General features: G+C 41.0%; 5 protein-coding genes and 1 long non-coding RNA gene across 10 annotated transcripts; 2 read left to right on the plus strand and 4 right to left on the minus strand.

Annotated features, from left to right (window-relative positions):
• Positions 1-122383: 122383 nt before the first annotated feature.
• On the minus strand, positions 122384-160763 carry bcl11bb (BCL11 transcription factor B b). Its single transcript, XM_032584473.1, has 3 exons — positions 159272-160763; positions 149445-149834; positions 122384-126668 (listed from the first exon to the last, which is right to left on the minus strand). Exons 1-3 carry the CDS (start codon positions 159333-159335, stop codon positions 124609-124611), a joined length of 2514 nt encoding a protein of 837 aa, XP_032440364.1. The 5' UTR covers positions 159336-160763; the 3' UTR covers positions 122384-124608.
• On the plus strand, positions 124408-143281 carry LOC116733675 (uncharacterized). The gene is made up of 2 exons (XR_004342077.1): positions 124408-124541; positions 141348-143281. It is a non-coding gene; the product is annotated as an uncharacterized LOC116733675 (long non-coding RNA).
• Positions 160764-166512: 5749 nt separating the features above from the next.
• ccnk (cyclin K) lies at positions 166513-175448 on the plus strand. Of its 2 annotated transcripts, none has more exons than XM_032585833.1 (11): positions 166513-166664; positions 167913-168139; positions 168811-168892; positions 169037-169168; positions 170448-170553; positions 170664-170721; positions 171367-171536; positions 171619-171791; positions 171916-171946; positions 173342-173413; positions 174335-175448. In XM_032585833.1, the coding sequence occupies exons 1-11, from the start codon at positions 166656-166658 to the stop codon at positions 174862-174864; spliced, it is 1590 nt and encodes a 529-aa protein (XP_032441724.1). In that variant the 5' UTR covers positions 166513-166655; the 3' UTR covers positions 174865-175448. The 2 variants fall into 2 exon arrangements, with proteins under 2 accessions (XP_032441724.1, XP_032441723.1); XM_032585832.1 differs by having other exon boundaries at positions 166514-166664; positions 171619-171827.
• A 5426-nt stretch (positions 175449-180874) lies between these two features.
• Positions 180875-230522, minus strand: ccdc85cb (coiled-coil domain containing 85C, b). 4 transcript variants are annotated; one of them, XM_032585251.1, is made up of 7 exons: positions 229001-230522; positions 195122-195201; positions 193217-193258; positions 187260-187361; positions 184091-184183; positions 183548-183646; positions 180875-181430 (listed from the first exon to the last, which is right to left on the minus strand). In XM_032585251.1, the coding sequence occupies exons 1-7, from the start codon at positions 229710-229712 to the stop codon at positions 181341-181343; spliced, it is 1218 nt and encodes a 405-aa protein (XP_032441142.1). In that variant the 5' UTR covers positions 229713-230522; the 3' UTR covers positions 180875-181340. The 4 variants fall into 4 exon arrangements, with proteins under 4 accessions (XP_032441142.1, XP_032441141.1, XP_032441144.1 ...); XM_032585250.1 differs by having other exon boundaries at positions 187260-187364; XM_032585253.1 differs by lacking the exon at positions 193217-193258 and having other exon boundaries at positions 229001-230521.
• A 1666-nt stretch (positions 230523-232188) lies between these two features.
• LOC116734217 (cholesterol 24-hydroxylase-like) lies at positions 232189-238533 on the minus strand. Its single transcript, XM_032585468.1, has 16 exons — positions 238426-238533; positions 237294-237515; positions 237134-237211; positions 236896-236977; positions 236679-236752; positions 236466-236552; positions 235283-235421; positions 235088-235198; positions 234830-234992; positions 234619-234684; positions 234252-234324; positions 234085-234169; positions 233882-233992; positions 233488-233576; positions 233299-233365; positions 232189-233203 (listed from the first exon to the last, which is right to left on the minus strand). Exons 2-16 carry the CDS (start codon positions 237440-237442, stop codon positions 233054-233056), a joined length of 1524 nt encoding a protein of 507 aa, XP_032441359.1. The 5' UTR covers positions 237443-237515; positions 238426-238533; the 3' UTR covers positions 232189-233053.
• On the minus strand, positions 237744-243567 carry LOC116734218 (cholesterol 24-hydroxylase-like). The gene is made up of 15 exons (XM_032585469.1): positions 243313-243567; positions 243148-243225; positions 242847-242928; positions 242673-242746; positions 241910-241996; positions 241604-241742; positions 241396-241506; positions 241142-241304; positions 240610-240675; positions 240315-240387; positions 240151-240235; positions 239917-240027; positions 239470-239558; positions 239296-239362; positions 237744-239118 (listed from the first exon to the last, which is right to left on the minus strand). The coding sequence occupies exons 1-15, from the start codon at positions 243459-243461 to the stop codon at positions 238969-238971; spliced, it is 1524 nt and encodes a 507-aa protein (XP_032441360.1). The 5' UTR covers positions 243462-243567; the 3' UTR covers positions 237744-238968.
• Positions 243568-243793: the final 226 nt, after the last annotated feature.

The raw sequence follows: 243793 nt of genomic DNA on the forward strand, positions 1-243793 counted from the left end.
ACTGATCTCTGGAAGATTTTTTTGTGCATCTACAATAAAAAGATATGAATACTTGATTATAAAAAGAAAAAAATCTTCCAATTGATACTGCTAACACTAGCAATGTGCTAGCACTATAGGTGGTGTAACTACACCACCTACAGTGGTGTGGTTAAAATGAATGCTTGTTTTTCCTGTGTTAGTTTGTTTTCCCCATGCTAGCTTGTTTTCCTGTGTTAGCTTGTTTTCCTGTGTTAGCTTGTTTTCCCCGTGTTAGCTTGTTTTCCCCGTGTTAGCTTGTTTTCCCCGTGTTAGCTTGTTTTCCCCGTGTTAGCTTGTTTTCCCCTGTACTAGCTTGTTTTCCCCGTGTTAGCTTGTTTTCCCCGTGTTAGCTTGCTTTTCCAGTGCTAGCTTGCTTTTCCTAAGCTTGAACGGACAGCTGAAATCTACTTCAGGAGTAGATCAATCATTTCCTTCGCCACTTTGGACCTTTGTGTTTCTGGTCATGTCACACACTATTTTTTCAGGTACAGTATATTTCGTTAATCTGTCACTCGTACGCCTTTGAAAACCAATCAGTTAAAGTAATTAATGTGTTTGCATAAGTACCACATCTTCTAACATCCTGTCCTAAAGTTCTGTCACTGGAGCACTGACAGGGGATTTTTTTATTATTACTTTGTCCTTTTTAAGCTGGAAGTCCATTTTTCAAAACTTAAAAAGGAAAAAACTGCCTTAGCTGATGCACATCAGTTTTAAATTGTATTCATTTAAATTCAGGCTTCCTACAGTCTAGAATCCAGATAACTTGTGTGATTTTATAGTAGCCGTCAGTGGCCAAAAGCGATTGCCATTTGGTAAATAAAAGAAGAAAACGGAGAACCAACTTGCAAGGAAGTGAATTGACCTCATGTTCAATTACAAGATGACTGCACCGATCCATTTGATCTGTTTTTATCTTTACCTTTAACATTTTTTGGGAGGTATTTTATAACATATTGTGCTTTGATTTAAGTCCAACCTTCTGCATAGAAACGTGGTTTCAATGATATTTATATCAATGATTGTGGAGGCTTAACCAAAATCCGATTTATCACTGGATGAAGTCACAGGTTCTCCACCTGAAGTGAAACGCAAACTCCTGTACAGTTCTCTACTAACCCTCAACCACTTAGTAAAAGATATATTTCTATCCCCAACCTAACTAAAATATAGAATGCTTTGCTCTTTAAGTTGCCTAAACGTGTTGCAAGTTGATCAGGTTGATATCAAGATGTCAGTTTTTAATCACATAAAACATCATGGTGGTATGATTGTGAACCAGCTGTAGAATAAAAACATCTTCTAATTGCTTCCCTACAAGCTTGACAACTCTGCATCAGCCTCAGCTTGATTTTAAAAGTTCAATGTGGGATTTTAAAAGGATTTAGTGTAACCTTGTTGAATCTGATGAAAGGAATTTGTTTATTTTCTACAAACTGTTTAAATTGTACGCCGTAAAAAACAGATTTCTTTTTATAAGTAGCAGGTGTTTACAAGAAGTTAGGAGGAGATTTGTAGCAAATGGCAGTCATTTTAAACTCTGCACATCCAGTTTAGCTGTAGAGCTGACAAGTGCTTTTTATTCTTCCTATTTGGCCTTCGTCTTTGTTTAAGATATTAAGTGTCTTCAAGTCAAATAAAACAACTCTACATAAAGCTTTGAATCACACATGTAAAAATCCACATCAAGCCTGGTTTTCTTGTTTTCTGGCACCAGCCTCACACACAGTCGCTACTTGACATGTCACAACCGGAAGCAATGAAGATCCTGACAAAGGAGGCTTCTCTCTGCAAAAATAGTTCTACCCAGTTTTGTTCTGAACATATGGGTTTCTGAAATATGGATTTCTGCTGCAGGGTTGACAAGTTCCTATAGGCTGCTTTGTGGTGTGTATTTTTTTTAATAAAGACATTTCAGGATACGGCTTATTGTGTTGAACAGCCACTTCAGTACAGCAATTCAAGAAACAGTGATTTGAAAGAAACCGGATCTCTTTGTTGGTTCCCCCCAGGGTCACGGTAAGTTGGGGCACAAAGGTTATCGGACCATACAGGGTGATGTTGTGATCACCAGATCAGGTTGATGAAAGACCCCTGTGACTGTATGATGAGTTTGAATGACTTGACATGACTTTCAATTTCTACATGTAAATAGCAGAAGAATGTCAGGATTGTTCTTTATTAAGCTGGAGCGAATTTTCAGTCACCCAACGTTTAGCATATTTAGGTTTGTAGTTGTGTAATAAAATGCAGCCTAGAGAACCTCCTGAGGCCAAAAACAGACGTAGAACTGAATATCAGCAGTATGGAAGAGACGGTTAAAAGTGCTCAAAAGGTCATGAAATGTGATATAAATCAGAAATACCAAGGGTCCCAAAACAGAATCCTGATGAACACCATGACATGACCTACACAGACTTGCATTGCTGTGCAATTAATGCTTTGTGACTTGATTTTCTACTTCATATTATTTCATTAAAGACACCGCATCCACCTAATTTTTTTCTTGAGATCACATCCTGGAACAAAGGAATCCCGTTTGGAGTCAGAAAACATTAATTTTATTGTGTCATGTGGAAAGACGCTGTGTTTTGTCGAGCCCATTTAGGGTTGAGAAGGTCAAAGTTAAACAGTTTGTTCATGCTACACTTATTTCTCTCAATAGCTCAATATTTTGATGAAGCTAAATTATCATAAAGATACTCAAATGTCATTTGTTTCAATATTGCGTACTGTTTTCTGTTACTGTTTTATATTATACCGTAATCCCATTGGTTGTGGTTGTCGAATTTAGGCAAGTTGTCTCTGATGAAATATGGCAACATCTGACCATGATCAAATGAAAATTATGAGTGACCTACTGCTGCTTCATAATGAGTCGTAATGACTCCATAATGAGTCACATTAGCACATCTCCTTGACCAGAACTTCATTTTTAAGAAGCAGTTTAAAAGGTCAAACTCTAACACTTACTGAATTCAATGCAAATGTCAAGTTGTATTCAAATTCATACAAGCCCAACATAAACAACCAGCTCGCACTCTGTAAATGTCAAAATATAATTTCTGCCTAAAACAAGTAGGAGTACGATAGTGCTAGAAAACCAGCAGATTCAACAGCCATGCATGTTGCCGATTCATCACTTCAACTGATGCATGCTCAAAACTTTAGCAAAGTGCAGTCAGTCGTTTCAAACATCTTTCACGAAAATATTGATTTGATCATGGTAGGTTGCTCAGCTAAAATGATCCTACATGCTTCAAAACTACAAAGACGATGGAAGAAAACTACAATTTGATTGGATCAAAGACTCAGTCGACAATCAGTGCCATGGTGATCAAACGTGGTCTCCAGTTACCTGTGACGGCGGTACAATTAGAAGAAGCCTAAGTAAAGTTTTGGCAAGAATCACAGTGGCTGAGGTTTAACGCTACGGGAATGTTTCTCATACTATGGAGTTGAGCCTATTTATGGCGTACCAGGGATGATGGATCAGTTTAAATCTATTAAAATACTTGAAGAGTTCATGTTAAATATAAGCTTAGGGATTCACGGGAATGGCAAATATTTCAACATATTTAACTTCATCCAGGTGAGTGTTTAACTGTCATTTCCGAATTATTACTTTTTCCCCACTTTCTTTAGAGTGACAATAAATTTGATCCACCCTTTCCATGAATTTTTATGGTAATAAAAAGTTATAAGGACTTATTTTTTAAAATACAGATGTTAGTTTGTGAATTTGTACCTCCACTGCAAAAACACTAAATCTTACCAAGTATTTTAGTTTTAGTTTCTAGAGGAAACACTTGAAATAGGACAAACCAAACGTACAAGTAACTTTTAAGCAAGATATAGGAAATTGTTTTACATAAATAATTCCTTAATGCATATAAAAAAAAGTATTAGTTCTTCTGGCAGGTTATTTCCTGTACAACAAGACATTTTCCCATGTTATCAGTGAAATAATCTGCCAGTGGAACTAGAACCTTTTCATCAAAATTAAGTTATTACTGACTTAAACAAACTCCTATATGTTGCTTAAAAGTTACTTGGAAGTTGGGTTTGTTTTATTTCAAGTGTACTAAAATATTTATACTGGAAACCAGACTAAAAAAACTTGGTAAGATTTTGTGTTTTTGTAGTGTTGGATGTTTTTTGTCACAGATATTGCTTCTTGGATGACATAATATTAGATTCGGATTCATTAATCGTATTCTATAAGAAAAAACAAAAACAATCTAAATCCAACTGAGCATTTGTGCTGAGCATTAGTTTTAACTAATGCAAATATCTCAATGTACTTCTTTTATTTTCCGTGTGCGCACGAGTGCAAAACTCAAGTTTTTACCATTTAAATATGCTCTAACGTTCACGCATCCAGACAATGGCCTTTACCAGGTGAATACTTCCTCATCCTCTGTGTGTCTCTTCAGCTGAAAAATTCAAATAACGCTCTTTCCAATTCAAAGTGAGCGTTTTTGGCAAATCTACGGGAAATGAATCAAGCTGAGTTTTATTAAAAAGGATTTGAATATTCAAATGAACGCTTGACTGATCTTTTGTTTAAGCCCTCTCCCTGTTACCAGTTATTAGCTCAAGCGGCTGAAAAGTTTCCCGCATTTTGGTGAATTTCACATTGGATTTACACTGGGGTGAGGAATCAGAGGAGTGCAGGGGGGCGTTATTAAACCATTATTTACATTGACTCATTTCCATTTTGGTTCCCTACAGAAAGTTCAAGATTGACATTTTTTGAACAAACTTTGTGTGTGTGTGTCTTTTTTTTTTTTTGCTTCCTCGTTTAGTTTTTGTTACAGATTTGCAATGATGCCTCAATAAAAACGGCGCTCGCTGTTTACCGAGACGTAATTGGCTATCTGGAGAAGAGGAGGTATTTGGGTCTGAACTTTAGGATGAAACAGAAATTACCGCCTCGGAGCGTTTCCTCCTAACCGAAGGCAGTTATTCTCCAAATAGAAAATCTCTGCCTGGCGATAATTACTGCAGCGCACTCGCCGAGCGATGCGATATGAATGTGTGAAGCCATTGTACGTGCGGGATCAAAATAATGACATGTCGACCCCACGAGGGGAAAGGGATTAAAAAATGAGATGGATTGTTTTTTTTGCATGAAAAGCAGTTCAGTGATGGTGAACAAGTGGAATTCGGTGCAGTGATTCAAAAAAGGACAACTTGCCCTCTGTGTGAGGCGCGTTAAACAAACCAAGTAATAGTGGCAGACTTCCCATTAATTAAGCTTGAAGGATTCTGTTTCAATCCTCCATTTGTTGATGGGGAATTGCATACTTCACAGCCCCTGCCCCTTTGATGGCACTTTTGGGACCAACAAATTGATTGATGGATCGCTATTTGCATGTATCTTAAAAATGCATCTTTTTTTCTCTTTTTCCTCCCTGTTTTTATTGGAAATAATGGAATGGAAGTAAGTGTGGTGGTGGGGCTGGTTGTGTGTGTTTGAGGTGAGGCGGTGGTGCGGAGGGGGGCTTGTTAAGCAGAATTCATTTTCCACCAGATCATAATGCAATCATGGTAGGCCCGCTTTATTGTGCCAGTCAGCACAAGCGCACACACACACACGCTCGGCAGCCACACTCACACAAATATATCTTACTCTGTTTAGGAGATTTGATTTTATTATTCCATCTCACTGTGTCCTATTCAAGCATACACAACAGCCAGACAGTCCTATTTATTTATTCTCAGACTTTTGTAATCAGCCATATCAAGCATGAGCGAGGCTGTTACCCACTTCCTTCACGTCGCTCGCGAATATCACAATGCTTTAAAAGAGAAAAAGTAAAGTAACACTTTGTCGGCGGCACACACACACAAAAAAAGGCATGGCTCGATTACATGTTGGCCCTGCTGTAAGAAAATTGAAACCCTCTGTAATCCCACCTTAAGGAAATGGCTTTGATTTCCATGTTCGTGGCAATTTCATTATTGATGAGGCAAAGTGAATTGGAAAGAGGTTGCTGTCCAAAAGACCCGCATTAAGTGCAATATTCAAATTGCCCACAACTCTTTCCAGTGTGAGCGGTGACCTTCGGGGGCCGCCTTATCACCGAGGTAGCTAGTTTTGCCTAGGGCATGCGAGACATAAGCATATGTATATTGATATATTGAGGTGGCCCGCTGCCTCGGCGATGCGGGGATATATATTTATATGTCGGTGTCCGGTGGATGCAGCTCCTGTGTCCGCTGATGGGAATGGGTGTCTGGCTTGTGCGGGTGAATTTACTTGAAGGAGTGTATGCAGGGGTTTCAATCTCCCTGCAAAGCATTTGAATATAGGCCGCTGATTTATTACCTTATTTGGTCTGTCTTCTGTATGCAAATGCATTAGTGTGTGTGCAGGGTGGTGGTGGGGTGGCAGTGGCTCCGTTGGTGCGCGCTTTGGCTATATGCATAATGAGATTCCCAGGGTCATCCCTCCGGTGTGTCAGGGACCCGAAGTGAAGCCTCCAGGGGGTGTAGAAGTAGATGGGTTGTAGTGAATGGGTGATATAGGGGGACCTTGCTAGTCTTTGGGTGCCCCCACTCCCCCACCACACCACACTGGCACTACGAATCCCACCCTTCCTAAACTCCTGGCATGGCCGCAGCCTATCTGCTGCCAGCTACATCTACTGCTGCCACGCAAGCTAGCTGGGAGTGAGTGTCTCCTGTGGCTCTTGGCTCGGTGGAAGTGCATTAAGCCTCATGACAATATATTTCCCCCCTCTCCTCCCATTCTCCGTGGCCAATTATGGATCTGATCTGTGTGTTTAATAATTGCCCTCTTCAGAAGCATTCAATTGTGTCCAAATGGGAGTGGAATTGATTTTTTTTTTCCTTTGTACGATATTAGCCGATTACTTTGAGTGCCCCCCTAATTTGAATCGATTTGAATAATGGTTATTCATGTGATCTTTGCCTTTGCTACTGCGCCGCGTGCCAATGACACGCCCTGAAGGTACAGTACTGCCACTGTGATAACCACACTGTAAGCTCCAGTGTTGGCATGCGCACACAGTTTGTGATTACATGATCTGTCATAACTTTGGAAGTGTAAAATTATTAATACATTAGAGGCAAGGAGACGCAAAAGGAGACCGCAAGGGCATTGATCAACGCAAAATCTGGAGATTGATCCCTCGCGCTGCAAATCAAATCACGTTTGATGATTTCTGCCACTTCTTTTTTTTATGTTTTTTATTTGGGGCGGCTGAAGAAAAGTTGCTGTTAGCATATTCAGGGGATATTTGCTTGTTTATACATAGCCGGGCCTCAAAATGCATAATCCTGGAGGATAGAGGATGAAAATTTATGAAAAAGACCTGCCTTGACTCACTTTGGTTGAGCATGTATGCAAAGTGCGGTCCCGAGTGCTGTCATTCGTAGCAGAATGAATGCTGCCTTGGCCATCATATGTGTCTCAAAGAGACCTGGGGGACACAGACGGTGATTTACCCCCACCAACACCCTTCCAATAGATAGACAATAGGGCTGTCTGACACTTAAAATATTAAAGAGTGGAATATGCACCACTACGTTGATGTTCACTATCAATATTTAACATCCTTTTATGCATGTATGCTGAGTTGTCCAATTTCATTAAGGCCATTTGTCATCCTGGAGGGCACTGGTCTTAGGCACTGAGGAGCCCAGGGACAAAGCAAGAGTAGGGGGGCGACACATGGACTCATAGGGGGGGACACAATCTGGCTTCTGTGCATTATATGCAAAATTATATAAGTTGAATGAGTCTTTGCCTCTCACAGTGCAAATCTTATTAAATTTTTTGGGGGTTGCACTTAAACATTTCAGAACGTCAATAAATGATCTGGTAAAAAGGCAGTTTTCAAATGATTTCACTTTATTAAGGTGAAAAAACAGAGAAAATCTTGGCCAATGTGAAAAAGCAGTCGTTCCCCTTCTAAATCATTAATTACCTATAATAATTAACCAAATTTTTTTTTTAAAAGCTGAGGTCATTTCATTAGCCACACCCAAGCCTGGCTTCAGTCTGCTCTGCTTAAGCAAGAAATTAATTAAATACAAAGCTACATTTTTACTCAGTTACATTAACTTGAGTAACTTTTTTGGAAAAACAAAACTTTTAGGATTATTTTTAGTACGCTGTCATTTTAACTTTTATACTTAAGTGACTTTAATGCTCAATTTGTTGTGAAATCGGGTTTTTTCTTGTTCACATTTCCAAATATGTGACTTGTATGTGAGTGTTCATGTGAACTGCGGACAACCTAAAAGTGTCCGACACGTAATCATGCAGTAAAGGACGCAGTAATGTCACATGTGGTGCACAGGCTCAGTGTTTGTGGACGTAAACATGGATGCTAATTGTGGAGCTAGCACATCTTTAGATTTTAAAGTTGTTGTCCAGCCAGCACATTTAACAACCTAATCCTCATCATCATCCGCCATGGTTGTTTTTCTTCTCGCTCCCGCGTATCAGGATGGTGACGAGTATCGGTGACGTTAACGTCGGATGAATGCGACCAGACTCGGGTCACATTTGAAAAGGTCGGATTCGTATCAACTTTAGGACCACATAGCCAGATGGAGTGGATCGCATTCAAAAAAATCTGATCTGTGTTGTTCAGAGTGCCATGATGGATAGATCAGATTCAAGTCGCATAAGGGCTAAAAAAAATAAAATAAAATAAAATAGAGATTTGGGTCACTTCAGCCTGCAGTGTGAATGTAACCTTTGTTTTGCTTCTGCTGTCAAACTGACTCGGTGTTTCAGGAAAAAGTGACAAAAACATCATAGTTATAGTGAAACGCGGTGGTGGGAGTATGACACTTTCTTTTTCAGGACCCGGACAAAAAACCTTTACAGGTGGAAGTATGACTTCTGCTCTCTAGCAGAAATCCTGAAGAACAAAGGTCATCAGTTTATGACCTTTGGCTCAAACATGCTTTCCTGTAGGACAAAGATGAAATGTATACCAGAAAGAAAACCTTTGAGTGACCTAAAACCCCTAAGTGAGAAGTTTAGAAAGGCCTAGTTAAGGTCAAAACCTAAATCCAATCAAGATGGCTTTAGGTGGTTCAACAAAGTGGTTCGATTGAACCCATTCTACAAAGAAGGGTGGGTCACAATGACATAGGTGTTAAAAAGTGAGCATTACTTTTTCACAAGATGCCAAGTTGGTTTGAATAGCTTAAAGAATTAGATCATTTAAAAGCATAATTTCACATTTACGCAAGTTGTTTTACTGTAGTTTGATATTGGAGTTTGTTTTTCTAATTGTAACATTTAAGTGTGACAAAAAAACCCAGAGGGTATCTATTGGGGGCAAAAAACTTTCTTTTTATTTAAATTTACATCTCTGTTACAGTACGGCGAACAAAAAGCAGCGAACAAATGTACAAAATTTCCGTTGGTGCTGGTGCCAGTGCTAATTGTACACAAAGGTCGATCTACTGAAACGCCATCAGTGGTTTGGATTCCAGGCATCAACATCTCTGTGTCGCTGCACTCAAAGCAAGTACATACAAGCACCTTCTGTGTTTCTGAAATCTGTCATTGCTTTGAACGACTCAACATTTGGTTTGCATCTGTGCTATGAATGTCACCGTGTGGGTACACGCTCCTTTTCTTTTTCTTCTTTTTTTTTTGTCATTGTAGAGAAAACGTATGAGTTCCTAAAAGAAAGGTGCAAGGAAGCATATAACCACAAATTGTGCATTCATCAGTATGTGTCTGTTCTGTGGGCGTCGCTCTGAGCTCGTTGACTAAGACAACGTGATATACGCGGAGCTGTATTTGCTACCCGTACATTTGGCTCGCGTTTATCACATTTCCTCTAACAATACATCTCGATTCCTAAAGGCACAGAATCTCAAATGTGACATTTTAACAACCCTTATTCCTTTCACGCTGCACCATTTCCTTTTTGCACTTTAGTGTCATTTTCATTCCAAACCTGAATTACCAATTTGTCTTTGTGGCACAGGCAATTTACATGCATCCGTTTCAGTTTTTTCTTTTTCTCTTTTTTTTTTTATATGCAAAATGCACTAAAGTGTAGCATTTTTCCCATCACAAGGATATTTTCCCGGGTCTAATTTCATGGTTTTGATGGTGAGTGAGTCTGTCTCGGAGGAACTGTACCTCTTGTTCTCATAGCTCCTGGGTGACGTCTTGATGACAAGTGTCTTTAATATGCATGGAGAATGGCAGGTCCCACATTTTGTCCTCACAGTTTTGCATGTTGAGGGGAAATTGCCCAGCGCTGGAGCTGTGGTTACTGTAGGAGACGGATGTCAGTACCCATTCAGAGAGAGACCCTGGCTTTTTATGATTATTGCCTCTGTGTACGGCCATTAAAAAGCCGAGTGGGGGGAATTGTCCGCGCGGCGTTTTCGGCTCTCAGAGTGGTGGCTAGGTTCCAGCAGGAAGGCCTGCACAGACTTTTTCTTCCCTTTTCCCCCCCCCGCCTTCCCTCTTATCTTTGCCAAATGCAAAAGGCCAACATCTTTTGCCATGCCACAGCCAGACTCAAATGAAATCGCAAAGATTATTTGCTTTGAACACGCACACACACCCCCCACACACACACAAAAAAAGATTCTCAGGCTCATAAAGGCATCAAAAGTCTAAATTAAAAACAGAATGAAAAAAAAAAAGAGACAGATTTAGCTCGCAGGGAAGACATGTTGCTTTCACTTGTGTCACTGTATGTGTTTTGGCTACGTAAACAGAGGTTCGCCGCAATCTCAAACCCCTCTGCACGCAATTAGGCTCTCAGCCATTCCTCAATGTGTACTGAACGGTTTGTGCTTTGCAGTGTGATGATTAAATCTAATTAAAATGCTTGCATTGATGCCTCAAATCTGATAGAACATGCATTGTCTTATGATTTTCTCTGGCTAGTGAATTTTAATGTACGTTTTTAGTTTGGTTTTTTTGGATAAAAGTATGGTTGGTAAATGCACTGCTTATTTAAATTACGGGAAAATAAAGCTACTAGGTTATGTGAGATGGCAACTATATGTATTTTTTTAACTTAAGTTGACGGTTTTCACCATTTTTTTTAATGTGCAGGATGGATGCACAGCTGTACTGCTCCGACTGTCGACGCTGATAAACATGAACCACGCATCAGATTTTTTTTTTTTTTCTGATGTGACGTCGAGCGCACTTCGCTACCGATAGGTTCAGCCAAATTGGGGTCACATGAAATGTTTGATTTAAATGAAAAGTTTTCTTTAAGAAACACCCTTACTGCTTCGAGTTTTGTTTTCTTGTCACAGTGATGCAAGTCATGAACGCGGAGGTGTTCTGAACTGCAGGAAGTGTAGATAAAAGCGGCACGTATCAAACATGTCTTGTCACATTAAAAAGCTGAAAATGTATCTTTTTGGGATTTTATGCAACATAACACAAAAGCAACTGCATAATTGTAAAGTGAAAGGAAAAGTATGCTGGGTTTTATAGAGCAATTACAGCTGGAAGTCATCAGTCATGCATCTCTGCAAGCACATCATGAGACTGAAGGTTTTTAGCAAATACGTTTACCGAAATAGTTCAAGTTCTCATCCAATACGTGCGTTAACTTTAGTTTTCAAGTCTTGCCAAAAATTATTTTTTTTAGATTTAGGCCAAATATGCTTTGATCCAAACCCTGGACGTTTTGGTTGTTTGTTGTTTAGTTGTTAGTTGTTACTACCTCACAAATCGTTTCCATGCCAGCCAGAAATTTAACTTGGCTCTCATCTGACCAGAACGCCTCTCTGTACATGAATGCGCCACTTTCTGTGCGTTCCTCGGTCTTCGTGATGCTCTTTGCTCGCTAATGTTCTTTAAATAACCTCTTAGGCCTTTCACAGCTGAATTAGATTACACACAGGTGCCCTCAGTTTACTCGTTATCTTCTCAGAAAAGTGGTTGACCCGGGTTTTATTTAGGAATTTCAGAGTAAATGTGGCAGAATAAAAAACATATGACAGTTTTTATGCTTTTCATTGTAAACCATGCATATTTTTTATTCATCTTTCTTGGTCAGTTTAAAATAAATAAATAAATAAATAAAATACAGCACAAAATCCATGGTAATGTGACCAAATGTGGAGAGGGATGGAAGTACAAATATTTTTGTCACAAACAAAACTGAGCAAAAAGGTCCAACTGCAGTCAACTGTTGCTGTCAGCACAAGACTGCAAGAAATTATATATCTGTCAACCATTAACTTTTAGTTTTGTAAGGAATGTGCTGCTTAGCCATGTTTCTTAAAGTGCACAACATAACCTGCAATACTGGATGTGTTTTATACGTAATTTCTAATCTCAAAATCAGATTGTTAAAAATGAGTTTGAAAATGAAAACATTGAATTGAGCCGACTTCCACGCAGAAAGACGTACAGCATCCTGAATGAATGAAGAAAAAAAAAAAGCATGCTCCCACTCAGTTATCAGTGTGAAGCCAGACTAGGGATTTGCTGCTGTTGCTGCCGGTCAGCTTGCTGAAAGAAGGCTGCTACACTTTTCTCCTTATTCCAAAAATAAATGTAAAAAATAAGCTGATTTGAAATTGTTCTAGTCATGGAAAAACGTAGTGATGAAACTAAAGGAATTGCACCTATAACTCTTAAAAACTTTTTTAAAACTATATTTAGAAACTATGTTTGTAGCTGCTTTACAGTAACGCTACAATAGGCGTCACTGTAAAGCAGCGGAGTGGAGGCTGGCAGAAACTTTGTCAGAAACTGTCAGCTTGTTATGTAAGTTATTCTATAAAGTGCAGAGCGATAAGATGTGACAATATGAAATAATTACTGATTTGCTTATTGTTTATTATCTGTTTACATCACATTTTGCTTCGGTTTGTCCATAAAAATCAAAACAATAAGCAATACACTGAGAAAATATATATGTTTAGTTATTTTAGGAGGACTAGAAATTCTAGTTCGTATTATATATATAATACAAACTAGTATATAATATAATATAAGATTATATATATATATATACAGTATATAAAGCCAAATTGCTGGAACTTTTGATGCGTTCTTTGGACTGAAACTGAAACTGAAATTCCTCAATATTCTTTCGCAGACACAGACTACGAGGGTGCACAACCTCAAGGCTTCACAAAAAGTGGCACGATCTTTGACAATGACAATGCTTGATAAATCCGCCAAACTTTGATTTGGCATATGCTGAACTTAAAACTTTTAACAATGTCAGCAATAACTTGTTAAAGTGACAGTTATTAGAAAACAAAACGTCATTTTAACTTCTTATGACACAGAGAAATAAGGCCTAACTGAACATATGTTTTGCTCACATTACATATCGGTTTGAATATTCCTGTCATTTCGCACGATGTGGATGCTTTTTGTCGTTCGAGCTATTTACGCCTATATTTAGCACTGAAGTCTGACTGTTTGTGGCGAGGAGGAGAAAAGGAAAATTAATCGGCTTTGACAAGAACCGAGAAGTTCTCGTGATGAGCTCCAACTTTTGTCCTGTGGAAGATTTGTTTAGACACAAATACCTCTGTCTTAAAGCAGGGCTGAATAAGACGCATCGCTCCAACTCTACATGGAACACGACAGGTGAACTCCAATCACTGAGAGCTGGAAATATGTTCAGGTATCTCAAGTCAAGGAGATATATTTTCCCCAAGAATGCAGACTATATAACGTGGGTTGTTAGGATTGCTTTATGCTAATGTTTGATGGTCTCAATACATCGAATTTATGAAGGAGAGATCTTGTTTGTCTCTTACTTCACGCTTTTTTCCCCCCCTCCCAGCTCTCCGGCGTGTCTCATTTCTCACCTGAATGACACTCTTTGCAGTCAATCCAAACACACACATGCACAGATCACACATAGCAGTGCACTTAACCATACGCAGTTACACCGCTAAGCTCCTTTTCTTTTTCTTTTTGTCTCACACACGCACACACGAGCGCACACCTCTGGTGGCCGCATCCGCCACACTTCTTACTGGCGCTAATCAATCTTACAATACATTCATCATCAGCTCCCCACCGCAGGCTCCGTCCTGCTGAGTGAAATCTCATTTAGGCCTCTTTGGATGTTTCTCTGCGGAAATGCAAAATTACATCACGGACACGGAGGGGCTCGGCCTGGCAGGGAGCAGCCAGTGACAATTAGACACCGAACAGACCAGGTGTGAACGGTGTTGCCCCACTCCGCAGAGAGAACGATGGCTCGGGTGAAAAAAAAAAAAAAAAAAAACATCTTAAAAACCGTCCGGCTGTCTGTCACATTCAGAGCGATTCAATGACTGTTTTTTGTTTCTGTGGAATAGTAAGAGGTGGAATGGCTGGGAGATGGAAAAAAAAAAAGAAATTGGGAGAATTTGCTGCTTGACTTTATTTCTAGTATACCTTCTTTAACTTATATTTTAAAATGAAACTAGAAGTCAAATCACTTAGGGTGCATTCACACCAGTCCAGCTTAGTCTGCTTTAACGAGCTCGTTTTCGGGAGTGTGAATGCGCAATCGAACTCTGATACGGACCACTCCGTTGGAGTGAACGCTGCCACGGTTCGAATTCATATGTGGAAGAAAGCAGACCAGAGACCGCTCCAAAAGTGAACTACAAACGCAGGGAATTCTGGGTAAATACAACGTAAACAAACACTTGTCTTTTAACAAGGACAAAAATGAAATCCACTCCATTTCTGTTTACATTTTGCAAAGAGGGACGTTGAACTCATGTCTTCTTCAGAGATTTTTGTGTTGTTTTCTTCAATGGTTGTTGATGCAGCGCCACCACAGGTGAGGGTAGGAACAACTTTTTCAAAGTTATTGGATTATTTGGTGTAGTGAAGTGAAAGCGAACCGCACTGACATGGGATGTAACAAACCCCTTATATTTCTACGTATGCGGCGTTTTGGGGAAATTGTAGTTGGTAATTTTACAAAGAAGCTATGGATTCCACACGTTTAAATGACAACTTTTTATTAACTGTGCAAAGAAAAAGTGTTTGGAGTGCAGTTTTGCAAAATGCATCTATTTCTATATGGCTGAAAAACCACCTCCTCCTAGCACAAAAAACTTTTTTACTGAAAAACATGTTTTTTTTTCTAAATTGGCATGTTCAGCTAATTTATTTTTGTACTTTAAATTTGCGCAAATATATGATTAATGGAAACTCAGCTACTGACTGGGTCGTAAATGAAAAGTAAGAGCCTGTATGTCGTCCAACTACTTAATTTAAGTGGCTCTTTGTTCAATTCTGCTTGTCTGGTGTGAATAAAGAAAAGTTATCAAATCATTTGCTCCTTTATAATTTATGTGCTTCACCACTGCACAAGGTACAGTTGTTAAATAAAGCAACATCCTCCTAAGATTATGGATTTAAAATAAGAAGTGACTAAACTAAACAATTTAGATAAAATTCAACATTAGAAAGTTCTGGATGGTTTTAGTCACGTTAAGCCGCTGCCGTTTTGCCCATATAACTTGAGCTTAGTTAACATAAGAATTAGCCTGCGAAGCTAAATACCGACGTCCATTTTTCAGAGTCCTAACAATTACAGCGCAGCTGAGACTTAAATTAGGAGTCATGCGGCAGTAATGGCATTATTGTTTCGCCAAATATTTTACACAGCAGTGTTTCCGCTTTAAATGATTCCATCCAAAAAGGAAATTTGTTCCACTCTTTTAATTAATTTTAGGAAATTAATGAACGAAAACTTAAGCACCGCAACGCCTAATTACAATGAACCTGAGCCTCATATTGGGAGTTTTAAGTTTATCAGTGCTGTTAAGCGTAGAAGGGGCGCAGCAATACATCCCCCTCTCATAGCCTATTAACACATAGATACACACTGCAGCGCCGCAGTGGAAAGAAGATATAGATCCAAAATGTCAAACTAGGCTTACTGTAATGCTCTCTCCTCCCCAATATGACCACTTTAAAGTCTTCCTTTTTTTTCTGAACTTAACTTGCCTTCAGGCTTGCTTATGAGAGACAGTATGTGACAGAAAGTGAGCGGTTGCTTGTGCTGTTGTGACAGCAAAGAGATGGAGGAATACAGGAAACTTCTTGAAGAATTCTCGCCTGTGAAAAATCATTTCTTTATTATTCCGAACGCAAAATTCATTGGCACCTCTGCAGACTGCGTTAAAATGCCTTCTTTGGAGTTGGTTCTACAGCTAACAGTGAACTATGTTTACTAAACATTTTTAACTTTAATAAGATTATGTGTGGAACAATACTTTGTGCAACTCCCCTTTGGTCAGAGGACATTTGTCTATCATTTCACAAGCCTGGAGCAAACAGAGCGATCTCTGAACAGTTCTGATTTTCACAATCTCTGTAGACTAATAATGGTCTCCAATTTGTTTGCCACATAAACCACTACTGTCATCTTGTAGGTCATATCAACTTTTTATTTATTTATTAATAAACAATATCTATTTTAACTTTTTTAAGACCAAGAGGATTTGGGGGTTTTTCAGGTAATATTTGCCGAAGAAACTCAAATCAGTTGCCTGTGCTGATTGGCCAAAGTTGTACGAATTTTTAATTCTAGATAGAGGCCAAACTAAAATCGCTTCAGGGGCAGAAAACGTCCCCGGTGCCACACATTAGACACACCTGATCACAATAATCCAGAGTACCATGTCCTTTTTTTTGTTTTTTTATGTCGTTTTCTGCTTAGTTCACCCCACAGACTTTATGTCTGAAGACTGAAAATACCACAAATAAAGATTGATTATGTGTCTGGTGAACCAATTCAGCGTTTACTGTGCTTTTGAAAGATCAAATGTTTTCCAATTTTCAGTTTTCTGCCATTTTATTTATAATATCCGGATAACTCCACATAATTACTTTTGTGACAGTAGGTAAGAAGTGGCAACCGGTGAGATGAGGTTTATTGGTTGTTATGATGATTTGGTGACCATTTCTTTACGGTTCTCCAATAGTGAGCCTTTTTTGACCTTTCTTACCGTACTGCTTGCTTTGCATTGTAGTCACTGCCTGACATGACACATTCTCTGTGTCACATTATATTTCTACCCCAGGGAAACAAAAACTCATGAATAAAAAGCTCCCAGAAACAATATTCAACTTTTGGAAAAGGAAGGAAACGTAAAAAAAGATTTCCTTTAATATTAAAGAATACAACATTTTGTTAGAAAAAAAGTGATTTAATTTGTTTTAAGGCACATATATGATGCAAAGATGCAAAAAATGTTTCCTTTCTTTCTAAAACTGTTAGAACGGAGAATTATCTTCAACACAACCTGAAAGGTGACGTTTAATACGATAGTAAACGAAAACACAGAGCCTCATTCGTTAATTATCACTCTTTCACTCACCAATTTTGGCTAATTTTAATTGCTAATGTTTCAGAAGGGTCATCGCGCAACTGGACGTTGACTTCACCGTGTGACTACGCGAAGAGGTACAAAAAAATCTGTGCTTGTGAAGTATGTTCACGAGTTTGTTTTTTCCTCCATATTCCAGGTGCCTCTTTAGATACATCCAGCCAACTGGTAGGAGTGTGAGCATGCAAAGTAGACATCTTTACAGCGGCAGGAGTGTGCGAGTCGGGGTGTAGGGGTGTGTGTGTTTGTGTGTCCGTGCACGTGTGCCAGCGTGCTCGCACGGTGCGCAGGGTTCACAGGCCCGGGCTTTGACATTCACGCTACACCACCTACGCGCCGGGGTCCCATCTCGAGGTCATTTACATATCTTTGAAAGACAGATTGAAAAGAAAGAGAAAGGAGGTGGCAGAGGGAAAACGGAGGGAGGGTGCGCAGGAAGGAAAGAAAAAAAAAGAGGGGGAAAGACGAGATAGATGGAGAGGAAGAGGAGTGATGGAGAGAGTGGGAAAAGGGAGGAAAAAAGGGAGAGAAAAAGACCAAGCTGGAAGATTACATCCCCCCCCATCTAGCAAAATGAGGGAGGGGGGAGACTTAGAGGGGGGTGTGTAGGGGCCTACTGGGAGGATCCTTATTCATATTTGTGTGTGAATTGTTTATCACGGTGACAGAAGCGTGCCAGGGCTGAGATAAAGGCAGCGCTCCATCACGGGGCTGTGACAGCGGGAGGACACGGCGGCGCACTCACCGCAGCAGCCCCAGAAATATTATTAATAGATGCTGACTTGATTTGCCACGATTGCAGCGTCTTGGCACCGCTTGATTGTGGCCTGTGAAGTTCCGTCCAAAGGGGAAGCTATTTTTCATGAAGTGACAGAAGTCTTTGCGATTTCTATCCACACTCCCCGCACCACCACCACCAGCAGCAGCAGCAGCACCTCACCTTCCTCTCTCCCTATCCCCTCCTCCCTCCTCTTCTTCCCTGCAGTTGAGCAGTTGCATCTTTTTTTTTTTCTACAGAGCTGATATGCAAGGCTGCTTATTATGAGAGCAGTGTCAGATTTAGAGAAAGAAGGGGGGAGAAGAGGAAAAAAAAATAAAATCGGGAGAAATAGTCGCTCCTTTGATGGGATGGCCTGTGAGATGGCCTGTAGATGATATCCGGTGTGTGTGCGCGTGTGTGTGTGAAGCTGCCAAGCATGCATAAACTTCAGTAGTTTCAAAGAATATCACAGCCTTTGCTATACTGGAAAATTTGTTATCACACATGTACATACATAGATGCATAAGTTCCCACAAAGCTAGTAAACAGATTTTCTTCCTTTTTCCCCCCCTATACAGTAGACACACGTCATGATACTTGTGTTAGACCTCATGGCGAGGTTCGAATGAAGGCGGGTTTACAGTACAGAGCAGGAAGCTGACATGCGTCGCTACCATGCTGAAGGCGGCCACCCTGGCGCGGAATGAGGGAGACTCGTTCTAATTCGCTCGTGTGCCTGTTGGCGCCGCCATGAGAGGGCATTGCAGTCCCACGATATGTGCCGAAAAAGTGAATAAACCCGGATTTTTTTTTTTTTTTTAAGTAGAGGGGGGCTGTCAAAGTTCAGCTTATACACACACCATCTTTGATAAATTTCTCTGCGACTATGATTTGAATTTCAATCCCGGCCCACCAACAAGTTTCACAGGCCTCACACACACACACGAACCTTAGTGCAAAAAAAAAAAAAAAAAACACACACACAGGAGGGAAAAGATCTGGGAGGATATTTGACAATGAAATAGAGACACAGAGAGAAAACCTTTGTGCCTAGCTTTTTGTTTTTTTTTCTTCATCTCCGAAAAAGAAAAAAACCGCAGACGAGCCTCACTGAGTGGAGTTGAAAGCTGGAGAGTTACAGTGAGATCACGGCTCGCAGACCGCCGTCATAACGGCACGGCCGCCTCACCCTCCCTGACCTTGTTTGCGCGCAGACTTATCAAAACGACCATGAGATCAGAACGCGGCGGAGTTTCTCAGGTCTCTCTCTCTGCCGCTTGCGCACACACACACCTGCGCCTGGCAACCGCAGGCTCTGTCCTCATTGGCGTGGAGACGGGAAGGAGCTTGCGGTCGCACAGACAGACACACACGAGCAAACACGGTCGCGCACACAGCACACACTCGTACGCACATTCTGCAGCGGAGTGCTGTGTGCTAGTGGGGGCCCTAACCTCATACAGGATGTGCGCTTGTCTCCGTACAGCCCTTATCTCTGCGCGCTGCACTGCTACTGCAGCCAAGAGGCCACAGTGTGGGTGTGACACCTGCCAGGGAGAGGAGAGGAGGCGGGAGGGAGGGAGCGGGAGAGTTGACTGAACAAACAGCGAGATCGAGAAGGTTGGGGGTGATGAAGATAACTTTTTTAGCTTTATGTTTCTTTTTTTTCTTCTAAAAGAAGCTAGATTTGTCATTTCACCAAGTTTTGTCAGTCGTAATTCTAACGAAATCGCCCTCCTAACTAGTCCCAAAATGGCCGCAAAATGTTTCCCGCGTTTTATCCAAACCGCTGCTTCCTTCGCGCCGGCCATATTCTGCACATACGTTTCTTTTTGAGAACGGCAATCTTTCCAGTCTCCTGACAAATAGCCGCCACTGTTCAGCGTCGGCCGACAAATTAATTCCAATAATATTCAAATACGATGGCGGCGGCGGCAGGCCATCTTTATTCAGCATTATGCTTTCTCCTCGGAACATTGTTTATCCAATCTGCGCCCGTGCCGGCCGCCGTCTACTTTGGAGTGTTTCGTCTTTTTCAGCAATCTGTTTCTGATATTGCTCTATTTTCCTGGGACAGAGTGATTTTTTTTCTTTTTTTTTTGCACTGGCCTCATAATATTCCACCCTTAATGGAATCATGGTGCTGAACCCCACCTCCCGACTCCCCCATCCCTGCTACCCCCCGACCCCTCTCAATTTGAATAAACGCATTCAATTAAATCAAAACCTAGAATAGTGTGGCTTTTAATTGAAAGGGAATTATCCTCTATATGATTTCAGGAACGATCTCTGGGGAGGTACTGGTGCTTTTCAACAACTCACCAATTAGACACTTGTCTCTTAAATGGAAACTACCTCCAAAGGAAATGCCCCGCATTAGGGCTTAATGATTTGGGCACTTACCAATTACGGTAGCAATGAATTTCTTTTCTCGTTAAAACAAGACGTCATTTTATGGATTCATAAAAGCTGCTGCTCTGTATACTGTTGAAGCTTAGAGGGAAGAATGGGGGGCGCTAAATGGTGCAATTACATCATATGTGTTGTAACACATTGTGTATTCATATCTGCATCATAATTCAGATGGGTGGATTTATATATGCTGCGTGGATTGTTTGTTATTTTTAAATCGGAAAAAGCAAATCCGCTAATACTTTGTCTTTTAAAAATATTCACACCATTTATGCTTTTTTGACATTTTGCCACTTTACAGACAAATGTCTTCGTATTTTGTTGGGACTTACTGTAGATCAACATGTTTTAACGCATAATTGTAGAGGAAGGGACGGTGGAGGCATTGTTCTTGTTTTTCCACAAATAAAACTTTGAACACTTCAACTAAGGCATGTTTTTTCCACCTAATCGGACTGGGAAAAGTGAGAATTGACCCGAGAAGCAACCAGGAGGCCTATGCTAACTTTTTAGGAGCTGCAGAGACACACAGCTCAGGAGGGAAAATCTTCCCACTGGAAAACTATTTGTCAAATCCAGCCTTCAATTAGAAAGTGGCAAGAAGAAAGTCGTAAAATGTCCTCTTTGTGATCTTTCTGGCATACTTTGCATGCAAACCGCAGTATAATATGATAACAGCAGCATCGTGCAATTAATTTTTTTAATTTGTATATCAGCAGGGAAAAGGAAAACTGGTCACAATTTATGTAAAGTAAAGAATACAAGCTAATTCTTGAAACTGAAGGTTGCCGAAAACTCAAAACTTTTACCTTAAGCACGCAGTCTGGTTTAGGTCGTAGCATGTGTGAGAATGTCCCAGTCCAAGTTGAGAACTAAATTCAATTGGGAACCAGTAGTAAGAAGCAAATTTAATGGGTACCTAGCTCTACTTTCAATCTGACTTGGCTTGAGCTGCTTTATAAAGAACAGACAAATACCACAAATATGCATTCAGCTGTATTTGTCAGAAAAGGTAAAAGTACTGACATGAGCAGCTGAATGAAAAAGCACGCCACACTTTTAAGATGTGTTTTTGTTAAAACTTTGGAAATTCAGCAGTTCACAATCATAAGACTGAAACTAGTTAATAGATGTGATTTTTTTTTTGCTAGGCATTCTTTTAAAAAACTTATTCTACTCTTTATCAAAATCCTTTTTTGTTCAGTAAAGCCATTGTATTGACAAAAGAGGGCAGCAGGCTGCCACTGAATGACCGTTTCAGCGAAGGGGGAAAGAAACGGGGAGGAGGGGTGATGTTGGCCAGAGGGGAGAATGTGCGTCTGGTTTTGCTCACTTAAGAGGGCCTGCTTGTCTGCTCGCCTCGCCTTCAATAGCTGTCTGTCTGCGTGAGTGACTGCGAGATTGGTTTATTTTAGTTCATCATCTCGCTCATCAATCTTTTACATGGGACCGGGTCAGCAAAGATGACAAAAGCGAATCGCTTATGTGGTCTAAAGTTTCTGGCAGAGACTCGGTGTGAGTAAACACAAAAGACTCACTCTTCCCTTTCTTCTTAAGCCCCCCCTAACCCTCCATTTGCTCTCAAAGTGCTACCCGCCCCTCCTCCCCACCCCATTTCATTCCCCGGCCATCACACACTCTCCACTCCCCTCCTGCCCCCCCACACACACACCACCCGTTCCAGAGATATATGAAGGCAATGTGTGGATCTGGATGGCTTTGTGAACTAGGTGCCAGACCACATCTGAGAAGTTGTGCTGAGGGAGCACATTGCGTTGGTGACGTCGTCCTCCTCTCCCCTTCTTCTTTCTCCTCTGCTTGCACTTCTTCTTCTTCTCCTCCGAGGTGTTTGCAAGTGACCACTGATTGATGGGTTTCTCCATTCGGCCAGGCGTCGCACCAGAAAAGTTCCTTCTTCTGCCCAGATTTATTCCCAGGCATGTGCTCTGCTGAGTGACAACTGGATTGCAGCTGGTGAGGGGTGGGGCAACCAGTAACAGTTCTGATCAGGAAGGAGAGTTTCGAAGGGGAAAAGAAAAAAGAAAAAATCAACAGAAGCGCGTGAAGGAAATATCGGTATCTGAGCTTATTCTGCTGAATTCGAACACATGTCGAGTACTGAACGGATTTGTCTAAGTGCGGGAAAAAACCCGGCAGATGCATTGCTGAGGCGTTACTGTGTATGTGAGCGTTTTCGCTGAAGCTTGACCGAAGCCTTCAACAGTTTACCACGGAAGACTTTCTCTAACCTTTCTGCATTTTAAGATTCCCAAACTCATACAGCTGTCATCTCCCGTCTAGTAATGTCACACTTTAAACATGTGATAAGAGGCGGTGGGGGCTGCTTCCTATGAATAACATGTAAATTTATTTCCTATTTAATTAGTGTGAAAACACATAGAAGTACACTTGATGGGAATAATTAATTAGATTAAAATGTTTCGTGTCTTAAATGCCAAATGTCTTTGAAACCCAAAGTGAAGCTGTGAAAGAGGTTTCAAGCAACTGTCTAAAACTTCGACGACGTTCAGTCTGATTAAAAGAAAACAGCAAATTTCGAAATTAGCCTAGGTCAAAAGAACTGAATGTTTTTCAGTAGACCCAGAGAGCAATGATATTAATTAAATTTGTGCTTCATCAAATAAAAATCTATATCCAAAATCCCTACGTATTAGTCATTTAAAGTATATTAAGTGTAATGTTTACATGTGGTTGAGTTCTAACATCATCTACTTCATCTTGACTGGCTTTGTGTAAAAAGTATTTTACACAAAGCCAGGCAGTATTTTTCATTCATCGTGTACAGTCCAGAGGTAGCTACAGAAAAAGTTCACAGGTTTTTGTAGCGATTAAATAAAACAGCAAACATTAAGAACCGTCATAAGACTTGTGTTTGGGAATGTCTCTGTGTCAGAGCTGGACATTTTAATTTGTCTGTAGCTTTAGCTAGTTTAGCAAACTTAAACTGACTAGCAGGCTAAACGTCTTAAAGGGTTGGTTCTGAGTCATTAAAGTGAGGCTCTGTAAATGTATTATTGGTAAGCTAATAATACCATCATCTTACCAGAAGTGGAAAGATATTACATCACTGTGAGTTTGTTGAAAAGTAGTTAAACAAATCCGTCTGGTGGAGGAAATTTAACAAGCTAGCCTGGTGTACAGTGGTTGTTTTAGCTAACTAAAAATAATTCAAGCTAAAGGTTTTCACATCAGAATCTACAGTTTTACAGTAGACAAACTTTAAGTTTGTTGTATTTTTCAAGCCAGACATTATCCATGTTACTTTGTAGCATTACGATGGTTGATGTACCATCAACCAGTATTTGGCGAGTTTAAGAGAACTGAGCCCCGAAGCACTGAAATAAAATCTGATAAAATTACAGTTTGACTAGTTTCAAATATACTAACTAAATGGTACGACTAGATTGTTATCTTCACCATGTCAATGATTTAGTTACTTTTAACAAACTCAGGATTTTACGTCTTACTAATATAGGCGAGGCAAAACTTAGCAATAAACATCACATCAGCTGTTTTCAGGTTAAGTTTCACCTTTCGGCTTGGTATAATACATGTTACAATTTTAATCAAAAACAAATATAATTTTATATTTCTTTGTTACATGAGAGGATAAAACATACACATGAATATTCTTGTTTTATTGAAATAAACCTGATTTAGTTGTGCAAATTCAACTGTTTTTTTCCCCCCAGGATGAATAAAATGCACTGTTTCTTTAATCAGTGTAGGGTTTTTTTCAGATTTGTTAAGTTTTGCCTAATTAAATTCAAATAGAACTGTATCATAGAACAGGTTAATAATCTCTGAGATGAAAATAAATGGCTGCTGTAATCTGAAGACCACATGTAAAATATTTAATCAATTTGAGAAATACATTGCTTCCTAAGGGAGCAGATGTCCTTGAGCGAGGAGATCATTGGAAAAGAGTTTTGCTGTAGGCACCGGTGTCCTCATGTGCTACTTCTTACTGAGGAACTTTAAGACTAAACTCACACTAAGACTTTAAGCCTGCACTGCTGGTTCATTATCATAAAGTGCTGATGTCGTATGGTGTTGAGAATTATATTGAACTGTTTCTGTAACTTTTTTTTTTCTTTCTGCAGCTAACTCCAGAGGCTCCACAGCAGTCCCAGTGCAGAACCGTCTTTGATTTTACTGGTTTGTTCAGTTTCCCGAACACTTATTTCGATGCCCCAATACACAGTAGCAGTGTCTCACTTTTGTTCTTCGACTTTTAGAAGATATACAAAATCCTCAGCTAAAATTCTTCAGAAAATGCAGTAAAGTTTGGTCTGAGCCTCAGTGTTGCATTTCACGTCTAATCTTTTCCCTCAGGTGAACGCTCAGGTACCTGTAGTTATCATCGTCATCATCCCCACATCTTCTCCTAGCATTAATTTTACCAGAACTTCAAGTTCATATTCACCTCATTTCCTATCATATCATGTTCTGAGGGAATTATTTGTCCAAAATCCTAGCTATAGCTGTTATTAACGTGTAGCCTATCTTTTCATTAACTAATATGGGTGAAAAACATTGTGTTTTTTTTAACTCTAAGCGTTTGTTTGTAGTTCGACTTGTCCTCACATGTAATATCTCTCATGACACATAGTATTGAATGACATTTTCAATATGGGCTAAGATTAATCCAACATAACTCAAACTGTATTCCAACCATTTTTTCAGAAAATATAATTGGCGAAGAATAATCCCGTCTGTTTTAGGCCATGGCAGTTTTTATGACTGTTTAATTTGAAGGTGATCTAAATGACAAAAAGCACTGAATGAATATATATATATATATATATATATATATATATATATATATATATATATATATATATATATATATAGCTCTATCCAGATTGTGTCCACCTAAACCATAAAGGATCTTGCAAGCTCTTTTTTGTGTTTTTCAGAAACAAGATGAAAGCCTCATAGACCTCAAACTGTTTTTAGAAGTGTTTTACAATCTCTGTTCAGTCTGCAATAACCCAGCTCATTTTTGATCAGTTTAGGTTTTTTATATTTTGAACTAGAAATGATTGAATACAGCACAACTTATTAAAAAATGGTGAAATAGATCTTTAGTTTAGTGCCGATTTAAAAAACCAGAAGCTGCAGAAAGACTAGCAATAGCTGGTAAAACACAACCCCTTGTTCTACGCATTGCATCGTACAGCGGGTCCGGACTGTTTACTATTAAAAAATGATTGCTTCTTGGAACTGTTGAAGTTTTAAACGTTACCCAATTGCTAACGTTTGCCCATGACGTAGCTATGTGCCAGTTTGAAGCCTATGAAGTTTACGAAAAACTACCTTAACTGTAAAACAACCATCCCCACACTGGATGGAAGGATCCCCATCCTCAGAAGACAGAAGTTCTGAGCCAAACAAGATGGCTGATAATGTTAACTCAATATTTGGAAGAATGGCCAACACTGAACGCACGGCTCTGCTCACTTCCTACGGTGCCATTGCTAAAATTACATGCAGACTCCAGTCCTAAAACAGCACTAAATCATTGTTCACAATTTCTCCTTCTGTTTGCTGATTGGCCCGGTTGAAATTATGCCGAAGAAATCCATCTCAAAGGGAGAAAGATCAGATTGTGCTGTGAAGAGAGATTAGAGTCTAACAAAATTGCGCAGGAAGGCGATGGCCAGGTTACGTTAGAAGCAAAAAGGTTAGCAAGTTGTGCTATTCTCACAAAACATTTGTCTATTGGCTGCTACGCTGTCGCTTAGTTTTTCCCACCGATTACCATATGTGCTTGAACGCAAACAATTAATTTAAAAGTGGTGTGCTGCTCAACAACTACTTCATGTGTCTTCAAATTAAAAGAAACACACACGCCGGTTTTTAACCGTCACATTCAATGCTTAGCCACAAAACAGGAATTTGACAAGAAATATGGTGGCACTTTAAGTCTATGCAAACTTTTTTGTATTACTAGAACTTCAGACTTTGGATAATTTGGGTCCATGTGCAAATTTAAGTCAGTTTTTCAGTCTTCATCTTGCATACCCATAATTTGGAGATGTAGATAGAGCTCTATGTTTTTACTTGTTTTTTCTTCATCCAAGACACCAGGAAGGGAGGCCAGAGAGAAAAGTTGTGCCTTCATCCTTATGAGCTGAGGGCAAACACAAAACAAAACCAGAGGAATTTAACTGCGAGGGGAAAAAGAAAGAAAAAAACAAAACAACGCTCGGACTTTGCCAAACGATGAAGACACAACTCTCCAGGAACATGTGACTCACCACACAAACTGCTCCGCCACAGACGTGATCCGCTCTCTTCCAACTTGGCCTCCAGTGCCCTCTCCCTCTGAACCGCTCACACAGAGAGAACACGGGCGCAGGGTCGGCCAGCGCACATTAGGGAGAGACTCTTTGAAAAATAAGCCCTCATTTGGGCAGAGTGAATTCAGATGGCTTGGCTGTGGCTCAAAGGCGAGCGGGTCTCTGGGTCAGCTTATTATTTTGTTGGAGGCGAGGCGCTGATGTTCTCAAGTGTGGCGCACTTCAATCAAACAACCCCGGCAGCCCTGGCACACGGGTCAGGGCTGCGGCCTCGTCTGCAGGGTCCAAACCGGCCAAGACGTGTACCGCAGCGGACCAGGATGGGGCCGCTGTCCCCCCGGCATCTCCTGTCAGAGGCAAACCGGGTTCCCACACAAGCGGCGCAAATAAATAAAAGGCTGTAAATTGAATTCGTCTGTGGTTAGGGAATCCCAGACCTGATCAGCGGGAAAAAAACTGAAGGAAATGTGACTAAAACATGCCAAGGTTTTGTAGTCGTGAGTGAGAAGGCAGATGTTTAATTTCCTTTAGTGTGAGCGGTGATGCAGAGAGGTGTGGATTTCTGTGTGTGTGTGTTAGGTGGTGATGGTGGTGGGGGGCTTCTCCTGTTTGCTTTCCGCCTGTGTTTGTGAGGAAAAATATTTTTGACTCTCTTTTTTTTTCTACATTTTTTTTGCTCCTCTCAAACATAGAAGAGCATAATTAACATAAGCAGACTCTCCAAACAAAAACAAACAATTAAACTCATGAGTCACAAAAAAGTATGGAAGTAATCTTTGCCATTTTCGTCTTTAGCTCGCTTTCTTGCCTGTCTCCAGCGACTCCCCGTTCACGCGATTAGCTCTATAAACATACTTTTGTTTGTTCGGCTGAGCTCTGATTATTACCATGAAGGATTGCTTTTCTACTTTTAATGTTGCGGTAGTGAGTTCCTTAAACACCGGCAGCAATTAAATCACACTACAATTGACCACACGGAACAAGATCCACCTCACACACACACACGCACAAAAAAAACACACACACACTCAGAAATGTCCAATCCACACGTGCGTACAAACTCTGAAATGACTAAAACAAATAAACGCTTAACACCACGGAGTGAAACGTAATCGCGGCTGAATGGGAGGCGTCGAGTGTGCTTGACCTACGCTGTTGCTTCCTGACCGGTCGAAGGCAGCCTTGCGAGAAGGTTAACTGGACTATATTTGCTGTTATTCCACCGTGGGCATCTGTTCGCCGGCTTACATTAGCAGTTATAGGCAGCACCAATATTTGTCATGGCCCTGGAGTTGTGTAATTCAGACTTACCAAAGCGTGCCATCCGCCACCATGGTCTGTTTCCCCCCTCTAGCCGTGCCCTGATAGGGTAATGTGGGATGTAATGACGGCCAATTAGATGGGATCACCAAGCAGGACGCGCAAACGGAGCCCAGCAGACCCAGACCTTGGAGGGGAACGTGTCCTGCCAGGGCTGTCGGCAACTTCGCCTTTCACTGATCCCTTATCGACATCGGAGCTCCACTTTGGAGCGACTTCATTACAGCCAAAATTATCTCAAATCGGAGTCTTTGGCTAAACTCCGCTGGACTTGCAGAACAGCAGGGTTCCTTGACTGAGCCGGGCAGGGGAGGAATAGTTGGACCACCCACTTTCCAGCTGAAACCAAAGGGCCATTGTGAAGCCGGGCAGCCAGCGCCTCAAATCACAGCACGGCTGAGGGTCGGCGGATGAATGAGAGCAGTATGAGGCGAGAGCAGATAACCTCTAGAACTCTGTATCGGTAATTGGACCTAATTAATTGAACAGCCTTTGAGATTAGCTTGGTGCAAATTGAATAACAGAAGTTTTCCTGCTGAAGATTTGTTAGATATTTCACACAATGAATTGATACGCACGAAGTTTATGACTTGATTTACTTAGAGTGCTGTAAAGTATTCACTGTATTTCTAATGTGAATTATTTTCGTCACACTTCAATTAGTATCAATATCAGGAAACATATCAGTAAAAAAGTGCAATTTTGAAATTATGTATTTTTTTTTTAAGAGAAAGAGCAATCAAAATCCTGCAATGTCAAAAGATTGGTTGCGTTACCTTGGCAACATCTTCCACTGAACTGGCAAGGAGTCTTTGTTTGCTTTACATTTTAGATCCATAAATATTTTAGATTTTTTTTTTTTAATCAACATTGCTGTGGAGGAATTATAACGCTTCATCTTTGCAGAATAGTTTAAATTTGTCCACACCAGGGGGTTTTCTTGGATGGGTTGGGCCACAGCATCTCCATCAGATTCAAATCCAGACTTTGACTAGCCCACTCCAAACCACTATTCTTTTTTAAGCCTTTATAGCTACGGTGTGTAGCTTTTACAAACAAAAAGAAAATTGTTCTTTACATATTTGCTCAAACTGTCACCATGTTCTGACGTGCACTTAAGCTTTCAACTGTTGAGATTCTGAGGTTTGTTTATTCTGTATTCTTTAGTTTCTCTTTATTAGATCACTGTTGGCTCTGTTTTACTTTAATTCTTTAGTGATTCTAGTTTATTATCTCGCTTTCTCTCCCCCTCTCTCTAGCCTCCCTTTTACTCTCTCCCTTCACACCTGCAACCTGTTACTAATCAACCATTATATATAAACCTCATTCTCAGTCCCTCCTTGCTGGTTCCTCCTGACTAATCCTATTAAATCTTATTACTATCTTGTTGTACCTGGTTCCAGTGATGTTTTTGTTCTGTTCTGGCTCCCTCTGTCCTCCATACATTTGTTTAATGTTTTTTGTTCTTTGTTATTTTTTCAATTTAATTCCACAAAATCTACTCGAAGCTTCCACCTGCAACATTTGGGTCCATCTACACAAACACATCATGATGTTCAAATTGATAGCTCGTTCCTGTTGAATCACCAACACTGACCATAACTGCAGTGCTGTACATGTTGTTCCGGGATGCTTTGTGACTAATTGTGGTTTGCCAGAGCCTAAACGTCGTAGAAAAGACTTCATATTCCTCTGTCTCTTATTTGTCCTTGCTTTTTCCTTTGACTGGAGCAGGTTTTTGAGATCATACAGCCCACTTTATAGAGTTAGGAGGTTTCCATTCAAGCTATTTGTTGATTCTCCAGGTCTGGGACTAAGCACTAAGTGTGGATGCTTCATAATTTAGAAAGATGTTTGAGATCAAGAAACCCCCTAAGTAAGAGAATAATAGAAGATATATTGCTACTTTTATAGAGGAATACGAATACACCCTCTATTCCAACATACATGCACTATATAAACATGAAAGCTTTGTCAGTCGCAGTGAATGTGTGACAGGCAAAAATATGACAATACTTGATTTTTTGCACAACTGTATCAAGAAAAAAATACAGATTTTGTTTGAACAAATTGTTGCAATCTCGCCTACAACTATGTGTGAATATTTGTATGATGTATGAGATGAATTTTTGTTTAAAATAACTAAACATTATTACTAGGTAAGGCAAAAAAAAGTAAAGTATAAGCAAAAGTTGTTTTTTATGTTTTTTTTTTTTTCTGTAAAGACTCCCACTTGACATTAAGTCCGCTGACATCAATGAAATCATGCGACATGAAGGTGACGGTGGAAACAAAGTTACACAGTGGGTGGAATTTGTCATAGAAAGCTGGAGTATTCTTCTTCTCTAATGGTCTCTGGATGACACTTCAGTCTGTGTATGCAAACACTACCATGTCTCAACCCAAACTGTAAAACCACACATACCAGAATGTTAATGTGCGATGTTTACGACAGAAATGATCTGGAGCCGCTGCGACAGCAATGAATATGTGACTGGCAAAAAAAAACAAAAAAACAAAAAAAAAAAACACATATTTTTGTGAAAATCCCTCGTAAATACTTTCAAAATATGTATTGTGTTAACAGTTCTCCAGCAGGAAAAAGCCACAACACAGGGAAATCTCCCTGGGAACCGTCGTAGCCGCGTCAACAGCTCAGAGAGCCCGAACGATGTCAGAAGCGCCTTATTTCTAGCTATAGGATTAACTTACTTGTATGTGCAACTCACATTGTGAGCCGGCTGCCAGGGAGACGCACATACGAATCTGGTTGTGTGGAGACTTTTACTGTTGACACTTAAGAGGCTGAATCTCACTCTCTGTGACCAAAGATACGGAGAGGCTTCAGATGTTTTACAGTCGGTTTTAGCAGCCGTAAAAGATCGCATCACTTCGTCAACAGCAGTGGCTGTTCGACGTCTGCTGGGTAAAACATGTGGGCATCTTGAAACGGCATGGAAAGCATATAAAACACATCCACGGACAGGGCGACGGGTGGTACCCATTACACCAAGAAGTAACATTTGGAGGACATGTGAATTCACCTCTGAGAGATTAAGTCATGTTGGATGTGGATTTACAGCCACTGAGAAACCTGTTGCACAGGCAGGCCTGCAAAAAATATGACCTGTTCTTGGATTTTCTTTTTTTTTTGTGGCTCTGTTTTTACCCCATTTATGATTCTTTGTTTCTTTACGTTTATGCGATGTTTTGCTTTGTATTTGAGTTTGGAGTTTTGTAGTACAAGCATCACCAGGACAAAGAAAATCGTAATATTTATTTAAACGTACTTATTTGTTTTCACTGCCTTTGAAAGTTTAAAAAAAAAAAAAATTTTTATTTTGTGCTTTTTTGCGCAATGACAATGGCATTCTGGTTTTGATGTTGATATGCCCTTCCCATGTTAAATCATAAGTCATGTTTGTGTATTTCTCCTTTTGATAACCATAAAACGCATGTCTAGGGCACACCTCGGCTTCAAAATGTTAGTTTTTAAACCTTATCGTGGGATGTTTAGCAGAAGGACAATCCAGATTTTTTTTCTATGTTCGAATATTTTTTTGTTTAACTACGTTTTTGTCATTTTTTTTGTTTCCTGCCATGACTGATGCTGCTTCCAGCCTCTCCCAAACCTGCTGATTAGCTCCCTGCTCTCACCTGAGCCTCGTCTCCTCCTGCTCCTCCAGCTGGCTGCTGATTGCTTTCACCTGTGCTGCTGCCTATATAAGCTCTTGCTTTGCGTTCACTCAAAGCGAGGTTGTTTGTTGTTTTTGACTGTGGCAAAAAGAATATTTGGAGGAGCAATGGTGAAGCTTCCAAACCTGATGATGTTGCATCAGGTGTGATAGAGGCGCCATGAAGCTAAAGTTCTGTTACGTTGTCACTGATGAACTGAAAAATGATGGGGGAACCCTAAAAATTCTTGCACTCAGCCTCAAATTGATTAGCGGGACGAAACTCAGACACAACTGGGTGCTCTTATAAAACTATCTAAAACAAACACTAACGTAGAATAAAGTGGGCTAACATTGAGCTTCTGGAATGTCCTACTCATTTAAGACTTCAGAAAATCCTCTAAACTGATTCTACGAACCAGTTGTCCCGTTTCCACTTCGACTCTCTCCCACTACATCAAGAAATAGTTTGCCATGCTTGAATTGAACGTAGCCTCCGATAGCCAGACGTTTGATCCAATTCCCCGCTGAGTCGTTTTCGAGAGCGCTGTCTCTTTTTCTCTACAACTCCAAGGATCTCTTCTTGGGTGGCTGTGTGCGAACAAACCATCTGCTACATCAGGTTCAAATCTGCAGGCAAAAGAGTTGATGGGGGGGGGGGGTCTGTCCTGACGTGCAATGTATTGCTTTCGTCCATCCCTGCCTGAAAGGTGGAAGCGATTTTAAAAAATGTTTTCAAGCATCGCAACAAATATTGGGCCGTAAATCTGTCAACCGATTTTACACGCGTGACCGGCTATTTTTGACGATTGTAATTATTTAGAAAAATCTAAGCCGGATTTTTTTTTTTTTTTTGCGGGGCTTATAAAAATTACAAGTTTATGACAGCACCTCGAGCCTATTTTACTACCCAGTACGAGGTGTGGAGGAGGGGAGAAACATGCGCGTATAAAAGAATCTGAAAATATTACTTGTAAGCACAGTTTATACATGTAGTAAAGTTGTGTGCTGAAAAAGCTCCAGTTTCCTCTGTTAGAAATGAATGAGCGCAGCTGCCAGATCTGGCTCCCGGCCTCCTCTCTCGTCGTACTTGTCTGGGGGCTTCATCGCCGAGAATCGCATATGCAAACATAAATTACGCTAAGCTACACGCACATGTGCATGCGATCCTCGGCGCATACCACGGGCACGCACGCTTTCGCATCGCCTTTGTGATGCCTCCAGCGGGTCACAAAGCAAAACAGGCGATTGACACCCTCTGGTTTCAACTTCTGTGACCCTTCCAGCAGCCTGTGAAGTAGGCACAGAACAGCAGAGCGGGGGCCCTTTGGAAATATCTGCGGTCAGCTGCGCGGGGAGGAGGGAGCGAAGGAAAGAAACTTGCTTTTAATAAACAAGATAATGGGTGCCATACGCCCCTTCTCACACCACTGCTGCTTGCAATCTCTCCCTCCTCTTTCTCCCCCCCCCCTCTCCCCTTACTACTTTGCCTTTTCCACCTTACATTTTCTATAAAAATTGCATTCATGCTTCAAGAATGGGGTAGGGGGAGGGGAAAGAGAGAAACTGAAAAAAGAAGTCAATGGCGTGGAAAGGTTTGGCTTTGGTGGTGGTGGTGGGGGGGTGATCCTCAAACCAACAATTAACTGGCGTCAGGATGTTTATGGGCAGAGTTAGCTTAAGCGACTGGTCCTCAGATACTTTGGCGGTGGCCCTGTGCTCTTTGAACGTGGAAATTATGCAAAAACAACAAAGCAAAAAAAAAAGGGGGGGGGAGGAGCAGATCATTTATTGTCATAGCAAGGGGGTAAAAAACCCCCATTTTTTAGAAAAGTTGCTCTTGCTGTTTCAGATGTGAAGTCACAGCGCTTCGGTTTTTCTTTTCTTATTTTGCTTTGTGTGTCTCAAAGTGGGTAGAAAACACCTTAAGAGTATTTCTACAGTCAAGTTCAAAACAGATTTAAGCAAATTGGACATCGATACTGATGGGCCGAAGGACTCCTGTGCCGGCATCAGAATGGAAAGCTGTGATGCCCGTTTCTTTGGGAACCCAGTTCTTCTGTTATAGAAATGACAGAAACATAGTGTTGAAAACAAAATTTTTCCTATTATAATTATTTTTTTTTTTTGCAGGAAATATGCAGGGAGTGACGCTTCATTCTCCACCATTTCCCTAAACGCAGATTAGTGAAGCATTTTGCTATGATTGCTGCAAATATTGGCAATCTGCATAGCATTCCTCTCAGAAAGCTTGTTTGTCCATCTAAATCAGCTGGAGATCTAATATTAGTTTGAAAATACATTTAAACGACTGACCTGGGATAATCTTAAATCATCTAAAGAGTGAGGAAAGATAACTTTCCAGAAGAGGCAGGAGGTAGGTGTCTTTTTTTTTTTGTTTAGTTTTTCCACAATTAGCACCACCGTTGTTACGAATATCACTCAGACAAATTCAGGTTGTCACGTCGTAACCTCGCCATGCTGAGATTTCAACAGTTTAGCCTCTTTTTGTTTGACAAATGAGCAAAATCAGAGCTGCTCACATCTTCACAGCCAACTATTTATATTAGAACTGAAGGTAGATTAGATTGAAAACAGATCTAATGTCATTGATTTGTGTCAAAAAGTGCCATTGTGGTGACACTGGTTTAATTATAATTCTGCTCTTATAACACAAACCTGAAAAATATTTTTTTTTATAGTGCCTTGAAAACTTATTTGAACCCTCTTAAAATTATTCATAAAAGAGCCACAAACTTCAGTTTATTTTAAAGAGATTTTAAGTGATTAACCAACACAAAGTAATCATAACTGTGAAGTAAAAGGAAAATGATACGTATTATTGAGTCCATGCTTTGTAGAAGCACCGTTTTGGTGGAATTACAGCAAAGCATTCACACAGCATCATGCTGCCTCCACCATGCCGCTGTTTTGTTTCTTCCATCACATTCAAATCATTTCTATAGCGTCAATTTACAACAAATGTCTTGGTGTACTTTACAAAAAAAATCATTTTAAATTCACACTGACTGATCCCAGTGTCAAACAGTACAGTAATGCTCAATTGGTTACTGAAACTGTGTTGCAGCAATTCCTCACACTGAGCAGGCATGTAGCGACAGTGGAGAGAAAAAACTTTAACAGAACAGTCGTGACTTTTAAAGACGGATGATTGCGATGGATTTTATTTAGAGGTGTCGGGGTTGAATACAAACCCAAGTCATACCTTTCCGATTTTTACTGCTTCATAATTTTGAGCACTGGTTCCTCTTTAATATAAATCAAATAAAGTCCCAATAGAGCGCTTTACAGTTTGTGGATGCAACAGAACAAAATGTGAAAAAGTTTAAGGGGTTGGAATACTTTTGCTAGGAGCTGGGCATGTCCTGTTAGTTTAGGCTTTTGTGCTGTCTGGTGAGAGAGGGAAGAAGAAAAAAAAAAGCACAGGGGATCGGTGTTTTGGATCATTTCAGTGTCGGAGCCCATGACTCCGTATGAACACGTAATTTACATCCAAGGCAACAAAGTGGTTTTCACCGCAGAGTCATAGCTGTAAAACCGCCGCTAACTGGTTGATGTGGATCCCAGCGTCTTGTGAGACTTTATATTATGAAATCTAAAGTCTCTGAAGACTCCATCCTGGCCACCGCTCTGCTGCGCTGGGACTTCTTTTTTTTTTTTATTAGCTTGTCCGATCTCTTTTTTTTCTTCCCTCATTCCCCATCCCCCCTCCCCTTTTCTTAATTTTCATTGTCTTTCTCTCTGCTTCGCTCTCATCTGCTGGCGCTGGTAAGCCCTGCGAGAACGTCACTGTGGTGTCGCGCCAAGTATTTTTGGCTCAGCGGTGCTTACATGTAAAATGTAAATTGATCCGATGTAATTTACTGCTAAAACCGTGCTTTTAAATGTATTTTTAAGGTAATATCTGTTCTGTCACCACAGCTCTTTACAGACTGACTTTCTCCGACACATTAGTGACGGGGCCTCATGTTTCTGCGGAAGATAGAAAAATGGAATAAAACGTGTCACCACTTGACTTTAAACTGAGAACTCGTAATCGAAACGGTAAAGTCATTCAAATTAACTAACCACACAATATCTGCTCTTCTCTCAAATTTAATCACAGGAAGAGCAAATGCCTTCCCAGGTATCTCAGCTTCACCCTTCAACACTAATGTATTGTTTTTCAACCAGTGTAGGGGCAGGGGATTCCCTCCACCCCACCACGCCATCTTTTCCCGCCTTTGGCCAGACACTTGGCCGGCCCAATCCTCTGCTGGCACGGCGTGAGGCGCGGGCCTGCCAGAACACGCTGGAGAGCCAGGATTTAGCTGCTCCGCTCGCAGGAATGTGTCAGTCATCCCCCACCAGTCCGTCGCTGCTGATGATTCAAAATGACGATATAATGAAAGCGGTGAGGTGGAGAGAGCGGGTTACTGTGATGTGCTACTCTTACCCACTTTGCTATCAGCTGAGTGGGAGAGGAGAGGGGACGGAGCGTGGTGCCAAGAGAAATGTCCATTAGGGAATGTTGGTGAGTCAGGGTAAGTATGAGCAACTAATGATCAGTTGTTCGAACTGGGGCCTTGAAAGAATATTCATAGCTATTAAACTTTTTCACATTTTATGTCACTAGAGCAAGCTGAAGAATGTTACTTATTAAAAAATATCTTTACATATTTGTTAAAACTGTCACTATGTGGCAAGGGTTGTATGAGACGGATAATGTGTGAAAAACCAGAAAGGTAGATGGATTGACTCCTGACCTCTGAAGCTTTGATGCAAGTCATCTTCCCTTCTCTCTGCCCGTTTCCTGTCTGCTTATTGTGACTAAATGGCACTAGCAATACAAAATCTAAAAAAAAAATAAAAAAACTATTTGTCATGCGGTCTAAAAGTCTGGACTGCATCAAAAAGTGGCAAAAAGGAAGCCATTGTTGAAAGACAGAAAACACGAACAGTGACTATTAAAGCAATGTGTGAGATGAACGTGGGAGAAAAAATCCCATTTATAATTTGTAAAAATATAAAATTTTTGCAATATTAGAAATGATGGGGTGGGAGAGCTGGTTCAACACCAGACTGACTGGTCCATGACCAGATAATTTTGGGCCCCAAGCTGACTGCCAGATTATAAACTCTGGTCCCAAAAGCAGAGTGCTAATCCCAAATTTTATTTTTATCTTTTATGAAAGATCTCTGGAGAGGAAGGAATCATACAGCAGTGGCTGCAAAATGCTAAATTACTCATTTATTTTTACAGGAATTAATTTTCCTGTAAAAAGTCCCTCCCTTTCTCAAACGGAGGGTCAGTTTACAATCGAATAGCAAATCACAAACAGTCGTCTCAGGAGATTCCACACAGCGTCACATAGGGAAGTCACAATCTGACTTTTTCAGCCTTTCTTGTCAAAAGTTAACCTATTGTTCTACAACTTTGTATTTCTGTGTGCTTTTATGATGCAGTATTATGAACGTCCTTGGTGCTGACATGTGCTATACAAATAAACTTGCCTGTTATTGTACAGAAGCTGAACAAAATTTGTTTCAGTGCAGCCCAACCAAAGAAACAACATAAGACATGGGTGGACAGGTACTTGTTGACTTTCTAATGTCGAAGACATTAGGTTGATCATCTGTGGATTGGAAGACAATGGACATTTCCAGCACTTTCATTTGGTATTGATGGAGTGGTCAAAAAGTTGCAAGTCAGTGTTAAAACTTAAAATGTCCTGTTCATACATGCTCAAGTGGATTTCAAAGACTACACAACAATTTCCCTGCTGGTTGACACATGGTGTAGGAGTTGCTGTGAACAACTTAGAACTGACTAATAAATGCAAAATCAACACCAGAACTTACACCATTTACGCTTTTCCTTCTAAATACGTTTAAGTAGACCTTTGTGTTGGTTTATCACATTAAATCCCAATTAAATACATTTGAATTTGTGGCTGCACTGATACAAAACGTAAAAAAGTTCAATAGGTTGGGTACTTTTGGACAACATCGTAGGAGTCGGTACCAATTTTCTCCAAGTTGCAGACAGACGTGGTGGTTTTTGGTCCAATATTTGTGGAAAATTCTCCTCGTTCGCCCCCCCAACCCTTCCGAAAGCATTCAGGAACTAAAAATGACTTCAAACAAAAGTATTCAAAAAAAGAAAAACAAAGAATCTGGATATAAAAAGGAGAAAGTTTCCATCCGCCCCACTCCCCCACCAACACAACTACTAGATTTCCAGTACATGAAATATTAATCAAGACGGATTGCTTCAACACGGGAGTGGGAGCATGGAGGGATTTGCATATTCAAGCCTCTTTCAGCTCACCCATTATTTCGTCCACCTTGTGGCTTCTGTCAGCTGGAGAATACCTCTGATGAAGGTGTCCTGGTCCGTCTGGGCGCCGTCGCCAGACAGATGTTGGCATTTGAATCAGAACCCTTGTGGGACCAGCGCGCTCCTCTGGGGGGAGAAGATGGGGGGAACAAATTATATTGACAAACATGCATGAGATTCATCCCTCTGTCAGACAACCTTTTCAGTGGAGGAAACTTCCACTGAGTACAGCAGAACATTAATATTCTTTTTTTTTTTTTTTGAATAAGTGACGACTTGCTTTCTCTTGACTGACGGATTAGTAGAGAAACACACAAAAAAACGCAGTTTTTCCGTTTTCCTCTCAGAAGATTGCCGTTGGAACTTTAACAAAGCGCCGTCTCCTCACTTAACCAGGTGAGCGGAGAACAATTGTGGCCCCTTTTAGCGCCGGCGTCCCATTTCGGCGTCCCAGCGAGGGTGTTGAGTCTAATCTGTGGCTAAGTATTCTGATACTCCTCGCTTTCCCTGATGTCTCCCGGGGGATGTCCTAGCTTGGCCGTCAGCTCAGGATTAATTAAAACTTCCCGTGTCCCTGCAGACGTATTAGCGAGCTGAGAGCCAGTCAAACACCAGTTAGCGGTTAGTGCAACAGAGGCTAATACCTTCCGCTTCAAGATGCCGTGCTATAATTAATAACTACTACCTCTCTTCTTGCTCAAGCATCAGAAGTTGGTATTCTGAGCATGTGACCGAAAGACTTTTATCCTTTATAGAGGCTGGCACTGGGGAGTGAAAGCAGTGTTTTTGTCTTTTTTCAAGTTAACACTCTTCAACATAGCACATGTGAACCATTTTAAAATAAGCGACTCATGTTTTCTTTGCCTTTTTTCAGTATGCGTCCATCAAATGTCTGTAGAGCTTATCTGCAAAGGCTATGTTAGGGTCTTATGGATTATACAGTAATTTTGTATTTGAAATGGTCCATCCTGAAGCTAATCTGATGCAGTGGTCAGAAGTTTACATACGCTCATGATCAGCATCGGCATCAAGAATTTGGGGCTTCTGTAGACACTGTGGAAGGAGCGTTGTACAAGAATAGAGGTCTTTTTTTAAATCCACACCAGGTGACGATTATAGGTACAAACTCAAAAATATACATATACCCTCATTAATATTTGGATGAGTTTCTTTTGGCATGATGGAAAGGTAACATGGATGGAAATGTAACAACTTGTCTTAATGTTTAAATTGTTTGGTTTCCTGTCTTAGCCCCATCTTAAGCACCGTGTACAACATTTCAATAAGACTGAGATCAGAGCAATTCAGGAGGTTAAAGTATTTTTTTTCCAGGAACATAGTGCCATTTTCTAGCACAATCAAGTAACTGTTACCTTCCGTTGTTATAAGATGATGTATATGTCAAACATAACTTTAAAAAAATTAGGCTTTGTAATTTAATGCCCTGAAGTTGGGCCTCTGTCTCTTTAAAAACTCCTGCTCTTTCTGAAATTCCTCCTTCAAAAAGTCTTCATAACATCACTCCCCTATTGACCTTTTAACAATGTTTTTACCAGCACTGAACTGAGAAGTAGCTTGTATAATGAGCTCAGCTGATGCACAGGACCAAAAGGTATTTGCTAATTGCTACTGGTTAGTATGAAGGAGCAGAGCATGGGAGTTGTGGTGGATGGGTGCTCTGTGAGGCTCTGAGGAGGAGCTTCATCCCCAAAGGAGGTGCCCCTGCTTCCCCACCCCGTTGCACAGCTGAATGGTTGCCACGGGTGATTCAAGGATTTCTCACACATGCATGAAAGAATCAAGACAACACTGCAGGTGTTTTTTTGGTGATAGAATAACATCATAACATGACGTTAAGCTCAAAAAAGTTGATTTTACAACATTTTACATTTCTGCTCGTATTGCACATTTCAGTTATTTTCATACATTGTGAATAGCTGGTTTTTTAATGAAATGCATGCACATTTTGTGCATATTTTTTTTAACTGATTCTACTCATTTGCACATTTCTTTGGATGGGAGTTTGCTTCTTTTTTTTTTTAAGTGCAAACTTTTTTTTAAGGTTTGTCCTTACAGTACAGTATCGTATCCCTAATTTGTTTTTCATTTATTTTAATACTTTTGTCTTTGTGTGAACCTCAAAATCCTACCACTTTGTTGGACAGTAAGGGATTTTTTTCTTCTTCTACTCCATTTAAGCTGCATAGTTTGGCCATCAAGCTGTTCAGGAGCAGATACTTTCTAAGTGTTCATAAATTCTCTTTAACCTTTCCTGGGTTGTGGTCTGAGTTTTCGGTCTGACTAGTACTAAAACCATCGCAGGCTGTGTCAGTGTTTCCATTATTTATCCCACTGATTACAATTTTACAGGAACCATTTAGGAATCACTAAGCCTCTAGCTGATTGGAAAATAAAAGCTACTGGGACACCAGTATCTATGTCTACAGTTGAGTGAGTCTAGGAGGACAATTAAAATGTAAGTCGATTCTGGTAAAATAAGTTATTTAATTTAGCTCTTCTGACTGGAGACATGCTCAGATGTCTAAGCAAATTAATCCAAAAACTTGTTAAAGGCTACAGAACTTACTGAGAAGCAGTTATTCATGATATCCATGGCATTCATGTTTGCATATTTGAGAATTGTGTGTGTAGTTCGTACAGTGTGATCTATGATTTGAGAAAATTCATTTGTGACCATAACTTTATGTAGCTTCTTTTTTTTAAACCAGGGCAGAAAAACTGGCATTGAAAAGTTGGTTAAAAACATGCAAAAAATTAGTTTTGACATTCTGAACATTTCATCTGCTCAATCATCCTGTTATTCAAACTAAAGACATTGATGCTTTTGGAATGTCACACAATTCCCTCCATGTTCACATTTGTTGTAAATACCATTAAAAAAAACATATTTTAAGAAACTGTAATGGTAATCAATTCAGTTCCTTTGTGAATCCAAAAATAACTTTTAAAAACAACAGCTACACTTTTTGCAACTGCAGCTAAATAAACCAACTGAGATTAGATTCTATTTGCGCGCAACTTTCCTCTTTTGCAAAGCTCGATGATTTTAATTTTTTTTTTCTTCTCTATCTTCACACTTCCTGTTACCAAATGGACCCATGCGCTTTAGATGAAGTTTTATTTTCACTTAAAAGACTCAAGCTGTCTCCAGACCTGGCTTTTGAATAAACATGGGCTTAGGGGTGTGGGGGGGATTCAGGGGGGACTAGATTGCCTGTGGTTTGGCAAAATGTCACCACAGAGAAACACGGAGCTAGATGGGGCCCTGATCTGCTTGATCACAGAGTCCACTGAAAGGGTAGGAGTGAGATAAATTTAACTAGCACACACAAGGCGAAAATATACAAATACACACATAGATAGAGTCTGAGCGGATCATAGTGTTGCCTTTATGTCCAACTGGAAGGCGGGGTGAAACGCTGAATACGAGCTATTCCAGGTTAGAGGACCTGACCAGCACCTTTAAAGGATTCAAGGAAGACACGAGAGTGTGGAGAGAGGATCTAAAGAATCCCTGCAATATTAATGTCCAAAATGTCACAGAAAAGTCACTGGAGCTCCTGGTTAGGTTTGCAGAACAACGCAGAGTCTCGGAGTGAGACTGTGCCTCGTATAATGAATGAACTAAAGGCTCCCGCCATCAATCCCTCTGGACTAAGGTTTGTCTCTGAGTCGCGCATGGTCAGGATTGTCAAGAGACACCGTGTCTAGACATAAAGGGTGGGGGGAAACAAACAGCCCCCCCATTGGGTTCATTTCAAAGAACAAGATTGTTGTAGGGAAAACTTATGCGGAGATGATTTGCTTATATTCTGGGGCTAAACAGGATCCTGTTGTGAAGAAATTAACCGTAGACGGATATGGCAAGGTCTGTGTTACTCGGATTTGAACACCCATCTGTAAAAAGTGCTTTTTTCCAGGTCCCTTCAAAATGAACCAGTAGAACAATTGTCCTCACCAAAACAACTCTGGCAACGAAACTCCAAATAATTAGAAGCATATGACACTACTAACTTATTAAGCGTAAAGGTGTTTTTACAAATGCCTGTCAATGAGTACAAAAGTATGGAAAAACTCTGAAATTACTTATAATTTCTAAGTAATTGCATATTTAAGCACTGGTCATTGATTTGTCCATTTTTTTGTATGAGACCGTTTATTTATTCAGTGGAAAGATTTATATATGTTCAGTGGTTTCACACTGCCCAAAGTTCACTTCTGATTAGTTGATCAGTTCCTCCTGTCCTGGACTCAGTGGGTATTTGTGCTACAATCAGAATGTTGGGGTTTGATTTCAGCTTCATCCTGTTAAATGTTGATGTGGATGATAGAACAGTGAAGGGCGTTCACATCCACGCGGATGGATGTGGATGTGAACGCCCTTCACTGTTCTATGGGTGACCTCAAGATAGCAGATAATTAGCCTACTATTCTAATTAGAAAGAAAAGCAAGATGTCAATTATACTTGCTGTTTAAAGCATTCAGCATTCCAGGTGAGTGAAATTTTGTTAGTGTAGACCCCATAGCATTATTCAAGATTACAAAAATAGAAAAAAAAAATCACAATACGCTTTTAAATCTCTGGGTAAGATACCGGTCTGATAGGTCTCTAAGGTACTGCTCGAAGGCAGCATTTCTCCTGAATTCCTCCTCTTCACTGGACAAATCACCATCTAAAGCCTTCAGCTTATGAAGTCACACTTACGCATTTTATTTGAGCACACCTCTATTATCACCCTGGGTCAAAGAATATATGGATATTTGCTTTTGATCACCTCCCCCTATAAAAGACGCTGCACTCAGATTCAAACTCAGGCCGAGCGTGCACAGATGAGCCTGCGCAACGTCTCTTTTGAGAGCGTGTAAGCCTCTTATATCGAAATGGTTTGTTTGTCCCCGAGTCACAAATCATTAAGTATTTTGCTCCACTTTTTCGCTCAGTGGGTTGTATGAAAATGAGCAACAAGCCTGTATGCCTCCTGTGTACGGATTATGAGCCCGTGTTTGTGAGGGTCTGACTCTAATGGGCAAGTAATTACAGTTTGTTTATGAGTTTATCGATGCATGCCACCACCATGCCTGCACGGGTTATGGGCAATGCGAGATAAGGATCGCGCATTTATTATTATTCTCCCGCACTCCCTCTAAAGAGCGAGTTAACTCGCATTGTGAACTCCCACCGAGATTATATTACAAGGCCCAATACTTTTAATCTGTGCTGCCGTTGGTATGAATCTATCCCGGCTTCACCACCTTGGGATGAAGCGAAAATCTAGAATTTTTTTTTTAACTTTCATCTGAAGAACAAACGTGGGGAGAAAAAAAATAAAGAAATTACTCATCTACACCTCCTTAAGCAATATTCTTCACCTAACAAGGTCAAGAGTTCGTCTGTGTTTACAATCCCTCAGCTTTGGGGCAAAATCTGTGGGGGCCGGATGGTAGGTCAGGATCCTGCGCCGTCTCGGGGCTCTGGGCGTGTTTTTCCGTGGCGTGTTGTCAGCACGGCAACAACAGCAGGCGGCTTCAGATCCTGCTCTCGTTTCCCGGGCTCCTGACGACCTGCATGGCATATGCTCTGGGAGCGCTTGACGCAGACCTGCTCGCCTCCATTTGTGTTTGTGCGGTCAGATTTAATCAAAATGGCATCTGTTGGTGTTTAATGTGAGTAATTGTTCCATACAGTACACGCCTATGTGTGTGTGTGTTCGCGCAAGCGAAAACCAATGTTAGTGCACACCGAAGGGGAATGTTTGGGCAAATGCGGTTTCTCACTGTATGCACTCACTCGGATTACTATTGATGCATAATTTTGCCCCACATGTTGTCAACACCCTGGACTGCTTTTTTCTTCTTCTTTTTTTTTCCCTGCAACTATGTCTTCTTGTTATGAGCACATTCCCTGTGTGACGGCATGCTGGCCTGTGTCAAATTATGTGCCAAAGTAATAACTGTGTTGTATGAATGTACCTGCAACTGGCTGTTGAAATAAATTTCCTCCTCGACAACAAATACATCTCTAATCAAATCTACCCCCTCCTATCTTGCCAGAGCGAAGATACATGGACATATAGCATAGGAGTGTGTGTGGCCGCATGTGTTTCGCTGCCAAGTGTGAGAGCAGAGACGGGAGTACAAGTGTGTGCATGACTCCAGTATGTGTGTGTGTGTGTTTGTGTACAGTATGCGTGTTTGCATTAAGGTTTGCCTAAGAGCCCATTGTTGACTTCAAAAGGATTCCTCTGAGGTTTTAATTATGCTACTGCTTAGCTTGGCACCAGAAAAAGAGAGTGATCCTGGCTGAAGCCTATAAATCTCTCACTGCGTTCACATCCACGCCCTTCAAAGTCATCGACTTGCCTGGACCTCCCAGACGCATTAAGAAGAAGTGCTCATATAGGGCCCAAGGAGTCACCTCGCTGACAAACACAAACACATACACACACGGTCGGGAGCAAAGAGCGGAGGACACATGGGCTAACAGCTGCCGGAGCTGATTTGTCCACACGTGTGTTCGTTTATGCTGCTGACCATGCTTGTAGGTGTGCAAAAAGACTCATTAATAAAGAATACATTTCTTTATGTACGTTGCTAAACGTTTAGCAGTGTATGTTCTTCAAAAAGAATATTGCATGTCTGAATTTCTTTTCATAGGCCCCTTTAGACAGTGTTTAAAAAATCACAGTATAGTGATAAGAATCAACAAGAACATTGATATTCAAACCTAGTCCGGGAGACTCGGTTTGATTGGGGACCAAAATTGCAACATTTTCAATTGATGCGGTTCGCTTTCTGTGTCAAACGATCCAAACTATTTGAAAAATCTGTTCCCCTCCTCACCTGTGGTGGCGCTGCCCCAAGAACCACTGAAGGAAACAACAGGAAAATATCCAAAGAAGACATGAGCGCAACTTCCTTCTTTACAAAATGTAAACAAAAATTGAGCAGCATCAGATTCTAGTGGTTGTAGAATTTCTCTTGTCTTTGGTAAAAGGCCACATCCCGCTAATACTAGACTAGCATGATTGTTTGGGTTGTATTTACCCAGAATGCTATACGCAGCAATCTGCTTCCTGCTTTTGGAACAGTCTATCGTCCACTTGCATCCCCATACTCAGTCAGACCGCATCAAAATTCGATTACGCAATCACACCTCCGCAAACAAAAATTAGTTTGATTAAAGCGGACTAAACAGGGCTGGTGTGAATGCACCCTTAATAATGTGTTGGCGGAGCTTTCATTTGGATATCAAAAGTGTAAAAAGATTCTAAGTATTTAAGATGGATCATGAAGGTTTTCCCTTCTTGGTTGTCCTTTATCACATTGTTAGCTTATCTGGGCATTGAATGCACTGTTATTGAGCCCAATAGCGGCACTAGCCGGTACCATGGCCTCATACCAAAGCTAAAACCTCATCACACAGAGACCAGGCAGGCAGTGCTCCAAGTATATTATTGTTTCAACACCCACGCTGCTGTGTACCCTTGACTTCTCTGGATTCAATCAAACTCTCATCAAGCAACTGCTACAAACAGTCCACTATCCATTACAAAAATGGTGCACCATGTCAAGGCCCGCACGTACAAGTTTGAATGCACTAAAACTGGGCTCCCAACTGGACAGTAGTCCACGCACCTCCAAATCGTGCATACACTCGAATTTGCTGGATAGTTGGATACTGGGGAAAATTTGAGGTTTTCAGCATTTTTCAACTCAAGATGCATTTGTTGAGCTGTCAAAGAAAAACCCCAGAACCATATTTTGGACTAAGGTAGGAGAAGAAAAAAGTAAGACATCGCTCAAAGGGTATAGGTTAAAAAAAAAAAAAATTGCCTACTTCAGCTCTCAGTTTCAGTATGATTCAATAACAATGATCAGTAAAAAACTCTGACTTTTCATTTTGTTTACTGTTTCTTCTTAATGAACCACTTGAATTATGAGAAATAGTGTATTTACAGAAAAACCTTTCATTTGGACCCTTGCATGCTACTGATGACCAGATGAAAGTGCTGATGTCATTTCCTCATCTATAAGAAGGCTTAAACTACTGGTGAAAGTGCAGATACCTCTTACGTGTAGCACACACAGAAAATCTACAGTCTGAGAGGAAACAAGCTGGTTCCAAATTTGCTGAACACAAGGCATATTTGGAGGCCATATCACAGTTATCCACTACAAAAGTGGCCTTATGCAACATCTTCTAGCTAACTTTCGCTTGAAATCACAATTTTTATCAAAAACAATTACTTCATGTAAAAATCAATCTATTTAACTAAGACTAGGTTTGGATGTGGTACTGCAAAAAATAATCCCAAGAAAATGCACTAAAGTATGCGGCAAAACATAGGAGGAGAGTGAATACTTTTGCAAGGCACTGCAACACTTTTTTACAATCTAATTTTGTTAGAAAGAACTCAGAGGATTCTCAGTAGAGGTGTATGTTAAAGACACTTGCCTCAAAATGTTCTATTACCTTCCAAGGAGCTTGCAGTTAGGCTGCAGTAAGGAGATAAACCTGGAGGTTGTAAGTCTCAATACCATCAGATTCTGAACCATAAATCCAGCTGATGATCCAGAACGGGTTGCTTAGTTTTTTTAACTTCTCAGATTTGCAAAGAAATCTGCCAACAGAGAGGCAAACGAGACAAGCAAACCTGCACACTCACACCTAAGGGCAATTCAGATCACCTATCAAGCAAGTTTTTGGATGATGGGAAGAAGGTAGAGAGAGTACTCAGGGAAAGCCCACGCACGCACAGGAAGAACATATCAACTCCAAACACAAAGACCACTGTCAAACATTTAGCTGGGAACCTTCTAGCTGTTAGGCTTAAACATGTGTCTGCTCCAATTGGAGCTGCGTCCGATGTTTCAACTCTGCATGTTCGGCGTGAGTCCCCACATTAAGTAGAATTCAATGAATCATTTGAGCAAAGAACTTCAGAACTCTCATTGGTGAAAGCGTGATAGTAGGATTTAGTTGATAACAACAACAAGTGTGGACTTGGTCTTCAAGTCTGATGACCTGAGTCTTGAGTGCTTGCATTAACTCCCCATTACAATTCCTCTAAGAGATTTTGTTGCAGTGATACAAAAATAATAATAAAAAAATGTCTTCCACTAGCGATAACAGCAGAAAATGTTTTTGTGCCTGTATTTTTACCATGAAATGACTTTCTTGATGTCTTCCAGAGAGGGTGACATATAGTTAATGTAGTGTATCCCCCTCCTCCGTCTTACCCATATGCCTCTGAATCTGAAGTGGAATAACCGGAATTATCTCAAAGGCAAATGATGGTTGTTGGTAGCAGACAATCTTCAAATGACTGTATCTTTTATCCGTGTACCCTTATTCAGGGTAAAACAGAAGGAGTGAGGGACTTGAAAAGTGATACATCTCCGTACCTACTTAAAAGAGTTTCCCCTCTCAGCGAGAGATTAAGAGCAAGATGTTATTTTTCTTTCGTTTTTTTTCTTCTTTTTTTCTTGTTATTCTTCACCATTGCACTCCACCCTCCTCATTAGAGACCATGCATATTCTCCCAGGAGAGTCCTCCGACGTTACAACTCTTCTCCACAGGTACAGGTCTCTGGGGTCCTTCACTTTTTCTTCATCCTGTTCCATCTCCTCCCCTTTCCTCCTTTTTGCTCTCCTTCCATGTTATCTACTCGTCAGTCTCCCAGTCCGTCACCCTTCTTTTTATGTACTTCCCACTCCCTACGCCTTTAGATCATCTCTACCTCCTTCCCTCCACCTATACCTCTGTACCTTTACCTCGGTTGGGGCTCGGTGCACTCGCTCCCATCTTTGCTCTTTCTCGCCTTCCTCCTCTCTCACCTTCCATCTGCATATGCAAGTGCTTATTTTGAAGTCGTGGCCCACAACAGATATTCAATATTAATGAGGACCCTCATGAATTTTTGAGCTCTAATTAGACGACTCACAGTTCGTTAACTGAGAGGGTTTCAGTGCTCAGTAGTGGTGATGGAGGGCTTGAGAGGGGTGTGTGCTGCGAGAGAGGGACAGTTCCACCCTTATCCGCCACCTCTGCACTCCCCGCACCACCACCCCGGATGATATTCCTGAATGGTGGTGACAACATTGTAAGGGGGGCCATGATCGGCAGGCCTCATTAGAAGACAGCTGGCCATTAGTTTGCGAGGCCCGTGCATTGTATCATCTCTGCTATCCGTCTCCTGCTGGGACATTATTTAGTTATTCTATTTTATCGTCACTTCAAATGATGCAACGGCTTTTTCAGGCACAAGGAGACAGATGTAGGATTGAATCAAGAAGTTGACACCTCCACCCATCTGTGGCAAGAGACGCATCCTTTATATAGACACGAATGGCCAAGTCATCCATCCATGACTTGTGTGTCTCCTCTTGGTTGGGTTTACAAGCTTAAAAGGTTAACACGTCCCCAATGTCCACACATTCCTCAATTTCGCAATCCTTTCCCCAAGAGTCTTCTCAATGCATTCCATCTGCCCTTCTTTGGTGTTTGATACCCAAAGGTGTGTCATGATGAGCAGATACTACAGGCATCCTCGCCTACTGCCAGCCCACCCTCCCATTCAGACCCCATTCCCAATCCCCACCCACCCTTTTCCCTGCTTACTTGTGCATATGCAGAGGAAGGAAGCATCTCCGCTGTGGCAGCAGCAAAACACCGAACTACAAAAGAGATGCGCACCTCTGACAGTAACCATCAAGAAGGGCGTTGACAGAATAAGGGCGGGAGATGATGATCTGAGAGGCAGAGATGTGCAGGAGGAGGTGAGAAGGAAAGAGAAAGGGCTTTCTTTCCTCACACTCCCCCTTTCTTCATACTTTTTTTCCTTCTTTTTTCCCAAGATTCATCAAGTCCCACTTGACATATGTCTGACTGAGGTGACGTTAATCTCCCCAGAGGGTAGGGTCCCCCTTTCTCCTCTCTGTGCCACTCCTTCACCGAGCCCTTTCCTTTTTCCCGTCAATTTACATTTCAAAACAGGCGATGAGCCGATCAAAGACGGTCACTAACGATGAGGCCTTTCATCAGTGGCTGGCATGGAATACGGAGATAGTATACAGTCAGGTTTCATTGATCATAAGCAGGTGGGTGTGCTGTTTGGCAATGGGGCTGTGTGCTCGCAGGGCTCCTGTCATTCTTTTACCCCCAAGTTTGTCTCTTGGGGCAAGGCGTTGCTAACGAGCGGTGTGCCAGCAGGTCTCACCCGGGAACGTCTTTGTCAACCGGCAGCCTTACATGCCAGTGAATTAATTGCAAGCACCTGCAATTGCATGAAATGCAAATAAAGATGGAAATGTTATTTTAATGGGGGAGTTTTGATGGTCACCTGACTGTATAAAATAGCAGGGCAGCAGATGGAGGCACAAATTGGCAACTTAAAAACAAAAACATTTTATATATACTTGTAGTTTTGTCAAGTGGGAACTTTCCTTCGGTTTGTCATGAGAACAAAATTACAACTTTTGCGCAAGCAAAAGCAGTGAATATTAACAATAAATACTGAGTCAGACCCATAATCTTGGGATCATGCCCCCCTCCTCCTCAAGGGTGAGAGATTATATTAGCAGAGACATTCATCTCCAATAATTTAGTAATGTAGATAGTAGATTAACTCTATTCCCTCCTGTCTGCCAACACCTGGGGCATAACTCATATTCAATACCTCCTTGTTCTCACACTACATTCAAATGGTTGTAGGTGGCCTTACCCACTACGCTCATTTGACTCCAAATTACCGTGCTCTCCGGGGAGACGATTCAATAGAAGCTGACCAAGAGACTTCACCTACCACACCCCCCTCCTTTCTCCAACACCATCACCCCCTCCCCATTCACACAAGGCTACAGACACTTTTTCACTCAATTACTATTGCAGATCGCGCCATTAAGGTGTAAAAAGAACCGGATCATGAACATTAATGCCTAATCACGTGTCATTTCATAGCACTCACTTCCAATGAAAACCAGTGCCGCTTTTTCCTGTAATTACAACAAAGTGGCAGAAGGAAGGCACGCAAAAAATCGTCTTTGAGGGAGGAATGGCAAAAAAAAAAAACCCTGCAGAGATAGATTTCAGATGGCATATTTGCACTGAGGAATTTTGACTTTTTTTTCCGCCCTTCTTTGCTTTCCTTCCAAAAAGCAACCCGCCGTTTTGCCGAGCCTGCAGCTCCCGGGGTAGTATGCTTTTTATTATTTTTCCAATTAGAGTCAATTGACCTGACAGAATGGAGGGCAATTAGTGATATTTCCCCCTCCTCGCAGGCCTGCGGGGTAATTTGCTGGAGGTTCTCGGCAGTGCTTTATGCGGATACACGCCCCGCCCCGTAAACCCTTTCTGGAGCATAATAGCTTATGATTTTTCCAGAGTATATCTCCTCTTAGTTTCCTCTTTCTCCCAAAAGAAGTACAATTTCAAGCTGGTGAAGGGTGTCATCTCTTAGACGGCCTATAAATTACCTCTATCGCACAAAAAGAGGGTCTAGTAAAGGCATCGCTTTAGCGTTTATGCATGGAAATGAGGTTTTTTTTTACTCATGTTTGGGGATTGTTGCCAGAGTGGTAGCTGTAGCTGTGTTGGTTTCATAACATATCCATCCAAGGAGGCATAATTGTGAGTGGATCAATTCTCCGAGTGTATGCAGAATTAACTTGGGGCATTGAAAGATGTACTTACGGAGGATGGAGAGGAGGTGTTGCGGGGCGAGCTCGTTGGCTTAAATCTCGCCTTGCTATTGATAAACTTGATGAATGTAATTTGTGCCTGCAACCCTGGGTTTTTGTCCCCCCTTTTTATACCTGCGATGCCAGAATGCTCTGCTCCTGTATGCAGAAAAAGCACAATGGCCCAGTCCACGTTGGCTCCCGTCTGAATACCTGTATCTGCCTGTGCCTCTGCTGACGAGCCTGACACACAAAGAGGAAAATAATCTTCTGAACTAAGCTCGTCTGGCACATCCACTGCTGAGTCTATAAGTGCGGAGGAAATCTCCTCAAACTGATGCACTGAAATAAATACGCTTAATTTACCGATGATGAAGCTGCGGCGGAAACTGTAAAGGCCGTCAAATAAAGGAGCCATCGGCAGAGCCGCATCGAGACCGAGACGCGAGACAGTGTGGGTTAGTGGCGCATGCTATGTGTATAGTTAAATGCAAATTCACCCTGAGATGAGGGTGTTTGGGGGGGGGATAAGGAGAGGAGGAGGCAACAAAAACACATTTGATTCATTGGGTAAAATTTATTCCATGCATGCGAATGCACTGCCCCAACCCGAGCACATCATTTGCTCAACATTCAGTACATCTGTTGTGTTAAGTGACTGTAATTTAGGTGACATTGGCACAAAGCCTCTTAATGTAGCCCCGGTGGACCCCCTGTAAGAGGGGGCATGCGGGAACAAACAGAGGCATCTCGCAGCTGGAGCTGCGTCAAGGATCATTTCCCTCTTCACATGATTAATTACAGTTTGATCACTTGAATCTAAATCTGATTAATTTTGGTCACATGTCAGGGAGGCATCGGCGGTCCGCGATGTATACTGTGTTAATCTGCGGCAAACTCTCCTTGAGAATCCGTTTTTTTGTTTTTTTTTATGAGGCTACAACATGTGCAACTAATGTCGTGCACGTGAGGAGCTGAAATGATCACTTTGTGTCGTTCAAGCATAAATCTTTGCGGTCTCATCTGTAAATGTGTGAAACTGGCACTGGGAAAATGAAATATGCTTCCTCTAATGGGCCATCCTTGCAATGGGGTGATTTGAGATATACATTTATGGTCTCTGCGTTCTGCATAAGTTTAAAAAAAAAAGAAAGAGCGAGAGAGAGAGACAAGCTGCTAACTGTTGTCCAACATTAACCTTCCTGTGATATTTGGTTGATGGGGCTGGTTTGATTAGTTTAAGGTGAAACGGTTTTATGTTTCACCTTAAGCTGTATATTCACTGCGACCAGCAGTGGATATACAGCAAAAACAGCCATGATATACACATGCAGATCGTAAGGAGGACCTCTTTAGCTGTCAAAGCTTCGCCATGACCACAAGTTTACAGTATGACTCTCCATTGTTTACCCGCCTTTCTCTCTGCTGCAGCCTAAAAACCCACAGGAAGACTTTCTAAATTCACTTATTTCATGCCACTTTAGTTCTGTTGGGGTATTGACTAAAATCCTCAAAATCCTCCAGAAAGTTGTCAAAGAGTTAGCCAGTTGGAGACAACATGCAATCGTAGAGTGGAACACCAAAACCTTGAGCCACAACAGAATTTTAATAATGCTAGGATGGGGGTGGTGTGGGGTTGGAGTCAGGTGTTAATGGAAGACATAAAGATGTAGCATGAGTATGAACGACAAAAATGATCACATGCATAGCTATAACTGATTGATTAAATAACTGAAATGTTAAGTAAAAACTTGTTAGAAATCTTCTACCCCAAATTCATATTTCCCACAAACAAATAAATCACTCACTTATGAGTTTTTGAGCAGATCAGGACACTGGAGGGCAATGCAAGTTAATAAGGGTAGCCATAGCCCCACTGGTGTCCCTGCCTCTACTGCTGCCACTGCTTCCAAATTGGATTTTTTTTCCTGCAAACTCTTTTTAAAAAATCTGCAATATATATAAAAAAAAGTAGATTACAATGATTTGTAAATTAGGCAAAATGGATATTTTTTTAATCTTATACTTTTGTGACATTATTGCGGCTCGCATTTCTTTAACCTTGTTGGTGTATTGACTTTATAGATAATCGGAAAGTTTTTAAAGAGCTAGCAAGTTGTAGATAATTTAATATTTTAGGGTGGAACACCAAAACCTACGGATAAAACATAATTTTAATATGCTGTTGCTATATTGATTGGGTGGTGTTAATGGAGGACATAAAGATGCAACACGACAAAATATATCACATGCATAACTATTACTGATTGATTAAATAATAAATACAACTTTTTAGAAATCTTGTCTTAAATTCATATTTCCCCAAAACCATGTACATTTTGTACCTGGAACATTGACATCGTCACACTGGAGGCCCATGCAATTTTTAATGTTGTTTTTTTTTTTTAAAAGGTAGTTATTCCCCACTTATATTGCTATTTGAATATATTATATTTGATTTTTTTTTGTCTTTTTTTCACAAACTTTTTTTTTAGAGTAGATTACAAAAAATTTATAATTTGGCTAATTTGATATTTTATGAAAATATATTTTTTAATCATATAATACGTAAGTTACTTTGTTGCAGCACCAATTTTTAAAACATATTCTAAATGTTAGGCGAGGAGTTCAGCTGCTCAACTTCAGTGTTTTATTCCCAATTCAATGCAGAGGGGGAAAAAAGTTTGAAATCAATTTCTACTCTGCTCTAGCTTGAATAGTTCTATCTTTGCTAAAGTGAAAATTGAAAGAAAGTAAAAAACAACACAGTGAAAGATAGCCTCAGCGAGTGTGAGGGGAATCCATTGTGCAACACATAAATGCTGTCATCTTAGCCGCTTGTTTGCAAATTATCATCCACCCTGAAAGTTATTACGACTGCACATTTGTTGCGCACATGCGCGCTGCACCTCTGTGTGTAAAACGTCTATCTGCTGGAATGTTTTTCTCAGTGTGGAAACTGAGAATAATTGGCTTGTCACCCTGGAGTCAATTTGGGCGTACCACTACCTTCCTCACCCATCCTCCAAATGCAGATGCATGATGCAGATGCTATTTTCTAGAGAATATGGCAGTGGCTTTGAAATGTTTATGCAGACCCCATGCTGTTAGGAAAGTACATTTGAAACTTTTTCTTAGTTTTTTCTTTTTATTACTATTTTCTATATAATTAAAGAAGCATATATTTAATATGGAGTTGCGCAGAAAGGATGTTTTCTAGTTAATTATTTTATAGTGTGTTCTCAGGTTTCATTGAGTGCTAAGTTTGTATTTTAAGCTCCTTATAATACCCACAATTCTTTTATTTAACAAAAAGCCTAATTAGGGACAGGCATCACAGTTTAGTTACTCAAGAAATAAATACATATTCTCCCATCTTTAGTGCAATGAAAGTTAGGGTATAATGTAAAATGGAGCCAGATTTTTCTTTTCTTTTAATCCTAACAGTTGAGATGTTTTTATTATTATTATTTTAAAACTTAATTTGACCACATTCCTCACAACATGTTCATGTGTTCGCCATCTTTTTCTATGTAGGTTTTTGAGTGTGTTTCTGAATTAGTCGTACTGACTAATAAACGGGTGTGATTTATTGTTTTGGATTGTTTGTGTTTTATTATCATCATGATTAGTCTCAAATCCTCCTATTTATAAACATTTAAAATATTGTTTTTGATCCTGATTCCAGTTACTCACTGAACTGCACTGTAAAAATGAATTTTGGAGAGCATTAGATATCTGTCGTTAAGTCTGTTTAAAGTTTTAAATATGCAGATTGGTTATCAAATGTAACGTTCAAAAATGGTTAAATTCCATGAACACTTGCTAATTTATTTTGGTAATGCATTGTACTTAAAAGTTATTGCTTTAGTAATCAGTTTAAACTTAAAAAGACTCATTTTACTATTACTATTTCAGTACATTTTGTTTAACAAATTGTTTCATGTTAACATGGGAGGACAAATCAAATGAACAAAAATTTTATAAGGTATGAATTTAACTATTTTAAGTGTATAAAACCTTGACGGTTCATTGTACTACTAAAGTTACACTTCTAAAACATTAGTTAGACCTATTCCAATAAATAAATGCATGTAAAAAGAGTGTTATACCAACTTTTTTAGTTAAATTATTTTTTTTAATCAATGTGGTTTTCAAACGGCATACCAGCTGAGACAAACTCCAAAACTTATAAATGTGCAGCTGTTAGATTCTAAAAAGCAGCTCTAAATATTAAAACAGGTTCTACAAACACATTTTATAATGCAGGAAATGCTAAGCCTATGATTTCGCCCATGAATTCATTAAGAAATTAAGATTTCATAAGTCCTTACTTTCAAGTTTCACTTGTAGGATCGTTCTTTTAAGGATTTGAAAATAGGTTTAACACATGGAAGTGGCAGCATCATGTTGTGTTAGTGTTTTGCTGCAGGAGGGGCTGGTGCACTTCACAAAATAGAGAGCAATTATTAGGCAACAGAACATCAAGAGGAAATACTGAAAGGAAAGTCTGAAGGCATCTGATTGAAAGTTAAAGCTTGTGCACAAATAAGTCAAACCAAGTGAACCTAAACTTGAAATCTAATTAGTTGCAAAGTGGCTTAAAGGCAACAGAGTCAACATTTTAAAGAGGCCAACACAAAGACTTGATCTCAGACTCATGGAAAATGTGTGTAGTCAACAAACCCGACTCAGTTACAGCGGTTTTATCAAGAGGAAAGGGCAAAAATTCCAGCTGTGCAAAGCTTGTAGAAAGATTCAGAAAGTACCTGAGCAGGTCATGCAGTTTAGATTAGAAATTCTCATAATAAAGCGTAAATATTCTAAATTTGAAGAATGTTAAAGTATTTCTACCTAAAGTAGAGAAGGTTTGATTCGATTTGATGGCAGTGAGAAATAAAAAAAAGGCACGCTACATTTTCTATACATTTATATGAAAACCTGGATCTAAACGTTGTTAAGGTTAAGATATTCTGCAGCAGCACAGCTCCGTGTCTAGCATCGTCCGTCACATTACAAATATGAGAGGAATGTGTTAGGAGTACAAACTGTACACGTTTGAGGCCATAGCTCACCTTAGAGAACTCGAAGGCCCCGAGGCCTTTCTCTCGTTTCCCTCTCTCTGCCTCTGTGTGTGTGAATCTTGTGGTCATAACTCATCATTTAGCAACAGAATCAACATTTCTGCCAAACCCCTATAATTAGATAAGAATTACAAAACATACTAGAGTTAGTTTAGGTTTTTAACTGAACTGAGTATCCGGTAATTTACGAAGTTTCGCAAACGGTGTCTGGACGCTGCGTTTACGTCTAACCCCCGTTCCAGTGGGCTTGTTCCAGCCGACAGATGACAGCTCACTCACCGCGGCGCGATTTTCCAATCCTGCGATGATAAAATAATTTGTCAGTGTCAAACAATGTTTGGTCTAATAGAACTCACCTTCACCGGGCTTTGTGGACAAACAGAGGAGAAGCTGTAATTGTAGATTTGCTGTGTGTGTTTACCAGAGAGTAGACTCCAAAAAGAGGAGCGAGATAGTGGTGGTGGTGGGGGGGTGGTGGAAGTGGGAGTGGGAGGGTGATACTCACAGGGAAGCTTTGTGAAGAGTGTGAGCTCTGGAACTGTGATCCTCAAGGGCGAAGCAGCGGAAAACAAAAGCGCACTACAGTCGTGGCCTACATTCACGTTGCGGGTGCTTTCAACGCCAACAGAGCTTATTTTCATACGCCATTAATTGCCTGAATAGATTGCCTGTTGAATTCTTAATATGCTATAAATTTCATGTTTGTTTTTGCCCGAGTTGACAGGCACATTGTGTCAGGCCTTGCCCTGTAATCAGCACTGGCCTTGGAAAAAACTCATTTAGAAAGAAAACCAAACAAACAACAAAAAAAAAGCTTTTTTGTCTTTTTCTCTTCAACTTTACGCTCCCGTGGGCCTTTGTGACCAGGTTTGTGCCTCCGACTCATTCCTCCGACTACAGATCGGCCCCCTTTGGATCCGCGGTGGCCTTGTGTTTCGCGCGCATTAGGCGGACTCTTTGTGCTCATCTTCCCTATTCAAAACGTGGGCGTGAAAACTGGAGAGGGTCACCAGGCGACGTGCGGCATTGCCAAACAGATTATCCTCCGGCGTGGTGAGGAGTTGGACAGCGGTTAAGGGACATTTCTGGCGGGTTTTTGTCTGCCTCAAAGTGCAGAATCATTCACTCCGGGGCTTTTACCTGTAGGAGTCAAACCCCTGCTTCCAATCCATTTTAATGCATAACCAGCAGGGCTTTCCTTTCCAGCTTAATTCGTACACGGGGACTTTGCATGTTTAAAGCTCTATGCAAATATTATTGGATTTTCCAAGGATTTGGGCGGATTTCCTGCCATGGATTTTCCTTTACAAATGTCTTTAGAAAATAAAGTGAACCTATTTTATTTAAATTCGGTTTAAGGAGGCAAACAAATATTTAGATGCTAAAAATACTGAAGGATCTTCTGAAGTGGGAAGAATCTAACTTCGGAATGTTTTTGTGCGTGCGACTGCGTTTACTTTCCCACTAATCTTTTTGATGGGAAATTTACTTTTTGCTCAGTAAATTCACAGCTTGATCAGCATCAGTGAATTGACTCAGAGGTAGCAGAATTCTATAGACGTAAAGAAGAAAGAGAAAAGACGAAAAAAGGATTGGCGCCATGCATCTCCGTAATGATCTTCTGCATTGTTTTTTTTTTTTTGCACAACCTTGACAGATAGTATATGAACCCAGCCTTGAAAGGAAGCCCTGACAACATCACATCCTTGAGCAAACCAAAAGGCTGTCCGGAATAATGGGCTGCTGTTGCAGTCGTGTCATCCGAGAGGGGAGTCGTATTCAGGAATATGATGAGGTTCAGGGAGTGGAGGGAGTAGAGCAGGGGGGGACTTGGTTTGTTTGGACATGGCCGTGGCGACGCCGCACCATCTCCTGTAGCCATGGAAAAATGACACTGAGAAGCGCACAAGAAAAAAAAAGATAGAAGAAGACTCTCAAAGGTGGCCCAGATGAGTGATAAAAACTTCGAAGAAACCTCGCTTGTGTATACCGTGCTCCTAATTGCAAAAAAAAAAAAAAAGCCACCCCCAACGGCGCAACAAAGACTATAATCAGATGAGTGGAATTCGAGCAGCACATGTTTTTCATTAGTTGTAAATGTGCTCTCCTTCTGTGTTGCCATATTTAACTGGGCAGACTTTTTAAATTTTGCCACACAAAATGCTTCCATTTTTTGTATTCGGGACAACAAAGCCCTCCACCAAAGTTAGGCGCAAGTTTTAGCCCATTGCCTCACACCCCGAACCCCTCTAAACCCCCGGCGTCCTTCGTTTCTATCATAGTTTTGTCTGTTGGTAGCTTTTCTGGCTGGGAGTGGGGTAGGCCCCGGCCTCAAGCTGAAGGCTTGATTACAGTCCTGGCAAGAGAACAGAAAGCTGAGGGGCAGGAGAGAGATGGAGCAAGATGGTGAAGGTTGGGGTGGGGGTGCTGGAGGGACCTCAGGGCCTAACTGAAAGCAGCTGTGGAGTGAGCTGGGGTGAAGGTCCTGTTTGCTCTTAAAGGGCTATAATGTTCGCTGACCTCAGCAGAGCTACAGTACACACAAGCTGTGAATGGGATCATTTAACCTTACATGCCGTTTTTCTCTAAGAACAGGTTACTTTTTTTGTTTCACAGCTAAAGTACTGACCGTAAAACCGTTGACTATTGTGTCTATAACTCTACGTCCAAGGAAGAGCCAAGACTGGGAAGCACTTTGAGAATTTCAATTAAGTAAATAATTTGCATGAAAAACTGTCAGAAAAAAAAAAACAGTATTATGTAAAATTGACTTTTTGGAGTTTATATGATGTTATTCCTTCATCAAAACCATACCTGAAGTGTTGCTTTGATTCTTTCATGCATGTTTGAGAAACCCTTAAATCTTCATGACAATCATCCAGCAGTGAGAAACGCCTGGGTATACCTACCTCCGCCTTTAAGGATGAAGCTCTTCCTTGGCGCTGGAGTTTCCAAGTTTCACCAAGCAACTCAGTTGTTTGACAATTCAGCTCCTTCAAACCTGCCCACGGTAATTAGCAAACACCTGGGGGAACTGTGCAAATAAGTCACGTTTGATATATACAGATTTATTATAACAACTAAAGGTGACATAGCTACTAGACTGTGCTATAAAATGACACTATGTTGCTGGAAACACAATACCGCCTCTTTAAGAACAACATTGTTGGAAACAACAAAAAAATCTCACCTAAACAGTACCTGTCTGACAACATCAAGTTCCATACAAGATCTCAAAAACTTATCGCTTTAAGAAGAAATTAGAAACAAAGTCAAGAATAGCTAACAGTTTGGAACAGATTACAAAGCTATTTCTGCAATTGTGGGAATCCAGCAAACCACAAATGCAGAAAACACAGAATAAGGGTGAACCTTCCAGGTGTGGATGGCCAACCATGACCCACATCGACAACTGATCCAGGAGGTTACATAAGAGGGACAAGCAGGGACGGCTGGTATAAATGGGCTAGTAGGGCTAAGCCCTCCCTGACATTTACAATAAAGTTGTTCAAATAAACAACTAAAAATTAAATACCTAAAAATAAATACATTTTAGAAATAATGTATCACATTTTCTGAAATTTTCAACAAACGTGGTGTCAAACCGCCTGGGGAAAATCCCGGGGTCTTTCTGAAGGGCTAACGTCTGACAGCCCCATTCAGTGTTACTGTCTGTCGCGGCTCAGAATGATTGACAGTAACACTGCCCCCTAGGTTTGCGGCTCATTGGGGCTCATTTTGGTCAGCCCAGGACCAGTCCTCTGCCACAGGATTCATCCAATTTGGATGGACTTTCCTCGAGCAGGAGTGTGTGTGGGAGTGGTTTGGCGTATACTGAGTAGGTGTGATGGCGAGCAATATTAGTATAAACGAGTTGGATTATTTAACCTTTTTGCATCCCAGAAAAGTCGTCAGACTGAGCTTCTCTTTAAATAAGGTAGGCCTCATTTAAAAACATATTGTATCTTGTTTCATTTTATCAGTGTGATTGTATGGAAGCGCATTGCTATCACAAAGGAAAAAAAATTCCGAACACTATCACGTTATAACGTGTTGTTAAGATAACTATCACGTTTAAACAAGATACGTATCACGTTATAACGTGATACCGCTCAGAATTTTATATATATACAGTACAGACCAAAAGTTTGGACACACCTTTTAATTCAATGAGTTTCCTTTATTTTCATGACTATTGACATTGTAGATTCACACTGAAGGCATCAAAACTATGAATAACACATGTGGAAATATGCACTAAACAAAAAAGTGTAAAACAACTGAAAATACCCCTGATATTCTAGTTTCTTCAAAGTAACAACCTTTTGCTGTGATTACTGCTTTGCACACACTCTGCATTTTCTTGATGAGCTTCAAGAGGTAGTCACCTGAAATGGTTTTCACTTCATAGGTGTGCCCTGTCAGGTTAATAAGTGGGATTTCTTGCCTTATAAATAGTCATGAAAATAAAGAAAACCCATTAAATTAGAAAGGTGTGTCCAAACTTTTGGTCTGTACTGTGTATATATATATATATATATATATATATATATATATATATATATATATACATACACAGTACAGACCAAAAGTTTGGACACAAACTTGTATGTATATATATATACTGTGTATGTATATATATATATATATATATATACATACATACACAGTACAGACCAAAAGTTTGGACACACAGTTGTGTCCAAACTTTTGGTCTGTACTGTATATATATATATATATATATATATATATATATATATATATATATATATATATAGACACACACACACACACACTAGCCCACCCTTAAAATATCACCACCAGCCGCCACTGGGGACAAGCAATGTTAAGAATACTGCAAGTCTCACCTGCCCCTGTTAATGTCAATGCTTATAATTCAACAATAAAGAGGATAGGCAAAAATGGCAGGCATGGGAGAATCTCTATCAAAAGCAACGCAATTGCTCCTTTTCACATTCGCAAAACACTTTTGGGAAAATATTCTGTACCGGGAGGAATCAAAAAACTTTTTGGAAGGCGCTCATCCTGTTACATAAAGTGTTAAATTAATGCAGTAAAAAAACACCATACTGTGAATCACAAATGGAGGTTGCTTGCTGTTTCAGGACAACTTCCCTTAGTTGACTGGACCATGAATACTGCTATGAAGGAGAATCTCTGGCTATCAGTTCTTGACCTTAAGCTTAAACATACTTGGATCATATAGCAGGATATTGATAAGGAGCACACATCTAACCTCTGAATGACTCAAAAAACATGAGGTCTTTAATTGCGATGCTGCAGTATTGATTATTTAGGATTCTCTTGCTCAAAATCCTTCTGTTGTAACTAAATGAATTCTGAAAATTTTGTAATTGCGGTGTTTCCATTAAATACCAAATGCTGTTAAAATCACACATGAATAAATTTGTTGATGAGCCATTTAAAAAAAATGCTACGTCATCATCCTCTGACCATCTTCTTTCGCCTTTGACTTTGCCGCCATTGATAACATCCAGTTGTTGATCACGCGACTCGTGTGATGAGCAGTTTTGCGAAATACACTAATTTTGATACAGCCACAAAACCACCTCAAAACTTTTTATCTAAAGATGTGGGGGTTTTTCTTGAAACTGTTCCAGTTTCCCTTGAGTGAATTTGTTTCCGTAATATCAATTTTTTAAAGTAAATGGAAAAGCAGCTATTCTTATCTCTTATCTCATCTCAAACGCCAACTCTGCCATCAAGGGTAAAACAAGTTGTTAGATTTGGGAAGCAATTATTTTTTTCAAATGGGATAATTTAGGTTTGTTTCGCTACCTTTCTCCCAATGAGTGAAATCATCATTTGAAAACTTTTGTTGTTGATTTTGCTCAGGTTGTCTATGTCTCATACTTTTCAAGTGTCACAAATAGGTAAAAACAGAAGAAATCTTTGAAGGTACAAATAATCAATAATAATCATGTAAAAAGGGGTTTGACAATGGCAACAAATGTTTTCCCTTTGTTGTGGCTCCCTGCACATCTATTCATGGGCTTTTTTTTTTTTTAACAATACAAATGTTGATTGAGTTTAGCAAAACCTCCAATGATGTCTGGTAGGTAATGAATGGGTTGGTATGAGAAGGAAAGGGAGCTGACCATGCTGAAAGAGTGATGATGTACAGAATTCAGTGTGCTTGGAGACTGAAGCTGAACAGCAGAGCTATTTAAGCTGACATGCATTAATGCATTTCTGTACATCACACATTTTTTATGCTAATGTTGCTTGGATAACAAAACAGATTTTTTACCACAACACAACCACACATACAGCACGGACCTCTGTAGACTGCTGTATGTTTGGTTTTGACCAAGTACACAGCAGTGTTGTACTCAAGACCACCTAACCCGAGACCAAGACAAGACCAAGACCGGGGGAAGTCGAGACCGAGTCAAGACCAAGACCAGCGCCCCGCTCTACATGACACAATAAAATGTGAAATATGATCAAAATATGCCACTATAAGGCATCAAGAGAGGTGACAGGTCTTTGATATCGTACTTCTAAACAAAAATGTTACTTTAATATTTAGTCCAGTTTATCTGGACAAGATAAACTCAATTTTATGTCAATATATCCTTTAAAACATTTATAATGGCAGAAAAAAAGCCCGTTTCTCGTGTGTAGACAAAAATCTAAAATTAAATTCGATTCTAAGCAGTGAATAATATCATCCGCTACTGCTTACGCATATTTTAATGTTGCAGCGCATCCCTGATTATTCTCCATATTACCTCCGTGTTCCCAATCCTGATTCCAGCCCTGTGTTTCTTGGCTTGAAGTCCTCGCCAATTTGCTTTGTTTGTCTCTGGACAGTGTAATCTGATTGGCCGAAGAAGAGATTGCTTCCCTAATTGCAGGAAACAGACACAGTGAGAATGTGGCCAAATGCTCCCAGCAGGTGACGGTATCATCACAGGATACCTCCTGCGACAGCTGAGAAAACTCCTACAGAGGAGAGAGCCCAGGGAGCATTTCACAGCTCTAAAGGCGTTTTAACAGAGCCTGTTGTCAATGTCAGAAAAGACTGAAAAATTTGTTTAAAGTAATATATATTCTTCTTTTGCTTTCTTTAGAACCTCTAAAGGGGGACTGGGCTCAAAATTGATCTTGTATTACATTTATCATATTGCTTCCTTTACAGATTACAAGCTCTGAATGTGTGCAATATAATAACACGTTTGTTGTTGATATTAAAAGTTTACATCCAACATGGAAAAAGTCCATGTTTGCTTCATTTTCCAACTTGGGCTCCATTTCCCAATTAGTAAAATCACCTAATTAGTAAAAATTAGGCAACCTCCACAGGCAGTTACTATTTTATTTAAGGATATTAACACAAACGGAGCTAAAGATAAAGTGCATGTCACACTTTTCAGATTTGTATTTGTATTGAAAACAATAATTTTTGTGTCGCTTTATGATTATGCACTACTTTGTTTTGTTCTGTCACATTGAATCCCCCCAAATTTACATTGTGAATTATAGGGTTGAAGAGGTTTGACCACTTCCAAAATAGTTAAAAATAACAGGGTGAGGGGTAAAAAATCTTTTACATAGTAAAGTCAATATTTGTGGATTCACTTTTAAAATTTCTCTGTGACACAAATAGGCACAAAACTGCCTATTTGTGAATTTTTTTTTTTTAGTAGCGCATATGTAAAACACATAAAATTGGGCGCCGTTCATTTTTCTTGATGCTAATTTGATGGCCAATGTCCAGAGTGTGGATGTTAACTTCTTCAGTGCTAAGATGATTTCCAATGTGCGAAGTAATTCATAGTTGGTGTTTCCAGACCGAAAGGAGCGCCAACGAACAAGAAAAATTTGCAGTACTGTAATTCCACCATATTTTGCGCTATATGATATATTCCAACGGTTATCAGGTTATTATGGTAATTTCACCCCTGCCGTAGCAGGGAACGAAATTATTCTGAGGGGCACTCTTTTAATAGACGGTAACTTGCAAAAATAATTAGCTAGATATTGAAAGTTCTTGTTATGGTTAAATTAGCAAATATAATTTCCTCAAAGGACATTTAAAGAACTGTTCAATTAAAATAAGCTAAAATATCCAGGCGGACATTTGAAACTTAGGTCATAAAGGGTTAAACATTTTGTAAAGGGGGTTTCAAGTGATCACAGACTTGTGACTTCAAAGGGGGTTCAAAGAGGAGTTTGCAGTATTCAGCGTGATTTGTATCCATAGTTTTATATTAGGTACATAAACTTTAAAGAATCCTCCTTTGATAGTGGATTAAAAAAAAGGTTAAAAGAAATATCTTACTTTTTTAGTTTTTTTAATAATATTTTACAGGGTATCTAAAAGTGAATCTCAAGATTTTCTTAATTTTCAAACGCTTTGCCAACTAACTTGTGTTTTCTGAGCTGAAGTTAGCATGTGACTTGTCACCAGTTTAAAAAGCTATTTTACTCTTAAACCTGAAATTCAGTTTTGTGTTTTCCAATGCAATGTGTGAACCACCGTGTAGGAGTTTAGCAGCTAGATGGTTAATGGACAGTATTAGGTCTTTGAATAGAAAAAGGAGAGTCTATGGCATGTCCAAAAAATCTAAAATGTATCCCAACCAAAGCAAGCATTTTTAATCAAACGAAATAAAGGTGTTTGCTCCTTATATCTCCTCACTTACCTAACTTTTTTTAGGTTCAGCTAAAGTGTCACCTGATAAAATGGGGCTTTTTTTTACCCACCAATGAAGACTTTGATGGCAGGAAGCAGACCAAGCTTTTGTTTTTACAGGAAACCTGCACATATGCATGTGCACATAGCACTCAATGGGCAATTTCAACAATGTGGAAACTCCTAATTGACGCACAAAGCTATGTAAATGTTGTGTTAACATTAACAAAGCCAATATTAATTTACCTTGATGGACTTCTTTGTGCAATCCAAATCTAGTTAATTAATTCGTTCGAGGCGAGCATAATTGACACTAGCAATGGCCGAACATGAAAATTAAATTGATAGCCTTTGTTAATGCACTACTAATCATATTGCTTTTTTTCTTCACTAGGACTGAATGTGCATTCATTTTTATGACATTAAAAATAGAATGCATCTGGAATTAAACCACCACACCTGAAAAATAGCCAGGGCATTTTCCCATTAAAAGTGACGCGGCGTGGTCTTTTCATGAAGTTTTCATGAATTCAAAACAGATGGAAAAGGAGACAAACGATGATGAGCTGGAAGTGTTGCCAGAATGATAATATATTCAAAATAAAGGCAGCGAGAGAGATAGGAAGACAGAGAGAAAGAGCTCCCTAATGGCGATGTTCAGGAGGAGAGCTTTGCAGGGAACTACGGCGGAGCTGACTTGGGCAAAGGATTTACTAGCCAGAAACTCCCACTCTTTTCCTCACTATCTGAGAGGGGGTGGTTCCTTACACAGACTACACACATTGTGTCCCAGTATAGCTTTCTCACACACTCCCACAAACCGTCTGTTAGCATTTAAGACAGGGGGCTCCAGAGAGGATCTAGATTTGGGAAGCGACTAGATCTGAGCTGGCAGTGAAGATCAAAAATAAACAAGCAACCAGAACCTGATCTGAATCGCAACTTTGAGTGGGGAAGATTTATTAAAGGGGCTGTATTACGTAAAGTCGACTTTTTTGAGCTTTACGTCTTATTACGTTATTCCCTCGTCAAAAATATACCCAAGGTTTTGCCTTGATTTTTTTCATGCATTCTTGAGAAATCCTTAAATCTCTCCATGGCAACCATTCAGCTGTGCAAAACGCCTGGGTGCACCTAGCCCCGCCTTCAAGACGCAGCTCCTCCTCTGAGCTGCAGTTTCCAAGCTTCCGCGACTTCCCCACTCAGCTCCTTCAGACTAGCCAACACCAATTATCAAACCACCTGGTGGGACTGCACTGTCAGCTGAGCTCACTGGAGCTACTTCTCAGTGAAACGCTGGTAGAAACGTTGTTAAAGGGTTAACAGAGGAGCGATGTTGTGATGACTTCTTGAAGGCGGAGTTTTGAAAAAAGCTGATTTTAAAGCAATAGAGGCCCAGTTTCAAGACAATAAATTAAAGCAAAATCTCTTTTTAGTCATTTAATACATATAGCACTTTTTCAACAACTGAAGTTACTTGATTGTGCTGTAAAATGTCATGCCTGGAAAACAGGCATGACATGCCTGTTTTCCAGGCATGTCATGCCTGGAAAGGGGAGATATCATCAAACCGTCACTGTAAGGGGAGATATCATCAAACCGTAAGGGGAGATATCATCAAACCGTACCATGTAAATATTTCTAGATTTGACCAACGACTTGAGTTTGGATTAAAGTGACAAGAGGCCATCCTCTAAGCGGCAGAGGTCGAGGATCTGCCCCTGCAGGAACGTGCATTTCGCGGTTCAAGAGCCTTTTGTTTTGGAACGGGACTCTAATGCGAAGATCACATGTTGTTGTTGTTTGAAAATTTTGAAATGCATTCTTAAGTATCCCTCTTGAATGTGAATCATCTCATTACCAGGCATTCTCACACTGAGATAATGTGAAGCATAATGTGTTTTATATCATCATGGTATGAAACAGGGCCAGCAGTGCACTGTGTAAAAATCCCCTTCAGTGGCATTATTTTGGTCGTCACAAGCATAAATTTGGATGTGAGAAACATCAAAGCCCCCATATAAATGCCTTTCTCTTCATGTTGTCAGCCTATCTTTGAATCACTCCCCCTCCCCCCTAGGGCCATGGTTATTTACATTTTCAAATCTGCATTTTTCATATAGATCTGTCTGCCTCTGATTTTAATATCAGTGATGTTTCCCACGACACCTTTTGTTTTATTATGCATTATGAATTTCTTCCCCTCTCACTCCTCCCTTTTCTCTCTTTCCCTCTCTCTGTCTCGCCTCCATCTTTTTCTAATCCCTATCCCCCACACTAGGCTTATGAGTCCCAGTGTTTTATCATGGGGAGAGAGATTTATCATTTCAATCTCATTTCAATAAATAAAATAATCTCTCTTCTCCTGTACGTGACAGCAGCTAATAGTATTTTGTTATCGTGGAGTGAAACTTTGGAGACTTGGCGCTCTGGCTGGAATGCTTTGCAGATCTGCAGTACAGTTGTACTGCCTGCATTGTGAGGCATACTTAGCACGCTAAATGTATTTAAAGCAATGGTTTGGATTTGTTTTTTTTTGTGTCAAGTAAAAATATGTCGTAAGTTTTGTGGAAAAGTGTGATGTAAGGTTCAAAATTTGTGGGATAAGACAGTCATCAGAATATGTGCGTTTATTATTTTCTATTAATTCGTTGCCTTGTTGGCGACGTGGTTACAACCCTCTTCTGACAAAACAGTCCTTTGCTGTGCTAAAGTAAAAGGTTCTGTCTTAGCGTACTTCAGCACAACAAATAAATTGCTGCATATCAATTCAAGTGACTCACCACATCTACTAGTAAACAGATGTTAACCTCTACCTTCACAGGCAGCTAAGTAACTCAGCACACACAGGCTGCAGGCTTTATCAATTAACTCAATCAGCTGATTGTGAATCTGGCAGAAAAATGTCCAAAAAAACAACTCAGGAAAAAAATAAAAAGCTGTGATATTCAATGAGCTTGTCACAAAATCCCAAACTCCTAGATGTGGTTCAGCCCAAAAAAACTACCAACAAAGCTAAAAACAGTTTCTTGTGAAGCAAATAGGAACATTTGGATAGATTGCAGTCAGATTCTGTGTACTATTTGTCTCACCTGGGATATAAATGTGTCACAACAAGGAGACTGAATGAAAACGTGAAAAGATCCTAAGAGTGATTGTTTTTGGTCCTGTTTTTGCTTTTGTTAAGTCATATAAAATACATCACACTTTAGATGTTGATACAAAATTATGCTAGTGGATGCTAACTGGCTTTTTAACAAGATGAAGGTGGTAAGAAGTCAATTTTGTCACCGTTTTCTCACTTCAACATTGTCTGTGTTACTATGCAAAAGTATGTTAAGAATAAAGAATGTTATAAACTCAGCATATTCTGCAGGTAAAGTCAAAACTAAAACAGATGCTGTGTGGCTAAAAGGGTGACAAACCTAAGAACAATATCCTATAAAATTGTAAACCAGATGTGTTCAAATTGCTGCCAGAATGGTACAAATTTGGGTTGCTAACAAAGGTGGTTGATACATATTAAAATATTCCTTTCAGTTCTTTAGGGGAAACAATTCACTGAAAAATGTCAATCTTTTTCAAGTAGAAAATTTTATGTGGAACCCAAAGTTTTTGCCTTTCTGTTTTTATTTCAGTTTTCAAGTGAACAGAACCTCAAACATCCAATGACATTTTCCCCAAAGCAGATTGAGCCTAATGATTGAGCTTGAATAAAAGATCCGCAAGCATGACCCACATCCTGTTGTTGCTGAGAAGAGATGAAAAAGAAATTTCTCAAGCAAAAAACGGAAAACAACTGACCCCAAAAAAGGCAACAGCTTTTCCGTTTTCAAATCTACAAAGATCTAAAGCTTTTTTTTTTTCCCCCTCAAACATCCAAAGGTTTTATTAGCTTCATTCAACAATTCCCTGGTTAGGTTTTTATGAGTAGGTAAAATGTAAAAGAAATTCACAAAAAATTTAATTTGCGTTTTCAATTTCCACATTCAGCAAGTACCTTTAACTTCACAATTTTCATCTGTGTGGAAAAAAGTTTGGACACCGCCGCTATAGGCTGCTAACATCCGCTGCTATAATGTATCCCTGGACGTGAGCCTTTTGCAGTTTGAGTTGCTAATATCGGCTAAAAAATGAAGCTAGCTATTACCCTTCCACCGCTATGATTGTTTCCCTATTTTAATAACATCACCAACATTGAATTTTTCTAGATCAGCTAACGGTTATTAATAATAATAATAATGCCGCCCCAGAACCTTACTGCAAAGAAAAAAAAATCCCAGCTATTCTTGAAAAGTAATGTCGCTCAGCTCTCACTTATTAAAGCGAAGCACAGTGTTGAACCATTATATTTGCTGTTCCTATAGATGTAACGGCATAAAACGCCCCTGTTCCAACATGCATTTGTCTGTTGCTCCACTGTCACTCAGAGGTTAAACTTAACATCATGTTAGACGCTCGGTTATTAGACGAGTAATGCACTTATTGCGTTTTTGGTTTGTTCTCATTTCAGCTCCAATATGGGGAGCCACTCGCAGCCTCCTGAAAGCTACTGGGCTGCACTCGTGTATGCTTTTATCTCTCAGCCAGGATATGTTCTTAAAGCACGGTCTGTCAGATCCGCCTGCACCGTGGTGTGCAGGAGAACAAGAGCAGCCATCAAGACGACAGTTTTATTTTAATTGCTATCTCCCTTTCCTCCCGGTCCTTCATTTTCCCTTACCCCTGGAGCAAATCAACAGAAAAAATGTAAAAGGACTGACAGGAAAACAATTGCGTTTCAAATTGAACTCCCTGCAGAGTGTGTTCACTTCCTTAACCTGACATCCCTCCCTTCCCCGCACATGGCAGAGGAGAAGGCAAGGCAACCGCACTAAAGCCGGTGGAGAAGTGGTGGAGGGTGGAGAGCAGGGGATGAGAGAGAGGGGTGGGGGGAGACCGTCCTTTTGAATATGTGTTTTCTGTTTATCATTAGCTGACTGGGTGCTTCATCATTCGGCGAAAATCCCTATCTGCTGAACATAAGGCCGAGAGACAGCGGGGAATCAATCTTTTGTGCTTGGGCAGATAAACACAGGACGCAATCAGGGGGAGACGGAGCGACGGAGCAGGCCGCGGGACTCACGCCGCCGGTGATGGATGGCGGAAGTGAAAGTGTCAGGATGGCATTATGCAAATGGGGGAGGCATCCGAGCATCGCCCCGGTGATTATGGGAGATGGGAGAGCAGCCTGTGGTCCCCCTGGCACCGAGGCAGCCATTTTGGGGGGCTCTCGTTGTTTCCTGCCGAAGCCGAGTGAGGGGGGTGGATGGATAGAGTAGTGGGAGAGAGGGAAGGAGGAGATGAAGGAGGAGAGGGGAGGAAAGAACGTGTCATGGTATCATTCCCTCACATACACCGCCAACCCTCCTCAAAACCCCCCACCTATTACCCCCCCACAAAAAGGGGGGGAGGAGGAATAAGTCTATAAGCAGAGTGAGAGGCATCTGTGTCATTTACTGAAACAAATGATCAGCCTTCTCTTTCTGTGGGGATTGAATGAGGAGGGTGAGGTGGCCCAGTGATAGAGATAGAACACTGATGGAACAATCATGAATAATGAACTTGAACTGGACAGAAATAAAAGCCGGTTGGGGTGATTGCGACAGCTGCCGCGTTCCTGTTACTTTTTTTCTCTCCCCCCATTTTATTATTATCTTTTTATTTCATTTTATTTTTTTCAGACAAGGGGAAACCGAGCAGCTCCCAGAGACCAACGTGACCCCTGGGTACAGTAGCATCCATCCTTACTGCGTCAATTTGACAGACACGCACGCACACACGCACGCATGCTGATCTCAATGACAAGCGGCAGGCAGGACACACACTTTCACGGTAATGACCAAGGATGCCGCTTGTATTCAAATGAGGGTTGAAGTGAGAGCAAGAGCAGATACTTGTGGGAGCAGCCTGGCCCAGAGGGGAGATCCACTCTCAGTCCCCGCTGCACCATTACAGTAAGATTGGATGAAGATGGAAAAGATGATGGTGTGTGTGTGTGAGAGGGAGGATGAGGACGGAGCAAGGAGACTGGCTGCCTGGCCCCTGATGATCTGTGTATGTGTGTGAGTAGGGGGAATTAGCACCTTGACAGGCAAACGAGGTCGTTTTGCTCGTGTTTAGATCGTGACTCTCGTAGTGTAAACGTTTCAGAATGTCTCGGCGTCCGACCCCGGTCATTAAAACCGCACGCTGTCCGTCCTCGGCGAGACAAAGCGAGCCGAGGTGCCCCGTCCTCTACCTCTAACTTCAAGCGCTCGCCACAACATGCCAGACACTACCCCTCCGTTCCGCCTGATTGGATCCATTTGCATTGGACACCTCCTCTGCATATTGATTGATGGGTTTAATCAGCGAATCAGGGGGAGCGCTCAGACATCAATCTCTGTCAGGCCCCTGCCTTTTTTTTTTTTTTTTCCTCCCCGAGCCTCTGATTCCCTGCTAGGACTCATCAAGGGAAGCAAGTTTAGACAGAAGGAAAGAGGAAGGGAGCGGGAACAGAGAAGAACAAAAAAAAGAGGGGAGAGAAAGGAAGAAAGGTATGGCAGTAGAGTGGAAGGACAACTTAGTGGAAATAAAAGAAAGAACTTGGGTGGATTTTTTTTTTGGGATTGGTCCCAGTGAAAATACATCAAGTGTGGAGACGGAAAGAAAGAAAGAGGCCGGTCAACTGAGTGAATCCATGTAGGAGATTTAAAAATGAGAAAGTAACCAAACACAGGCTTACACATCTTATCCATGGATAGGAACGCAGAACATGAAAACATCGAGCAAGCAGGAGGAGTTCAAATGATGCCGGTATTATGTTTTACATGTGAGGATCCACTGTTATCACTGTTCACTCTTCTGAATCCTTCACACTGCCTGGCAAAAGTATTCCTGTGCCTTGAACTTATTCACATTGCAACCATGTATGTTTGCGTTTTACTTGATTAATGATAATGAAATGTCATATGAAAATTATTTTTGACTTTCCTAATTTTTTAAACAAATGTATGTCACACATTTATAATTAGCCCCCATTAGTCTGATACCCATGAATAAAATGCAACAAATCTCAGAGACTTTCACAGAATAACTGTGTTTATTCTGACACTGACATCAGACTTTTCTGTTTTTGTTTCAAGTTTAAGTTCAGTTTAACTCACTTGAATTTCTAGAGGATATTTCACTATTTTGATTAAACTTTAATGTTATCTGCAGTGCTCTTTATGCTGCACATAAGATAAGTTTTATCATAAAGATAAAACTTCTAGATAAAATCTTGTGCAAGCATCTTTCTTAAGACGTCAGCCAGTTAGTAAAAAGTGTTAAAATGTGTATATTTTAAAGATACTTAGTTTTTTTTAATGTAAAATGACTAAAAAATATAACTGCATGATTAAACGCAGATTTCCACAGTCAGATTCACAAAATAAACTCTTGAAAATAGATCATCTTGATTTGTTTTGTGTCTTGGTTGATGACAACACAAGAGGTAAACAAACTGAGTCAGTCAGCTGACATTATATTATATTATTGAACAATGTTTGAAATGACTTTTAATAAATGTGGATGTAAATTTTGAAGCATGGTGTTGTCAAATATGGCTTGAGTGCTTTAAGGCAGACCTACACAAAACAAGTAAACAACTTTAAAGGCAAGAATGAGACAAAAGTATGTTCTTAAAGAAAAGAAAAAAACAAGAACAATTCAAAAGGACATACTCAAACAAAGTCATATCGAGTCATGCCTTTTGTGATGTCATCAGAGGCAAGTGGAAATTTTTTTTTGTAGGAAGCTGGATTTTATCTTGGTTAAACAAATTAGCAAAACAAGTCTAAACACTGAGTTGTGTTGCGTCTATAGTTGGCAAAATAAATGCAAAGTTAGTTTGACTGACTGTATAAAGTCTGGAAAGCAACCTAAAAGCAGCAGTATGCAACATTTATAAAAAAAAAAAAAAAAGTACACCAGTACACAAGAATGATTGACAGCGCAAAGATCCTCCCCCTAACTCTGATTGGTTGCTTCTGATTAGGACCTCTCATTAGAGGTTGTTTCTCTGACAAGAAGGCAGAGAAGCTTGATTTTTTTTCACAGATTATCTGTGCCATACTATTGCAGCATGGTGACAGTTTTATTTTATTTGGGAGTATCACTGTACACCACATGATTATTTTGAAGCAGTAATTATCATCCCCTTTGTATTGGTTTGTCACATGAAATCCAAGTAAAACATAAAAACCTTGTAGTTGTAGCGTGACAAAATGTAACAAAAAAATAAAAGTAGATAAATCATTTTACAAAGCACAACAATTATATTGTGAAAGCGTTACGTTTTTATTTCCACATGACCTCACAAAGAAGACAAAACTTCCCTCTTTTTTTTTAACCCCCATTTACATTAAACTTCCATTCGTCTCTTTCTAAACTTCGCTGCTCGGAAGTGGCACGTGACAAAACAGCAAGTTAATTGGTAGCAACCGGCAGACTCTTCCGAGTGCTCCTTTTCCTGTCTAATTTCACAGGTCCTCCAACAGGTGTAGCTGTCACAGTCACAGGATCAATATAAGGGGGCTTGGAAAACAGCCCGTTCGCTCCTCTACGAGCAGTTTGTGTGCGCACACGCATGCATGTGCTTCTTTGTCTGCACAATTGTATATATAGAAAGTGTTAATTGAGTTGTGATTGCCATTGTGCTCCTCGTCGGGCGGGGGGGGGGATGAACGAGACCCCCCGCCGACACCGCCTCACCCTTCCCATGTCAGTGTGAGTGTACCTGCGACACATTGAGCTGACAGACGTTTCGTTTCCTTCTCACTTGATAATTACTGTAATACAAATTCAATTAAAAGTAAAGCAGCTCGAAAAGGCATGAGGAATTAAAATCGGAATGAAAACAGAGATCTGAGAATGCATATTTTTACGGATGTGTGCAAAAGGTAGAAGCAGGTTTGCAATGAATGCATCAAATTTTTTGTGTCTGAGACTTAGAATTCTTCATTTGAAAACTTTAATATCTGATTTTGATATGTTGCTTGTTTATCATTTTAAGATGTTTAATTAACACAAATAGCCACTTAGCAAAGATGCCACAGCAGAACATCTGAATTGAAGGTTTGTCAAATTAACAAACATCTTATAATAGAAGCACTCTCCTTAGATTAGTTTACCATGGATAAGTTCCAGTGCTGTGAAAAGGTATTTGCCCTCTAGTTTTTCTTATTCAATTTTGTCACACGCACACATTCCAGATCAATGTCAAACTTTTAAATGAAAGATAAAAAAAAAACGTATGTGAAAAAGTAATTAGCGTGTTGCTAAATCATGAAATCAAAGTCCTCAGAGTGGTGGATGTTACCACCTAGTCAGAAGTACAAAATCTGTTTCAGCTTACTTTAGTCTAAAGCAATTCAAACTGAAAATGTTTATATCAGTGAGATACAACTCTGTGTTATATTATTAGCTTGCAGTTTCACAAGAGACTGATGTTTGATGCTGCGTTGTTCAGTCAAATAACATCTGTGTTCCTATGTGGAGTTATGTATATCTGAAAAATCAACTGTGCCTTAACAGTCCACTCTAGCTCCACTAAGAACTGAGTAAACCTTTAGATTTTGAGTAGGTTGTACAGCTGAGTAAAATATGTTTTTTCTTGTGTTTTCCAGGTCTGGTTGTTGTTTGAAAATTATCCCGGCGGGCCCACGATTAGCCGATCTGCCAAAGATAATGATGAAGTGGATTAATACAACATACATCTGAATAGCTTGTTAGTTTTCAACTACTTTGAAGAATTATTTACTTTGATATGAGCTCTTTTTACTACAGGTAAATAATAAATAGGAAAATAGCAATTAAATAAGAGATTTCCAGAACTGAAGTCTTAGGGTGCATTCACACCAGCCCTGTTTAGTCCACTTGAACCAAACTCTAGTTTGTTTGCATTGAAAACCTGATTCGCTTGGGTATGTGTGAATGCACAAACTCTGATGGAGACCAAAAAAAGCAAACTCTGGTCTGCCTAAAAACCTAGGTCTCTGATTAAAGTGAACTCTGGTACCGTTTAATGCATCCTAAAGCAGAAAGCGGATTGTAGCGCGGGGCATTCTGGTAAATACAACCAAAACAAATGTGGGAGTCTAGCACAAGCGGGAAAAATGGCTTGTGTTCTTTTACCAAAGACAAAAGGGAAAACTTACAACCGCTCAAATCTGATGCTACTCCATTTTTGTTGACATTTTGTGAAGGAAGATGCGCTCAGTTTCTTCTTCAGAGGTTTTCCTGTCATTTCCTTCAGTAGTTCTTGGTGCAGCACCTCCTCAGGCGAGGAGGATGTGACTGTTTTTTCATTTAGTTTGTATCTTTTCACACAGCATAGTGTGAAAGTGAACCACAACAACTGAACAGGTAACAAATGTTGCAATTTTGGTCCGATATCTAACCCAAATATACTGCATACATCTAAGGGTGTAAAGACACCCTTAGATAACCCTTTGTCTAGAACTTGCCTGACAACATGACATAGGCTAAAAGATCTCAAAAGCCAACTGATCTTAAAGACCAACACATACTCCACAAGATCAGACATTTCTTCGGGCTCTCAATACTGCAAGAACAACAAAGCGTTCTTCTGTTCTTGTTCTCGACCGTTGCACGTGCAGCAGCAGGATGGATCTCTGAGACTTCCCAGTAGTTCTGCACTTAGGTTTTTTTGAAGCATGTTCTGCCCAGAAAACAGATGTTCTTGTTCTTTCCACCTCAGGAAACAAACAGATGTCCCTGATCTTGCGGCGTGTCTATTCGCCTTGAGTTTTTCCAGAAAAGATGAGATACAAAATCAGTGACATCTACCAGTGTGGAAAGTGTTGCAAAGCCAATGCTAACGTTCTGGGACTCCACTGAACCATACTGAGAGCCATTCTCAACAAAGATTGATGACGATCTTTGAAGTTTATTGGTTTGGATGCAATTACTTTTTTGTGTAGGTCCAGGTTGGTTTGGAGTTCCTCTGGTTATCTTTGTGAGATATGAAAATTAGTTTGATAATCTGAAACATCTAAGTATGGCCAAAAAAAAAGAGAAAAAGAATGGGTTTGGGTATATTTTTTGTTACACTGTAAAAGTCGTGAAACAGCATCACAAACAATGAGTTAAAACATTAAATGAGCTCCATTCCTCTGTATTTCATTTTTATACTTCTGTCTATTAAACTCAATTACTTCCTGTGTGAACTTGGCCTTGATGAAAAAGAGTCCCATAATTCTGTTCTGAAGAAGAAAAAAATCATGAAGAAAAAAAAAAACATTGCAACATGCCCATTTTTTGGAGGAAGAAACTTTTAATACCCACAGCTCTTAATGACGGCACTGCAATTAGAGTGGCTGCATTTTTGCTCTAGCCGCGAGTCAAAGGAAAACAAATAAAGCAGCTCGATTTAGAAACCTTATTAGACTTTGAGTCCCTGAGCAATTAAAGTATTACAGCTGAAGTGCTTCTGTGAACCCAGCGATGGAAAGCATTTATAGGTGGTCTCTACTTTACTGGTGGTCTGTTCCTGTTGCTTTTTTTTTTTTGCTCCTTTATTTGTGGCATTCAGCTCTGCAGACGCTCAAGTGTTTATATGTAAGTACGCTGTGAAAAGGTATTGGACAATGAAAGCTCTTGAAATTACAGTGTCTTTCAAGGGCAAATTACACACATACAAACTTTTACGGCCTATGCTCGCTATTCATGCTCCGGTTTATGGCAAAATATTACCGTGCGCGTCACAGATTTACACAAACTGTAATTTTTTAGGGCCTAATTCCAGCAGGAGAAGGAAAAAATGATTAAAATGAAACGCATCTCGTCTATTTTATCATTCATTCTTTAATCTTCTCGCTGCAGTGTTTGCCCCACGCAGTGTCTAAATTGGCTTGGCTGTGATGATGCCCTTTGCAACGCAATCTCTCCAATTTGATGCCTTATCAAATTACTAACCCAGAGGAAATTAATGGTATCATCTATGTCAAGGCATTGATGTAGTTTCACTTAGCCTGAAACACTGAGGTCCTAATTGAAAGATTAGATTCCTTTAGATTTTCTATCCATCTTTACACTAATTACAATTGAAGAGGAAAAGCGGCTGCCCCACATGTCAATTTAACAAATAAAACCAGGTAAAGATTAGAGGGGGATGTTTCACTCACTCAAAAAAAAAAAAAAAAAATTCAATAACACATTAATGTAATTGGCTGTAATTGGAGTAGAAGTGCTCTGCAGACAGGCAGAATTTCATTTTCTAATATATATTTTACTTTAATGAGTTGTAATACATATCTGGACTGCAAACATTGACTAAAACCCGCAGTGCCACTAGGGGGGGTGGTGATGCTTTATGCGCTGCTGGTGAGCACATGGCTTGCTCCGAAAGTACATTCAAGAGTTGTTTCTCATTCACACACACAAGATGCAGACAGAGGGGAGGTGTCTAGGGGGGAAAATGAGGGAAAAAATGCAAAAGAAAAAAAAAAGAAGAAAAAATTGGATCACATGACTGCCTGAGTTGCTGCTGCAGCAGCCGGTCTGCCTTGTGTAACACCGGTGTGCAGTCTCACCCTCAGCCTGTTAATACCATAATCCCCCCACTGCGATGACCTTCGCCTCCCCGGACCACTTCCGACACCTCCAGTTCGGCCACCTCTGCCCTTACCCCTCTTCTTCTCGATCACCCAGTGAGTCCCCTCCACCACAACCACCACCATAATTGACTAATGACCCCATATCAATATTTGACTGTGGTCACAGGCTTTCAGTACTATTGTAATTTAAAGTGGATTAGTGTTCGCCTCAGCACGTTTCTTTTGGCAGCCAGCCAGTGGGACGAGCTTTTGATAACAGGTTCCTTCTTGCGTGAGTGTGTGTTTCCAGAGTATGTGTGTGTGTGGCTGGGAGTGCATGCCTGTCTTGATGTGAACTAAATAAGCTGCCCATTGCCCCACGGGACTTAGAGACACCAAAGCAACTAAAAAAAAAAATGTTGCAGTGTTTCCTGATGAGAAGATGGGAAAGCACACACACACACATTTGCGGTCACAGGGTGACTAACTAACTGCCTGAGCCTGTTCCTGAGAAATGTCCCAGCCCAGTTTTTGTTCCTCTCTGACAATGACACACGAAGGCTAAGACTATAGTGAATACCTGCAAAAAAACAAAAATTAAAAATCATGGAAGACTGATATAAGAATGCTGGCAGATCATCAACAAATCACAAACTCAGGATTTTTTGTGATTTATTGATACCTCCAACTTTTTTTTTTTTTTTACTTTGTACACATAATGTTAGCTATAATCAAACTGAATACAATGGCCTCAAAAGTATTCATACTCCTAAAACTAGTTGCAAGAGTTTATGTATTTCATCTGTTTTGTGTGGTGACCAACACCAAGTAGCTTATAATTGTGTAAAAAGCATTATTATTTTTCATATTTTATTACAAATAAATCTAAATTGATATCCCAGCTACAACCAGTGCAACCAGCTTTCTTCAGAAGTCACCTAATTACAAAAGAGTTGGGGAATCTGCTGACTGGACAACTAGTAGCCATGGAATCCACTAATCTGGTCATAGTGGAAGAGTGGCAAGAGAAAAAGCAATTTCTGAAGGAAGACCAAGAGGAGTTTTTGCCGTTTCCTTTAGGTCAAGTTAGGGGCGATGTGGAAGAAGATGTTCCATTCAGAGGAGACCAAATTTAAACCATTTGGCCTATATGCAAAACCCTAATCATGGAGAAACAATACCAATGCTGAACAAGGTGTTGATAACATCATGACGTGGGGATGCTTTTCTTCAGTGGGGACAAAAAAGCTGGTCAATGGGAAGATAGATAGAGCTAACTACAGAAAATTCTAGAAAGAAAACCAGGTAGAGGCCACAAAAGATAGCAAGAGCTACAATAGATTGGGTTTCAAACTCCAGTCCTCGAGGGTCAGTGTCCTGCAACTTTTGGACCCGTCAAATGACTCAATCGCCCAGTAATGCACTTGCGTTCTACAGAGTCCTGCCAATGACCAAATTACGTCATTCAGGTGTGTTGACAGAGACACAGTTAAACGTTGAAAGACAGCTGGACAACTGTAGTTTAGATAAAAGAATGTTAATGTGTTAGAATGGTCCAGTCAAAGTCCAGGACCAAATCCAATGAACAATCTGTGGTAAGACTTGAAAGATGATGTTCACGGACGTTGTGTGTCAAATCTGAATGGACCTTAGCTGCTTTGCGAAGAAATTCATGTGCAAAGCTGAGACCAAAAAGGTTGGTAGTTGAAGCAGCAATAAAAGATGATTATGCAGAGTATTGATAAACATTTTGTTAAAACCATACATCAGTTTACTTTCACACAATTAAAAAACAAAAATATTTGTTGGTCTGTCACACAACTTCTTAATATAGTACATTGAAGAAATACGAGAAGTTGAAGGAGTATGAATACTTTTGTCAGAAACTGGTGATTCATTCAAGCCTCTCAAGTTATGTTAATGAGAGCAAATTTTAACTGAATTCTTACTTGATTTATCTATCTTCACTCTATTAAGATTTATGGACTCCTTTCCTCCTGTTTTATGTCTGCATTACTGGTCCAGACTTGTCAGGATACACTGTCTGCCTCTCTGCTGCGCTAAACAAACCATCCAGCTGAACGATGGCAGTGCGGAAACACACAGACAAGACAAACAGAGGGAGTAAAAAAAAGAAAAAGAGACTTTGAATCTTACTTTGTATCCTGCGCCGTTGCTTTCTGCATGCAGAGCACGCGGGCGGTGTTTATCTCGCTTGCCGGTGGAATGTTTGTGTAACCGAACCTTACGCTGATCGAGTTCAAATCACGGGAAGGATAATTAAAAACATGTTGATCCCTTCAGTCACGGCAAAAGGGGGTAGATTTATTAATGATACTCTTGCGGCAGTGGCGGACTGCGTGCTGCAACTGAAGAGATGGCGACATTGCTGGAAATCATTGGTTAGATTGTCGTTTACCTGCAGGCCCGTGCCGGCATGAGTGGTCTTTCATGTAAATGAATTTGTCTAGAGAATGAGAGAAACGAGAGACAGAGGGAGGAGTGTGAGATTGAATTAATAGCTTCAGGTCATGTGGGGGTACAGGGGGGATAATGATTTCTTCATGGACATAGAGTCAAATGGCCCGGGCATCTTGTTCTGTTCTTTGAAGGAGGAATGAAAGGGTGAAACATTACATGGAACAGGGGCATTTGCTGAATATGTAAATGTATATGCTTTTACGACACAGTCTACATGCCAATAACGCTTTCAAATGACCCACTTTCTATTTACGCAATGCAAATTTTCCCAACACGCCGTTAGATCTCATCAATTGAGTTGTGCGCTCATATGTTGAACATAATTTCCTTACAATATCGAAACATTTTGACATGCCGAGGTGAAAACCGGTTGTTTCCGCACTATTTTTCTGTCTGTCCAGTCAAGGTTTAGCTTAGTCAAATGCCTGTTCTGCTTCCAAAACAAGATATGCCCCTCAAGCATTAACTGTACAGCTCCCTCAAACAAAGATCCAGGTGTTTCAGAGGCTGCGTCAAAACCTGGAGGTCAATGCCTTTGCGCGTTGTTTTGTGAAGTGAGCCTCCATGGACACGTGAACATAAAAAGACATACCTCCAACTTCCAACAGCCCATGCCGAAAGAGCCCCATGGGGGTCTGGAAGCAATGGGTGGTGGGGTGGGGGGTTCTAGTCCAGGGTCTAATGGTGGGAACAGTGCCGAGGTGAATCCGTCTTTTTGTTCATTGTGGATAAAGGGGACTTTTGAGAGGCAGCGTGCGTTTTTGTTCAAGGGAGGGCCACCGAAAGCTGCAGGCCATGCTTGTTCTGAGCTGCGTTGTTTAGGTGCGTGGGGGGTGCAGGAGTTTGGACACGGACAGGGGACAGAGTTACTCGCTCCAGGGAGAGAAATATGCTGCTGCAAGAATGTTGGAAGCAGGACAGCGTATCATCTGTCTGAGAGAGAGAAAGCAGTGAGAGAGAGTAAGATGGGGCAATAGAAAGAAACAGATGGACCGGGGGTAGAAAGTGAGACAGAGAAGGAAAGGTGTGAAGGTGCTTTATGGGGTACTTAGTGGCTCATGTATCCAGGCTACTGTCATCTCAAGACATTCATTGTGACGTCTGCGGCTGAATAATCTTGATTTTTACCTCCGAAATTATCCGGAAATGTTTAAATTTTTAACTACTAAAATAACTGAGTAAGTGACTCCACATCTCTGTAGCAAGCATTTGCTATTCAGCATGACCGAGAGATTGCTTCAGGCAGCCGGCAGTGAACTCTCCATGCTCTCTGACCTGTCTGACCCGTCCAACAGTTCCACTTCCACAGAGCAGCTCTGATTGATGGGCCTTCAGGAACTCTAGATTGCTCCTTGTCTCCTGGGTAGATGATGAACAGGAATTTGGCCATTTCTACCTGATACCTAATCATTGCAAAAGATCTGAAGGAGACTGAGGTTCATTGTTGCCCTCTGAGCCAATACAGTGATTTTAAAAGCGTCTCAGATGTATTTACCAGTTTGTTTTTGTAATTCATTTGATTTGTGTTTTTTATGTGGTTTGGATTTCAGGAAGCCTATCTCATCTGAAACTATGAGAAAGATTGGCAAGTCCACACTTTTTATAGCCATGAGCAAGTTTCTGGCTTAATTCTAGATGTATGTCAAACCACTCTTCCTGGCTGAACTTAGCTCTTTTTCATGTCATGGACCCAACCATTAAATATATTCCACGTATTATTCACAGGTGGATGTTAAGACTTTAGAGAGGCCATTTAAGAAGCGTAATGTAAATCATTCAAAACTAAATCTGATGCGTGTCTTTGGATCTCTGTCCCATTGGCAACCCCAACTGTGTCCAAGTTCTGACATCTCACCCAGTCTTTATCATCTAATGAAAAGAATTTAGTAACAAAGGTCAAGCACAATTCAAAAACTGATAGAAAACTGGAGTCACAGTCCACAGTGATGGAAACTTTACATTCCAGTGGCCTGATATGGCAGCAGACAAAAATTGAGCCCTCCGCCACCAAAAGATCAACATTTTCAACGTTAATTTGCAACTATGGCAACCTAAATGGCTTCTGGAGAAAAGTCTTCTTGTCAGACAAGCCAACAATCAAGCTGGAGAACACTGGATCAACATCATATAGAGGTTAGAGTGATTTGTACAAACTCAACAAAATTGGTTTTGAAGTGAGTTAATGGTAAACTTGTAAACAGGAAATGACCTCGACCCTTTAGCTTAAAAGCTGGTTCCTTGGCAGGAAACCAGCAAATATAACTGAACTCTGACAATTCTGCCAAACAGAGCAAACAAATATTCATCCAAAATGATAGTAGGTCCAAGTTGATGACTACAAAAAGTATCTGCCTTCTCTACAACTCTTTATAAGACGTTTAGCGCAATAATAATTGGTGTGAATGTTTACATTAGGGCATGTAAGTGTATTTTTTACACTGGGTGAATTAGAAAACATGTGCAATTTATGGGCTTTTCATACAAAGCCCATAAATTATTATATTTACGTCAATGATGAGCTTATGTACATGACTGACCTTAACCGTTTTTTATAGTATCTCATACAATTATGAAGCAATTTGTTAGAGTTTATTGTGGAAATCAAGAAGCAAACTAGATGACTTATTTCATCATCACATGTTTAACATTGCACCTGCACTAGAGGAAAGTCATGAGGGCCTTGCACTGGTGTAGCTGTTAAATGACCCAGTGGGGATTTTTCTTTGGTCTTAACTTTTCAATTGATTGTCAAGCCTCTAAGCTCTTAAAGCATCTATTAATTTGTAAAGGAGCACTGGTCTCTTCCACAGCTCATTGCAATGGATGAGATCACATGGCTTTTTGAAACGGCAGAGCCAGACAGGTTCCTTAGAAGTAAGCGGTGAGATGCCCGTAAAGCCGTCTGTCCTGTCAAAACAGGTTCTAATGTGTTTAAAAATAGGATACATATGCTGTGGGACATGTACATAGTGAACAAGATGTTCTGGAAGACTTTGCTTTAAGGTTAAAAAATGAGCTTAATCCATGTTTGAACACTTTGCAACATTAATATCTCTAAAATGTGTCTCTCCTCATCTTACAATGCAGCATATCATGGTTTAATGTAATGTTACACGGCCAATTAACACATCAATGCTCAGTCAGCCACAGAGCTCGGAGGTCAGAAGTCTCAGTCTGTGTTGCGTGAGGCTCAGTAAGACAAAAGCAGAGGTAGTCCCGCAGAAAATCTATGTATTGTGTTTATAAGTCAGTCAGAAAAAAGCAGAAACGTCATTAAATAATAGGCCTATAGTACAGATAAAAGGAGCAGCTGAGTATAGGCTTCTTGAAGTCATTGGTGATCCTTTTAATACTCCAATGCGTTCATGCTGGGTAAATCTTCCTTCGAAGGGCATAACAATGCACACAGTCAGCTGTAAAAGGCAAATTAACGCTAATAATAGCTTTGATTTGAGCGCTAATTGCCGTAATCCATAAAGCAACCTCCCAGATGACATCATGTGAAGGCTGTCAAGTATCCGAGATGCATGAAAGAGATTCAGAAAGAGCTAATAACCTCTGACAAAGTATACAAAATGATTGAATGACTTCCCGGTAGACGAAGCTGCTGTGTGGATAAGCTTGGACATGCAGTGAACGAGGAATATTGATGTCCGAGTATTTTGTTGTGCACTGAAACATACATGTAGCTTTTCAAAAACACAACTCTCCCATTCTTGTCTGCATGACCCTCTGTTAACATGGCCATGAGTTACATTACAGGGGTCGCCTCAAAAATGATTTTAATTCCTCCCCCCCCCCCATCCCCCCAACCTATGATTATTTATCACATGTAAAATAGGCTGGGACACGGTGATGTATGTTATCGGCAGTGACAATGATAAGCAGGACAATAATTACACAAAGCCCAGCTCATCCATCACAGTCACTTATCACTTAAACAATCAGGCATTAAACAGACAAAGGTGTGGAGACGAGAGGAAAGATGCAGGACTGGGATTGTTGCCCCGTACCTCTGTCAAAGCACATGCAGCCCTGTTGCTTTTACACACACCGTGTCATGGGGGCTTTTGGTGGGTCACTATGCAGTGCTTCCACAGACGTGAAGGAATTATGCTCCAGTTTCAAGAGATAATCCATGAGAAAGAAATGCACTTATTGACTAGGGGTTTTATCTGGTGAAAAGTCATAGGAACGAATCAAATAAATGTGATTTAAAGAGAAAAAATAGGGAGTTTTTAAACTGCCCCTCCCAAAATATATATTTTTTAAAAAGTCTATCTGCCAGATAACACATAAACTTCCAACAAGGCAACAGCTCTTTTTAATACCACAGGAAAAAAATAAGTTCCATTATATATTGAAAACAGTTGAAAGTTCTTTAAATGAGATGCTTGAGAAAATTCAGACTAACTCATATTTGCAGAGAGTAGTGCAACCCGTTGCCTCCCTAAGATCTCTATTAGGTTCAGGTCAGGTCTGTTTGATGGCCAATCAGACACAGTAACGCCATGGTTACTGAACCAGCTTTTGGTACCTTTGAGTGGCCAGGTTTCAAGTCCTATTGGAAAAAAGTAGGACTCATGAAGTTCTTCAAAATATCCTGGTTGAAGGCTAAATTGACTGTGTACTTCAGAAAACCCAGTAGTCAAGCGTTTTCTACAATTTACTATTTTTCCTAGATGTACCTATAAAATTCAAACGTACAATAAAACAGATCTGGCAAAATTTGGAATGAACTTCTATCAATTTTTAAGTAATACACATTTATTTCCTATGTGCGACAAATTATGACTTTCTTTGTTATAAATCCATATTATTTCGTCTGTGAGTGCAACGCTAACAAATAGTCAGTAAAGAGGCAAAACCAAAAGTGGACTTCTACTGCTCTAATCAGAAAAAAACACCATAAGTATAAGCTTCTGATTTTTTAAGCTATTCCACTGCTTGTATTGGGTTTTCTTTTACCAAGATTATCATTTACATGGGAATAGATGACTGGAGCCAGGGAATAGAACATGTAGTGTTTATATATTAACTGGTAAAAAATGAAGGCAATGCAAAAATGTTATGAAATAAGAGTTCACTTAAACTATTATGATACTTTTTTATTTCTCTACACTTACAAGATGTTAGGTTTTCAGTAAGGATTTCAAACAGGAAGCTTATCGATGGTGCAGAGTCATAAAGTACCTTTATAAATAATTATCAGTTTCTGTGTAAATAGTTGCTCAACATCAACACAAAAGTTTAATAAAACAGCTTTTTGCTTACATTGTAAAAATGGTTTTGAGCTTGGAGATTATTTCAGATGGGAGCGACTTTGGTCTCACTCCGACTAGCCATTCAAGCTCAGCAACCAATAATTTGGATTTACAGTATATTAAACAAATACACCAGGAGAAATCTTTTTACAACTGGTTAGATATTAACTGCTTATAATATTTGAACAGAAACTTTTTATATAAATTGTGACTTGCCCTTTATTTTGGCAAGACAAAAACTTGAAATTCATTTAAATAAAACTACTACAACCTAAAAGTAAATGCTAAAATTTCTCATCTTACCGCTACCTAACTCACTTTTATCAAAATGACCCTATACTAATTGGATTTTTACTTTATGCATGCACTTTGTGGTTCCTGTGTGTACGCGGTGGATTGCCTCGACATGTCACTGATCATGAACTTGAACCCCAAAGCCCACGGCCACAGAACGGAGATAGAAACTGGAGACTGCACAGCTTGAGTGACAGAAAGAGTGAGCTTCCCTAGCAGCAAGAGGTCAGAGGTTACCTAAATACTCAGAGAGCCCCCTGGGCTGGGTTGATCCACTCTGGGGTAATGAGGTTGACACCTCCTGGGACTTGTAACCCTTCAACCCCGGACCATCGATGTATTGGCCTGTTGGGAGAAAAGAGGACATTTATCCAAAGAGGCAACCAGAACTGCAGTAAGGCAGAGACACAAGGTATCTGACCTTTTGCCCAGCGCCGTGAAATATAAGACTAAACACCATCGGCTTAACATATTATTTACAGTAGAAAGCAGAGAGACTAAATGACCTAATGGGAAAGAATGTGGTGAAAAAAACTGCAGAAAAAAAAGAGTGAAGAGCAAACATCTGCTTCATTCAAGTAAAAAAAATAAATAAAATAAATGCACTTTCCAGCAGAGTTTTATTCCCTTGTTTATTGCTGAAGGATTGTGAATAAGTTTCCTTTGAACATGATGGATCATTAAAGTAATGGTGTACTGTGGTTTTGTTCTTTTTCTGCTTAGATGTTTCTTCTTTTTAATACAAATTTCTATCTGTGTCTTTGTCTCTCCTGAGAGCCGCTTTTGCTCTACTTACCAGGAAACACTTTCTAGATATGCAAATGTATTGAAACAAGAAAGAGTGAAAAAAGTGAGTATGTGTGCGTGGGAGAGAGAAGGAGGCATATTGTTGGATTTGTTTTAACACTGAGAAATCGGAGACAACTATCTGTCTCAAGGCAACATGTGTGTCTCTGGGAACATGCATGATTTTTTTCTTTTTATTTGTGTGCATACTTGCATTAAATCTGAACTGGTCAATTTAGTTTGTAGGGGTTTCTTCCAGCAGGTTTAAGCTACAACTTTATTCATTTTTCTATGTTAAACTACAATATGTGTTTAATCCGTAATAAAATTTCAGTCTGTATTTTGTACAGGAAACATAATAAAACCAATAGTTAATGCAACAATTTACAAACGTATCCATGAACAGTTTCACTTTTTTTTCTAATGTCTAAAATAGAGCATGACAAAGTAGTGCATGATTATGAGTAGAAAAATAGGGACACATCTTCAACATTTAACAATTAAATGTTTAAGATTTAACATTTTTATCACACTATAATTATGTACACTATTATTATAGTGTGGAAAATAACTATTGAATTATTCACACTGTAATTCAACAGTGTGAATTTTTGTAATGTAATATGCCATATATAATCCTGAAAAGACTACGCAAAAGATTAAAGATCTGGTGGTGGCAGAATTATGCCAAAAAGGGAAACTTTATTTGGGGACAAAAAAAGACTGTTTGGACTTGAGGAGTAAATGGATGGAGTGAAATTCAGGAGAATCCTTGAAGAAAATCTTTTGGAAGTTGCAAAGAACTATAAACAAATATATTTATGTGTTAAAAAGGCCTAGTCAAACTCCAGCTGAGAATCTGTGGGGTGACTTAAACAGTTATGTTCACAGACACTCTCCGTCCCGTGACTTATGTTGGGTTCGTTTACAAGAGGATTGGGGACCAGTTTTAGTCTTTAGGTGTGCAGCGCTGGCAAATATATGAAAGACGCTTCACAATTATTTATTTAGTAAACAAAGACCTCTGAGAGACATTGAAGTTTGTGGTTGCAATCTGACACAATGTGAAGAAAACTCAAATGTCGTGGACGATTTTGCAAAGCGGTGTATAATTATTGACAGGAAATCAAATCCATTTCCTCCAAACACGTTTATAGACAGATGGACACAACATGTTTGAAAGGAGCAACCATCCCCCAGAAAGGTCTTTGTGAGCTCAGAACCGGTATGTTTCTTCAAGGCAAAAGCAAACAGCAATCATTAATTTGAGCTTGCGCATCAGCGTAGCAGCTTTCTGAGACTTCACCTTAGTGACCCGTGTCAGAAAGTCAATAACGAGACATACGCCGTTCTTCACTGGAGGCCCGGCGCACCACTTTAGCAGCCAATTTCCTTCACAGTCATTAGCTAACTGCTAAATCACAACTCAGGCACGGCTAAATAACAGAGCCTGATTAAAGCACAAAAGCAGGTGATTAGAAATTACAGGAAACATGTTGTATTTTTTTACGCAAACTCGTTCCGAGTGGAAAATGACCATATGTTCGAAAATGAGCCTGTAAAGTGATTTTGGATTTCTCCCACCACCCCTCAACAGCGCTGGCAGCGAGTGTCATTCAAGATGTGGCCTTTCCACACTCATAAAGAACACATAAAACACACATTGTGCACTCGTTAAGTACTTACAGAGGTGAGATTTATGTGCCGAGGTCTGGTTTTCCAAATAGAGACCGGCGCTGTCTATTGAAATGCCTGTGATATACTTAAAAAGCGCTCCGGCATGAATGCCAATATGATTGCGTAAAACAGGGGAATTATGTTTCCTTTGACAAAGGAGAGTATGAATGAAGAGGGTCCCAAAGCAGAATCCTGTTCAGGCAATTACAGTGGATATAAAAAGTCTACACACCCCATCTTAAAAGCCTTGTTGTTGTGATGCACAAAAAAGAAACCATAATAGATCATAGCAGATCTTTTTCCAACTTTACTGTGAAATATACAATATATAAGTCAACTATAACAGAAAAAAAACATCTGGGAAGAACAAACTCATACTTTTGATTCAGTTCTAGGACACTTAATAATATCCAGCAACCCTCACCTAATCAGCCTTTTAAATGTTCTACTAATCCCTCACATTGGGAAGAGATCTCTTGTCCATAGTGCCCATCTAACATCTGTGACATTCTAGTTCAGCACTCCACCTGAACCATTCCAAAGTTTACATTTTCTTCTGGGAAAGCTGTTCTTTTGTTGTTTTGGATGTATGCTTGGTCTTACTACGACTCTAGAAAATAAAATTACTCTTCTTATTCAGCTTCCTAGCAAACATTAGAGGGTTTTGGGTCAAAATGGACTAGTGTTTAGAGTATCTAGCACTGTGATTAATCACGATTTATCACAAAATCAAAGTTGTGGTTCTTACAGGAATGGAGCCCCGGGCAAGCTTCTCCTTCTGCTGTATTCCAGCCAATTACAATGCAAGAAATGTTAGTTGTTGTTTTTTTGTATTACAGCAAAACAGCTTTACAGCAACTAAGGGAAACTTACTTCTCTACTCATGCGTGAAAGTAGAAGCAACCTTGTACAGTGGACAACTGACAGATATTTTATGCAATTATTAATGTGTCTTTTAACACATGTCTTCCTGTGGATCATTTTTGTGCCCTTCATACAATATTATATTGGCCTATTGTGACCTTTTTACAAGCTGTGGTTAAATCATGAAATTGAGGAACATGTTAAGAAAATCCTAACAGGATGGCTCAACCTTATTTATTGTTCGCTGATTTACAACAACTGAGGACATCAAAAAAGACTGACTACTGGGAATTAATCAATACATGCTTTTACAAGGAATTAATATAAGAGTGTGTACTCCTGTCACAGTTATTTCAGCTTATTTTATCTCATTTTTCTCCTTAGTAGATTAGTTCATTAATCGTGTCAATTTTTTCTGAAATGATTTTGAAACATCACAAAAACCTGGCCAGTGGCCTCGGTTTTTAACTTGTTACCGAACAAATATGAAATGGGTAGCATGGGTTTCATTCATTGATGTTGTGTGGAGTAACTAACAACTGGCAGTCTAAGTCTGAAGACGGAAAAAAAAAAGAAAAAGTTCTGAGCAGAGATTTTAGCAAAAAGTGGGAAAGAGGCTAATAGCCGTTTCAAAACAACTTCAGTCTTAAACAGTTCATAAGAATACAACAGATGATTTACATGCTTTTACCTACCTCTATCTGGTTACTGCAACCCCACAGAATCCCATTATAAGAAATTCAAGCCACCCCTTTAAAACACTTCAAGGCATGAACTCAAGAAAAAGCCAACATGAATCAAATGAGAGTCCAAAGAACAGGTACTGGCATGACAAAAACCAAAAGAAGGTGAGGAAAACCCATACAACAGAAACTAGGCAGTATATACACAACAGGAGCTAATAATAATGAACAGGTGTGTGATTCATGAAGATCAGACGAATGACAAGTGAGACAGACTTCAACCAGAGAGTTGTAAAAAAAGTGAAAGAGAAGTAACAAAACATTAGCTTTATTTGAAAAAAAAAAAAGTTGAATTTAGAGGTATACCAGTACACAAACAAATCACAGTTCTGCACAACAAGAAAAAGTATCCTTCAATGTTTTCTACTGTTACCTGGCAACCTTGGATGGGCTGAGGGTAATGTGGTAATTTTGTCATCTCAACGTGACGCTGCAATATAGAAGAGACACACGTTTAGATTAAATTAGCATTTAACAGGAAGGTTTATTCTTCTTCTGTGTAATGTACATGCTCCATTTACAATACTTCATATGCAATACTTCAGGTATCACTGAGTAATTGCAATAGATAGCCCTTTGACTGAGTACATTACCAATGGCTATAATATCCCTTTAAAAAAAAACGAGAATTCTTTTAACATGCTCCATTTAACATGATGAATTTTATCAAATAAAATCTATTCATAGATGGCTTTTAATTCTCTAAACCATATTAGTTTTTTAAGTTAGGGCTTTAACTCAAATTTCTCGTCCCTTTTTCTCAGACCTCTTGTAACTAACAAATATATATATATATATATATATATATATATATATATATGAATTGGCTTTTAGCATTTCAGTAGCTTTTACAATTTTTATTCTGTACAAAAAAGTATACTTTAATATTAAAGCATTTTAGCTTTTAATGGTATCGACTGTTTTAACAGAACAACAATATTTTAACTCTTACACAAAAACTGAAAAAGGTGCAATGCTCCTTTAATGCTCTGTCTCTTTACTAAGCTTCACACATAGGCAGCCATTAATGACATAATATGGCTTCTTTGTGGGTTACTGGCTTTTGTAATAACCCACAAGTTTACAAAAAGACACCAAAACAACGTCTTTTGTGAGAACCGTTCGAAAAAGTGCAAATGCAATAAGTTCATAATGAATTCAGTAGTCTTCTCTCAACTAGCTCAACACATGTACAAAGTCCGATAGCATTAGCATTAATTAGCCTCCAGAAATATATGCCGTTTTCTACACAAACCATGTAACGTGGCTTACTAGTTGACTATAGATTCAATAATCTCTTCAATTCTTAAACGGAACCAATACAAATGCATCAAAAAGCATTTTTACTCACCTGTGATATAGGAAAGATGACATGAGCTTCCGTTAGCACAGGTTTATTCTTCTTCTGTGTGCCCAACCTTCTCTTCCCACCAATACGACAGGCGCCTCCTAGCTGTTGTGTGTGGAATCGCACTGAAAAATAAAATAAATAAAAAAAACACTAGAGAACGTATTACAACGAGAATTTAAGGATAGAAAAGAAAAAATGGTGTTGGGGTGCTTAGTTTTATACTTAGTGTTTTCATTATTTATAATATGGATCTAAAGTCAAAGTAGTTTTAAGACAATAAGATACAATTGAAGTAAATAATACAAAGCACTTAACTACAATTAAAAAATATATATTTTAAAAAAAGTTAAATATTTAAATTTAACTACAATTTAAAAACAAGTGAGTGCTTGTTTCAACTTAATCCTTCTAAATTTGAAAGCAAAAATTAAATTACATGTTGAATACTCGCCACAATGACATCGTTTCACCAATGTCTGTAAATCAAAGTATACATCCACCAATGACGCTCCGCTCTTACCAGTGGTCACCAGGCAACCAAATGTTTTTCACTTTGCTGTTTAAGAGCAAGCAGTGTGATTTCACTCTCTTCTATTCCTGTATTGCTTTGGTGTCAAGTACTTTAGATATTATCCTCCATTTATTCATTTTTTGACACAAGCAAGGGATGAAAGCAGGATCAAGTGTGACCAAGGTATTCTTGGTTTGAATGAGTGTGCCAAACTAGGACTTTTGTACTGCAAAAGTTAAGCTTAAGAACTGTACTGTGACAATTTAATATGTTACATGCTTATAGTCCTGAAGTTATAAAAGAATAAAGAATGTTCATTTGTTCCATTGGCATAAATTTGGAGGGAAAAAAAAGAGAAATGAAGAGAACTGCTTGATGAGCAATGGAGTCAAATGAAAGATTTTAGTATGATTTTTTTTGTTGTTTTTGCCAATTTTTAGACTGAGTTAAAATCATTTGACAGCAAAGATGAGCTTCAGGTTTCTATTCTACTTCCAATTTCTCTCAGTTATAGTTCATTTTTAAAGAAATTGATTAGACTAATTGAATTGAAGTGTTTGTGGCGTATTATGAATAATAGTTCCATCATCTGTAGTAAACAGATGTCATGTCCCAGTGATAAGACCCTTTTTCATTGATTTTACAAATATAAAACAACTCTAGTGGACAATGTTCATATCCTTGGAATACACTATATCAAGAGATAAACTATTGACTAAGCACTAATCAGTGTCTTTGATTGGTTGTAACTGGTTTGTCCACTCCACTCTAAGTCCGCTAAAAGCAGAGTGAAATTTTGGATTTTCAAACAAGCTGTCAATTGTGACATGATATGGAAGATGGTATGCACCTGTGACTTTCTAGGTCTCATTGAAGTTTCGAAAGTAATATTTTCACAATGATGATCATTTGATTGCCAATTGATACAGGCAGTAGCCCCTACACCAGTAAATCTGCATAGAAACCAGGGCTGCACAATATAGCTGCAATATTTTCTCATTGCAATGTCAAGATGTGCAACACTGATGCTTCAAAAGAGAGTATGTAATGCAAAATATGTTGCTTAAAACATGAGGAATTCACCCTTTGCATACTAATAGGATATTCAGCCTGTTGGATGGAAACTCATAGCAATAGATAACAATATCAATGACTAATTTACTAAAGGTAGCAGTGACAACCATGGTCACAGGAATGGTAGAAGAAGGAGGACTGATGAAGGTATCACTCAAAAATCTCAGCATCTCATGATTTATTATATCAGGTAGGCCTAAAAGTAGCACAGATGTTGTTTGACTCAGAAGCTTGCAGATCTGCTAATTCTCACCACAACAAATGCACTAACTAAAGATTTCTCTGATTGTGCAGCACCAAAAACACAGAATGCATCTCGAAATTCTTCCCTCGGAGATCACAGGTTATCTCCTCACCTTTAGCTTATCAAAGTGATGAAGTCCCTCTTCAAGGGAAGGCGTCACACTTGACGCTAATGTGTCTTTAATGCAGCCGGTTACACCCGTAGACGTTAGAATCAAAACATTTAAGCAGACCTGCTCACCGGAGGCAGAAGCGAACCTTGTAAAAATGAATTATTGATGGCATACAAGGCTCCTTTCTGACTGGGAACAATGTAGCCGGTACATCTGAGCTCTTTAAAATCAAGGTCTCTCCGCTCGCTTTCATGTTCTGACGAGAGCTCAGCCTCCAAGCCACAAGACATTCCTTGATTAACCGGTGATGTCCAAGTCTCTTTCTCGGAGGCACCGCAGTCCTGTCGGGACAGAGCACGTTATTGTTGGGATACCTGCATAGCTGCATGATTGGTGTCAAATAAACATGGTACTAAAGCTGCAGTGCTAGAGGTCTTTTTACCTGTAATTATTGCATGGCTAGCTTTCTACTGTGGGACGGCTGCCAGCTTGCTTTGGCTTTTATGGGGCTTCTGGTCTTTTCTTGTGGTTGTCATGCTGCAATTAAAACCGTCTCCAATCGCTGGGTGGCAAAAGGCACTGAGACAGACTCTTGTCTCTCTCTCACACAGACACACATACAATGTGCATGTGTACGAATGCGCACACACGCAAACACACTGTGGAGTCTCTGGCTGGAGGCAATGGGAAAGCGTATGATATAGGAAAAACATAGTTAATTACATTTGACAGGTATCTATTAAAGTGCATTCTTAGACCTTAGAGGCCTTCACACATCTAATGGAAACACACACTCAACTGCTGCCCATGAATAATAGGGCTTCCAAGCCAAAAGCTTTTGGGTTCCCCCCCACCTTATCTCACCAACATCAAGCATCTGTCAGCGAATAGACAAATCACCACTAATCAAATTCACAAAAGTATAAACCAAGGTCTTACGCGGGTATTCAGGTGCTTTTTAATTAGTTATTCAGGGATTCTTTTCACTTTTGAGTTAACACACACTTGAATCCTTCATGAGAAGGAGCAAAAGCTCTCCTGTTTATTACAGACAATAGTGGTGTGATTATAATCACGCCACTTTTCCTCCTGATTCCGCCATCAAAGGGAAGATGTATGGACTGCAGAAATGTCGGAGTTGTGATCTGCAGGGGAAACGTCCACGTGCATGGAAAGGTGTACCTATGCATTAAGGTGGACATAGTTTCTGGCTTTTTCTCTCTTCATGCTCTGATCAAAGACTGAACATTTGTGTCCAGTCTTTGCTGTTATTTCATCTAGTCTTTGAGAGACTTCAGAGATTACTGAAATCTGTCAGTAATCTTTGAAATCACATTTGGACAACTGATTTTAAAAAATACTCTGGAAAACAACACAAGAGGCTAGATGGAATTAAACACTAGAGAAATAATGACTATGTAAATCCAGAGTGTGCAACTATGATGGATACATTCATAGTTATTGGTATAATATTGTTACTTAGTAGATAAATCTTATATTGCTGTTTTTAAAAATGGAAACTTTTGTTTCAGTACATTTAGTAGAAATAATGCACTTAACAAAATTACAAGTACCACAGTTATTGTTCCTCCTGACAATTTCTCTAAAATAAATATAACTACAGCGTTTCTATAATTTTACCATTGCTGTTTAAGTTCACTAGTCTTCCTAGGAAGATTTAAACAGTGTTACATAATTTCCTGTTTCCCCTTAGGGATATTAGGTAACACGGAAACCCCTTTTCTCCTGGTCACTCTACAGAATGGAGATGACAGAGAACATGTTAGTCAAGTAACAAAGAAACAGCTACCAGACTAAATATGCCCATAAAATCAGGCCAGTATATACTGTATATATACAGTATATAATGAACTTCTCTCTCTCAAAAAAAGGAGAAGGAGGCACTTTGTGGCTCAGTGGTACAGCAGGAGCTGTAAACAAAGGTTACAGTCCTCAACACAGTTGTCACCAGTTCGATTCCTGACCCTGGTGATTTGGTGCCTTTCTTCACCTTTTCTTTCTCTGCCATTCTTCTTGCCTAGCTAGTGTTGAGTAAAAGTCACTAAAGTCAGAAAAAATCTGAGAAAAAGGAATAAAACCCCCTACTATGAATACCATTACAACCGAGTGAGTTAGGTAGAACACAAACGTAAATGCTATTGCAGAAGATGTAAAACCCCTGGAATGAAGTCTGAATTTTAGGTTTACATTTGATGTTTATATTGATATTTATGCTGCTGCACTGTTGTCTAAGGTTATAAATTTGATTATACGTACAGAGTGCCATCTCTATTACTTGTCAGTAATTGTTCCAAACCTTGGGCTTAGGCTGGAAATTGGATTCACAAAGTCTGGAAAGTCCTGCTGATATGCTTGCTTTTAGTAACATAAAAAATAGACAGTGGTAAGTATTTTTCAGAAGAATAGCATATGTTCGAATCATATAAATGAAACATAAATTGGTTAAGGGGAAAATTGCAGAAAATAAAAAAGGTGCAAGAGCCTCGCTTGCTTTTCTAAGTGCAAGCTAGGCTACTTGTTTGTCCTGGCTCAACTGCCAGGTCAAAGAATGCAAAGAAGCAGGTTTAAATAGAAACAAATATATTTATTTTGACTAATATTAAATAGAAAACCTCAAAGAAAATCCATCCGACATGGAAGACAGTGAAAACATACAGTAACTGTCCATATATGGATGTGAGAACAAAAGTCATCCTTTTTTAGGACTGAACATTTTTGAACTGCTTGTACATTTGTGCTCACTGAGAATCCTTGGTCAGGTCCTGCTGCGTGGCCTACATAGGTTACATTTGTTTGAAAAACTCAAAATTAGCTAAATCCCGGACAGGCCCCCAATTTCTAACGACCTGCTTCAACAGTCACAATAAAGCATGGAGAGACACAGGTAAAGGTCTGATAAGATTTTGACAACCAAGACTAAAGAATTTCTTGACATTTTTTTATTTACATGTTTTGGCCAATAATTTCAGTGAGCCCACAATGAACAATGTGATCTAACATTAACAAGGCACCAGTCAGGAGAAGAGTACTAAACTTCTCAGAATTATAGTTACAATCCCAGAAAAAAAAAAAAAAAAATGGTTTCACCAGCAGGAAATCGCAATTTGGCAATTCTCCAGTCAAAACTCATAAGTGACAGAAGTTTGGTGGGAAAGTGAACAAAATATTTTTGCAAGACAGAGGGAGCAGATATTACTAAGCCAAAATGTGGGATGCTGACAGGTTCTCGCCAAAAATGACTAAAATGGAATCAAAAGGTGACTCAGCAAAGTTTTAATTTAAGGAGGCCCACACTGATGACACCATGTTGACACAGATTTGTACTCATCTTCCATACGATTGTACAAACTAAATCCCACATTTTGGAGGAAATGAAATGTTAATATGAATGATAATGGTTTAATTTTTCAGGAGACATATTTAGAACTACTGCTCTCTACATTAGGCATTCATGTATGCATGGTTTGGTATGAAAAAAATTCCCTTGCATCAGACGAATGTCTTTGGGGTTAATTATTAACGATAAAACCCAGGAATTGTGTAGTAGTGACCATTTTTCCCCCGTCTTGACTTAATCTACTCAGAGTAACTATTTTATGCTAAATGTCTCCATTTAAGTAAAGCCCCAGTACCGGTGTGGGAATTTCCTCCCTGAACGGATCGGCGACATTGTTTTAGCCTTTTTTCACACTGTTTCTGAGTTTTATTTTCATAAAACATCCCCTCCCACAGCCCCAGATTTCTCCCTGTCCAATCTCCTATCATTATGAGGGCTAAAGGATCACACACAAAGCCAGGAAAAGATTATGATGATAGTTTTGCTGCCTGCCCCCCTTTGTCCGCATTCCTCTGAAATGAAAGGCGGTGAAAATTACCCGAGGGTTTGATGCTTCAAGTCTTTTGACATCTACCTGGAGGTGCAGGTCTGGCCTTCGTAGATGTAGGGGGTTTCTTCTTTGTTGTCACTGTCCAAGTACAAGAAAAGGCCTGGAAAAACAGGGAGTGCCCAGTCCCTTCATGAAGTTGCACACATTTATAAGCCTTTTATTGGCACGGAGAGCTGTTCCTCATGTACTTGCCAGCATTTTGGAGAACAACCGACAAATGCTCCAAGTGTTAGTTACAGTCACGGACAGCTAGTCAGGATTCACTCTAAGTACCACGGCAGGTCAGGGAGAAAAGCAGCGTGTAGGTATTTAAATAGGCCATACATCAAAACATTTTAGAGTGACATGTGTGTGTGTGGAAAGTGCTAATATTCCCCCCGAGCTGATTCCATCCAACCTCCTGCCAATGTCAGAATCCAGCTGAATTTGCTTTCCAAGATGTTCTTCTGAGGTGAAAGCCAGCAGTCAGTTGTAGCTCCGCTGGTAGCCGTTTCCGACGCTTTGGTAGTGTAGCATCAAAGTCGCGGGGCACACATATATTCCGCAGGATTAGAGCGGCGTAAAAGGACAGCCCCAGCCCATTCACTGTTGGCATGGCCGCCACAGCCTCGGCACAAGTGAGTTTTTAATGCATTCCATTTAACTTTAATTACTCCAATCTCTGCGAGGGCACACAGGAAGAAAAGGCCCGGGCGTTTGTGCCGAGCAGATTACCCCACTGCCCTGCCAAGTCCACGGCGCGCTGCATCCTAAGATAGAATTCAAATTCAAATGTGGGCTAAAGAAAGTGCAGCTGTCACCCCTCTGGCCTGCGAAGCCCCAGCCGGATCAAAGATGAGCTGTCCTCCTCCCCTGCCCGTGTAAAAATGAGCTGTCCTGGCCGTGCCAGTGTCTCGTCCCCCTGGGGCACCTAATCCTCCTCTCCTGACTCCACACTGACAGTCTGAATAAAGGCATTAAACCCCGCAAAATAATTACCAATTAAAACGGATGGAGAAGTCATCAGGTAGTGACTGGGGTGCTGTGGGGGGGTTTGCAGACAGAGGCTGAGGAGAGGGATGGAGCTGTGGTGGGTTCCTTTCCTTCCTGCCAAGAACAACCTGTATTCCTCCTTTATGGGTTATGCCTTTGCAGTTCTGGATGAGTGAGTGACCTTACAGAGTCGTATCAGACCGGGAACAGATTTCTCAAAGCTTTGAGGATGTCAAGGAAAATGTTTGTGAGGCATCCCAACTGAGCCAAAGCTAGAAGTAAGTGTATAAGTTTTTTTTAAGCTGCTTTATGTAGGAGTAGTTGTCTTATCTGGTGCTATTCCATCTGGGCAACTTCTGCACATGCTCGGGATATTGTGAAATTGTAGAGATCAGTGAGTATTTGTTCGCAGGTCTCAGGAAGTCTATGGAAGTGTGTGGCAGGTACACAAGTGGGTGTGCGTTAGGGAGTGAAGTCCACTGCGCTGTGAATGAGCATGTGTGTGCTCGTACCTGTTGTCGGGTGTTATGGGGGTGTTTGCAGACTAGCGTGCCATGAGGCCCGAGGCACTAATCCACCAGCGCCGCGCTGCCGAATCCAGGTAAAGTGATCCTAAAGCCTTCTTACCTCTCTCCCTCCCCTGTTCTCCTTGCTCCCCTTTGAGCTCCGACTATTAGCAATGGCAGAGATCAGACTAGAGAATATCCACTCAACAGACCCGTCTGGACCAGGACCCACAGTTTGACAACTTAATCTCGTCTTTGACGGGAGGCAAAAAACAATAAAATAAAAATAACAGAGCGTACAAAGGGGGTTCAGACTTGACCGAGTTCCTTAGAGACTCCTACCATCGGTATGTGAGATGGACTGTATTCCTCTCCTTTATGTAACATCATAGCTGTGATTGTTTCAGTTCCTTCTTCAGGTTACAACCAACATTTTCTAATAAAACACATAAAATAAACATAGATTTATGTTTATTTAATCTTTTTCCTTATAAGATATACATATATCTTGAGTGTTTATTCACCAGACTACACAACTGCTTATCCACCATTTTCCATTCTCCATAGTTGATTGATTTCTCTCACTTTTTAAGTATTTGTTGTTTAATCTGTTTGCTTTTGATTTCAAACTTTACATGATTTCATTATGCGTCTCTGGTAGTTATGTATGTCTTTTAACCCCGGTAAAGCACTTAGTGATACACTTGAGTGATCAGACTGGCTGCATATTTAGAGCTGTTGTCCTGCTGAAGGTAAACAGGCAAAAAAAGTTCAAGACTTTTTCATATTCTAACAGGAGGCCCTGTATTTAGCTCCATCCATCTTCTGGTCAACTCCAACTAGCTTCCCAATCTCTGCTAAAAAGAAAAATAGAGTGTTCCCACAACATTATAACTCCACCATCATGTTTCAACCCATATGGTGTGTTCAGGGAAATTTGCAAGTGTTTTTGGTCACATATTTGCTTTTGTATTCTATGTAGGGTTTTTTTCGCAGGACTTTTCTGTCATTTGAGTCCTGTGCTGCCCTCTTCATTCCTTTCTGTGATTCAAAGCGGTTGATGATTGGTAACTAGCTAGCTAGACACCTTTATTGTCTGTCTTGGGTAAATACAAATTTATCTCCAGTTGACTAGCTAACATTCACTTTGGTTGCCAACCCATGCCAGGGTAGGTGCGTTCAATGCAAAACCCCCCCCCCAAAAAAACAAAACAAAAACTATTAAGCATGACACTGTGCGGGTTAAGGCTGTAGAGAGCCATATGCAGTGTGAAAAGCACAAAACTCTTGCTGAGAGCCATAAACAGACCCTTGAAATTTGACCGTTCTTCGCTTTGCTTGATTGTAATACAGCAGCATCCTCCAGCCATCCTCTATATTTATAGTTTTTTTTGTCTTAAATTTAATTCAAAGTGGCATTAAGAAGTCTCAAATATGACTTGCTTAAACCTGCAGACACCCCGGTTCAAAGGCATCACCATTTTCCAGTGAGACCTTTAAGAAGTAGACTGATGTGGAGAGTCTGGTTTCAGTCTGGAAACCATGCACCATAAATCAAAGTTAAAATGCAAATGAATAATTTCTTTTTCGTCACGCTTCGTTTCATAACCACGGTTGTGCAAGGTGGAGCGCTGCAGCTTTTGCAGCTTACTGCTCTGTTTGCAACCTGCTGCGCCGTTTTACTGACGTTGATCACTTTTGACCGGAGGGAAGGTTTGCAGCGCTGATGTGACTTGTCTTTCGGTTCTTGTACCTGTGCCAGAACGTCCCCGGGCTAAATACACTTGGACCGTGGGTGTTTGCGATGCGAGCACATGCACACATGCTTATGAGTAAGAGTGTGAGTGATGAACAGTGGGTTTTCTTGTTTTTATTGTGCAGTTCTGTGGAACCCGTAATTACATCTAGATTTAGCCACCCAGTCGAGCACATTTTTGCTGTCTGCTTGCCTCCAGAGCACAAGCTACACTCACCTTCAGCAGGAATTTATACCTGATACCAAAGAGTGTTTTAATTTTTCACTCATTCTCTGTATTAAACCAAAGATCAGTTATTGTGATCTGGTCAAATTATTATCTTGATTTATGAACCGAGGGGCAGTCAGTTAAAAACATGTTAATCTTTATTTCAAGTTATTTCCAAGGGCAGGCCGGGGGCATTTTCAGCCTAACCCTTGACCTGCAGTCATCACTTATCTATAAAAATTTTTTTTCCCCCTTTACCAATTGACATAATTTACATGCAAGTGCAACAGAATAAAATTACGCATAATAACTAGTTATAGTTTTCACTCGAGCGATCCAATTCTGGAGGAGATATTTCAGTTGAGATATAGCTCACTTTTCCCAAAAATGCCCAGAAGACACACTGGTGAAAGATTTTGTAAATACAAATTACCTTGCGAAAGTAACTGCACCCCCTGAAAGAGACGTCGATATAATTAATCTGAATTTTATGTAATTGACCAACACTGGCGACAAGCATGACTGTGAAGCCGAAGGAAAAGGTTCCATGTGTCGCAGTTTGCCTCAAGCTGGCGTGGGGGGCGCAGTAAAAATGTGGAAGTCAGTTCTCGGCTTAGATAAGCCCAAAGTTGAACCTTTTGGTCAACCCGCTGTACACTTTCTACAACTCGTCAAACACCAGTCTGAACTGGAAACATGGTGGTGCCGGCATCATGCTGTTTGATTGATTGACGGCATTAAATACGGCATCACTGTGGAAGGAAAGCTGTTAGAGGACGCAAAAGACTTGAAAGGGGAGCAGAAAAAACAACTAAAAGCATATTCCCAGAGCTAAACTGGAATGAGTCATTCATGTGTGGGGAATGACCTAGTCAAAGTCACCTAAATCCAGTTGAGAATCTGTGACAAGGCATAAACATTACGTTTCATAGAGTCTCAATACAATCTGACTGAGCTTGACAAAAAAAAAAGTTAAATATTATTATCTAGATGTAAAATTTGGTGGTTATGCACCAGGGAATAGCAGGAATAGGGGGCCAAGATATTAACACACAGGGCAGAATCCAGATGAAAACCATGTGTCCTTTTCTTCCCTCTTCACATTTCGATGTTGTTTTGTTTTGGTCTGTCACATAAAAGCTGCGTAGCAAAGTGTGTGATTGCAATGTGAAGGAATGTGAAGAAGTACAAGTGGATGGTAACACTCTTTACTTTGAATAACCTTAGGGACCAGCCAGGGGCCCTGAAAGGATAAACGGGTAAAACCAATTGAGAGGTTGATGGACTTCAGTGTTGCTTTCCACTTACTGTTAAAGTACTTTTTATATACTCAAAATAATGTGATGGCGACATAATCTCGGTTTCTAAAGCATCTTAGCAGCAGTTTTCTAATCTTGCTGATCGTTTCAAATAACTGTCAACAGATCAGAGCAACATGGGATCCACAGAGTTGCCCTATGGACACTTCAACATGTACGTTTCGGAAACCAGGATCAAAATATCAACTTTCTAGCTGACAAACAAATCATTTTTTCCTCCTTATTTCACAGCCATTTTTCAGTGTGCAAGAAGTGTTGAAAAATTCTTGATGAAATAAACCGTCGCGCTCAACCAACAGGCACAACAAACTGCTTAGGAACTTCAAAAGCCAATGTGATGTTGCAAACCAATCCTGTCCGGTGACCATCCTGCAACCCACTACTTTTAAGGCTTCAGCAATCTCTTGTCTCTTACACATCTACCTCTACTTATTTTCCTTAAAAGTGTAGATCTAAATAGATCTAAAAGTAGCATGATGTCTTGCTTTAAAAAGCTCTACCATGACTGAGAGACCAAGAACTTTACACAGTCACCAACAAAAGTTGTTCCTTCAGTATATTTGATACAATAATTCAAATTCTACTTAACACTTTCGAGTAGAAAGTGTCTCTTTTTCACATCCACATGGCTGCCATCCAGGCGCGACGGCGTCAGCTCAATATTAACATGTTATTGTTTCAAAAATCAGCTAAGACCGCTTTCCATTCCTGCTCTCCATTAAGTCTGAAAAGAAAGGCCTCTCAAATCAAATATGGCACTTAAGCAAATGCAGCGTTCAGTGTGTTTAAAAGTGCCTTTGATAAGGGAGATGAGAAACTTTGTGATACACTAAGGTCGAAGGACAAGTTGATAATTTAAGGAGGGCAAGGAATTCTGTTTTCATCAAAAGAAAGCCTTGGCTAATAGGAAGAAAAGGCCTTCGAGCCTTGTCAAACATCTTCATTAGAAGCCCCACTTTAATCTTAATGCATCTCCAGTCATTATCCGCACACAATATGTCACAATCCTCTCCAGCGGGGTAAGGGGGGGGATACATACACCTTTTCAAATAATTGCTCTGTGAAGGACAAACAAGCAGCGCATAGAAAAGGTGTCATTATTTAGGTGCAATCTCAGGCAAGGCCTCCGAGGCCTTCGCTCCACCGTGCCATTGTTGTAGAAGGCCACTCGGTGCCAAAGTGCCCGAGTCATTTGGCAAAAAGCAGCGTGAGGGCAAACGTGGGCTTCCACTGTGCCTCATCAGAGCGGAAGCCATGGTAAACACTTAAAGGTTCACAATTCCTAGTCTAAGTCGAACAGGGCGCTTTCTGCTTTTAATTCAAACCAACGCCGTTAGCTGTCGCCGCACAAAACTCTGACACCCTTCAGGAACGCCACCCTCCTCGTTGTCAATCAGCTGTTGTCGGTCTCGGGTTTTTTTTTTTTTTTCTTTTTTCAAATTAATATGCATAGTTAATTAGCTTCTTTCTGTCAGGCAGTGGTAAAATGACAGCTTGCTGAGCTAACCAACGTCACTATGCATGGATGGCTGCCATATTGTCTTCTTTACTATAGTTACTTTTTCCTGATGTCAAATTCAATACCGGCTCTGAAGAAGTGCAGAATTAGTCACCTCCCCTACGGAGCAATAAAGCTGTTTAAAAAAAAAAAAAAAGTACAGAAAATGTCTTGTGCATGCTATATTAGTGACATGTTTGGACATGAGAGCTATAAAACCCCTCAACGGTGCTGAATGAGACAGTTTGTGCAACGGGATGTAAAATTATGTTTAGCATATTTATAACTCGGTTGAACATTGGTAGCTAGGTTTTGGACACGGGAAATGTTTCTGTTATCTGCCCACGATGTGACCCGGTGAAAGTCTAGACAATGTGGTAAGTCTTTAAAAAAAAAAACTATTAAAAGTCAAAATGTTATTTTTGGAAAAGAAAAATAGCAAGTTGGGTGGATTTGGTGTAAATTGGATTTATTCCGCGTTTCTGACTTTCTTAGAAATCATCCAAGATATCTTGAGAGCGCCGAGATAACAGTTTTTTGGGATCAATTATTAGATTAATAGGTTTCTGATCATTTTGGCAGTAAAATATTTGCCTTGTGGTTTATATTTGGAGAATGGGCTTCATCTAGGGAGTGTGTTTGGTTGCAAAAATAAGGGTTTGTCCCGGGTGTTCACTAGATTAGAAAACTGTCCATAGATTATGTCCAATTGAAAATCAACACCCACCTCCTCTGTGAAAACAGACAAGGGCAAATCTACATATTTTTCCCAAATTATCATTTTAAGAAGGAAGTGGTGGAAGGTGTACAAAGGTCAGATGAAAGGTTATTTCAAAAATTGACTTAAAAAAGGTTTTTGTTTCTTTTTACATTTTTATTTTTTTGAAGAAACCTTGTAAAGTGCCAAATGATCTCAACTCATTTGTATTTGTTTTGGCTTTTGCTATGTGGCACTCAGAATTGTTGTCGAAGTGCCAAGGTGATGCTCAACACAATTACTTTCACGAGTTTTCACTGTAATGTTCTGCTTGATGTAAATGTGAAAGACTTTTTTTTTTTTTTTTATGTCTTTGCTTTTATTTCAGATGCAACACACAGAGATGAATAAAACGGAAAAAGATTTTTTAAAAATGCAAATGAGAAAGGTGGGGAAAATGTTTAAAAAGAAAGAAGGAACGGAAGAACACTAGGCGACACCCTGGAAGTCTGCTTCTGCCTCTGCAGAAAGAGAGAAAAACAGAGAGCTGAGAAATCACAACAACATATGGATATGTAGTAATAACAACAGCAAACAGCAGCATCACTGAAAAGTACAAGGTACAAATTAATACAAGATGTATTTAGTGGGAACAGCAGCCGCATGGAGAGTATCTGTAAACACCTGAATCCAAACACCTGTCTGGGGGCGGGTACGTGGGTGTGTGTGTGTGTGTGTGTGTGTGGGTGAGCATGCTTGTGTATATAAGGTTTCTCCATAAGAATGTTCAATAGCAGGTGTGAGGAGCCACAGACCTGCCCCCCCCCCCCCCCCCCCCCCGGCCCCCCCTAAAGACCCGGGGCAGAAATGAGCAGATTAGAGCCCTGGAGGAAGCAACCAGCAGAAGCCCCAGGAGGCCACAGAGACGAGCCCACACACTCCGCCGCAACCGGCTATGCTGGATCAGATCCAGCCCTGGACACAGAGATCGGAGGCCGAAGGGCACGCCACTCCCCAGCAGAGGCTTGACGGAGTCAGGGGACCCAGGCCCTGCCAAGCAGCCACTGACAAGACACAGATATAAGGTGGTTTTATCTCAGATTACATTGAATCGCAAATGTTCTCACATCTTTAAAAAGTTGCTATTTTTCTCTGCTGTGTGCTTTTGTTTTTGACGAAGTATTTGAAAAATGTTCCTATAACCTGGCCTCTTTTTTTTTTTTTACAGCTACATGTACAATTTGTAGAAGTCACTTTATCCAATGTTTGTGGATTTCTGGTTGGGTTTACTGTCATTCTTTCGATCGGCATCTTCAATTCAGTTCAAAAGTACTTTATTGATACCAAATTGTTGTAGATGATGACAAACTTCCAGAAAACTGCAAAACAGCTGAAACACTGAGTTCCTTTAAACCAAGACTTAAAACCCCACCTGATTGGATTTGCTTTTTTTTTTTTTTTTTTGCCTTTAATAAATGAAACGTTGACCAACATATTTGCTGTGTATGTTTTTGGTGATGGCGCTCATCAACATGCAATGCTTGTTCAATTGTTGACTGTGTGGTGTTTTCTTTAAAACTTTGTAATTTTTTTAGTTTTTATTATATAAAGCACCTTGAACCGCCTTGCTTCCGAAATGTGCTTTGCAAATAAACTTGATTGATTGATTGATTGATGATTGTTTATATTGAGGCTCTATCCGTCCAAGTGTACAGAAATCCTGTCTTAGAATATATTCTTAATTTATATATCACCTGCACTGAATCTTTACTCCATATACATTCTGATAAGAATAACTTGAGAAACGGGGTGAATATGCCAACATGAAATTAATATCAACGCAATGTCTGCCAAAACGGGAAAAGCAAGGGTAAAATAGGACACTTTTTTTTTTGGCAGCCCTTCATCTACAGCATAAAGCAGTGGCCACAAGGGGAGAAGTAAACAGATTAGGAAAGCTATTGACATTTCCCTGTAGCAATGAAGGGGTGTCGAATGGCAGCATGGATGATAAGGTGTACAGGCATTCAGCACCCCCTCGCCCCCAAAAGCCCCCCTACTCATGTTTTATGTATCTGCGATCACAACCGATCGTGAGAGAAATTAATCAATACCAACGCCGCCACGATGTGTGGATGACACATGCCGTTGCCCACCTCCCAACCCCCACACTGCTGCCTCCTGTGCCCCCCTCTCAACCTTGCCACACTCCCCCGTTTCTTCACCCACCCCGTCTTCATTCTCCTCGCCCCATCCATTTTGATTCGGGGGGCTTGTTGTTCGCCCACGTCTAGGTGAGGGATTTTTACATCCCCGGCGTGCTTGGAGGAACTCCATATGGCCGGGATCAAAGGTGTTGCTGGGTGCATGGTTCTGCTTGGTTGCCAGCCACCGCCGTTAATTAGAAAACAAGATCAGAGGCGGTATTAAAATCCAATTAAGCCCGTATGAACAGATTGCCAAGTGATGTTCACTAATGCATTACTGAGCACCATGCAAATTTTAGTGGCAGCATTTGGCTTTATGTTATGTGTTTGTGTCATTAGGAGTGTGCGTGCGCGCGCGCGCATCGGGGAGGGGAGGGGGGAAGTGTACTTGAACGCGCGCCCGAGTGTGTCTTGTGCACGCGTCACTTGCCGGCTATTCAAGGCTCTGTGACATTGCTTGATCTTTTTTTCCCTGATACACAGCGCTAATCTCATATAAACAATCAGCTAAAGCTCTGCAGAGCAACAACACCTATCCTCCCAATAAGATTGGATGATATTGCTTCTCACAATTAAAGCATAATTGAGAATGCTGAATTATTGATCCGTCATAATTGAGTTCTCGTCATTTGATTTGCGCAAAGAAACTTAATATGATGCACGGAAAGACGAAAAAGAAGAGAAGAAAATCCTACAGATCTGGATAAACGGCTGCGGAGCTTTTGAGTTTTCAGCCGTTTGCCATTTGGTCTCTGCTGTCCACTTAAGGAACGTAAATCCCAACGGGGACCAGTAGCTTTCAATCCAAATTATTTCTTCTTTTTCTTTTTTTTTTTTGCAAATCAGATGTAGCAGTCGGCAGACAAAATTAAACATGTTAAGGAATTGGATGAGGCACATTAAAAATGCACGCGTAAAACCATTCGGCACAATAAGTGCCAATTTAGTCCATGAGTTTCATTCACGCAGCAGACAGACAGGGCATCTGTACCAAAGAGTGACAAGTGGATGCAGCTGGTGGCCTATGGCCCGAAGCATCCACGTTATCACAGACGAGAGCTGTTAATGCCGGGGCTGAATAGGAGCCCCTTTTGAGTTACAAAATAGCATTCTGATTAGAAAGCCAGGAAATACACATGTGAAGAGCCGGAAATTGTCACAATGCAGAACCGTGGCCCATTTGGCACCGTCTCAAGCTGGGTATGGAGGAGTGAGATCCTAACGAAGGGATGTGCTCAATCAGACGCATTGAGGTTACTCATATGCTTGTTTTTTTTTTTGGTACGTTTGCAGGAAATGTTCCATTTGTCAGAGTTTTTTCTTCTTCCCATGTCACATTGATGCTAAAAAAAAGTGCAGTAGCACACTTGCAGGTTTGCATGCAATATTTGTTGCCACATTTTTTTTTTATTTTAAAATTCCATGTTTGTTTCCCATAATTCAAAATTCCAAAAGTAAACTTTTTTTTTCTTCACATTTTAGTTAAAGACGAAATAGTCTCTCAAACTTTACATCAGGAGTCAAAGCAGGGTGTAAAAACAAAATCGGAATAAAAGATGAGTGTTAAGATGGATGGATGGATGGATGGATGGATGGATGGATGGATGGATGGATGGGAAAACAAAACAAAGTATACTCTACCAATGGGAAAAATAAGTAGTGATTTTCTCAGAAAGCTGTACTACCTGCTAGTCTCTTGTGAAAAAAATGTCAGAAAAAAATTCTACTCAGATTCATACTTAAACATCTTCACTTTAGGACTAATTTTATCTTATTTCATGGATGGAATAATCTTATATTTTTATATATTTACAAACAACATAAGCGGACAGTTTTGTACCTTGCATTGTTGCACAGCCTATTTTAAGGTTTGCACTATGTAATGTTTAAAGTTAGCCAGAGATAATCAAACTACAAAACTAAACAGCACATGACAAAAAGAAATCCTTGTTAAAGCAAATGAAAGTGGGGCAAAACACTTCTGTACACAACTCCTTTGTAAATGTTTCAAAAACTAACCCTCTTGTTAAATTTAGAGCTACTTTTGTTTCTCTGTGGACGAGTAAAAGGAGAAATCAGTATCTGTGATAATTAATATGTTTTAAGAAGCAGTTCAGCACATGAGCTCACACTTTAAAACACAAAGTTTGAAGTTTTCCCTCCATTTAATTGAAACAAATTGGAAAATTATTTAATTTACATGACGGAAGCAACTGATCCATATCTGGGTTTTCATTTCAGGCTGAGCCTCCACCTTCATCAGGATTAATGACTAGCAGCTGTGCACCTTAACTTGCGGCGCTCTGATTGGTCAGTGAAAGTCTCCCACAACTATAATCAGCGATTTGCACGTTTATGTAACTCAGGCTGTAGGAGGTTGCTCATCAGATATGATGGCTGGCTTGGCCTCCTCAAGGTAACAACTAGTTTGTGGTTTATGGCTTCTTCTTTCACCCCCCCCCCTTTCAACTTGATTTTTTTTTTTTTAAAACAATTTTATTCTGATGTTTCTCAATAGGCTGTGGCTACTTGTCATACTGGCTGGTGCAATTAATGGATACTTCACAAAGAAAGATAAATCCACTTTTTGATCAATCTGGACACATCATGCCTTATCAGCAGAAAAACTGCTAATGTCTCCCTTTGCAGCTTTGGATCCTCTTGGGGCTTCTGGTACAAACCGTTTTTAGTTCCAGTCGGGGGGAACCTGGCCCTGGATATGTCGCTGAAGACTCTGCTTTCTCAAGTGCGCCAAAGCGAGCTGCACAGCTTTATACAGATGAGCAACCTAGATACACTCATCCTAGTGCTCAGATGAGACCAGTTCCTGCTCTCTATGGGTCTGATGTATATCCAGTACATCAAGGATTCCCTACCTCACCAAACCAAGGTAGGTGACTAGCTAGAGGTGTTCTCTGTCTTGGGATCTAGACTAAATGAATTTCTTCTCTCTCAGTTCAGTGAGCGGTCGATCCTCCCACTCCTTTCTTTAGTAAAACTTCCCCTCTGGTTGGGTCAAGCTTCGTCTCTGAAAGTCCTGGCTACGTGAGCCCTCCAGGGCCATTTCCCATGTTCCAGCCAGGAGAAGCTTCTTATGAGGAGAGGATCTACGAACAAGGAGACTATGACTCTGAAGACAGAGGCCCTCCTCCCCAGTACCTTCCTGTCCCACCTCTAAATGAATTTGCCATTGGTAGCCCACTGGCACTGGGCACACCTGTAGCTCGACTTCAACATGGTTATCCTCTACTTAAGTACATGTTGAGTAGGTTTCCACCAATCAACTTGACCACAGACGAAACCAAAGGCATGACAGTGGCCACATTGGTGATCCTTGGTAAGGATCACGTTACCATACGTGTCAACTGGAAACCTACCCAAATCGTAAAAGTCACCCTCTTCAAACTCAACAGAACATTGAAAAGGCTGGCTACAGTGTTCACTAATGTTGTAGCCGAGTCTCTTAATGGTGCTGACATGCAGGAAGACTCCCCTAATGCCAGGAGAGTCTTCCCCTTCACCAATCTTTCAGAAGCTCACGCTTTAACTTGTTGGCAACCTGGATTTTAATTTGTTTTCTGAAACTACTACTTGACCCTTGATTCTGTTGCGCTCAGCTGACTGCTTCTGGCTTTTGCCACTGCTTCAATAAAAATCTAAAGCTTTGCACATCTCTCCAGTGTGTGTTGGATAAGAGTCAATGTGGTAGAGGTAAGTGCTTCTTTAATATTGTATGCCTTGTGAGACCTTTAGGATCATTCTTGTTTGCACACATTTAAAGATCTATAGGCCTTGTGACTAAGATATATCAGGCTGTATGCTGGCCACTAAAAAACTTGTATTTGCCTATAGATTAGAAATGTTGGCAACATATTTTTCTTGTGCCATAATGGATTTTTTTTTTTCACTATGTATTCACAAATTGTGGAAAAGATGAGTTAAATTAGAGGGTGCTAGGAAGGCTTATGGGTCAAATTCAGTGCAACCTGTTCCTTATTGTAAGCATTGAGTTACATTTTTAATTCTTGTGCCTTCTTCCAACTGAGGAATCCTTAAAGGGTTTGACTAGAAATAAAAACCTGATCATATAGGCAATTTAGATTTGCCAGAGATGTCCATAATATTGATTCAATTAATCCTGTATTTATTGCCTTCAGGTAATTTTTTATTTTTCATTCTTTACCATTAGGACATCTCATGACAATTCTTGCTTTTCTAGGATTTCTTCAGTACGAACTGATTTTTCTCACCAGGTTCCTAAACGTTTGCCACCCGACTGACTTCTGCTCACAAATGTTTATACGAGTAAATGTTGTCCATTACTCAAGCTATGAAAGCCATAGCTACAGTTTTGGTTGAAAATGCAATGTCTGTCACCATTTTCAAACATGTCATTTATCATAGAGGAAAATACCAGTCTCAACACACAACCTTGTATTTAATTACTAGGATTTATCAGTTTAACACCTTCAATGAATTTTATAGAGTTCCTCAACATCTTATTTTATACTTTCAAAATACACTCCCACAATAAAATTTATATCCATATTGTATTGGCAAGTGTGGGAATAAAAGATTTGGAAAGATCACACAACTGGTTTAATACATTACTGAAAGCAGAATGGCTTAAAATAAATTCTAACATGTTGATTTCACTTGTGATATTGCACACATAGAAATTGTGACTGACATTCAGTATGTTGTCCAGATCTAATTTTCAAATGATAAAAAAAAAAAAAACCCGAGCTGAGCCCAAGATTTACCACCAGACCCTTAACAGAACCAAGAGTACACAGAAAATGGATGGAAGAATGGAAAGATCCAACATAATCACGATTAATGCCTAGCAGCTGTGCATCATTAACTTGCTGCGTGCTGATTGGACGGCGCTGCTTACTCGCGACCGTTTATGAGCCTTCCACAGTGCATCCTTAATCGCAATAGTACAGAAGCTCGTCCAACACGATGACTGGCTCGTTGGCCTCAGGGTAAGGAGTGGGTTACTGCGCTGGTTCGTTTCTAGTCCTAATCATCTGCTTTTCAACAGGGTGTGGCTCCTTATCATGCTGACTGGTGTGAATTAAAGCTATCCCACCAAGAAAGGTAAAAATATATAAAACAAATCCCCTTCCCTCCCACCAGCTCTGACCACTCCCAGTTTGGGCTAATGGTTTCTTAATACTGTGCTGATACATCTTTGATGCTAAGAAAGAGGTGTCTAATAGTGCAGCAAACTAAATGCTGCTTTCCTTTTGTCCTGTTCTCATTCAGTAATAAAGTAGCGCCTGCTTCGCTGGAATCAGAGATGTTGTTCCGGTGCTTTATCGTCTTAAATCTTCCAGGTAACTCGAAAGCCAAATCTAGCAGTCGTGTCCCAAGAGGAACGTCGTCTCCCGATGACCTGGAGTTGGTTTCTGGACCTGAACCGCCTGGATTCGAGTACGTGAGCCTGCCAAACCCTTTTCTTTTTCCAGAACTCCAGCCAGGTCGGCTGTCCTTCGTAGAGAAGGTGTACGAGCAGGGGACGAACGACTCTGAAGCTTCAGAAAAAGGCCTGCTGCTCAGACGTGCCGCAGCTCGGAACAGATTCCGTGGCTGTACACCTCCGCCGGCAGTCCCACCTGTACGCGGCATCTGGTTTGGTTGTCAGCCGTATTACCTGTTCCTGCCTCCCAAACCAAGAGGTTTGAGCATTTCCCCATTTCTGAGAGGATGATCCAACACCTCAGTGAATCCATTTATGTCCAAGGTGACACAGTTCAGACTAAGGCTTCATCCAAGGTTTTACAACTCTGTTTACATTGACTTGAGGCATATTTTGAGCACTTATTTTTATCTTATTGATAGATTAAGGGCTGAGTAGTTGTTTTTTTGCTAACTTTGGCTAATGCTATCTGGCAGCTTTTATTTTATAGGAGTGTTCTGAGAACTTGGTACTCTAAATCAAGTTGAACTGATTTACTTTGTGTTTAATTCAGGTATTGTGTTTGATTACAGACATTTTACTTTTCCCCAGCCCTCCGAACATATCGGCCTGTCACAGCAAGCAGCAACTTTTTACTGTGTTGCAATTGCATCAATGAAAGGTTCTCTGCATACTGCCATCTTAATACACCTGAGCCAACATACAACCTGAGCTCATACAACTGAGCCAACACTGAATAAATTGGGCCTAGTCTTTTCTACTTTTTTCTATAAAGTAGAAAAGACTACATTTTTAACGGTGTAATGCATGGAGCAGACATGAGGATGTTTTGAAGACCGTGTGATTTCCGAGAGGGTGGAAAAATCAGAGCTGTAGCATTAAATGCTGTGTATAAAATATATTGATATAGGACTACAAAGATTTAAATGGTCAACATTTTTAGCCTCTTTCTATCCCACTCAAGTGTCTTTTGTAGGTGGATTTTCAAACTAATATGGTGAGGCTTGACCCAGTGTTGAGTCTACATTAAGGTCTTTTATCTCACGTCGTTAGGATTTACAGCAAGCAGGTGCATAAGTTGGACGACGGCTCTGTATTTTACTGTAAAAGACTGTCTGACGCGTTGGCGACTCCCAAGAATCTGTTCGTGTTGGCTGTAGCGTCAGAATAATTAACTCTGATGGATGGCTTCGGAAGAAAATGAACATGACTTTACCATTAACATTTTTGGGTTTTTCAAAACAAAAGTGCTTCCTGTTCATTTAGGTATTTGGATTTACGTGGCTTCTCTATATTTCACAGTACTCCGACTTGGTGTGAAGAAAAGAAACCCATTCAGATTCTGTTTTGTGCAACATGTATAGGGAAGGACAGTCTAATATGAACACGTGTTTAGTCATTACAATGACTTTTCAAAAGACTCATTGTGACTATTTCAGTTTCAACATGAAGGCATTAAAATGATTTGTGAAAAATCTCAGCAATAATGTATTTAAACTAAAGTCTTCCAAAAAACAACAGTTTTTTATATTTTCTTTTCTTAATGGTTTCTATTCTTATCTGTCATCAACTTCCTCCACATGCATTTGCAATTTAATGCAAAGAAATTGAGGACAAAGCCCACACGTTGGAGGGGGCAGAGCTTGAATATTGTGATTTCTATAGCACAGATGGTGGGAGTGGGCACGCTCAAAGTGGGCCTCCACATAATTAGTATTAATGTTCTCCATTTATCTGGTGTATATGTATATTCTGTCTGTCTGGTATGTTCTGTGGTACACCTTAAAGCGCCGCACCTGTGAGTTGTACTCTGATTTCTCCGCTCCCACAGCTAGAAATGACTTCTTTTTTTTTTTTAAATGTGAATTTATTTAAACAGAAATCAAATCTACTATTGAGGAAATTCCTAATGTTGTTTGACTCTACGTATCTGAATTCAGAAGCAAAAGTCTGTCCTTTTTCCTCATCAAAAACCAAATCCCTTTCTGTGACTCTTTGGTAACACTGTTGGTGTTTCTGGACTGAGGTCACAATATTCTAAACAAAATTACATTTGATTGGACTCTGTAATCTTGCATAACAGGAATCTGATTGTCCAATCTGATTTGGACCATTTTTGTCATTAGGGAAAACTCCACAGCAGCGACGGTTCCTGTTCTTGCTCTGCTGCAGCAGCAACCATTAAAACTTCCCTCACCAATGGCTCTTTCTTTTTTTTTTTTGAAGCCAGGGGACGAAGAGTGACCCGCAGGAGAGAAGTGGCAATTACATCCAGTCAGATGGCCACTTCACACACCTGTCACAGCACAGATGAACCCATCATAAAAGGCTGCAGAGAGAGGACAAAAGCGAGACAATTCCCCCACTGTGACCCTCCAGCTTCCCCCCTGTCTTTTTCTCCTCTACTATTAAGACATAAAAAAGGGTAAATCCCAAGATAATTTGATATTTCATCTCTTCTGTTTGCATCCTGCCATAGTTTCCTGTTGGTAGACATCGTCGTCTCTTCTTCCGAGAATGCGCCTGAATATGGAATCATTGTTGGGTTAAAAGTATTTCAACTCAGAAGTCAAACTTTTTCTTTTTTGCCCATTACAAAAGGAATTCATGGCACCTTTTCCATTTCAGTTTTCTAAACTGTACCTCATGATGGCAGCACATCTGAAAATGTACATATTTAGGTGTTTGGTGGCGCTAAAGGCCTTTATTGACAGAAGTTAGACTGGAAATGGGCCGAGAGAGAACAGGGGGAGACATGCACCGTTGTCCTCGAGGTTGGTACTCAAACCGTTTGCGTTGAGAACCAACTGCCTCCTTAGATGAGGCGTCATCACGTACCAACAGGTTCTCAATTGGGTTTAGGTCCGGACATTGATTGGGGAATTGTAGAGCGTGGAAGAAGAACTTCTATCTAACCCGTTTCTTTGTAGGTTGGGATCTGTTTCACGTAAGACAAACCTACAGCCCAGTCTCAAATTATTATTATTATTTTTTCCCAAAACGTTCAGCTGGTATTCTCTGCTCTGACCAGCATCCTTGTTCCTGCTGAAGAAAAACATTCCTGCAGCATAATACGGTTGGTTGATGTAGTGTTAGTCCCTAGTCTCTCTACAGTGTTCATTGCTCTAAATGGTCAATTTTTGATCTTAGCTGGTTTCGATTAAGCTTATTTTAGGGTGTCGGAGTAGAGGTGGGGTCAGTAGATTTAACCTGCACTTCTCAGATCTTCTTCAGCTATCTCCTACTTTGTGCTGGTGTGCATATTGTATTTTATGTTTGCAACATGCAGAAACGTGGACTGGTTCAAGAAGTATGAACACTCTAGCAAGACATCACATCTCGGTATGGCTCCAAAACGATTTGAATGCTACATAATCAAATATTTTGTCACCAAATGCCTTATCTTCTGTTTGAGAGTCTCCTGCCTCCTTCTGTAGACAATGGAGGAGAAATGACGTAAAGTACGAAGCATTTCTTTTGCTTGTTCATGGTGCATTTTTAATGAAATCGACTCTTTCGTCAGATTTGAAGCGCCGACAAAAAAAAAGCAACTCTCTAAAGTCTTCTATTAGAAGGAAAGAAAACGTGCGAGATCGGATTCAACTGTCAAGTTCATCTGCTTAATTCTGGACTTGCATCATAAATACACAGGATGTGTGGAGACCAGTGTTCAAATCTATCCCCCTCCCTCAACCCCCGCCATAGCAAACAGACCAATTGCCTTATGATTAATGCTCAGTTTAAAAAAAAAAAAAAAAAAAATTGATGGCTTAAAGAAGCTGAAGGAAAAGCTGCCCAGTGAAAGATGGGTGTAAGGCGCACTCTGTAATTAAGCCAGTCTGCACTTGATGAAAGCAGATCACACTGGCGGGCCATGGCTTCACAGCCAGTTTGTTTTTACGACATAATTACAGTCCAAATCCAATGAGAAGATTTAATATCGCGCCACGATGAACATGTGTCCAATGTCAACAACGATACTGACCTCCCCGGGGCAAGGTGTGTGTGGTGGGGGGAGTAGATCACGGGCGTCAGGAAGCCTAGAGAAGAGATTTTTATTTTTATTTTTGTTTTCCCCCCCCCGCACCCCCTGACGGTCTACCTGCGTCTGCACACACCGTCTGGGAGGTCTGACACCGGCGGAATCTTACGGACAGAAAGAAGAAGGGGGGAGTTCAGGAAGCGAGAAATGGCAAATAAAGGGATCTAAAAAAAAAAAAAAAGAAGCAGGGAGAAGTGAGGTAACGATGCGGAGAAGCAGCAGGCTCAACTGTGCAGACAGGGGAGGGTGTGGCGGCCGCGGCGCAAAGATAAATAAAAGTTTTTGCTTGATGCCGCCTCCACGGCGGGGCAGTGGCCGTTACAACAGCAGTCACGGCCGGCTGAGCCGCTGCAGCCAAAACAAAAATATTGCTTTTCATCACTTCAGGCGTTTCACTTCATTTACATTTACTTTGACTCAAGAAGCTCACCGCAAATCACAAAACCTTACAGAGTGTGTTCGATCTAGTTTCTAGGAAAAAATCTTAGTGCGCTTGAAATAAAACAAAAGTAACTTTTCAGCGAGATACGGGAGCTTATTTTAAGTAAATAAGTCCTTAATATTGATGAAAAAGTACTAGTTGACTTATAACAAGACATTTTTCTCATAAATGAAGTAATCTGCCAATGGAACCACTACTTTTCAGTCAATATTAAGGAATAATTTACTTGAAATTTTCTGCATCTTGCTGAAAAGTTGCTTCTAAATTAGCTTTGTCTTATTTCAAGCATACTAAAATATAGAATCTAAACCAAATATTCTTGGTAAGATTTTGTGTTTTTTGCAGTCCAAAACAAACAAACAAAAAAGAATCCATCTTGCTTAAAAGCCAATCTTGTCCTCCATACAAATTATGGGCTGGTCTAAATATAAAAGAGGAGGTACTGAAAGCAAACTGAAAGTTTCTGTTTTTGAGATGGGAGTTGTTTTGATGCTTTGTGACATGGCTCTGATGTAAATGACCAAAACCTCCCAGAAAGTGGCTTCAGTGTGTTCCTCAATCTGAAAGGGGGGGAAAAAAGAAAAACTCAGTTTCCTGTTCTTCTCCTCCATACGCGATGCGACCGCAACGCCTTTGTTCCTCATGGTCAGATTCTACCAGAAGAGGGAACGGCCCCAGGGGACTGCCGATTACTGACCATGATCGACCACACACTGCTTTCTGTTTTCTGACCAGCCTTGTGCCTTTTTTTTTTTTTTTCTCTCCCCATCCCAAACTTTTCACCCTCCCGCCCCCAAGTGTTCCCAGGAGCAGCCAGCTGGGCCACATTTGCTCTGGTGGCTGTGTTGCCGGGCGAAGCCCAGTCTGCTCGTGGGCGGGCAGCGTCATATGACTGAGTACTGGTCAGAGCCCGTAGATTAGTAACTGGATATCCACAGAGAGGCCATAAGGCCTGAGCCCTGTGATCCAGTGGAAAGAAGGGTCGCCGCGGTAACTTTGTGGTCCCGTGCGGCCCAGAGCGCGAACCACAATCCCTGCTGACACCCTCTTCCCCTCGAGGACGTGGTTTTACTCCAGATCGTGATTTCCCATCGCCGCGACTCTCTGTCTGCGATTGTAGGTCTCTATCTAGGACTTTCTAGCGAAGAGGATGCAGCACATCCTCCGGCAAGGCTTCCTGGAGCCACTTTTCTCACGTGGAGGACACACGGAGGTCTGCAAAAAAAAAAAAAAAAGAAAAGACTTATTTTAGTTCCCAAGTGACATTTGAGCTGAAACAAATGGCTAGAGAGCCAGAAGTAACCAACTTGTGCGTTTGAACACGAGTTTCCATGCAGTCGTCAAGGGCATGCATGACATATTAATTTGAAGCTTTTTAAGATGCATTTGAAATTGTTTTCAGTTCAGTCACTTACTTTTAAAAGAGAGGAATTGGGTGCAGATGTTTGATTTTATTCTGGACTTTTTCCTTTTTATTTATTTTTTTTATTTCTACCTGTCCAGAATCAAAGTTATCCACATTAAATATGAACACCACCATATTTGGTGGACACATTGTCATTACCACTGAGGACAGGGTCATTCTATATCACATCTTTCTATTGTGTGTTACACTTTAATGTACTTTGGGGCCAATGTCCAGCTTTAAAACATAATTAGCACAAATGAAAAGGATTTGACCCAAACTGTCGCTCTGTGGTAAAAGGATTTTATTTATGATTCTTGAGATCAACATCCTAACCTTGAATATGCTTGTATTAAAAAAAAAAAAGTCAGTAGCTGCGCTTCCATTACAAATGTGTCCAAAGCATTGTCGATATTCTAATGTCGAAAGACAAAATTTTGCAATTTAAAATTATACGTGCGTGTCCACACGAAAAGTTCTTCAAAAACATGATGCGCCATCTTCCTGTCGTCTTCTTTGTCTTTTCCGCCAGTAGTAACATCCGGTTGTTGACTATGTGACTCTTGTGACGTGTAAAAAGTTTTTCCATTACAGTTTTGCGAAATGAACTGATTTTGATACAGATGAAAAACCGCCACAATCTAAAAAACTAAATTATTTTTTTTTTTTGTTTCATCAAAAAAGTTAGTTTTTTCGATGTTGGCACGTTTCTTTTGAGCACATTTATTTTTGAAATTCCGATTTGCACAGTTGTGCGGCCAATGGAAACAACTAATGTCTGCAGAGCAAAGAAGAGAGAAAACGGACGATGTGTTGGTGACGGTATTGGGTTCTGAAGCTGTTTCACCATCAGTATGGTGTAAAAGTGGTCAGAATAATAAACCTGCATAATTCCAGGGCCGCGAGGTATAGAAATGACATAAATTCAAACTTGTGAATTGATTCTTGTTTTTGTTTTTTTTTAAATGTTATGCGAGTGATACCAAAATGAAAAAAATGGCTCAAATAAATCCCGAACATTCCTGAAAAAGACATCCATGGTGACGATGAGTGTTTGCAAACTGTACTGCTGTTGCCCTTGTTTGTAGCAGCTTGAGCAGCAAAAACAGATTAATGGCACATTCTGTTTGCGTTCAAAACTGTAAAGTGCGTACTGCTCTGAGGGGGGAAAGTGAACTGTGCTTGAGCAGTTTCAGTTTGGGTTTTTTTACTTGTTTTCAATTATTAAAAAACATCAGTAAACACCGAGCCAGTGGAAAGTCATGCCACCCCCCCGCTGCTAAGTCAATACTCCTGCTTTTGCTCGGATAAAAGCTGTAGTAATTTGACGTTCTTCTACAATGTGCACATTTCTGCTGACCAGAACCCCCCCGAATCATCAGCATGGAGCCCAGATGATGCCTTCAGGCGCAAACATACATATACAGAGAAAAAGAGAGAGAGAGAGAGTCAGAAGTTGGGGAAGCTGCAAATGCTTTTAACATCATCTGTGTGGGTAATTTATAACAGATACTTCTGAAGCAATAATGACATTTTTATATAGAATTTCCATTCTGAGGGCTTTCATGGGTCGCTGTTTGTGGAAATGGCAGCCGAGCGCGGAGAACTTCTCCGGACTTACCTTGGGGAGAAAAAAAAAAAAAAAAGGAGCTTAGATTTGAGCATTTGAGCCTCCTGACTGTTTTCTTTCTGCCCCGTCTGCACCCTAATGTCGTCTTCTCTCACTCCTATTGAACTCTCTCTCTGTCTCCTTGCACAAGCGCAACAACGCCCATCCCATATGCGATTTTTATTTATTTTTTATTTTTATTTTTTTGTCTGCAATGGCCTGCAGGCTTGAGTGAGGACAGACCTGACTGCAGTTGGCCTCATCTCAACAAATACCTGACGGCTCCTCCACGCTCATGCCAGGACTCATTTCTGAAGCATCAGACGGTCGGCAGCCGCTTTCAGGAATAAACCTCATGAGTCACATTTAAAGGCGTCTTTGTTTTTGTTAATGCGAGAACAAAGAAGTTGGAGTAACTCTCACCTCTGAAGTTTAATTTACCAGAATGCTTCTGTTTTTTGTCTTTCTGGCGAAGTGCTAGTGTTGGATTAAACATAATGGGTTGACATGTCTTGTCCAAACTCATTCCTCGCTGACAACGAGGTGAGAATTTATTAAGAATCAAACATACGATTATCAACGCGTACATTGGCAGAGAACACAGTTGATTCGTTCAGCTCTTCCTCTTTCGGTGACTTTGTTCAGCATAATCCCAGATAGGTTGGTTCCGTTGACATTTCCTATGGCGAGTCCAAGAGAAGCTTCTATCAAGGTGGATTCCTGCTGCATTAAAAATAACCCTTTAAACGGCTGCAGCGGTTATTTACAGAAACGAAAAAGACTGTTTACAACCGAAGTGAAGGTGGGAGGCGGCGCACCAGCAATAATCTTCCTGTGTGAAACGCACAAAAAAAAAAAAAGAAAAGAAAAGAAACAAAAAGGAGCGCAGGAAGTACTTCCAGTTGAAGTAAAGTGTCTGTTGGAAAAGCCGACGATATTTTCTTGGATTAAAAAAAGCACAAATTTATTTACTCTAACTGGAAGGGCTTCATTTACTGTTATTATGTAAGTCTCCAGGGAACACCGTTGGTAAAGCTGAATACCTTCCCAATGGAAACAGAAATGACTTGGGTTGATAAAGCAGCACTTGTCCACCATGTTTTTGGCTCCTCTCAGCCTGGTGATTAACTTCAGCCACTGAAGTTAATCACCAGCTTTTCTGGATTTATACTAAAAGAAGATCTTAAGGCAGTTTTTGGCTGTAGGTTCGATATTCTCAGAGCCTGAGAATAGAGACAATGTTTAAATGTTTAATTTAACATTTAAACATGTTAAATCTTTGGTTTAGAGGGTTAATTGTTTAAAGATTAAGATTTTCTGTCATGCATAACTACAAATTATTTGTGGAAATTTTGCCTGTGTGATAACAGAAAATGCAGCTTTGGGGACTGAGAAGCTCGGCGCAATGCTACTTGACACGCTATTGGCTGAGATTCGCAAAGCAGCCAGTCCTAGAACACATTTGAGATGGTGCATAAAAAAAGGTAAATTTGGCCTTTGAACTATTAAAATAGGGAGTTATAAACATTTTTATAGCATTTGCTGGTCCTTGTCTTCTAGGAGAGCACTATATTGCAGAATCCATTCGTAAGCAGGGTAAATCTGTTGGGTTATATTATTTTACTACTTTTAGACAGGGGTTGATCTTTACGTTTTTGTCTAATTTCCGTGTATGATTTAAAAAAAATAGTTTTATTGATTCCCTGAGTTTTAGACAAAAAGCTGAAAAAGCTTTCCCCAGAAAATGTTCAATCTTAAATCCCCAGAAAAACTCAAGTTAAAACCAAGAAGCAGCTGCTTCTTTGTTGAGCCATGACTCATTTCTAGCCAAATAGTCCTGAAATCTTTTCATTTTATATGCATAAAACTGGCATGTCACGTATTAATGTCCTAAAGGGACAGCTTAGGCACTCCACATAAATCAAAAATCATTGTGAGTTTGCTGAAAATTGAGGAAATCTTCAGAGTTTTTTTTGGGGGGGGGGAAGCCTAACAGCTAGTCAGACTGGATTCAGCACATGCTGCTTGAAACAGAGGTGTTCAAAGTGTGGCCTGCAAGCCATTTGCAGCCCTTGAAATGATTTTGTGAGGCCAATCATCTTTCTTTTTTTTTTAACCACAAGTAAGGGAACATTTACTGCTAATAACTTAAAAAATCTGAGCTGCTCCTTTGCAGAGCAGACTGTGGGAAGGAAGGAAGCTGAAGGAAAATCCACACATGCTGGGAACGACGTGTAAACTCCTCAGGACAAGGTCCAGATCCATCGAGAGGCTGATAGGAGACCTTGTTTTATGACAAAAGCGCTGATCATACCAGTCTCTAGTATTTTGGGAATACATTTTTAACTAAAACAAGTCGGAAGAGCATTTAAACGTTATGTGTAAGTGTCCTGATCAAATTCTCGTCAAATCTGGATCACAGTCTGAATAAAAAGAGATGGTTCTCTCATAGAGCAATTGCAACATTTATTGAAGTGTTGGCTTTCTTGTATTGATTTTTCAACACATTACAAAAATACATATATGTTCAAAACAGCAGATGTGTACTGTTCTGAAAACACTTTTTTTTTTTTTTCACAATGATGCACCACTTCCCCCCCTCCCCCCCGCCGCCCTGAAAACAAAAACAAAAACAAAACAAAAAAAAGGAACAAGGAAACTTTTTTTTTTTTTGTACAAAGAGTGTAGGTGAAAGTGTTGAAAAGTGAAATATGAAAATGTATCCAAAAAAAATTACAGTTTTAAGTGCCATCACAAGACCTTCAACCAAACATGAGGAGAAGACCATGAAAGTCCACGAAGGTCCTTGAAAATTGATTTGGAGAAGAATTCCTGCACGAAACCGCCGCACTCGCCCGAAGGGTTTTTGCTTCAGCTTTATTTTCCTCCGTTTTCTTGTTTTTCAATCATTTTGTTTTATATCCACTAAGGATAGCTCAAGAAAAAAAAAAGTCCCCAAAAAATTATATATATATATATATATATATATATATATATATATATATATATATATATATATATATATATATATATATATATGTGTGTGTGTATATATATATGTATGTATATATATATAATCAAATAGCTGGAGTCAAAAGTGACATCACTGTTGTTTGAAAAATAAGGAAAAAGAAAATATCTGCCACGACTGAGCATTTTACATAATCTCCATACAGTGAACAAGCAATCATACAGAAACACAGTAATGTAGGTAAAAACCCCTCCACCAGGAAAATCGTACAAAAACTGCCAAATTATCGGAGAGAACGACGGAGAAAGGAGGAAAAAAAAAAAAGAGAAAACTTTAGCATCATTATCAACACTAACAGAGTATTTTCTTAAATGGCATACTTCAACACTGTAAACATATTATTAGACTGAATGTCTGTGTGTGATCTGGGGTCTCTGTGAGCTTTCCGCCGTCCCATCGTCCGAGTGCGTTTGCCTGGCCTCGTCTTGTCCTGCCTCTGAACGGGGGATAATAATACACGACGTGTTTAAAAAGAAACAAAAATAAGAAAGCACCTTGATTCCTTTTCTCTCTCGTCTCCTTTAAATTGTTTTTGCATTCACGCAAAACAATATGCAAGCAAGCTTCTCTCCCGCCGGTCTCGCTGTTGTGTCGATTCACCAAAATGATAACCTAACGACGTAGCTTATGCTGAGCTCTCATTGTGACCGCAACATTTTTTTTTTCTTTCTCAGATTTGCCAGGAAAAAAAAAACCCAACAAAAAACAGAAAAGATGAAGAAGAAGTGAGATTGCATTTAAAGCGCAGTATATCTTTTTGTTCTATCAAAGCGAAGTGGTGCAGATAAAACCTGACAATAGGCCAAAATGGTAGGTCAAACTTTCAAGTGATTATGATTTCGATGGCTGAGGATTGCGGCGCTAGGATGAAAGATGTAGCCTCGCTCTCCTTTCTTGTGGCTCCGCCGTCTGTCTCCCTCCCTCTCACGCTCGCTCTGTCTCACTCTGATGGTCTGTTATAAGATGTGGCCAGTAGATGTGCATTTGGGTACCAAAAAAATACAACTAAAAAAATACATGTTTCATATGCTTCCAATTTCATTTGAATGACTACTCTCCCCAGTCAAGGTCTTGCTCTCTCTCTCTCTCTCCCTCTGTTTCTTTCTCGCACGTCTTCATTTCTCGGCTCCAATCTTTCATTTTTGCCACAAGAATAGCCCCTACTCAAGGTCGCTCGGCCATCCCCTAGTGCAGCTGTGCTCCAAATTATCATAACTCATATGGCTTTTTCATTCTTTTTTTCTTTTTGTTCAAACAGACTCATTTTAGGATGAACGATGCAGAAAAATATATATATATATATATTAAAAAAAACGTAATCCCCGAAAGACACGTACGGGCACACTGTCTCAAAATCTGCTACAGGGAGTTAAAGCCCCCTCGTCTCGCCGCGTGAGGCAAATGAGCGGCCTTCCCGTTTAAAAAGCAACTCTTAATGCTTGAATCTGAACTGGTGGGCTGAGAAAAGACGCCATCAGAGAGAGGGAGAAGCTCGGAGCAGCGGAGCGCGAAGGGACGCGAGTTTCATTTCAGTTGACAACCAGATTTCTTTGTTGTTGTTTTGTTTTTTTTTTGGGGGGGGGGGTACAGGAAGTCAGCTCTGGTCGCCGAGACGTTCCACATCAGACACAGGAGGGAGTGGTTTTGACAGGAAAGCAAATTTTGCTCAGCAAATGACGTTTGACAGTGAACTGGAGGTGGGCTTAATGAAGAAAAGGAAAGGATGGTAGTTACATGTCAGATATGTAAGCAGCTGGTTTTTTTGTTCTTTGTTTTTTGATTGTGTAGATTTAGGCCATCTTTCATTTACAGTCAGGGCTACTTTAACATATATATATAAAAAAAGAATATTTACAAACCATAAAAAGGACTGTTCCCATTCTCACATTAATCACAAGTAGTCTTAACTTATTCAACATATTAAATATGGTGGTTTAATCCTACATTAGGAATGTACTGAGCATCAGTTTAAGGGTATCTCTGTCAAGTGCAACCTTTATTTACGTCCTTTTTTGCAGGAAGGACACCGATACAGTAACTGCATTTTGAAATTGTTCCAATGTTTTGTTTTTTTTTTGTTTGCCATTTCTTAAAAAGGACAACGCTCCCTGAATAAATTAACACCAACGTACCAGATCTCTAAGATAATGTTGGATTTTTAAAATCCAGAAAGGATGTTTTATTGTCAGGCAGACATTCAGTGCTTTAGGCCTGTATGAGGGAATGGATTGTAATCCGCTGCTGCAGGTAATATAGAAAACGAGTCTTTTTTCTTTTTTTTTTTGTTTTTCCCTTTTCGTTTTTTGAAACTTTTAAAAGCTAACTGCTTCACACAAATTTACTCTCACAGGATAACAAGCTTCCTTAAAGGAACAAAAAAAAAAGTAAAACATTGTATTCGTGGGGACGTCTTCTCAGTTATAGCATTTTAGAAAAAAAAAAGTTTCTTTTTAGAACATTTCAAAACTAACTCCATATGAAATCCCACAAAGGTTTACCTGCACATGCCAAATATCATTACAAAAATCCAATAAATACAGAAATTATTGCACAGTAGAAAGGCTCCATAGATTCCTAACTGATAAAATCCTCAGACTGTTTGCCATGAAACACCCAGTTGAGCATTTCAGACAAGTTATTAAAGTTTCCATTTGGTAATATTCTCAGGTGGCAGTTTCTGTGACAAGAAAAAATGATAAACATCAATCAATCTTAATTTGTTTTTTTTTTTGTTTTTTTTCTTTTTTCAAGAGAGCGATAATCCAGCCAAGCCCCGTCACTGAAGAAGTGGTGTTAGGAGGTGTGTGGATGTGTGTGTGTATGTGTGAAGGGAGAGCGAAGATGTGTGTGTACTGTATACCATATGCTTTATAACTTATCGCTGGTGGCTTAACCTCTGTCCGCTTGCTCCAGTTTGACCTCACTGGCCATCAAATGTTCACCATGCCATTTCTTCATGTGTTTCTCCAGTGTGCTGTAGACACTGAAGGGCATGTGGCAAATGTCGCATCGATACACCTCCTTCCCGAACTGACCGTGGGTCTTCATGTGACGCGTCAGCTTGGAGCTCTGGGCGCAGGCGTAGCTGCACAGGTCGCACTTGTACGGCCGCTCCCCCGTGTGGCTGCGCCGGTGGACTGTCAGATTGCTGCAGTTCTTGAACACCTTGCCGCAGTACTCGCAGGTGTCGTTTCGCCTCTCCTTCGAACTGGGAGGCCGGCCGGGCCCCGGTCCGCGCAGGAGGTGAGGGGTGCTGCTTCCGCTGCGCCCCGACGCGCTGCCGCCTTCGATCAGCTCCCCGGGTGGAGTGGAGAAGCGCAGGCTTCCCGTTTCCGAGGAGGAGTGGTCGGAGGAGGTGGCGAACGGCGACTGACGGGAGTCGGTGAAGCCCAAGAAAGGTTCTCTGATGAAGTGGCGGGAAGCAGCGTAGCCAGCCAGAAGCTGGGAGTAGACATTTTCTGGGGATATGAGGGGTATGGTTGGAGGAATATCCAACTGTTCTTTCTCTATCTTGATCCTCTTGTTGTTGGAGGGGCTCGGGCTGGTGATGGGAGTGGGCCTACGCTGAAAAAGCCCAGGAAAGGCCTCCACTTCACTTACACTGATCCTGCCATTCATCATGGGCCTAATATCCTCTTGCTCCTCTCGCTCTCTGTCTGGTTCCCTGTCATTTTCTCTCTCAACTTCATTCCTCTCCCCACTGTCTCCATTAGGTTGCCTCTCCAAGCTTCTCTTGTTAGGGTTAAGTCTAAGGTGATTGTCCAGGTGGTTGTATGGATGCATCATGCCCATCCCTCCATTGTCATTAACTCTGTCCCCACTCATGGGTTTCTCCTCAGGGGACTGTCTGGGACCATTTTCTCTGTTGTGACTGAATTCCTGGGAGTCGTCACTTAGGTTGGAATCTGGTCGACTCCCATTCCTTAGCTCTTCCTCCTCCTCCTCTTCTTCCTCCTCCTCTTCTTCCTCATCTTCCTCTTCTTCCTCATTCTCCATCTCCATAACCCTCGCATCGCCCTCTCGATTTTTTCCGTCACCTTCTCCTTCCTCTCCCCGACTCCCCTGTTCTGGGGAGCCCGTCATGTTCCCAGACTTGTTGTGCATATGTGTTTTCATGTGCCTTTTAAGTTTGCTGGCCTGGGAGCAGGCATGATCACACAGATGACACTTGTAGGGCCTTTCTCCTGTGTGACTGCGTCTGTGGACAATTAGGTTGCTTTGAAACTTGAAGATCTTGCCACAGAACTCGCAAGATTTTGACTTTCCAGGGGCATTATTCTGACCCTGTGCGTCTGGAGGGCTGGAGGAGCCGTGGCCCCCCTGGGATACAGGTGGCTGTGGGGCATAGGTGAGAAATGTTGGGGGCTTGGCACCAGGCTGGAAAAGTGTTGGACTCAGCAGGCGGTGCATGGGTGGCACGCGGTTTGGTGACAAAGGAGGCGTGGGCCCGCCGTTATTGGTTGTGTTGCCCGCTAGTTCTCTCAGTCGACGGGAGAAGTCCATGGAAGGAGGCTCCATGGGGGTCATTCTCATCACCCTCTCAAAGGCACTGGGGTGCTGTGACAGCAGCCCCATTTCCTCTGGGCCCAGTCGCTCTAGAGGTGGCCTAGGGGGAGGCGGAGGGCTGACAAAGGGCGGCGTCGCAGGAAGGCGGGTCTCCATGTACCCTGGAGGGTGAGGATGTTCCCTGAGCAAGGGCGCAGCCATGCGGAGGAGGTGAAATGGGTTGTTGGTGTCGCCAAGGAAAGTAGGGAGAGGGGAGCGAGGCAAGGCATCGACTCCTGGGGGAGGAGGCAGAGCCATGCGGGGAGTGAGGGAGCAGTTGGCCAGATGGTTGTCGAGATAGATGCGGATGCCATGAGTGTGCTGGGCATGCTGAAGCAGGAACCAGGCGCTGTTGAAGGTCTGCTTGCAGGTAGTACAGATGTAGCTGGATGGTTCGTCTTTATCTGAAGGTCAAGAGAAAAAAGGGAAAAAAAACATTGTAAAACACACCTCTCAAATAATGTACAAAAAGCCTTTTTATTCAACAACCACACTGATCATATAGATGTAGATTCTTTGTCAATGAAAACATGACATTTCCAGTTGTGCAACAAGTAGGAAACTGGACCCGTCGTTTCGTTTTCCCAAAAAGTTTCACCTCTTAGCTTATAAACTTTCAATCTGTTGTCAGGACTGAGGAAGCCTTTTGGAAAAGAGTGGCCATGTCTTCAAGAAACACGAAAAGAAGTTGCATTCTGTTTCAGTGCTTAAGATAAGCCAACCTTTGTCTTTTGAATTATTGTGCTCATGAACATGTGAGGCATTTGGGAAAATTTATTGCCCTGAGACTGAAGCATAAGATGAGCTTTCTGTTTGTGCGTTGTGTTATGAGACTTCATAAGAGAGGGTGTGTTTCTACAGGCTAATATAGGTGGCAGGTATTGCCCTTAGGCTGTGACACATTATGCAAATTCTAATGTCAGCAGGGCTTTAATATACAGATCCATCTCGTCAACTCTGTCATTTCCATATGGAAACCGGGGAGCGAACAATGGGTAAAAAGCTGAAGATATTAGGGGTGGGGGTAGCAGATGGAACAGGAGGGGGAGACAAAGAGAGAAACCAGAGAAGCACACACCAGAGAAGAGATAGAGCTGATGAGTAAATAAAAGTGCCGCTGGTTTTATAACTGTGTCCACATTAAATGGATCCCTGCGTCACTGGTGTAGTTACGGGGGACTGTAAAGAGATCTGTTGTGGCTCCACACTCTGAGAACTGAGCGTCACTCGTTGACAAATTACCCCTTTAAATGCAGTGACTTAATAATACCAAATGCATCCATCAGTCACTGTGGCATGGCCCTGTCAGCCTGCTTTTGACTCAGGAAAAAAACCCCCAAAAAAAACCAGTAGAGGTTCATCTAATTGAACGCAGGCTTCCACTGAAGAGGCATTTCCACAGTCTTGTGTTTGCTTGCAAGGCATCTGAATCTACTTTATGATCAGCGGCTACCGCAAGTGGAGTCAAGTTGGTACAGTCGTCCCAGAGCTTGAAGCCCCGGAGGGGCCAACACAAAGCCGGGGAAGTTAGGCTTGGCCAGAGTTTTATATGATCAACAAAAGAGTCCTTAAGATGGCTGACTGCCTCAAAGCCACCCTTTGTAATGGAATGTAAAACACACATGCAGACACCCATACACGCTCAGGAATATGTTCTCTCCACTCCACAGTCTACATCCTTTCTCGCACAAATTCACACGCTCTCACTTTGCACCGAGGAGAGCAGATGAGCGAAAGCTGATGTTGGATCAGTGTCTGGTACAGGAAGCTGATTTGGCTCTGTGATTGGTTTGGCTTGCCTCTGGGGAGAAAGGGTCAGAAAAAGTTAATGAGGGGCTCATTTACTGATTCTGTCGGTTTTCCTCCGCTATTAGCAGTGCTCTGGTGCAGCCGTCACTTTCACTATTTGTGTGGGTTGGGACGCGACCCGACTCTCGCTGCTAATACGGGGTAGCGCGTTGACGCACGCGCTCAATCGGAGCCCCCCATTTTGCGCGCACGCGAGGGGCGAGGGGGGCATGTGCGCCTGCGTTCGCACACGCACGGCTGCGTGCGTGTGCGGGGCGAGTGGCGGGCTGCCTGCCCGTGTTTAGTTTGGCTAAGCTTCACACGGCCGCTTGGCAGCGGAGAGCTGGACAGCTTAACAGCTTGGATGGGGAGAAGAGAGCCAGGGAGGGGAAGGGAAAAGGAGGAATGGAGGGGTAAAGAAGAGGGGTGGGGGGGGATTTAAGGGACCTGACTGGCTTGGGCGCACACACCGCACCACACACACGGAGGCTATTTACATGCCCCCACAGGGACAGAGCTGTATTATCTCTGGACCTATAACTAATAACTATAAAGGATTGAGCTACTTCATGTCTGCTTTTTCTATTCTTTTTTTCACTATATATACACTAGGATTATGAATCCAAGTAAATCAAAACCCGCCATGCTTATAACCTACTAGCCCCACCACTGCTACAGCAACAAATTTGCATCTTGTCATATCTTACACTGGTGCACCATATGCTGCCAAAGGAAGCATGGCAGCTAATAGAGTGGCAGTCAATGGTGGCTGCTTAATGATGGCCAAAGACAAATTTCATCAACTTCCCCAACAAGCAAGAGAGCAACAGGGGGTGGGGGGTTGAACAGAGAGCAGAAAAAATGGTAAACCAGACCATAATAAAGCAAAGTTACCCAATTAAATCGAAGTAACAATTTACATACATTGGATTTTAATTACGGGTTAAATTATTTAACAGCTAATAGACATTTAAATGAAATTGGATCATTTCAACTATTTTTAATGAAATTACTTGCTGAATTAGTTAGTCTATATTTACTTAGATCACTTGGCTGATCTGGTTCGTCTTCATTAGCAACACCAACGGGCTGAGGGTTAGCAAACAAATTTGACTTTAGCATTAATGCTATTGCCAAGCTAGCTTCAACAAATTTTGCCAGTTGTAATCTTGTCAGTAAGATTTGTAAAGCAGGTCATTGTTAACATATTTTAACAAAAACAACAGAACAAATGTAAAGTTTTGATATCAGTGTAAAAAGTCAACCTCTCGTTGCGGATCCAACGACTCGGCTTTTGCCAGTGCTTTGGGTCGGTTCTGTTCTGTAAAGATGTGTAGCTTTGTGTAGTATATTAGCTAAAAGACACCATTGTTTTCCAGTCAATCTCAAAAATGATCGTTCCCAATTAAATTAGCAATTTTCTAACAAGTTATTGGGATCGTGTGGTTTGTGACTTACAGGCTAATAGATGAGGAAGAAAAAAGCCGTGGCTAATGATGACGGCATAAAACTCTACAGATGTAATAATAAACTTTCTGAATGTATTCTGATAAGGTGGCATGTTAATCTTTTCTGTGCTGTCCTTAGTTATTTTCATTGACAAAGATTGTCTCGGCGCAAAGTTGCTCAGCTTCAGTTCGACTTTAACTGCCCCCTCATCTCAAACTAGAAATTGCCTCAACATTGTTGACCTGTTGATGGAACCAACAGCTTCAGTCATTTAGTCAAAGTTTAGTATTTATTACAAAAAATTTTTAAAAGCTGACATTATTTTTACAAACTTATATACCTGTTCTTTATATATACAGCTCTGGAAGAAATTAAGAGACCACTGCACTGAACTCATGGTTATTCCACCAAATATTGATTTCTGAACTCTTCCTGAATTAAAACATTATTGCTGTTTCTAAATGAATATGAACTTTGAGGTCTGAAAGCGTTGCATCTTTTTCAGTAAAATCAGAAAACCTGATCATTTTAAGTGGTTTCTTAATTTTTTCCAGAGCTGTGTATAATATATATAATTAGTATGCCCCAAAACTATTTTTTTACAGTGTAAATTGATAGGATGAAAACTAAACGTTGAAAGAGGGTTGACATTCAGTGCTCTGGCCTATACAAGCCCTCATTAAAGGATCATGGCGGGTCATGTCATGCTTCAGTCTGTGGTAATCACAGTCGCCTGCCCGACATGCAGGGCCTGACCTTTCCCCCCTCTGACCGCCGAGGTCAAGTGCCAGTTAGAACGGTTACATCCTCCTCCTTCTCAACGCAGCCACCGACGCTGGACCTAATCGGCCAATTTACTCTGCCACACACTCCTATGTGTGTGTGTGTGTGTGGGTTTTTTTTTTTTTTCTTTCTTTGTGAACGAGGCTGAGATGAGAGATTAAATGAAATGGAGTCGCAGCAGGATTCGGTAATACGCTACACTGCGTTTCCGCTGATGTTTTTTTTTTTTTTTGTCGTTTCGCCAGCAATTTGTAAAACGCTTTGCTGTAATGGAATTCACCTAAAAGAGAGGGGGGACTATCTGTTATTTCTCTGCCCAGGTGTTCACGCTGGCAGGCTTTCCCATGGAAACAAGGGGCGGGGCGGGGGGAGGAAGTGCACAATACAGACCCGGGACCAGCTCAGGAGGGCAGCTCTTTGTCCTGCGTGGGGAAACAAGGGCTAAGGGCCAGAAGGCCTGGAGGAAGTTATTAAAACATTGGCACATGCATGGAAGCTGAGGTGGGCCAGTAATAATGCTCTCCCTCTCTCCTGCGTTGTTTTTTTCTTTTTCCTTTACTAAACCACCAGGCCAATTAACCCAGTCTACAGGGACTGAGATCTGAGCTTTACATCAGATTTTATTCTTTCCAGATTGCCTTTTATAGCCATTATTTTGCCTTAAAAAGTACAAACAAAATGCCAGTGTACAAAGAGGAGCCACGGTATTGACTGTTTGCATATGGCCAGTGTAGCAAAGGTGGCGTGAGTCTGGTAGCGCTGACGTACGAACCAGTCTGTACGCTGCGGCCGTGTGGGTTTGACTCTAGCTAAGAAATTCACATATGCCATCCTGGAACGCTGACATGTGATTTCTGATTGGTTCATTAAAGCCTGAGGTCCCTCCGTTTCCACTTAGTGGCCTTTATCAGGTGATGTAATCCTGTGGGACCTGCAGGGTCAGCGTTCTGCAAGAAGAGAGCGGGTCAAAGGAGACCCACGACGACTGTATGGCAGCGAATTCACATCATTTTTTCTCATTTTGTCTTGACTAAATCAACACAAAATAGAAAGTTAACGGCTTTCAAATGTTTGTCCGAATTAAAAAAAAAGAAGCATGCAGACCGTATCCTCCTTCTTTTACTCGGATACTTTCACCAATGGCCTACAGGAGTTCCTGTGTGTAATTTAATCGAAATTAAGTATAAATCCAGTTGTTCTATTGAAGAACACTGGAGAACAAACAGCATCATAAATACTTAGGAACACAGCAGGGGTATTGATGTTAATATCTTTTTTTTTAAAAAACCTGACAGTAGAAGTCATAAATGCTAATTTAGCTTTTTGCTGCACATTTTGTTCAATGAGAGCATCAATAAATATCAGTAAATTCAAAAATAGGGTTAAACGCAGTTACTTTTTGCAGTTCAGTTGAATAAATCTCCCTCTTTTTTTTTAAGTAAGTGGCGTCCTGAAAAAGTCAATTTCGGTTGAGAATGTTTCTGAAGAACAATGTTTGTGTTTGTGGCGCTCTGAATGCTGTGCCATGCACTCATCGTTCTGCAAAACTATTTATTGCTTAAAAAGAAATCGGTAATAAACAGGTTTTTTATTGTCACACTCTTAATGGTTATCATAACAGGACCACAAAATGTTGCGATAAAATTCTAAGTTTGTATCTCCCGCCACTAGTGTGAAGTTTCACCCCTTCACTGTCACCCCAAAAAAACACTTACATGCAAGTCAGTGGGTCTTTATGACAGTTAAGGGGTTAAGTTATAAAACAAGTTAACAGACTTGTTACAGAGGGTAAGACTTTATTTTTGTTACTCCTACATGTAAAATATTAAACCAGCAGCCTAAAGACATCATGTAACATGGTAGTGGCAGCATCATGTTCTGGGGAAGGCTTTTCTTCAGCAGAGCTGATATGAAAGTGGGTGGAGTTAAATTCAGGGGAATCTTTCACGGCAGCAGCAGAGATTTCAGCAGGACAATAATCCTAAACAGAAAGATGAAACGGTCCAGTCAAAGTAACTAAATCCAGTTGGTGATCTGTGATGAGAATTGAAAGTTGATGTCAAAAGATGTTCTCCATCCAACCTCACTGAGTCTGAGCTTTTTTTTTTTTTTTTTCCTGTTTCTAGATCTGCTGGAGCTCAACAAGTACCAAACTTTTTTTTTATATAGTTGTATGCAAAACAAAAACGAAAACCACATATCCTTTCCCTTTCAACCTACAATTATGTGCTGCGTCTCATAAAAAAAGAACGGCCAATAAAATACAGTAAAGTTTGAGGGTAATGACATGACAATGAAAACATAAAAACTAAAAAAAAAAGTGAAAAGTTCACAGTGTGTGAAATTCTACACAGAGCTGAGCGGCATCCGGACTCCAGAGCTCACGGGGCGAGTTATCTGACATCCGGCGGCAGAACAGACAGTGTGGAACAACGTCGCATTAATGTAAGACACGGGACAGAGCGGTGCAGGTGCTGGCTGTTAGGGAGGAAGATGAGGAGAATGTGCTACAGGAGGCGTCAGGGACGCGAGCGAGCGCCGCGACATTCCGCCGGTTCAGGTGCCGCTCCGCCACTCCGGCATTCCATCAAGGGCGACAGCGCGCCGGGGCGGCGCATTTGCATACAGAACAAAGCCGCCCGCAGGCTAGGCCACTGGGACGTAAACCTGCCCTCCTGCACCCCTCCCCCGCCCCTCTCTTCTCTGTTTTCAGTGCACGCAACACACACACACACCCATGCACCCCTTCGCTCTCTTTGTTCACACACTCACACAATCCCTGGGAGTACGTGCATGTGCACCTGTCAGGGCTTTAGCTGACACCTCCGCTGCTGGCGAAGCAGCTCCTCATTAGCATGGCTGTGATCTAGGGGGTCCCCAGGGGTCCCAGCCTCCTCACCTCACCCCTTGCCCCCCCCATAACCCTCCCTATCACACCTCCCACCCACCCCCCGGTTGCACCTCTGCTCTGTTCCTCGTCAGAGCATCCCCACTCCTCCTTCTCCTTCCCTCAGCTTTTGACGGCTTGTTTGTCATGAAGGAGACTAATCAGGGGCCACAGAGATCATCTGCCAGTGTGCGTGTGTGTGTGTGTGTGTGTTCTTTGTCGAAGAGGATGGCAAGGACAGTAATGTCGCAGCGGAAAAAGCAGAGAGAAACACGTGTAGCAAAAGAAAGGGAGAGGAAAGGGAAAGGAGAGAGAGAGCGTGGAGGGTGGCAGTAGCAGGCAGGGGGTAAGGCTCTCACACAGTGTGACTGGCTCCATGTTAACTCGTAGCAGCTTTGGCCTGTTAACCATATACATCTGTGTGTGTGTGTGTGTGTGTGTGTTTGCATCCTATATGACCAGCTGAAATGCCTTGACAGGCCTGAGAGAAGATTTAAAGCAACAGCACGACTTAAAAAGGCCCACAGATCCCCCCCCCCCACCCCCCCAAAAAAGCCATGCACAAAATGTTTGTTTTTTTTCCCTTTATCTGCAACCTTTTCCCGCAGTGGCCCATCTCACACCGAGCACCTGTACCCAAGGTATCCGGGTGCTCCGCCCCGACCCTCATTCCTCCTGGGATGTGGGTCAAACGAACAATAAAGAGGCGATCGGGTGTCTCTACCGAACAGCTTGATCGCAGGCGCACACGCGCAAAAAAAACGCACGAGGAGACGGGGCGAGCTGAACAACAATGCGCAAGAGGGAGGAGAAGGAGGATGAGGAGCGGGAGGTTCTCGCGGAGCGTGTTGCTTCCATTAGGCAAGGAGGGCACAAGGGACGCGGCGTGCAAAATGGACTGGCAGGACCTCTCTGTCAGTGAAGAGCTACGACTATTGGCAAAGGAGCAACGGAGACAAAAACCCAGAGAATGAGAAGAAAAAGGGGAGCTTGGTGAAGTGCATTAGCTAAGCTCTCTGTGGCATTTCTCTAAGCCTGACTCATTGCCATCAGCTCCAATAAAATAAAATAAATAAATAACTGCATCTATGTGTGTGTGTGTGTGTGCGTGTGTGCGTGGGTGTGTGGGGGTGTGTGTGTGTGTGTGTGTTGGGGTTGGGTGGGGACACAAGGAGAACCCCACGCACGCTTCTGGGGTCTGCTGTCTGACATGCGAGCCTGACAAATGGACGACACTCAGCCGTGCTTGCGGTTGAAAAGAAGATGTAAGAGAGAGGAGTGAGATGGAGTCGGGGATTAAAGATGTTCGGGCCGCGCGGTGGGAAAGACGAGTCACGAGGAGAGGAGAGGTTCAAAGTACGAAAAATAAAAAACACACATTCCTAAAAGAGGCAGCTACAATGGAAATAAAAGTAGAGATGTGTTTCGGTTTTCTCTATCGGCGGGGTGAGGTTACAATCAGTCAGTCAGTGGCGGGTCTAGAAACTTTTACATGAGGGGGACAAAAGAGGGACGGGTGGGAAAGGTCATAGCAGGGTGGCAATGCTGAACATCCTCTGTGAAGTATGTGAAAATCTCCCAGCTATGTAAAAAGAGACAACAAAATATCCACAAAATACAGGGGGGGGGGACTGCTGTACTAAGAAAATAAAGGCAAGCTTTAGGTATACATGTCCTTTGTCATTTATTTATTTCATAATTGTGTTATTTGAAAAAAAGTTTTATTTTAAAGACATAACATTTATGAGTTGAAAGGGAGGCAAAGCTTTACTGCAGGGTGGCCAACTGACCCGCCATGCCCCCCCCCCCCCCCCCCCCCTGTAGATCCACCCCTGCAATCAGTTCATCTCTGATCTATTGACAGGTCAGCAGGGGAAACCAGCAGCATGATATTTAAAGAAATCAAGAAAAAAAGAAGCAGCAGTGTCATCCTTAAAGTCATTTAAGTGTCACCAGTATGGTGATTAAAACAAGACAGAATCTACAATTGTTCACTAATAGAAAAAACTATATATATATATATATATATAAATACATATATATACTTTCACAGATGGGAATAAACTGCAAATATTTCTTAAAGAAAAACAGGAAAAAACAGAAAAAACTTTAAAAGGAAGTATGGCATACTGTGACAGAAAACTCAAAACTGATTTGACAATAAAATGGAGACTTGGTGTGCAGGTACGCCACAGTGTTTGCTTAAGGTTTTACCTCGAAATGAGCCTGAGGAACGCCGGCGCATAAAATGAAATTGACTCGTGCGAAATTTTGCTACGTGGAATCTCTAAATGTCACGCAAATGTCATTTTATACATGGTAGCCATCACAGCATATTTGCCTAAGCGCAGCACACTACGAATAATTAAATTACTTACACAAAATACCTGCAAATTGTGATAACTATTTAGGCGTCGGATCACAACGTGTGGTGCTCATTTCCTGTTGCGAACGCTCCCGAGAGCGAGCCTTTTTCTCACACGTTGCATTTCAGACAGTGGCTCTTTTGTGGTGCGAGCTTGTGGTGTTTGTGTATATGTGTTTGCATGCTATATGCCTATTCATTCACAGAGAGTGCCATGCAGTAATGGGTCCCAGCTGGGCTCTGCCCACTAAAGCTGAGTAGCCGGTCCTGCTTAACTGGGAGCCCACAGGAAGAAACAAGCGAGGCCTTGAATGGTGCACGAGCCCTCCCAGCTTACAGCACCCCATTAAAAACTTTATTCTTTCTCCCTTCACAAACACAGTAAAACCCAGTAGAGTCAGCGCCGGATAACAGTCGTGATCCAATCCCTGTTCCTTAACATGTTTCTTCGCTGCACTGTAAAAAAGGAACTCTGTTGAATATTAATCCTAAATTATTCACATCTGAATCAAGTATGTCAGATTGTAGTCTGAAATAGTGATGAAATAAAACAGTAAATGTTGGTAACAAATCCTGGCAAAACATTCTGATTAAAGTTAATTTTATGGTTTTGTTTGGCTAATTTCATTCATCACACTTGATGAGAAAACACTAAGGGTGAACATATATACATCAGGAACTGTTGATTAAGGTTTTTCAAACAGCTTTTTGTTCTTTTTTTAACTTTAAATGGTAAAGTAGCTATAACTATACTACTACTTTACCTATAACTACTACTTTACCATTTGCACTAATGCTAATTCAGCGATATTTAACTCTGAAGCAGTCATTCCCAAATTACTGACACATCTCATTTATGGTCGTCACGGAAACAATTTACATGCCACCTTGTTGGAATAAAAATGATCTTACTATTCTTGTAACGCTTTATGCCTTTATCAAAAACAATTAATACTGTAACACAGGAGAACAAACTAATCTGAAACTTATTAGTTAAACTATGTTGTGTAAGTAAATCTTTAGAATTGGTCATATTTTCATGTGTCAATTTCATCTTTTACCTGTTAATCTTCCACAATTTCTGCTCTGAAGTACGTTCATTAAAACACAGCTGGCTGCATCGGTCCTCCAGGCCAGCAGTGGGGGGCCCAAGAGCACTCAACTTCTTACAAAAAAAAATATCTAGATTACAAACTTTCCATTTTGAACTGCGAGCTTTGTAAAAATGTAAAAAAAAATTCCCATTTAGGATGCTTTATTTGTAGTTTAAAGAACTGACAAATGCAATAATTAGTATTACGTAATTAAACGGAGTAAAACAGTTCACTATTATTATTACTATTATTACATAATTTATAGTCATGGTTTAATATTGCTTGTCTAGTTACGTCTGCGGCTCCTGTCTTTGCTGGAGTCACATTTTATTCACAAAGTAACAGCAAATTCATCAGTAAATAAATGTCAGCTGGCCCCTCTTTCCTGACTCCTCACTCAAAAACGCTGCACTTCAGACACAACTCCCAGACTAAATGAACAAATCAGAGAAGCAATGTTGTTTCCACCCTGTCTCTCCTCCCCCCACCCCCCACTTATTTACTGCTATTAATTTAATGAATAATAAAAACCGGAAATGAGACCGAATATCATAATCCTGTTAACAATCCTGGGATGGCTCTCGATTCCTATTTATCCAAATGAAATGCACGCAGACTTTTACATCACTTTTATTGAGGGTGGGTCACCTTAAAGAGTTTGTTTCAACAGTGTACTAACATTGATGTCATGAGAAAAAAAATGGTCTTTTCTCACTCTCGCTTGTCAGATCGTCTGGAGGGAGCGCAAGGAGTATTCCATTACACGGTAATTAGCAAGTCATGTAATTAGTGTTAACTGAACTCAAACAAGGAGAGAAATTGTCTTTTTACCTATGAATAAGATTTTATTTTTACATGAAGGCCTCTGCCTTCAATGTAAACGTGTAGTAGAGTTGTTAGAGTTTCTAAAACAGGGTGTGACTATTCAAAAGTTTATCAAGTGACATTTTCATGTCCAAGTTCAAAATGATCCAAAGCAGACGTCTGCTTCCATCTGAGCAAATGTAAAAAAAAAAATTTAAAAAAAAGAAAACAAATGATAAATAATCCCTGCGGGAGCCCTTTCATATTTCTTTAAAATTAAATCCAAACCTGACTGCATTAAAAAAAATAAAATAATATATTTAGTTGCACCAATCAATCAGCCAAAGATCGGAGTCAAGCCAATTTTCTCTTGATCTCTGATCAGATAATAAAACATAAGGATTCTGTTTCCCTACTTATAGTACGTATAGAACATCCAAACCATTAACTTCCACTCTCTTCTATCTATAACCACATCAGCCAACAACATTTAGCGACATGTTCATAAAGCATGAAAGAGGACAATTCTAGGTTTAAAACTGCTACCCGAATAAAACGACCTGCAAAACATTTTTTTCCCCTTTATGAGTTGCAATCACAAACATATGAATCCTAATAGGTCAAAATTAGAGAAGCTCAGTCAGTCCGGAAGCCAGAAAAAGTCTGATGAGTGCTTCTCTGAAAATACCACAAGATCACAAGAACATAAATCTAATGATTACATTTTGTGCCAACATCACAAACTGCCACCGAACAGCAAAAAAAACCCACAAAACCACCCAACAAAAACAAAATTCATAAAAATAAATATTCCAGATCTTCAGCATTCATGAATATATAGAAACAGCTTATTGCCAGCTTTTATATCCACCTCACTTTTATACCTTCACTTGCAAGTCGCTATGGATAAAAGTGTCAGCGAGATGCATAAACGTAACAATTTCAACAGCTTTTTCCACCCGCCAAAAATCCAACAAACAAACTCTGATTTGTCTGTGAGAAAGAAAAAAAGAAAGAGTTATGACAATCTTAGAAAGTGTGTTTTTCTTTGTTTTGGGGGGGGTTTGTTCTTTTTTTATCACGTATGTTTATGAGGTCTTTTTTATGATCTATTGAACACCAGCAGCACAACATTATTCACGTTGCAACGGTCATGTCTCCAGGGGAATTCTGTTCTCTCTCCAGAGTGTGTCCTGAAACATACCCAGGTGTGTCAAACGGTCTCCTGTCTTGTCTCCAACACATCGCCTCAGATTGCTACACACACACACACACACACACGTGCACGCCCGCATACATATACACACCCACGTGCACGCTCAAATGCAAGCATGAACATTGATTCTTCTCTCAACACATATTTATGAAGTGACACGATGTGGCTGAATTTGGCCCCGGGCCCTCCCCCGTGGCCTCTCCCTCTGTTTCTCCCTCCTTTTACCCACTCGTTCATTTCGTCTTTTTTTCCCCCTTCGTTTTCTTTCTTTCTGTCTGTTATCATGCTGATACATTTCCTGCTCCTGGCACGGCTCCTGCATAGCTTATGGTTAAAGCAAGCTTTCATCTATCCAGAGCCCTCCAGGACACACACACACACGCACACACACACGCCTACATAAACACGCTCGCGCACGCATGCAGGCGCTTGGTACGGGCCAGTGCTGCCCCAGCCAGACCACAGGCCCAGACAAGCTCCGCTGGCACCAATCACTCTGATAACATCTCGAGCTTTATTTCATTTCTGGCTCGCTCTGCTCTGCTCAGGGAAAGACCAGCATGAAAAAAAAAAGAGAGAGACAGTTTGCTGGAAAAATATGTATTACTCCAGCATACGGGGAGCTCCTTAACCCTCAGCACTTAACCTCCACCCCTCTCTCTCTCTCTCTCTGTGTGTGTGTGTGTGTGTAGTGCTGACTACGGACGTGACAGCGCAGGCCCTCCGCCATTCAGAAAGCAACGGATTGCTGTTCTTTTCCTGCTGGCGGCCCCACGGTTTTATTAAGTGATTAAAAGTAATAGGGTAGGAAAAGTTTCATTAAATGTATTTGATCAATATTTGAGGTATTGACGATATTCCAAATGCCCTGGTTTATGTCTGAGCTTTCAGTGGAAAGAAAAAATAAAGACATAGATGGGCAAACTGAACCAAATCAAATCTAACGACTCTGTAACTGACAAAGAAAAATGTTAGCGTTAGATTAAAAATGAAAGTACCTCTGCCTTTTCTTGCCAAAACATCTGCTTTCTACTTATTTTTTCCTCCCCCTTCATTTAATTTCCACAGTATGTGGGGTGTGTGTGTGTATTATAGAGCTAAAACAATATATGGTTCTAGATCCTGGTGTTGGGACAAGCCTGCATCAGAACAACACAGAAGGTGGACAGGGCTGTGCCAAAATTGAATGGGACCCTGGGCAGCATGGGACCAGTACTGTTTAATTGAAAACAGGATTCTAAAACATCATCATTCGTCATTTAACTCCATAGCATGTCAGTCAGTTGGCATTACTTTGTAAAGAAATGGCTCTTTGGAATAAAGTTTTACCAGAAACCAGTCATTTCTCAGTTTTACTATTTTTCTTCCACAGGAATGAAAGAGATTCATCACAACTATTTCGTACCTTTGCTTTGCAATTTTGTCAACACATGCCTCTGTTTTGTACCCGCGATCTTAACCTTGTCATGTCACTTTTCTGCTCCTGGCATTGGAGCATTGTTGATGAACTTCCAATTCCATGTGTAATTAAACTTAATTGTTCACATTCTTACTGAAGACTGTTTACTACACACCTTTCAACCTATCCTAGTTTGGGCAATTCGAGTCCCAAATAAACCCAAATAAATCTGAAGTGATTTCCTGCTTAGGGTTTCTAAGCAACTTTCTGCTAGCAGGTATGTTGCTAAGTCAGATAAGCACACTTTGTAGCGCTAGGCTATGAGTAGAAAGAAGAAAATTACTTGAAGTCATCTGTTGTGTAGTGGGCACGAAATGGTCCCTTAAGACACACAAAATGACATGTGGTCGGCGTGATTCGTCTCGTCATAAACAGTTCAACATTCAGCCAAAAAAAAGTTGTCCCACAAAACAGCCAAAACTACAAAGGCGCAAAATGAAAAAGCACCTGCTGATATGAATTATGTTTGAGAATTAAAGTCCTCTCCGGAGCCCCCTGCTGGCCTGGAGGACAGTTCGCCTATGACTCAAGCTGGTTCATATTACGTGAATTGTCTTTGTAGAGTTCTCTTTTATTGTAATTACTCAACAAGCAGATGAACTGAGGGGGAGCAGGGGGGATACTGTAAATGTGCTATGAAAGTCTTTCAATATCTCTTGTGGTGAGACGGCTTGTAAAAAGGAAATATGTTGTCTCCTCTCTTCTCTCACAATCCCACCCAAGTCAGAGCACTAATAAGATAAAGAGGGGAAGAAGAAGAAGAGTGTAGAAGGTAGCTGATTAACAAGCACCCTACACTTTACTTTTCACTACTATAAATAGTAGCTCAGTTATTCTCAGAAGCAAACATATACTGTCATATAGTGAACAAGAACCGTGCATGTTGTCTAGTAATCTGCACAAGGTTTAGAGCGGGTAAGCAAAGTAGGCCAAGCTAGACATGCAGCTGAGCAGGTTCTCCATCTGAAGGCATGCTTTCACTACATGTACTGTATGTTCTTTTTAAGAAAAGAAACGCTCCATTACTCAGCACATCTGCTAGACAGAGCGAGAAAGCCGGCAGCTCAAATACTGTAACTACAGTCGCGTAGTCAAAATATCTTGATTATAGCTATTTACACAGTGAACATAAACACGTTCGCAGATTCCCACTGACACAAGGCGACTGACGATCGGTGGCAGCGGGAGCATGAAGTTCACGTCAACACTTCACTCAAAAGCTAAATGCAAAAAAAAAGTGTGTGTGTGTGTGTGTGTGTTTTTGGAGGGGTGGGGAGGTGAGGGTTGTTGCGCCAAGGCGTCAGGAACGCCATCGTCGCTCGCCATGTGTAGCAGGGACGGTGCGTGGAGTTTTCTTTAAAGCCTCTTCAGTAAAAAGGCTGTTAAGGAGCAAAGAGTCCGCACATCTGGAAGACACAGTCAGTCAGCACATGCTGAAAGTTAGCGGTGGCGCTCGCAGTCCAAATTAGTGGCAAGTTTTATTCCCCCGCTGTGGTAGGAAAATATCAAATCTGCTGCCATATGAGTGCCATAAAGCTGGCTGTGGAGTGTTTGATGCCTTCATGTGGGAGCCTTTAAGCTGAGAGTGGGTCTGCATGTGTGCGGGGGTGTGCGCGCGCGTGTGTGTGTGTGTATTTAGTGGGAGATGCAGGCCTTAATGGGAGATGAGAGCCATTGTATGCATTCTTGCACAGGCATATGTTTTCTGTTTGTGTGCCTCTTATCACCGTGCGTATCGACGTCCGTGCATTCACAGGGAAATACACCTATATATATGTGTGTGTGTGTGTGTGTGTGTGTGTGTGCAGCTGTGCCACTTTAGCAGCCCCCTTGCAGACCCAGTTGACCCTGCTGCTATAGAACAGACAGACACAAGCAGAGTCAGACGGCCCCTGGGGTGGTCCTGTCTGAGGCGCGGTATTATGGGCCAACGAGGCTAGGGGCCCATACGCAGGCAGGGACACGTATATTGTAATTGCACACACACACATATGTATAGGTCCAAGGACAGATGTGTGTAAAAGCTAGAATACATACAAGAAAGAAATCTGATGGAAAGGTTAAATATCTTTACCCTTAATTTTTGTTCCAATCGGCAGCCTTTAATTTGCCCATTTATTGTTGCACATGTGCAAACTTTAAGAGGACTCAAGCAGTTCCTTTCACTTTCACTAAATTGCTGAAAAATGGCAGACAAAGCTCGCAAACCACAAAAATATTTTATGCTCATCCTGCAACTACCTGCAGGTAGGTGTGCAGATGCGAGCGGCGGGGTGACACATCACCAATCATTTCTGCACAAACCTCCAGAAAATAACTGAAACTGGAATAATTATTCTGTTATACATACTAGCAAACTTCAACTGTGATAGCTGATGTTACTAAATGTGTAATTTGGGGGGTGGGGGAAGGAGCAAGTGTATGTCATTTCCTCCAAAAAAAGGAAAAAAAAAAAGAAAGCAGTGGAATAAGGGGCAAATCTGCAACTCGCAAAAGCAAGAATTAAAAAAAAAAAAATTAACATGCCTGCAAGGAGACTCAAACTAAATTCCCTGGCAAGCATTCAGATCACTCATGTAAGAACACCCACACGCACATATACTACTTTACACATCTCCCACCATGTGACCCCTAATCACAACCCCAGAGCTTGGACATCAAATGAAGCAAGTTTGAAAAAAAAAAAAAAAAATCATCAGGAGTAATTAACGCATTTTCATATGCAAATGTGATTAATGCAAAACTACAAAGTCATTATGCAAATCGACTTTTCCTTGAGCCTCTGTACAAATATTCGCAGCTCAAATCAGGGATCAGTCTCGCCATCTTTCTTTTTTTCTTTTTTTTTTTATCTCCTTTTCCCTCTATCTCTCACTCTCTCTCGGAGCAGAGATAATACGTAAGTAGCATATGAAGTTATTTCCGAACTCACGCGGTGTGTGTGTGTGTGTGTGTTTTCATGCGATGGGGCCGGGGCTATGGCATTACGCCGCCTGCCTACTGATTACTGGCTGCTTGGCACTGGAGCGAGACGGGGAAGCCGGCGAACAGGGGAAGGTATGAATATGCAAAAGCCTGATTGCTTTTCATGATTAAAGCCTATTTAATATGGAAATGAGAGCAAGCCAGGTGATTAAAGGAGCATTGGGTGGTTGGGCAAAATAAAAAAAAAAATAAAAAAAAGAGGGGATGAAGAAGAGGTGGGGTAAAGGGACACCTTCAAGTCCGTACAAGTGGAGAGGTGAGCAAACTGGAATGTCGCTGAATGTCAATGTCGGTTTCAGATTTAGTCGACCCGTTTGAGTGCAGGAGGGTTGCTTCATCTTTTGAGACATTTTCACAAGTTTTCATCCAGTAACCACAGTGATTCATTTAAGGTGAGAAAAAAAGCATCCCGTCTTGCCCATTAGCTGAAGACTTTAAAAGAGAAAAAAAAACCCAAACAACTGATCTTATCGTGTTAAAATACTCCTTCGTGCACTTTCACACCCGCAGAAATTTCCTACATGCAAAGTGTGACCGTTCTTAAGTTTATCTCCACTTTGGTGTCCTTTGATCGTCAAAAATCAAGTGGCGCTTTGGTCCTGGCTTGAACGCCGGTTATCTGTATCACCTCGAGCTGTGTGTTTTCACCCCGCCACAAGAAAAAAATAAATAAAAAAAATAAAAAGTACAGCAGAACTGACACAAGCGAGATCACAGGTGGACAGAGAGCAAAACGGAGAGAGATGTTGGAGGATGTCACCGTTGCTCACATCATCTCATGAAATATTCAACTGTGTGTGGAGAAAGAGACAGAGAACGGGAAGAGGGAAGGGTTGTCATGATGCCACTTCACCCCCGTGCCTTAAAGTGCTCTGAGGTGGCGTTCAGGGGAGGTATTTGGGGTGGGGAGGGGGGCTACGACAGGCGTCCTGGGAGGAGTTCAAAGCAGGGCCAGGGTCGTCTCAGTGCGGCAACGCTCCCTTGGCGACAGCTTCTCCCGCCTGTGTTATGACACGCATCATTCTTCACATGCAAAAAAAAAAATAAAAAATCCATCCAAATATTACCACACACACAAACACCCATACACACTTTGTGCATGCATCAGCAGGAGAATCTCAGGAGGGGGGGGAGGGAGGAAAAAAATTAAAAAACAGGGCAGGGGAAGGCCATTTTTCATCTACTGTACAAACCGTATAAAAAAAAAAAGAAAGAAAGCATGCACATGTAGGGGTGTGGGTGTGTGTGTGTGTGTGTGTGTGGGTGTGCGGGTGAGTTTTGCACCTTTTGGGGTTGAATCTGCTGGCCTTGCAGCATGTTTTTGCAGTTCAGGCGAGCGGGGCTGACAGACAAAGAGGCCAGACAGGATGTTATAAAACACAACCAGGTGAAGAGGAGAGGGGTTGAGCATATGCTTTGCATGCTTCACAAGCGCGTCGTGCGTTATTAGCGTGCAGAATTCGCCTCCCTTTTTCAGTGCACCTCCCTGCTTCCTCCGCTTGCTCTGCAGGTCGGATCTGCCCGGCGTGCCTCGAAGCTCGCATGCAGTCAAATTATGATATTTCCTTACAGGGGGAAGTGCGTGCGCGCGGAGATGTGCGAGTGAGCGCCTCTAACACTTTGGACTTAATTAGTCCTAATAATGTAATCTAATTTGCTTGAAACTTGAGACAGACTTGAGTGGCAAACTAATGTGTTGAACAAAGCTCCCCTCCTCGCTTTCATTTGGGGGCCTTGGAGTGCTTTCATGTCCTGTTCTCTTAGTGATAAGACTTTCTGTCTGAATGACTAACTGGCTGCAGCTCCTCCAGGCTGACTCAGTCTTTAACGCTGCCTAGTTTTTTTGTCTCCTCTGACTGTCCTGCAAAGGCAAAATTGAATGTAAAATGATTGATTGGCTCTTCTTTTCTCCCCCCGCCCTCCCTGTCTTTGTTTGTTCCCAGAGCTGTTGAAAGCTCTTCAAGTTTCCCAAATCTAATTCTCTCCAACCCCCTCCCAAAAATAGAGACGATTAACAAAAGCCACATTGTTACTGAGCGGCGGTCAGATATTTTTATTATCTGCTGAGGGAAAATCTTGAGAACTTCTTTTTTTTTTTTTGGAGCGTCGCTTTCATTCTCGCAAATCGACAGCGACGTCCAAACCTTCGCTGTCACATATTTTCTCTGATCTCCTTTTACAGATACTTCCCAAAGTGACTGACGATGGCCACACACAGCTGCCGGCCACACACAGACGCCGCGCATATGTACGGGATTGCTGCACAGACAACAAAAAGGGGGTCTCTACTGAGTTTGGCTCGAAAATAAACAAATTGTTCAGATCTGAAATGGCCGTAAGGCATTTTGAAATACCCAAAAAGCCAGTTTGGTCTGCTGGAAATCTGAAACAGAAACTAAAGGGTTTTCTCCCCAGCTTCCTTGTTCGGCTCAAAGTCGTTCGGCTTGCATCTTAAGCCGCACAGGGCCTAAAGAACTCTGAAATGTTCCGCTAATGCACGAGGAGCAATATCCTCCCAGGGTGTTTTATGTCCAAACAAAAGCTATTTATGAACAGGCATAACCATAGAGACGGATGTGTTGTTTCAAGTAATGACAGCAGTGATTCAACGCCGGCTAATAAGCGCTTTCGTTTTGCTCCAGTAGTTAAAAGTCCTTTTAGTAAAATGCCAGTGAAAGTGCTGAAGTAACCACAACTGTCTCAAGTCTACCTGTTGCTCCGCACTGCCTCTCAGGAGCCTCAAAGAACACTTACTACTTTTTATTACTCCACTCACAAAAAAAAAATATGCATATATATTTTTAAAAATCCAGCTGCAAGCTGCCAGCCAGCTGGCTGAAAGAACATCTGAAGTGTCCACTTTGACTCATTTGGTAAACATACCAGTTCTTTTAAGACAAAAAGAGGAATCTTCTTATGAAACTTGCTCTTGTTTTTAGCTCCTATTTATTAGCTTATTTAATTTAGTCAAATTTCTTAATTTCTTGTATTGTTGACTGTGTTTGTACCGTTTTCATTTATTTTATCAAAACAGGGTTCTCTTGTAAATGAGACATTGGATCTCAATGAGACAACATGTATATATAAAGGTCAAATAAAATAAATTAAACTTTGACCTCACCTACAAGAAAGACAGACTAGGTTGGGCACTGCCAGTCAGCTGGCTGAATAGAGAATATTACATTTTCAGTTAGCAGACAGCATAATTAAACAGCTAATGCTAAACTCAATAAACTACCATCAGTCACCAAAGCACAACCGATATTCTATTTATTTTGCCCATGTTCAAACCCATTTACAGCGAAAAGATAGAAAGAGACACACAATAGCTAAACATATTTGCTAAATTAATATGAACTAGCAGCACTTGGTGTACAAGTTCAGAAAAACGTTTTAGTTCTTCAAAAACTGATCTTGTTGCTCCCACAGCGGATCGGTAGAAAATGATCAGAATTGATCCTGATGTCAGTGTTGGCCTTACAGAAAATCAGTCCAGATCATTTTAAGTGGTCAGTCCTTACTTCTGCTTTTTAGGTGATTAAATACACTCTGCAGCAAAACATTTTTCTTAGCAAAAAGCCTGACTTCACTGATTTACATAAAGGCTTTTGCATGTCTAGGACCAAAAGCTTCGTTTCGCATTATTACCACTGAAGATGGATCACTGGCATGGAAAAAAACTAAACAATAAAAACAACATTTCCAAACATGATTTCTGTGACAGTTCTCTATTGCTCTATTGCTCTGAGCGGCATTTTGGTTCAGGGGTTTGAATCAGCTGCTTTGTTCAGTTTTGCCTTGGGCTGGCTCTGTTTTATAAAAGAAGCACCACCATCCACTTTAATTTTACAGTTTTATTCTATTTTTGCATTCATCTTTGCATCAGGATAATTTTTTTAAAGTATAGAAAACATTAGTATAGCTACAATCACTGATATATCATTTTAGCTGCAGCTGGAGTCGTCGTGGCTTTTTGAAAACTTTTACAGTAAAACTATTTAGATTGTGTTACATAAGACAGTTTTCAAGTAACCATACTGCGGCACTGAAATGAAGATTATCATAAAGTGAGATTCTCGTACAGACTCTCACTTTAGCCGCCATCACCGCAACTACATCAGTTGGAACTGACGAAGTGTGAAGTCTGCAACGGCAAAAAAGCTGAACAGAGCTACTTTAGTCAGAGAACGAGCCGTGAAAGCTTCCCTTTAACCACTCAGATCTGACCATGACACAACAGTGGAACACAGCGATGACCAGTTTCTGCGTTAGCCGTTTAATGGTGCGTGAAATTCCGTCTGGAAACGTCTTAGTCTGCCGAAGCCTTGTGTAATCCTGGACAGCCTTCCCAGCCCTTTGGGTGCGATGGTGACTGTCTCCTCTGATAAACTCTGCATTGGTTTCCCCACAGCGCCGGCAGTCGGCAGGCGCAACCATTCTTCCACACACCCCCTCCTTTTTTTTCCCCCGTCCCCTCTCCCCCCCAAACCCTCCAGCTGTTTTCCCTTTCGCTCCCCCCCAGCCCCCAACAGCCGACTGAACGGCCCTGCAGCTTTATTAATCCGTTTCTCCTCACCCCTACCCACGCGCAGATAGAGTTTAATCTTTAACTTCTGCATATAATGCTGCTGGATTTTTTCTTTTCTTTTCGTCAAACCGATAAGTGACGTGCTCTCGCAAAAACCAAACAAAAAGGGAAGAAATAAACCACGTTGGTCTGGTTGTGTCATCGTTTTCTCCCGTTTTAGAAGGAGTTTCAACTTCAAGACAGGCATGTTGGGGTGCGTGTGTGTGCGTGTGCGGGGGTGTGTGTGTGTGTGTGTGTGTAACCAAAAATAAGTGCACATTTGCACACATTTTTCACACTCCTGGTGAAGATGTGAAAAAAAAATACATAAATAAATCTTTTATTGCAGTAGTATAATCTCACACTGATTTTTTTTTTTAAATCATCACCCTTAGTTAGAAACATATACTTCTATATCATTATGTCTGTAGATAAATATATATTTTTCACTTACACTTTACTTTTCCAAGTTGATCTAGGAACTTCTAATTGGCAATTAAGACCTTTTGTTGATGTGGGGAATACATAAGATGTGACACAGAGGCCTGTTTCTGTAGGTTTGACGTGGACCAATGTTTATCCACAACATACAGTGTGCAGGATGGAAAAGTAAGTCAAAAAGATAAAAATAATACTACGCCAAACACCAAAGATCCCTGTTAAAGATCTTCAGTGAGTGCCAATCAGAGTTCACGAAGTTTCCATAGCGACCATTAAACCATATTTAGATGCCAAGAAGCTGTTTGGAAGTGACACTAGCAACAACAACAACAACAACAAAAACTTTTCAGCCCTATTATCATAAATGTAAACATGTGGATGTTGCTAAACTCTACTGGGAGTTTAACTAGAACTTTGAGCTGTGATTAGGTAAGACTAAGATTGAGCTTATGGATAAGAAATCCTTCAAGTTTGGTGTGAAACAAACGGTAAATATGAAGAAAAGCAACTGTTAAGCATGGAGGAGGATCTGTGATGCGGTGGGACATTTTTCTCATCAAGCAACCCTGGAGATTTTGTTAGAGTGGCATTGTGAACTTTTTTAAAACACTAACATATGGGGAACAAAAACAAAGCAATTGACAGCACTAGAAAGCAAAGAACAGATCACCACTGGGTCTTTGCAGCAGGGTAACGATCCAAATTAACACAGAAGTGATTTGCCACAAACGTCTCATTGGAATTTGAATCAAATCAAATAAAAAACAAAAATATCAATCTGAGGAGTGAGCTAAGAAGAGGAACGGTCAAAAACTCATCGATCTGTGTGCTCCAAAGTAGTGAAACATGTAAAACAATAAAAAATAAAAAGCCTGTCCTATTAGTAAAAGGTAACAGTAAAACATATTACCAACAGGGGTTAAAAACAAAAACTGTCGTCAGTTCACTTCAGTTTATTCCCCGCTGAACAAACGTACTCAAATTAATGGCTTGATTTTTTCTATTATTATTATTATTTTCTAGTGTGAGATTATGCTCCTGCAGCGTCAAGATGAAATGATTTCAAGACTTTTTGCACATCTTTACCAAGGATGCTAATAAGTACTCACTACAAGCATACGCACTCACTACAGACACTTAGCTGTAGAGGGCGCTGTGTGGGTAATATCCTCCTTACAATGAAACAGACACAATTCTGCAGCTCTGAGTCACTCAAATAAAAATTATCTCAAGCCACATTAATCCCTCCTCAAGGCCACCGTCAAAATAAAAGCTTTCTTTAAAGAGACAGCTGTGTGTTTTGGGAGCAGTCTGCGCCACCTGTGCATTTAACACTCCGTACCTCCTTTCTCTTGTTTGGGGCAGATTCCCTTGGCCGGGGTCAGCCTCCTGCGCTCGTCTTCCTCCCCTCCGGGGGTCACCTGGACGCCCACCTCCACCGGAAGCGACCCTCCTCTGCCGAGCTCCAGCGAGTGGGCCCGGGGCGAGACGGGAACGCCCATGATCCCGCCGGCCTCGCCGGGCTTGGAGAAGGCGCCGGGCCCGCCGCCGCCGGGCCCCCTGCACAGCCGCCGCTTGTGCTCGATGAAAATGAGGATGTCGCCGAGGGGGAAGTTGGTCTGACACTGGCCGCAGGTCAAGAGGTCGTGCTCCCCGGGCCCCATCCTCCGAGGACTCGGGGTGGACGGCTCCGGAGAGGGAGATCGAGCGCCTGAGTCATGGTTGACCTCCGCTGTGAGAAAAAGAGACGCAGAAAGCAATTTTAAAAAAAGACATTCAGTCAGTGAGAAAAACATTCTCAGAAAGAGAAAGAGAGAGGGAAAAAAACTCAGCAAGGTTCAGTCCTGAAACCAATACAAGATAACAACCATCCCTCTGCACCACACAGGGTGGTCGTTACATTCAACAAAAAAAAAAACTGTGTCACGTTCGGGGGCTTGAAACAGCAGAACGCTGTTAAGACTCCTTTGCCTAGATAAACACCTGCGCCGCTTATCTCTGAGAGAGATCTGCGTAGGTGGGACCAAAAACACTTTACTCTACATGTCGGGGTGCGCCTGCGAGAGTGTGCGCGCGCTCGCTCCGCTTGTGTTTTGTGTTTGTGCGGCCAGGAAGCGATTCATCTCAACGGCGCAGGCTTGGTTTCCGGTGAGGGCCCTTCGCCGCGCCGAGCTGTCACAGCGAAGATGGTTGCCTTCCACCACGTGGGAGACTCGACTTCTGCTCGACAAAGTGCATAGCGTAACCAAGGCCACATCCACAAGCCTCTGTTTGTGTGTGTGTGTGTGTGTCTTAAGAGTGGGAAACATGAGGAAAAGAAAAAAAAAACTGTTTTATGTGTGCATGATTGGATCAAGACTCAGGTGAGTTTAAACGGTATTCTCAACAGACTGAAGATCCATAAGCCAAACCTGGGGTCCTGTTAGGAGAGTAAATCTCATTCTTCACAGATCTGACACGGTCATTAATAACCATTACAGCGTTCTTCTCGGCCTCCTCCCGCTGCCCCGCCGCCCCTACGGCACAGACACGTCCCTCAGCTTAACGCAAATCCCTCATGGACAACTTCCACTTTTATTTCTTTCTTTTTTTTCCTGTCTCCACACTACTCTGATGTACCACCATGAAAATGTGTCCTCTTCTTGAGAGCCCAGAGGAAACCTGAAGCTCCAGAGACGGTGAGGGATGTCTGGGCGAGCGGGCAATCAGGGAGGGAGCCGCGTCGGTGCCTGGGGGAGAGAGAGAGAGAGAGGAAGAGAGGAAGAGGAATCCATCTCCTTCTCTTTTGTCTCTCCCTTTCTCTCCTTCTCCAAACGACACCCCAGTGAGTGATCGGCAAAAAATTAGAGCAATTTTTTAAATTTTCTTTTTTCTTTTAACTATCTTCTTCTTGCCTCTCTTTCTTGTTCGTTTTTGGATTCCAGTTTGCGTCAAATTCCCGCCAAAACGTCTTACGCACGAGTTGCCATCTTCCCTTTGTACTTCCGGTTCGTACAAACCATTTCACATTTATATACTTATACTGCATCTTAGCTTATGTAATAATTCCATTTAATTTAAGTTAGCAGTTATTACTCTCTAAAAAACTTTGCATTACAGGCGATTTCGTTTTGCTTTGTGTTTGATTGCTGAAAAAAAAAACATGGTTAGTAACGGCTCCTGATCAACCCAAATTAACTCCGAGGAACCTTATGTTATTTATCGGAGCTATGTATTTATATGACAATAGAATATTACTTTAGCTCTGGTTAAAATGAGGCACGGTTGGTACCAAACGGCCTGTAAGTCGTGTACAAAACGCTCAAAGTTTTGAAGGCCCGAAACGGCGCAGAGGAAAAAATACAAGCGTTCGAAAACGCAACGGATGTCCAGTGACTTTAAGAATTTGTGTTTGGCTAAATGACAAAGCGTGGGTGTGAACAGAAGAATTGCCATTCAGCTCCTTCCTACTTCCATTTAATACCTGTAAACAAACCATTTTGTTACCCTCTTAAACAGTGACGGATGAGTTGGGTTTTTGTGACTTACAGAGATGGTAAAAATGCTGAAATCTTGTGTTCACTTTAATGTTTTATCGCTTTCTCAATGTATTTTCTCCACGTTTAGTTTTTTTGTTGTTTTTTTTTTTACTCTATCTGAATTTGGGTCAGGTTACTCTTATCTAATCTCCATCTAAGAGATTATGACCCCCGATCAAACCGAAAGAACTCTGAGCAACTTCCTGTTCAAAGGTAAGATTTGTTTTTACACTTTGTAGAATAACGAAAAAACTAAGTACCACCCTGTGGGGTATAATATAAATTTTAAAAAATAAAGGAAAGAAAAAGAAAAAAGTTCTTTTTTTTTTTAAAGCCTTGCAGTTTTTCTGGTATCATGTTGGAAGAATTGGGCATTTAAATGGAAATCCGAGCGCTTTGAGCTGTTTTGTGGCTATTTAGTTGCATAATTGATGAAAACACTTAAGTAGTAAGAAGTAGAAAGCAGTTTAAGGACAACGAGTACTAGCTGAGGCTAGAAAATGGTTTGTTTGAGCTTTAAAAATGGAAGTAGGAATGAATGAAACGGCAACATCTGGTTAAAATGTAGGTGAAGAATCCACCCGTAGTTTTCCCTGAAGTAAAGAATTGTAGTATTTTCGGAAAACGTCGCCATTTTGTTTGGCTCTGCTCCCTGCTTAGATTAGTTGGCATGTGACAGATTAAATCACAAACAGCAAAAGGCTTTCTGCTAATAATGGGTAGCATTTGTCAGAGCCTTATAACTACATTTCCTTTTTGCTCATTGTACATGCAGGAGATAGAAAATGACTTTAAATTATCCGTTGTCAAAGCAAAGCTGCAAGCGGACGTTGAGTATATATGAAACGTTCGGTGGCAGATGGCCCTGTTTTTGGACCTGGAAAACATCAAGGCGACAAAATGACAAAACTGGTAAAGGGGCGAAATGATCAGCAGCTGTTTCTTCCGCCGTTGTGACTGTTGTTGTCTCCCCAGCTCCGGTCACCATCTTTATCCTTTTTTAATTGTTGCGCCCCGTTCGCTTTGTTCCTCGAATCAGAAACTGTGTTTCCGGCCATTCGGTGACACACAGCCACCGTACGCGACATTGAAAAAAAAAAGAAAGAAAAAAGAATGTGTGTGCAGCCATCGTCCTTATTGCTCATCTCAAACCGTTTCTCTAAACTTCCCAATCATCTCTGTTAACCTCTGATCTTTTTTTTTTTTAACCCAATTTCATAATTTCCCTTATTTCTGTTCAGATAAATAACTCCTCCTCCTCTCTGGGCTCAATCACCCATCCACCCACGTAAACACACACACACACCAGCACACACACCTGCATCGGCACATTCTAGTCATCTCCAGTCGCTCCAAGCATGGACCAATGCCAAATATCTTTCTCTAGATGGCGATGGCTTCCTGGACTCCTGCCAAATAATTTCCATCTCATATTCTTTGACGGCAACGGAGGAAAAACAAACACACATCTACCCACAGTTCACAGCTTGTAGCCATAATTCAGACGAAGCGACGCTCGGGCCGTGTTAAGGCGATACGCGCCATGCGTGCAAGTGGAACTTCACACTGAGCCGGCCCGAGGCATAAGCAAAAACAAGCCCCTCCTCACTGGTCCAAATCCCTGCTTAGGACCTCCGAAGCAGCAGGGGGCCCCCGAGAGTCCCCTGAAACCCAAAATGTTGGAAATGCACCACTTTTGTGTTGCTTGTAGTTGAGTTGGTGAAGAATAAGGCAACTTTAAAAATTCACTCTTTTTTTTAAATAGAACAAAAGTTTAACAAAATGCTACATTTTTACCTGAATCAATTTAAGTTTCAGAAGTGCTAACATGCTGTTCTACATATAAAAAAGTGACGTTTTGGGGAGCAGACCCATCACATTTTAACACAGCTGCTCTTGCTCCTGCGAATAAATAAGTGAGAATTTTCCACAAATGCAAACCTCGCCGCTCTTCCCTGCTCCACTGAGCCTGTACTGAAACAATAAACACAAGACGCGACGGCAGGAGGAAATGAAGCCGATCCAAATCTCTACAATTTCAATAAACCTTCTCTTAAGGCCTCCTTTTCTGGCGAATTTTGGACAACCGACCCACGTGATTGCAGGTCAGTCCAATGTAGAGGACTCATCAGTTATTCCTAAGACACTTTTCCAAAGAGGGCTCTTCAACCCATTCCTGCCCAGGGCCCGGCTCAACGTTTGGGCCACCCCTGCATGCACAGGAAGTAAACAGGACAGGTGGTGAAGGGGGGGGGTCAAAAACGAGACAACAAAACGAGTGGATGAGCTGACAGGCGCCCTGCAAACCGAACCCCCGTGTCTCGACTTGAGAGACAAACCTAACGAGGCCTGTTTTGCTAAACCTACGGTTGAGTAACGCGGCCTGAGGGCAGAAGGCGGTGAATTACTAGGAGCTGGCACCGAATCTATGCCACTGGAACGAAACTCGGACACCTTCTCACAACCACGCCCGCTCGCTCATCTTTCCTCAGGCTCACCTGCGAGAGGGAGGGAGGGGGAAAAAAAAAAGGGGGAAATGTGTATGCTAGAAGGAAACAAAAGAAGGAATGCGTACAGGAGGGGCTAAAGAAAAAAAATCTGGGAAAATGTTGAAATGGAAACACGTATAAAGGAGAGAAAGGAAAAAAACATACTAATGTGGCATATCAGGGTGACAGACAGCGTCTAATTCCCCCTGCATGAGAGAGGAACATGCTTGATAGGTAAAGGAGCACAGCTGACGCTCTGTCAAACATGCCATCGCAAGGGAAGGCGTTATGATAGCAATGAAAGCCAGCTGTCTAACACAATACCACACATACTTTGTTTTTTTTTTTTCTTTCTTTCTAGCTCGCTCTGTTTCTTTTCTTTTTGCTTCTTTTTTTTTTTTTTTGCTCTTCTTCACACACACGGAGCTGAATCTTCACCCCGGTGACACTCCTGTTACTCCGCCTTATCAAGTGTGGGTTAAAGTCAGGCAGCCTTAGAGCACCCCCTATCAGCTTGATGAGGGGAGAGTCAGTCAGTCAGTCAGTCAGCCTACTGCTGCTGCTGCTGCTGCACAATGTGTACCAGATGGGAAACGCTGCTGAAGACAATGGGCCTCTTTCAGGAAAAAAACAAATCAATTCATGATAAAAAAAAAGGGGCAACAAAGCACCTAATAAAGATCTAGTTTTCTTAAAAAGGCAAGTAAGTGGTTTGATTTTTCTTAATAGTGAAATAATAAAATTTTCAAACTTTTGTCAGAACTTCATTACAATTATTTGGTTGAAGATGACTGAAGCAGATTGTGACTCTGACCGCTCCTATAATCTCCTGAAACTCTCTAAATAATGAATGCTTAACATCAGGAGTGAATTTAAAAAAAAAAAAACTTTTCAAAAATTGTTTTTTGCCTTAATCAAATTTGAATTTGCTAAAAAAAAAAAAAGAAGAAGAAGAAGAAGAATGAAAAAATCCTCCGACAAGAAGCATCAAGCATTTAAACGTTTGCCAGGGTTTAGATCTTGACTTTTTTTTTTTAGCATTTCAACACAAATTTCTGATTATTAGTCAGATTTCCTAATAATCTCTAAGGCCACAGGCGCTCGGATGACAAGTCGACTGAATTCAATAGGTTTTAACCTGCCTCTGTTTTTCCAACCGTGCAGCTTAAAAAACACACTCAATCTCAGGAGCTAAACCCCACCGGGGAGAGAGGGGATGTGTGTGTGAGGGCGTGTGTGTGTGTGTGTGTGTGGAGTGTGGGGGTAGGATTCACTCTGCCATTGAAAACAAATGACACCAGCAACATTGCAGATGGTAGCAATCAAAAATTCAAACGATGAACGGGGCCCCGCTTCGCCCATCCTCTTTTTTTTATTTTTCTCATCTATGATTTGCCAAGCAGAGCTGCAACACTGCAACATTGTGTAAGGCCAGGCCTGCTGGGGTGTGTGTGTGTGTGTGTGTGTGGGGGGGGGGGGGGGGGGGGGGGGGGGGGGGGGGGGGGGGGGTGAGTGAGTGTGTGTTTAATTATCTTATCAGCATTTAATCTGTAGCAGTCCCATTCCTTTATCGTAAATCTTGGATTATCAGCCTGAGTGTGAGCAAAATAAAGCCCTGCTGCTGACTGTGACCTGTCACTGAAATTGCCTTATGACCTATGAGGTATGACGCTGGGAGGTGCATAAATCAAATTTTGGCAAATTTGTGTAATTGGGGGGGGGGCACCACCTTGCAAAACTCACCGAACGCGTTCTGTAATGTTTCAATCATTGAAAGAAAGACAAAAATCGTAAATCGCTCAGCCACCCCGACCGTCTCCTGCGAGATTATCATCCCGTCAACCGCAACGTTTGTGTGAATATTTGCTGTGGGGTGGAGTGAGTGAGTGAGTGGTAGGTGGGGGGCGAGAGCGCGTATACGGTGGGTTTCTCTCCCCCCGGTCGTTTTGACGGCACATATGGCACGGATAAAGACGAAAACACTGACTGTTTTGCGAGTAGCATGCCAATTCGGAGAGTAAACAGTTATCACGAGGCGTTTCCGTGGGATGGATCCCGCTCTGGTGATGGTACGCTGCAAAACATCACTGTGGAGGGGCGGGAGGAGGGTCTGGAAAGGATGGGGGTCTGAGCAGTAAAAAAAAAAAAAAAAAAACAACAACAAAAAAAGAAACGGTGCAGTTCATGATTTTCATAGGATTTCATCAGAGCTGCTGTAGGACACAGCTCTCGGTTTGTCACAAACGCAACACCTTTGACCTCTGAGTGTGATCACAAAACGAATCATTAACTGGAAGCTGAATGTTGGCTTATTGAGCCTTCTAGCAGAGCAGCTTCTTACATGTGATTTGTTTTAGGCAGTAAAGCCACACACTTTGCATGTGGTCATGCAATCTGAGCGTAACTTGTGCAGACTCACACTAAATGCTGAATTGGGGTGTGTGTGTGTGTTTTTCTTCTTGCCTGTGTTGCATGGGTGTACATTCTGTGCATTTTCTTCATTTGAGTGTCCCTAGATGTGTGGCCGGGCGAGTGTAGTTTCCAAACACATACACACGCAAGCACATACAGGCACCGTCCTCCATTGACAAGCCCGTCCAGAAATATGCTGATATTCAGGTTTCTGTGTTCAGAAACAGAGTGTGTGACCCTATGGGCCGCCGGCGGCTGAGGAGCACGAAGAGGCATTCGGTTACACGCCGTTCTCCCTGAATCTGACGTGCGGCTGACATATGCTGGCAGAAACTTCACATTATGCTCACATAAAGACACACACACACACAAACACACACACAGTGACCTGTCCCGACAGGCGACGATGAAAAAGCGTTGACGAAGAAGACAACTGACGTGTCTTTGTTTTTTATGTTTTGTTTTTGTTTTGTTTTTCTCACACACACACACACACAGGATGGTTGAAATTGCTCTCTTTAGGAAGACACAGTTTAGTTTTCGCCCACGCTCCTCAGGTGGTCGTCTGCAGGCCCTCCCATCAAACAACCCGCAGCATAATGCTGCCACCAGCTGCACAACGATAAGGCGCGTTGGCGCTTTCGCTTCGCTCCAGCTCGAGAGCCCCTTACCGAATCTAATCTGCTCCGTCGACGCTGAAACGTGCACGCCTTTTCTTTTTGCAGAACATTTCTCTTTCTTTGGCTTCGAGGGTTTTACAGAATCTACAAAAAAATTTTTTTAAAAGAAACAAAAATAAAAACAACTAGAAAAAGAAAAGAAAAAGTGAAAAAGCTTTACGCTTCAGTCTCTCCTTAACCTCACACCTGTACATCTGAGGTCAATGCCTGAGGGCACGGTTCAGCAAACATCGAGTAAAAGAACAGGTAGGACGACATTTAGATCCTCCAAATTGCCCGTCCTGTCAGCGTCCGACTCTGATCTTTTTATTCAGACTTGCACTCCAGCAGCTACACGCTAAGCTGAGCGTCTGTGCATTAAGTAACATGTCCAAAAGCCGCTCCTGTTCCTGCAGCTGCTGCTGCTGCTGCTGCTGCATGTGTGACTGCTGGAAGTTTTAAGCGTGTAGCTGCGTTATTTTTTTTAATTATTTTTATTTTTTTATTGTTTTAAACAAGAACAGATCAATCCTGAGGACACATGCAGGTTGCCTCAAAAAGGCAGTTAAAAGACAATGTGTGACAACTAATTGTCAGTGCAATTATCTACATTGAGTAGGACAGGAATGTACTGACTGTGAGGCAGGTGCCTGAAGGCTTTTTTGTAATTATTATAGGAAACGTGCCAAAAAAAAAACACACACACACAAAAAAGGTTCAGGATGTTCAAGAGTTGATGTTCAAAATTGAATAAGTTCATTAAAGGCAAAACTATTCTAAGTTGTTGCCAAGTGTTTGTGTTATTTCTCTGCAGGCAAATGCTGGACACACACACACACACACACACACACACACACACCTTCAGTCAGCTTACACGTTTTTAGAGAGATTTAAGATCGAATAAACTGCCAGATTACAATCTACAAAATGGATTTTTTTTTTCTCGAGCCCTTTAAGGCCGGTGTGTTGGTTCAAAACGTCCTCTTGCATATTTTATGGACAACCTCAAACGAGGAAACTCAGGAGACAAAGTGGACGGAGCAAATAAACGATGAGCCGAAATCCACCTCACACTTTTCAGCACAGAACAGATCCGGGGCCAGAGATTACATCATGAAGTTTGTGCAATAAATTACCCAGATTAGGGAGCCCCTTTGAAATTGGATTTAGGCGCACGCCAAACCCAGGGAGATGAAGGTTGGATTGATATAATTGGATTTCGCGACTTTTTCTTTATTTCTTTAATCGGCAGGGCCCCCTCCTCGCCCCCGTTATAAAAGTTATATGATCGCAGTTTTGGAAAGCAATAAATCGAGACAAAAAAAAAAATTAAATCTACATTGTTGTTATTATCACAACAAATGTGCCATTTTTTATTTTTATTTTTTTACTGTTTTGTTCTGCACGAAGGAGTTTTGCAAAGAAAGCTCACGTTTTTAACGCATACATTTTTACTCTATTCACCTTGCAGCGAGGTAGTCGTAGCAATAATAATCATAATAGGGCCTTTAAGCTTCCGGGGGGAGGAAAAGAAGTGGAAACTTTGCGCAAATTTACATGAAGTTTGCGACGAATCGAGAAAGACAAAATGCGAGGAACGCGCGAATAACAAAAATGGGAAAGTGTGAGAAAAGTGCAGTGGGAAAATGCGCGTTGTGACGAAACGCCGAACACATGTGCGCGCATGCTTTCCAACTCAAAACAGACGCCCTCACTGTATATACTTGAGGAGGTGTGAAAATGTAATGATTTTTTTGGAATATAACGCTTATTTCACTTTGTTTTGTTGTCGTTGTTGCAAGTAATAATAAAAAAAAAAGAAAAGCGGAAACATACCGTGTTTATCAAAGCATTGTCTTCCCCCTTGTCATTTATTTCACATGTGCTGCGTAATATCCCAACTTTAGATAAATAAAACACCGCGTATGCGAATTACAATTATAACAATACTATATATTTACGGTAAAATACTTCATTCTTGTAAATAAATTTAAAAAAAAAAAAGTCTAAACCAGGAGTGATAAAAAAAAGTAAGCGATAAATAATGCTGTAATTATTATTTAGCAGGTCGACATTAGAAGATGGACTCACCTTGGACCGTCTCCCTGTGCGTCAACGATAAGTGCTGCGGGTTCACCTGCTTGCGGCGGGACATTGCCCCGGCATTTACTCTGGCATCGCCCGGTGAACGGCACTTGGAGTCGGCTTGAACCGTGGTGTCGGTGAGCAGCTCTCCCTCTCTCTCTCTCTCTCTTTCTACCTCTCTCTCTCTCTCTCTCTCCTCCGCACTCCCTCCGATCGCGCGCTCTTATCGCTAGCCCGTCGACAGTCTCTGAAGGTGTAAACTTTTGATGCGCGTTAAGGAGCCGGAGCAGCAGGGCTGAAAGTCGGAAGATCCGCGCACGGTGTCCTGCCGTGGAAGCAACACCTGGATCGGGTAGTGGGGGAGGAAGCCAAAGCGGGGCTTTCTTTTTTTTTTCTTTCTTTCTTTCTTTCTCTCTTTTGTTGTTGTTGTTGTTGTTGTTGTTGTTGTTGTTGTTGCGATGGATCGCTGAAAGCAGGTTGGGAGAAGTGTGGCGTTTGTTTGCAGATTGAAAAGAAAAAAGAAAAGGGAAAAGAAATCCTGGAATTCCCAACCTCTGCAGCGACCGCGCTGATAGAAAATCGCCCCTTTTTTTATTTTATTATTATTATTCTTTAAAGATTTTTCTCTTAAAAGCCAATGATCGCCGTATCTGTGGGGGCCAAATAGCAGCTGTTGACTCTGTGTGCTCCCTACAGTCCTTCCATCTCAGCAGTGGTGCGCTAAATGACCCTTTGGCACTGACTCCTCCTGTGCGTTTTGGCATTGGTGCGCGGAACGGCAACTCTTGGCTCCGGCGGCACTAGCCTCGCTGATTGAGAGACACATACACACACAGACACACACCCACACACACAGACGAGAGAGAGAGAAAGAGTGAGTGAGAGAGAGAGACACCAGGCGGGCAGACGTGACACCTCCTCCTTTTCTTCCAACAAGCCTTGGTCCGATGTTTCCCAGTTTCCTACGGTGTTCGAGGCTCCTTCGAGTCGACTCACGCGACGAAAGATGCTTCTGCCCGCCCGCGTATACGCGCGTGTGGCCCGGTGCACACGCTCGCGTGCTCGGGACTCAAGTTCAAGTGCGCTCGTGTGCCGCCTCGCGCGCCAGGCAGTTCGCTGGACGAAAACGCGCGGACGACCCGGCGGCTCCCCGGGGCTCCTCCATCAGCTCCGAGAAGTCGTCAGCGGTTACTCACTTCACAGACGGTTCTCATGCCTGTCTGGGCTTTCTGGAGCAGCGTCACGTTACCAGCAAAGGAACAAGCCGTCTCACCTTTGTGTTTATCATCAGTTTATATAAAGAAAAGGGGCGCGTGCAATTGCCCCCCCTCACGCACTCCCCTCATTAGCATTAGCTACAATTTATTTCTCCTCATGAAATGTCACCAGAAATTTCACATAAACACACCGATTAGAGCTCGCGCTCTCTTGATCTCTCGGCTTATCAGGTCAAACATCTAATTGGTCTTATGATACTTTTATCGCGCGCAGTTCTTTAAGTGTTATTAATACTAGATAAGGCTCGAGTGAGTAATCAGTGTAAATGTGAAGCATATATTTCCACGCATTGTGTAAGAGAGAGAGGGACTGCGCGCGGCATGCTGCGGGTCCGCTGTCAGGGTAGTTTTAAGGCAACAGTACCCTCTGTTGGCACAGTCGGGAGGCAGAGCAGACCTAATCAGGAGGTGGCACCTTAAAAAAAAACAAAAACAGCTTTTCTCAGTTTACTTTGCGAAAGTATTCAGGCTCCTTAATCTTTTCCACATCTTGTTAGCTTAAATTTTATTTGGCATTTTATGTGACGGATCATCGCGAAGTAGTGCGGAACGGGGGGAGTGCGAGGAAAAGAGATGCGTCCTTTTGTCTTTTTATTGTTTCACAAAAACAAAACAAAACAAAAAAAACGTAGAACATATATATGTTTTCAGGTCATTTTACTTTAATATTCCCACATAAAACAGACTCATCTTCTTTGTGTGTGTGTGTGGGGGGGGTGGGGGGGGGGGGGTGTAAATGAAACCCAGAGGTTTATTAGAGAGGGAAAAAACGAGGAGCATATATAGCAGATGGGAATTATTCAACTGTATTGACTAATACAGTTGTGTTGTATTAATCAAAATTAGTACAACACAACAGCAAACACATGGCATGTCACCCATACCAAACGATGCAAACTCCAGTCTTCACAGTCTTCGTGTCTCCGGTTCGATGTACCTGAATCCAACAGAATCGTCCTACTGACCTGCCCTAACCCTGCCCCTTTAAGTTCTAGAAGTTGCTCTGATCAGATGACCTCAAACACCTTATTTTTGTAGCCTACACATGCAAAACACTATGGATATTAAGCAAAGTATCACTGCACATTACCCTGAAAATACCTTTTGGTGAGACATGGCGGTGGCACTGTCATGCTGTGGTGACGTTGATCGGACTTTAAAAAGACTTTACGGGGCGTGCTGTGGTGGCGCAGGGGGGTTAGCACGCCCCACGTTTGGAGGCCTTAGTCCTCGACGCGGACGTCGCGGGTTCGACTCCCGGTCCCGGCGACCTTTGCCGCATGTCTTCCTGTCTGCCTACTGTCGCAAAAACTCTTCGGAGAAAAAAAAAAACTTTACAGCGCTTGTATTCTTAATATTTTAAAAACAGGTGAACATTTCATGTGCAAAGTTGTCAGAAATAGTACATCTGACAAATACACCTGCATCTGTAATTGAAGTCAAGGTGGTTCTACAAAATGTTGATTCGTGAGGGGAAAAGAGGAGCTAAAAACAAATGCACACCACACTTTTCAAATTTTTGTAATAAAGGTAGAAAACCTTCCCCCCCACCCTGCCCCACTCCTGTCACATAATAATTACAGCTACATTGTGTTGGTCTATCACCTGAAATATTGTTGCTACGTGACAAGACGTGGAAAAGTTGAAGGGTTTTTCGTTTTTTTTTTTGTTTTTTTTTGCCGCTGTGTAGAATCCAGAGCGGATCAGGTCCACTTAGAGCTGGTTAACGACTCTAATGGACAATCATTCAGTCACTGAACGCTTCATTGTATTCAGCGTATATATATGCACAGGTAAGTGCCTTTCAGACACTGTAGCCTAGCTTTTTTTTTTTTTTTTTTTTTTTTTTTGTATTTCTCTGAACCTTTCAATGTTAGAATGCAATTCAAACTTGTGTTTAAGCTGTAATTTGGTTGAAATACAATTGCTGAACAAAAAAATAAATAATTTTTTTTTTTTTTGAAAGCCTCTCATGGCCGTTTAAAGTTGACAATATATTTTTCCATTAATCGTTGGAGAGAAGTGTGCAGCCATGGCGATACGCTTTTTTTTTTTTTTTTTTTTTTGCGGCGCGGCCATTAATAAAACATGGTGGGCAATTTTAAGAGCATTAGAAGTTTGATTGCTTCGGGGCTGGCCTGTGGGACTTTCAGGACAGTAATTATTTATATAAATGAAATGTCATCTCGGCTCTGGCTCAAGGAGACGTAACCTGGGCAGATGCCACGTGCAGACACACAATGGCGACAATAGTTGGGGTTTCACAGGCCGGCCCGGCGCGTGGCCCCCAAATTCAGACGTGACACTACATGAAAGTAATAGTGGTGTAACAAAGGGGGCAGCAGAGTAACATGAAGGAAGACACTACCCAGAGTTCACACGGTCTCCCTTACCATGTCGTCTGCCTGTGATCCTCACCCGTGGGTGTCTCAATAATACATCAATGCTACCATTATAGCTTGTATCTGCAGGCTCGGGGCAAAGGCAGTTTAAGTTGGGTTGCAGAGGGCCACATAACATGTCTCGGTTGTGGACACAGGAAAGGTTTTAAGTCCAAAGTGTTGCCTCCGAGGAGACACGCATCCGCCGTGGCAAGTGTCACCGTTCAGTACGAGTTAACCTCAACACGCCGCGGGGCCAACAGCCACGCCGCCGGCGCCCAAATGGAAGTTCTTGTCCGACAAAGAAGAAGTAGAAGAAGAAGAAAAAGAGGCAAAGACTTCCGTTCTGCTTTCCTCCAGCTGAAAGCTGAAGATCTCCGGCACACAAGACGATTTCAGGCACTAATAATTCATGTTGGGGTGGATGAAACGAGTTCGGGGACTTGTGTTTAAAAAAAAAAAGGACCGGATCCCGCTCATATCCGCTTTTGATTCTGGGTCACTATCCTTTCCATTTTTTATGTCGCTCCAAAATAAAAATGAAACATAAAAAAAAAACCGGGCAGGGAGGGGCGTCTAAAAATAGCCAGACTGTATGCAGCGCTGTAGAAAAGCGTTTTATTTTATTATTTTTTTAATATCAGACAAAGGTAACCTCTGTAAATACAAAAGGTAATTTTCAAAAGGATGATTTCATTTATTAAGAGAAGCAAGCCATCCAAACATGAAAAAGTAATTAGTTGTGCCATCTTTGTCGACAACAATCACTCTCCAAGGTGATAATAGCAGAAGAGTGTTTTGCATTGATGTGGATTAATTATCATACACTATTTTGATTCCTTTTTTTCTTTTTTTGAGCTATTCAGATGTGGACTTGTTAGTTTTCTTCACTGCATGAAAATCACAAAACCTTACCAAGTATTTTCGGTCTAGTTTCTGGTGTAAATGTCTTAGTACAAAGCTAATTACAGGCAACCAGTCAGCAAGAATCAAGAGCTTATTTTAAGTCATATTCCCTTAATATTGTTACAAATGGAATAATCTACCAGTGGATCAAAACATTTTACCCAAATCGTTAGTTAAAATGTCTTGTATCATTGACAGATTATTTCACTTTTAACTTGACGTACAACAATATCCCATATCTTGCTAAAACAAGTTACCTGTACGTTAGTTTTGTCTTATTTCAGGTGTACTGAGATATTTACACTAGAAGCTAGACCAGAAATACTTGGTAAGATTTTGTGTTTTTGTAGTGTTCACACAATCACCCTGCTGCACAAAACCAAAGTGGCCTTAAGCTTAAGGTCACAATCTGATGACCTTCAGAAATCATCGTCCAGCCCAGCAGACATCCACCTCCATGTTTGATTTTTATTAATGAATAAAGTCTCTGACATGCTGTGTTGGTCTTACAATAGACGTAATGGGACCGCATATCTTTCAAGCGTCACTTTTGTCTTGTCAGCCCAAAGAATCTTGAGGATCATCAGGCTGTTTTGGGGAACTATAAGGTGGATTTCTGTGATCTTTTAGCCTACTTCGTGTGGTCAGTCAGGTACAATTTAACCACTTTTTTTTCCTAGAAACTAAGTCCAATTGCACTCACTCCCATCCGCATTCCCATAGAGACAAAAAAAATTACTTAAGCAGTTAATTCATAACTGTTCAAAAGGGAGGGTGAGGGTTTAAAAACCGCATGTTGTGTTTCATCACTTTATCTCTGGTTTTAGAATATTCTTGATGATATGAAACATTTAGGTGAGCAACCAAAACATGTAGGGGTGAAACTCTTTTTCAGAGCACCGCACAGTGAACGAACTGCAAGTTTTGAGAGAAAAACGGCTGATTTTAGTGTTGCAGAGGTGAAAAATAAAGCATGCAAAGCCTTTTTGATGTGATTAACCGCAATGTGACAGCGCTGACATAAACAATGAAAGGTCCACTCCAGGAGAGCTTGTGGTAATATGAATATTGCTGTGGGATTTGCTTATAGTCGCTGCTTCATTATGCAATGTTTAATATTAATAAAGAAAGTATAAGGATATATTATTTATAAGCTATTCAGAGTGTGGTTGGTGGGTTTGTGTGTGTGTGTGGATTTGAGTGACAGATTGAGATGCTCCCTTGCTACAGGCAATACAACTAGACAAGGCTCTTACTTTTCCACAGGACCCGTCCTGACAATTTCTCCCACAGTTAAGAGGATTTGTCCGAGCAGGGGTGAATATATAATGCATGCAGATTCCAAATTTTAATGTGGGCCGAGTAAATGATTCAATGCTGGCTTTTCTCAGAAGTGAGGCCGCGAGGGGAGCGAAGGGGGCACGGGATGTTGCTCGTGGTCGGCTCTTGCGACACAGGCTGAGCGGGCCCACCTGCAGGTAGTCACTGTAAACATCCAAAGGAGATATTAGGGATTATTTCCGCCTCGCAGGGCAAATGCCTCTCACAATGTTTTGATGATTATTCGGATCGCCTTCAACTTTCTCACATACAGTCACATCAAACTTGGACATCTCTCGCTGGGATTAATGGACCGACACAAGAGAGTACTCGACTCAACAATACAGTCCGCAAACTGGAAGAATTACTGATCAGTGTAGCATGCGTCTATCAGCTTTGATTGGCGTCCATATTCCTGTTGGTAAAAAAAAGCAACCCCACAGCATGATGCTACCATGTGTCACAGTGTTTTCAAGGTGATGTGCGGAGCTGGCTTCCCTCCACATTTGCAAAAACATCCCTTTTTAGTCTCATCTTCCCCTTCTTTTGCAGTGTGTGCAGATTTTAAAGAGGATTTGTTTTTAACAATGGCATGTGTGGAAGGTAAACATCAGTTGTGTATTAAATTGCATTAAATGTGTGCAGTATTTGCCTCATAACTGACACAGCTGACTAATTAATGACAAATACCATTGATTGGGGAAAGATATCACCAGCACAAAGCCAGACAACTGTTGTCTTTCTCCTTTTAGAGCATTTCTAGGCGATCTTTTACCCATTATTATTTACCAAACTAAAACATTTTACTGCTGCAAACTGCAACAGTAAAAATTACCTATTTATCTGAGATATTATTGTAACAAATTTCAAATAATTTTATATTGTTATGGAAGTATAGAACCACAGATCTAGGCTAGTACGACAGCAATGACTTTAAAAATCTCTCTTTATTAGGCATTTTCTTCCATAGTCTACTCTTTTCCATAAATGAGTAAAATACTAAAACTATTAACTGCAACGTTTCACATTTGATTAAGAAACTCCTGAAATTATGAGGGTGAGAGGTAGACAATAAATGAATAAATTTTGAACTCTGTAGTGAATTATGATTGCTGGACTGCTTTTGTAGACAATTAAAACAGTAGAGTCAATATTTGTCTCCCTCTAGTGGATAGTATTCGAAACAACAGCCTCCTTATTCTCACAACTTGGATGGTCTAAAAAAACGATTCTTATAATCTTATAACAGAGAGTTCACTGGTTAAATTAGGCACTTCACTTTCGGAAAAATATTTTTTTTTAACCCGAAATGTATTTTTCCATGGCGCACGTGTATCTTATCTCCTGCGTAATGACGTAGTCAAGGAGATAGTGACGTACCGGAAAACGGTGTCGTCCTTGTTACAATGGGGATTTTTGGTTGCTCATTTGTTGGTTAATAAACTGTGAATAACTGCGGATTATTCAAACTGTCGTCTTTTGTATGTGGTTTATCCCGACGCATACATGATAAAGGTAAGCGTCGCGGCTCATTAGATGGAAAAAATAAGCGACGAACAGCGAGAATTGTGACACTTTTGACAGGCTGATATGCCTTTAGCATTAGCTCGGGCTAACATGCTAACCCAATGCTAGCGAACAGATTAACCAGCCTAATTCACACTTCTTGTCTTTCTCTGTGTTGTATATTTTTATTTTACAAACTCACCCATTTTATTTTCTGTCAAATGCATTTTTTTGCACATTATGAAGCGTAGTTTTGAACATTTCAGGCATATTTATAGTAAATGTTAGGTAGTAGCTCGTGACTTTATTATGCTAATAAGCTAAATCCTATATTTTACACGTTCATAGTAAACCAGGCTACGCTGTTGCTCTCTATATAAACTATACAGCAGTTAAGACATTACTATGCTAAATAAATACAATTATTGTTCTTATTTTCTATTCTTTTTTGTTGTTGTTGAAACACGTTTGGTTAAACTTAGCCACACAGTTTGCTCTCTAATACAGTGGAGAAACGGAGATCATATATGTCTAAATGAATAACATTAGGTCTACTTTGAGATTATATTTAAACAACTTCTATGTTTAAATACGTGCAGGATGAACTAGTTATCCCCAGATGTGTAGTGGATGGAATAATGTGGTTCTTCTGCCTCTTACTGCGCACAGGTGGTCAGCTGGCTGAAAGAAGAAAGGCTAGTTCTTGCTTACATGGATGTCTGAGAATTTGGGAATATATATTTTTTTCAACAAAACTTGACTGTCGTGGTGTGAAAAACAAGCTCTCACTACTATTTGGAGAAATTATATTTTAAAGCTATTAATTAGCCAATCCTAGGATTTCCCAACCAGCTAATGAGCTACAATACCGCCAGACTCTCCTTCCCAGCCATGCCCAGTAGATCAATAAAATGTGTAGTTTAAAGTTTTCTTTGTTGGGTTAAGCATTTCTGTGGCTTTTTTTTATGTATAATTTGGATAATTTCACACTTCCTCACCGGTTCTGTTTGGGTTGTTTATGGTGAACATGGAAAATAAATCTCCCACATGCTTTATACAGGATGCGTCTATTTCCACAGACCAAATATTAAAATCAAAAAATGAACTAAACAAAGCAACTTTTAGCACAAGTTGTACTTTTAAAGAATTCGGGGCTCACATAAAATGCTGATTCTTACTGGTAGGGCTGTTCTCTGAAAGCAAGCAAGTAATTATTGTTTTTTGGTTGTTCCCCCCGCTCCCTCTGATTCTCCGCAGTCCAGTGCAGCAGGTCCATCCACCTCTTCCCCTCAGACAATGAAGGAACCCAAGGAGAACTTGAGCGGCCAAGCCACTCTGGACCACATCAAGCCATGCTGGTACTGGGACAAGAAGGACCTAGCCCACACCCCGTCTCAGTCCGAGGGCCTTGACCCGGGTACGGAGGCTCGGTATAGGAGGGAGGGAGCCCGCTTCATATTCGACGTGGGAACCCGCCTCGGCCTGTATCCTTGATCCGTTTATACCAGGAAAAAACTTTATCTTGTATCTCTGTCACGTTAGATTTAGATATTTTAGGTAAAGTAGTGCAATAAACAAACACCGAACAGATAAGCTGTACAAATTGACTTGGCCTGTCACGATATCAAGTTTTACTTGATGATAAATGGTCCTAGTTATTGCGATAAATGATAATATTGTTGTTTTGAGACATTTCTCAACTAATATATTGGCAATGGCATAATAATGCAAGAACATATTCTCCAAGATCAATAAACTTGGAATTCTAATAAACATTTAACACTGGAACTGGAAGACATTTTAACTATTCAAAACGAATGAACAAAACAATAGAAACAACAAATAAAAGTAAATTATGAAGTATCTGTAAACAACACAACCCTTAAAGAAAAAAAGGGCTGGTTGAAACCCAGAGCACCAGACTGAAAACGTTTGTCATCCAGTCTTTGGTAGAAAGAGAGGAAAGAAACAAAAGGGATAAATCACACAAATGGAAATTCTTGAGCTTGTTTTAGTTGATCATGAGTGTTGGTTAAATGCTTTGCTGAGAAGCCTAAATATGTTTTTCATAGAGTAATGTTGTGTTAAATGTTGTGATTATGGTAACCATGCTAATCAGAAGTCGTTGTGTGCGAGACTCCTTGACTGTTGGCAGACACTATGACACTCTGGCCACCGGCATCATATATTTCCATCGCTTCTACATGTTCCACTCCTTCAAACAGTTTCCCAGATACGTGAGTCCCAGTTTCTGATCATCCTCGGTCTTTTCCCCGATGTCCGAAAGCAAACTAAACTTAGGGAAATGAATGCTGGGACTTTTATTTATTTATTTATTTATTTATTTATTTATTTATTTATTTATTTATTTTGTCCCACAGGTGACTGGAGCTTGTTGTCTTTTCCTGGCTGGAAAAGTCGAGGAGACCCCAAAGAAGTGCAAAGACATCATCAAGACGGCGCGGAGCTTACTGAACGATGTGCAGTTTGCTCAGTTCGGCGATGATCCAAAGGTGACGTTTTCATTTGTTTCAGTTTACCGCTGACCTTTTTCTGAACACATTCAGCTCAGAAAGGTCTACAAATTTGATTATTGTCTCGTGTCCAATCTTTGAGACACCAGGAACAAAAAATAAATAAAAATAAAATGCTTGGATTTAGGGGTTTGTGATATGACCTTCAAATGTTATCACAATACTGACTGGTGCTAATGGGATAACAATAGAAGTGATGATGATAAAAATATGTATTACTTGTTTTAGGTAACTGCATGCCTCTTACAATACACACCCATTCACAGTAGGATTCTTCAGGGTGCAGTTACATAAAGAACTGCACATAATAATTGTATTTATTTACATTTCTCCTTTTCATGTTTGCTCTGAAGTACAAATAAACTCCACTTGATATTATTTCCCACCTTCAACATGTCAGTTTTTTAAATCTACATCAGCTTGAAATATTCTTATAACATTTTTGCATTTTATTTGTTTACATAAATGGAAACAAGACAGCAGAAATAGTTTCCCTCAAATAAATATCTGGGTTATTTTGTTTGTTTTTTTTATGCCTTCAACATTATCCAACATCATAGCTGTTGTTATTACTTTACGCTAATTTAAGGAAATGAGGTTCTAGTTCTGAGGGAAAGATTATAGAAATAAATATCCTCTGGCAAATCTGAGTCATTAGCTCTCTAAAAAACTAAAAAAAAACAAACAAAAGGAAGCTTTTTGTCTTTTTCACAAAAAGAAATGCTTCATAAAACTCCAACTGAGTTTGTGAAGAGTGTGTTTTCAGGGCAGAAATATCCAGGCTTGACCCGTCCAAGTTTGTTTTAACTCCAGATGTTACAATGGAGTCCAGAGTCCTTAATAAACTATTAAAATGCTCATTAAGTGTCTCTCGCAGCACTTTCTTTCTCCTTTTTCTGGGTCAGGGAGAAAGAACCGCTTATGTCTAAACTGGATGCAGCAAACGCCTAATCAGTCGGTCGTGAAGGCCGAGCGCAAAACTCTGGACGTACTTTCACTTCTTTGTTAATAATAAAATGAAGATTGTAACTATCCTGCAATCTCTTGTCAGCCACCTGTTTGTTGTGACATCACAGCCCCAGAGTTTAACCTTATGGAGCAGAAGTAACTTAGAGATGTAATTTTCCCTCATAAATATCTTTTACAATGTGTGTTTTCAGGGAAAATGAGATCAATCTGTCTATTTGTGCTGTAAAACGGCATCAAATGTCCATTGTTGAGAGAACTGTGCCTTAAATGAACCTTCTGGTTGTAACAGGAGGAGGTGATGGTTCTGGAGAGGATTTTACTCCAGACAATCAAGTTTGACCTGCAGGTGGAGCATCCCTACATGTTCCTGCTGCGCTACGTCAAGCAGCTTAAAGGTAAAGGGGGGGGGGGAAGAAAGTTCAAACGTTTCAACCGCTGATGAAAAGTAAAGTCTGGGACATGGATTCAGTCAGGAACAGACTGACATTCTGCTGTTGTATTGCAGGGGAGAAGAATAAAGTCTGCAAGGTATTACAGATGGCTTGGACCTTTGTCAACGACAGGTGAGCACACTCTGGCCTGTTTTTACTCTAGTTAACTGAAGGTTCTTCTTCAACCTGCGAAAATAGTCATAATATTTTTAGAATAAAGCTGCTAAATTGAAAGACTAAATTCATAACTTTACGAATTTATTAATATTATGATTTTATTCTTGAAATATTGACTTTATTCTCGTATTATTACAACTTTATTCTTGTTATTTCAACTTTATTCTCATACGACTTATTCCTGTTATACTATAACTTTGTATACTGACTTTATTTTCAATATTATAACTTTTTTCTCATTCTTTTGACTTTATTCTCGTAGTATTATTATGACTTTTTTTGTATTATTTCAACTTTATTCTTATACAAATTATTCTTGTAATAATGTAACTTTATTCTCATAATACGTCTTTGTTTTTGTGTTATTGCAACTTTATTCTCGTAATACTATAACTTTATTCTCATATTCTTATGACTTTATGCTGGTATTATTTCAACTTTATTCTTAAAATATTATGACTTTTATTTCTTTATTTATTTTATTAGTCCAGTCCAAATATTCCATCATATAAATCATTATTTTGAGGATTTTCCTGATAATATTGACAGACTTGACCCTTGTTGTGTGTGCGTGCGTGTGTGTGTGTGTGTTCCCTCCAGCCTTTGCACCATGCTGTCTCTGCAGTGGGAGCCAGAAATCATCGCCGTGGCTGTGATGTACCTGGCCGGCCGCCTGTGTAAGTTCGACATCCAGGAGTGGACGGCCAAGCAGTCGTCCCGCCGCTGGTGGGAGCAGTTCGTCCAGGATGTCCCCGTCGAGCTTCTGGAAGGTGCTCCCCTCCTTCCTTCAGCTTTCCTCCCTCACCTCTCGGACGCTTCTCATCCATCCGTCACAATCCCTCCATCTTGCAGACATCTGCCACCAGATCCTGGATCTGTACTCCCAGGGAAACAAGCCCATCCCTCAGCAGATCCAGGAGAAAGAGCGGGCGCCAGCTACCCCCACCTCTCTTCCCCCAGTCCCACAGGGGCAGCCCCCGGCCTCCAACCCGCCGCCTCCACCGCCCAAGAAGGCCTCTCCTCAGGTCGGCAGCCCGGCACGCCAACTCAAACGCTCGCATGTAAGCAAGCTAACAGAGAAGAGAAGACTTAAAAAATATGAAGAAATGACTTCTGCTAATCTCAGCCTTGTGTCTGTTTTTGTCCCAGACTCCTCCAAAGGATGAACCCAAACCTCCAGGTATTCTGCTTTTTATATGTCGCAGTTCAATTTTATTTTTGGTTTTTTTTTTGTAATTTTGTGAAATTACACCTACAAACACAAAAGTATAAAGTCCATAAATGTTAAGAGGGAGGACAATAATACCTTGTTTATTAGATTTGTAGGACCATCTGTCCCTATAAACACTAAATCCAGCTTTCCACATGAATTCTTCGTTGTAAAATGACTCAAGCTCTTTCAGATTGGGTGAAAACAACCGTCAGCATCAGTTTTCAGGTCTTGCTAATTATATTTACGTTTGGACTGCCATCATTAATTAACATAATGACATTGTTATAAATATAGTTAGTCAACACAATTTTTATTTCTTTTTTTTTTTTTTGCTTAGCAAAAGTTACAGCAGTTTGTTTTCCCCCAAAGTGCAGTGTGTGTGCACAGAGTCCCCTCAATCCAGTATGTGTGTGTGTGTGTGTCTTTAAGTCAGCCAGGTTCAGCACCTATCACTGGCTGCCTGCATCTGGGAAAAAATGAGAGAACTTCAACTTAGTCAATTAATAAATACTAGTTATTTTAATAAAGTAACATTTCTCATTATATTTCAACTAAAATATGTAGCTGAAAGTTGTTTTTCCTTTGGAGCTGAGACCTGTTTTTGTCTAAATGCTTCAACTTTTTTTATTTGCATATGCATAAAAGCCAATTTATGTATTCATTTTTCTTTATGCTGGAAGTGACACAAAAAAAAAACAAGAGCAATTTTGTAAATAAAATAAAATAAACTAGCGTTGTTTTGGGGGGTAAAAAAATAACTTTGAGTAGTAGCCCTTGTCTGGACTTTGACTGGTCCATTCTAACACATGATTTCACTCTGATCTAAACCACTTTATTGTTGCTATGACTTCATGTTTCGGCTCATTCTGCTTGGAAGGTGAACCTCCGCCCCAGTCTGAAATGCTTTGCAGACCCTAACAGTTTTTCTTCTTGGGTTGACCTGCATTTAGCTCCATTAAACTCTTGACAAGCTGCTGAAGAATAGAATCCCCACAGCATGATGCAGCCACCATCTTGTTTCTCTGTAGGAACACTGTGTCCCGGTAGACGTGTGTTTGTTAGTTGTCTGTCCATAGTTGTGCGTATATCCCAAAGGGTCCAGTGCTTACACTGGATTTGATTTTTGGGTCAGTACTTGCCTGCTACCCTTTTCAAATTTAATTTGCAAAAAAAAAAAGGAAAAAGCAACAGAAAAATTTGTGCACAGTTTTATGTCAGTATATCACATGAAATCCCAATGAGATGCAGTATACTTTGCTGTTTTAATTCGACAGTATTCAAGTCATTCGTTCTTGTTTAACTTTATTAAACCAAAAATCACATATTGATAACTCTCGTAACTCTCTCTGACATTTTTTGCAGAACAAGCCGGGTCAAAGATCCCGCGACTGGAGAGCCCCATGCCCCCCCTGCCTACATCCCAGCCTCCCCCAGGTAACCATGGCCACCGCCTGAGTCATGCTCTTCATCTGGGTTTCAGGGCATGGAGTTGAACTTGGGGACACGCTGGCATCCAGGAAAGCCCTGCTGTCTGTTTGTTTGCTTGTGCCTGTAAACAGACCTGCTTTATGAGCCGCCAGTTCCCCTGCGGCCAGTTCGGGCTCCCGGAGCAGTCCAAAATTGTTAGCCTGCTTCTGTAATCACCTTTCGCCTGGACAAAACGCAAACCACATGCTCCCACGCTCACCCGGAGCTCTCTGAGAGCTTCAGCCGGGTAATGAGACCTCCTGCGCGGCGGCGTTGGCTGATCTTGGTCCCGCTGTGCGTTCCTGTCTGGGAACAGGGAGGTTGTTTGGGATTATGTTGGTGGGTGGAGAGGGCAGGGAGGGGCAGGGGGGATGCATCCTCCACCGCTGAGATGGTGACTGCTTTTAATTAGGGCTGCAACTAAAGATTACTTTAGTGATTCTGACAATTACTCGGATAAAAAATTGGCCCGTTCTGAAGACTTGAGCCTTTTTGTACGATATTAGAAATGCATTAATAGATGCAAATAAATAGTTCAATTCCTTTTTTAAATAAGAAAATAAACATTTTATTGCCTAAAGTGCAACAACATATTCCTTTTGCGAACGCTTTACATCGACATGTGAACACCTGGAGAATTTGAACCAGGCAAATCGAAAACTGCTATTTGAGGAGTTCTGGGTTAAATGCAAAATTCATAAATTTTTTGTACAGTTTTTGACTACTTTACTTCTCTCAGTGAGCAAATTGCCTTTATCGGAGTCTGTTAACGATTAATCGATTTCTAAATTAGTTGATTATTTCAACAACTGATTAATTGTGATTAATCCGATTAATCGTTTCAGTCCTGTTAGTTATTTTTCTGCTTTTCCCTGTTTCCCCACCCAGCCCCTCCTGCAGAGGCGGAACCAGGAAACGAAGCTGCTCCTCCGCCTCCACACGCCCCGCCCCCACACCAGCCCCCACCCTTGCCTCATCGCCCTCCTCCGCCCCCGCCCTCCAACTACCTGATGTCCACCACCAGCTCCTACATGTCTGGGGAGGGCTACCAGAGCCTGCAGTCCATGATGAAGACAGAAGGCCCGCCCTACACCCCCATGCCGCCCAGCTACCCGCCACCCATCCCGCCGTATCACCCGCACGTCTACCAACCGGCCGCGGCGCCTCCTCCAGGTCCTCCGCCTCCTCCATCCAGTTACCCACCACCAAGTTTGGCCCCGGCCTACCCTCCGCCGGGCTACAACAGCTACCCTCCGCCACCGCCTCCCCGCATGCCCCCAGGCCACGTGCCGCCGCCAGGGATCACGCTTCCCCCTGCCGGGTACCCTCCTCCTCCCCCCGTGCCTCCAGGACAGTCCCAAGTGCCCCTTCCTCCTCCACCTGGAATGCCCCTCAACCGCGGCGGGTGGATGAGATGAATTTACAAACACATTGCTGCTGATTGGAGACTGAACCACAAAGTTTTCCTGTCACAAACTAAAAGAAGTGACTGGTCTCTGTTCAGTGCGGCTTCAGACAAGCAGCTGAGGTGGTTGGAAATAAACTGGAAATGACAAGTCAGGTCTGGGCACCATTGTTTGGAAAACCAGGAGAAATATTTCTGGGAAGTATTTTTTTTGTTTTGGAAAGATTTTGATATCTACAGGAAGCTACGTATTGAGTCCTTCACTGAGAATGTACTGAGGAACAGCAGCACCCTGTTTTCCTCCCAAAGTGTGTCAAACATCGTAGTGACATGTTTCAGTTTATTTGGTTTTGTTTTAGGCTTCTTATCATTGAAATCATGTATTTTGCCTCCTAATGTTTCCCAGTTGCATTTGTTTTTGCGCTCTGTTTCTCACTTTGTTCTGTCACATTGTGTCCAGTCTTGGGGAAAACGCAGTAGTTGAGTCTTTTGGAGTTTGTCGGCTCATAATCTGTTTTTGTTTTGGCATAACTTCAAAAATGCTGGTTTCGCGTTGCAAACAGTTCTGCGACTATTAAAAGTTTTATTTTCACATTTTGTCCTTGTTTTGTGGGATTTGTAAAATGTTCTTGTTACACAAGCACTAAACAAATTTAGGAAAAAATTGCTCTTTAATGGCGATGCACTTGTCCACTTTTTTCACCGATACAGATATCTGAGATTTAGTACAGATCTGATACAGAAAAAGTCCTGAATTGACTTTACATTTGCTTTACTTTCTTTTTTAAAACACAGACATAAATGTGCTGCATTACATATTGATTCAGTAACTCTGCACCACTACAGCTAATTCACTGATCGCTTCACAAGCTTGGTAAAACATGTAAAAACAACACAACTTCGACTGGTTCAGTCAGTGCACTTAGCAGTAGGACAGCCAATGTAAGATGAACTGAAACTGACCAAAACAATAGGTTGACTGTCCAGGTCAAACATGTAAAAATAAACTGCGATAAACCTTTCAAAATGTCCAAAGGTACAGCAGCATTGTTGCTCAGATGTGAAACTCCAGTTTTTATCATCCAGTTTTCAGCAAGAAGTCTGAACAGAACACTGCTTCCTTCACAAAGACTCTCAGGACAGAAGCCAGAGAGATTAGCTCCTTGTCCTAAATTACCATCCAGCTGTAAACTACAAGTCCCATTCGACTGCAGGAGGATCACTCCTCCCATTAGCCCTGGCACAGAGCCGACTACAAATGGGAGGTTAGTCGTCGTCGTGGAGGCCCGGCTGGGATGGGACCCTCTGTCACTCACCGCCACACGTGTCATAAACTCATTGTCTTGCCATCAATCGGAGGACCTAAGCACCTCCACAGCAGATGGAGGCCCAGCAGGACGACAGGAGGCCACGCCCGGAGCCCCCGCCCCACACAGAGAGCACACGGTAGGACGAAGAGAGGCCGCAACTTTAGGGGTCCCCCATGGCCCAGACTGGCCCTCCTGTGGATACACCTCTGGATGAAGTCCTAATGTCTTCCATGATTAATCGGATATGACTGAGCGTCTTCTGTAAAATATCAGCTGGTTATGATCTGGAATCAGTGACATTTAGATTAAAATATGTTCAATGTTATCCTCCCTCTTGTATTGTACTTTGTTTCCTCTTTGTAGCCACATTTAATTATTACATTCTCTGTCAGTTAAAGAGAAGCTCATAGATAAACACTGGAGGGTGAGGACAACAAAACATTTGAGGCGAGGGCGCCTCAGTTGGCCCAAATGGCTAGAACCGGGCCTGGACCGAGAGTGCCACTGTGACTGAACAGACAGACTTTGTTGCCCTCTGGTGGTGAAAGGAAGGATAACAAGACAAACAGCATGACAAATATTTTCTTATTTCTTCCATTTTTGCATTTTTTGGGGGGGCACATCTAGAACTTTGATATCAGACACAGATAAATAAACTAATGTTTCACACGATTATTTTTTTTTTTCATTTATTGAGCAAAAAAAAAAAAAAGTGGAAACATCCTTCTGCTGTCAAAGCATGAATTAAATAAATTACTAGATACATTTCAAAAGCTGTTCCTAATCCTATACACTGCCTGACGGGTAGAATCAAGAAATCACACAAAACTTAGACAAAAGGCTGAAATGTCTCAAAATGCAACACGTCATAAGAGAATTCAAAAACACACTAACTCAGTGAAATTTATAGAAGTGGAAACTGTTACAAAGCAAATTTTTAATTTTTAGTCTTTGTAGCTCCAGCAAACCACAGACATTAGCTCCAAACTGTAAAAACAGAAATGAAGGCCTACCAAAATTAGTGTAAGTGTTCACAAGTCCAGAAAGGCACCTAAACAACGACCGGCTTCACTAGGTTCTGTAAAAGCTATTGTTTATTATTTAACAATAAGGAAAAGACTGGACAGAGAAGGCATCGATGGGAGAAATTCATGGTGTATACCTGTCAGAAGTGAACACAACATTAATCCTTGAAACTAGAAAGTGATAATAAAATTTAAAAAAAAGTCGTTATCTTGAAAATTAGCAAATAGGAATGCTTCAAGTACGGTAACTGACCTAAAACGGGAATTCTTTAGAGAAATTATTATGGGTCTTTTTTACAATAATTGGCTTCAAATATATCGTCACCTTCCAAAAAAGTAATGTTTTTGCCCAAAAGTAATTTAAATAAATAAATAAAATTCACTTTAGGCCATTATTTTTAGGGAAGGTGACGATATAAACATGGGAAAAATACCAAACTCAATGCCTCTATGGCACAGCAGGGGGCGTAGTTGCGCAGATATAAAAGATGTGAAAACAAAAAATGTTATCAATATTTAGACATTTATACATATATATGATTCTGATTGCTCTTGTTAGTCATTATATATATATATATATATATATATATATATATATATATATATATATAAACTTAAAGGACCAAAAACAGATACTAATTAATTTAGTCAGCAATTCTTAAACATTAGTGAATGTTTAAGAATGTTTTTTTATTTGCTTATTGACGGCAACAAAGTCCATTTCAGACAGGTTTCTTTTGTAGAGACAACGTCTTCGTTTAAAATTAGTATTAGTAATGCTGTTCTTGTTATTATAGAAGATTATAAAAAATGCGACATTTATATCACTGGAACCTTTGGAACTAGATTTTTGTTGCGTCTATTTAAATATTTTAATGTTGATTATAATAAATGTGGACCCAGCTGAATTCGACAATAATCACCTTATGTAATTTTTACTGTCTAATTTAGTGAGTCTTCCTCATTCTGACGCCGTGTTTAAACTTCCCTAAGCAAAGAAGCTAAAGTGCAAAGCGGTGTTGTGACGTAATTGGCTAATGCAACATTTATGCTAATGAACTGCAGGATAATTGCTTACCAGCAGAGGGCGTTCTTGGTCACCCTATGTTGGGGAGGAATCGTTCTCTTCAAATAAAGACAACACTCGACAGCATCATGAAGCAACTTGTTTATTTTTTTCCCAGAGTTTTCTAAAAGTGGCCTAATTCATGTACATTTCACCTGAAAATTGCTGATTATTTTTATTTCTTTTTTTTTTATCAGTGAAATTCAAGAGAAACAGTTACAGTCATGCTAGTTGCTACAAGATTCACGTTTGGATCGGAAATCCTAGAGATTTGGATTGTGGGTTTTAGCATACAGGTGTAAAAAGGAGCATTAAAGAGAAAAGTTTAAAACAACAATAATAATAATAATAAAACGTAGTTGGGTACCAAATCGAAACATAATCAAGGAAAATGTGGCAAATTTCAAACTAAACGCCACTTTTTTTTTCTTTTTTTGTTTTGTTTTAAGTATTCAAAATTGTACCATGGCTTTAAAGCAGTTCCTAGAAAAAAAGGACACTTTAAAATGAATACTTTGATTGCTTTTCTTTTACCGTTTTAGGGATAGAAAGGTCGGTGACGGAATTGGAACAAATATCACCAGAGAGCCCGTTCCGTCAGTATGTCACATCCGTCGGATAAAACTTACAGATCGATCAGAAAGAATCAATTCATGAACCCGTTTGCTCCCCCAACCTCTATGTTAAACCTGGCAATAAATACGCTGATGAACTGCTCATATTGACATCAAGAAATACTCATTTTTACAAAGTTTCGTGGTGTAAAGACATCGAAGGGAAGACATACATGTACTTCTCATATTCTAAGGTCGAAAAGGTAAAGGTAGAAAGAAATTGTGCACCTGCTGAATCCAGAACAGAAAGAATCTAATTGAGCAATTTCCTTAAAATAAAAAATCGTAGCGCACCTACGGTTAGACCTTCAAAAATCTTATTGCAGTTGGTAAAAGCTCCTGCATGGATTCAGAAAATGCATCGTGTTGCAACCAGATGCTACAGCCGCAAGAAAACCATCCGGTCTTCATTCACACACACACACACACACACACCCACACCGACGCACACACACACACACACACACACACGCACACCCACGCACGCACACCCACGCACACACACACACTGACTCAGAGATGGGTGAAGGTAAAGCTCTCGCCCTCCCAACCTGAGAACATGATTGTCTGACAAGCACACAGCATCCAAAATTTTTAGCTTTTTTTTTTTTCCCCACAAAGTCATAAAATCATCTGAAGAACCCGAATGGCCTCGGTACATTTTCAGAGGTTCAATTGAGAAGGTATTATAAAGGTTGATCTGGAAAAAAGGAGAAGATAATAATAACAATAACAATAATAATAATAATAATACACGGTTAATACCAAAAGCAAACCCGGTTGAAGGTCAGACTGTGAGTGTGCTTTCGAAACAGAAAAACAATGTTTGATCACGTGGCCACGGTAGTGTACAAACGTCAAATCAACACAAAGTAGTGCTATGGTTTTATACACATTATACACAAGTCAACAGCGACCCCTAGACGTAATTAGATTCATAGACTCTCACAAGCAAAAGATCACAGTGGGTTTCACTTAACGTCTCAGGATGCTAGTCCTAATTATACTCGTTGACCAGTAGGGTGTGGAAAGGTCCGTGTGACAGGAGTTAGTTTTTTTTTCTTTTCTTTTTACATTTATTTATAGAGGGGTTACTATTAAAAGTTATCAAAAAATTCAGCCACACTGTCGCCCTCTCAGCCCTGCTGCTTGCGGGAACAAAAGTGCCAAAATTTGTTAAAAATAAGTTGTAAAATAAATATGGAATTGAAAACACAAGAAATAAACATTTTTTATTTATAGTTGCATAAATGTTGAAATAATTTTTTTAAAAAAGCAAAGTAATAATAATAATAATAAAAAAAAAAAAAACAAATATGAAAACCATCTGGTAAAATTGAATTGACTTTTTTTTTTCAGATCGTGTGTTATGTGTCGCAGCACATTTTGAATTAATTTCATTGCTCAAATGTGAAATAAATAAATATCAAAACGGGTTCGATTTATATAACTAATTTAATAAACTATTGAATCATTTATGTAAATACTGAGGTTTGTTTTAAAATGTATCTACCGTAGATGAAGTTTTATGCATTTATCGTATCGTTTACCATTTATGGTGATAAATTTCCTATCACGATAAGAATTGTGATTTAGCGTTGTCACCATAAATTCCAATTAATGATGTTTAAAAATCACCCAAAACAGTAATTACTGTTGAGATTGTTAGCTTCACCATTTTCTCCACCGTTTGTTCAACATAAGAATCAGTATATTTGAAAATACCATTATTTTCAAATATAAAAATAATGGTATTTTATTTCAAAAATACCAATGCTCCAAAAATGGAGCAAGTTTAGTGATACAGATCACTAAGCTGGTAAACTAAAGTAGCTTATTACAAGTGGGAATGTTTTTCAGGAGCACTATTTGTGTCTGTGGGGGCTCTGATTGCTGTGACACACAGTCACAACCATACCTAAAAAAAAAAAAAAAGATGGAAAATATAGTAGCTTTAATTGTCATAACAGTAACACCAAAAAATAAAACTTTAAGTCTATTTTGCCCACCGCTAATTCGGAGTATTTATTTGACAAATTATTTGTCGCATTGTGGCACTTTTGCGCCCCCGTAGCACGCGGGGTGAGGCCTCGGCTCCTGCGGCTTTGTCGCGTCTGTGCTTGAAACCGTGTTGCGCCGCCATGCCCTCGAGAGAGGCTAACAGAGCGGCGCGAGTGTTTGAGACTGACGGAAAGTGGCCAAACTAGCTGCCAGTAGTCGCCTTCACCATCGACTGGTTAGAAACGTTGTGTAATAATTTCACTGCACATGTAAATATCAAAACTACATAGTCCATCCTGTAGCCGACTCAGTCGGTCCTAAAGAGGGCGTTTTCTACAAGGGGCGGGAGGGGGCAGCTGATTCTCCGTTGGCAGTGGTGGAGCGCGGAGGGATGGGTGGTGTTGGCAGGATTAATGCGGTGGCGACTCCCTCTCTCCCCCCCGGGTGAATGTAGGCGAGTCGGGTCGTCGGTGCTACAGCGGGCCCTTGAACTGGTTCCCAGAGAGATGCTGCCTGATGGACATCTTTGATCCGGCGGCGTCGCCCAGTTTCCGCCACACCACCTGCACAAACGGAGAGCAGAGACGAGACGCTGAGAGGCGAAGGGGAGCGGCCGGGTCAACCCGCTCTTCAGAAACGCAAAAAAGTAATTCCGGTCTGTTTTCTAGCACACTGAAATAAGATGAAACTAACCTACAAGTGACTTTTCAGAAAGATGGAGGAGCTTGATTTGGGTGAATAAATCGTTAATATTGATGAAAAAAATACTAGCTCCACTTGTAACATGAGAAAAAATATCTTATCGTAAGTGAAATAATCAGCCAGTGGAAGTAGTACTTTTTAATCAATATGAAAACTTAACACCAGTCCTTATATCTCGCTGAAATGTTAATTGAAAGTTAGTTTTACCTTATGTAAAGTGTACTAAGACATCTTAGACCAAACATACTCGGTGAGATTTTGTGTTTTTGCAGTGTGATCGAGAAGAAAGAGAGAACTTCGAAGGACTTCACACACTAAGGGAAACTTCACACACCTCCCCGCAGATGTGCATCTCGGGAGATTAGGGTTATCATCTGAAAGTTCTTTTTTTATTTCAATAATTCAAGTCAAGTTCCACTTTTCTGAATAGAACTACTGAAATAAATTCACTTTTTATTAGTGCACCTGTACATGCGAAGCAGCTGAATTACTTTTCCTCTCTTCCAGCTATGTGAACGAGGTGGGGGCGGCGGCCTCCCCCCGGTAATATTATTACAAAAGCACTATTGTAGCGTCCCCCCCGGTCCCCCTCTGTTAGATTCCTGGCCTGCTGCATACCTCTGCAGGGCCCAGATAGCCAGGCTCTCTCTCTCTCTCTCCTCGTTGCACCTTTTATTCAGCACAAGGCCTTTACAGCTCCAATATAGAGAGAGAAAGAGAGAGAGAGAGAGAGAAAGAGGACGACTGGGAGAATGTGTGATTGGAGGAGAGAGCTCTTCTCCCTGCTGATACAGTGGAATTGATTTGACAGCTCAACTGTGAGCTTCCACTGATGGCTTCGTTTCAGAGAAGACAAAAGAAAGGGGACAGAGGGGACAAAACAAGGCGGCTCGGGATGTTAGGATTGTAGCTGTGCTGTGTATTATTATGATGATGATGATGATGATGTATTCTGGGTCAAAACTGCAAGTCAAAACTGAGAGATGACAGGGCTAAATTGGCCCCATTAGTTCAAACGATCGGCCATGTTTTCTGCACTTAAAGTGGAGTTGGGGGTTTTTGTTTCTAATGTGGAAATTGTGAGAATCCATGTAAAACGCACACAGGATCCACTGCATTGCACATATCTCATTTAAAAAAGAAAAAAAAAAAAGTATTTTGAATCAGAGGATTGATTGATTGATTGATTGATTGATTGATTGATTGATTGATTGATTGATTGATTGATTGATTGATTGATTGATAGAAAAAGAAAAAAAAAATCCAAACAGGTCAGAGAGGTTAGGTTAAAAGAAACTTCCAGAGATTTCTATCCAGGACAAAGAGGAGGGTTAACCATTCAAAGTGGTGTTTTTGCAACTGATGGTCCGGTAGACACGGTTCGATTGGAACATCTGTCCGTTCGCTGCATTGTGTCAAACGATCCAAACTAATTGGAAAAGCTGTTCACATCCTCGCCTCTGGAGGCGCTGCAGCAAGAACTACTGAAGGGAACAACGTCTGAAGGGAACGTGAGCGCAACTCCCTTCGTCGTGAAACGTAAACAAAAATGGTGCGGTGTCCGATTTTACCAGTTGTAGTTAAAACACCATAAAAAAAATAATAAATTCTCCAGCTCGCGCTAGACACACACGTTTGATTTGATTGCATTTACCCACAATACCCTGCGCTATAGTCCACTTTCTACTTTCCGAGCTTTTGCTAATCGATCCGAGACCCGGGTTTGTAGGCGGACCAGGGTTCACTCTTTTTTGATCCGCATCAGAGTTTGATTATGCATTCCCACCAAACCTTCCAGGAAAACCAGCTAGAGTTTGACTAAAGCAGACTAAACATGGCTGGTGCGGTTAAGACGGTCAGCGATAAAGTGACAAATCCACTCTAAATTCTTTGGGGGGAAAATCCCTGCAGTTTCAATCTACAAAGGAGATTTAAGGCTTGTTCTCTGCAGACGGATACAAAGCAACACTGAACTTACGTTGCACATCTCTCGCACGATGGCCTTCTCTTTCTCACTCAGATCGTCCTCGTAGTCCTCGGGAGCCGGCCTGTCCAAATTCTCGTGGACCTCTAGAACCTAACGGAGAGACAGAAGAGGGTCTGGTTTTACCGAGGCCAACAGCTTTAATGAAAACAAAGGTTTGTGAGATTGTGACTTGAATAAGGAGGCATCTCCATCACTACATTCTCAATTCAAAATCTTAGATATTTTCTGGGGTCTAGTTTCTAGTGCAAATATCTTCGTACATTTGAAATAAGACCAAACTAGCTTACGAGAAACTTTTCAGCTTTTTTTTTTTTTTTAAGTAAATAGTTTCTTAATTTTGATGAAAAAGTGCTAATTCCACTGGTAGATTATTTCACTTATATCTTGGGAAAATGTCTTGTTGTAAGTGAAATAATCTGCCAATAAAACTGGTGCTTTTTCTTTTTTTTTAAAGTTACTTGCAGGTTAGTATTTGCACTAGAGCAGACCAAATTGGTGAGACTTTGTGTTTTTGCAGCGTTAAAAGTGACCGACCTTCATGGCGTGCACCACCGCCTCGGGCTTCTGGACACAGGACAGGTAGCCGGTGGCAGGAGACGACTCACTTGTTGGCAGACGGTTTGTGCCCTGCAGAAAGGCAACAACCGTACATCCATGTTGTCAAGCTGTCACGGTAAACGAAACACGGCGACAGCTAGAGCGGCTGCAGAGGTCAAGCGGCGGGTCTACGTCCTGAACACGCGGCGTCACTCGGAGATTTAAACCCTGCACTCCCTCGTATAGGAGCATCAATCAAAACAAACAAGGTTCACCGCGCTCCTCTTTCCACCTGGGTCAGTATGAGGCAAAAAAAAAAAAAAAAAGGGACACATTTACTGCGGCACCGAAAATGTCATCCCTTTCACTGCAACTCAAATCACCTCTCTCCCTTGTCGGCTTTTTTTTTTTTTTCCCAATTCAGTTCCCAGGTCTGCAACGGCGTGATTTAACCTGCTGTGATGGGAGCGGTGAGCCGGGAAGGAGAAGACCGGGGTGTTTGTTTTACTCATCTCACACCCCCCCTCAACTTCCCCACGGCTAACTCCAGACAGTGGCTCTCTGTTTAGGGGTCACAGAGCTCTCAGGGACGCACAATGGCGGCATTCAGCGTGACCTGGCATCGGGGCCCGAAGCATCAGACGCAGCTCCACCGGCTCTGGATGGCGATGCGTTTGTCAGCTCCCTCTGTGAACTCATTCTGATAACGAATAATAGCCGCGAATTCCACGTCGGACAAGGTGGATACTTGTTTGGATCGTTTCAGACTAGAAAGAAGAAAAAAAAAAACGCATTGAGGAAAATGGGGTCGATTTGTTTTCTCTGCATAGATAAAGGTCGTTATCTCTGGTTAGGCACTAAGCATCTTTTCTTTTTTTCTTAAGGCAAATTTTTAGTTAAATTCTCCCAGATTCATAAGAACACACAGAAAAAGATCACGTTTTATGTCTTAATTTATCTGATCTGAAGTTAGTTAAAAGTCGTGGAGGAATCAGATGGGGACCACAACGTGACAATTTTGGCAGATAACAGGAAGGGTGGTTCTGAACATTCTACAAAAACAGACAAAATGTTGAATTTTTATTTGGTAAATACATAATACATATTCTAAATGCTCTCAACCAGAAGTCCTGAATGTTTTAGATGTTTCAAACAGCTAAGCTACATCGTCCTGCACGTTTGGTAGATCGCCCAGTCACGTAAGTCGGTTCAAACAAGCATCCAATTTTCACTTTATTCTGTCCTGAAGAAGACGGACGGTGCTTACTGCTCTTATGAACGGTCATTTGGGGAAATGACTGCGTCAACAGGCCTTGCAAACAGGGGAGGGACGAATCAAACAGCGTTAGATCGGAGGCGTGGCGTTTGAGAACACATAATCAGATCAGACTGGAAAAGTGTTTGGGTTAGTCATGAATGCAGGCCATTTCACCCCCACCGCTCCCCAACACACACACACACACGCCCACACACACTTTCCTTCTCATCTCTCCAATCACTTTTAGTCTGACAACCTCCCGCCCTCACTCACTCACACTCACTGACCTGAAACTGTGTGAATGAGACAAAAGCCTAAATACAGTAAAATGAAGAGTGAAAGGGATTCACAATGTCCCGTCTGTCCCGGTTTTGTTTATTAAACTCCATGGATGGATAAACTTCAGCTAAATATGGGATGTAATTATACCTCCCCTGTTTTTTTCTGTAGTGATGTTGGCTTATGTTGAAAGAAACATTCACAAGTTTGCACTGTTTTAGATGTTAGGCTTTGCAAATGTAAATTGCAACAGGTTTTATAAGAGATGTGTTGAGAAAGAGGCTACTGGCTGGTTTTCAGCTTGATCGGAAAGGCTAGCAGAGGAGTGGAAACTCAAAAGTTGGATTATTTAAAGTCTGTGAACGCATCATTACCAGGCACTTCTAGCTCAGAGTATCAACACATTCAAAAATTTATTCAGAGGAAGCACGGAAATGTTAAAAGCTACTAAAATAGAAATTATATTTTCTACCAAATGTTAAGACTTGTCTGTGGTTAACTGACGCTGTAAAAGATTGAGAGAGAGCAAGACTTGTAACAGATAACAGGAAGGTTGGACGGAAAACAACGATGTAGCTTGATTTATGTTTTTGAGGTATCAGTCTCTGTCTATAGAGATAGAGCCTCAACAGGTATATTCAAGTTTTTTTTTGTAATGCTAACCAAGCTAACCTGCTAATCGCCAATATAAGATGCTAAAGCCAGCCCCAAACTCATCATTTTGTCCCCATTTTTGTAATATCATGGAGATGAAAATCTTGACAAAACCCAGTTTTGTCACCATCTCTCAACGAAAACATAAAAAGAGAAGGTATTTTTTAAAAACTTTAATTTTCTTTGCAATGTACAACATTATCTTTCTCTGTCGCCACTTACAGTCACTGTGTCAATTTGGAAAACATCTACAAGTGGACAGGCTAAAATACACTTATTAACTGGTATTTTACTGAATTTCTTATTTTTAATTACATTTTCTTAACCCCATTCCTTTATGCTCCTGTAGAGCACTTTGAATTGTGTACAAATCATGCCATACAAATAAAATTGCCTTGCCTCGCATAAAGATCCAGTCCTCTGGGCAGTGGCTTTCCTTCGAGTGGACTAAGAAAAACAATTACCAAGCCTTTCCTCCCCAGACACTCTCAGGGTCAAAGGTAGAGATGGATTGAAGAGGATTAGTACTTTCATAGTGGGATTCAGAACAAACAGGCTCCGGGGAGGCAAAGAAAAGCTCAAGGACCGGGAGATGGGATCAAGAGAACGGGGTTCAGGCTCCCGGTAAGTTCCTTTTATTGCCTCTTTGTCTTGTGACTGTGACCCATCCCCTGTCATCCCACCGATGGAGTTCATGAGTAACACAGAGCAAGGTTGCCTGCGGGGGCATAATTGAAGAGTTTGCAGGAAACTGAATTAAAGCTAACCCGATTTGATTTCACATTTGCAGGCACCAGTGTCCTCCTCCCAACAATTAGGCGTGTCTGAGTTTATTTTCGTACAAAGTGAAACCCCGGAGTTAAAGCGCACTTGAACAGAAAAGGCAGTGTGGCAGTGACAGCCTGTTGTTATACCGTCTGTCTGAGCAGGTAAGTGTGTGTCGGTGTCTCTTAGTGTGTCTCTCCCGGTACTGACCATGTGCATGGCCTCCTGGCGCTGGGGCAGCGAGGACAGCTGGGACTCGGAGTGGTACAGAGTCATTCCCTTCCTCAGGACTCGGAGGTCACCCGGGTTGCACTGCTGGGCACACGTGGGCACGAAACGGACACACACACCCACACACACACCACAAAACGACAGGAGAGAAAAAAAGACGTCAATGCCGAGAAACGGAAATTAGCATGAAACCAAACTGTAATGCATCCTAATGGACCAAAATAACTAACTTGGGAGGGTAGAGGAAAGTGGAAATACCATTCAATTATCCGCAGGGATGCACCAATGAGAATAACGGCAAATTCTGATCTCTGGTTTTTGTAACGCTTTATTAACTTTAGATTAACTTTAATTAATTAACTTTAGAGAAGCGCAGATCAAGTGGTCAGAGATCAGAATGGCCAGTTTGTCCTTGATCAGCCCTTATTGATTATTGGCTGGTCAAGCACGGAAGTGTGTAATATTTTTTCCTCTCATCATTGAATGCATCAGGAACTCGGGTTATTTTTGCTATGTGAACGCATCAACCGAAATTTCTGGGGGGCGAAATTTAAAAAATGGTTCTAAACCTCCGAGATCTGACGCGTGAATAGTAACAAATCTCGTACTTTTTGTATGTTCCTGTTGGATTCAAACTACTTCCTCTTTCCAAGAACCTGCTGCACATTTATTAATCTTCAGAATGTAAAATTGGAATCTGTCAAAATCAGGATTTGCAGTTCAGACCTCAGAAAACAGAGAAAAACAGAAGCTGGTGGCGGCCAGAGAAAACCTGATTGTGCGTCGTTCACGACCAGCTTTCAAATGCTTTCTTCCCAACTTAGCTGCCCTGAACGATCATAAATTAGGTATTTGAAGTATGTAGTACACTTTTAAGAAATTTGTTTTCTCAAGAGATACAAATAAGTTGGTGAAAAAAAACAACATCTACAGCAAATGTCAAAAAAACAAGGGGAAAAATTCCTGCAAAGAGCCGACGCAGAACCTACCCTAAGTTTTCAGCTTTTTGACATTTGTGTCGTTTCTGAAATATATCTACATACATTCCATTAAAGAAACTGGAGCAAACTGCATCTTTTGACAGAATGCTGGTTACAAAGCGCTTATCTCGACTTTCAAAAGCTTTTTTTTTTCTTTCTGTCTGAATGACTCACTGGCGAGAGTTAAGCGACTCAACAACAACTATAACAAAGTGAATTCTCTTAAAGTGGCCTGGACTAAATGAGTGGAAAAAACAGTAAAAAGGCAAAAGAAATGCCAGAATGCCAGAAGGCCTGGAAAACAACTCGCCAAATCAAAAGGACTACAAAAACTAATCCGAGGCTAAATTTTAAAAAAATAAAAAAGTGAGGACTGAATTAGTCAGTACCCCAATTTTATTCAGACGAGTTGCCAATTCGGTGCCATAGTGTATCAAAATAAAATCTCACTATAGTTAAGCATTTTGATGAATTATAGAGGTAATTATTAAAATCCAGTTAAATCAAACATTGACTGCATGCTATTTTTCAAAGACTTTTTATTGCACACTTGATATGTGGAGCGTGGATCTTCACTTGATTATGAGATTATGATACCTGATCAAACCAATGTAAACCAAAGCAACCTCTTTCTGGTAGATGTTGTACTTTTAAAAGTCACAACCATATTTTCTTACAGCATTATGTTAAAAAAAACAACAAACTATTTTGGATAACTGGCAGTTTAAGTTGTTACAAAGCCTCCTGATTTGATGAATGGCTGGTACAAAATGTCCACTGCCATGGACAGTGGACATTTCGGGCTTGAATAGCCCAAAGCGCAACCTGGAAAAAAAAAACCTGGAAAAAGTTTTCAGGTGCAACTTTTTCTTGCGCCTGAAAAAAAGTTGGCAAGAAAATGGCTTTTAATGTGAATGTACAAACTGGAAAGGGGAAAATTTCCAGTACCTACTTTAAGACTTTTTAATATAATACATTATCCAAACAAATGAAATAAACAGTGTGCTGTGTTCGTAATCTAAGAATCCTAAATCTAACGCATACAAACATAATGTAACCTTAGTCCTCAAAAACTAGCTGTAAAAGACCAAAACCATTTTTGGACCTTGCGATCTCCCTTCCAGCGACACCACCTGCGCTCTACTCATCAGCTTGGCATCAGCTGCTCCCTGCGTTAATGACACTTCGCCACACTGAGGGCTGGATCACTTTGTGCCCTCATTTACGGTCACAATGCACAACAGAGCAGCGCTCTTAAGATTTTGTTCTCATTAGCAGCCCAGAAACTCCCCGTTCCCGTTGGGCACAAACCAGCCCAGCTTGGCGCTGTTGGCAGGATCACGGCTCTGTGACATTTTTAATGTCACGCACGGCTGTTTCTCCCCCCCTCCCATTAGTGAGCCGTGTCTTTTATTGCTGTTTTTTTTTTTTAAATCACACGATCACTCCTTTGTGGCCTGGGGGCTACAAAGCTTTTTTAAAAAACATTTTTTATCACTGTTCAAGCAAAACACTCAGGTGGGCACTCACTTAAGTTTTCCGTGCGTAAACCCGTAATCGGCATTCCGTACCTCTTCTCTGCTCCGTGGCATTTCTCTAACCTTTCTCGTCGCTGTCCTTTCCGCATCACTCCTGCCCTTTGTAACTCAAAGAGGGAATCGATGGCCGACATTTCTCCGCTTCAGCCTGTCACCTCCAAGATCACGGTGATGGATGGATGGAGTGAAGAAAGACCCTGAGTTTTATTTATCCTCTGCTGTCGAATATCTTTATTGGCCTAAATAGTCAAGGTCGGAGCGTGCTTGGAAGTAAAGCCAGATCTATCTGCTGGGATGGTTTAAAAGATTCCCGTGGAACACCGCTTTCCTTTCTTACCAATTAGATTTAGATGAAGTGTTTGATTTCATGTAACACGTGTTTATCACTTTTCTTCATCTGACATTTCGAGGCTCTTGACGGAGCCCAGAGTAAAACATTGTGGGCTTGAATACAAAAAGCTACAAAGGGTAAATCAAGCAGTGCCAAGGGAAAGATAAGGAAAGGTTAGGTTTTTTCTTCAACCGTCTATAACTAATGAGAAGCTCGACTCAAATGAAGTAGGTGCTAAGTGTGGCGAAACCAAAAAGCACTACTTATGGAAACAAACGTGCTTGTATCTGTAAGAAAATCAGCAATCAGCTGAGGTGAGTTTTGTAGATATGGGAATTAACCCTAACCCTAAAATTGCAAAGAGTGGTACTTTTTTGTCAAAACAGAATAACAGTCAAAGAAAACCACAAAATGAGTCTTTTTTGAAATCTTAAGACTTGTTTTCTTTTAGCTTTATATCTTAATTAACACATTAATCCTGACAAACAAAGGTTCCACATATCACAAGTGTTTTAAAGACCCTCGCAGACATTAGAAGGGCTACCATCTGAATCTGCCCAAGCTGAAATATTCAGTGTTTTTTTCCACCAATCAAAAACAGTGAGGATGAAGAGTGAGTCTGAGTGTCCCGTGCTCCAGTTCTCTGTGAGAAAAGCCAAAAAGCAATTTTTGGATGCATCTACGTTTTCCATTTTCTTACACCTGCTCTCTTTTGGTTCCTTCCTCAACAATCCCTTTGATATCTCTCTGCAACTCCGGTCTGGATGGTGAACATTCTTGAAATAAGAGGCTATTGTTTTCCGTTTTAGCTGCACTCAACTTTTAATGGGCCTGTTCCATTGTTCAGGAAGTCAACAAATCCAACCCAGCATTTCCAGCTGCTCATCAAGATGACAAAAGATCCAGAGAGTCACCCCTCTTTCAAAGAAGTCTCCCTCTTTTAAATCGCACGAGTCTCTTAGCTTCGAACGGACATTTTTCTGTTATTCAGTTACACTCGCACTCCCACCAGTTGTCAACCATGCATAATGCATACACAGATCCACCTGTGTTGCCCCATACGTTCAATAATTCAGCCCACCAGACGTCTCGACGAGCAAGAACAAGCCAGTGTGGTTTACGCACCAAAGCACGATGTAGCGTTCGTTCGCCTGGGGTCCACAGTACAGGGCAGAGCAGATCCAGAGACAGACGAAGGTTTTTCTAGCCATTAAAACCCTCATATGTGAAGCTGGGCCACCAATATGAGTCATAAGCGCAACATGCAAGAGGCACATAGAGAGGACTGGACACAGAAGCAACACTTCTGTTTGTTAGAAAACAACAATCTCAGGTTGGTATGTTTGACAAGGGAAGTCGATGTTCGCTTCTAGAATATACCAGCTAGTTTACTCAGTATTAAAAACATGCTGCATTCATACAGGAAGTGGTTTATTCAAGGTTTAGGTAGGATCTACCACTGATTTCCATGTCATATTTTTAAATGCATCCCTACTCATAATGCCATGAAACTCTACTTTTACCGTGGACCAAATGCATAAAAGGAGAATAACCTTAAAAACAAGAAGATGTGCAAAAATTACGAATCACAAGTGGACTAAGACAACACGGTGATGTTGAAAATCGGTTTGAACTTGGGGAAAGTCTCTGTTGGCTCTAGAGAGGAAGTCTTTTGGAGTAAATTAGAAACAGTGAAGGGATTCAAGTAGCTTTATTTGTTGGCACCACAGCTTCAATGCAAATGGACTCCCAGCTGTGGAATTAGCGCACACACCTCCAAATTGTGCATACTGTTCCTGGGCGACAGAGATTGATGTCGATTTGTTTTTTTCGTCTTCTGCTACACTGCAAAAACAACAAAATCTTATCGAGTAATCTCAGTTCAGTTTCTCGTGCAAATATTTGCACGAGAAATATTTCTCTTTTCATAAGAGAAAACTAACTTAAACGTAACTTTCATGCAAGATATATGAGCTTGTTTTAAGTCAATAATTCCTTAATAATGATGGAAAAAGTTAATTTCACTTACAAGAAAAATGTCTGCCAGTGAAACTAGAACTTTTTTGATCAACATTAAGGAATTATTGACTTTACAAAAACTGTAGATATCTTGCTGAAAAGTTATTTGTAAGTTAGTTTTATCTTATTTTTGAACCCTCGTTCTTGCATCCGTTGTCCTCCGTGTGCTGTGCCCTTTTTGGACGCGACACGGTCCTCTAGCAGACAGAGGTCTACATTTCCACTGCAGAGGAACAATTTTGCACGGCTAAAGCGAGTTAAGGAATGACGGTGCCAGGACAGAGATCCAGTGGCAACCACACGCAAAAAGAAGAAAGTTAAAATCATGGGCAGCGCTTCAGAAAAACTACATGCGACGCCAACTCCTTACAGTAATCTGCTAAGGTGTGGTTGCTTTTCTTTATTCTAAGAAATGTAAGCACCGAAAAAACAGGAAAATAACATTTTCTTTGGCCAACGTCCTGCTTTGTTTTACAGGTTCCGGGAGGCTCTTCGGCGGGGTTTGCTCCGCTCTACGTCCCTCCATTTCAGCCGAGAAAAAAAAGTAGGAACTTTGCAATTTACAAAATGAGTCAAATGGATTTTCTCCACCACATTATTACATGAAACCGGTTTTACACGCTGTTGCACAGGTCGACTGTGCGATGACAGACGGAGTGCTGTGAGTAAATGATGAATCACGCAAACACTGTATATCTTTGTCAATGATGGGGTTTTGTTGTTCTGCTGAGTGAATCATTATGTGTAGGCTATAATGATAAGATCAGGCATAGATGACCTCTGCAAACCTTATCTAGCGGATGGAAGAGATTTTATATATGTTTCTTCATCAATAAGAAGCCAAAATAAAACCCTAAAAGAAAATTTGTGAGGCCGTGGCTGACTAGGGGAAGAATAAATAAAGTACTGACATCTGTTGCTTTGTCTCCGTCCGTTAGAAAGTAGAAAGTTTCAAGCTAAAAGCTGCGAAAAGTCCCATCACCAAAACATTTGCAGGAGTTAAAGGAGAGAAGCCCCAAGAGTTGGTGAGCGGCAGAGCCAACATTCAGGAAGATTTCAGAAGGTTACCTTTTTCGTCTGTATCTGTGATAAGCTATAGCGGTTATGGGCCTAGAGAGAGAAAACACAACGTGAAAAGATTTATTGCGTCATTAGTTTCTGGTTGTGTAATGAAAACACCTTGTACCTTTCCACATTTTGTCATGCACCAACTACAGGCTTTGCTGTATTTCATGAGGGTTTCACGTGATAAAATTGTGAAAAATGATTCTGAAGGTTTTTTTCTCTCTAACTGATATAAAGACAAAGGACATTGTTCAATTCCAGGGCTCCATGGCATTAGGTAAACCAAACACTGCCATATAATTGTTGAAAAGTGTGATGGAGTTACTGATTATGATTATGGTTGCTTTGCTTCATTTATAATATCCCAACAACTTTCTGTGAGTTTTTGCATTTTTCATCTGAAATTAGTGATCTTCAAAGGTGATATAGCCATTTCAATTTTATATGTCATGCATGGTGGTGACAACATCATGCTGTGGGGCCTGATTTTTTCTTCCAACTAAGACAGGAATTATCTATTGGAAGCTACAAAGACACTACAGATTGGGCTGGAGGTTCACCCTTCAGCAGACAATAGTACTAAAAATATAGCCAAACAGTTTTAGCGTAAAACATATCTGTGTTAAAAAGTGGCCTAATCAAAGTAAAAACCTAAAGGTAATTGAAAATCTGTTGTAAGGCTTCAAAATTGCTGTTCACAGATTCTCTCCCTCCACGCTCATTGAGTTTGAGATGTTTTGCGAGGAAGAAGAGACGGAAATGTCACTTTGTAGCTTCGCAAAGCTAGTTGAGTTATGCTAGCATGCGGCTATTACTGCAGGAAATGTCTTTCTCTTTTCAAAGCTTCCAATTGTGTCTCACTCTGCAACTATTTACCCTTCTGTGTTGGGTAATCTCATGAAATCTCCCTAAATCGAGTTCGAGTTTTGCGTGGAAAAGTTCCACAGCTCTGAGTGAGTTACTCGCCGAATGTCAGCTAAAAAAGAGGCGCCTCCCATTATTCCTTCTTCCTGCCTCATGTGGAACACCTAATTGTAACACTTAGGAACTAATTATGGGGCTCATTTGGCAACAGTGACTCCAGCCTACACAGGAATCTGCTGGGTCGTCACTACTGAAAGAAGAGTTGGTGTAAAAAAAATAATACAAATTTTTTTTAAAAAGGAGTGAAAGGGTTTTCAGGATGGAAAATTCAACCTCAGCCTGACTGTCTGAAGTCTGGCTGGCATTCAAACGAGCTGCCGCACATCATAAAACCTTATGATGAAATGATAATGCTCGTCTCTATCTTTTAATGACATCTATCCCAATAATTAATGATTGTCCTTTGAATGTTGCAAACTTTCATTCCCTGTCCTATAGGGCTAATTAGTGCCTGGGATTTTAGTGCAGTGTGGATAAACAAACTCCTCTGGAGACTGACATGTGACCTCCTGGTGAACCACACTGCTGCACCCCACCACCCCTTCCACCTCCTCACTCTTTCATGCTCCACACATTTAATCCTCTGATTTTTTTTTTGTGGGGGGAAGTCACTACGAGGTCAACTTTGGGGGAAAAAGATGGGGCAGATAAAGTTTTACTCAGTCACTGTCACTTAAAGCTTTCCCCTCTTCTTTCGTTTTTTTTTTACTTCTTCCTCTCATCTTTCTTCCGCTTCCCCGGCTTCTACGACAGCTGGGGCTAAGATCACTACTCGCAACTGCAGATTACAGGCTCCCTATGAATTAAACATGGGTACACATATTTTGTAGCTAACAAGCCTCGGCCTGTTGTGAGGGAACGTATTCGCAGAGGCATCAGGCGAGCGCGTTATGTCACCGCAGCTGCCGATAGCACGTTTTCGGCTGAGTTTTGGTGAAATCTTGACGGGGTTCGTAGGGGAGATGTTGCGTGTTTGCGTCTCACCTGAGAGAGGAGTTTATTGTTGTCGTCCTCCAGTATCCGGACCTTTGTCTCCAGCTGCCTGATGTAGTTGGAGGAGGAATCTGAAAACGAGACGGAGGAGAAGCGATTAGCATTTCAAAGACCTGGAGTGGGAAGAAAAAAAAAAAACAAGAGGCAGACAGGCGGGCCAGTGGGGCAGAAAAAGGTTGATGCTCAAATAAGACTTTAAAAAAAGAAGAAGAGGAAAACAACAAGAAAAGTCTTTCTGCAAGAGTGCTCTCCAAATGGTTCAGTCTAAGATTTAAAAAAAAACAGAGAGCTGACCTTTTAGTTTCAAAATAGCTCAACTTGAATTAAGCAGACTTTGACTTTTCCCCCAGTCCACCCGTTACTATATACCACCACTCAGCCAGCTTAAAAGGGGCTACTTAACTTTTTCTGTTTTTGAAATATTATATACTGTCATGTCATTAGAACCAATGCAGTATCAACACTGACTCAAAACTAAGGTGACTGGATCTTATGAACCATTTGTTCCAGCTCTTATTTTATATAGTGATTAAATTATGTTCTAGGGTGCAGTAGCAACAAATAATCATTTGCTGCATCTTTAATTTGGATTTAAAATACATAAGAATCTAGAAAAACACCTAATTCCATACTAATTCTACATAAAGAGCTTTTATGAGGGGTCAATTATAATGTACTGTTGCTAGTGGTGGGACTTGATTACACATTTTAAATCGAGTTAATTGCATGGTCTGCAATGAGTCACAATTAATCATGCAATGACAAAATAAGCATTGTTGAATAAATAGACAAATGAGCTCAACAACAAAGATATTTATTGTGTAAAATCTGTTGTTTAGGTTATTGAACCATTAGATTGGTGTAAAGTGCTATTCAGTTCAAAAACACTTCAATAAACACAAAGGAAAGTAAAATTTTCATGGCACCGATCTCCTCTCCATGTGGCTGGCAAAGAGCAATCCAATCGGTAACCTCAAAACAACCTTTTTGGCCTTTTCAGCTTCCTGCGACCACTTCCTTACAGTCCTAGTGTTATACTGATCAGGGTTTCAGGAACCCCTGATCAGTCAATATTTGTAACCCATGTTTATTTCTATCTGGTTGCCATTAGTTACGCGTTTTCGGAGGAGAAGGGGAGGGAAGTGGACTGACCTGTGGCATTTGATTGGTGACAGGATAATGATGCTGCGCACGGTGTTTAACTGAAGCAGAGAAGCATAATCGGTGGTGCAGTTATGTTTTCATGGTGTTAAAAGGGTGGGGAATTAATATTTGTGAACATTGCTTATTGGTCATAATAGCAGTACTACTGGATTTTCATATTGGTGCATCCCTACTTCTTACTCATTGCTCTGCTATTTGATCAGCTGCTGAGTCTTAAGCAAAAACGAACAAGAATGAAAAAGAAAGGTCAAGTTTTCTCAAACAAAACTACATAAAACCTCTCATTAAATATATTTTTTTTATGTTTTTGATCTCAATGTGTCTTTCAACCCTTAAAAAAAAGCGACTCAAGTTGAAAAAGCTTTAATGTCTTTTTGCAGCTGTTAGCCATTTGTTGCACAGTCTATGAGCCAAATAAACTTAATGCAGCCCGACACGAACAAACATTTACTCTTTTTTTCTTTTTCTGCTAAACCAGAGCCTTTGAGTGGCTCACATGTCTTTTGTACTGCTTGTTAAGTATCCAAAAGACAGAATTATCGCACAACCGGGGTCCTCTTTACGTAGCAGCACTCTGTGCTAACCTGGATCAGGTTTACTGAGTTCAAGCTGAAGGATACGAGCCGTGTGAGGGAGAGGTGCAGTCTGACTCGGCAGGTGGCTCAGAGCCCGCTGTCTAAAAGGCTTGTTTAATTTATTGAGATAAAAGCTGAGTTGCGAGGAGGCGCACACGTTGGCAACGCACACACCTGCATACATACACACACACACACACAAAGCTTCATTTCACTCTTGTTTACGAAGCGGGACTGTAGTGGCACAGAGAGGGCGCACTGATGCAACAAAGCTGAGGTGAAAGGTCACTGATGACAAATGTTATCCATCATTGAGGTGAGATAGACATTATATACCAAGCATGAGTCAGAATTTTATTTTCCTATTGGAAGTAGACGTGCACCGATTTATCGGCCAGCCGGCTTATTGGCGCCGATTTCCTTCATTTTGAGAGATCGGTGATTGGATACTTACATGTGAAGCCGATCTTATCTACCTTGGTAAAGGTCTAAAAATCAATCACTACTGGATCGGCCAAAATCGTTTGGCAGGTGAGGGCTTCTAAAAATCAGTAAATCAACAATTGGCCAGAAAACTGCAATCGGTGCACCCCTAATGTGAAAGAAACACAATATGGTTGTCTCAAAATCTTACGACAAAATGAACTAGGCATGAAGAAAAATAGTCTTGTCTGCTGCATCTTGCGAAAGTACTCACACCCCAGAACTTTTCCACATTTTGTCACTTTACATCCTCAAACCTTCATGGATTTTTGCTGGGATTTTATCTTATCGGCTGTCAAGTGGAAGGAAAATGAAAAGTTGTTTTACCAAACTGCTTTACCAGTAAAAATGTGAAAAGTGTGCCTTTTAAGTTTTAACTTGTTGGGTAAAGACTTATATACAGAAACCTTTTGCTGTGGTTAAAAGTCTTTTGAGGTTGCTTATATAGCGATTGAAATTCTTGACAATTCTGCACATCTACTTCCAATAGGAAAATAAAACCGTAGACAATTCTCAATTCAGTCAGACTGGATTGAGAACGTCCATCTTCAAAGCCTCTGCTTCTCAAATACATTTGGTCCACACTTTGACTAGGCCATTCTAATCCACTGCATTTTAGTCCTGAAGTTGTTGCATCTCCAAAGCCTCTAACGTGGGTTTCTTTCAGTACGTAGCCATTTCCATCTTAGCGTGAGCTTCCTCGTCCATTTTCAAGAAAAGCATTATGCTGCCACCACCGTGTATAAGGCAGATTTTTGGAGTCTCTGTTTAATAGTCATCCAGGGGGTTGAATAAAAATGAATGCCACCACTTTCAGTATGTAATTTACATTTTTTAAATGAATGTGTCATGTGTTACTATCCACTATTTTTTTGTGTGATATATCACCTAAAACCCACCCAAAAAACACATTAAACTTCGTGGCTGCGATGTGACAAATACATGAACAAAAGTTCAAAGGTAGTGAATCCTTTTGCGAGTCAAAGCAGAAAACCTTTGGCTTTTCACAGAGAGTCAGTGCAGCTTGGCAACCAACGGCTGGACACCTACAGCAGGAGGTTAGACTGCCCAGAGCTGCTAATCCTCTCTAACTGCCTTGTGACCCTCTAATCTGCAGTCATCTGCTGGCCTGACCTGCAGCCAGATCTCAAGCCGATTAGGACGGAGGCTCCTCGGTCTTCAGTCATCACCAGCACGCTCACACAACAACAGAGGAGGACTCCGAAAGACGGAGGGGGTCGGTGGGGATAAACACACTACATAGAGTGGTTAAATACCACTTATTCTTTAAGTTATGGAATCAAACAAAAAAAGGTGAATGTACTTTTGTTTCACAGGAACAACTACAGAGTAATGAAATGTGTGAAAGTGTTTTTTGAAAATTAGTGGCATGAGCCATACTTCTCTACCCCGTAGGCTTAACCTAGGCTTGGAAATGTCATGATACGATAACACTGAGTAAAAATACATTATTTTTATTATCATATGGTATTTGCAGAAAATATTCAAAAACTGCAATACATAAACTAATATAAAATACACTGATTTTTGCATATTATAATAATGTTATCGATTGAATTTCTTTCATGACTATTTAGACATGAAAGACGAGTAAATATATATAAAAAATTATTTAACAGTTTTAATTAACAGTATGTCTTGTAGAATATTCCAAATATGTGTTTTTTATAGAGGAACCCAAATACAGCAGGACTATATCAACTGGTTAATTAATTGGGTTATGTAAAATACAGCAAGCTACGAGTGACACTAGATCTGTCTGTCACTCGTAGCTTGCTGACACCAATGCTAAAAACATCACAAGGTTGATAGGTGGCCATCCTGTTCCATCCTAGCTTAATCTTAGCCACTCAAATTTTTGTATTTTGTAAGAAAAGTGCGTGGAAGACTTCATTTAGCTAGCTAGAAGTGCACTGTGCACTGCTAGCTAGCTACAGTAACAGTAAGGGGGAGAAGCAGGGCTGAATTCTTTATGTTGAAAATAAGTGGGGGAAAAATCTCCTGTTTCTCCAGCGCTTTTGCTAGCATCTCATTTGAAGCTACATTTTTAAAAATTTAGGCTAGCTTGATACCATTAACTGGCCCATGACTAAACTCTGCATCTGCAAAACTCCCCTCAGCATCAGTATATGGAGTCCAGAGGAAAACTCTCCATCTTTATAGTTGGAGTGATAGTTGTGCCATTTAAATATGAGCGTGCGGGAGAGTCCAACTCTTCCCAAAACACATATGCAGCTGCAGGGAGAATGCAACATCTTGCCAGTCTTTAACACCAGGGCTCCAGAGTCACCCTGAAGGAAGGAGGTTGAGGGAGGAAATTCAACTGTTCCCTCTAGCCCCATCGTCACTCCTTGCTCCCTCAAGCATCGCACCTTTTCCCTCTCAACAACTCCTCAGGAACGGCTTCTGATCATACCAAAGCTGCACTGTTGAGATAAAATGCTTATCTTATCCTACTTGCACTGGTTTGTACAACCCAACACTGAGGGTGATGTTACTTCTAGTCTGGTTTAAGCTCAACGTAGTATTATGTGCTGCCTAAAGGATTAGAAAAAGATGCAGAATATGCTGAGATTAGTAGTCAACAGGCTGCAGACTTTGAGACGGGGGTGAGCGTGCGTGTGTGTGTGTGTGTGTGTGGGTGTGTGTGTGTGAGTACTGGACAAGGTGAGGCACAGAGTGGCGCAAGTCCATGCGCCTTTCAGCACGTCACTCTGGATCGCGTCACTGCCACTGTGACCCACTTCCACTGGCCACTCCCTCCTTAACTCTGCCCCACTCCTCATTTCCCCTTGATATATTTCCATTCTTACTACAACCTTTTATTATTCCTGCGTTAACCATCGCAACAGTTTTGTTTGATTATTTCCAGACAGTCATTTCGGCGAGTAAAACCAAACAAGGACAGTTCAGCCAAAAGAAATCCAAGCCCCATTTCTTTTAAAAGGCCCTGACCCCTGCTGACCCTGCTTTGTTTTGCTCCTAGGCTTCAGAATACCCCATCTCCATCTGTCTATAACAGCTTATCAGCTAATCTTGTTTCTTCTGCGACGCATCACACTTACTCTTGGCCATTTTTCAAGTCAGATAGCTGCAGTTCCTCTTAAGATTGGGGCCAACTCCACACCCAGAATATGAATAATAGCATCTATTCAAGTCACACAGCATGGGAGTGTTAAAGTTTTACAGCGTAAACTTAACTTGAACTCGGCTTAGTCGTAAGACAAAAACATTTTTAAAAACTATTCCTTAATTTGTTAAAACAACATGATTAGGTTATTAGGGGTGACCCAATAAAGCTTTACTTTACAATACCTCCCTACACCAGAATTACTGTCTCATGATAATCTCCTTATATCATCTTATACATTTGAAACCAGATATTTACATACACTGTGTAGAAAAATTGCCTTTTTATGCTTACTGTCTGACGTTAAGTTCAGCTTTTCCTATTTTAGGTCAGCTAAGATGACCAAAACTATTGTTTGTCAGAGGTGCTTGGTGCAAAATATGCAAATCAACCAAAGAATAATCCAGCCATTATAAAACCGTGAAAGGTGAAAGGTATACTGCCTCAGTAACACCAGTTCTTTTAGGAAGAATGGGCCAAAATTCCAGCAAATTATTGTGAGAAACTTGCTACCCAAAATCTTTGATCCAAATTACCTGTTAAATAGTACACTGACAATTCATACCTCACTTTTCTAGCCATATTGACCAATAAAAGCGCTACCCACAGGAGCCGCATTCACCCACTGCAGTCACAAACAGGCACACATTCATACACGGATATGCAAATCTGTCGGCAGCTTCAGAGCATCGACGTATTAGAGGAGGAAACTGAAGACCAAGCCACAACTTTTCGCTTGCTGCGAATTGACAAACTTATCTAAACTGAACTGGCTAGAACACTCTTTCTCAGCTTTTCACCTTGTCTAACTTGCTGTAAGGGTTAGCTGTACTGCAGTGTGGAGAATAGAATATGTAAAAGAAATACGGCGCTGATGCTTCACGGACTTAAGTTGTTATGTCCTTCTTTCACCTCAAGTGTCTTCCCTCTTGCATCATGCGAAACCAACATGGGTAATAGCCAACGGGCTTGTAATCTTTTACTTCCTGTAAAGTCAACGTTAACACCCTTTCAGCAGGATTTTAGATGAAACCCAAAACTCTCCAGCTGTGTGATCTCCAGCGACCTTTTCCCCGTCACCTTTTTCTCTGTTGGAGTAAATCTAAACGTTATTTATAGCGTTTGATTATGATTACAATAGAAGCTGCTAGGATTGGTGAAACTCTCTTTAAATTGGCCGCATTCCCCTTCATCTGTTCATAACTTGCGCATCCCGCCTTTTGGGGTGCATGCCACAAATCCCATTACGGGACATTGGGGCGGGAAAAAGTTTATTGTAGTTCAAAACACGCCTGCCTATTAAAAACAGACTGAGGAGCGCAAACAAAGACGCATCAGGTATGCTAGTAGGAGACGTCGCAGGAATTGGATATTGCTGCGGAGGTTCGGCATATGAGAATATTAAAATTAGGCAGTAATACGGCGCTGAAGGGAACGACGCAATAAACTGTCCTCCACTGGTGTGGACTCCAAGGTCTTTGCAACATCAAAGTAGCTTGGGTAAAATACTCCGGTTGAAAAAAAAGGACCATGCGTTGGAATCCCCTCATGTTTTCTAGTCAGATCCCAGAGCAGTTTAGGAGCCCACAGCATGCTGAAATCAGCCTGCTTTTATTATTCCTGGCTCAGCTCTGGCTTTCATCTCCTATTCACAGCTGTATTTCAGTGTTTTAGCACAGAGACATGGATATTCTCTAAGCAATGTGTGTGCGTGCATGTGTGCTAAGAGTGAATGCCTATGTGTTGCGTTTGGAAGTCAGGAGAGTGTGTGTGTGTGTGTGTGTGTGTGCGTGGGTTTGAAAGGATGTCTAAGCTGACAGCGTGAGTTTGTGTGGGAGGGAGGGAAAATGTGCATGAGGGTTGTGGAAGAAAGGGGATTTTTAAACCCATCTGTGATTGCACTGTGTGTGTGTGCGTGCGCGCAGGGGTGCGTTTGTGTGTGTTTAAGGCGGGACCAGGTTGGGTCAATTACCTCAAGATGTTGAAGAAAGAGTTGAAACAGTCCAAGCTCTCCCTTCTTCTCCTTCTCCTTCGGCAACAACTTATTCCAACTGCAGCGGATTCCAGAAAAGGCCAACCTCAGAGCTTCTACTGCATCCAGTTAACGCACCAAAACGTCTCGGCTAACCAACAACCGAACAAAGCCACGTCAGTCTGCAACGCATTGGATATCATGCTGGGAAGTAAAATATGAAAAGAAGTCCCTAAAAAAAATGAAAAGAAAATAAGCTAAAGCAATGAGGCGCCACGGCTTCACATCGGCTTATGGATGAAGGCGGCAATGATTGGAAGAAAGAGAACTGGGCAGACATAAGAATTTTCTTTCTAAGCTTAAAGCGTAAATAACTTTGTAAATCCTGGATGTCAAAGGTACTAATAACACCTTGAAAAGCTAAACCTACTCTAAGGGACTAACAGATTTCTAATCCATGTCCAACTGCACTATTAACGAGTCTGCAGCATATGTTCCCTTTTATGGTCAATTGGTTCTTAAAAAGGGCAGTATTATGCATTTTCCAGGCCATTTTATAGTACTGTCAAGTAACTATTATACCTCCAGTTATACAAATGCTACATATATCAAATATTACTATTTACTTTCTGATTTAATGCCTTGAGATTAAATCAAGGCATCTCTTTAAAAACTCCCGCTCTTTCTGAAACTCTGCTTTCAGGAAGTCATCACAATATGGCTCCTCTGTAAACCCTTCAACAATGTTTTTACCAGCGTTTCACTGAGAAGCAGCTCCTACAATGAGCTCAGCTGAAGCACAGTTCCACCGGGTGTTTGCTAATGGCTGCTAGCTAGTCTGAAGGAGCTGAGTGGGGAGGGAGGCGGAGGCTCGTAAGCTTGGAAACTGAAGCTTGAACGTGTCTCGAAGGCGACGCTAAGTCAAACCAGACGTTTTGCACAGATGAATGGTTGCCATGGGAGATTAAGGGATTTCTCAAACATGCATGAAAGAATCAAGGCAATACTCCGGCCTATGTTTTTGATGAGGGAATAACATTATAACATGATGAAAAGCTCAGAAGAGTCAATTTTACATCATACTGCATCTTTAAATTTATTTGTTGAACCAAAAGCATAAATATTTATGAATAAATATGTCATACTGCATTTCATCAGCTTAAAGCGCAAACAGAAAAACAACAGGTCCTGACAGGCATTTATTGTAGGTATGCAGCCTCTGATGTCTTTTGAATAGTGAGTGTGTACTGGGATGAAGGGTGTAAAATGTACAGTGTTCAACAGTATCAGGAGTGGGTATGTTTTCCCTGCTTTGTCGTCGTGTCTCTATTTATTTGATCCCGGTATTTAGGCGTTAGCGGAGAATGTGGAGATGTAAGTTCTGTCATGGATCTACGGGTTTTTTTCTACAGTCTGAGAACTAAGAAGGTAGTCGCATAGCAATAAGACAAAGAAATATGGTGGAAATGTATTGTTTATCCAGGTTTGGATAAATTTGAGAAAATAAAACAGGAATTTGCAGATATATTTATATTTTCAGACTTTTATTCCTTTAAATCCCTCTCCCTCCTCCTTTTGCCTTTCCTCAATCCATCCCTCCTTTACGTCTTCCCTCATTTCATTTCTTCTCTCTTTTTTCTTCCTTCCTTATGTCCTTTCTTCTTTCCTTGTGTCCTTCCTTCCTTTCTTATGTAACAAAAAAAATCTGTATGTAAAATATATAATGACATTATATATTTCTAATTCTACTTAGCATTGATTCTACAGCTGCTGATACTTATTTTAAAACAAGGCAGTCATGTCAATGGGAGTTAAAAATACACGCTGCGCCATAAGGTGCACCTAAAGTGGTTTTGAAGTTATGCTTTATTAAAAGACTCATATCAAGAGTGTCTCTTATGTGCATTTGAGGATAGCAAGAGCAGAAGATCAATGGACAGCTGCACCCAATGTTTCTGCCCCAATAACTTTAGTCTTTTTTTACAGAGCAAATCAATACAAAAAACAACAACCCTGACCTAATATTTGCTACTGTGTCAGTATATAAGTGCATGTATGCATGAGTCCTCTCAGAGTTAACACGTGCTTCTTCTGCTCGGCTGGGCAGCGATGGGTCAAGGCCGGGGCAAGCTGGCCAGATCAACAGAGAGGAGCACGTTAAGTGGGTACCCATGCTGCATTAATGAGGGGAACAGCAGAACCTGGCAACCCGAGCACGTAACCCACAAGCCCCAGGAAGGGCTTCAAAGGCTCGACTGGCTCATCAGCTGGCAGGGAGCTAACCCCATCTGACAAGACATGGCACCCACTCTGGGAGGAGAGAGAGAGAGAGAGAGAGAGCACCTCACCTCACCATGCACAGTGTTTTTTGTGTAGGAGAGTGATCTGGAAGCGGGTAAAAAAAAAAAGCACATTTGTTATGTAGATAAGGATGTAGAAATGTGTGTCTTGGCATGTCAAGACAGCTGAGAATGACTTCATGCTTAGAGAGGTGCAGTGCATGTGGAGGGACTTGTGTCAAAGTCAAAGTGTCGGTTGGATTACGCAACCGAAGGACATCTTCTCTGAGCAACCGTAAAACACGGACTAGGTGGAATCGACTTTGTACTCATTTGTTTTCTTAGTGGGTTTTAACAACCTACCTTGAAGCGTTTAAGTTTCTTTCTTTCTTTCTTTATTTTTTTTTTTAAATAATCCCATTCCTCTGATTCACTGTAGGTTGAAGGTATGGAAAGAAGAAAGCTGATTAGCTGTGAGGACACCTTGAACCGTGACCACAGAATCCAAGCTGTGTTCTCTACTGAAAAACGATGATTAAAAAAAAATAAATAAACGAAAAAATTTCTTTAAGCTCCGTTTGAATATCTGACTCATACTTTAATGTGCTTGACACAAAGTTTTTGTTAGCAACATTTAATTCTGTCTTTTCGGTACGGCAGCAACAAAGAAAACACAGCCGATTATTTAAACCAAATTTTTCACGGAAATTTCACAGCAAACAGGAAGTGGGAGCAATTATTTAAAATCTAAAATGAATCTCCATATACTTAAATAAAAATGAACAAAAGTTCTGATCAATATGAAAGTCTACACAATGTTGTACTATTTGCTGGTTTCTTTACATGACATATTTTGTGTCGAGTTCAAATCTGGAGCATTTTTAAAATGGAGATTTAACTTGTTTAGAATATGAAGATCATCTGATTATTTGTTTTGAACAGGATGTTTTATTTCTTTTTATAAAAAATGAGGGTGAACTACTTTTAAATACCCCATTAATGTTAATGTTATGCTGGATCACAGCACTTTGTTATACTTGTCAAACTTGAATAACAGTAAATGTGGAGGTCTAGTTGCTAATTTGCCAAATTGTTTTCATTCACTTCACAATTACACACTTTTTAGGGTTATATAAATATGGCTGACGTGGTGAAGGTGGAATTCTGAGGAATAAAAATGAAAACCATAAAATTAGGGGAAAAATAAGAGACTTTACAAAGGGTTAAAGGAATTTAAAAGGGCTTAAATCACTCTTATTAATGTAGAGCTGTTCACAAGGCAACATGTCTGTTAGCAGCTAACTGAAGATAGCACAACAAAGCTAAGCCATTAGCTTTTCCAGCTAATATTAGCTACTTGCACTGCCTCCCTAAAGATAAAAGTTATAACATAAGTCATTAAAGCGAAGTCAAAATAAAAATAAATAAATGTTATAGGTAGCAATTTTAATAGTGCTATGTTCAACATAGTATTGTGGCAGACGTAGAACTAATTGTTCCTTTTCTGCTTTAAGTAAATAAATGACATCACATGATATATTTTTTATGTAAATAGCTTGAAACCAAATTGGTATTGTCATATTATAATAATTTAAAACCACCCAATGTCTGTTACAGACTATTTGCTGGGTGTGTTGTTTTTAACAAAGCGCAAAGCGAGGAGTCCCGTCTAAAATAAAAACCAAACAGCAGGCCGCTTCATTTCCCCTCTGCCCCCACATGTGACGCACAGCACAAATCAATCAGACCATTAAAGCTAAACAACATGACAGGGAGTCATTACTGACCTAATCTAATTACCCGCAATAATCGAATCTCGTTATGCGTGTAATCATGATGTGCCAGCCACTCAGCGCCGCATGCGGGTCAGGTGGTGCCGTTTAATGAATCGGGACATGTGGAAACCGATGTCCGAGGATCGATCGCTCAGTTAACGTCGTCCCTGTCGGAGGTGGAGAGAGAGAGAGACATTCCCGCTTTGCTTGCTTTATTTATGGACACCGAAGCAGACAGCGCTGCTGTCACCCGTTCTGTCCGGGAAAGTGATGCATTTCTCTGCCGTCTCCTCGGCTTGACATCACCACCTTCTGCAGGGTCAGCGGATGTCTCCTCGCGCCTCCGGGCCAGCGCGGCCGGGCTAAAAATAGGACTGTGGTTGTGACAAGTCCAGTGTGCGTCTGTGCATGAGCTACATACTAATTTGCGAACGCATTAATGTCCTTTAGAAATACGTTTACCTTTCACCGACGGCGGGTATTTGCAGTGAGACATCAGCTAAAGCTGCCAGATCCTAATCATTTGATTAGGCCAGAAGAAAGGCAGTCGGGGCAGGCTCGTTTGGTTTTAATCCCATGAAATCAAAGCTGCGGGCTAATATTTGGTTCAAGATCGTAATTACAGTTCATGTGTGAGCAGAGTGGCAAGACAAAAAAACCCCGAAGGGATTATGTGGCATTTGGAGATTAGCTATGGGCTATTGTTCTCCTCTGGATGTGTTGTGCAACTTGTGAACTCGCCCATGTAGAAATTATGTTCTTTGTTATTTAGCAGAATATTTTGTACCATAACCTCTTGTCTTTTTCACCTTCAAGTGCCCTCCAGCATCCCCATCAGTTACATAAGGAACGACCAACATCAATCGTCCTGGGTAACAATACCCGTCTGATGTTAGATTGTGATGCAACAGTTTGCTAAATCAGTCAAGTCAGTCTCTGCTTTCATACCACGGAGAGGGCGGACAGCCATATGGCTGCGAAATCCTCTCATACGTTCCGCTGTCCTGCAGCTGGAATGATGAAATTGTCTGTTTAGGGGGTTTGCGACTCATTTGCTTGCAGGATTAAGCTACAGTGTCCTGCAAGAGTATTCATGCAGGGCGCTATGTAAAGTACTTCTTGATTTTACGGTGGGATGGAAACTGATAGCTAAAAGTGTTTCTCAGAAATATACAATACGTAAGGTGTGGCATTCATATGTATTGTGGTGAAGTTATAAGTACTTAAAATGTACGCAACTAATATGTCCTGTTAAGAGCTGGAAAATAAATCAAAAATCAATAGCAATTTGTATCGCGATAGACACTTGATCAATATCAAAAATGGATAGAATACCAATTCTATCAAATTGACTATTCAATATGTAGAATGTATACTAAACTCTGATCCAGAACGGCAAAGCATTCTGGGAGATGTTGGCCTCTAACAGCCAGCTAAGGTAGATGGTGGCATCAACTAACTCACTCACTCTTTGGTTACCTAGCAACTCAGTAATTTTGTGGTTACCTGGCAACAACCGGTTGAATAACTTGCCCGGCAGCAGTTCCAGGTTTCGCCATCGTGCCGTGGAGTCAAAAAGAAAAGGTCATGCCACCAGTTTGGCAGTATTTCAGATCAATAATTATTGATATCAACAATTATGGATAGACTGATAGGAAATGCTTATATCAGGATGAGTTTTTCAGCCATCTCGTCGTCCATGGAAGAAGAAAGCCAGGGTTGAAAGAAAGTATTTAAAAAAGTTCCCTTTGGAATTTGCCAGAAGTCTGTTGGAGACACGGGAACAAAAATGTACTTTTTTGTCCATATGCGATAAAAACTCCATCATCCTGAACACACCATCCGCACAATAAAGCATGATGATAGCATCAGGCATGAAAAGCTGTTCTGAATTGAGGGGAAGACTGATGGAGTGAAACACTGACAAGAATGTCAACTTCTAAACTTGCAAAAGACTTACAAGGTCTAGCAACTTGCACTTGGCACATCACCTAAAATCCCAGCAAAATCCAGCGGAGTTAGGGATCGTACCGTGACAAAACACGGAGGAGGTGGTTGTTATGCGATAGCTGGCTTTTATCACGTACGAGCCGCCAGCCAACGCGGTGTGTAAAACAACAACGGAGGGCCTCGAGGGTGGAGAAAGCCGTCTTGGAGCCCCGCAGCCCTATTTAACCCCATTCCTTTCCCGGTTGTCAGGGTTTCGACGCCACAATCCCCCTCAGCGACCTCATTTGCATAAATCTGCATTTCTTTTAAAGCCCGTCTGACTGACTGCTGAGCTGGCAAAGGTTCTGCTTATGTAAGCAGGGCCTGATGGCGCGCAGTTACACAGTAAACACAGAGGACAATCTTTCCATAAGCGGAACCCTAAAAACCCCGTTATTATCGGCAGCCTAAAATCCCATCTCCCATGAGGGCCTCTGAGGCAATCTGCAAACCAGGACTGCTTCTTCAGATCCAGTGAAAACAATCTTTTTCATTCTAATGACATCATGCTGTGGTGCCATTAAGAGTTCCCCCCCTTTATGAAATCATAAACTATGATTTCATCTGAATCCAAATCCCAGAGAGAAAAGGAGGCCAGGCAAGTCTCAACTTGTGGCTTTGCTACTGTACACAAGTGTGGACAAAAGCTCCCTGCTCTTCTGTTTTGATGTAAATCTCCAGATGAAGTTTTTTACCTGCGACGACATGCAGGAAAACGGAGAAAGAGACTGTCTGAAAACAACGTAATATTGGAACTTTTCACTAATCCAAAAGGAAAGGAAGAAAGAAAAAAGATCATTCCAATAAAACCACATGGCTAAAGAGAACATTTCCTGTGCTGGCTTGAGCTTTAGCAACCTTTCGCCTACCCATGTAGGCTGGAAGGGATCTGTGGAGGGCTATTGGCACGGTAAAGGCCACAAAGACAAAAAAAAGCAATTACGTAAGAGCGGCACGGATAGACGGTTATCTCATCCCAACCACAGCTAGGAACAGCAGTGACGTTGGGCCGGAGCTCAGCAGCACTCCCGCTCGGTCCGGCAGCGTTGGATGAAACTAAATGAAGATGACAGCGCTTAGACTTTGCTGTCGTCTGGAAAAATAAAGCCACTGGAAGGGTAACATGAGAACGGCAGAGAGACGCAACACGCATCGAAGAGACAAGAAAATCTGGGTAGACAGGACAAACAAAGGCTCAATAAACACTACCGGATCCTGAACATAGAAGAAGACAATTATCTATGCACACTTACACTGATGGAAATGTTTAATGATAAAGAATTATGGTAAATTGTAAAATGGTAACTGCCTAATGTTGTGTTTGCTTTGCACAGAGAAGCTGGATTTTTCCAAGTTCCCCAGTTGAATGTAGAAATAAAAGGAGCCACCTGAAATTGGAATTTGAACTGGAATTGTCAAGAAACCCACAAGTTCAGCATTTACTACCACTAAGACAAGCACATACCCACGTTAGCTTATCGGCGCTTCATTTGTTTGTATGTTATCACATCAGTACCATACATATCACAGTGCTTGGCCAACATGTGATTGATTTCTCAAAAATGGAAAGAATACATTATGATCTGGTGTTGCCAAAAACCAAACTTGGAATTAGCTCATGCTCATGTTTGATATAGTTTCCAAAATGAAGCTCTTTGTCTTGGCTGTGTCTGGTGACCACTGGTGTAATTTACCATAAACCCCAGAGCAGATTAGCTTAGCCCTTCAGTTTAAACACAACTTAAAAGTGACCAATGTGTTCTTGACCAGAACTGTGTGAAATGCGTCCAAGGAGGGAGCAAATCACCTTCTCACGTGTTCAGATGCAAAATCTATTTTTAACCAAGAGTCTTATAAGCGGCAGCGGCACAGAAATGACATCTTTAATCCTTAAAGTGACGGGTCACGTGGCGCGCTTTGGAAGAAAGGCAACAGCACATCTATGTATGTTTTTGGACACTAAAGTGGGACTTCTGGGAAGTGACGAGTTGACTGGAACGTTTGAAACTGCCAGTAACCCGCAGGTGAGAAAAGTCTCATGGGCTCTAATAAGCAAATATTAAGCAGATGCTTCTGGTTATTCTTACATTTTTTTGTTTGTTTTTGCCACCTGCAGGGCTGACAGATGAGCTGATGGGACACACGTCTAACCCATTTGTTTGATGGGAGCTCCCAAGCATTCCTCAGGTGTCCGAACTTGTCTGATTGTTGGCTTGTTCCTCCTATATATTGGATCCGGCCTCAAACCTATTCATTCGGTTCTTAAAGCAACGGCTCCCAGCTCAGCTCAGTCCTAGTGACGCGCCAATAAATCGGAGGATGATTGGAACCGGTTGGTTTTCAGTGTAGCACGTGTTGCGCAAAAACCAAAAAGTCTTCTTTTTTTATTTATTTAGTGAAGGCTATGATGGCAAATTTGAATAATTTAGTTAATTACACAATGCCCTCCCAATGAAGAAGAAGAAGCTGTGATGTGAGAAAAGGTGATGCCAAATGTAAAATTAGATGCTATCAAACAAAAGCAGCTGAAGAATCTCAATGAAATGGCAACAAAAATGAGAAATCAGGATATAATTAGCTTAGTGCGTTCTCTTGTTTCAAAGCAATAATTGGAAGCCATTATGAGGATTGTGTGAAATGACCCCTATAATCCACAAATAATTAGTTGCGTGATGTGTAACAATTACGACAGGTCAGTTCGTAAACAAAGAGATAGAAAAGGTGAGTGGGAAAAGACACAGGCGCCGCGATCTGGTGTGCTAAGCACACCAACAAGGAAACAATCCATAAAAATAAAAAAAACACACACACACACAGCAGCAACCTCCTGCAACCCTGCTCCAAACACATGACACTGATTAATTATGCCAATAAACATCTAAGTGTAGCCGATGAACGGCTTCATCAGGCGTTCCTGTTCCAAACATCGACCCTTTTCTGCGCTTCTCAAACAATAAAACTCTTGCTGCCACAGAGATTTTTAAAATTGACGGGCTTTAAAACCGATGCAACGAGGAAGCACATTTTTAATTTATGTCCCAACCGGAGCTCAGACAGTTTGTAGGGAGAATTTTAAGTAGCGGCATAAATTATTCAGAGGCATCATAAGTGTTGCGATCCATAAGTGCCACTGTAGAGTTGAAGCAGTCTGTCCTTTTTAATAGGCCTAAAACCCCCGTCTGCCTTCACAACCATTAGGTTTATTAGTGTTGCTTCTTCTAAGCGTTAAACACCCCCACACACACCCCCCCACACACACACACACCACAAGCATGTACACACATGCTTGTGGTGTGTCTACAGGATGAAATTCCATTAGCAAGTGAGACTAGAGGTTTATAGCCAGATGGTTAACCTGGCCTGAATCAATCTGATGAAGACCACAGCGGTACTCTATCTGGCCACACACACACAAACGCCCATGCCCGCACACACGCTCACACACAAACACCTCATAAAGGCTAATGACGAGCCATCAACTGGTAATTTTACTATTCAGGACCTTGTCATCAAGTAACACTTTCTCGCTTGTTGTTGGCTACACACGCAATGTCGTTTCGAAGCTGATGAAACTGAAGCCATAGTTTTTTGTTTTGTTTTTTCTTCTCTAAATACCAAACGGAGCAAGAAATGACGTGGAGAAACAGGAAGCAAAGTCTGAAACTGTCGCCGCTGCGTTCTGCAATGTTGAGCGAGCGCCATTTTATGAACCTTCGAATTGGGGATGCACAGATTGACCGATTCCGATCAATGTGGGAATGCCCCAGTATGATAGCTGGGAAATATTGCATTGGGAATGAAATCTGGAACCCTTACAGCTTTTATTTGGACAAATAAAGGCATTTTGTTTCCCACTTGTTGACATAAACTCATTGGATTTGTCATGGTGAGCAAAGAACCATAACAGATACTACAGTGTTACTGAGAAAGAGGCTTTCAGTGACTCTTTTTGTTTGTCTGATTTTGTTTTGTTATAATTTCTGTGTATCAGAACTTCCATTAGGAATAATTAGTTAATTGTTATATGTGAAATTGAAGTTTTGCAGCAGCACTGAGTGTTAAAAATAAGTAAATATAAAGGGAGAGGTTATAAAAGTACACCAAAGTATGCATTAATATTCTGTGAACTTTAAATTATCATCATAACAACAAGACATGTCTGCTGCATTTAAAGATGAAAACACAAGAATGACTAAAAATGAGAACTATATTTAGTTTTTTTTGTTGTTGTTTTTTTTCAGAATATAGCATCCCACTCAAGTCAAACACAAGTTTTGGGTCAGACACTCTTCTGTGTCCATTGTCGTCTGCAGAGCCAGCTGTCCTTTGAGAGTCGCCGTGTCAGCTCACATTAGCGGGGAGCGGCAACGGTCAGGCCCAGACAGCGGTCAGCAGGTGGTCCACCGCCTCACTGGATCTAACCAACACAACCAGAGCGAAGCGGACAGCGTCGAGGGAACGGTTAAAAATTAAGTTTAAGCAAAACTAAATCTGAATTATACCGCGATTTGTGCAAAAAAAAAGAAGAAGGTTTTTAAATCAGCTCTGACAGGATCTAAATAAGCCCTTAGTGTTGTCTTTTTTTTCTTCTTTTTTTTAAATGCAGGGTTATCAAACCTTTAATCATCTTACTGTAAAAGCCCTAGATTAGTATACAGCGACATATGCTAGCTTTTTGTCCTTGGCAAAACTCTCAAACCTTTTCCTCTGAAACATAAAGCCTCTCTGGTTAGAGAGAAATCCTGTTTCTCGTCGCAGCAGGAATGGCGTTCGGTTTGAAACCCCGGTCGGCCGTAAACGCGCCTGTAGGTGTGAATTTGCTACTCTCCTCCTCCCTGATAGGACGGCGACCTGGCCTGCTGGACAAACAGCGTGTTGTGGGAAATTGTCCAACATCCCTGAAAGCATGTAGTGGATCAAATGGGGCGAGTAATGGATCGAGTGCTTTCTTTAATCTGTGCGCCATCAGCAAAATAACCCAAAAAACACAATAATGATAATACAGCAGCTTGTAGAGATCTAAATACGTCCACTGTTGCAGGTTATTCAATAAATAAATAAATACATAACAGGAAAAGTGATTAAGTCACATGAAGGAATTTGTTTGTTGTGCTTTTCCTTTTCCAGGGAAGTCACATATTTGACCCATCTATCAACTTTCTCCTCCTGTTGTATGGAATTCCTTGAGGCGGAAAAAGGGATGGGCCCGCCTTTCTTAACCCCCTCAACTGCTTCTTATTACAGCTTTATTACAACCTAATGACAATACGCTCCACCCAGCACAACCATCGGCCAAGATCCTGTCAGGGTGAGCTCCTCTGATTCATGTTCTTCAGAAATTTAAAGTCTCTGTGCCGTAGTTCCCCATAAAGGCAACAACATCTGCCGCCTTTACACAAGCAGGGGAGCTTCATGAGAAATGCTTCCCTGTGACGGGAGTAATTCATAAAAAGAAGAGCTGCAAATAAGGCGACTCTCAGACCACCGCTGAGATATTTAATGGTGACACAGCGTGGAAGCAGATGAAGTCGGAGCTGAGCCGATGGCGAAATACGCGCTCGCGTTTGCCAGAATGTTGTCCTATGATGGATTTCGCTTCTGAATGAAATGCAGAAAGGGGGTTTAAAGCGTCGAGTCGTAAATGTCAAGGAAAAACGTACTTACACAGCAGAAAGATGCAGTTAAGCATTAAGACTGGGAGGCATTGCCATTTATTGAATGCTCTTAAAAACATAGGGGTGACATAACTTTACTAGCTAGATCAGCTTGTAGGTCGAGAGGCAAAGAGAAATCAGCACCGCTCATTGGTGTGGAAGTTTTTACTGAGGGAAGAAGAGTTTTTAGGATCACTAAGGAATTTTAAAATGGAATAAGAGGAAGAATAGATAAATAGGAACTTATAAGTAAAGCATTTTCTACAACATATCAGTTAAATCAACAGAAATACAGTCAAACTGCTCAGTTTCATCGTTTTCAGTCTTTAACCTCAATCATAAAATGCTCTGGTTTGGAAATGTTTGCAGATTTAAGGGAACTGAATAAACGGTGACTGAGAGTTTTTTGGGGGATTTTCCAACGTTAGCATGCTACACATGCTAATTATGAAATATAAAAGTTTAAGATGTAAGCTTGTTAATTACAGCTAAAGCCATGTGCAACAGTAGCCTGTTAGCATTGCTACCTCGCAAAAATACGTTTCTGAGTTCAAATGGGGTTTTTTTCTGCATGAAGTTTGCATGTCTCTCTAAGCACTCCACAGGCATGTGAGGTTAATTGACGTCTCTACGTTCAGTTTAGGAGTGTAGAAACATTTTTACTGTGTTTCTTCCAGAGAAGACGGAAGAAAGGACAGAATAAAGAAAAAACTGAAGGAAAAAAAAATCGGTTCAACTCGGTATCGGTGAGTAAAAAAGCGTTCTGAAAACCTGTGTTTTGAAATTGGTCACAAACTACAACTGAAGCTTCTCTATTCACTTACCGTGCTACCAGCCAACCCCACTAAAGATTTAAATGGCCAGCGCTGGCTCTTTAAAGTAGTCGCTCTTATGAATTGAGCTGTTTGGAGCGCTGCTGGTGAAAGATCTGTCTGGGCTTTGCGTCTTGTTAATAACGTCTCTTTCCCACATACTTCCTCCCTTCCTTCAACAGCGCATGCTCTCCTTTTTTTCTTCCTCGCAGCTTCGTCTCTGCTGCAATCTATCCCCCCTCTCATCTTTTTTGTTTAAATGTTATTCATTTCCAGCCCTTGCTGCTTGAGCCTTCAGATCTTCTGTTGACCCTACATAGCCTCAAGCCTCCTTTTTTTTTTCTTTTTCTTACGTATTTCTTCACTTTTAAAACTTCAGCGTTCTCCCTGATGGTTACTCATGCGGGCACCTCATCCATCCGGTACACCGCGTTGCCATAACCGTGGCAACAGCCAAGAGTCTGCTTTCGTTCTTGCTATCTCCTCCTCTGTTTTGCAAACGGTTAATTATTAACTTCTGCATGGAAAGTGCTTGCAGGGGACACTTTCTGTGTAATTTTAGGTTGCATAAACTCCACCATATCCAGCCTGGCTGGCGCAGTCCTGCTCACGGTTCCCAGTTTAATACCAACTGGTGTATCTTACTACATTATGCAACAGACTACAGGGAGGCCCCTTGGGGCATAAAGCATGCATTCCTCCTTAAAGAAGCGCAGCTTAGCAGCAATCAACAGCCAGAAATACAGCATCTATCCATCTGCATTCCTCCTGCAACAGGATTGAGCTTGTTTAGAAGCTTTGCAGAGAACAACATAAGAGATATCAGGAGAAATTTGTCAAAGTTAAAAAAAAAAAAATCAATTTTCAAAAGCGTTGAGAAGTGGACAGTGGAGATGAGCGAAGCCAAACGAGGTGCCTCTATGTGGTGAAAGGAGAGCACAGCACACCACATAACAGTTAGGGAAAAAATGGGGGAAAAAAGAAAAATAGAGGCCTTGTATCCTAGCAACAAGCAGAAAGAGAACGCCGCTTGCTCTGCAGTGTCCTCCATTGCTCCTGGATCTCGAGCCTTACATCTTTCACAAAAGTTCACCTCAGCAAAAATCTTTCACACCGCTCTCCGTCTTTCCCCAATCATCGGCCGATGTTGCGCCGCTGCAAGAGCACTTTCATCAACTATGCGCGCGGTTTCTGAAGGGTTTCAGAGACGGCCTCGGCTTACGCCGCATCCATCATACACAGGGCTACGTGCCATGTGTTTAAAGGAGCGGTGGGCAGAGGGCAGAGATGTAGCACTCTCTGGATCCTACTTTGAAAATCCTTTTAAGCCATCGTCTTCAAACCCTCTGCCACGGTGTAGCGAGCCACGGCGCAGCTACAAAAATCAATGCCTTAATCCCCTTTTACATCTTTTGTTGACTAAGGTGAGATTCAGCAAGATAGGAGAGCCTGCCAGTGATAAGACTGAGAGACATCTGAAATTCCTCATGGCTGGGTTTAGTTTTCTGCCCTGAAGAAAACCAAATCACAGAATGGATATGAATGCTGGCAAAGACAGCCACGGGTAAGGGGCGTTTTATTGGCACCAATGTGAGTTTATTGACGACTGTTGCCAATCCAAGTTCCTAAAGCCAATATAGAGAACTTAATATTTCTGGATACTTAATTTGCTAACTCAGACATTATCGGAATTATTGTAAAATACAAGTTCAAGCAACATATTTCTGTACATTTGAATTATCATATTTTATTGTGCTTGTTTTTGCCTAGATAGCTACCTTGAAAAGACAAATAAAATTTAGCTACAGACCAAAAATGTTTTTCTTATAGTTTATGCTGTAAATTGTAAAGCTCCAAAATTCCACTAGGACAGAAAAACTGATCCAAAGAAAAAGGTAGAGGTTCTATGAAACAATTGAGGGGAAATTTAATGTATCGGTTTTTTTTGTCTGTTTTTTTTTTTAACAAGATGAATTTTCACCATTGCGCAATAAACAGGTGAACTAAAGTAACAGGAAAAGAAAACTCCCCCGAAAGGTTCCGAGATGGTCTTTTGTTTATATGCAAATTAATGCAAATATAATTATTCTGGAACCTTTCTGATTATCGGCCAAGTCTCAAAACGGCACTAAGTGAAAATGGAATCGTTCTCTTTCTTTGATAACACAAGAGAAATTACATCGCCATTAAGACGGGGGAAAAACAAAAACTTAAAGCTGAAGTGTTAACAAGCCCCTGCAGCCTTGCGGATTGGAGCCTCGGTGAAAAGATGTGCTGATGCTGAACTCTTCCCAATAGCAGTGGAGGAGTAAAGATGAGAACTAAAGAAGCCACAGTGCAGACGAGAAGAATAATTGGCTGTCATGGGTGTCTGCTCCTCTCAGTGTGTAAGTGAGATGAATAACTGGCTTCATTTGCCTCCCTGACACTAACCAACTCTGTGAATTTAAAGAGCCATCTGGACAGAAACTATCCATAAAAAGTGGTACACTCTCTCCTAAATATCCGTCACTGGCAAAATTCGAACGTTCCATGCTATAATCTCCTCCTACAGCCAAGCAGCCAGTATGTAATCAGGGCGTCTTTTGTACATTCGCAAACCCCAAAGACGACTCTGGCGTTTAAGAGGATCAGAAAGGGGCCCGAGAACATCTACAGATTTTCCCCTGGTGGCTGTTACATGGCATAAATGCTAACGCAATTATCCTCTAATTCCATAATACACGCAAACAGATGAGAAGATGAAGAGCTTTTGTGCTCGTATCCCTTTCTCTCCGCCGCCAGTTATCGATTCTGCCAGACGAGCCCGTTTTTCGTCCACTTGCATGATCAGCTTTCGCATAAGCGCTTTACAATCATCGCAGTCAGTGGAATTGAATGCCCAACATTCGCCTCAGTTCAAGTGAGCAAAAGGCTGCGGGTCAGTTCACGAAAAGGTAAAAGTTGGCTCTGTTAGGCGGGGGTGTTTACAGCATCTTCTTGATGGAATTTCAGCAGCCGTTTGACATGTGATCGCCAGGCCAAACATGACCCGCTAAATAGACTAGCTACATTCTCACTTTTACTGTCTAAAGTCTGAAAGCGAAAACAAAACACTCCCCCTTTATTCCAACCCCTTCAAACTCTCTGCCTTCCAGGGTATCCAGTTTCTGCATTCACCTCACATACGATTCCGATTGTCATCCAAATGTCCCGACCTCGTCCCAGGTTAAAAGGATCAAGAACAAGGAGAGAGAGAGAGAGGAAGAGAGAAAGAGAGAGGTGTGCCGTCACCCTCAGTCCAAACTAAAGCAGACACATGTTTAGTTACACACCCCGGCCTGCAAGAGGAAATTGGTCTGCAGAACAGCAAAGAAATGATACCTGAAACCATCCAAATAGAAGGAAAAAAGATTCCAGGGGATGGAGCAATAGAGCTGCAGACTGTAAAATTCATTCCAGATGCTTCAGCCGACCGTCAAAACTCCAAATTATCTCATCCATCTTAGCGGTCCAATGCCGGTTTCGCAAGTTTTTGCATGCACAACAGCTATGCGGTGAAGTCATGCTGCCGAGGCGCTTAAATATTTATTTACCAGAGCGTATTCCACACACATTCCCAATGGGTACTCTATGTCCCTGGTCCGACGACCTATGTGTCATGTTAGAAACGGAGGTCATTTGCACTCAAGAAACCAAATCTATTGCCGTCAGAATGGGGGGTTGGAGGAAGGTGACGGCACTTTGTATAAACTAAAGCAAAGGGAAAGACCTCTGCTGACTCCACCAGTGTCACAGCGGCCCAAACCAAAGAGCTGACAGGCAGAAAATCCAAATGTTCCTTCCAGGCTCGAGCTGCTGACTTCTAGCAACCTGGGACTGAGCTGCAGCTGAAGGTCAGTGGTTGTGTTGCATAGACAGAATCAAACTGCTGATAGTGGGCTTTAGGTTCTGCCCCAAATGGATTATCGCCGCCGTGCCACCTGAACCCAGTTACTCTTTCCAACTCCTCCTTGTGTCTGTCATTTGCATCCACAATGAGCTGCTCTGGGCCTACTGCAATCTGGCATGTGGCACAGATCAATAGGTCACTGGCCAAGGGTAAAGAAAAGTAATCCACCACAAAGTCAGGTAAGGTCAGGCTAATTACAGAGGACAAGAAATAGATATGCTGCTCTGAACAACCAGGTGTTCTATCCAAGTTCACATGAATTGTGTTTGTTTATGAAGTACAATAAGGGTTAGAAGCTCTTATTTTAGAAGTTGAAAAATGTATTCAGCTACTTTACATTTAGGCATCTTTTAGTATAAAAAGAAAGGAACGCTGGCTCATCAGCAAACACTCAATTCAAGAGTTTCTCTTTCAGTTCAGCATCAGTGAGCTAACTGCATAGCATGAAATAATGTGTAACAAAGTTTCATTTTGGCTTTGGTGCCAAAGCTTCATGGGTTGAGATCAGGAAAAACAGTGCAACAATGAATTGATTTAGCTCTCTGTACCTACGCATTGGCTTTTAATCCTCTCCAAGAAATGAATCATTTTGTACCAGTGCACTTAGACCATTGCATCTCAGTTTAATTTTCTTTGTAACCAAGTACTCTGGTGAGTTACGTATTGAGATAAACTATTATGAAAATCTTGGGTGCAATCTAATTTGATTGGGTGTTCGTTGATCAGAAGAGATTTAAAATTCCACTAAAAAGTTCTAGGTCTCTCTTGGGATTCAATAAACTCTATACTTAAAAACTTTATGATGAGTGTGCAGTCCTGAAAAGTTAAAACTACAAAGAACTCATTGTGTATTTGTGTTCTGTTTAATGTGGCCTTTTTAATAAGGCATGTTGTCAGCACAAAGAGAAGGCTGCTTCTCCCCAGGGGACTCGGTGGGGCTTGCCTGGAAAACATCTAGGAGATGTTGAGGAGACGTCCTGATCAGATGCTCACGCCAAAAACGAACTCGTCAATGCAGAAAGGCAGTGTCTCAACCTCAAGCTCCCTAAGGATTGCAGAGTTTCTCGACCAATCTCTAAAGCTGAGAGCACCTTCAGCTTGTATCCAAGAACTGACATAGACAGATTGGTAAAACAAGAACTTCTTGCCTCACCCTTTTTTTTACACTAATACATTACTGACAAGACTGTTCGGTCTATCCATCTAGCACTTCATCCTATCATGCCCCATAAACAAGACACCAAGATCTTTGAACTGTTCCCTGTTAAGGCAGACATTGACATCCAAGAAACGTCAAAATTCTGCCTTACAACGATTAGTAGAGAAGTATTTTACATTTTAGTAAGAGCATTCAGTAAACAACAAATGTGCACTCTGGGATCCTCTTACGAGTAACTGCGACGCAGGAAGAAGACACACTTATTACTAACCTACGGTGGAGCTTGCATCATTGTGCACGGGTCAGTCAGTATGGAGGGCAACTATGCCCGAACCTATCCCATCCCCCTGCGTCTTATTTCCCTTCCACTTCACTAACCGTGAGGCTAGGCGTGGGTGACGTCCACTCGCCCCACTGATCATTGCTGTCGCCTTGGCAACTGAGCACCACCCAAGCCCTCCAGCGGCACACTGCCCAGCGATCAGTAAAGAAGGACGTCCACTCAGATCAGCACAGACAAAGACAAAGATGAGGAGAGGAAAAAGCCAAGCACCTTAGTATTTGCCTTGCTGTAAAGGAGGATAGTCTGTTCCTGAGAGAAACTTTAAAACTTCCTAACTTACTAGTATCTTAAGGATAAAGAGAACAAAATGTTGCTTGACATACCCTTGGAGAGAATTACATACAGTGCCAGACCTGGTAAAGATGTGTGAAGCCTCTACTCATTCTGTATTTCAATCTCTCATAATCAGTACATCTATTTGGTTAAGAGATAAATGCTTTGAACAGACCCTCGGGGTGGCACAGATGTAACCCCTACTAACAACCCTTTCAAGACCTGATGATGCCACCAGGACATCATTTAATCTTCTCCTCCAATCATTCTACATCAATCAGAGTCTTTTGGTACAGTTAAGTCAAAAAGGTTTTCAATAGTATTTAGATCAGTGGATTACTGATCTGAGACTTGGGAGAAGACTTGGTAAACCATTTTTGTTCACGATTGGCTAGAACCTTTGGATCTTTAGCTTGTTTAAATACCTAAAATGACCCATTCACAGTTTATTGATCTTATAGGTGTTGTGGAAAATCTACAGTAACTTTAAAAAGTTTACAATGCCATATCTTACAAGATTTTGAATGCCTTTAGAAGAGAAAAAGCAGCAAACACAAAGTTGCTTAAATCTTATTTGTAGAACTCATTGCTGGATTAACTGTCCTTGCATTAGATCTCCGAGCAAGGCTGTGTCCGTGCAGGGCAAGACTCACACTGGCTCTGTAACCTCATTCTGTCGGCTGGCTGCTGTGCTGATGGGACAGATAGGACAGCGGATCAGACAGCCGGTTCACAGGAATTGTGAGAAAGATGAACTCAGATGGAGTGCGAATGAGTGAGAAAGAGAGACACAGAAAGAGAGATTGGAGAAGTCTGCCAAACAGGTAGGATAAGACATTGATACCAAAGTTCAAAAAGAAATCTGGAGACTAGGTTCCTTTATTTCCACTCTCTCGCTCTGTCTCTCTACACAGTGTTATTCCTGCTGTGTCACAAAGACTAGAGAGACCCACTTCCTCTTTTGTTTATCCTGGAATGTGGGACGTCCTGACAGGCAAGCTTTTCATTGACAGTACACAGCTGAGTTTCCCCCATGGCTCTTTCTCTTAACCTCTCCCGTGTGTGTGTGTCGGGGTGTGTGCACACTCTATTATCTGTGCTTTATCAGCCAGGCCTCACACAGGCAAGCAGACAGACAGCATCGCAGGGAAACATAACCCAGAGATGTCCAGGGAAGTACTTAAAACCATATCTGATGCAATTCCAACAAGTTTTAACAAGACCTAATCTGTCTTTGATATTTACATGGATTAGACTGATCTTCGTAGCTGATGACTTTCCACCATGGAGGTGTGTGTTCAGGATCATCTCAAAAAGTCTGAGTAATCTAGAGGGACGGGGATTACAAGAACCTGTCTACATACTTTGAGCAGAGAAACTTGAACATGAGAGTGGACAAACAGGATATTGGCGACCGAAACATCCTTTTCCTGCTTAGTTGACCTGTCTTTTTTTTCCAGCAATCCAGACATGCAACACAAAGACTTGAAACAGCTGCCTAGAAGAAAACACTATTGTGTAGCTCACCCACTGGTTTCCTCCGAAAGAAAGGAGTTCTCAAATAGAAACTCAGGAATGCACGGGTGTGACTAAGATTTATTTAAGCCAAACACAGCATTCCAACACTGGACTTTGATTGGTACACACAAAGAAAAGCCCCAAACAGATACTGCAATTTAACACAGAACAGATATAGGTTTCCCACATTAAGTCGGTAAGATTATTAATGAAGGTCTTTGCATTCAAAGTGACAAAGAAAGCTTCTTTAGTCCGGCCTAAATGTCGGCATTCAAACAATTTGTTTTGTTGAAATTAATTGATGATGAAACCCACATAGATACACACTAAGTGAGCTATTTTTTTTATTTACTTAGGTCCCCAACATACACAAATACATAAAAACAGAACAATAAGTGAAAAGCATTGCAATGAGGAAGTGAAATATTTCATATCTAATCAACAAGTTAATTAAAAGGTCGAACTAGAACTTAATTTGGGCCTAATGTGTGGAATTGTGTTGACTGAGAGGGTCTTGACTTTTCAGAGGAACTTCTTTCTTAGGAACATATACTCCACTGACCAGGTCACACTGCATACTTCAAATAAAGTCTTATGAAAATGTCTCATGAATGTTAATCACCAACCGACCCAACTGGTTTCCGAGAGGAGAGCCAGACATAGCTGCAAGAGCTGATAGGTCTGAAAAAGAAAGTGAGAATATAAGCTTATCGCTGAAATATTTAAAGCCAAGACACTTTGTGGTGACTGCTTTCAGGTAGTGATCAAAACAAAGTTTGATGCCTTCCCCTTTAGTGCCTTTAGCAACTGCACTAAGTCTTCTTGACCCAGCAAATGCATTTGCTTACTTGTCAAGTAATAGTTGGCTCTTTGGCTCAGCTGCCATTGAGACAAAATTCAACCCATTTATGTAAGAGACAAAAAACAGTAATTTGCAAAATAAATTACTGGCCTATAATAACAGAACCTTCCACGTAGTCCAGACACTAAAATTATCGCACGTTGCAATAAGCAAAGTTTACTGAGTACAATCCTCTAAGATTATTATCATGAGACAAAATCACTGCAATAAATGCCCAAAAATCCTTCCATCCAACCTGAGATATGAAACCTCCTGTGTATCTAAGGTTGGATCTTGAGGGTAACAAGTCCAGCAGAGAAACCCAGAGACATCTCTCCCCAGCAGCTCTCTCCAGTTCATTAAGGGGGTATTCCACCCTTTCCAGTAAGTTCTAAATTTTCCCTGATGTTTCTTCCCAGTATGATGTGCCTGGACAACCTCCAAAGGGAGGAACCCAGGATGCGTCTTAATCCAGATGCCTGTACCACCGAAGGTGAATCCTTTAGATGCTGAGAAGCTGTGGCTTCTCTGTAGATAATGAAGCTTCTCAATTTATCCACTTGACAAGAGGCAGCTCCTTTCACCCGCTTGTATTAGAGTTCTTGTTCTTTTTGTAATTATTTCTATCCATTGGCCATAAGCAAGGGTTAGGACATAGACAGGTCACTACAAGAGGCCGCAAAAGACCATGCCCTGATCAAACTTTCCCTATTATGTCATTCACAAACAAAACACCATGATCCCAAGACGGATATCTTCTTCTCTTCCAACACTATCTTGAGTGCCTGTCTATAAACACCACAAGGAGGATCAGAGACAAAAAGCAGTCGTGGCTGAGTCCAACCTGTACCGCAAACAAGCTTGAGCATGTGCCAAGAATGTGGAGACAGCTTTTGCCTGGGTTATACAAAGACTGGATAACCCCTGAAAGCATCCCTAACACCCTGTACTATATCCCAATGAATGTCTAGGTTGGGTGCTACTGAATTTGGTTGGGAAGGTTAGGGGTTAGGGGTTGAAGCCTGGTCATGCTGTAATAATCTGGCTGCAGAGGACATGGTGATAAAACTCCTGCTTTATATATTGCCCCTTCTTAGTTTTTATGTGGTTTTATGCTGGTCACAGCCAAGGACAGCATTGGGTAATCCTAAGAAATAAAATAAAATTAAGTAAAATCTAATAGTGAGAATCTTTCAGTCCCTGTTGAAAGAATTGGGTTTGGCCACTCACCTTCTCTATTGTGTGTATGACTGAAAACCCAAATCAGTCTGTTTAAATTTTATAACTAACAAAAACCGAATGAGGTGAGACATTTTCAGCCCCAAACCTTGACAGCAGTAAGAGTCTGCCATAAAGATAATCAAAGATTTATACACTTTGAGACCTCTCACTATCTCCTATCAATAAAGTTGTCAAAATAGCAACACGTAGTGAGGCATACCACGCTAAAACCCTGATTTATATGGTGTCATGAAGACATTCCTGAGCTTATTTTCCCATCAGATTCTTACTACAGACCCAACGGTTCTTGTAGGAACAAATAGTTAGTCTCACTCAAAATGGCATTACAATGCTAACATAGTAGTTTAGACTATCTGAAAAGACATTCAGAGTTGCTCAGAGTACATTATTGTTGTTCAGATGGGATCACCCAGGATCCAACAGAAAGCCAAATAAATACTATTTATTTTTTTATGAGTCCTTCGGGCTACTCTATTTGACGGGAAGTTGTGCCTTGTCTTTGCGGTCGGATGTCTACATGCCCATTTTTTGAAAGTTCTGCATGCAGCACAAGCAGTGAACAGGGTAGAGTGTGAAGGGGTTTGTTTCTACAGACATTGGAAGAACTGAGTACGAACTCAAAGAGAATACTAAAGACAAAATGTTACGCGGATATCAATAAATACCTAAATTTAACACGCATCAAATGCAGTGACATGTAAAACAAGAACTGCTGTGCCTCAAGAGAAGGCATTCACTTCAAATGAACATTCTAGACATTTCAATGCAATGTATGTTCAATTTTTTTTAAAAACAGATGTTTAGGTTGCGTTATGTTCAGCAAAGCATGACTGCAGCAATTCCTAAATTAGTGCTGTACTTATTAGTTTTGTTAGAATCTTACAATGGCAGAATACTGTAGACTCCGAAGTTTTCTGCTTAAAAAATTCTGATAGAAGACTATGTTTCTCCCAGTCAGATGTTGTCCCATCTGACTGGGAGAAACTGCATCGGCTGCCTTATTCTGAGCACTTTTATCTGCTGAACTACAAATACTGCTTCTCAAAGCCACCGTCGGCTAAAAGGCCAGGGGAACATTTGAGGCCTGCTAAAGGTCAACAAGCATTATCGCAAGAGGGGATTTTTATCAGCAGCTCATCTGGACATTGTCAAAGCACCCCGTCTCGCTTGGCCACTTTGTTTTAATCCTGTGCTGTGTTCAGTTCAGTTTTTAAGGCTCTGCGAGGGAGTTTTATGCAAATTCTCTGCGACAGCCTGCGAATCAGTCTGTCTTTGAGTGGAATCGGGTTCCATGGCTTCCAAAATTGATTGCAGACTTCGAAAAGCCTATTATGATTATGCAGTAGGTTACGAAACCCGTGGCATGGCACTCAAAGCGGCCCTTGCTGATTTATCTACGTTTTTGTTCTAAACAGATGTCGTCACTCTTCACCACAAAGTAAGAAGAGAAGGGCTGGGTGGGGGGGTTGGAGGTGGTCAGACGTGTCAGTGCTCAAGAAATTCAATTAAGCAGACAGTGGGACGTCTGCAAAAGGCAGCCTCTATGGAGCTTAATAGCTCCTCCAGGAAACCCCATCGTGCCTCTCCAAAGCGTCCCAACCAACCCCTTGTTGCCATTCTGCCACTCCCCCCCAAAACCCAAAATCTACTTAGAACCCCTTGCTTAGGCTCCTCTTCAGACTTTATCATTCAAAAAGATAGGAATTTTCCAATGAGGATAGGACTAAATTCAGCAGAGAAAGGTACCGTTTGGCAAAAACGATGCAGTACCCTATAATAACACTTATTTTATCCACATCCTCTTCCTCCTCCCTGACTGTATATACATCTCACAAGCAGACAGATGCTGTTCATTTAGCATTTGAGTGGCAATCCTGGAGCTGGTGTCCTGAATGCCCAGGGGAGCCTGTGGCATTTGGACAGCATTAAATAAAAGCCACTCCAGACCTCACACCATGGGGGGAGATCCGACCTCACAACACGGTCACTCCTCTCAGATTTCAACCAGCCAACTGAGTAAATCTTTCCCAGTGGAAGTGGGGGAAAAAAGAAGACAGTTTTCCCTCCAGTCTGGCACTTTGAGAAGCTTGTGTCATGACTAGGTTTGTATCTGAGAGTGTTGAAGGGAATTATTCACTGAAGAAGAAAGCTGTGTTTTGATCCGCGTGCTTCCTCTCCCAGCGATCTAACGTGCAACAAACAGCGAGGCGGCATCAGGGGAGGATTGCTTTGTTGCCGTTATCAAATGGCATCTTAGGAGATGTCAGTTGTGTTCCTTTCGAAATTCATCTGTTTACAAGGATGACAGATTTGTGAGGCTGCGCCATGTGCTACACCAGATAGCATCAAATTGACAGAAACGTTCAAATGAACATATCTGCAGTGCCTTGCAAAAGTAGACATACAAAGAGTGCATCGATTGCAGTTTTCTGGTCGATCGCTGATTACCGATCTTTTAAAAGCCTGATCTGCCGATTCCGATGTTGTGCCAGTGCCAATTTCTTGTCTTAAATGTCACAAAACATAGCAAGGAAGTAACTGAGTTGGCAACAATGGGTGACTATTGTTAACTGCAAACGTGCAGATGTGACCTGGTGGGCCGGTCTGTGAGTCAAACCTCTCTCACAGTAGAGCAGAAGAGGACAGTGGTTGATTTTTAGACCTTTGCTGCAGTAGATAAGGGGATAAGATTGGCCGGTCACGGATCTCCCAAAATAAAATAAAAAAAGCTCATAAATCGGTGCACCCCTAATACATACACGCTGAACTTTTTACTTTTTTGCATTTCACATATTCATCTAAAATGAAAATGCATTTCACATTTTTATGTGAAATGCAAATGATTTAGAACATATTATGTAAAGTAGAAGGAACAAGATGCATATTTAAATATTTTTTTCAAAAACTACTGATTACATTTATATTATAGTGCATTTGTATTCAGTCCCATTTACTCCGATACCCTGAATAAAAACCCAGTGCAACCAATCAAGAAGGCATCCAACTGGTAAATCATGTCCCAGTGTGTTATTATATTAAAATTAGAAAAAAAGAAGCCATAAGAAGTCCTGCATGAAGTTTGGTGGATGACACACAAATCTAGTTTTGTGGCCAAAGCACAGTACACATGTGTACGGTGAAAAACTAAAACTGCACATTACCCTGAACTTGTGATCCTATAGTGAAACATGGTGGGAGAAGCATCATGATGTGGGGATTTTTTTCCTTAGCAGTGACAGAGAATCTGGCCAGAGTTGATTAGAAGATGGATGGAGCTGAAAGAAGGACAATCCTGGGACAAAAGGACAAAAAACCCCACAAATCTCCCTCCAGCAGAGCAACAATCTCAAATAAAAGAATAAATAACAGCATGTAAATAAAAGCATATTGATGTGCCGGAAAGATCTAGTTAAAGTCTAATTGTGAAATGTGGTAATTCAGTCTGAGTATGACCTGCTAGTATTTTGCAAAACAATTGGCATAAATTTGAAAAAAGATTTGCATTGGTAATTGCAATGGTGGTTCTACATATTGACTCGGGTGGGCTACATATAATTGTGATGCCACGTATCAATTATCATCCAATTCATACCGATGCACATTATATCACTTAAAATGCCAATAAAATCCACAGGCGTTCCTGGTTTTCGCATGATAAACGCAAGGACCGTACATGACTCTGTGGTAAATCCCTTGGGCCAAACAATGTCGCACACATCTGTTGAAACAGCAGCTCGGAGCGGCTCTAGGACTCCGCAGGCACAACAGTGAGGTTACATAACAGGAGTCAAAAACTGCCCTAGCTGCTGCGCGTGACAACATCTGGATTAAGGACTTCCTCTGCTCTCCCTCGCGCACGGTTTCATCTTTTTTTGTATCTGTTACCTGCACGGCTTTATCACGCACACAACTCCAGGAATGTCTGATGGATAACATGTGCCCTCGCGACCTGATCCGAGTCCTGCTCCTACATGACCCTGCCCTGTCCTTGTAAATAGAAATAAAGCCCCACTGAGACTTGTGTTGTTATTTTTGTTTAATTTTTTTTACTCCAGTGAAGCAGTTTATTCCTTTCGCTAAACAGATCACTGAGGAGCCAAACGGGGCTTAGTCTCCTCATGTCCCATCAGGGCATTGGTGGCTTTCTGGTCGTGCATTTAGATTTTGCAAGGACATTGATGTCTGGGCCCGTGCCACGCATGTCAAACTGGCCCAAAGAAGAGAGGTGCTCTCTCTTCCTCCAATCACAGAGACGGCGGTGATCGCTAGTGCCTCATCTCAAAGCTATTAAGGCTTCTTGAGAACCAAGAGTGCACTGACCTAAATCAGGGCAGACCTCAGAGGATGGGTTAGCTCAGGACTGGGGAGGTCTTTTAGGGATGCAGTGTCCACCTTTATCACCCCAAAGATAGCATGACGATAAAGGTAGACCAAGATACTCAATGGTAAGAGGTAATTGTAAGTGACCTTTACTTGTATAGTGCTTTATCAAGTCCAGAGGGCCCCACAGCACTTCAGATTACATTCATTCATGCGCATGTTCACATGGCAAGCTACTGGATAGTAGCCAGAGGTGCCCTGGGGCAGTCAGAGAGGAGAGGCTGTATCCAGCACCACCGGGCCCTCTGACCATCTCCAAATGGCAACTATGATTTGGAATTTTTTTGACGAGTGCTTGACTAGGAAGTTTCCCCCTTGAATGTACTCACCGTTGAGTCCGTTGGGGATGCTCCTGTGATGATGTGGAGCTGACAGATCATCCATCGACCTCCTCATGGTGGGCATCTTGCTGTTTTCCGAGGGCTTGTGTACGTGGTTGTGATTGTGGTGATCCGGGCTTCCCGCGCTCCCCGTACTGGACGTGCTGCTCCCGTCTCCGACGTCCCTCACCGTCCCCGCGCCACCGTTCAGGTTGCTGAGGCTAGACTGGCTGTCTATGGAGCTCCTGGAGCCGGCCCCGTTCCTCTCCTCGTCCAGCATGAGGATGATCTCCTTGAGCTCCGAGTTCTCCCTCAACACGCTCTCCTGGTTGGCCTCCAGCTCCTTGAGCTTCATCATGTAGGCGCCCACCTCCTTCCACATGGCGCTGGCAGTGTAGCGGCCGAAGCGCTGCCACTCCCGGGACAGCTTCTTGCCCTTCTGCCTGTCGTCGTCCAGGAAGCAGCAGAGCTCCCGGAGCTCGTGGTTGTCGTCCTGCAGCTTCTGGTTGACCTCCTTCAGGCTGCGGATCTCGTGCAGGTGCACCTGCAGCCGCCGGTTGATGTCTTTCATCATGTTGCCGTGCTCTATCATCAAGTTCATTTTCTCGCTGTCGACCCTCCTTAGCTTCCTCACCAGCTCCTCTTTGCTGCACCGCAGCAGGTCATCGTCCGTCAGCTGGCTCAGGTCATCCTTGGCCCCATCGGAGGGATTTTTAGCCATGACTGTAGTCTGAATCTCAGTTTGTGAAACCTGTGGCTCGGAATTTACTGCGAGGACCCGATTAGACCCGACCTGAGCTGAGGAATGGTGTTGAGAAACGAGCACATTGTCCAAAATGTGAAGATGCTGTTAGGCTCTGAAAGGAGTGGAAATATTAATGGGATGCTATGGCAACCTGTGCTTGAGCTGAATGCTCTTTCCTCCAAACCCTTTTGATCTGGTAAATAAAAGCCTCAGTGGAGCTCGGAGACAACTGTTGGTACTCACATTTCTCCAGTAATTACTGTTTGTGTTTAGATATTTATTCGGAGGAATTCCCGGTCTGGTCCTATTAGTCTCAAGCGACAAGTCCAGTCAGCACACCGCGTCCCACAGCTTAGACACCATCACTCCACTCAAGTGCTTATACAAAAATAATAACCCCCCCCCAAAAAAAGAAAGGAAGGAAGGAAGGAAGGAAGGAAGAAAAAAGCGGGTTGGTTTCAGAGAGGTCCGCGAGCGTTAAAGCGAATTCAGTCCGTGTCTTTCCACCTTTCCCAGCGTCTGGACGCGGTAAGCCGTCAGCAACAGCGCTTCTCCGCGGATAAAACCTCTGTCATGAGATGGTGCGTTCGGTGGACTGAGAGGGCTCCGTCTCTTCCACCCTGCCCAGTTTCCAGCGAACACCTCCTCCTCCTCCTGTTGTGTCCAAAGTCTTCGGGTTTGAAATCATTCAAGGGGATTTGGCTCCAGAGGGCCAATCAAGACGGAGGAGAGAGGCAAGGCAGCAGGTAGATGAAAAGTGCGCTTCAGACTCAGAGCTGTGGAAGCTCGGCCCTCTTAAAGCAACAGCACGGTGCGTTCAGGCCACCACGAAAAAAAAAAAAAAAAAAAAAACAGGAAAAAATGGTTAATTATTTGAAAATACTCTAAAATGTAAATGGAGCAATATTGAAAAGACGTATTTTATGTGCAGAGGCAGTGCAGTTTTTGTGGTATAGATAATAAAGCCATGGCAGCCTAAATTACAATAAATATACAATTGTATATAAAAGTATATACAATTGCTGCCAATTGTATATACATTTGTATATACAATTGTATATACAAAATACAAATGTATATACATTTATATACAATTGTATACACTAGTATATACAATTGTATAAATATATATAATTTATATAAATTGTATATAGTATATAGACAATTATACACTATATTTATAATTGCATATAAATGTACAAATATATTTAGATAAATAAATTAATTTTGTTCATAAAAGACTGAAAAATATTAAATGTACAAGTCCTAATCATAATGAACCATGTTCTCAATGCATTTCCACTATCTGAAATAATTTTAAAATTGCATTTTAAAACAATTAAAAAGCAGTTTTAGATTATCAAATGTGTTTGATAATCTGAAACATTCAGTCATGTCGAAAAAATCAGTACGCTCCATTAAATAATATGTTCTTTTCTTTTTATAATAAGTGATTACAGATTCATGTCTAATCATTGTTTATTTAGGACCTAAATGTCACACCAAAAAAATTACCAAGATTTCCCTCAGTATTCTAACTCATGAAAATGTTAGGTAATGGTAAGTTAGTGGCTGCTAAGAAACTTCCTCTGGCTAAAATAACTTCAGTAAGATGCGTCCTGTAGCAATCCATGAGTCACTGACATAAATTTGAGGAAATTTGACCAGTTTTGTGCGGTTTCTTGCCCATACAGCCCAGAAGAAATCATGCTGAATTCAATGATGGTGAACTACCAGGTCCCACTCTCAACGAAACATCCTCAAACCATGACACTTCCACCTCCATGCTTCACAGTTGGAATAAGGTTCCTCTCCTGGAATGTTAAATTAGTTTTTTTATGCCAAACATGTCCTCTGTTTTGTTGTCTGTGAATTCAATTTCAGACTTATCTATCCAAAAACATTATGTCTAAAGTCTTGGTTTTTTTTTCTTCTGTTGCCTACAATGTGTCTGACCTTCATGTCTTGCCAGAATGGTTCAAAGCATAAATATTCGTCATTGCTACCTTTTTGTTATTTTGTCAAATTTCTGTACAATCACTGTTTCAGTACTGAATGTTGCACACATCAGCTAATGTAGCACATTATATGCACAAATACGCACACAGTCTACTCATATTCTGCACAGTTTACACTCCTGCTTTTATTTTATTTTTGCATGCTTCATTTTATCTTATTATTTACACCTAAGTTCTATATTTTTGGCATTCAGAAAGAATTTAATTACACAAGGAAACATATTTCCTTATCTAGAATCTAGAATTAACGTCAACTTCAGCAGCATGAGCAAGCCCTGTACTTACAGTGCTCAGATTTTTCACTGTTTATGAATTGTTTCTTAACAGCAAGCTACAAAAATTTTACATAAGGGTGTCTATTTTAAAGCATGAAGTGCAGAAAATGTACTAGCTTCTGCTTGCTAAGCTAACTTACTTGAAAATTCCACCAAAACAAAAATTAGATATTTATTTATTGTAAATTCAAGAAAGCAAAAGCAAAACATATAAAGTCAAATATTACCAAAGACTGATACACAGAAAAGAGAAAAGAAAAAATAGGCAAAAGGAGAGACTTTGTATGTCTAACATCCAGTTCAGAGGGAAGATGCCAGAAAAAAAAAAATCCAGGGTTTGTTTGTTTCAATTAAAGCAATTTAAGAAACGGTAAAATTAGTTACATGTTAAAAAATTACAAAATAAATGTGGGGGATTTGTTTGTGACCCGGCTTTCACATGATACAAATTTGAGTATACATAAAATCACATTAACTATACCCACGAAATTGAATCAAAAATTGCATTGCCTCAGGAAAAGGAGTGAAAAATTGATTGAATATTTGGTTTCATCCATTTGTGAACATCAAGCCACAACGTATTCATTACATACATGAGAAAGTGATAGTGTGTGTGGTTTCAGTCTGGACTGAGCAAAACAATCACATGTTATCACTGCCTTACAACTACAGACTATGCAATTTGTTGAAAAGGTAGACCTCATTTAAACAGTTCTAAAGTGGAGTTTCAGTTTTGTGTGCGTTTAACAGATGATGTTCCGCTGTTAGGTTTTTTTTTAAAGAGCTAACAGCGCCCCCATGTGTGCGTTGTCAGTAAGTCAAATTACAGTGAACTGACAACCATGTCGCACAAAACATTCCACCCGATATAAACTTTTCTAGGTATTTAAATCGGCAAAAATACCCAAGCTGAAAGATTGATGCATGCAAACAAATTTAAATACGCAAAGAAATTTGTGGTTCGTTATGAACATCTTTTACCCCGTGGACTGCTGTGATTTCTATTGTAAACCATTAACATCGCTCAGTTTTTATATTTCCTGTGTTTGACGGTGCAGATCACTCCACTCTTTGGCCTCAGGGTTCCAGTGTCCTTGACGTCAAAGGTCTGTCCTGCGACGAGGTTGAAATCGAACCTCTGGAGCAGCTTTGCCATCACCACTTTGGCCTCCATCTGAAAACACATAAGTACTTTCTTGTTCTTTTTCAACTTAGTACATACCATTTGTATTTTTTGGTAGCACAATATCTTGACTCTGTCTGACCCACCTGAGCAAAGTTCAAACCCAGGCATGACCGTGGACCCAGAGCAAAGGGATAGTAGCAGTAATAGGGCCTTGTAAAACAAGATAAGAGAGAATATTTACTTCTTCTTCCTGGCACAACAAAGATGTGCAAAAGTCACACCGAAATAAAAAAAAGAAACTTGTCATGATGCGATGGTGTTGTTTTACTTACTTTGGAGCATCTGGATGAAATCTGTCTGGATCAAATGTCAAAGGGTCCTTGAAGAACTTCTCCATTCTCCCAGTGGTATAGGAGCTAAACTGAGTACGAGAGTGCCAGAATAACAAAAGAGAGACCGTTTTACTTTAAATCCCAAATAAGTACATTGGAGCTTGTGGTTGTTATGTGAGAAAGTGTGAAGAATTTCAAGTGGTATGAAGGCCATTGAAAGGGACTGTAAAGCAGACAGTAGGTCCATGAATTCAAGCCACGATGTGCAAAGTCATAAGTTTAAGTGGAGCCACAAATTCACCATCATTGCCTGTTGTGATTTTATTGTGTCTTTAGTTTTGCATTGATTCATATTTTTATTCCAATGAAGCACATTCAACAGCAAAGGACTCACCATGCAGTTGACTCCGGCAGGTATGCGGACGCCATCGATAGTCATGTCTTCCTCTATGTCACGGGACGTTCCTGGAGCAGTCGGGTAGATCCTCAGAGTCTCTTTCAGCACCTGAGCAACAATTACAGGAACAAACACGTCAATAAAGACAGAAATTAGTTAGAAACGTGTATAAAGAGATAGAAGTAGCAGCTAAAAGTTACCTGTGAGAGATAGATTAGCTTCCCGAGGTCATCATTGCTTATTTCCTGTTTCATCCCAATGACATCATCCACTTCTTTCTTTGCTCTGTAAAGTATAATCACACCATAAGCATCATGGCTCACTAACTGTACCAGAAGCAGCGACAGAGCAAATTTTGAGTTCTTACTTCTCGAGGATGTCAGGATGTCTTCCAAGTTCCATGATGCAAAACGCTAGTTGATTGGCTGTTGTTTCTTGACCTAGAAAGAGGAGATTTTAGCATAACTGAGTCAAAGCATCACATCACAATGACCCAAAACTCAATTAGTCACAAACCTACTCTTTTGCAGATTTTAATGTAACGTAATTATCCACTTTAACCCACTTTTGGTGATCATAGCCTATCCCGGTATGCTGACTCTAACCCATAACCCAAACATGAATTGCTAAGTTAGCATAGAGCAGGATCAGACTATATCAAATCTAATTTTATATTTAATCAAACAGTTTTACGAGTAAAGAAACCACCATGGCAAAGAACCAAAACTCCTCACCAGCAATGAAAAATGTCACAAAATTGTCCAACATGAACTCCTCATCTTCTTCTGTCATGGTTTCCTCTGGAATAGGGAGAAAATGGACAAGTCAACCAACATCTTGGGTACTGTGGGAAGTAGCCCACATGCTAAGCTGTGTAAAATTACCCAATGATGAACGTTGCGTTAGAGCAACAGTTAATCTTATCATCCATCTTTTCATCCCCACCTGTGGCTGCAGTCTTGATGATCTGCGTGAGGATGTCCTTCGGAACATCCTCCCCGTTTTGCATGGCGATCTTTCTCTTTTGGATCAGCTGAGCTCCGGTCGTACGCAGCAGGCGACAGGCATCCCTCACTTCGTTAACAAACGTTCTGTTCCTGGGGTTGTACTGGAAGAGCAAACTCCAGTTACAGCGCCCTCGATCGTTGAAGAGCTCGTCCTCTGCTCGCGCACGTATAAATTCGGCTACAACTGAACTGCTACCTCATACATGACGTCTCTAACGTAGTGCACCATCCCTTTTAGGCAAATCTCAATGGCCTTGGGGAAAGGTGAAGTGTTCTTCAGGAGGTCTAGCTCCATCCCAAAAGCGACCTGAGGTTTGACGGGGAAAGAAACACATTTTTCTCATTAAGCCAGATGGTCAGAGTTTACGGCAGGATTTTTGTCGAATTTTACCTTAGCGATGACATCGAGGGTGACGCAGTTGACAAGTTGAAGCATGTTGGCCTCTTTGTTGCTATCAGCTAACTCTGAGAGCTTATCCATCAGTTTCTCCGCTCTCTCGTTGAAGGTCCCCATTAGGCCTCTCAAGTACCTGGAAGAAAAGATGCAAACCCAGAAACGTCAGGCACAGAAGAAACCTTGCAAAAGGATTCACGCTGCTTACATCCCCCCCCCCCCCCCCCCCCCCCCCCCAACTTCTCACCAATACATTGTTGAATTTATTGGGGTTAAATGTGATAGACAAACACAGAGCAGTTGATAACGGCAAGAAATGAAAAGAATAAATAAACTTTCAGGCGTTTTAATCAGAGAAGCAGCCAAGAGGCCAATGATGAATCTGGATAAGCTTAAGAGACACATTATACTGCTGCCCTCTACAAATCTGTCCTTCATGAAAGAGTAGCTTAGAGGCAGAATGATGTATTTTCTAGGTACATAGTCCCGTGTTATAGCTGTAAAATGCTGTATATATGAAATATGACTTAAAATAAATCTGACTAGGTGACTTAAAATTGACCTCTGTCTCTTTAAGAAGCTGCTGTTCTTTCCAACATGCCGCCTTCAGCACAACAATGCTTCTCATTATGCCATTTACAACCATTCTGGACTGAAAAGTAGTTCGTATGATGAGCTCAGCAGACTCGCAGTTCCAACAGGTGTTTGCTAATTGCTTCTGGCTAGTCTGGAGGAGAAGCTCTGTTGGGCGGAAGTTCAGCTGGAGACCGCAGCTGCGAGGAGGAGCTTTGTGGAAATGGGCGGAGCTTTGTGGGAGCGATCGTTTAGTCACCGCCGAATGGTTGCCACGGGAGACTCAAGAATTTCTTAGGCATGCATGAAAGAATCAGACCAACAATAAAAATATGTTTTTGATGATAGGATAACATTATAAAGTGATATAAAGTAAATAACATATAATGAATTTACAGAGTACCCCCATTTAAAGAAAACCTCTGTTGAAAAAGAGCCATGAGAAGTCGGATAGGGCAAACATCTGGAGAAATGTGAAACATGGTGGTGGCAAGGGGGCACAAGAGTGAGACTGATTTAGGTTTATCCCCCAAAAAATCTTTTGTTTTCTTATGCCTGAGAAGAATTATTCGAAGATCATAGAATAAACAGAGACTGAATGACTCACAAGCTGCTGAAGGCAGGGTCCATGATCCGGCGCTGTTTGTACCACATGTCATGATCCCGAGCTGTTATCAGGCCATTGCCAAAAAGCCTGTAAAAACCAAAGGATTAGCTTCAATGTAATGCTTTCAACTTCTGGTTCACAAACTAAATGGATAACAGCACCAAAACAGAATTTATTGGGTTTTTTTTAATGTTCAATGAATGTAAGAACAACCTTTGACCAAACAGATTGAAGAGCCTATTGTAGACAAATTTATCCTTGGGGTACTTTGGGGACATCAGGATTTCCTGAAACAAGAACCAATGACATACAGGATAAATACAGATTTACCTACTTCTGGTTTCACACTTGCAGAGACACGCCTTCTTTGTTCCTGAACTCTCACACCGTTTCTCTTGCAACACACACACACACACACACATATATTCACCTTTGTTGCTTCTGGACAGGTCACGCACACAGTGACGTAATGGAGAAAATTTAACCGGTAAACATGTCCGTAAGTCTCAGACCTGAAAATGACATGTTAATTTTTTTTTTTGAAGAAAGCGCACATGAAACGGGAATCCTTTATACTGTAAACTGATTAGAGATTTTCTTTTAGTGAAGCAGAAATTTCCCGGAAAGCTCAGTGGTACTAGAGCTCTGTGTGAACTTCCTGTGCTTACCATTCCAGGAACTTGTCATGAACTAGTCCATCTTTATTCATAATCCTCAAAAGGGTTGGCGAGTGGCCAAGGAAGAAGCTGTCCGGAAAAAGGAAAAAGAGAAAGTCAGAAGAAATGTTTTGCAGAGACCGGTAGCAAACACAACTCCGCTTATCTTTACCTGTTCCTCGGCGGCCCCGGTATGTGGTCATATTTCATGTGAATGTGCCTGAGGTACAGGCAGTAACCCAGAAAGGCGACGAAGAGCAGACAGCACAGCAGGATGAGGGCTTTGCCAAGCAAACCCAAAAGTAGGTGGAAAACCGCCATTTTCCCAAACTGAGCTGAGCGCTTGTTCACGGACAGTAAAAAATGATCCAATCCAGGTCACTCCCCCTGAACTCTGAAACAGAAACAGTCTAATCAAAGTTCATGTTGCATTTCAGGTCAGGCAGGTGGTGCTGTAGAGGGCAAACCACTTCAGCAATCAGATATGAAGTGGAATTTCCCCTCTTTGTTCTGTTTACTAGATGAAGATGTATTGGGAATTTTCCATAGCCTTGTTCTAAAAGCACACTTGTCTCCTAAATTTCCCACTCATATTAAACTTGATCCTTCTTTTGCAAAAATGCATCATAAATGACATCCATTTAATCAAAAGATACAACGCCAGGATGTTCCACAGTTCAGTTCATAATCATCAACAAGTACAATCGTAGCAAATCTTAAGTTGCCCAAGTACAATCCTTCTAGTAGACGTTCATTTTATTCATTTGAATTTAAAAAAGTTCTTATTGGTCACAGAAGACCATGAGTTGTTGTAGAGGCTGCCAGCTTTGGGCAGGAGGGACCTCCTGTTGCAGTCTGGACTATAAAGAAGCCTCTGACTGAAGACGTTATGTTTTAACGTCTCATCTCGAGGACGCTCAGGGTTGTTCGCAAAGTTTTCTTGATTTATGAAGAATCCATATTTGCGCCATCATTTAAAAAGGGGTTCTGCAGAAGTTCTCACAATAAAGAGAAACTAAGAATTTCTAGATAACTTAGAAACTGTGGACTGCTCTTTTCCAGACAAACCCTTCCGTTTCCATATCGACAAACTTTAGATTTAGGAGCTTTTTTCAAATTTCTTGGTCAAAATAATAATTTAATCACGAGTCTGAAATCACAATTTTTGTTCCTTTCACCCTTCTTACTTAAAGTTTGCTAAAACAACAACAACAATCACCAAAGATTGAAACAACCCACGGTTAATCCTTTTATTTGCATCCCCAAAAACGTATCGATTTTGTTTTCTTTTTAATTAAACTTACCTTTTGCTAGAAAGTTGCTCGCTGTTGCGCTTTCTTGCGTTTCAGTATTTTTATGACCGAAATTTGCTCATGTATACTTTGGACCGTGCCGTTGCTCTAGAAACAGTATGGCTTCCCATGATAAAATCAAATAAACGCTTACATAATTCTGCTAACACGATTACAGCGCCCCCGTCTGTACACTTTCAGGAATATCAAAACACAGCAGACAACATGGAAAAAAAAATAAAAAAAATTAACCACATGGAAGAAAACAAAGAGTACATTTCATCAGTTACCACAACAGTTAGTGTTATTGATGTGCGCTGACAGCATTTGATATTTATATGTTACTGTTAGAGGCACAAAAGGTGTAGCATTGTTGAAAATATTAATTAAATAAAGACAAATTATTTTCAACTTTACATAAAAACACTCTTAATCACAACAATAAAAGTGCAAGATAAAAAAAAAATCAGTTCTGTCTGAGGCAGGAGAAGAAACCTAACAGTTAGGATTATTTTTTTAAAATTTAATTTTAGTGGCAGAAACGTTTAGCATCGCTTAGTTTTTATATTTCCTGTGTTTGACGGTGCAGATCACTCCACTCTTTGGCCTCAGGGTGCCAGTGTCCTGGAGGTCAAAGGTCTGTCCTGGGATGAGGCTGAAATCGAACCTCTGGAGCAGCTTTGCCATCACCACTTTAGCCTCCATCTGAAAACAAACCAAGTCTGTTTGAGCTGGGACGACACATTTCACCGCGTTAAAATCGGTCATCCGAATCTAAATCAAAACATTGAAGTGTGTGGATGTGGCGTGACGAAAGAGAAAATGTTCAAAGAGTGTAAATTACCAAGTTATTGTTTTTTTTTTGTGTTCTGTCAGACCCACCTGAGCAAAGTTCTTTCCCAGGCATGACCGTGGGCCGAGGGCAAAGGGAAAGTAGCAGTAATAGGGTCTTGTAAAAACAAAAAAGAGAAAACATGTCCTTCTTTCTCTAAAAGAAATATAAAGCTGGCATCGTGTTATGTCTGGTTTTTGTTTTTCTTTGTTTTATTAACTTACTTGGGAGCATCTGGATGAAATCTCTCTGGATCAAATTTAAGAGGCTCTTTAAAGAACTTTTCCATCCTCCCCATTACATAGGAGCTCAGCTGAAATGTTACATGAAAGTCAATTGTTTGTTGTAAGTGGAACAGAAACACTGTAAAAACACAAAATCTTACCAAGTCATTTCGGTCTATTTTCCAGTGCAAATATCTTAGTACACTGGAAATAAGACAAAACTAACTTACAAGTAGCTTTTCAGCAAGAAATGTGAGTTTGATTAAGGTCATCAATTCCTTAGAAGTACGAGTTGTACGTTTGTTTTCTCTTACTGTAAATGTACTAAGATATCTGCACAAGAAACGAGACCAAAAATACTCTGTAAGATTTTGTGTAATATATCTACAATATCAATAATATCGGATACATATGATATATCATGTATATGACATATCAGAGACTCACCAGACAGGTAAAACCTCCAGGCAGGTGGACACCGTCGATCATCATGTCTCCATGAATTTCCCGAGACGTGCCCGGAGCCGTCGGGTAGATTCTTAGTGTCTCTTTCAGCACCTTTAGTATGAGATGTGAACTCTTCACATTGAATAAACCGCTTACACGAGATTGCATGTTATTTAATTAAACGCAATGAGCAGATGTTTGGTGGTAGACAAGCATCCAGACTCTCTCAAGTACCTGTGAGAGGTAAACTAGCTTCCCCAGGTCATCGTAGCTTATTTCCTGTTTCATCCCGATGACATCATCCACTTCTTTGGTCACTCTGAAAATTATGGACATTATTTAAAAAACTTGCTTCACCCAATATTGCGAACTGATGGGGTATTTTTTTTTGCCCTTACTCATCCAGTATTTCAGGATGTCTTGCTAGTTCCATGATGCAAAATGCTAGCTGATTGGCTGTCGTTTCTTGACCTAAACATCAAATTTCAAAGTAAAACACTCTACATTGTAAGTTGTGTGTTCGTATAAAGTCAAATGTAGATGTGTGGCACACATGGAAGAGAGAACAAAATTAATATCAAAGAGGCAAAAGGTTGTGGGATGGACGTGTGCAGATGATGCTACAGCACCCCCTAGTGGATAGGAATGAATAAAAATAAATTTCTTGCACCAGGAAAAAAACCCAACACTTACCTGCAATAAAAAATGTTACAAAATTGTCCAACATAAACTCTTCATCCTCTTCAGACATATTTTCCTCTGCAATAACAAAAGCAACAGACACGTCAGCCATAAATCTACTCTGGCATTTGTTGTTTAGGAAAAAGACGTTTTCATCCGGTCGAGCTAGAAACAGCGAGAAACAAAATTCGTTTTGAAATAGATGCTTAATGCAGAAACAAAAAGACTGTAAGAGGTGGAGGAGTTACTGAAGGCGGATGAGTTTAAGTACCTGAGGTCAAAGCAATGTCAAAGGAGAGCTAAAACAGAAGGATAGTTGCATGAGAGACAAGCACTGTCTAAAAACAATGCCGCTAACAAGAGAATATAATGCTGAGGACAGGATGATATAGAGGAAGACAGTGACCGAAAGAAAGGAGCAGTCCAAAGTCTAATAATAAGAAAAAGGATTAAAAGGAAAGCAGTGTGGATTCTTTTCTTATCCACGCGATTTGTAAAACCAAATAATTCTATATCTCATCCTTTATCGAGACTGGATCACCACCTGTGGCAGCAGTTTTAATGATCTGAGTGAGGATGTCCTTCGGGACATCGTCTCCGTTTTGCATGGCCGTCCTTCTGTCGCGGATCCACTGAGCTCCGGTTGTGCGCAGCAGGCGACAGGCTCTCCTCACCTCGTTGATGAACGGCCAGTTCTTTGGCTTGAACTGGAACGGCAGAGTTAGTTTCACCTTGATGTGAAAACCCAAGGCGGGGCTGTTCGCAAAAACTTCATTTAAAACAAATCTAAAGCGTTACCTGGAATAAAGAGTCTCTGACTTGATACACCATCCCTTTCAGACAAGTCTCGATGGCTTTGGGGAATGGCGAGTTGTTGGACAGGAGATCTAAATCAACTCCAAACGCAACCTGGAATATATTAAAGCAACGCATGTTTACAACGACAACAGTATAGTTATAATCAGAACGTCTCACGTCGAGGGAGGAGATTTAAGACAGACGGTACCTTAGCGATGACATCGAGCGTGACACAGTTAACAAGTTGCAGCATGTTGGCCTGCGTGTTACTGTCAGCTAAATCTGAGAGCTTATCCATGAGTTTCTCTGCTCTTTCATTGAAGGTCCCCATTAGGCCTCTCAAATACCTGAAAGAAAAGCTTTCAGACTGAGAAACGTCCCCTAAAGAAGACACCAGCAGAGCCTCTCAGACGTCATGTCACCAGACAGTGGAACAAATCGAAACCGGAGAGATGTGTTGTACAAAACGAACTGGACAAGTGGCTTCTGAGTATCAGTTCGGAGACTAACTTACAAGGTGTTAAAAGCGGGGTCCATGATGCGCCGCTGTTTGTACCACGTCTCGTGATCGATTGCAGTGACCAGACCGGTGCCTATAAACCTGGGAATGCGACATGAATATCATTCGAAATGTAAATAACCACAAACTTCAATATACTGTACAAGATTTTAAATGATGTGGAAGAACAAAGACAGATCAGATGAGACCAAAATTGTTATTTTTTCCAAGAAGTATGATTAACAATTTTAGCATCTGACGTGCAAAGCTGGTAGAGACGTAGGACTTACAGCTGTAATTGCAGCAACAGGTAGTTTGTCATAACCTCTGACCTAATGTTTGCGCTATAGGATTCTGTATGTTCACTAGCGTTCTCTAAAACAACCCTCTGAGACATTAAAGTAACAGTTTGTAAATTTACTATCCAAGTATTTTACTAATTTCGCGACTTCTGAGGTGAATTGGTTGCACTGGATTTCATTTTGCGGTATCCAAGTAAAGTGAACTACTTACACAAGCACACCACACTACTAAGATTATTTGTGAGATGTTTCGAAAGCTATGCTGTTCATGTCAAAGTGAGGAACTACTTGGTGCTGATTTGTCAGGAATATATATGCGGAAGTTTGTGGTTGTAACCTGCTAAAATGTAGACAAGGTCAATGGGTGTAATAAATTTATTTTTAACAGTTTTAGTAAAACCAGTTTCATAACTTGACTGTTTATTTGGTGTACATGTAAAAAGATTCAAGAGACAATAATAATGACATTGATCTACCTTTGGCCAAAGAGATTAAACAGTCGCTTGTAGAGGAATCGATCCTTGGGATGCTTAGGGGACATCAAGATTTCCTGAAAACAGAAAAATGTATGCGTTGACTTTGTGTGATTTAATTAAATCAAAGTATTAAAATGTAGAATAAGAATTTCGCTATATATCTAACGTTTTTACCTTAGTTGCCTCTGGACAGGTCACAACCAGGATAATGTAATGCAGGATATTCATTCTGTAAACAGGCCCATAAGTCTCGGCCCTGTAAATGACAAGAATGATGTAAGTTTGAAAAAGACAAAAGAAATTAGACATAATAAAACTATGACGACAAAAGCCAGCGAGCAGTTTGTCACGGGAATTTTAAGCCAACATATCGAGACCAGGCAGAAGACAGACAATGCGAAACGTGATACATTTCAATTTGTTTGCTATTATCCACCAAGAAATAACCATTTAGCGAAGATACACGTTAGCTTACCACTCCAAAAATTTGTTGTGCACAATTCCGTCATTTTTCATAATCGTCACAAACGTCGGCGAATGTCCCAAGAAGAAACTTTAAGGGACAAAAACAAGGAGTTGTGGTTAGTGTACGACTGTTCCGCTGCTAATCTATGCTAATATTCCAGCGACCTTGGCTTACCTGTTCCTCGGCGGCCCTGGTATGTGGTCATATTTCATATGAATGTGTTTGATATAAAAACAGTAGGCGAGAAATGCAATGAAAAGAGAAAAGAACAGCCATGTAAAAACTGTTGCGCCGACACTCAAAAGTACAGCAAACACTGCCATAAATGCCACTTTCAGCGACGAGCACGATTAATCTCAAATAAAGGACGGCTAACTCGTTCGCAGTGGGGCGATAAATGGGTAGTTCCTGGGTAGTTCTCAGACAACAGTTTATGTAAGACTAGTATACAACCTCGCTTTTTGGCGTTCATTACTGTACGTGACGTTTTACGACGGTGTGGTAGGCTCCATAGCTCTACTTCGCTCACGTTAGTCGGTGTTTCTCCTCCAATGGCGCTTGCCCCTCTCCATTCTCACATTGAACGGTTTAGCCAATGTCGTACCGCCTCATAATGGACCGAGCCTATCAATGTCCGCGCTCACAATGGAAATCG

The sequence above is a fragment of the Xiphophorus hellerii genome, chromosome 15 (genome assembly GCF_003331165.1).
Source record: "Xiphophorus hellerii strain 12219 chromosome 15, Xiphophorus_hellerii-4.1, whole genome shotgun sequence".
In the NCBI taxonomy this organism is placed as follows: domain Eukaryota; kingdom Metazoa; phylum Chordata; class Actinopteri; order Cyprinodontiformes; family Poeciliidae; genus Xiphophorus; species Xiphophorus hellerii.

What these genes read in the sequence shown, in the direction of transcription:
- bcl11bb (XM_032584473.1), bottom strand. Translation starts at nt 159,335, where the DNA reads ATGTCCCGCCGCAAGCAGGTGAACCCGCAGCACTTATCGTTGACGCAC. An exon ending in GCACAGGGAGACGGTCCAAG is followed by an intron (nt 149,835 to 159,271) that starts GTGAGTCCATCT and finishes TTTTTCTCACAG; the next exon opens with CGGAGGTCAACCATGACTCA. An exon ending in CCCCAAACAAGAGAAAGGAG is followed by an intron (nt 126,669 to 149,444) that starts GTACGGAGTGTT and finishes CTTGACCTTCAG; the next exon opens with ATAAAGACGAACCATCCAGC.
- ccnk (XM_032585832.1), top strand. An exon ending in GTGGGAACCCGCCTCGGCCT is followed by an intron (nt 168,140 to 168,810) that starts GTATCCTTGATC and finishes GACTGTTGGCAG; the next exon opens with ACACTATGACACTCTGGCCA. An exon ending in GCCAACTCAAACGCTCGCAT is followed by an intron (nt 171,828 to 171,915) that starts GTAAGCAAGCTA and finishes TTTTTGTCCCAG; the next exon opens with ACTCCTCCAAAGGATGAACC.
- ccdc85cb (XM_032585250.1), bottom strand. Translation starts at nt 229,712, where the DNA reads ATGGCTAAAAATCCCTCCGATGGGGCCAAGGATGACCTGAGCCAGCTG. An exon ending in CATCCCCAACGGACTCAACG is followed by an intron (nt 195,202 to 229,000) that starts GTGAGTACATTC and finishes TCTCGTTTTCAG; the next exon opens with ATTCCTCCTCCAACTACATC. An exon ending in CGGTGGTGCACGCCATGAAG is followed by an intron (nt 183,647 to 184,090) that starts GTCGGTCACTTT and finishes TCTCTCCGTTAG; the next exon opens with GTTCTAGAGGTCCACGAGAA.
- LOC116734217 (XM_032585468.1), bottom strand. Translation starts at nt 237,442, where the DNA reads ATGGCGGTTTTCCACCTACTTTTGGGTTTGCTTGGCAAAGCCCTCATC. An exon ending in TGTGACATTTTTCATTGCTG is followed by an intron (nt 234,325 to 234,618) that starts GTGAGGAGTTTT and finishes TCCTCTTTCTAG; the next exon opens with GTCAAGAAACAACAGCCAAT. An exon ending in CATCCTGACATCCTCGAGAA is followed by an intron (nt 234,170 to 234,251) that starts GTAAGAACTCAA and finishes TATACTTTACAG; the next exon opens with AGCAAAGAAAGAAGTGGATG.
- LOC116734218 (XM_032585469.1), bottom strand. Translation starts at nt 243,461, where the DNA reads ATGGCAGTGTTTGCTGTACTTTTGAGTGTCGGCGCAACAGTTTTTACA. An exon ending in CGCTCGATGTCATCGCTAAG is followed by an intron (nt 241,507 to 241,603) that starts GTACCGTCTGTC and finishes AATATATTCCAG; the next exon opens with GTTGCGTTTGGAGTTGATTT. An exon ending in TGGGAAAGAACTTTGCTCAG is followed by an intron (nt 239,119 to 239,295) that starts GTGGGTCTGACA and finishes GTTTGTTTTCAG; the next exon opens with ATGGAGGCTAAAGTGGTGAT.